The sequence below is a fragment of the Lutjanus erythropterus genome, chromosome 18 (assembly GCF_056507025.1).
Source record: "Lutjanus erythropterus isolate fLutEry1 chromosome 18, fLutEry1.hap2, whole genome shotgun sequence".
Lineage (NCBI taxonomy): Eukaryota > Metazoa > Chordata > Actinopteri > Lutjaniformes > Lutjanidae > Lutjanus > Lutjanus erythropterus.
In genome coordinates this window covers 8272209-8509263 of record NC_139334.1, presented here as the reverse complement: position 1 = coordinate 8509263, position 237055 = coordinate 8272209, and the positions used below count along the sequence as shown (strand labels likewise).

The 237055-nt window shown below is 39.4% G+C and overlaps 18 protein-coding genes and 2 long non-coding RNA genes across 31 annotated transcripts in view; 8 read left to right on the top strand and 12 right to left on the bottom strand.

Moving 5' to 3' along the window:
* Positions 1-6976: 6976 nt before the first annotated feature.
* Positions 6977-8348, top strand: LOC146310582 (uncharacterized). Its single transcript, XR_014772293.1, has 5 exons — positions 6977-7083; positions 7176-7221; positions 7574-7587; positions 7670-7738; positions 7961-8348. It is a non-coding gene; the product is annotated as an uncharacterized LOC146310582 (long non-coding RNA).
* Positions 8349-10219: 1871 nt separating this feature from the next.
* On the bottom strand, positions 10220-12211 carry LOC146310581 (uncharacterized). Its single transcript, XM_084743200.1, has one exon. The coding sequence runs from the start codon at positions 11263-11265 to the stop codon at positions 10504-10506; it is 762 nt and encodes a 253-aa protein (XP_084599326.1). The 5' UTR covers positions 11266-12211; the 3' UTR covers positions 10220-10503.
* Positions 12212-12342: 131 nt separating this feature from the next.
* mthfd1b (methylenetetrahydrofolate dehydrogenase (NADP+ dependent) 1b) lies at positions 12343-27458 on the bottom strand. The gene is made up of 28 exons (XM_084743198.1): positions 27257-27458; positions 23985-24069; positions 23667-23726; positions 23504-23557; positions 23154-23290; positions 22924-23024; positions 22667-22803; positions 21882-21993; positions 21531-21658; positions 21181-21278; positions 20796-20969; positions 20114-20250; positions 19949-19995; positions 19743-19850; positions 19578-19652; positions 19376-19478; positions 19179-19255; positions 18569-18709; positions 18415-18483; positions 18101-18212; positions 17768-17907; positions 16664-16705; positions 16275-16375; positions 15393-15570; positions 14939-15046; positions 14658-14810; positions 13123-13236; positions 12343-13007 (listed from the first exon to the last, which is right to left on the bottom strand). Exons 1-27 carry the CDS (start codon positions 27292-27294, stop codon positions 13147-13149), a joined length of 2805 nt encoding a protein of 934 aa, XP_084599324.1. The 5' UTR covers positions 27295-27458; the 3' UTR covers positions 12343-13007; positions 13123-13146.
* A 480-nt stretch (positions 27459-27938) lies between these two features.
* On the top strand, positions 27939-31663 carry dorip1 (dopamine receptor interacting protein 1). Its single transcript, XM_084743199.1, has 5 exons — positions 27939-28244; positions 28516-29040; positions 30060-30149; positions 30237-30371; positions 31313-31663. The coding sequence occupies exons 1-5, from the start codon at positions 28159-28161 to the stop codon at positions 31494-31496; spliced, it is 1020 nt and encodes a 339-aa protein (XP_084599325.1). The 5' UTR covers positions 27939-28158; the 3' UTR covers positions 31497-31663.
* A 5076-nt stretch (positions 31664-36739) lies between these two features.
* klhl28 (kelch like family member 28) lies at positions 36740-45625 on the bottom strand. The gene is made up of 6 exons (XM_084742837.1): positions 45475-45625; positions 43242-43502; positions 41884-42521; positions 40998-41441; positions 37751-37959; positions 36740-37658 (listed from the first exon to the last, which is right to left on the bottom strand). The coding sequence occupies exons 2-6, from the start codon at positions 43500-43502 to the stop codon at positions 37495-37497; spliced, it is 1716 nt and encodes a 571-aa protein (XP_084598963.1). The 5' UTR covers positions 45475-45625; the 3' UTR covers positions 36740-37494.
* Positions 45626-47160: 1535 nt separating this feature from the next.
* togaram1 (TOG array regulator of axonemal microtubules 1) lies at positions 47161-67171 on the top strand. The gene is made up of 23 exons (XM_084742057.1): positions 47161-47447; positions 49706-50881; positions 53635-53701; positions 56485-56613; positions 56798-57061; positions 57158-57441; positions 58254-58463; positions 59630-59732; positions 59846-60010; positions 60114-60179; positions 60437-60606; positions 60705-60876; positions 61642-61878; positions 62289-62412; positions 62787-62892; positions 63089-63324; positions 63469-63627; positions 64322-64448; positions 64530-64645; positions 64739-64922; positions 65036-65255; positions 65355-65441; positions 65905-67171. Exons 2-23 carry the CDS (start codon positions 49847-49849, stop codon positions 66156-66158), a joined length of 4515 nt encoding a protein of 1504 aa, XP_084598183.1. The 5' UTR covers positions 47161-47447; positions 49706-49846; the 3' UTR covers positions 66159-67171.
* A 2272-nt stretch (positions 67172-69443) lies between these two features.
* ccdc28b (coiled-coil domain containing 28B) lies at positions 69444-77722 on the bottom strand. 2 transcript variants are annotated; one of them, XM_084742059.1, is made up of 6 exons: positions 77354-77719; positions 74976-75374; positions 73575-73744; positions 73187-73341; positions 71311-71333; positions 69446-70430 (listed from the first exon to the last, which is right to left on the bottom strand). In XM_084742059.1, the coding sequence occupies exons 2-6, from the start codon at positions 75209-75211 to the stop codon at positions 70376-70378; spliced, it is 639 nt and encodes a 212-aa protein (XP_084598185.1). In that variant the 5' UTR covers positions 75212-75374; positions 77354-77719; the 3' UTR covers positions 69446-70375. The 2 variants fall into 2 exon arrangements, with proteins under 2 accessions (XP_084598184.1, XP_084598185.1); XM_084742058.1 differs by lacking the exon at positions 71311-71333 and having other exon boundaries at positions 69444-70473; positions 77354-77722.
* A 1485-nt stretch (positions 77723-79207) lies between these two features.
* tmem39b (transmembrane protein 39B) lies at positions 79208-84221 on the bottom strand. The gene is made up of 8 exons (XM_084741776.1): positions 83994-84221; positions 83601-83820; positions 83355-83438; positions 82015-82169; positions 80566-80899; positions 79918-80105; positions 79712-79832; positions 79208-79586 (listed from the first exon to the last, which is right to left on the bottom strand). Exons 1-8 carry the CDS (start codon positions 84122-84124, stop codon positions 79353-79355), a joined length of 1467 nt encoding a protein of 488 aa, XP_084597902.1. The 5' UTR covers positions 84125-84221; the 3' UTR covers positions 79208-79352.
* Positions 84222-88115: 3894 nt separating this feature from the next.
* Positions 88116-94310, bottom strand: khdrbs1a (KH domain containing, RNA binding, signal transduction associated 1a). 3 transcript variants are annotated; one of them, XR_014772261.1, is made up of 11 exons: positions 93943-94309; positions 93183-93313; positions 92541-92657; positions 92313-92459; positions 92064-92191; positions 91422-91683; positions 91251-91327; positions 91095-91156; positions 90560-90738; positions 88671-88732; positions 88116-88409 (listed from the first exon to the last, which is right to left on the bottom strand). XR_014772261.1 is itself a non-coding variant. In XM_084741775.1 (10 exons), exons 1-9 carry the CDS (start codon positions 94031-94033, stop codon positions 88713-88715), a joined length of 1035 nt encoding a protein of 344 aa, XP_084597901.1. In that variant the 5' UTR covers positions 94034-94310; the 3' UTR covers positions 88116-88409; positions 88671-88712. The 3 variants fall into 3 exon arrangements, 2 of the variants coding, with proteins under 2 accessions (XP_084597901.1, XP_084597900.1); XM_084741775.1 differs by lacking the exon at positions 90560-90738 and having other exon boundaries at positions 93943-94310; XM_084741774.1 differs by lacking the exons at positions 88116-88409; positions 88671-88732 and having other exon boundaries at positions 89459-90738.
* Positions 94311-97518: 3208 nt separating this feature from the next.
* zbtb8os (zinc finger and BTB domain containing 8 opposite strand) lies at positions 97519-100760 on the bottom strand. Of its 2 annotated transcripts, none has more exons than XM_084742067.1 (7): positions 100559-100760; positions 100160-100184; positions 99936-100057; positions 99729-99811; positions 98982-99034; positions 98300-98336; positions 97519-98133 (listed from the first exon to the last, which is right to left on the bottom strand). In XM_084742067.1, exons 1-7 carry the CDS (start codon positions 100680-100682, stop codon positions 98047-98049), a joined length of 531 nt encoding a protein of 176 aa, XP_084598193.1. In that variant the 5' UTR covers positions 100683-100760; the 3' UTR covers positions 97519-98046. The 2 variants fall into 2 exon arrangements, with proteins under 2 accessions (XP_084598193.1, XP_084598195.1); XM_084742069.1 differs by having other exon boundaries at positions 99729-99775; positions 100559-100693.
* Positions 100761-100767: 7 nt separating this feature from the next.
* Positions 100768-106259, top strand: LOC146310572 (histone-binding protein RBBP4). The gene is made up of 11 exons (XM_084742066.1): positions 100768-100935; positions 101588-101735; positions 101850-101995; positions 102349-102522; positions 102630-102745; positions 103432-103592; positions 103724-103850; positions 103956-104033; positions 105168-105302; positions 105399-105509; positions 105659-106259. Exons 1-11 carry the CDS (start codon positions 100920-100922, stop codon positions 105719-105721), a joined length of 1275 nt encoding a protein of 424 aa, XP_084598192.1. The 5' UTR covers positions 100768-100919; the 3' UTR covers positions 105722-106259.
* A 547-nt stretch (positions 106260-106806) lies between these two features.
* On the bottom strand, positions 106807-112403 carry LOC146310571 (syncoilin-like). 3 transcript variants are annotated; one of them, XM_084742554.1, is made up of 6 exons: positions 112282-112403; positions 110748-110829; positions 109590-110083; positions 108109-108519; positions 107191-107315; positions 106807-107102 (listed from the first exon to the last, which is right to left on the bottom strand). In XM_084742554.1, exons 3-6 carry the CDS (start codon positions 110073-110075, stop codon positions 107057-107059), a joined length of 1068 nt encoding a protein of 355 aa, XP_084598680.1. In that variant the 5' UTR covers positions 110076-110083; positions 110748-110829; positions 112282-112403; the 3' UTR covers positions 106807-107056. The 3 variants fall into 3 exon arrangements, with proteins under 3 accessions (XP_084598680.1, XP_084598681.1, XP_084598683.1); XM_084742555.1 differs by having other exon boundaries at positions 107191-107312; XM_084742557.1 differs by lacking the exon at positions 107191-107315.
* LOC146310570 (uncharacterized) lies at positions 112378-147886 on the top strand. 2 transcript variants are annotated; one of them, XM_084742552.1, is made up of 8 exons: positions 112378-112628; positions 126056-126341; positions 140907-141047; positions 141220-141263; positions 141366-141498; positions 141653-141760; positions 142428-146564; positions 146895-147886. In XM_084742552.1, exons 2-8 carry the CDS (start codon positions 126080-126082, stop codon positions 146954-146956), a joined length of 4887 nt encoding a protein of 1628 aa, XP_084598678.1. In that variant the 5' UTR covers positions 112378-112628; positions 126056-126079; the 3' UTR covers positions 146957-147886. The 2 variants fall into 2 exon arrangements, with proteins under 2 accessions (XP_084598678.1, XP_084598679.1); XM_084742553.1 differs by lacking the exons at positions 112378-112628; positions 126056-126341 and adding an exon at positions 139112-139422.
* Positions 147887-148528: 642 nt separating this feature from the next.
* LOC146310569 (uncharacterized) lies at positions 148529-153520 on the bottom strand. The gene is made up of 8 exons (XM_084742682.1): positions 153001-153520; positions 152101-152213; positions 151916-152022; positions 151045-151219; positions 150193-150307; positions 150040-150119; positions 149864-149952; positions 148529-149297 (listed from the first exon to the last, which is right to left on the bottom strand). Exons 1-8 carry the CDS (start codon positions 153478-153480, stop codon positions 148603-148605), a joined length of 1854 nt encoding a protein of 617 aa, XP_084598808.1. The 5' UTR covers positions 153481-153520; the 3' UTR covers positions 148529-148602.
* A 4100-nt stretch (positions 153521-157620) lies between these two features.
* LOC146310568 (sodium-dependent lysophosphatidylcholine symporter 1-B-like) lies at positions 157621-171916 on the bottom strand. The gene is made up of 12 exons (XM_084742703.1): positions 171804-171916; positions 169712-169840; positions 168181-168305; positions 163027-163150; positions 162694-162924; positions 162501-162591; positions 161288-161406; positions 160388-160471; positions 158611-158694; positions 158397-158509; positions 158169-158312; positions 157621-157931 (listed from the first exon to the last, which is right to left on the bottom strand). Exons 1-12 carry the CDS (start codon positions 171885-171887, stop codon positions 157751-157753), a joined length of 1509 nt encoding a protein of 502 aa, XP_084598829.1. The 5' UTR covers positions 171888-171916; the 3' UTR covers positions 157621-157750.
* Positions 171917-184404: 12488 nt separating this feature from the next.
* Positions 184405-188543, top strand: LOC146310567 (protein L-Myc-1b-like). The gene is made up of 3 exons (XM_084742671.1): positions 184405-185059; positions 185524-186093; positions 187873-188543. The coding sequence occupies exons 2-3, from the start codon at positions 185598-185600 to the stop codon at positions 188487-188489; spliced, it is 1113 nt and encodes a 370-aa protein (XP_084598797.1). The 5' UTR covers positions 184405-185059; positions 185524-185597; the 3' UTR covers positions 188490-188543.
* Positions 188544-204396: 15853 nt separating this feature from the next.
* On the top strand, positions 204397-215011 carry LOC146310566 (cytosolic 5'-nucleotidase 1A-like). Of its 2 annotated transcripts, XM_084743039.1 has the most exons (7): positions 206085-206203; positions 207337-207440; positions 208883-209050; positions 209312-209441; positions 212018-212140; positions 212253-212437; positions 213659-215011. In XM_084743039.1, the coding sequence occupies exons 2-7, from the start codon at positions 207372-207374 to the stop codon at positions 214028-214030; spliced, it is 1047 nt and encodes a 348-aa protein (XP_084599165.1). In that variant the 5' UTR covers positions 206085-206203; positions 207337-207371; the 3' UTR covers positions 214031-215011. The 2 variants fall into 2 exon arrangements, with proteins under 2 accessions (XP_084599164.1, XP_084599165.1); XM_084743038.1 differs by lacking the exon at positions 207337-207440 and having other exon boundaries at positions 204397-206203.
* A 7660-nt stretch (positions 215012-222671) lies between these two features.
* On the bottom strand, positions 222672-226041 carry LOC146310565 (uncharacterized). The gene is made up of 4 exons (XR_014772321.1): positions 225931-226041; positions 225754-225783; positions 223945-224106; positions 222672-223020 (listed from the first exon to the last, which is right to left on the bottom strand). It is a non-coding gene; the product is annotated as an uncharacterized LOC146310565 (long non-coding RNA).
* Positions 226042-234377: 8336 nt separating this feature from the next.
* LOC146310564 (interferon alpha-inducible protein 27-like protein 2A) lies at positions 234378-235746 on the bottom strand. 2 transcript variants are annotated; one of them, XM_084742585.1, is made up of 4 exons: positions 235560-235744; positions 235385-235414; positions 235060-235221; positions 234378-234660 (listed from the first exon to the last, which is right to left on the bottom strand). In XM_084742585.1, exons 1-4 carry the CDS (start codon positions 235567-235569, stop codon positions 234410-234412), a joined length of 453 nt encoding a protein of 150 aa, XP_084598711.1. In that variant the 5' UTR covers positions 235570-235744; the 3' UTR covers positions 234378-234409. The 2 variants fall into 2 exon arrangements, with proteins under 2 accessions (XP_084598711.1, XP_084598710.1); XM_084742584.1 differs by having other exon boundaries at positions 235385-235746.
* A 131-nt stretch (positions 235747-235877) lies between these two features.
* Positions 235878-237055, top strand: part of lgals8b (galectin 8b) — a 35649-nt gene continuing 34471 nt past the window's right edge. For 2 of the 3 annotated variants that reach the window (XM_084742528.1, XM_084742529.1), the window contains exons 1-2: positions 235878-236589; positions 236845-236933. In XM_084742528.1, the coding sequence (XP_084598654.1) occupies positions 236551-236589; positions 236845-236933 (128 nt within the window). In that variant the 5' untranslated portion in view covers positions 235878-236550. Of the gene's footprint in view, positions 236934-237055 lie in introns of all 3 variants that reach the window. The other variant, XM_084742527.1, reaches the window with a different exon arrangement.

Sequence of the window (237055 nt, the reverse complement as noted above, 5' to 3'; positions counted from 1 at the left end):
TGCCGAATTTCCCACAATTCTTAATGCACGGCATGCTGCCATTGCCAAAGCCAAGTCTGACAGCTAATGACATGCAGCACACAGGCAGCCTGGCTGTAGAGAAATGCCACAGGCATTTCAAGGAGAGCTGTAGAGGTGAAGCCAGTTATTTGAGACTTAAGGCCCTATCTTACACTGATCTTAAGGGCAGGTGGAAAACACAAGGTGCTATGGATTTAATTTATTCAAGCTGTGTCCAAATCCACCTTTGATGGCAGACTGGCATGGAGGGAACAAAAAGAGGAGACAGATCTCCTGGTTTGAGAAGTGAAAGCATGAGAGAGCACAATAAATGGAGATGACAGGACGCCACCAAAGCAGTTTCATGTGTAATTAGTTTATTTTTCATCAATACCTGCAAAAAGTAATTCAATACATGAACCCTAAGAGTCATGCAGGTATGTAACTGGTTATGTTTTACACTGAAACACCTTGCAATTATGTTGTATTTTATCATTTACTGTCGTCATCATCATTATTATTATGCTGCTCCACTGGCTGAGGAGTCAGGGAGAGGAATGGGGGAGCGAGACGGTGCCGGCGATAGGTGAGGTGAACCAACCTAGCGGGTATACCTGTGCACAAAATTGTGTACAGCTATATCCAACCAACATCAGACTCTGACAGAAATACACATATGCTTTTCTCTCTGGGTCTGGTCGGTCTCGTGGTTAGATCCTAATTGTTTTATCCTTGTTTTTCTGGATCCCAATAAACACGCAGACACAAACACTCCAGCTGCTTCAACTATCCCATGCTGTGCGCACTTTGCAGGTCTGCTGACATTTACTAGGCCTTATAATTATAATAATAATTCCTTTTTTTTTTATTAGTGAGATCAACTTTAAAGGCACACACACACGCACAGTTGTTTAACATTAATGAAAGGTGTTTTGTGATTTTGGAGCTGTGTGTGTGCACCTCAGCCAAATGCGAGACACATGCACCCACACACTTTTAACTTCAATATTTACACTTAATTGCTGATAGAAAATTGCTCAAAGGGCACTTTACTAATCCACAATCCTGTGTGGGGAAAAGATTTCACATAAACAAAGGTGTTTGTGATTGTGGAGACGCGTGTGTGTGGTTCGGCCAAACGTGCTGGTTGCTATCTTGTGCATTCAGACCACAGACTTTGGCTGCACAGAACAGGCACAAGATCATTTGCTATCTTGTACATGGGACAAAAATGGCAATTACGCTGGTGTAAAATAACAAAGCCACCTGCACTACCGGCACAACAGCTTTGCAACGGATGTAAGATATGGCCCTCAGAGTCAGTGCTCTGCAATTTCCACAGCATTATGAAAACAAACACATCTTTGAAAGTTACCAATCTAAGGGACATTTTTAGCCACACACGTCCACATAGCTTACATTCTACATGGATCAATCCTGCTAACAAGCCAAAGCTCTTTACAAAACATTTTAGCCCACAACTATTTGAGTTATTTTAGAATTAATGTAAGAAATGTCCTACGAAAATGTTTGTGTTTGATGTTGAGTAACTTAATGCCTGTATTGTACTAAGCAGTGACCTAAGTATTTGAGTTTCAACCTTGTGATTAGAGAGCAGTAGTTGAAGGCATCTGTTAGTATAATGGTTTTCAAACTGAGGTCCAGGGACCAACAGGGGTCCTCAGCATAAAGTTGATTTTTTTAACTTTTATCACAGTTTTTGGAGGTTGAAACAACAAAGGAAAAAGAGTGTTGGCCTTTTTGATTCATTGTAATTGACAGGCATCCTAGTTTGATCACTGATTGATTATGAAGACTTTATCACCTTCATAGCTAAAAGTAAAAAAAATTAAAAAAATCTCAGATGTGATTCCTTAAGACAGAATCCTCCTGGGGGTCCATGGTCCAATGTGCTTCTAATGTGGGGGTCCTTGACATTTGGGAACCCTTTCATTCATATATTCTCAGGGCAATTAAATTTTAATTAGCATAATTTAATTTCATTAACCCATAAATCTATTAACAAGACTACAGACATGCTAATGGCTCTGAATCTAACTACTTCAGCAGTGATGCTTTGCGCTAACATTAAATGCTAACACCAACATGCTAATGATGCTAACTTACAGGTGTTTAACAGGTATGATATTTATTATGTTCTAAAGGCACCAATTGCTAACATTTGCTAATGAGCACTAAATACAAAGAAGGGATAAGGCTGTAATATCAGTCACACAGGTACTGGGTTATTATTATTCAGTTGGCCAAACCAAACGGTCACAAACTGATGATGGGGCTAGTGAGAACCTTATAGTGTCATAGCCAGCAGGCTAGCTGACACTGGGCGAGAGGTGAAGTGCAACGGTCTATTCCAGGCCTAACACAAACAGACAGACGCATTCACACTTACACTGACACCATACATTATATGAGAAATTTACACTCTTCAATTTACCTGACCTCGGTGTGACCTGTAGATGTTGGAGCTGTGAGAGGAAACATGAGCACCTGGAGAGAACCCACACACCGCGGGGTAACATGTAGAGCTAGCTAAACTCCACCGAGGAATTTAGCTAGGCTCCAAGGATTAATGTTACACAAAGGTCTGACAGATTTGTGCTGCGTTGTGTATTTGTTTGTTTCTTAAGTTGGCTGTTTTCACACTGATGGCAGTGGCTGCATTTACAGGTAATGACAATGCCCACGATTATTCAAAACAGACATCAAGGTAAACATGTACTGACCTCAGTCATACTGTAATGAACTGACCTCCACATCAACTGCTGGATTCAGCGTCATCAAGCTACAGCAGAGACAAACAGCGGTTTCCACAATATGTCCACAGGATGGCACCAAATCCTTTGTCAGCCGGAGTGTCCAAACACACGAGAGAGTCCCGACTCTTCTCATACAGTCTACCCTTGCTCGTTTCACATTCGGTCACGTGCGGACAAATGCGCACCAGCTTACTTACTGCTGCAGCCTACACAATCACAAACGGTCGTGTCTGGAAGGGAACCCCAGACCCGCGAAGGATCTCGCGAGAGTGACCATTTTAACCCAAACCAGGATATTTTCCTATCTATAAACACGTATTTTCTGTCCCTAAACCCACCCAGATTTTACCCACAGCGTTGCTTCATTCTATAGCATAATTAATTTGTACAGCGTTCACAATGAAGGGGGAAAAAAAGTACAAATCCCGCGAGAGTTTGGCAAATCAAAGCTTGCCTTCCGTATAGCTACAGCGTTAGATCGCATCTCCTGGTCAGCAGACTGACTGACTTATCTAATTTTTTCCCTTGTTTTTTCAGTTGTATTTCCCAAATTCAAGAATGAATCGTCAAGCTGAGCAATAACATATTTGACAACAGATTTTACAGCTGTGGGTGACCATCTTGGACTGATATAGGCTTTTCTTTCCAAAAAGGATAAAACTAACTAATAGAAAAATAATTTCTAATAGATAATTGTATATAAGTATTGTATAATAAATACAACTAATAAAAAAAATCTTATTTTTCCCAGAGGGCATGTGAGCTGTCCTCACCACCAAGAGTGGTAAACTGTAATAAAATCATGTTATCTTGCAGTATGCAACGCAAGGTTTTGATGTTAAAATAACATCTGGATCAATAAAACTGACCATAATTTAAATATACCTCAGTAATTGTCAGTAAAAAATCCTGTGCTTGTTTTGCTAACAGTGCTGGTGCTGCAGTGAATAGATATCATCAACAGACTCATTCAGACTTTAATTACTCACATCTGACTTCCACTTACAGTTGTTTTCTGATTTCTTGACAAATGATTAAAGTTGTGAGAAATGCTGCAGCTTTAAAACATGCAGCACTGTTGTTTCAGCTTCCTACACAGTTCAGGGTATCTCATCCAAAAGTAGATGTGGTTATTTGCATGCAAACACTACAAACATCAAGTTGATGCATGTTCAGATGAAAACGAGATCCTTTGCATGAGTCACACATATGTGCCTCACATTTATGCCAAGCTTCTATGAGTTAATGCACAAACACAAAATGCCTTTTTTTTTTAGGATCACCAGGTTTCACATACGAAAGAGATCAAAATATGATCATAAAACATTTCTGGCTGCATTTCAGAAAACAAAGAGATTATTTCAGGTCATAATCATCTGGGCGTCCTCCTCACCCATCAGACGTCAGACACCTGTTTGACTGTCTTCTCTGGAGCACCACCTGCATCACCTCATGTGGCATTTCGCATCAAGTTTTGTATGAAAGTTTTAAGACAGTGACAGGTGTGTCTTACAATTGTTGACTCTATAATTAGTGTAAATACCAGACGGCGAGGGTGGTTTTACTGTTGCTGCTGTTTGGACTGTTGGTGACTGGTTACAAACAAATCATTGACAATGTCAGGATAAATTCAGACTAGTACTGCTTTGGCATTTGTGACTGGTGAAGTTTTTTTGTTTCCTCACAGGAAACAAGGTACATTCACTCAAGTACTTTATTTAAGTACAGCTTTGAGATTTTTGTACTTTGCTATTGTAGAGTGTTCTCATTTTATACTACTTTATTAGTAAATATTGTACTTTTTACTACATACTTATAACTTTATGTGTAAAAGATATAATCAGTTTATAAACCATAATATACCTCAACTAGTAAAACATAAAAATGTTACATAATTAGCAATACAACACTAATATTAATCCATTAATATGACACTCTGACAGGGGCCAGTCTGAGACCAATTGCGTACTGTTACTTTTGCTGCTGATATCTTTGTGATATTAAGTTTAATTAAAAACACAGGACTTCTACTTGTAATGTAGCACTTTTTTATAGAGTGTTACTGCTTATTTTACTTGAAGGACCAGTGTGTAGGATTTAGTGACACCTCACCTCGCCCTTTCCTTCCAAGCATGTGTAGGAGAACTTATGGTGGCTGAAAAATTTGCATCATGGCAGCCTCCATGGGCTCATGAATATTATATTCCATTTCTGCTATATTCTGACAAGAAAATTCATGTATATCTCATATACTGGACTTTTAATAAAGCTATCTCAATACTAAGACATTTTAGCCCCAATCATGCTGTCACTGCATATCCTGCAAGAGGCGTAGTGTAGCCTGCTGAATCTGTTTACATGAAACAAGTTTGATATAATCAAATAAATGCATCTGTAATGATAATAATGATCCTTTAGTTGTCAGACTAACACTCAGAAATGGCAGCTCACATTGTCTACTCCTTTTGCTAAACACACAATAAAAAAAAAAAAAAAGCAAAAAAAAGGCATATTTTTGTTATTTCAAGGATTTGTTTGCTGTGACTTTTCCTGTAAATACTATTTTTTTTTCTTTTTGGTCAGTCAAGCTCTCTTAAAACAGAGCCAAGTGCAAATATTATCAATGTGTTAAACAGCCTGTGGTGTGCAAGATGATTTAATCCTGTTTCTAAGGAATCTCGGAGGTGCATATACATTCATTATAAACCAGTGCAGTTTATAGGGTGAAGGCAAAACAAAGGGAGAAACATGGATTTGCCTCCTGTCTTCCTGTCTCATGCTAGAGATCTGTTCCAAATCTGTGATCTTTTCATAATTGTAACCAGTGAATAACCAGAAAAAAAACACTGACTGCAGTCACTTTCCAAATATGTTCAATGTTGTAATTTGACATAAAATGCAATGTTGTGTTTCTCCTGCAATAAACAGACAATATTGCATGATGTTACACCCCTCTGGTTACACCCCAGCTGTCCAGTGTGAAGCTCCTAAATTCAATGTGTAGAGATGGAGCTGTCAATCATTCTCAAAGAGAAAAACATTGTCACACCCAAAGCTGAGATGTCCTGTTATTATCAAGCAGTAACGCACCCACATTTTTTATCTCCTATGGCACGTTATTAATAAAAAATTAAGGACACACATTAGACACAAGTCATTTTGATTTCTGTACCAGGTATGTAGTGGATGATTTTAAACGACAGCTAGATACATTATTCAAATTTTAACACATTTCATTTATAATTTTTTTTCATTTGTATGTATTCAGAACTAATAAAACAAAGCCGTGGGATTTAAATTACGTGTTTTTCTTCATTTATCTGATCAAGTTTACCAGGTGCTACACCACGCTTGGTGACCTGTCACATGAACAAATCATATATATCACCATTGGTGTGTTTGGTCTCGTATCTTGATCAGAACTTTGATCTAAGGTTTGGATGGGCGGCAGAATTTCAGACGTCAAAGTGGGCCGTTTGGGAATGACTGTTCTAAATGAAACCTTTGGGATGTAAAAGGGTTCTCAGTAGAAACCCTCTGGGTTCTTTTTAGCACCCAGAGAAGGTAGAATGGTTGTGCTTAGAACCATCGGACAGACCTTTTACTCCAGTGCGGAACCATTCTGAGCATTTCCACTAAGAAATAAAATGTTTCTGAACCTTGGTTCTGGGTGGAACCACAGAATGGTTTTCTGTGTAACCTGTCATAGGCAGTTCTGGGTGGAACTTTTCAAAGTTGGTTTTAGGTATAACCCTTTATACCCTGACTGTTTTGGCTGAAAGCTGAGGGTGACCGTGTGTTTTCAGTGACAGCCCCTCAGCTCTGGAACAGCCGTCCCCTCAGTGTGTCTTAAAACTCTATTCACACCAAAGCTGCTGTTGTGCAGAGGTGTGGGCACTTTAATTGGCTATGAAAAAATCATAAAATAACATTTTATTTCTCCGATTCAGTGCTTTGTTCTCAGTGAAGGTGCTCCCTCGCTCTATTCACTCTCTGTGTCTCACCCTGTTTCTCATTTGTTGATCTGGGAAGGATGAGCATGTTTTACCTTTATGGTTGGACTAGTTTCAGCCCATCCCTGGTTACACCCTGACTCTCAAATGACTGCGAAGATCCTACGTTTAATATCTAGCTGTGGAACTGTCAGACAAAAACAGCCACACCCAAATCTGACCTGTAATACAACTATCAAACCATCATATTTCAAAACAGGCGACTAACACACCCACAGTCTTCACTTCTTCTGAAGCCTTATAAATACACTCTGAACACACATTGGACAGAGTCATTCTCATTTGTGCACCAGGTCTGTAGTTGGTATTGTTGACTATTTATAATGACAGCTTGAAACACAATAACTCCAATTTCAACATCCTTCTTTTATTTTTTTTTTTCCAGGAAAACACTTTCTACTGCTTCTATAAACAAGACAAAATGAGTGACGGTAAGTCTCTTTCATTAATTGTTATACATTCTTTTATTTTTAACAGAATGCTTTAAAAAATTTTCTGTGCAGAAAAATATAGTAATTATCTCAGGCTTAGAATATTGTGTTTCAGTGCCTTTAGCACATTATTAGTGTACTTACAATGCTCGCTGTACTTTAAATCCATTTGTATGTACATATTTTGATTTATCATTTGTCAGTTTACCACTGAATATTTAGGTGGGAAATTATCTTTCATTTAGCTTTTGGAAGCATTTGATGACTGCTTTATACAAACATTTGGAAGGTAACAAATGTTCATATTTCATGCTAATTTGCCATTTGTTTTACTTTATTTTTTCTATCACAGCCAACGCCCCAGAGGTGAGTCGTTTTGTGTCCTTACAAAATTTCAGACCTGTGATTGAACAGCATGAAAATGTGTAGCTGTTTCCTTCTCTTGTAGGAGCAAAACAACCCAGAGGAGGAGTATGAAGTCGAGGAGGGATCTGGATCTGGATCTGATTCAGAAGGAGTAAGACGTCTTTCATTTTCCTAAAAAGTTCTTCATGCTGCTTTTACTCACTGGCCGAATCAGTGACTTTTTACTGCTCATATGGTAATTTCCTGTTATCTTTTACACAAAGGAAAAGAATCTGAAAAGTTTTAAAAATCTTTTTTGGATTAAAACTATGTAACCCTTTTTCTTTGTTTTTTAAGAAAATGTGTCAGTCATTGTTCTTATGGTTGTTTACAGGATGGACGAGGAAAAAACAAAGGACGTGGACAAAAAATGAAAGAGAGCCGTGGTGGCGGCGGTGGAAATCGTGGAGGTCGTGAAGGTCGTGGAGGTGGTGGTGGTGGTAGTCGTGGTGGTCGTGGTGGTCGTGGTGGTCAGTGATGAAGAGATCCTTAAAATGTTCTCTACTTCTTTGTTTTCCCCCCTAACAAATTGAGAGTGAATCTATATAGGATGCCTATGTTTTGACATGTCTGTATATGATTTATATTACACAAAGATCTGAGCTTGCATGAAATATGTCAGTGAATAAGAAGTATATATAAAAAAGAGATCCTTAAATTGTTTGATTGTGATAATGATTGTAAAGAAAAACACATCTCTAATAAATTCATCCAGAAAAGGGCGAGGCTGTTTTTTGTTTATTCACATGAATATAATTTCAATGACAAACTCCAAATGAACACATTTATCCAAAACTGCTCCATGTGTTAGGTTTGCAGCCTAATGAATGTAAAGTCTATCCAGTTTTAAGGTTGATAAACATCAGCCACAACACCAGAATCACTGACACAACATGATAAAAATGCTGTAAAGTCACTGTTTTGTGGATACAGAAAATGTAGCACTATAGCTGACAGGATGAAGTTCAATAAAACCCAAAGAATAAAAAATAAGATCTAAAGTCATCATAAACTACCAGACACTTTCTAAGCATTTCAATAGGAATAGCATACTATAATTGTTATTGCACTGTCTACTGTATTGTACTAAAGAAGTTAATAAAGGGTTTGACCATTTGGGAAAACAAATTTAGTTTGTATATTCATAGTTGAGGCCTGATCAAAAACCTGTGGTGCTGAAATTCTGGGCCCCACCTGGCTCAATATGGGCCAGCTAATTTGTTTGGGAATATGCCCCATTAAAGCATGGTATTAGCTGACATAATAAGTCCCTTACTGTGGTTTCTCCTTTAATTTCAAAATTTGAGGCCTGGTCTGAAGAAGGTGTGCAGGAGACTTAAAGGTATATTTTTACATTTTTGGAAAACTGCTTATTGTCTTTTGTCAAGACTTTAATGGTAAGATACTTCTCACATGTGTGTATGCTAAATATAAAGCAACAACCAGCAGATGGTTAGCTTAGCTTTGCTTAGCTTAGCACATAGACAACATGCTTGCTTGACTCTGTCTAGAAAAATAAAATATATCTAATAAAAGAAAATACAAAGTGTTAATGAGTGAACTTAAGCACTTTTGGATGGAGCCACGCCAGCCATTTCCCTGTTTCCAGTATTTAGGCTAAGAATGGATGAGAGATGAGGGGTGAAACCCTTGGGGGGAAAAAACAGAAGAAGAAGAAGAAAAAAAAAACAGTTATTAAGCAAATTTCCCAAAATGTCAAACAGACCCTTTGAGGTAATCATTTTGTCAGTTTTCTTCTTATATGTTGCATATTCCAAAATGTAATTTAAAGGTGCAATATACAACATTCAGCCTTTCTAGAGCATGTTACTACATACAGTCTTCCCCACATCTGTCTTCAACACAGCACCCTCTTGAGTAAGATTTTCATATTACAGCTAAACATGACATTATGTTTGGCTTTCATGGAAAACCGGACTGACTGAAACTAGCAGCCATCTGGCCACATTATTTCTTATGTTACAGCTAGACAGCGCACTAAAATATTTTACATGAGAAAAAGGCAGCATAGTAACAATAGCAAATCCTACATGTTCGTGGCTCCCAAAATGACTCCTGATTATTTTGATGAGCATCGGCTAAATTTTTCACTTGTGTCATACAAACATAACACAAAATATTTCACAACAGGCATGTTACTTTTCCTGCTTTTCCTAAATTTGCTATAAGTTTTGTAGCGTCGGTTGTAGTGGTCCAGATAGGCAGCAGTTCATCTTCAAACTGTTTCATTGCCGTTGTTTTTGTTGCTGTAGCTCTCTTTTCTCACACTGTTGCTGTGCATTTGGTTGAGAGTGTACCATCACTTAAAAAACTACCATCAGATGTGTAGAAGTGTAAATTTTCCATAACAGCTCCATTATCTGTCACATTGCCTGCTGGTATTTTGTTTCCCTTCGGCCCTGTGCCATTTTCTACAGCAGCATTGTGGTGAAGTGAAAATGAGTCACTGATGAATGATGCATTAAGTCTGATCTGACGCATTTCTACAGTATATGAGATGACATCAGGAAGGTTTAAGATCTGCTGCTGGCGTAAATCATCCACTTGTTGAGAATGGCGGTGATCTGTGCTGCTCTGAGAACTGCAGGGCTCCTTCAAAGGCTGCGGCACCAATTGAATCTTCTTGCTATCAATCACACAACCATGTCATTACTTACATGTAAAGGTGTATTACACAGCAACAGTAAACTATTTGTTTTACCTTAAAAAGTTAGTGGCATGGCTGCCTTAAAATCTTAAGCTGACTAAATTTGAAAAGAAAAGTTGAGATAATTTTATAAAGATTCAAAACAAATATTTTTTTCAAGTCACATAAACTTGGTATTAATTCAGTTCGCCGAATTCCTGTATGATTTTTTACAGTGTAAAATCTTCACCATCTATATTACAGTTGTTGATCTCTAATGTCACAGCAGTCACATCTACACTCACTGTGAGCCTCTCAGGACATGTATCTGGGTATTTATTCAGGGTCATTCTCCCATCAGCATGTTCATTAGTTAGGACTAATATCTCCTCTGAGATGTACGGTTTTTCTTCTCGAATACGACCCTGGAAGAGAGGAGGCTTTTTCGGTTTCTGCCTCCAAAGTGCTGTTAGCTGCAGAGATTTTTCTGGCCTTGAAGATTTTGCTTTTGACTGCAGTTTAGGAAAAATAATGAATTTATTTAAGATTTTACATATTTTGCTTTTATCCACAGATGGTTTGTGTTCTTCATTGCTGATTGTTTGTATTTCTGTGGCTGAAATGCCACCGGTGATGCTCAGGTCTACAGAGTCTCTGGTGTATCTGTTGAAGATTGTGCCAGCATGATATTCACCTTCGTCATGGCTGTCATCCTCGCCAGGTTTCAGGGTGCACGGGAAGCAGCTGAGAGGTGTTAAGAAAACGTGCCTCAAAGCTTTTGGTTTCTGTGATGAAACAGATTGGTGAGCTTCAGGAGTTAGAAAGTGTCTCTGATGTTCTGTTGGAGATGTTGTTTCAACTTTGATTTTCTCTTCACAGGTTTGCACCGTCATATCACATGCGCAGTTTGAGCCGCTGTGTCTGCTCCCGTTTCCAGTTTTTATCCTTGATATTTCCAGAGACAGACATGTAGTTAGCTTTCTCCCAGGCATTTTTAATCAGTCTGAGCTGCTGTCACTGACATATGATCATCCATGGTGCTCAGCTGTTTTCCTGCTAATAGAAAAGTGTTTGTTTAATATTAGGCCCCCCAAATATCACAACACAAACACAATTTATGTCCATTTTGCAGTTTGTCACACCCTGACACACCATCTGTTATTGTTTCACAGTAAACAGTCTGTGCATCACTGAATCACTCTCCTTTGGTCAAAATGCTGATTAGACCTTCCTGAACACTGCGGTCTGATTCATCCATTGATAAATATTTATAGTGGTGGATACAATATGTTAATATCCAATAAAATATGTTTTCCAGAAGAGGTACCATTCAGTGGAGGCTGGAAGTATTTTCAGTAACACACGACTAAATTATATATACTTTTGTGAAAAAAAAGTCCAAATATACAAATTGTATATTTTGACAATTTCTATCAATTAACATTTAACATCTGAAAATATGATGCATGCATGTAAAATTGCTCCTTACCTGTTATGATCTCAGTTGATTTTCCTTCTTTCACTTCATAACACTGCATGTAGCACACCTTTGTGTGTGCCTCTGCACCTCAGACGTTCATCACAGCTCTAACAGCAACTGGGCACAGTGGTTTCCATAGTGATATGATGACTGACGTGTAGCACGATGCAAAAAACTGCCAACCCTCTCACCAGTAAACAGCCAACGTAAGAAAAGAGGTGATATCTAACCAATTAATATAACTATTTTTTTTTATATTTAGCTGGAAAACATTTTCACACATCACAATGCCTCAGTCTGCATTTGTGCATATTGTCTCTTACAGAAATATGCTCAGAGCCTCTCTTTCTATGCATTTCCCATCCCCGATCAATAAGAATGTTAATTTTTATGACCAGACCCACCAGGAGATTGACCACACTGTCAACGTTGTAACTGCACTCTTTGCATCCTTCATCTGAGGGAATTATAAAACTAATATTGACTGCAAAGAAAAATATGAATGTGGTAGAATATGAGACGGACAATTAATTTCATTTTCCAAGAACAGATTTGACAAAGACTGTATTTCAAAAAAAGAGCTGATATGTGGCCTTCTGTCACAGACACTTTTATTTAAATCGTTTCTGACAGAAAAGTGCATTTATAAAATAATGACCGTTCACAGCAGTGGTGAATGTTAGACAGTATTAGAAATATTCAGCTGGTGTACAGGACAGACAAAATAGGAAATCTGACTGGCATAGGTAACAAGATTTTTCAAAAATAGAAAATTCTAAAACTTTTTGTAAGGCAGCATTATTTTCTATGATCAGTGGTTTTTATTAATAATACATTCATCCCAAAAGACACACAATTCAGTGGATTATTACAGACAGCAGCCTGGAGGAGATGCTCCTGGTGTAGTGCATACAAAACATACAAAAGTAGTTAATACAAGAGCTGCCACTGAACAGTGTAGGTTTATTATTGTCATTGGAAAATACAAGCTGGGCTTGTTTACGTGAACTTGGACACTTCCCTGTTGAAAGAAGTCCATTACAGGTGAGCAATCCCCAGGAAATAAACTGCTGTATGATTAATTAAGTTTCTCGAATAACCCATCTGGGCAAACCAAATCAATTATTTACAGATGTCAGTGTCTAATTGAAAAAAAAAAAAAAAAACAGTACCAGCTGATGAACTTGAGGCGTTTCCAGTTACTAATCCATCACATTTCATTAAAGCTCAGTGGAGAGGGGAGCTGGGCTTTGTCTATACAGTGGGGATTAAAAAAACACAAAACAACAAGAACAAGACATTAACAGATAGAATCAGTGCCCGCTCTAACATGAGATTGACATCTGTATGTGTTAACTACCCTCCTTACCATCATACAGTGCAGAGTCTTGCTTCAGAAGAGCCCGTTGACCTGTTCAGTCTCAGGGTCCAGGTCAATGTCATAGAAACAAGGCCTGGTGGGCAGACCGGGGATTGTGGGCATCTGGAGCAACAGCAAGGGAAAAACAGTATTATGACAGACATTATATAAGCCAGATTCTGGATATTCATACACTGATATACTGTACATACATATTAGGATTACTTAATGACCTTTTTCACAGCAGCGATTATGACATGAGATAGTAGAGTAAGCACAGGTGTTACCAATGATACTGATTAAGGTCCTGTTCAAATCAAACAGAGTCAGGGTGCTGCTATTGTGCATCTCGACTCAATGGAAAAGTTCTGCTACAAACAAAATAAGACCTTAATTAGTGTCTACTATTTCACATAAATATGGCTGCCATGAAAAGCATCTAGTGATTTGTCAATTGATTATTCATGGTTTAAATGAAAAATCAATTAGTTGAGTAACTGATAATGAAAATGATTATTTGCATGGTGAACGTCCAGCAAACACAGCTGGTGGCACATTACACAGATACAGATACAGATACACAAAGATGTTTTGAAACTTCTACCGTTGCCTTGATAACCAGCGTCCACATCAACATTCAAATTCTTCAAGACTTTTTTTTTTTTAATAAGAAAAACGTTGGGTCAACAGCACTGAAAAAGAGGTAAAACACTGGCAAAGAGTAACAAATGCAGCTCCTCTATAGCCTTTAATGTGTCTACAAACCTGCACACACAAAACAGGAGCATGCAAGCAACAGGAACGCACAAAACAATATCCACGAGCTGAAAAACATTCTTTAAATTTCTGCTCTGCGTGCGTAGATGTGAATCCATGAACAAAAGCGCATGCCCAACCTTCCCCAACTGCTCAACACTTGCTCACTTGTCAAGCTGACCTTTGAGACTTTGGAGGCCCCTTATTGTCCTCGTCTCCTGTTAGACTCACAGTTGCAATAATAGCAAAGTATTTAGGTAAATAATGGCCGCAGGTTTCAGGAAACAACTGACCGCACACTTGCCAATGGCTACATTAGAGCAATTTAATGTTACATTGACACAGATAGCACTGACACCACAGAATATTTCAGTACTGACATATCAGGAACCAGTGCCAATTTGGCACCAACTCTTGATACCCATCCCTGTTTGGAAGAGCTTTATTTTACACTTCAAGAGTTTTGCTGGATTCAATATTTACTTTCAGTCGTATAATGCTATATAACAGGCACACCGTTTGCACAGACTGATCACAGCAGAGTGTGTGTGTGCAACAAAGAAGACCATTTGTGATGTTGTGTTTGTTACTTGAAAGAAAAGACAGTTGAGTACTACAAACCAAGCTTTGTTTTCATTAATTGGACACCACTCCCCAACAATGACAGAAGAATGCAGAAAATCAAGGTACACTGTGATGCGGTTTCCAGATGAAGTTTTACAGACATGAACCTGCAGCACAACTGTGGAAAGGAAAGGTGTTGTTTGCTCAGCATAAATTAAACTTACCGTGCCAACCAATGGGAACAGAAAACCAGAGCCCACACTGGCACGGATGTCTCTGATTGGCAGGATGAACCCTGTGGGCACGCCCTTCTTGTCTGCCTCGTGAGACAGCGACAGGTGAGTCTTGGCCATGCAGATGGGCAGATTGCCGAAACCCTGAGGGGAGAAGACGTATTGGATTCTTCATTCAGCGATGATAATTTCCACTGACAGCAGCAGTTAACAAACAAACCGGAGAGACAGACAAGCAAAAAAAAAAAAAACTGACAAGGAGAGATACTGACCTGTTTGGTGTAGAGCTCCACCTTGTGTTGAGCCTCTGGGAGAAGCTCAATATCATCCGCTCCATAGATCTTCTGGGCGATTATTCGTATCTTATCAGCAATGGGGAGCTAGAGAGGAATTAGAAATATATACAGTGCAATCAGTGCAGTCCTTTAGCTGATATGTTGACCCACTTATTCCAACCAGACAATTTTTAGTGGTTGACCAAGGCCGTTTTTTTTCAAGTTATTATTTATTTTTTAACGGAGACTAGATTTACATGCATAAGGGCATTTCTGAGTGAATGAGAACATTATTTTTATCTTAAGTGTGGCTGATATCTTCATTCCCCTTCACAGACAAAATAAATATAATTGCACACGTTTTCTAGTAAATTCGTTCAGGTACTAAACCTCAGCCGACCTAGTAAATTGCAAAAAAATGAAAAACAACAGAAAGGTAATGGGCACCTACCTCCAACTCATAGAGGAACTTGAAGTTGCTGGGGGCCTCAGAGGCCCTCTGGACAGCCTGACCCAGGGCCACCGCACCAGCACCACCTTCAGCCCAGTGGGAGCAGCGCACAGCATCGAAGGCTCCGGCAGCTTTGGCCACGCGGCAGACCAGGTCCAGCTCGGCCTCCGTGTCTGTCCTGCAGGACAGGTCAGAACAACGGAAAGTGTTAGAGATTAACAGACACAGAAGCCTTCATCCAAAATGAAAGGAGGGAAAAAACTCTCAAGAATGTACCATAACCGTTCCACCTCAGACAAGGGTCATATTTTCCTGTTGCTTCTACTCAGCCAGTCAAACTGAAAACATCATAATTTGTGAAGAAAGACAAAACAGAAAATAGACTGAGTATCATGATCCTGATTTAAAAGCTGCATTCTTGATTTTTTTTTGGCGACTTGTGAGCAGCACAACAAGCTGCAAACACAACACTGACATTACTGCTTTACAACATTCAAGGTTAAGAACAGTTTTTGTCTTCAAAACTCCTGAGGGAAATATCAGGTTTTTTAGCAGCTAAATGTCCTGCTATGTTCACCAGCTAGTTGCTAACTTTGTCTGTCTGCTGTATGGTGCTGGGCAGGTAGTGTACAGTTTTCACTCATAACAGCTACCTGCTGCTGAAATCAACAAAAAAGAGAGCTGTGACAGTGAACGAAAATAGTTAAGTTGAAAAATCAAAACAATGAGATTAAAATGGCTGAAACACTGTGGGTTCATCACTAAAATAGAGCCTTTTCACATTACATACAGTCATTTGATTCATTAGATAAAAACATAAATTAGTGCAGCTTTAAGTAAAATAAAAGCCAGTTTATCTACATGTTGCTGTCCATCACTCACTTGAAACCATTGACAGCCACAACCACTGGTACACCGAAGTGCTGCGCGTTCTCTATCTGCTTCCTCATGTTGCTGCAGCCCTTCTCCAGCAGCTCCAGGTTCTACATGCAAAAACACAGAAACATATAAAATATTACAGAAAATAATGTTATCAGAAGGTTCTTATGAGCAGAAATTCTAAATGTTTAAATGCAGATACTTATAAGGTGTTTACTGGACACTTTAAAATAGACAAAGCTTTTAAATTTGTGGTGGTGTGCTGCACCTCATGCAGGCACTCGGCACAAACTAATGAATACACGGTACTGAATAAGAAGATATTAATCTTTTTTATTTTAATCTACAGCTCATCAACAGAAAACTATGATTTAAAATAAAGACAACATTACCTCATCAATGTATTCCTTTGGCAGTGGCATCCCGGCTGTGACCTAAACGAAAAACAAAATGTTTTAGTGTCTTAAATAATCCAACAATAAACTCACCAGAGATTATTTGAATGTTTTTCTTCAGTTGTCTGCCTCAGTATTATTAAGATGCTAACAACTATGTAAATCAAGAAGTGAGAATAAGAGTGAGTTATTGTTCTGTGACGTCCACTCAGCAGGAAATGTAATTACACTCTCAGCAGCAGTGTGCTGTCGTTCCCTGAGGGAGAGAGACACATCGAGTTGTGCAGAGGAAATATGTATTGTGATTGTGTGGATGCTGATGTGATCAGAACTATAAACAGAAATATAAAAATCATGTAAAATTATGTAATTAATACAAAAAAGTTTTTGGTCAAAATGAAGGTACTACTGTGTTTATCTTCAGTCAGTGTATCTTTTGGTTACTGGATGTTCATTTTAGAAACAAATATTAAAAAACAAAAAACAAGTAGTTATTTAAATACATACAAATTAAAAATACAACAATTAAAATACAAGTTTTTTGTCATAGTCAAAATGAGCTGAGTGAAATTTAAAAAATGTCTGATTTTACCTTTTTTTTTATTTCTGGTAACAAAGAATGAAAATAAGAAAAAAGTTTTTTTTATACCCTGACATTGGATGTGTTCATTTACAAGACAAAGGCACCAAATGTGCAAGTGTTGCTTCAGCCCAAGCTAAAATGTCTTTGGAAAACTCCTCTGAAATGATTTTAGACAAAGCAAAACAAAGCCTGTCATCTGCAGAAATCTCACTGCGCTCAAGTGAGCCGTTCTTTGTAGAAACCGATTGTGACAAGTGAATCAATATGAAAAAAAAAATATTTTTCCCCTTTCTGTTTTCTGGTGATTTTATTTTAGTCACTTTTTGTTACAAAATGGAAATCAAACCCTTTTCAATTTTCACTCATCCCTTTTGTGACCATGACAAAATTTTAAAATTCAATTTTAATTGTTGTATTTAAAAAAAAAAAAGCCCATTTCTGAAAGGAAAACTCAATAATGAAAAGATACACTGACCTTCTTGTCATTAGGATGTTGAAGAAAAGTCAAGCAAACTCACCGTTGGTCCTCCCCCATGCATCTTCAGCGCTCGGACGGTGGCCACCAGCACCACCACGTGGGGTCTCAGGCCTGAGTAGCGGCACTTGATGTTGAAGAACTTCTCCATGCCGATATCAGCACCAAAGCCAGCCTCCGTCACTGTTGGGCACAATTAATAGACGTTGGGAATACTATGAATACTATGTAATATCTTACTACAATATAACATCTGCCAACACCATCACCTGTACCATCAACACAGGAAACCATCTACTGCAGCACTGCAGTACCAGAAAGATTAAATATTGAAGAAAACATGTTCCCATAGAGCCATTTTCTTGGCTCCACTTACCTACAAAGCCCTCGGGTCCAACCAGCTTCAGAGCTATTTTATCAGCCAGGATAGAGGAGTTGCCATGGGCGATGTTGGCAAACGGGCCGGCGTGGACAAACACAGGGTTTCCCTGCGGATTCAGACAGCTTACATCTGACACAAAACCCATAACTCAAGGCAGTGTTATTCATCTGGCACGCAGGCATGTTTGGATCATTTAAAAATAAACAGAGACGTCAGAAATCAATAACAACAAGAACACGGTACACTTTTTTGGTTTTTACAGCTCTTTTCAGTGGATCTAGAGAGGTTGTCATGTATATTTCACTCACCTCCAACGTCTGCATCAGGTTCGGCTTGATGGCATCTTTCATTAGCACAGACAGAGCTCCACTCACACCCTGCAGACAGAAACAAGACATTATATGAGCCTCGTTTCCACTGTAATTATACAGACCATCATGAAGGCAACTTCAGACCACTGACCAGGTCCTCAGTGGTGACGGGGTCTCCACTGCGGCTGGTGGCCACGACCATCTTGGCCAGCCGCTGACGCATGTCCTCCAGGCTGCTGGTAAGGGCGAGCACCGCCATGATTTCACTGGCTACTGTGATGTCAAACTGGGCCTGGAGGACAGAGAGACAGAGTGTACGTCCCCTCATCATCAAAAACAAGGCAGCAAACAGAAAAGAGGACAGCACAGAAATTCCCTCATACAGATATTTAAAAAAGAATTGGATACATGTTATCTTCAAGGACCATATTTTTGTCATTTTATCATTTTTGTCAACATATCCACTGTGAAACAATCAGAAAAATAAATTGTCTCATTATAGATACAAAAATTTAAAAAACTAACTCTTCTATGAAACCTAGAAATGCTGGCTAAATTGTACCTTATGAGCGGATGCTTAAAGCTACTACATGTTAATATTTTAATGCATTTAGTTTACAGCATCTTTCAAATGTGGTGTGTTGCATTTCTACCTCCCTCAGTGTCTTTTGTGATACAACTGCTGGGTGGAGCTAGAGATGTTTTAATATTACACACAGTTTACTGATAAAGAGACAGCATTATGGATCTTATCTCTGTACCTCTCTTGTGTATCCCTTCTCAGTTGGTGACTGGCCAATTGTGATCTTCCTCAGGAATCGATCATTAGTATCCAGCACTGAATTGACACGCAAGGGGACACATGAGCATTTCATTAGTTGTCCATACATACAGCAGAGATAATGAGGAAGACAACGTAAAACTCATGAGGATTAAGATGTGTCTCAGGTGTGCGTACCTCTCTGCCAGGTGACAGAGCTCGGGTCGATGTCCAGGCGGGCAAAGCGGGTGATCTCTTCTTCAGTCAGAGAAGAGGGATCAGTCTTTTCTATGCCTAGTTTCTAAAAAAAAACCCAGAAAGTTAAAATGAATCATAACATACATTCCATTCTGTCTGTGAGTTAAGTTAAAACCTATAAGATTGTGACACGATCACTCACTCTCAGTCTGTTGATCTGGATTGGAGAGAATTTCCTCTGTCCTCCACTGAGCGGGACCAGGCGGTTATACAGAGCCTGAGGGCGCACAGATACGGAGAAAGATAACGGTCACAGTCCATTAAATACCAAGTAAAAAGGTGCATTTTGAAAAAATATAGTACCCACCTTGTCAGTTTGTGTCAGCTCATGGAACATGCGAGCGTCTATGGCAGCAGCCACCAAGTTGTTTGCAGCCGTGATGGCGTGGATGTCACCAGTGAGATGGAGGTTGAACTAAAATGAACAGACTCATTAATTAAAAACAATCTTGCCTTTGTATTTTTATACAAGCAGCAAAGATTTGCATTTGAAGCAGTAGTGCACTGCAGTACCTCTTCCATAGGAATGACTTGAGAGTATCCACCTCCTGCAGCACCACCTGCAGACAGAAGACAAAACTACAGATTCATACACCCGGACAGGACCTAAAATGTACATTTCGCCAGCGTTTAACTTATCCAACCTTCTCACTGAGTGCCCATTAATCAGCATCTCACCTTTAATGCCAAAGGTGGGTCCCTGCGAGGGCTGTCGGACACAGGCAAACACATTGAGCTTCATGTGGGCTCCCAGGGCCTGCACCAAGCCGATGGTGGTGGTGCTCTTTCCTTCACCCAGAGGGGTGGGTGTGATGCTGCAGACAGAAGATCTTTATCAGTGGGGCCAGGAATGAACAGGAACCAAGTACTTTGGCACATAGATCAATGTCAGTAACTTCAACAGAATAAGAAGTGAGGGGTGCACATTAAACTTTTGCTATTTTAAATTCTGCTGCACTGCATGATGAAGTAGGAACCTTATCAGATATATGAATTTGTTGGGCACTATGAAAAGAAAAGTTACATTACAAGCAAAGATAGGGATTCTGGTGACAGTATACATTGCAACAACTTCTAACAGCAAACATGAAACAAAAAAAAGTGAAATAATCAAATTCTGTGTCACACACTACCAGATTTAGAAAACAAGGAAAAAAATCTTTTAAATAATAGCAAATTGACTTATTTCAGTGTTTTACTTTGGTGATCAATTTATATAATTTATCAGCTCTTGACGTGGCATGAAAAAAATGTTTTTTACCTTGTACAAACTGGAAATTAAATTATAAACAACTTAAAGCATTCTGAAGTCCTGCAGGATAACGGTACAGTACAGCTGATTTAAGTGCTGACAGCATACCCAGTGACCACCACATATTTGCCGTCTGGCTGGGCCTGCAGGCGTTTGATGATATTCAGCTTGACCTTGGCCTTAGTCTTTCCGTAGAGCTCCACCTCATCGGAAAGCAGGCCCACCTCTCTGGCTAGGTGGTCGATGGGTTTGGGCACACAGGAGCGAGAAATCACAATATCACTGTAGGAAGGCAGAAAGACAACACACAAAATCACATTTTCATCTGAGCAAAGGAAGAAAACGGCAAAGACTGAAAGACAAAGAGTACATTCAAAGATCTGACTTGAGGCAGTGAATTTAAATAGTTCATGGATTATTGAACAGAATGAAACCTACAGTAACAAGTTAACAGAGCACACGACTAAGAGACGGAGAAGATAAGAAGACAAACCTTGGCACAGGCTTCTGGAGGTTGAGTTTGGTGTAAGAGATGTTCCACCTGCCTGGTTTATGGCTCTCCAGGAAACGCTTTGCACTCAACACTGTGTTCTGTACAAACAAACACACAAACACTCAGGCATTTTGCAGGTTTTCAACATTATATACAGTTTTATAACATAATAAGTATGCTGCCAACGAAAAAAAGAAAATGTCAGAAGATTTTGCTGCAATAAAAATGCCATTGCTGCAGCCTTGTATTCTCCTGGTGTGATATGATGTATACAACACAGACATGACAAATGCACAATTAATGCAACTGTAAGAGTTAAGTTCTGGATTGACTCTCCAGATGGACCGTACCGCCATCAGCATGGCCACAGTCATGGGTCCCACACCACCTGGTACAGGGGTGATGAAACCGGCCTGCTCCTTGGCCGAGGCGTAGTGGACATCTCCGACCACCCGCTTCCCACTTGCTTTAGTCTCATCTGAAAGATACAGAGAGAAACTTTGAGCTAAATACCGTAAAAAAAATTACCTCTCTGTCCTCTAATTCACTTCTAAAGTGGACTACAGTCACTCACTTTGGGATGTGGGAAATTGTGCTGACCATTTTTAAAAATCTGTCATTTTATAGACTAAGAAATTAATTGATTACTCTTGAAAATAATCATCTGATTAATATTTCATTAAAATAACGGGTAGTCCAACCTGGAATGTGGTTGATGCCACAGTCGATGACCACCGCTCCCTTCTTAATCCAATCTCCCTTCACCATCTCTGCTTTGCCAATGCCAACAACCAAGATGTCTGCTTTGCGCACCTGGACAAACACAATGACTGACATTAGTGAGTGTCTCACTAATAAGAGAAAAGCATATGTAATAATGATGCAAGGGGTAATAGTAAAAGTTCATAGATATTTTCAAAATCTGATGGCAGCAGAGATTTGGAGTTTCATGCAACAATCAACAAGTGAGATAAAGGTTACTAATTAGTTGACAATCAAAATAATTTATTGCTTTCATGTATAAATTTCAAATGTGAAAACTGTGCGTTTGCAAATCCCTTTTTAAAACAGGCAGCTCATGCCATGTCCAAATGATAATGTCAATGTATCTTTGGACAAAAAGGTGTTTTTGGCAATTATGTAGATGTATCAGAGATTTCTAAGAAAGAAGTTTGAAATTTAAACTGAACAGTGAGCAGCGTTTCATCCTTCCTCCATGCTGATGTCTGTTTTTCTTATTTTCATCCTTTTTTGTTTTGCTTTTCTTCCATTGTAACTATTATTATAATTTTTCTTTTTTCCCCCCTAATTGTTCTATCTTCTTAATATCTCTTCAGTATTTATTTCCAAAAATCCATACAAACAGCTAAAAACAGCTACATGAAAACATCTCTGATCTCATTATTTGCTCTGCTTGCATTATGGCTGATGGTGATACAATCCTGAGACTGTACTGATGCGTTGGGTGGAGGTGTTGTTGATGTACCTCTTCAGGGAGGTCAGCGGTTTTAGAGTGGCAGGTGGTGACGGTGGCGTGGTTCCACAGCAGCAGGTCATGCATCGGTGCACCCACGATCTTACTGCGGCCAATCACAACAGCTCTCTTCCCTGCCACAGACACACCTGTAGAGACGGCGGTGGATCCATTGATTCATTTTGGCCTCGTTCAATTCTTGTCATACATTTTCAAACTACAGATGTTTTTTTTCACTTGGCAACAGATGTTTTGAAGGGTGTGTTTACCAGTCTGTCTGATCAACTCCATGCAGCCGTTTGGTGTGCAGGGGATGAAGCAGTCACCCAGGTCCCCACGAGACAGCTTCCCTGCATTTATGCTGGTCAGGCTGTACAAAGACACATTGAACACTGCAAATTTAAGATGTCTAATAAGTAAAAAATCCAACTGAGATTGTTTTCTTCAATCAGACTCAAAGCAGGCACGGGAACATTTCAATGTTAACGTCATGTCCTACCCATCCACGTCCTTCTCTGGGGCCACGGCGTTGGTGACCTTCTCTGTGTCGATCTTGTGGATTGAGTCTAAAGGCAGCTGCACGATGAGGCCGTGGACAGACGAGTTCTCATTCACTTCTTTGATGCTGTGAAGAACCTACAGGCAGACAGACGGTCTTTACACTCTCAGGTACTTTATATATGTCATTTACCGTGTTAACCTTTTTTGTGTCCGCGATTAGCACCCCGAATCCCTTTTCTCCTATCTTACTGAACTGAAAACCATCTGTTTTAGAAAATATCCACAGTGGAATTTTGGGATTTGTAGGTTTTAATGGGCACTACAAAGGTAACAACAATCCATCCTGACCTCCTCCTCGGTTGCAGTCTTGGGAAGTCTCATATGTGTAGCATTTATTCCAATCTGTGCACGCAGAAGGAGAGAACAAGCCAGACATTGAACTGATTGCAAACACTATACAGGAAAGATGTGGTGTACATACTGTATGGCAAAAAAAAAGTGATCTTTTTACCTCTGCTGCTGCCTTCAACTTCATGCTGATGTACAGATTTGAATCATCACGGTCTCCAACCTGCAAAGACACATAGCATCATTTTGAATAATGTCTTCTACCATACACATACATGTGTTCATGACAGAACACTCCAAATGTCTCCATCTACAAGAAGAACATATTTATACACTCTGTATCCATGCAGGGGAACACAATGACATTCACAGGACCTAAATTCATACATGTCGACTGTCTCCAGGGGAAGGCCTAGAGAAAGCACAAGCACACAAAACATCCAGTAATGTTTCCCATCAAAGTTCCCATATAAGGGCTTACCTGTAAAACCACCAGACCGGGTCTGAAGTTGGGGTCCTGAAGCTTCATCTGCTCCACATCCTTCTTCAGGCGCTCCCTCACCTGCCTGAGAACACAAAATAACAGAATAAAAACCCAGCTGGATTTTTAATCTCTGTGCAGCGACAGGTGTACCATTATAAAGCAAAGGGACCAGACCATATGGTGCACAAGTCACAGGCCCGAGTCACTCCTTTCCCTGGCAACGGTTACAGATTTTATGCCCAAATAAATGCCATCTGGCAATCTCATTATGAAACTTGTAATCATTTTCCAATCTGCAGTGTTCAATCTCGACTGGAGAAGCAAAGCCAGGACATCAGAGACTGAATGAGATTCTTATCTTTGGCCTTTGTCTTTGCTTTATCTTTATTTGTTTACTGTGTAACATCACCCCCAGGTTTGAACTGACTCCACCCACTGCATTTTTAATTTTGAAAAAAGCTAAGTAAAAAAAAAAGTGAACAAGGGGCTTGGGGGGGGGGCAAGGTAGGCCAGTGGATTTGTGAGGCAGGAGTTGTTTAGTGAGTTGTTGTGACATTCTTTTCTCATGTGAATTTCATGACAAAGGTTACTCCCAATTGATCAATTCCATGTCACCGTTGGTCTTGCCCAATTTAGGGCTGATGTCAAACAGTAGATGGCTTGTGGAGCCACTTTCATCCCATGCAATTCAGATTTTTATCAATTTTATGTCAATATTACCACCAGCATAAACGGGTTTCATCACAGTACAGTTATATAATGTAGATTACTACTAAAAAAAACACAGCAGTGTGTGATACCTCTTAAACAGTTTGGTTATAGGAGTTATGGCTTATCTGCTCCCCTAACACCCAGATTAGGTAAAGTCAACTCACATATTCCAAGACAAGATTGAGTGAGTAGATGGACTTTTAACTCATAGCAACTAAAACCGATTTTAAGATGTATCATGTCTCTTGTAGCGACAATGTCCTATACTTTAGCTGCTACTGGCTGCTGACTGGGCTACAACTGTTCAGACGTGTACTCGGAAAAACGAGGTCCAAGCTCACCAGTTCTTTATTGTCAGCAAACTGCATTTTTTTTGTTATTTGCACAGTCAAAAACTGATTGCCTCCTTCCAGTTGCAACACCTGTAACTGATGGTATTACCTTAGATTTCTTCTGGCCATAAGCCTATCCTCTACAACCCCCTAGTGTTTGGAGGAGTTACTACATACTAAACAGAAACCAAGTACATTAAACAGAAATCAAATACATGGCTCCTACATCTCTCTTAACAAAGCTTAACCCCAGTTGTATTTCTTTTGCAACCTTTTCACACAATCAGTCCCACAAGTAATCAGTCTGACTGATCTCATCCACTGTGGAAGACAAAAAGAACAGAGCAACTCATCAAAAAGCACTGACGATAGACCAAATATCTTATTTTAAACACAGCGTCTTTGTGCATCACATGAACCTCATTACAAGTAATGATGGAACACATACATCAGGTGATTACTACTTATTATGAATGCATGACACAACCCATTTGAACTAACTTTCAAGTAATCTCAGAGTGCTTTTGTCCTGGTGGCTCTGCAAGATTAGCGTTTTAAATTCTAAAAGGTTCATCCAAATAGTTCATCCAAATATCCATGATTTAAAATCTGGATGATCTTAATGTCCTCAAGCCCCATTTGAATGATCAGGCATTCCAAAATAAGTTTATCAAAAGTACCACATGTTTAACACAATACAATCCATTCATTATACATTCAATAGCACAGAAGCTAACAAAGTTATGAAAAATGTATGTAAGTGCACATCCAAGACATCAGTTGTGTTCACTCTTTATTGTCTTGCCTGAAAATTAGTACACAGCAAAACCAGACAGTGTAAAGGAAAACAGTGATGCTAAACATAGGAATACAGCTCTAAATAATAGTTATAAAACAAAGACCTACTATTGAAACTTTGTTATTCAGGTACATTATTATACATATGACTGTCAATATGTTTTTGTTTGTTCACCCAGGGGAACAGAGAAACTAAGGGCTAAAATATAATTCCAAGACTTCATAAAAAACAATCATTGTACCATATTGCATCATAACAACAATCTTTATAACAATGATGACTGATAAAACAACATGTAGGCATATCGTAATTCCTAGTAAATGATCAACTAAGGCTGTATTCTTATAAACAAATACAACTCATACAGTGCTCCTATTGTTGTCGCCTTTGTGTCAATCAAAGACTTCTGGATAAGGGGTTGAAGAAAAAACTAAATTTCCTCACAGGCAGACTCTCAATAAACCTCTGTCCATAAAGGCCACTCGTGCAGAACAGCTTTTGTCCAGCTTCAGAGATAATGAATGTAAACGCTCCTCATGAGACAGGCATGGAGAGGCTGTTACAGGCTGTTCGTGTTGCATAAAATAATTTAACTAATGAGTCCTGTGAGGGGCAGTTAACAGGGTGCAGGCTGTCATGTCTTGTGACAAGCGCATGCAACTAAATGTCCCGCACTCCTGTTGTCTTTGCCAAATATACTTGGCCAAACCTTTGATAATAAGCAATATCTGGATTCAGTCAAACTATGAAAAAACAAGGAACCCGTTTGCAGATTGTCCTCAAATATTTAAACAGGGACAAATAACTGTTAGTGTTAAGTGTCAAAGTTTTATGAGTTGCCTCAGCACTTGAGGTCAGTGGATCAACAGGGCAAAGATCACATCACACCACCACAGAATCTTACATAATGCTGTTACACGATCTGAAATCTATCATTCCAGAGTTTTCAATGACCTTACACTGTGGGTTACCATTACATTATAAACAGTCACAAGTCAGTGCATTAGTGTGAACATATTTAGACTAATCTAGCGGTCAGGAAACAAATTTTTATGCAGGTTGAGAAAAAGTCTGCTATGGTTTTTCAGGTGATTACGCACAACAAACAGTAACAATTGCTGGCGCACTTCTTTCACGTGGACAGCCATGTACAACCAATTCAAACTACGTTATGAATGGTTTTCGCCTGCAAGCACACACAAGACCAGTTTCTTGAAATATATAACAGCTGTGTGCAAAATGTCCACCATATACAGGAGTTGTTTTTGACTCAAGTGTCTCTCTAACTTTAGCATTAAAGTAACTGTAACTCAGTTGGCTAGTTAGCTGCCTAGTTAGCCAAAATACAGACACGTTTCCTCAGGCTTGTTTCACATATCAAGCTATATGTGCATTCATAAACGTATTTGATAAATTGTTAAACTTACGCTGAAACCTCTTTTCCGCTTACGACTTGAGCTGACATCTTTTGGTCCTAAATGTCCGTCCTCAAATGTGTCCTGCTGCACACTCACTGCTTGACAAGAAGAGCGCGTGAGTTCAGCCAAAAACTTGAGTTAAGTGAAAAAGCGTTCGAGTGGCAGGTGGTGACGCACACTCTGTTCACAAACCCTGCACTGGCGCTGAAAATCAGCGTATAACTTTCAAGAATCGCGTCGAAGGTTGTACGTATCATTTGTAGAGGGTGTAACGACGGGGAAGGGCGGGGTTATTTGAAAACTCTCAACTCTGACAGCCAATCACATACTTAATATAACGCACAAGTAGACCCCCACAACCAATAATATGCACAGTTCTGCTATGCTACCCACGAGGGGGTGTGGTAATGGGCGGGGTTTCAACGGATGTAGGGTAATGTAAAAATAGAGGGGAACCCCAGACGCGCGAAAGATCTCGCGATAGTGATTATTCTGACCCAAGCTATGATCCTTATCTAACCTAAACAAGAGTGTTCTGGCCTAAAATCCACCCAGATTAGAATCAAAGTGTTGGCACATTATGAAACGTAATTAAATGTACAAAATGCTCGAGAAAGAAGCAACGCGTACAGATCTCGCGAGGGTTTCGCAAACCAAAGGTTCCTTCTAGACATGATCGTAGTTACGTCGAGAATCAGCAGAGGGCAGCACTGTATTTACACATCGCTTAGATTATCCGTTGAAAACAGACAGCAATGTTTATATGGGGGAAACTTGACGTTTAATCAAGATTGTTCTGCTTCTAGCAGAAGTATCACCATTTTAGGTATTCATTGGAAAGAGCTGGAAAATCCCATACTTGGAAATCCGGCTTTAAGTCCGATGTAAGACATGAAGAAATACAAAGAGCTATGGATAGTGGATACTCTGTTTTGAGCGACAGCGAAGACCTCCAGACGCTAATTTCAAACACTGCAAACAATATTCACTTCGAGAGGTAAGCAGCAGCTGCTAACGTGTTAGCTAGCAGGCTCTGAGGCTCTGTCTAACGCTATTTAATCGGGGATAAGTGGACGTGACTCGTCTGTGCGTGGCTTGTTTCGTTATTGCAAGCTAACTTTACATCTGTTTGCATACGTTAGCCTCTGTCCAGAGGTAAAGCCTCCACCTCTCCACATTATACGGTCCAAATCCATCAGTACATCAAACTAAACCTCACCCACATTCAAAACTTCTCTGTCTATCCCTCTTCTAACGCGTTTCTATAGGTCTAAGACCCTGTTTGAAGAAATTCGTGCCTCCATCAACAACAATGATGAGGAGGACCGCTCCTTCTGGAGGCCTGTGCTCCCATGGGGTGGCGTCCTTACCATTAAAGCAGGACGTAAAGCCATATCATGCACCCCTCTGTACGTTAAAATCAACCTGAAAAACACCTGCACCATCGATGGCTTCCTTATGATCCTGTATGTGATCCTGCGGGACAACCAGAGCTTTCCCAGGGAGTTGGCTGTCTTCCTGGGCAAGCAGTTTGTGGAGCACTTCCTCTACTTGATGGACAGCTGTGACTACACCACAGTGAAGATGCTGTGGATCTGGGACAGGATGTCTAAGAAACAGTACCGCTCTCAGATCCACCAGGCAGCGCTGGAGATCGACCTGTTTGGGAATGAGCACAAGAACTTCACAGAGAACCTGGAGAACCTCATGTCCACCATGCAGGAGAGTCTGTGCACCAACTGGAACTGCCCGGCCCGGTTCCAGGAGTTTATCAAGACCACAATCAACATCAGGTACCCTGCGACAGACACAGACACTGTGATATCCTGATGCTATAGGGTGAACCTGAAAAGTTGCATACTTTCACCCATTGATATATATAAAAATAGATGACATGAGAGCTCCCCAAAAGTGAAGCCAAGACATCTCAATTGGCCCCTGTTGACTGGCTGCAGTATAGATCATAAACCCCACCCTCCCCATGTTTACAGATGGGACATGGGCTAAACTAAACAATCAAAGTAGACGTCAAATAATTTTTTTCAAAAGATGCTTTCTGTCAATTTTGGTAGTTATTGTCACGCTGATCTTTGTTCAAGTGTTCTTTTTTTTTTATATATATATAAGTTTGGTTTTAATTAGTGATTTGATGACATGAAAAGGGAGTTTCACATCATGATTGACATCTGAGCTCTGCCACAATACCACAGCTAACCCCGATCACCACTGCACAGACTCTGGCTCCAAATGACATAACCAGTGCAAGATGGCAGCCTTCATATCTGGGATGTTTTGGCTTCTTTGTTTTGCAGTGGGAGGAAGTGGAGATGCATCATCCATCTTCTTTTACAGTCAGTGGTCAGGGCTTAAGAAAGGTTTGCGCTATAAACTGTCTTTGTGTAGTGGTGTTCTGCATCCACTGTTAAAAATATCAGATGTCCTTATGGATTTGGTCCCAGTACAAAGCCCATGTCAACACTTGGAATATTATTTACTGTTCAGGTCAGCTGGTGTGCACCTCCACCTTAGAATGGGGTTCATTTTCACCACTTAACATACTTATTAAGGTGACATAAAAAAGTGTATGTATTGCTGCTGTCTTCAAGATGCTATTTATTGTCACACCACTGTCAACTAGGCACTAAAGAACCTAAAACTAACCAAAAGAACCCCAAACTAGCCCCAAAGAGCTAAAGAATCTTACTTGTCATTATAAGATGTATTTTCCCTCCACAGAGTAGTTCAGCTCTAGTTAGTACAGTGTTGTTGGATGGTATAGTTATTTCCATGTCTTAAAATTTCTGACCCCCAGCCCCCCTCATGAGCTGCCTCACCAAGACCCCATCCAGATGGCCGTGGACGAGTTCTTCTGCCCCAAACTCCTGCTCTGCTCACAAGTAGGGTGAGACACTGACAGGATGGATGTCATTGTCTTCTACTTTGGTTAAGTCTTACTTCACTTTCATGAAGAATTGATGTTTTTTAACAGATGTGATGGTATAAGGGAGTTCTCTCAGAGAGTTTTCTGCCACGGACCTCCACCCTTCGTCATTCTCAACATGCAGCAGTGGAAGTCAGAGGAACTGTCCTATGTTCCTTACCATCTGGCCCTCTGCCAGCGCAGGTATGGAGGTTCTACACTGTTTCCATTGGATGGGTACACAGCACCATGCTTTAGACACACAGACACAAGACATGGGAAATTACTGCCCTCACCCCACAATATTTGTGCATAAACTATAAAACAGAGAACCACAACAATAATAATAATACAGGGATCTAAATGACTTTCAGCATAGAATTTTAGAATTCAGCCTTGATATAGCCGCATTTCAGACTCTGGCTGTAGGACAATTATAGTGTTTAATATCATTAAGGACAAAAAAAAAAAAAAATGAACGTATTTGACTCAACCAATTATTGTCATTTTCTCTTTGAATCAAATTTGAATTTTGAACTGACAACATATGTATTCACCCAGAAGAAATGTTCACATTTGATGTTTTATTGCAAATTTGCCTCAAATTTAATTAAATTAAATGGTGGCATTAAAAACTCTTGAAAAGTCTTAGTCTTAGATTTAACTGGCTGATACATGTAGACACCCTAGTCATCATGAATACAAAAGTTAAACAACAGATTATGTAAAACTACTAGAACTGATCCTGTTTTTCTGTTGCAAAAAGAATCCTAGCTGCCATGTTTTGTTTGTACAAGCAGAAGAAGAGAGGAGTAACTGTGGCAGGAAAACTGTTGGTTGTGTGAAAAATACAAGATAAATTCAGAGTGACTTCCTTCACATCAGTCAACTAAATCTTCTTGTAGAAGCGTCTGACTTCCAACACTGAATATTTACAAAGTAGCAGTCATTGAACTGCATAATTTCATTTTATTTTCCAATTTGCATACATTTATACTTTTATATTTCAGTTACTTCTGCCTCTCTTTGTTCTAGATCAAATGGGAAAATATTTTTTATTACTTATAAAACTTTTATATATGCTCTTACTTTGGGTTTCTTGGGCAGTATAAAGAAAATAGTATTACCAAGTCTTTTCTCCACAGGTACTCACTGGAGGGCGCCACACTCTTCAACAAGGAGGAGCATCACTACTCTGCAGCCTTCCAGATAGATGGCTGCTGGATGCACTACGATGGTCTGAGGGGTGACAATCTGATCCTGTTACATAAGCCACCGGAGCTCCTGCTGCTGTCGTCGCTGGTCTACATCCGCGCCTCCGACAAATGAACTCCTTACAGATGAGCATCAAAGCATTCATCCAGCCATCCTATGTTTTGTTGTATATTTTGTTCTGACCCCACAGATGGCATTGCATTACCGAAATCATGTTTCATTGTTTGTTTTTGTTTTTTTCATTAGTTTCTGTCAGCTGTTGTTTCCTCTGCTTCGCCTGAACACTTGCAGAAACTTTACTGTGCTACATGGAAATTACTTCTTTTTGGGGATGCTTGGAATCCAAGATTATAATGGACTACAATAGTTCTGGGTTGATATGCATAAATAACAATATCAGTGAGTAATGTGCATCGTATGCCATTGTCCTGGTAAAAAAATACACTGTGAGGGTGTATTATTTGATTATCTTTTATAGAAACTGATATCTCACATTCCTATTGGCAGTTTAACTTTACATTTATGCATATCAACCCTCTCCTACAGTTAAACAGGTGCTTTTTCTATTTCCACTGTGGTCTAAAGATAAGAAACAATCAAACAAGGCCAAGGTCCATGTCAGGTTAATTTCTTTGCAGGCATTTAATATAACGGGTGAATGTGAAAATAGGTTGAAGGCAGTCTGAAATATATACAAGGCCATTTTCCCCCAGTGTGCTGGAAAAAAGATCCTGCAAGTGAATATAATGATAAATCTTGTCAAAATAATGAGAAGCTTCTCTTCTTTCTTTTAGTATTGTGAGATACTAGCTCATTTTGAAAAACAAATTCATAATTTTATGATTCTTATTCATTTTTTCAGGATATTAACTCACTTTTTTGACAAAGTTCCTTATTTAGTGACACTGAGTCATCATGCTGACTAGGTTTCTCTGTATTTTGAGACAATATGTCATTATTTTAAGAAGGTTTCTCAGTATTTAGCTATAACAAGTCATTATTTTGAGATACAAAGTCATTTCCATAAAGTTTCTCATTTTGAGTTACAGGATCTTTTCCCCCATCACATTGGCAGAATTGGACTTCTTTAGATTATGTCTTTCCAGAAATTACAAGCTTAAATATTACCTGTTCAGCTGCTAGGGCACTAAGCTGGCAGCATGTCCATTGCTAATGAATTAAATTCAAGCATTTTAACATGCAAACTCAGCACAAACTGCAGTTGCCAACACAGGGAATATGTATTTGTTTTGTTTTTTTTAACCTCAAAGACTTACTGATATCACACAGTGCCTCTGCCAAGGGAAGTCTGGGAAAGGGAATCCTGTCTAGTATAAATCCTTGATTGTGATTAGTTTTCGATTTCTGTTTTTCTATGCTGAGACTGTCTTTAAAATGCAAATACAAATATTTTGGAGTACATTTTGTATTGATTTATTTTGTCGTACATGTGCATTTCATGGATGGGTATAAAAAGAGCCACAGAGAAGCAGGCAGTACCTTTTAAGGCAGGCATTTATTTTAAACTGGGTACAACTGCACCACACAAACTGACTAAAATGTATGTAAAATGTCTTCAATCAAAACATGATAAAATGTGAAAAGCTACTGTTTCTACACCTAAGGTTATCTTGTACTTCCAGTATTAATCCACAGGATATAAAATTCAAGATCGTCACCTTACTCCAGACACACAATGGGAAATGTAAAAGAAGCAGAGTGGTCATTTTGGCTAACATTGACATCAGTTTCAAAGGATTTTTTCTTTCAGACACAAACATTAAGAGTGGCAGTCCATCGCAGACCAGTGGTGGTGTTAGTCATCCATCTGCTTTCTTTGAACAAGCACTTTGGTGAGAGTGGTGGCAAAAAACATGACATTGGTTAGGCCATAATAAAAACACGTACAAACTCAATTTTAACATCCCTTCTTTTTGCAGATTCACGTTTGCAGATTTTTCATCAGCGTCTCTCCAAAACTCATTAAAGTAGTAGTTAGTGTACACCTCAAAAATCATGACATTATACGCAACAGTGATGCTAGATGAATCACGGCAGCAGCACATAATTACGCCTGCGTGATTTGTGCTGTGGCTGTTAAGTGACAAAATCTAGTATGACAGAATTAGCAAACAATCAGGTTACACGACATTAACAATACAAATTATAATCATAAATACAAAAAAAGTCGTTCACATCTCTCTAAAACAAAGTGACATATTCACAGAAATACGCTTGGGTTGCTTATGCTTATGTTACCCTTCGAAATAAAACAAAAATTGAAAGGAAAGTACTTCATATGGTGATGCAAACAATCTCTAACAAACTAAACGTCTCACCAGTGACAAATGTCATTAAAGTTCTCGTCTGTATTAACAGTTTCTGTAATAATTTTGCAAGCACATCAAGTTCAGAGTGAAAGGGTAAAGTGGAAGATGTCTGGTCTAGTGTTTACAAGACTTGGGGGGTGAAGAGAGCTGAAATCTTCAAAATGGGTTGCACTCTATTTTACAGTACATTAGTAAGACATAACAGAATTTGTATCAAATTAGACAAAAACCTGAAATATGCTCTTTATTAGACAGTATTAGACCATTTATTACACTTATTATTAGAAGGTAATTAGGGTCACATTACAACAGAACTGTAGTGTAAACATCTACTAGGTAGAGGAATATTTTATCCATGGTCGTGGGAAACAATACACTTATAGTTCTGTTGTTTTGTAAAATTTCCCAAATTTCGCTCTAATGAAGGTTTAACAGCGGGAAATACTAAACTTGATTTTACAGTACAGTTGTGCTGTAATGTGTCCCTACTTACCCTCCAAGAAAGTCTAATAAAGGGTCTAATTGTGTCAAATAAAGACCCTATGATTTCAATTTCTGTCTAATTTAGTATAAAGTACAGTTGCATCTTATTAGTGTTCAGGGAAATAAGGTGCAATCAAAAGGTATATACACCGAATTTGGCCAATAATTAATAAATCGTGAGCAGTCCATCTGAACCTGCCTAAATAAACATTAGCCTTGTTTAACCAAAAAAAAAAAAAAGAACCGCAATAAAATGACAACACAAGATGTCTGGTTGGATGAGGCAAAATCAATGGTACCATTTGGATGTTTTGTTAAACGTCCACATTACCAGCCAACAGTGTGAATCAACAGACATGCCATGTGGGGTTCTGTTACAGCAATATGAGATGCCTTGGCTTTTTAAAGAGACAAACACAAAACATATTCATCCACATAGAGAACATAAGTCTTATTGCATTATCTAAATGCCATTATCCTAAATTAAAACATTATGTACAAATTACAATATGTATCAAATAGTTTGGTAAGTGCAATGCAGAGCTTGGTTAAAGTTTCCACTTGTGTGCAAACATCAGTGCACAAAGCAACTCAAACTAGACTTGGACATTTTAACAGTGACTCAACAAGACACACCACACCTAGCCTTTTCTCGTCAAGTGCCCCCGACTATTGCTGTGCATTGCTTGACCTGTCCGTTAGCCTAGCCTGGAGTCAGACATACACCCAGGGGAGCACTCCGGTCTCTCCCAGGACACGGGACTGGTGACAGTGGCAACATGGCCTGAGTTGGCTGGCACAGCCCTTGGTGCTTTTATCATCCATCTCCGTATGACAGCATGGATGGAAAAATGTCATGCTAATATGTTAGCAGTAAGGATGAGAGGAAAATGTTTCGATTGTGGCACATGAGGGAAGCCGTTTCTAGCACTGGAGGTGGGAGAGATGCCAAATAAAAATGGGGGTCATGTTTTGGCACATCACATGAAGCTGTGAACGAATTACCTTGAACCTGAGACCTTGGCCACATGAGGGTCATGTTTGGTGGCGAGTTGGTGAGTGCAGGTGTCAGGCCCAATCACAGGCAGAAAAAGTACTGTTCACAGTCAGAGTGACATTGTACTGGAAATAGGCATTGAAACAATAAAGCATGCTCATATCCTGCAGCAGGGATACTGAGGGAAGAGTAATGCTAACAGGATAGATTTTGAATTTAAAAAAGCAAACATAGTGCTAGTTTTCCAGACATAAGTTTGTGGTTGTCTAACCACAGGCTTCCCTTTCAGTAGGTCTTTATTTTATTGCATGGTTGGGGGTACCGTTAGATTTGACTCATTTAAATGCACATAAATCAAATAACGAACATGTAACACCATAGTAATGTAGCAGAGGCTAAACAGAGGTTGACCTAATCATGTGAGGCAACACAGACAAACAGCTGAATCCTGAATCCTAAATATAGCACCAGTTGGTAGTGTGTACAGACCAAAGGGTGAGAAGAGGGCCAAGGTCGATTTCAACTATCATGAAGACGCGCAAGAAGTTCATGACCTGACCTTAGGAAGATGCAACAGAAGCTAGAACATGGGGATTTTTAAAGGAATAGTTCAGAGTATCTGCAGTGAGGCTGTATGAGGTACTTATTGATAGTCAGTATACTACCTACAGTAAATGGCATTCGACACACACCCAGTTAGGAGAAGATACAGGAGTACTAGTGTGTAGGGTCAGCAGCGAAACATATTTTAGTCATTTAAAAACAAAATCAATCAACCTAAAAAATATCATTATCAATTAAAGTGTGTATTATATTCATATTTTCACAGCTTTCACAACATTATGTAAGTCAAATATCATTTTCTCCAACCCAACCAAAAAAAAGTTACTGTTCTATCGCTACGTTGATCAGTTAGTTTGTTTGTCATGTGACTTTGGCGATTTAAAAGGTAAGTTCAGACTCTTCAAAGTCACACAATAATACAAGGCAACACAAGGCAGCGATAAGTCAGCAATTTCCATGTTCTGCGAGGTAAAATTACCGTTTTTGCCAACAGACTTTGGTTAGTTTGGAGAGAGCGATGTTTGGCTTTTATAACAGTGGCTTCCCATTGAAAAAGGCTGTCTGATGGCAAGGTAAAGCAATACAAATATTAGAAATATGACATATACTTGAACTGATAATGATTTTTTTTGAGAGGGGTGGGGGTGGGGGTACTCCTGCTGCTTCACCAAACTGGGTTGTGTATCAACCACAGTCTTCTGTAGGTTATACACTGGTAATCGATAAGGACCTCATACACCCTCACTTCAAATAATTCAAACTATCCCTTTAAATGGTTCCGAGGATGAAGCAGAGCCTAGTGGCAAACACTCTTGGGAAAATTCGTCATTCACCTCTATACTGACCCTGGGAATCAACTACACACACACACACACACACACACACACACACACACATCCACGCACGCACACACACACACACACACACACACACACTAGTGACCCAGTGCAGAAAAACATTTACAGGCAATGCACTAGAGGATATATTCATATCTATATATTTCATTTAGACTATTTACAGGAGAGAAAAAGGCAGCCCTTTTTGAGAAAATATAAAGTTTCCAACTTTTCTCTTTTTTGTGAAGCACTGATTTTGATGCAGAACTCCTGTGTCGCCGAGCCTGAGCATCAGTTCTGCACGCAGACACGTAACAAAACAAACAATCCTATCTGACATGCATGTACCCCTCAAGCATACACACGGACATACACACTACATGGCCAACAACCACATATTCATACAAATACACCAGCAAACTGTGGTGTTCTACAAAATCTGAACACATGGTTCCAGTTGCAGCAGGGAAATAAAAAAATTGAGTGTTAAACACAATTAATGGCATGAAGAAAAACAAACCAAAAAAATAAACGTCTGTTTACATAACAGAGAAACAAAAGTGACGAGTTTTCTCCCACAATCCTCTGGGAAATGGCTCAGAGTCCTCATTGTGGTCCAGCAGCAGTAGAGCAGTCGTCTCCTCGTGCCCGTGACAACAGCCATCCAATCACCTTCCTTGCAGTTCTCGCCTGTGGTCCCCCTCCAGCCAGCCAGCTAGCCCGGCACATTCATCCATCCACCCAGCAGGCTCTCCTCTCCTCTCCTCTGGTGTTCTCGTTGGTGTGCAGCGCTCCTCTGCACCTGGAGGATGAATGTGGGGAAGGAGGAGGAGGAGACAACAAAAAAGAAACATCTTTGTGTCTAAGTTCTTTTATGGGGTCCTAGCCAACTGGGCCATGGGTCAAAGGGCAGTCAGACCGAAGTTACAACGGCAATACATCATGCCACTAGAGTCCAACCAGCTGTCTGAGATTGGGTCATAGCGCTGGACAGTGTTCAGGTAGGACGACCCGGAGTGACCTCCCACCACATAGAGGTAGTTGTCCACGATGGCAGAGCCCACACCTGAAAGACGATGTCACAGTCACATGTAACCAACTGTGTGCATTTCTGAATCCTACAAATGGTGCTTCAGGTGTATCATGATGTAAACTCACCAGTGCGTGGTTCATTCATTGGCCGACAGGCTGTCCACTGGTTCTGATGTGGGTCATACCTCTCGATGCTGGACAGGTGCGACACTCCGTTGTGTCCGCCCACCACAAATATGAAGCCGAGCATGACGCCCACTCCAAAGTTGATCCTCTTATCTGCCATGGGGGCTACCATTTCCCAGGCATCCTTGCTGGGGTCGTACCTCTCCACGCTGTGTGGAGAAGATGCAGCAGGTTTAACAAAGTACACAGTGGTTAAAGAGTCCAAATATAAACTGAGCCAATCTCCCAACCCATTCAACAGACGCCCAGCTGAATGCTTTAATAACCTATTGTAAGCAAGTTTCAAGAAACTTATCGGGAAACACAGTTTGTCACTGCATCTACAAATGCAAGTTAAGACTCTACCATGCAAAGCAAAAGCCATGTATCAACAACTTTCAGAAACACACCAGACTTCCCTGGGAATCAAGTTAATTTGAGATGAACTACACAAAGTGGAAAAGTGTGCTGTGGACTAATGAGTCCACATTTCAGATTGTTTCCAGAAATCATGGATGTTATGTCCTATGAACTGAAGAGAAAGGGGACCATCCAGATTGCTAACTTCAAAAGCAGCAGCTGTGATGTATGGGGGTGTGTTAATGCCCATGGCATCATGGGTAACTGTCATATCTGTGAAGACTCCATTAATGCTGAAAGGAACACAGTTTTTGGAGCAACATTTGCTGCCATGCAGACAACATCTTTTTCAGAGATGTCCCTGTTTATTTCAGCACGACAATGCAAAAACACGTTTTGAACACATTACAATGGCGTGGCTTCATAGTAAAAGAGCACAGGTACTTGACTGGCCTGCCTGCAGTCCAGACCTGTCTCCCATTGATGAAATGTGTGGTGCGTTATGAAGCACAAAATACAAGTACTGGTCGAAAAGGATTTGCAAGTCATTGCATTCTGTTCTGATTTATGTTTCATAAAACATCAACTTTTTTCAATAAGTGAAAAAATAGCTATCTGGTTCTAATAACAACATGTGCTATATAAAACCAGACAGATTCATCAGTTGACTGATATTAGCCCATCACAGCTATAGCTCCCTAGATTAGTACTAGAATATATGTTATTCGATATGAAAACTTTTTTTTTTTTTTGAAAAAGCTGTGTTAAAAATTCCTTGCTCTGTTTAACAGCACTTGGGAAATATTAAAAAAGAAAAAAAGAAATTTTCATAGGGGGCCTAATAATTTCATCCTTGTCTGTACATAATAACATAATACAGATTTTTTTAAATCAATTGTTTAGATAAATTTTATCCTTTTTTAAAAATTCAAATTAATATACATTACATGCATTTGTTAGAAAAGTTTGACCATCATGTTTGCAATCATTGCAATATTGTTTTTTTTACTCCTTAGTAATTCTTTTCCTCAAAAAATCAGTATCAGTCATGTCCTAGTGGCATGCTTTGACAAACTGCCTAGTATGGTCAAATACTGTTCATGCAATTTGTAGTCATTTGTCTACAACATGCAAATACTGCTTCAGATTTCAGGGGTGCAGAACAAGTTTAGAATCATACTACTTAATTGGACTGAGCACAAGTCATTTCTGAAGGGTTTTTTCAAGCTACGGTCAACTAGTGACGGTGGTGAATTACCAAATCTGAGAGTCAATGAACTCCCTGACAGCACCTAGAGCACTGGCAATCTAGGATTGTTTTGCAGTATGCGAGGACATATAAGCCATTGGGGAAAGAAGAAAACAGTCCCCTAAGACTCTCGGTCCAAACACATTCTCCTGAGGGGCTTCGGGAGTCAAGGAAACAAGTAACAGCAACACTGCTCTCCTGAGACCCACAGCAACAACAGAGTTCTAAACAGCAGCACAAAGTTGGGCACCCACTCAATGAAACTTCAGCAACCACTTCTGTTATGACTCCTCTTCACTCATTAACAGGGCCCTGGCCATTTTCTCACCAACACTTGACATCCTTCACTTGATTGCTAGTTCTATTAAATAACTAACAAGACCTTGAGAGAAAAGCTGGGGTTGGTCTGAAAGAGACAGAAGCTTTTCACTGAGATCAAAGACCGTTTAAAAGAAAAAACGGTGTGATGGAGCACCAAAACCATACGTAACTGATGTTAAATGTCATCTGTAGAAGCAAAGAAAGGTTAGAGGCATGTTTTGATCTTATGTGGCAGTCTTCACATCATACAGAAACCTCAAAAGAGGTTACAGTTGAAGGAAAAGAGAGGCACCATATTATACATAGAAAGAAACCGAGCAGCTACAAGGTGAATGTTTAATAATGGGTAAACTACTTACTAAGATACAGTTATTAATGTTCATGTGACTCACCCATTAAACTGAAGGTATTAATTTCGTTGACTGATACTTTTTCTCATAGTTTTTGTCAACAAATAAATACAAGACAAAATGTTGGGGAGAGATCCAATCTCTTTGTGTGGTTGGGAGATTAAATGCACACCACTGGATAGTACTGATCAACCTGGGAAGTCAGCTAGCATGTTTTTGCTGCATGTCTCAATAAACTGTACAGTAATGTGAACTTTGGAAGAAAAAGACAGACAGACATGGATAAATTTCACATTTGATGTCAAGGAAAACAAGCTGTGTAGACTGACAATCACTGGTAAAAAAACAAAAAAAAAAACAACATAGAGGTCAACAAACTAACGTTTTTTTCAAGCCAACCTTATTTTAACAGCTGAGACACTTGAAATACAATACAAGTTAAGAAACCTGTACTGTACTGATTAGAGAAATGAATGACCCAGAGTTGCTAATTTTAGGCTGTAATTTAAAAGAACAATTCAAATGCTAAAGATAATAAGCTTCACTCAGTTTCACTGAGCTCAAACAAATGTCTAACTAAAAGAAAAAATGCAAGTTTGAAGAAATGTTGTATACTTCATGTTGACCTATGGGGAGAAAAAAGGAGCAGGAATGTAGCATACTTAATGTTAATAATAGGTTAATAGATACGTCCTCCAGGAGCAGTGAGCTTGGGTATTCTAAAGAAATGTTTACACTTAACTAAATCTATTGTAGAATTAGTCAAATGAAAAAATCTTGTACTTGAACAACGAAAACAGTTCAGATTCAAATTAACATACAAGAGACTCAAAATTCCCCATTCCTAATTGATGATTTCACAGTGCATAAAGTATATATGAACAAGTAAAACAAAAAAAAGCTCATATCCAGTCTCAGTGGTAGTTACCTGTTCATATGGGCTGGGCCGTAGCCTCCAATAGCGTACACCATGCCATCTAGCACAGCAGTGGCAAAGCAGCTGCGGGACTTTGTCATGGGAGCCACAGGTTGCCACTCCTTCAGCTTGGGGACATACTTCTCCACCGACTGGAGGTAATACTGGCCATCGTAGCCTCCGAGGGCATAGAGCTCGCCAGCCAAGACCACCACCCCGAGTGTGCTGCGACACTCAGCCATACACTCCACCGAGGACCAGGTGTTGCTTTCAGGGTCCCAACTCTCCACTGTGCTCTCATGTCTGCGATAGCTAATGCCCTGCCTCATGTGCGTGGCGATGCCTCCCACCACGTACACCTTGTGGTCGAGCACTGCCACTCCAAATTCATACCGGGGCACACTGAGCGGGGCCAGTCCTATCCACGAATCTGTCTGAGGGAAATACATCTCAATGCTGGGGGAAAAAAAATACAGATATTATCAGATTAGTCTGAGACAATACAGAAGTTTGGAAAGTTGTAAGTTTGTTTTGAAAGTTCTTTTTAATAATGCTTAAAATTATGACAGATGCTATTTGCAACCAGTTGTCAGTTGCCAACAGTGCTTTTTGCACTTTGAGTTTTTACACCTGTGTGTATATAGTAGCAGGTATGGCATGGCAAAGACAAGCAACCAGGTATCGATAGCCAACCATGTTGGCAGACACCAACTATGACACTGTCCTAGGCTTAACCTATTCATCCACCAAAACCTCTTTGCTACAGACATTCTGTTGCTCTTTATAGCAAAATTAGGGGGACTGGGGGCCGATAGTGACACAGCTGCCAAGTGACTATTCTCACCTGTGTTCAAATAGGAACTTCATAAAACTATTATCCAGACATGATAATCATTACCTTTCTAATGTTGCAAACAGTCCAGCCTTGCCTCCTACTGCAAGCAGCACCTTCGGGGCACACCTGGGCCGTGCCGACAACACAGTCTGATAGGAGAGCCGGTGCTCAGGCATAAAATGGTATTTGAGGGCCTCGTTGAGCAGGTGCTTGCATGCGTGGTCATCTCGTATAAGGTGGTTGGCTTCATATAGGCGGGTGAGAAATTTGACGCTGAGGAGTGGAAGGCGAACACAGTGCAGCAGCTGAGCCAGATGCTGCTGTCTCTCTGTTACATCATATTTGATCCACGATTCCAGGGCATAAAACACAGTTTCCTCTGTGACCACCTTAAGGCAGTCATTGGACACAATTTCATCCAGCTCGGCCCGAGTCAGTTCAAAAAACTCCTCCGTCTGACAAACCTCCTCAAAGTTCTCGCAGATAAACTTAGTTGCAGCCAGGCACAGGTCATGACAGCCGTATGTCTCTGCAAAGCGGGAGATGCCTATACAGTTTCCAGCGTCCAGCTGGCTCTCTAAGAAGGAGCAGCACTCCTTAAGTACTAGCTTAACCTGGAGTAAGTTGGCAGCCGGTAGCAGAGATTCCACTGTTTCCTGGGAAATAAACACTGTGCCAGTGTAGGCATACTCAACGATGGCCTAGAAAAGAAAGTAAAAGTGTTACATAAACAATAACTATGGTACAGCAGTTAATCGATGCAGTTGATACTGGGTTTCAACAACTTCAATTTAAGTGTTTTGAAGACCTTTTGAGACCATTATGAATGCAATTTCACACCTATTTTACATTCACACTGGCAGACAAGTGCAAGCAGGGCTGAATGATTTTGAAAAAAATTAAATTAAGTTGTGTGTGTTTGACTGATATTGCAAATGAGATGATTCTTGTTATTAGAGGGAATGATCATTTTTCATTATCATCATCATTTCCATTATTCTTATTTTTATCTGTACTAGGGATGTTAATGATTGATCAATAAATCCCCATTAAGTATTTAAGTAATTCAAAAGTATTACTCAATATTTAATATATAATTAGTCAAAAAATTGCAGAGAGACATATTGTGATTTCGATCAAACTGTGATTAATTTTTCAGCCCTTAAGCAGTTTGAATTCAAGATTACTGGGTCAATGTTAGCATGATTAAGACAAATTTTCCCAGAAACAAATTAAAAAGTAAGAGTTAAGTTAATGTAGCTTTATAAAATTATCTTAACGCCATAATTTGATCCATTTTTAAGACCTGTCAAAAATCATATTTAAGACATTTCAAGGCCTAAAATTCACACTATATGATTTTAGACTTTTATGGACCAGAAGAAACTCTGTAATAAGGCGTCTGCTGGTTCTAAGCGTACCTGCAAAGCAGTCTCATCGATGCACTGGAACTCCACCTCAGATGTCTCCTTTTCTGACAGGTTTCCCGTGAACATGGCCTTGAAGTAAGGGCTGATGCTGGCCAGCACTACTTTGTGGGCATGGATTTTTGCATCACCCACACGCAGGACAATGTCACATAGTTCGTGGTCTTGCCGCAAGAGCTGGAGGCCTTGCAGCAGCTGCTCTGAGTGGGGCCGTTTCAGACTGGCAAACATATAGGACTGGTCCTGCTGGTCCATCTGAGAGCAGGAATCCACATTATTATCAGTTCAGTGTTGACATTTTGTAAATGCTAATGTTTCAGTGAAATGTACTGATTAACTGCATCTGTCAAACAACAAATGGAAATACTGGAAATTCTGGAAATTAACCACGTGTGATCTTGTCCCCAAGACTACAATCCTAAAAAAATGCCTGGGCTGTAGGAGTTGTTGATGTGATCCCCTCCTATTGACCAATATACTGATTCTGAATTTAAAAGTATTGTTTTGGCTTTATTTATTTATTTGGCTTTATTTCATTCTCTTCCTCCAAAAAAAATAAAATAAAATAAAATAATAAATAAATACTAGGGGTCTAAGAAAATATTGATATACTTGAGTATCACCATACTTTATATGATAGCGTTATTATCAATTTTACCTGTTCTCACTGCTTAAGAAAAGTAAGCTTTAACTGTTTTTTTTTTTTTTTTGCATATGGTGCTGTGTTCCTTATGCTATGGCAGATTTTCTAAATTAGATTTTTTTTTAAAAAAAAGCACTATCACCTTTTTAACATTATTGCAGTGTATCTCAAAGTATTAAATCGTATATTGAATCCCCATGTCATGATAAGTATTGTATTACCAGATTATGCCAATACACAGCACTGATCAAATCTGATCCTATTACATATACAATTATACATCCACACATGTAAATTTTGTAATCAAAAACCTTTATTTAACCTTTGAAATGAAGTCAAAGAATACAATGATTCAAGTTTATAAATCTAAACACACAAAAGCCAACAAAATACTGAATATATGTACCTTTCATATTGTGGATGCACAATAAATTTGCCCACGACAGCTAAATGTGTCCAGAATCTGCCAAGATCTGTCAATAAATTCCAGCTATATTAATATCTGATTTGATGGATTGTGTCAAAGCATTTAATTTGAATTCTGAAACAAAATACTCCATTAAAAACTCAAGTTTATTTGTGCATTTTTTTATGTATGTTGCTGAAAAAAAGATAAACGTTTTAAGAGTCAGAACTATTCTTTGTTTTGTTGTAATAATGAGGTCAGTTAGATCAAAAAAATGTGAAATTGTTGGTTATCCTATTGGTAACAGCCATGAGAAACACGTAAATATTGGATAACTAAATATTGGTGAAACGAAAATCCATGTCATGCATCCCTATTTTATAATATATTTACAGGATGATTAATGATTTCTGTATGTTCTGATTGCCTGTCATTATTTAGTATTAGTTTCTGGTTTTCGGATGTTAATGCTAACGTTTGACGAAAATGTAAAAAGAAAATACATATGCCTGAGCTGTAGGATGCATTTGGGACGTTTTGAAGAAATACAGTAGTTTTTCCGATATGCTGTTAGCAGTCTGCTGTGATGCAAGCTAAAGAAGCATGATCTTCTTAATCCAGTGCAACCGCTGCTTTAAGTTAACCAAGCATACTGGCTAGAAAGCATACACATTTTTAGGTTAACATCAAGCAAACTGCATACATGCATATGCAATATGACTTTCACTTACAATAACATTAACTGTTAGTTTGTTGACTGGGGCCTCGGCTTGATTTGTGAACGGAGGACATGGCCAGATCAAAACTCGGTAGCTACCGCTTAGCTTTAAATCAGCAGACAGCTAGCTTAGTGCGCTAGCTAACACACTGTAAAAACACATCAACATCTTGGATTTTGCAACACATTTCCACAAACAACATGATCATCATAACATCGACCTTCATGTCACTACTCTATCTTCAATAATGCAAGACTCCAGCATATCCACAGTGCCTAGCTAAATCTATGTTTCATTGCACTGCAGTCAGCGAAGGTTAGCTGCTAAAAATAAACACGGTTACTGTTGCTAGCTGCATCATTGATTGATATACAGTAACATGGCTGACAGATACAAAACGTGACGTTATAGCTAGCTGTCAAATAACGTTTTAATATCGTTAAATCAAGGACAACAAACCTGTAACCTATAGTCCGTCTGTTGTGCCGCCGTAATAACCGATTTTGCAGTGGCGGAGTTCAGCGGCGACGAATGGGAACCCCGAGCGGATATCAGGAAAACAACCTACTGCCAACCAACCTAGCCACCAAGCTACAGAGGAGTTCTTATACTGACGAGCTAACAGAGCAACACTCCCACTTCCTCTCCTTTCAAAATAAAACCACACTTAGAGATATTTGCCAGGAAGAGCTCGATTAGAATTTGAGCAAGCAAGAAAATGTATTAAAATGCCATAGAACTTTACCAGCATTTTTGTACAGGAAATGATAACATTATATCTACAGTAGGATATTCTTAAAAAAAAAAAAACAATTTTACAGTAGTAAAAGTTACTAGTAAAACTAACTTCTGTAAAAGTACATAGTACAAAATATTTTCAGCAAAATATTTTTAGAGGCTTATATCTATCTTAATACTCATATAGCTGTATTTAGATTGTTACTGTGTGTGCGATAGTTACTGGCCATTATCAGTGTTATATAATGCACTAAATTATTACTGATGCTTTAATTTGTTTTTGTTTTGTTTTTTGTTTGTTTGTTTGTTTTTTACTGTTGTGGCCGTTCCAGGTGGAGCTAACTTTAACAAATCGGGGTTGTCCATAATACTTCCATACTTCAAGCTCATTATACGATTTGTATTTAAAACGTAATTGGCTATTAGACAGCAGCCGTTTTGACATGAAGTAGTTGGATAAACACAGGTAAAATATACTAATTTAAGTCCCTTTCCATTCAAGTCAATCAAAGTCGGGCTGGTGCTGTTGGCTTTGCTACACTAAATGGAACAGAACCTTAATTAGTATCACACCTGTGTCTATCCGCTATTTCATATCAAAATGACTGCCGAGAAAAATGTTTAATATAGGTTCAAAAATGTATTGGAATAAAAAATATAGTAGTTGCTTCTGAAAAATTATGAATGAAATATTGTGTATTAAGTTACATACATTTGAAGTAAAGTAAGTACAGTTCATCAAATGCATGCTTAAGTACTCTATACTGTCTATGTATTATATGAATAATTTTATAGTGAATGTGAACCTCATTAGTATTCCACTCATGACATTCTGTTTTGTTTTTCTATTAAGCACTGTAGACATGTGTAAGGCACATAGAATATACTCTATACAAAATTTAATTTGTGGAACTTTTATGACATACCTGAATAGCACCAGTAACAAAACAGAGATAAACCTACAATACATTTCAAGTGATTGTACAGTTCTAAACCAGACAAAAGCGCACAAATTCAACACTAACAACACAGTGAGTAATATCACTGTTATTGAAAACATGAAAATTTAAATCACACCAGCATTGTTTTTTATGGGCACATTTTAATTTTATACGTCAGGATATATGCAGGAATTTAAATCAGGCCAAAATTGTTTTATTATTATTATTATTATTATTATTATTATTATTATTATTTATAGATGGATACGTGTTTCATCAGTATGTCCACAAAAAGAACAAGCTATCATCCGCACATATGTGGAGATGATAAATACATGATTCACTGGATATGTTTTCTGTAAAATGTTTTATTTCAATGATTTGACACTGTTGATTTCATTTTTCCCTACAGTGCACGCTGCAGCAGCCCTGTGCTGATCATAACCGCCTGGAGGAGCCTGGAACTCGCGTCACCATGGAAGCGCTCAGTTTGCGACATGTATTCGCCATTTTGCTGCCTCGGTGTGTTTGTGTGTGTGTGTTGTGTGTGTGTGTGTGTGTGGGCTCCTCTCTCTGAGAATACCTCTGTAGCTCCCAAACATTCAACACTCCAGATACCAACTAAAACAACCACGGAAAATATCTGCACTGGAAGAAATGTAGCTGCCGCAGCATGACACGGACATTTGGACAACGTAACGTTAGATAGTCCCGTCGAGGAGCGACACTGAAGAGATCCCGGAGAAATGCGAGGTCTGTTTTCTTGCTGTTTTTTCTAACTTTGCTAGCCCAGTCCACTAACGCAATTAGCGGAGTAGCGAGTTAGCTTAGCACCGTTGGAACGGTGTTGCAGTTAGCTAGTTCAGGTTCTATGTATAGCGTTAGTTACGTTAGCTAACTAATGTAGGCTGCTTAACGGTAACATAGTCAGGGATTGATTGTAAGCGCATTGAAGGCATTACTTGGTATCTTATAACTGGCTCAGGCTGCATGGGATAACGTTAATGTTACAATAACGGGCAATAACGTAGCGTTAACGTACAGCAGTAAAGGTTATTTCAAGCATTGTGGTCTCTGACAGCCACAAGTGGTTGTGTCCATCAGTCTAACAAATCTAATGTAGTTCATTATGATCGATCATGATGTGTAGGAACAGTAAGACTTCAATTAGAATATGTATAGGTTACATGGCTGTGTTGTAACATGTTAATATACATTATATATGCTTTAAAGATAGTTACACATGGTACAGTGTGTCAAACTGAAGAGGTGGTTTGATGAAAATAAACTTAATTTTTGGTTTTTGGTCATGTAAAAAGGATGAACAAATCACAGTGGTAATATACAGAGTTCATGTTGTTCATATATTCTAGAGCTGTGAGGATTAATCGATTATTAATCAGTTATTAAATTAATTGACAGCTATTTTGATAATCGATTAATCGTTTGAGTAGTTCTTTATGATAAGAAGTCCAAATTCTCTGATTTCGGCTTCTCCTCCTGTGAATATTTTCTTATTTCTTTCCTCCTCTCTGATAGTAAACTACATATCTTTAGTTTGCAGAGAAAAGAAGGCATTTGAGATTGTCATCTTGGACTTTGATCAACATTTTTCACCATTATCTGATTGATCAATCAATTAATCATTTTGAGTCATCTTTTAATTTAAGAAAAATCTAAATTCTCTGATTTCATGTTCTTAAATGTGAATATTTTATTATTTCTTCCCTCCTGTCACAACATATTATGAACTAAACAACTCACTTAATCAAGAAACTAATCGCCAGATTAATCAATGATGAAAATAATCCTTAGTTGCAGCCCTAATATATTCATAATGGACCACAAACTTACTTACAAATCTCATATAGAATAGGCCTGGGCAATGTTTAAATATTATATCAGTGTCGTGATAAGAGACCACACACTTGATATTAGAGCTGCAACAATCAAATGAAGAGTCAATTAGTTGGCAACTATTAAATGAATCATTTTTTTTAATAGACTCACTGGTTTGAGTTTTTTTTTGAAGAAAAAAGTCAAACTTCTCTTCTTCTCAAATGTGTATATTTTCTGATTTCTTTACTCCTCTATGACAGAATATATTTGGGTTGTGTGCAACACAAGGCATTTGAGGACATAATCTCGAACTCTGGGAAATACTGATCAACATTTTCATAATTTTATGACATTTTTTAGACCAAACAATTAATAATTTAATTGAGAAAATAATCAACAGATTAATTGACAATAAAAATAATCTTTAGTTGCAGCTCTAGATATCCTCTTAGATTTTAGATATTGTCATGTAATGATATGGTATAAGTGTTGTCTTTTCTTAGTCTTAAAGGCTGTATCATAAAATGATGTAATTTTTTGAACAGGCCAGACTCTCTTAGCTGGTCTATTTTTTGCCTTTACCCACTTTAGTCATTATATCCACGTTACTGATGGTTATTTATTTAAATTCTGTGTTAAAGCAACAATAGTCTTGCTTGCAAAATTGTTGCAATATTGATGAGTATTCATATTGAGGTACTTGGTAAAAAATATTATCACACAGTATTAGTTTTTGTCCATATCACCTAGTCCTACTGTTAGGTAGGTAAATCTACAGAAGTACATAATATTCTACAAGATAATTATGTTTGCACTATTTGAGAATTTACAGTATGTTATATTAAAAAAACTTTATAGGCAAAATCAGTTATCGTGTATTGTGGCAAAGACTAGAAATATAGATATTATTTACAAGCTTTATTGCCCAGCCCTAATATAGAATATATAAAAATAAAAGTGTGTAAAATTATTGCAGTTTTAAACAAACCAAAGGATGCTTATTATACCCTCCTCTTCCATATTTCGGACACTGTACAGAGGTGTGACAACTAAAATATAATAAAACTCCCCAGGCTGATCCTCCTTGCATTAATTTGGCTTTAAATAAATGGGAATGTCTTCAGTAATGTGTCTGTCTACTCCTATTAATTTTCTGTGTTTTGCATTCACAGCTTGACAAACAGGAGAGTGGTTTTCCATCACCAACCACTCAGGATGAAAGCACAAAGTAAACAGGAGGAATATTATTGTCCTCACAAGATTGTGTTTGCTTCTTCTGCTTCTCAACTTTGACCACATCCATAAGAGCATTAATGATGATACCTGGATTGATCTCCCAGGAGTTACACGAGCAGCTCCTGGACCTGAAGAATTACCAAAATCGCACAAATGGCGTGGAAGAGCTCAAACACATCCTCTCAGAAGTGGACATCAAATCAGTCCCACCTGGTAGTATTGAGGAGTTCATCAATTTTCTCCCTCGACTTCTGGATGACAGTAATTTTAAAGTATTACATGGCACCTTACAAGTTTTAAACTTGCTCATTCAGAAGCTAGATATAGGTGTAGACAAATATTTCAAACAGATAGTCTTAGTAGCTCTGAAAGCCCTGGGCGACACTCGCATGGTCACCAGAAATGAATACATGAATGTGTTTCGACAGCTGATGAAAACTGTTGCACCGCAGCAAATATTGGACCTTGTCATTGGCAACTTGAAACACAAGAATTCAAGGGTTCGGGAAGATGTCCTTAACATCATTATGGCAGCTATGCTCACTCATCCTCGGAAAGATTTCAACATCCCCAAGCTTTGTTTGGAGGTTGCACCATACCTGGCGGACAGCAAAAGGAAGGTCCGCCATGCTACCCTTGAGCTGTTTGCTGTTTTTGACCATTGTCTTGACACAGGGAAGAAGCAGCCTCTGATGAAAGCTGTGGACATGGTTGAACTCAATGAGGACGCAGAGGGTCTTATGGCAGCTGTACAGGCAAGAAGAGCGAGGCATGTTCTTCCGAAGCTCTCCTCAGAGGGGTTAGTGGAGTATGGACTTGTGCTGCCCAAACCAGGACAGCGGAGCTCCCTGCAGTACAGTTCTGGAGCTGATCTGGACTGGGTGATGAACGGAGGGCGGGTCAGCAGTGCCAGGAGCCACAGAACCGAACCGGACTGCGACAGATTGCATGGCTATGGCAGCTTAGGCTCCCTCACTGATGACCTTCCAATTCAGAGGAGGATTGTCAGCGCGGGGAAAGGGAAGAACAAACTACCCTGGGAGATGTCAAGCTTCTCATCTACTGACAATGAGCAGCAATACAGTACCCCTAATGGAAAGTGCTCTGAACAGGTGGGGTTCATCATCATCACGGCTGACCAGTCATATTATTCTCACTTATCTCTTGTGGTAATTAACATTAGAAGTGCCAGAATTCCATAACTACCAGATCTGTCACAAGTGGTCATATTAAACTCTGAATTCCAAGTTTAATTATATATTTAGCAATATGCATGCCATTGTGTATAGTAATCTGTAATGACTGCATATATTCACAGCAGTATTTTTCTTTAGGATAGTAACTATCCGCGATCCGATTCAAATTTTAGATTTATTTAGAATTACTCGGACTGAGAAACAATTAAATGTATTTTATAAGATTGTAAACATGTCAGTAATAACAAATTTCTTCTAGAACCATCACAATAAATAATCATAGCCTGTGGGAAAAGACTGGAAATGAATAAAATATAAATCCTCAAAAAGTTTGAAACATTGCTATTTGTAGTAAGTAAGGGTACTTTGGCTTTTTTCTTTGGCTTTTGTATAAAAAACATTTTGAATGAAAATACAGACACTTTTAGGGAACCAACAGTATTGTATTTTTTAATTCAAGGTGTATTTTTTAATTTCAAAAAAGTTATCGCACATATAAATTTTAAAAAGGTCAAAAGACTGCTTTGGCTGTTTTGGTGTTAAGCCATCTGAGAACATTGCCGTAATGACCATATGTCTTTAGTAACTGTTTGATCCTCTGTCAAAATAAGGCAAACAGCTTAGAGGAATATTCTTCTGTTTTGTGGTAAAAACAGGTAACAGATGTAAATTCTGTCCTTGTTGTCTTTGTCATTGATTGACTATTGACTCAACAGTGTTCACCTTTCTTTTTCTAAAAATACTCCAAAGCAATTAGGACCTAATCAGCCATTTGTTGGCTCCCTGCCCTGTAAAGAGGTTTTAGGGGCACCAGAGTGTTTTTCATATTGACTTTGAAATTACAGAGAATTACAGAGAATCTCAGTAGCCCAATCAGTCAGCAAGTGCGGTCATTAAGAAGAACATTGAAAGGAGGTTATTTTTGTATGTTTGTGTTTTTCTGCCTCTTTTTCAGTCCCACTCTATTTACAGAGGAATGATAATGCTAAACCTCAGTAAGAGTTAATTTATCTTCACCAATCTGGGGTGTTGACAATTTGTCTACTTGTAGAATTTTATACTTTTTGTTGCTTGAACAAGCTGAGTCACGCCTAAAGGCACAAGTCCAAAAAGACTAAAGTAATCTTGGAGGTGGCACTTTCCTCAGAGAGAGTCCAGTGGAAAAAACACCCTAAAGATAGTTATATCTCCCATGATACAGCATAGATGGAGTGCAACAGACAAGGACAATTAGATCGAACACATCTCGCTGTGTCCTTTGAGTCAGCCTCTGCTTGTTTGTATGATTGTCATTAGTGTATCCGTCTAGACAGCTCATATATCTGATTAGAGATTGTTTTTCCCTTTTTTGCATTATTAGAAATTTGGCAGGTATCAATAGGGTGAATTGTAATGTTGAATATGTGGCTCTCCATTCATTGTAAATGGAGAGAGGAATAGATAGGTAATATCTCAGAGCACTGCAGGATCACTGACACTATTCCTGGAAGAAGTACAGCAGGTGACTCATTTCCCTGCACAGTGACACCATTGCTGCAAAGATGAGAATCCATTGTCTTGAGAAGAAGCCTTGTAACAATAAGGATTGATCTACCAATGTTTTGGGTTAAAGGGATAGTTCTGATTTTTTGAATTGGTGTTGTATGAGGTACTTCTAAATGCAGCACACACTTAAACCGATGTAAATTTTTTTAGGTGGGTCTTTTTAGGTGTCTGCTGATCCTGTCCACAGTAGTGCATGGCTTACCTCCCCACCCCGAGACTCTGCCTCTAAACAGGGGGCGTGCTGATCCATCACCATCTACTGTAATGATAGGAAACTCTTGGTACCTCTTTTAGTTTAGAACGTAAAGATGATGCATATTTTTGCTTCTGGGGGCTTTGAAAACACTTTGAAAACCTCTGCTTTAAAGAATGTAATGTGGAAAACATAATATATCATATCTTATTAGCGAACAAAGTAGAATGATTTGTTAAACATGAGCTGCTATCAGCTCTATTCTACTAATATCCATTGGTTGGGATGAGTGGCTGTGTTTCATGAGGTATTAATTTACCATATTTTGTTCTGGAAACTATTATCCAGCTCAGAGCCTCCATTTGAAAAACCTTCTGTTTACAGCAGTGTCTGTTTCCCAGCAACCCCATTACCGCACAGCACACTTACTGAAGGGGGCGTGAAACATAATTGGTAATATCACAGGGGTTATGCTTGTAAAACACAGCTTATTTACAGCACTAGTGTTGATTGCAATCACACCAAGTGCTCCTCAATGAGTGTTGATCACATTGTTGGCAGTGGGAGTAACCTCAGACACACTCTATCTCTCTCTGGGGCCTAGATGCATGCACTTAAGCAGATATCTTTCATAATTCTCTCTCTAATTGATTTATTTATCATAGCAAAGATTTCACAGGTTGCAGTTTGTCATTTAATGTTTCATGAGAACAGAAGACGTTGTGTTCATTCAGTGAAGTCTGTTTACAGTAGCAGAGGATCCACCTAAATGCTAGTGTGCCCTGTCTGAGCTGGCTAAGTATCTGCTACATCCCTTTGTTCAGGCCAGTGGATGGAATTACACTTAGACCCCTGTTTGTTTTATGTTAGTTTTTTGAACGTCATCCTCTATTGTTGCTATTAAATGACATCATTTTCTGCCTTCTAATAGGTGGCCAGTGAGGATTTCTTTCCCCTGTCGAGGAAGCTGAGTCCAGAGACCTATATACCCAGTTTCAGTAAGTGCCAACACTTCCTTCTCTCTCAACATTACTCACTCACATTTATTCCACACAAGGTGACAACTACAGTTGACTGGTTGTCACGGCCAACTTCAGCTGGACTCAAATTAGAGCGGCTTTAAATTGGATTAGCATGCTGACTCAGAGGAGTCACCGTGCCACATGTCACCAAAAGCCCTGAGAGGAGCATGGTTGAAAGTGTCACACCAGCGTCACATCACACCAGAAAAGACCTTTACACCATGCCACTCAACAACTGTTTAGATTTCCAAACTCTAGCCTGCTGGTATGTTGTGAATACAATTAATCTGAAAAGAAAATAGTTGTCAAACTGTCATAATTTTACCTTAAAATCTTCACATTGTCAAATGCACTGCATGCTCTCCATGGAGTAGCTTTTACTCTTGTACACCCAGTAATGACGTTCAGAGCATTTTACAGTGATGCGTGCTAATTGTGAAAGCATTATTCAACCATTAATGTCACTCAAGCTTACACAGGAAGAAAATGTTGTAAAAAGTATCCCCTGCTACATTAGAGAGGGAAAGCGGTAATAGAAAATTAAGCCTAACAAATGTTGTGGTGTTACTGCTGCTGTAACTGAAGCGAAGACTTTAAGGTTTATAGCTGCTTGTCAATGCCATCAAGTTAAAAGTGACCTGCCAGCAGCTGACAACCCTTCAATTTCAGCACAAAAAGAAGCCAGTGATCTGGAATGGTCATATTTTGTGAAATAGTTTTATGAGAAGAGAGGCATTGTTTACTACTTAATTATTCTTGCAAAAATGTTATATTTTAAAAAATGTAATGTGGTTTCTCACCTCACTTTATTTTATGCTGGATTTTATCTCCTTGACACAGTAGCTGTTTGATTTTAACTTCCTATGCAGGGATTAGACAAACTTCCAATGTTGCAACTGTATTTTATATAATCCGGACACATACTTGTGATAATCCTTAAAGTCGAGATAAAATGAAACATTTCTTTTTGACCCTTTTATATCACATCCTTGCCACATTGTGCAACTATTTAACAATATATGCTAAAAAAGTTGTATTGTTATATCAAAATCCATTTTCTATTGTTAATTTAAATTATGATTTGTGCTTACATCGGCTAGAACCAACCAACGTCAACCAATAATATCATGACATTCACACATCAATCAGTTTTCAAATTTTAGTGCCATGGAGCTGAGATTCTTTAATTAGTTAACCAGCAACAGCATGATACTTTTTCATGTACAGATCAAATTCATCATAACATCATGTCCTATCTGTGTATCCTGTTTTACTCTGAAAAATGTCACATTACATAAGTTATATACTGTCAAAATGTTGTTTCATCTGGATTTTAAATGAGGATTATAGCTGGAGGAGGTATGATTAGAATATTTGAATGCAGTCTCTTTTTTCCATACCCCATAAAAATCAATTGTGTTCTTTGCTAGATTTTTCTGCTCTTGTGTAACGTTATTGTGTAAATGTCCTGTTTTAATGACTGCAGCTGTGTGTGAGCCCCTCTACATTTAACAGCCTCTGTGTGCCTGAACAATCTGTTCTCACAGGAAAGATTGGACTTGAAAGTTTTTAGATTTATGGCTGCAAAGTTTGCTAGCAGTATTTACCAACCCAGTGAAGTAAACAATCTCATCATGTAATAATCTCTCCAATCTTCAATTAAGATTTTTTTTTTTTCTTACTTAAATCAGAACTTCAGCATTGTTCAGGAAGAAACCTGTCAACCAAAAGGTCAGGAACATTTGTTAGCTCTGTGGGCCTTGAAGCATTTGATCAATGCATTAGTCAGGAACAGACATTAAAGTATGTGTTGGATTATGTTTTAGACAGCCCTGGAAAGAGTAGAAAGAGTGGATACCAAAATCATTTTTCAACAATGCTTTGTTGTCTACTTTTCACCCCTTACTGTTACACTCACTATTGTCCCTTGTAGGACAACAACAGGTAAGATGTAAAATTACTCTGAGGCAAAGGGACTTAAATAGTAACTTAAATGTAAACTACAAATAGCAACATTAGTGATAGTGCTTTTAAGTGATAGTGACATTATAATCACTGGATTATAAATGAGAAAACACTGCTCTGCAACAGTCTGAACTAATGTAGATGGATTATTCCAAACTATGTCTGTGAACACTCTCAGTCATCCAGGTCATGGAATTTGTAAAAGGGCTTTCGTAGGCAACTACGGCGACTGGACTTGCTTGGGTTCTTAAAGACATCTCTCATCCAAGAGGTGAAACGTCTTCAAGAACCCAAGCAAGTCCAGTCGCCTACGAAAACCCTTTTACATATTTCAAAATAGAATTTATAATAGTATATCATACAGCTTAATTACAGCACGGAAATGAGTAGCATAACCTTGTGAAATTAAAGTTGGAGTTGATGAAGGATAAAAGATGGCGTAGTGGAATGATATTTAAGTTATATATGATGTCTTTATATGTTTATTTATATTTAACATATTAAGTTTAAGTTGATCAGATTTGAGCTTATGCCTTTGTGTGGAGTGAATGTGTGTTGCTGCAGCTTGTTTTTTTTTTTGTTAAGATTGTGGGCCTTTGTTTTTTTGACAGGGAAATTTAAGTAATATCTAATTAAAAAAGGAAATTAAAGTAAAAGCAAACATAGTTACAAAAGTTACAATGACGTTATCCCACCTGTGAACACTTTTCAAATCAGAGAGATTGTTCCTCTCACTGTATTGTGCAACCGTATTAGGTTTATAGTGTGAATCACAAAATATAATTTCCATCTAGGTTCTGTAGAGCCTCAGAAGACACAGTCATCCAGAAGGAGGGCGTCCCCTGCACGCCTCAGAAGAAGTGGAAGCCTCAACTTAGACACTGACATCTTTAATACCACCAACTTCTCTGATCCAGATGTTGGTAAGAAGTCATCAGCTCAAAATGATCTGCATATTTTTCACAAGTACTGCATCCCTCTTAAAGTTCACTTTGAAAGTTTTTATAAAAAGATTAGCAAGAAGTTTTCAACATCCAGTCCAGCCTTGAACCATGTTTCCACCTCAGTTTTTTATGTTACCTGATGTGTGAACACCCTGTCTCACAGTTGCACCCAAGGGACGCATGCTCTCAAGGAACCCCAGTGTTGAGCGCACATTTTCTCTCCCCTCAAACCCCACAACATCTGGCTCCTTCCTACTGCCCTCCTACCCACTGGCCACTCTCCCGGGAGGCATGCTTACTCCAACACTGTCCCGTCGGCATGCAGACTCATCCCTCTCTATGTCCAACACGTGGCCCAACAAGAGAGAGAACAGCCCTCACCAGCGAGACACCAGCCCCTGGAGAGACATATCAGGCACAGCAAGGGGTAATCTAGTAAAAAGAACTTGACACATCAGCTGAATGTAAAAGTGTGGCCTCTTTTTATAAGCTTTTATTTTTCTTCTTCCTTCCCCCCCTTCAGGAGACCATCTCTCCAGCAGATGCTCACCCAGACCTCTTCGTGCCTCCCTTGTGAGTTCTTCCTCCACTTCATCTTTCCGCCGCGCTCTAAGTAGCACCAGGGCATCCCTGTCTGTATCGCCAGTTATCCCGACAGCAGAGCAGCTCCAGTCCCACAATGGCCAGAGGTCCAACGCTCCAGGCAGCCCCCAGAATCAGCAACTGGAGAGGGATCTTCATCTGGAGTCTGATAGCATCAGTGCAGTGCAAGATCCTCAAGAGGATGATCCTCTGGACATGCAGGAGGTCAGCAAACTGTGTGTTTTGGAAAATATAGGACACTGCAAGCTCTAAGTTGCACCCTCAGCATCTGAGAATCCTGAAATCCTGAAATCCTGAATCCTTCCCCTCTCCTTCCCCTTGTCCTGTGCACAGGCATAAACGCGACCTGTTGCTGAGCAGCTCAAGTATTCTCACGTTGCTCAATCTGGGACACGTTTTATTTTCTATTTACAGAGTCAGGGCTGCGTAGAAATATCTGATTTTTTTTCATCGCACACGCAGAACAGGGAGCTAAAGGACCTTGAGCAGATACTCATTGAATTTGATTTTTAAAAAGTGTTATTTGATTAGAATTGCACACCCCACCTTTAATATATTAATTTGTTATTCTGTGAACTAATTAAGATTGAGAACTTTTAATAAATATTTAACATATATATAATAATATTTATTAGGGTGGACTCTGTTTGGACTCTTATTTTCAGTTGCTCATTTGGAATTTGTTATTATTAATGTTTTAAGAAAATTGAATATGTATATGATTAAATACATATTTTTATGATATTTTATATTATAAGGATGGATTACTGTTAACTTTTAAACTTGTTCATGTACATTTTTATTCATTTTAAGTAGATATGCCCTGTTTTTCATATTATCATATAAAATGTTGCATGTAAAAAGGAGTATGACTTTCTTCCAAATATAATTTTTTCAATATTTAGTTTCAGTATTAAATATTGTATTTAATAAATGCTTGTAAAGTTGGTCAACTGCCACTTATGCCCCCCTGGTTCTCGTTGCTCAATATGTGTCAATTTGTGTATTGCTCACAGATGCTGAACTCCCTGCGTTCGTTGCGCAACAGTGCTGCCAAGAAGAGGGCCAAAGTGAGCCTTAACAGTTCAGATCCAGACAGTCCCGACTCAGCTGTGAGGATGGACTCACCATTACACACCTCCCAGATGCTTACCAGCTCAGCCAGTGAGAGTGGCCTGTCCAGTCTGAGCTCGGTCGCCAACTCCAGCTTCAATGGCATCAAAAACCAGTAAAGGATCCACATTTTGCTGCTTTTTATTTTTACTGCATTCGTAGTTGCTACACCACTACACATGGTGTCTGTCTTTGAGCAGACTCATTCTTTAAATACACTAAATTAATATTGTGATAAAAGATGTGTTTACACCATAGGTTCCTCCTGTAGGCCAGATGATCTGATTGGATGTTGATGCAGCTTCAGCAAAAATTCGTTACAGTATTAAAGGGATAGCTGGATTATTTGATGAGGGGTTGTGGGAGGTGCTCGTTGATAGTCAGTGTATTACCTACAGTAGATGGCTCCCAGTGTGACAGAACAGAGAAGGACACCATCACAGAAGCTAAGTAATGTACTGCTGTGGACCGGGAGCAGCAAAAAAAAAAAAGAGTTTAACCACTCAAAAAAAGGTTCACCTAAAAAAAACAGTATCAGTTTAAGTTTATGCTATATTTAGAATATTTTCACCACTTTACCTTACTGTCAGACAGCCTTTTCTGACAAGAAACCGCCATGTAAGCCAAATGTCACTCTCTCTTCCCCATAGGTGAAATTAGTAATTACACCTCTCAGAACATGGGTGCTGCTGGTCTATTGCTGCTTCGGTATGTTGCTTTGTTTCTGTTATTGTGTGACTTCAGTGAATCCAAGCTATCCTTTTAAGACAAAGTCCCAAAGTCACTCAATAATACAAACAAACTAACAAATCGTGGCAGTGGTAAACCAGCAGTTCCTGTATTCTGCAAGGAAAAATGACTGATTTTGCCTGCGGAGTCTGGTTGGTGAGGAGTGGTTGATATTTTAGCCTGAATAACAATGCTTTCCTGTCAGAAAAGGCTGCGATTAAAATATTCTAAATGTGGTGCGCATTTTCTGACCCTGTCCACAGCAGTACATTGCACATATTTTCATGTTTTCAAAAATACATTATCGTATGAATTTATTATATTACTTTATGTTATATTAACTAGGTTATGTTTTATTTGTAGTAAGTAATTACAGTATACAGCTGAGATGCTGGTTGTTATATTTCACTTAACTGATTAAATGTTGTCACAGACCTGATGACATGTTAAAGCAGTGGTAATATGGTACACATCTGGTGTTATTTTATAATGTGTTGAACAGTGCTAAGCAGTTTTACAGCATCATTTCTCACTTGTCACATTTGTCAACAGTCCGGGAAACTCAGCCTCATCAGGAATGAAACCTCGCATTGCAAGAGTGCCTTCTGCAAAACTGAGGGCTTCTGTTTCCATGGACTTCAGCAGCCTTCAAGGTATGAAATGAATAAATTTGTTTTTTTTTTTGTTTTATTGTTTTTATTTTTGTTTTATTTTATTTTTTTTAATTTATTTTATTAATTCACTCATTGTCCTACTGATTTTGAAGGATTGTCTCAGAGGAATGAGCTGTCATCTGAGGTGGGTGTTGTTGGGCAGAGAGTCATATATACCAACGGAACAATCAAAACGGAGGAAGAGACAACAGGACCGTCCCCTCCATTGGTCAAACCATCTGTCCGGGAATCAGTCAGAGGTCTGAAGCCTGCCAAAGGTCAGTCAGCACTGAACAGAGCGGAGCATTTTCCTGGATTTATCTCGTAATAATATTTTGTGTATTAAAATAATTAAATCCAATCCTCTCCTTTGATTCCTAGGATCTCAGAGCCACAGTAGCAGGAACTCACCAGCCACAGACATGCCTGAAGGAGTCATTGGAAGAGGTCAGTCTCTTCAAATCTTCATTTTGTTGTCAAATATTATGTTCGGTTGCCAAGGTGTTTGTAGCTCACTGCTGTTGTTCAACAGATTGAATGGCAAATGCTCCCAAAACCCTGTCTGAGTTACATAGAAGCATAGCCAAAGTTTGCAGTGGACATTGTTTTCTCATAATCTTCTTGCCACACACAAACACACAGTCCAAGATCATATATTTAAGTTATGTGCATCAACTATCTAACATCCCCCTCATGCCTCTCAGGCATGTTTGGCACCGCCGTGTCCTCCAGCCGTCCAGAGGCTGCCTTGTCACTTGAGCAGGCTGATTCTGTGGCCAACCCCCCTGCTGATCCCTCAGCAGGCATCTACATGCGTGCTCTGTCTGGCAGTCAGCGAGACAGTGATGACAGCCCGCGTCCAGATGAGGTTAAGGTTAGTCACACTTTGTCCAGTGGGGAATCATAGTACATCATACAGTTTCCGGTTACCAGTGTCCCACCCTGGTGTGCTTTTTACCAATGCGTGTGCAGCAGAGGGTGAAGAACGCCAGGTTCGGCCGGGATAAGATGTGGCACGAGGGTCTGGATCAGCAAGACGGGCAGTTGAGTCAAGGGGACCACACACGAGAGAAGATACGCCACCGAGTCAGACAGATGCTGTCTGACTCACCCACAGAGGAGAATCGAGTGTTAATCATCAAAGGCAAGAAAAAGACCTTAACCAAATGTTTTCATTTTTTAAAATAAATTTTGTTTTATGTTTCTCATTTTTACTATTAAGTATAAATCAAATGTGATTAATATGTTATACTTTTTAACTATGATATGTAGAACTCTTTCATAGCAGCCATATTGATATGTAATATATGCATAGAAATATATATATACACACACACACAAAATAAAATAACAAAAGGTAATGTTAATAATACTATCTTGTTCTGACACTTATTGGTCTATCAATTTTGGTAACATTTTTATATCAAATCTGATATAGGCACTGGCAAGTTGTCCATATGGTCAATAGGGCTGCCAAATCTTCAGAAAGGTGTTGTATTCATTTCTGAGAGTATACATCATCTTTTCAGGTGGGACACAGCTATAGATTTCCAAAAAATAGTAGCTATAGGGTGATGGGAACTTCTAAGTCACTGCCATGCACTTCCTGGCAATGCACAGTTTTCTCAAATGTGCTCGCAAATTCACAGATCCAATGGGAAGGTAAATCAAGTTTTGTCATTATATCACTTAAGTTGTGCCAGAGTGTGTTTTGTACATGACCAGATGAAATACAAAAATGTGACCACCTCTATACCACATCCAAAACACATATTTGATACCTCAGGTTTATATTTATGAAATCTGTGTCTTGTAATATAGAGTTGGTGAAGACGGTTATAATGGCAAACCTTTTTGACATAGTTCTGACCAAAGCTCTGCATCAAATGTTGATTTTTCTTTGATGTAGATCTGCATTTCAACGGCAGCACACTGACCTCTACCAAAGCAGACCTTCTCTCTGACGAGTCCCCTGTCAGCCCCGCCAGTCCTGCCAGTCCGCCAGGACCCCAAAGCCCCAACAAGTGTTTCACTCCGCCCCACCAGCCAAGCCCCCCTACAGTGCCCCCTAACATCAAAAACCAGTCCCGTCTTAGGAGGGCGCCTAGCCTCAGCAGGACCCGACCATCTCTGTCCCACAGCTCAGGTTAGTGGATCTAAAAAGACTTCATCTACCCGCTGCTCCAAATGTCAAAGTCAGTAATCTGTTTTTTAAACAACTGAAAATGTCACTGTGTATCTTTATTACGTTGCCATGTATCATCTCAGTTGATCTGACACTGGTTTGCTATTTGGCAGCATTTCACAGCATTATAAATAGATGAACCAGTGCTTTAACAGGTCTGTGTTTATAAAAAATGCTGGAACATTAATTAGACTGTCAGAGCCATCAGAGCATGGGTGAATAAGATGTTTGCTTTGGATAATGTGCCACAATGCTTTGTTTTGACAACCTACTGTTAATGCACCGCCGCCCACACACACACTGCTTGATTTCAGACTGATAGAGATGTAACATGAGTCCCAATCTGTGTGTCGGTGTGCTGTGTGGTGTAGATGAGCTGTCCCCTGGTACCACTGGCCACAAGAAAAACCTCTCAGAGCCTCCAGAGCTGTGTCCGTTTTCCAAGCCTGACCTGGCACTGACGCAGAGCTTCAACCTGCTGAGCTCTGATGACTGGTGAGAAACACTTGCGTGTTACAGTATGTCAGCTGCACTGCTTCTCATCATACTGACAACTCAATATAAATAAATAAATATTATTCAGTTGGTCCTTTGCTAAGCCCCACCTCCAAACAGCAACTGTCCAATCATAGCTAAGCAAGTGTAACTAGAGCTGTCAAGGTTTCCATCTGCCTACATGTTGAAGCAGCGTGTAGGAGACTCTGAGAAGAGCGAGTCTGTCAAGTAACTTCACATTTACGCTTTCACAGGGTTCTTGTTTGAAAATGTGTCAGATGGAAACTTTAAAATGTCAGCTGAAATGTATCATTAAATTTGGTCAAGAAAGTTTACAAAAATGGCTTCCAGCTGTGTTTTTTCTTTAACTTCAGGGAGAAGAAGATTGAAGGTCTGACGTTCCTGCGCAGTCTGGCTCACTTCCACTCAGACACACTTCAGGGCAGACTTCATGATGTCTGTCTGTCTCTCATTCAAGAGGTAATATAACTTCTTGTATAACGCTCCCATATCAGTTTGACTTGTATTGATTTTGCTGATTTGAACTGATTTGCTCCTGGTGAATACATTGATTTTTGTCAGACAGATGTCTTTAATATCTACCCCTATTTGCTGCTGTTTGATGCTGGAATGGTCCTGTTCCCTGTGAGCTGTTGATAATCAGCATCTTCCTCAGGTGAAGAACCTGCGGTCGGGTGTGTCCAGAGTTGCAGTGTGTACACTGGGCGACCTGTACACCCACCTGCAGAGGGCGATGGACCAGGAGCTGGAGGGGACAGTTAAAGCCTTACTGCAGAAGGCTGGAGAGAGTAATGCCTTCATCAGGCAGGATGTGGATGCAGCACTGGACTGCATGGTGCAGCACTGCACCCCCACACGCAGCATCGGTGCTTTACTCTCTGGTGGCCTCAGGTTAGTAGAAAGTGTGTGTCTACATATACACACAGCTGTGTGCTGTTTTGAATGTTTTGTGGGTACTTTTGCACTATTCGTAACACAAAAGTAATTTTTAAAAAAAAGATTTCAATCTTTAAATCGTTTCCCTTCTTCTGACAGTCACCTCAATGCAGTGGTGAGAAAGTGCACGGCCCAGCATCTGGCTAATCTTGTGGAGAAGGTCGGGGCCGTCCGTCTGCTGTCTGGAGGTAAAGATCTCACCGACAGAATTTTACCTGCCGTCACCAAACTCTCACAAGACTCCTCACAGGAAGCCAGGTATGTAGAGACACCTCATGTTTTGTTGCTGCTTGTGATTTCAGTTTTTTAGATGTTGTAGCCATTGGGCTTCATTTATATTTATACACACAGTCTTCCAGTTTATCAGATAATCCTCATCATGGTTTATGCAAGAATTGTAGGACATTAAAGAGCAAATAAAACCAGGCTGATATTGGAAATATACAAAATACAAGATTTTACAAAAGATTTGATGTTTTCCATGGAAACGGGCATGAGTTAATTATTATGTTATCTTGAGAAAGCAAGCTTTGTTGTTTTGAGTTAACAAGACAATCTAACTGTTATTACGAGAAAACAAAAGATTGTTTCCTCTTATTACCTCGTATTTGAGATCAGGAGCGACCTGTCAGCTGTAGCTACTGATGAAATGTCAGATGAAGGAGTACCCAGTATTGATTAATGCATCACACTGTACTTCAGTAAAGCTTTAACTCGGGCAGAATTTGCATTGTGTCTTTCTGTTAGAGATAAGATTTAAGTCAGTCCTTGTTACTAATGAATCCCCCCAACGGTGCCGAGAGTCATCTTGATGGCTGAAATCTGGTGTGATCAAATGAACCAGATGCTCAAGACCAAATCCAAGTCAAGCCATGTCAAGCTAAGCCTGCACATATAAGGAAAAGAGACTTTATGGTCCAAGTTCTCACTATTACAATGGTTGAATCCACAGGTACTTTGGCCGTCGAATGTTGCTGTCCCTGTCGTCCCACCCTGACTTTGATAAGATCCTTGAGAAATATATTCCCACCAAAGACCTGCCGACTGTCAGAGACACTGTCTTCACTCTTAAGACAAAGGTACAGTGTTTGTTTCTGTACGTGTTTATAACATTGATGGTCAGATTGTCATCTTACCTGGAGATTGTTGGGGTTTTTTAGGGTCTTGGTGAGATGCCCCAAGACAGCCAGTCAGCCAGGGGCAGACGCTCCCTCCCAGGCAGCGGGACAGTCAGGGCCTCATCTCTCACCAGGGAACCGCTCAACCAGACCAACAGGTAGCAACACAGACTAATACAAGGAGAAAGTGCTTTATTCATTCTTTTCTCACAGATTTATAAACCATTTCATGTGTTTTGTGTCACCCACAGGGACTCAAACAGCCATTACAGCTGCAGATCTCAGACACAGAGCATTGCAGACAAGACCGAATACATCAAGCAGATCTCAGGTCTGCTGGGTTCAAAGGACTTTAGAGAGAGGATCAAGGGAATCGACCAGCTAGCGTCTGACTGCCAGCACAACCCCAACATGGTCATCAATAGTATATTCCCGGTTAGTACTGGATTTTTTTTTTTTTTTTCAAATCCTGTCAATATGTTCTTTGTCATGGTTCTGTTTCACACATCTGTCTCTTGCTCTTCTCCCTCCGGTTTCCCTTCTTTCAGGTGTTTGATGCCTTCAAGGCCCGGCTGCAGGAGTCCAACAGCAAGGTCAACCTGTACGCCCTTGAATCTCTACAGAAAATCATCCACTTGTTGAAGGACAACCTGTCCCAAGTGGTCAACATCCTGGTCCCAGCAATCGTGGACAATCACCTCAACTCCAAGAACAATGCCATCTACTCTGCTGCTATTGGAGCTATTAATGCACTTATCTTAAATCTTGGTATTCATTCAGAACATTCACATATTTCTGCATCAGATTCTCAGTCTAACTACAGAATTCTCTTAATTGACTTTTTGATTTTCTTTGCTTCCATGACAGATAACATTCTTCTTCTTCAGCCATTCTGCACCAAGGCTCAGTTTTTAAACGGCAAAGCAAAGGTGGATCTTATCCAAAAGGTTGCAGGTATGTTTGTTGTAATTAGAGCCAGACAGATTTATCAGTCAGACAATATTATCTGCTACTATTGGCCTATCTAAGGTATATCAGGCCGAGTTTCATAGGTATCATTTTATGTAGTTTTTGATGGGTCATTGCAATATCGACCAATATATTCATATCAGAATTTTTTACTTTCTAGTATCATTATTAGCATCACTCCCAAAAATCCAGTATCACTGGGCCCTAGTTGTAATAATTCTGTACACTGTAGTAGGTTTTATGTTGTCTGAATTTGAAAAGATAAGTTGAGGTTATTTTTGACTCAAAACAAATAAACTTTTCTAGTGACATTAACTTGATATTAATTCAGTTGTACTACAGAGAACAGGTTCAGTAAACTCAAGATATCAAGTTCAAACAACAACTCTTCAGTCAACATTATAGTGTATGTCTGACCACCTGTTGTTTCTTCTTACTGTCGCTGCAGATCTTGTGACGGAGCTCTACCCTCGCAAGCCTCAGATGGTGGAGCAGAAAGTGCTGCCCCTGCTGTGGCACCTACTGGGCACCTCCACCCACAGCGGCACCATTCATGGCCGGGGCGGCAGCGTCAGGGGTGCTACCGCCAACCTGTGCCAAGCCCTCTATGCCCAGATGGGGCCCAGCCTGACCGATTGCGCTGCCTCCCAGCCTGCCAACGTCCACAAAGGTTTAAATGAGGTCCTGAGGACCTTGTCCTAAAGGTAAAACAGAGTCCAAACACGTCGGAAGAGAAGAACACTAACACTGACCTTACTTGAAGACAGAGATGTTCTACATTTCTTATAGTGCCTGCACTTTTTTATCAATTAAGAGAAAGTCCTTAAAGATTAAGAGCTCTTATCTTATCTCAGTGAGATTTCCTCTGGTACAGAAGCATGGACAGCTGTAACATACTGACATCAGGTCTCACACACACTCAACCTGCTCTCTTTGCACTTTGAAAAGGTAGCTCATTATTATCATGATAGACTTCATGATTTTACTTTTGACCATCCCATGATTGTCATTGCTTTTTTTCATAATCTAAACATGTACTGTAGACAAATCAGACACTATCGTAGAATGTAAAATTAAAAATGCACAAAACGATGAGGAAGAAGACAGGGACCTGAAAGGTGTATATTTTTGCTGTTTCATCAAATGTGATGTGATATTTTCAGTGTCTTCTGTAGTTGTTTTGACAATTTGTGAATTGAGATTAACAAAAATAGTACAAAAAACTTTTGTACAGCTCAAATGTGTATTTGCACAGTATTAGCTTAATCTGTAATCGTATGCTGTATGATGGTACAGTTTATAATTTATCTATTGTGTAATTGTTTAACAGTCCTGTTAATGATGTGCTGAGTTGGTACCTTCTGTCTTTTTTCTTTCTTTTTTTTTTGCATGACCAAAATTTACTGGCAGGATCAAAGTTGTGTATATTTTTGTAAAGGAGATATTATACGTACACTGATGCCTACATCAAGGTTGGGTTTACACCAGTTCTCCTGGACAAGGACAGCAGGAAGTTAAAAAGGGGTTCAGCTTTACTTCAGCGGTTGCCTGAGAAACAGTGAGGGCCCAGATCTGATTGTGTCTCAGTATAGTGCCAGTCTTCAAGTAGCCTTTTAACTCATCTATTGTTATTAAATTATATTGAACTTGTTTGTGAACAAGAGCAAAGACAGATTGATATATATGAATAAAGTGTTTTATTTCTGTAAAACTAACGTCCTGGTGCCTCATTAAAATTTTTATAGCATTGGACATGGGACAGACGGGGTTTCTGTGAGTCCTTAAAAGGTCTAAAATCCAATAATATGAATTTTAGGCCTTAAATGTCTTACAGTATTGACAGATCTTAAAAATTGATCAGATTATTAATTTAACGTTACTTTTTAAGACCTGCATGAACTTCAGTCTTGCTTAATGAGTCTTGGGGAAAGACTTGTATTGATCACGCTGAAATGAGAGATTAATTAACATATTTGAAGTCTGAACATGAAATGGGTCTTAAATTGCATTCATAATGTTCTTTAAAGGTCTTAATAAGTCTTTGATTTTACTTGTTGAAACCTGCAGAAACTCTAGGTAGGAGGGGATAAAATTGACCAGAGCTGTTAATGTCTAATCTTCAGTTACATTTTACTGCTTTTCAAAATCAAAGGTAAATTAAATTTTATTAAAATAAAAAAAAAAACACATTACATGACATTTAAGTTTGCTAATTTACCTTTATTAATAGATACGGTTACTGATCACACATGAGATTCTTCACAAGTTTTCTGTCGTTTTGACTTACTCATATGCAAAACCAATGGTAACCAGTCTTCCAGTAAATTGCCCCTCTGAATATGTAAAATAACAGAAAACGAACTGTACTGCAACGATTAGTCAGTTAGCTGATAGAAAATTAATCTGCAACTATTTTAATAATCAGTTAATGTTTAAAGGTATACTGTGCAGGATTTTCCTTAAAAAAAAACAATGTTTAGACTATAAAATAATAAATATAGAAATGTGTGGTGGCGTCTGCATCTGCACAGACTCTGCTCTCTGCCTGTATGTATCTGTTCTCTCATTATTTTGCTGTTTGTTGTTTGGGACGTATTTGATGACCTGGTCATGACATTCAAAAATCAACTATCTTTCTGGTGCATTTATAAACAGCAGCTGGCAAATCCTGCATGTTCTGCCTTTAAAGTATGTTTTTTTTCTTTCTGTAGGAAAAAATCTTCTAATTCTCTTTTTTACAACATCTCACATTTTCTGTTTTCTATCATTGTTAACTGAATATCTTTGGGTTTAGGACTGTAGTTTTAGAGACTAAACAATACATCAATGAAGCGGGAAAATAATCTACAGATTAATCAACGGTGATAAGAACCCTTTGTTGCAGCCCTAATGTTAATCATCTTTGACAGGCTAAGGCCTTAGAAAAGAGGTAGGCTTAGCAAGCAGTAAAAAAAACCTTATATTACATATTTAATGCACCAATGCTTTAACATGCTTTGAAGTTTCACTGATTTCATTTTAATTGGCTTCTCGGGGATTAAACTATTATGGCCAAGGTGCATCACTGCCAAGTTTGGAATTAAATACAATACAAATCAGAATCTCAGCCCATAAACATTTAACTATGAAAGTAGCTGCCATTTGGAAATTGTACTGTACAGAGATTGATGTCAGCTGCATTACTCTGAATGTGCTGTCCAACACAGTGAATGTCAGACACAGTTCCTCTCTGTGACCTACATGTCACAGTAAGTGATTTTACGGCATTTCAGTAGCAGGGTGGATCTTGTGCTTGGAGGGATGCTGCTACTGGGCACTCATTCACAAAAACTAAAAAAAAAAGCCTAAAGGCAATCCTATTAAAGCACTGACAAAATCCTCCAACTCCAGTTATTTTAAACCATCACAGTCAACAGATACAGTAGTACTGGATTGCACACTGGCAAAGCATATACACCATTTTATACATTTAAGTAAATCAAACATACGTACACCTCTTCATATAGTCCCTTTAAAATGTACAGTTATAACAAATCCAGTCTGTTTCCCAGTATTAAACTTGAAAAGCAAAGATAGAAAATGAGGGAGCGTATTCAGAACAATAGCAAAACTCCCTTAAAAGTTCAGAGCTGACCACAGTGGCGTTGTCGACAGGGACTCTATACTGGATGTTTGCTACTTCAGTATGGCTCAAATTTCTTAACTTGCTAACACAGACAAATAACGTCTGTAATTCTGCAAAAGACAAGGCTTAAAGGGATAGTCTGGATTATATTGTGTGGGGTTGTATGAGGTTAATAGTCAGTATGTTACCTACAGTGGACGCTGGTTGACACACCCCCAGTTTGGAGAAGAGATGAGTATTTAGAATATTTTCACACTTAACCATACCATCAGACAGCCTTTTTTTTCTGATGGTAAACCACTGCTGCGTAAATCAGATACCGAGCAGAACACACGAGTTGCTGGCCCACTGCTGCCTCGATCAGTTTGTTTGTTTGTGTTATTGTGTGACTTTGGTTAATCAGAACTATAATTTTAAAACACTGATGTCACACCATAACACAAACGCACAAACAGATAGGGACAGCAGTGGAACAGCAACTCTTGTGTTCTGAGAGATAAAATCACCAGTTTCTCCTGTGGAGTTTGGCTGGTTTGGAGAGAATACTATTTGGCCTATGTAACAGCATTTCCCATCAGAAAAGGCTGCTTGACGGCAACATGAAGCTGTGAAACTATTCTAAATATAGCATACACTTACATTGATGTTGTTGTTTTTAGTGGACCTTTGATTTAAGACTATAATACCCTGAAACACGTTAGCCTCCATGCTCGTTCTCTGCTTCCCCAAACTTATGGCGTACCAACCAGCATTTACTGTATGTAGCCTAATACACTGACTATTGATAAGTACCCCATACAACCCCAAGTCAAATAATCTAAACCATCATTTTAACATGAAATGATACAAACTGTGAAACTGTCAGGAAATGTGCTTATTGTGATGGGAACAAAAACATAACTAGAGAACCAAAATACACCTGGATTCAGTTATTTGTTACCAAATGATGTAACTAATAACTGGAGCCAAGTTAGTTGTTGTCAAGAACATGTTGAAAACTTAAAAAAAATAATTCCTTTGACACAATCAGTCAGTAAAATCCTCTGATAACTTCTTGCACCATGAATGAGGGGTTCATTGTTTTGGTTGAGCGTTCATTTAATGCTCTGCTGCTTTGAGTCACTGCATTGTTCCCTCGGTTTTACAGACCCAATGGAAAAATAGCCCCTCCTCCTTCACTGTGGATCTTTCCATTCTGTTACTAAGGCAGCTGGATCAATGCCATGGCAACCCGGACTGGTTAGATGTTGGGAGAAGATGAGTGTGGGGACGCCGTCCTCTGCACCTCACTTTGTCAGGGACCAGATGTCTTGGGCAGGTCCTGGTTCTCAGCCAAGTGGAGCTTTTGTCTGAACGCAGACACATTAAGGATTCACACAGAGGGACTTTGAACTGCAAAACAGATTATATAAAGTGACTGGTCACATTATTTGAAGTTGGGTTGTATGAGGTACTTGATGGTGGCTGACAGCAACAAAACAAAATTTATACACCTCAAAAAGACCAATTTAAAAAAATCAGTATCAGTTTAAGTGTACAATATATTCAGAATATTTTCACCACTTTACTTTGCTGTCAGACACCTTTTTCTACCAGGAGGCCGCTGATATATGAGCCAAATATTGCTCTCTCCAGACCAACCAAACCTCATTGGTAAAATTACTAATTTTACCTCTCAAAAGAGCAGGTGTTGCTGGTCTATCACTGCCTCAATATGTCAGTTTGTTTATGTTAATATGTGACTTCTGTCTTTTAAAGACTCAGTTTGGATTCACTGAAATCACACAATAAAACAAACACAAAAAAAGACCAACAACTTCTGTATTCTGTGAGGTAAAATTAATAATTTTGCCACTGAAGTCTGGTTGGTTTGGAGAGAGCAGTATCTGGCTTATATAACTGCAGAAGCTCCTCCTGGTAAAGGCTATCTGACAGCAAGGTGAAGTGGTTAAATTTGTCTAAATAGAAAAGAACACTTAAAGTGATGTTGGTTTTTTTTAGGTGGCCATTTTTTAAGTGACTAAAATACATTTTGCTGCTGACCCTGTCCACAACAGCTTCTGTGCCGCGTCGATCACTATCTCTTGTAGCTAACACATTGACCGTGAACAAGTAGCTCATTCAACCATACTTCAAATACTAAAAACTATCCCTTTAAATCCAGTGTCTGTGCCCGCAGTGCTGGGTGATTTCCATCAATAAACAGTCACTCCATTAGTAAAAGGATACATTGAGGTGCTGAGCTCCTCCAGCTGTGGGAACAAACAAACAAATGGATGAGAGGTGTATGGTAGAACAGACACGGTCAAAAATAGAAGAGGATATGTTAGTGCAAGGCGACTAATCACTAAATGTGATCATATTACATAACAGCCTGAGTGTGTGTCAGCTCAGGTCAATATTTGAATTAATCTCCCATCATCCCACTGTATTGTTTACAAAAGAAAATGATCAACTTCCTTTCTTGTTCACACAAAGGACAGTCACTTCACAGCCCATCTGCTCCGATGCACAATTAGCAGTTAGCAAGTATTCCTGGCAGGCAGCAGTAGCTGTCATGAGCTGAAGGCTTGTTCTCACCTCCCTCACACACAGCACTGCTACTTCCCCCACCACCAGCAGAATACCAGCCCCGGGCGTGGGTAACTAGGAGCCGCACAACACGCCAACAATAGAGCCGCTTTCAAGGTATTCTTGGACAATGCATCTCTGTTTGTGCTGGATTATACGTACCATTTAGACATACTGGAACCTCAGCAACATGTACAACAATTTGACATGGTATATGACATGTATATACATAAACTCAAACTGATAATTTTACGTCTTCATCACATAAAATCAGATGTAACTGTGCTATATACAACCAAAAATTATGTTCTATGATTACATTTTACAGAAGGGTGACAAATTAAAGGAAAACACAACCAAGTTTCATGTTTCACAATGTGTCACCTGTCGGTAAATACACTTGGCAACCTATACAACCTATAATATCTGACTTATTTTATTTCTTTATTTAAAAAAATAACTATTCATTCAGGTAGCAATTGCAATTTCAAGCATGTTATTGTGTGTCTAGAAGGGAATCCCAGACCCACAAAAGATCTTGTGAGAGTGATAATCATCTTTCTTAAACTCTAAACAAGAGTTTTTAGTCTCTAAACCTACCAGATCTTAACCACAGCCTTATCACTTTATAAAACGCAATTAGTTTGTACAACATGCACAATAAAGAAATAATGTACAAATCTCACAGGAGCTTCAGAAATCTTGGGTTCCTTTCTAGACACAACCCACTTTATACAAATTAAATTTAAAAGATTTACAAGATTTCCAGCATGCACATGAAACCTGATAGTGAGAGCTTTTGGTAATTTTGATGTATACTGTACAAAAGTACATCTTAATACAAATACCTCTGCACTTTTACCTCAGTAAAATTTTGAATCTAGGACTTAACTTGTAACAGAGTATTTACACACTACTACACACTGGTAGTGCATCTTTTAGTCAAGTAAAAGATCTGAGTAGTTGATCACTTAAAAATGAGGTGCTGGAAAGCTGGAAAATGCATCCTGATAAACTGTTATACATGTCTGTAATACTTGTTTTAATCCATCTAACTGCAAACATTCATTTAAAATAACTGAGGTTTGCTACTGTACACTGATCAAAAACAGAGAATCAACCTAAAGGAGGCGTTTATCTTATGACAGCTTGTTTTACTGTTATTGTTACTAAATGTCTCGCTGGTGAAATGATTTCAGTGTAAGTACTTTATTCCATAACCTAAGGCGAGACTGTTTGTAAAACCAACAGTGAAATCTGCCTCACTCTGCAGTGAGGAATTGCTAACCCAACTGAAAGAGGCTTTTACTAGAGTGTCACACGATCCAGTTTCAATGGCTCATCCACATAATGAAACACACTGAAGTCTTATAATCTGGGAGGCAGTTGTAGCATGAAAAAGGTGACATTTAAAGGTTCTGAATGTTTAAAATGTCACAGAGGTTTATGCAAAAACTGAAATGATGTGTCTGTTATCAAAAGAAAAAAAACATAGATGAGGACGACCTTTTGCTGCTGTGGTATTTATGCTTACGTTACACAGCAGGTGCTCCAGGTTGTGGTCGGAGGCGCACTTCCTTTGGTCCTCTGAAAGCTCCTCCACGTGACTGTCAAGGCTGAAGTGAAGTCGGGCAAGCTTCTCCTGCATCTCACGCACGTGTTCCAGCTGCTCGAAGGAGCACACCTTACCTACAAATCAGATGAGTTCAACCAGACAGCTGTTAACTTCTCTAATCTCTTTTGGTTGCAGGAGGATTACAGCAAAGTCAAAAGTATTTCCATGGCACCAGATGTGTAAAAATAGCACCAAGGCTATTTGATTTCAGTCTGATTCATGTAACAAAACCACTTTTCATCTGGCTTTATTTTCAGCCTGTAACAGAATATTCCCTTTGTGGCCTCTCTAATCAAGGTTATCTTACCAAAAGCCTGCAGTTTGCCTGAGTGGAAGTCGTTCAGGAGGTTGAGGAGGCCTCCCTCCATCTCTCTCACGTCTGAGACGTCTGTGAGAAACGAGTGCTGCAGGGGGGACGACTGGACCACTTTACTGGGCCCTGCAGGCTGGGGGGCCCGGGGCTTCTCCTTGTGGGGCCTGAGGAAAAGCAGACAGAAGACATCACAATCATACGTAATCTGTTATCGTAAGTCATTGACATGATGGCTGCCTCAATCGGTTAGTTTGTTTGTGTTACTGAGTGATTAAGAGGAATCCAGGCTATCTATTTAAAACACCAAAGTCACACAAACAAACTAACTGGTCAAGGCAACTGTAAACCAGCAACTCCGGTTTTCTTCAAGGTAAAATTACTGATTTCGCCTGTGTAGTTGGTTGGTTCAGAGAGAGAGCTGTGTTTGCTTTACATAACAGCAGGTCCCCGTCAGAAAAGGCTGCCTGACAACAAAGTGAAGCAGTGAAAATATTCTAAATATAGCATATGTTTAAATTGTTATGTGGACCTTTTTTAAGTGGATAATATACCTTTTGTTGCTGACTCAGTCCACAGCACAACTTTGCTTAGCTTCTGTGCTGGTACTCCTTGCTGCTTCTACACACTGAGGATGTGCTGACTGCCACCTCCTATGGACAATACACTGACTATTTACCTCATACATCCCTGCGTCAAATAATCCAAATTATACCTTTAAGGTGAAATGCAACCTGCCTCTATTTCTATCTGTCCATTTCTGCTATTTCCTGCTATTTGTTGTTGCAGCCTAACTTGTTCTAGTATGACCAGTAGCTATTGGAGGCTAAAACTTTAGATATTACTATATGGACAGACATTACTGAGTCAGTTCTCTGACTTCATGACTCTGTTACAATGATCCTCACACACTGCATGTCAGTTTTTCATCAAAAGTTACATAGTCAGGTTTTAAAGAACAATTTTGAAGTGACAAATTGTGCTTGGATGATTTTAAGATGCTGGAAAGAGCCTCAAACTCCTACACTGAAAATGTGGATGGAACAAATGACGGAGATAGCTGCATGTAAAAAGATGCTGGGAAGACAAACTGCACAAATCGTAAGGTTAAAAAACAATAGGACAGCTTTAGTGGATACATGTTTGGGGGGAGTGAGCCGACCATGACAAGAACCTGATGGTTTACTAAAGCAAAATGGTGAGAGTCATGTGTGTAATTCTGAATCACTCTGGTAGATTTTCAGGATTTCACTTTTTCTATACTTGCTGTAGCTGTAAGGAAGAAACTGCACACCGTACGTGACCTCACATGATCTAATGTAGTTATCTGTCTGAAAATGAATATGATGACAGGACAGAAAAAATGCAAAGAACAACCGGTGCTTTCAGGACACAAACCTGGTGGTCTTTGGTGGAGCTACGACGGCTGTGAACACCTCTTTGGGCTGTCCCGGCGCTCCTATGGACCTCTTGTACTTGCCTCTGTTTTTGGGGGAGGGGGGCTGCGGCAGGCCGAGAGAGAATGTGGCACTTTTGCTGGCAGGCAGGACGGAGAGTTTGCGGGGGTTGATGGGGGGAGGAGGGGGCTGGGGGAGAGACACCTTGGGGCTCCGCTTCTTGCGTTTGTCTTCCATTATTACTTATTTAAGTGAACCTCTCCGGGTTACGATGTACAGGATGTCCTGACACAACAAAGGTAGGAAGCTGAAAACCAGCAGCCTTCTCCTCCCCGAGGGCTGGGCTCTGTGGAGGATCTGACGGAGCCAAAATTAGTGCTGCAGCCCAGGAGCCTCCACACTGCGAAAAAAAAAGCATTTAGTGAGTGATGCTTTCATTAGTTTAACTGCATCCCCAATATATCTGCCACAGAAAAGTCTTAGTCAACACTGTTAGTGGGGTTCCTACTACATTTTACTGAGGAAGAGTTTACCACGATTCTACCTACCAAAAGAGTAATGCGTTTAGTTTTTAATAGAAATCAATTTTCTAGCTTTTTTTTCTCTTCAAAATCCTCCCCTGAGGTGAAATAACGGCCTAGAAAGTTATTTTTAGACCAGCATCAAATTGGAAAGACCTTGTGTGAGGATTCATTACTGGTTTCAGGACATTTTCAAACCAAACAAACCAAATATATGCAATACAGACTATCATGACATTCCCGAAAAAGCCACACTACAGTTGGTTTTGTTTTTTATCTTTTACAACACAAACTGGAATCCACTGACAGGTAATTAACTGAACTGCTGCAGCAAGATTCAGAACAAATGTCCTGTGGGGAGCACTGGGGAGAATAGGGACAAAGGTATATCTTTATTGAATTTCCCTCTTTGCACAGAGATGCATTTACTTATAATAACCATACTTCATGTTTAACAACATATATTTGTCCTCTACCAATACCAACTGTTTTTTAAATTTTGGATGGATGAATCGGACACAATCAGACGGAAATTGACTTAACGCATTATTAGTTTTGCCACTCTCTGTTGGAACAAAAGTAACGGTTGGCTAAATTGACCACAAAACAAGCAAACACTCAGTGTTACTGGTATATAATTCTCATTAGCGCTTTAGTTCGCCCTCCAAACAGACCATGCTACTCTCTAATCAATTTATTATATTAAATTTGGCATTTGTAGGAAGTTGGTGCACAAGTACATAATCACCTCTTACAGACTCCTTCATATAAAACAGCCTGACAGGCTCAAGCATGCACACCTGGACAGGTGAGACCTCTGTTGGTCTTCATCACTTTAACCCTGAACATTCCTTCCAAATATATAACGAAGATATATGTCTTTAATGACAGCATGACAAAAGTAACACCATTTTACTTTCATACCTCTCCTGATAAACAATACCTTAAAAACAGAAAACACTTAAGCTTCGTATTTTTTATTTTTTTTAATTTACAAATGAAAAAAAAAAGTCTTCTGTAACTCTGGCAAAACTGATCTGATTCATCTGATTTTCAGATTTGGACTCGCTGATGGAGTGTACTTTGTGTCGACTTCAAGGCACATTCTTCACATCCATGTTACAAGAGAAAAGGTTGCAACCTTCCCCTCTATATTGTTGCCCCAGTTCTCCCCTACTGTATGTTATATAAATGGACCTAAAGTGCATAAGCTTTCTGACATATGGCATAAAGAGAGAAATCAATGGACTGCATTATCAGTTAGACTTGCCTATGCAGGATGGTGTCTTATCTATTTACACTCAGTGAGGGAACAGAGAAAACTAATTTACAGTGTAATGCGATCCAATTAAATAGAGCAACCCTGCAATAAATTCAAATATTCTTACATAAATTAAAGGTAGTATTACAAGACTATTGCACTGTGGGGTTGCATTTGTATAGTTTGCTGTTCACTCACACAGTGAACATAGTACACTATGTAGTGTATACTATTTCAGCAGTAGAGTGATCGTTTGTTATTACATTAACAGACCATAGTGAGTGCATTAATGCCATTATGATCTCGGCTCTGGGCCTGGAAAACGCTTTATCCCATTACAGAGGATGAATTCTCTGTTATAATGTTATCTCCTCACACTGCGCCAGCCTGTTCGAAGTAGGATCCAAAGATGGCCACTACACTGATACACAACGGCAACTTTATTCACTGAAAGCCCTCTTTGCTTGGATTATATCAGTACGGTAGAGGAGCTGGTTTCGGAACAGTGCTCAGACAGCAGTTTGATACACAGTGCGCTTAAATTCAGAGTGAAGCCGACGTGTAAACAGATTTACCGTGACACAAATAAAGACTTACCGTATCAATAACGCACCACAGAGCAGACCGGCTGTCCACAGCGTTACATGTTGTCCTCCTGCCGTGTACAACCTTTAAGTACACTTCATATTAATTCACCGGTGACGTTTAAACGTTATCTCCGCGGCTCCAGTGTGAATTTCTGGTGAAATGTAGCGCGCGGCATCGATGCGCTCGGCTCGTGCGAAGCAGCTGTCGTCTTTATTCTTCTTAAAGGGCCAGTTCACCCTGCTCTGTGCCTGACAGGAGAGCGGAGCAGCAGCCTGCAGGTTACTGATGTCTCTGTTTACTCTGCTGTCCGTCGAGAACAGGATGCTGTGTGCAGCTGATCAGCTCCTGATGGCTCTCTGTAAAGATCCTGCTGTATACAGCCCGGAGGGTTTATCATTACAGAGTGAAGATACTACAAACTGACCACATGGGGGCGCTGATGCTCTCCATTTATCTCTACAGTACTCATCCCTTTCACTGACTCGCTGAAATATGACTCACAACCATCTTTGTTGATGTAAACAGGGGATCCCCCTGTAGGTGCTCACACATTTTGAATGCAAATGTAATTATTAATATATAAGTTGCACTCTATTTTGTTTTTTATTCGTCATCCATTTTATATTATTATGGCATTCTATTATGTATTCTATTCTCATCTTTCTTATTTTTACTATTATTATCAAGGGGGATTTATTTCCCCCCCCTCTTTACATTGTCATTCCAGTTCCAGTTTTTATGTTTTATTATTCTATTTCTTTTTTTATGTGAAGCACTTGGTGCATGTCATTTTTGTTGTTGTAAAACACATTTCTTATATGAAAAGTACAACTCAAAGTTATTATTACCATTAAAGTATTATGGTATAACCCTTCATAGGTATACACTACTTATGAAAATGGTTGTCCCCTTTTCAATCACAAATTAGCCTCAGCACACAACACTCTCTCTCCTCAAAAAAGGAAGAGACTTCCACAGACCAACAGAAGAGGGATCAATCTTCTTCTGTGGTTCTGCAGGGAGCTCTCCAACAGAAAATAACTGTTTATGTCAGCAGGGTTATCTCAGCTTGGGCCTGGAGACTTCATTGTAACCTAAAGGGATGGAGTTTAAAAGACATGGGTTTTTTTACCCAGCAGGGAGGTTTATATTATACTGTTAAATATCTTATTCTACTGGCTTAAATTATGGGAAGCGTAGGATCTAGCCTTTTTGTAGTTCCCACTCTATCTCAGCCTAGCTTTATCATTTGAATTTCATAAATAACTGAATATCTGTTACATTTAATCTGAGTTTAGCAGTTTTTTGTTTTTTTTTGCATCATTAATTTCATACTTGAAAACCATCCATCCTAATTTATGGAGTTTGGATTTCTGTCTTTGAGGATAATTTCAAGTTTTGCAATTTTAAAAATCTGAGTGAAGAAAATAGAAACTTCTTTCTTTCTTTGGATCATAACTGACAGAATGTAACTTAATGGGTCTGACTGATTTTGGAAGCCTGGATTTTCAAATTTAAATTTTGTTAATCTGGACATCACTGGTCCAATTTGAGAATTTTCCTTAAAACAAATTTTCAAGCGTAAAAATGACTGATTCTGAAAGAGGGTTTTAAAAAATAAATTCAATTCATTGTTAAGATACAAACCCTTACGATATAGTTAGACAGCACTGAAAAAACAAATATTGTAATTCAGCTACTTTACAATATTGCATACTTCCCAGCAATCACTCTTCCTTCAAGCATGTTCACTGCAAATTACACCTATTTGCACAAATTTCAAGTTTCATTTTTAAAAACACAGAGGCCTCTTGTGGACAGAATATAGACTGATTTTACAACCAAATAAAACCAAAGCAAACCTTTAAAGTAATACAAAAATATTTCTTTTTATTATGGCAGATCAGAACAAAAATGTGACACAAAATGCAGTTTGTAGAAAAAATACAGAGCTCTTAGGCATGTTTGTGTTGTTCCAAAGTGAATGCGGCCGATAATAACTTAAAGTCTAACTGACTTTCTGGTCCGATGAGCTGTTTGAGTACGAGTATGCCTTTCCGAGGACTATTCTGTCTCTGAGCAGCTTGAAGAAGGCATAGTAGTTGCTAAAGAGGATCAGAGCCAGCGATATTGTCTGATGCCACTTTTCTGAACATATCAGTGAGTAGAGCTGGTAGAATATCATGGCACCTTCCAGGATGATGAGTATGTTCAATATTCGTAAAGGCTTGTTGAAGAAGAACTGAAGAGAAAAAGAGAGACGGGATGTCATCAGAGAAAGTGGTGCAAATCGCTGGCTTTTTAAAATTCCAGAAATATTTCTGAAAACGTGCTGCTTCAGTGCAGCATCTGCTTAGAAATACTCACATAGAAGCGATAATGAGACACATCTGACGGGACTGCGACATTGTAGTGACCCATGGCCTTGTAGACATTCTTATTATGTTTGACCAGGACTCCCTGTGGCCACATATATTCCTCCGTCCATCTGTGCAAAGACAGACAGCAAAGACAGATTAGCATCGGACTCATATGGACCTGAACCTCAGTACTAAACCATCATCAGTACGTACATGTGCTGAAGAACATTGGAGCAGAGTGAGGGGTCTACTTTCTGCCAGCAGCCCAGGTGAGCTGCAGCTTTGTGCAGCAGGTCACAGTATCGAGGTGGCAACAGGTGCCTCATGAGGATGACTGACGTGCTGACTGATACCAGGATGAAGAGCTCACAAGACCAGCGTTTGTCCACGTACTGTGTGCTCTGAAGGAAAATATACAGGAAGGAAAAAATTAAGACTCGGAGAGAGGGTCGGGTGAATTTTTAAATTATGGCTAAACCTTAAATTAAATCACGGCTTAACTGAAATTTAAAGTATAGTTAGAGTATAGTTTTAACTCTAACCCAAGACTAAATTTATTTCTGCTGCACCAAAACTTTAAACTACAGTTTAAACTATGATCCAATATCAACTTTAAACTTACACTTGAGGAGATTTAACTTTTAAAATGTCCACCTTTTGAGACCGATTGAGCAAAATAAGTTCCATGAAGAAAGTTAAAGGAAAGACTGGATTTACTCATTTTAAACCTAGATCTGCTAAATTCTGTTTAAAAATCATCTTTGATTAAATTAATCTTAATCGGTGCAGCCCAGTCTGAGAAGCATTATCAAAGCATATAAAATGATGCCGTTATGTTTAACAAGTCCACCAGTTTCTTACCTTAACAAACCAGACAGGTACAAAGGCCACATAGTAAGCACTGAGCATCGAGCTGACCAGCACCTCCTTCATCCTCCAGTTGAAGTCCATCTTCAGGTACTCCACCTCCTTACGGATGAGATCTGGGGAGAGGCAGCAGGCGTGGGTTGGCATGGCCTGGACACCGTACAGCTGGCTGGTGTGCTGCTTCCATGTCTCCTTCAGCACAGTCAAGTAGTCCCTGCCCCGGCCCATGCTGCCCACCTCCTTGGAGCCAATGCTAGCGATGGGGGAGAGCGGACCTGCTCGCCGGAAGTCGCAGCTCAGGCGGAAGAATGGAATATACATCCCGAATCTGGGAAAAAACAAAAAACAAACAAAACAAAACTGTAATTATATTTCACAATCTCAAAAATCAGAATCAGAAATACTTTATTGATGCCTGGGGAAGACTGGGTGACATTACAGTTTCTCCCATTCAAGAATAGAAATATATATATATAAATACAGAGAAAATACAAGAAATAGACAGTAGAAATAAGAAGTATTTAGAAATATGTGCATAATAAACAACATATATACATACATAAAAGAAATGTGACTAGCATTTTTCACTTTTTTTTTTGACTAAACGATTAATTGTGAAAATTATCGGCAGATTAATCAATAATGAAAACAATCCTTAGGTGCAGCCCTAGATAGATGATAAACAAGGGTCATCAATGCTGAAAATGTTTGCAACCACAGACACCGTGGATAACAGTATGCAAACAAAGTACAGTATACAATCAGGTCTACCAGGAAACTTAATTCCAACCTGCATTAAGTTATTAATATTTAATAAACTTAATGTTACAAAGTAGTATTTCAAATAGAGGTCTTTACTATAATGTTCAAGAGACAACAAACGGCAAGCATAACAAGCACAGAGGGTTTGAATGATTACTTTGCTAATTTAAATCATGTTTTTTTCAACCTTACATAGAAATATATTTTTCCAGACATATTTGATAGAGAAAATATGAACACAAACACACCAGCAGGAACCAAAACGACTGAAGCTGTGTAACACAATCTGTGAAATATGAGCGGAACTTCAAATATGTGTATGAACAACATTCATACAACATTCCTCTGCTGCACATATTTGTTATAAGCGTGTCATAGCAGCTGCCAAAATAAAGCCATGATATTAAAGGCGTTTAAAAAAGCTTTCATATTTTTGCTGGAACTTTCAACAAAGACAGCGGCCAATAATACAAAGGCAGCCCGGGAAAACCCTGGAGGAATGAGTGTCGATTGGACGTTTGAGGCGCAGATTTTGACAACGCCGCCACCAAGCGAGTCAGTGAAAGGAGACTGTGACCGTCCCTCAGCTATTAGGTGAAAAACTAACTCACTTTCAGGCAGCAGTGTCAGTGTGTATCTGCTGTGAATAGACCCATCTGTGTTGCTCCTGAGGATACTCACGGGTAGCAGAGGAAGAGCAGGCTGAGGACAGAGTAGGTTCGGAAGAGGTAAATGAGGGAGCGGCACAGGCTCCAGCCTGTCAGCGTCAGCACAGCGAAGCGAGCCATCACTAGAAAGATGGAGTGAGGGAAGGACAGTTTCCCACTCTGTGACGCCTGGAAGAGAGACGAGGAGGGAGACACAACAGTCAAATGCATTTAGAATAATTTCAATACACATACAAACACAATAAAATATGTATGAGAGAAACAAAGAGGCGATAAAAATGGACACAGAGTAAATGGAAAGAACATTTGAAGTGGGGTTGTATAAGGTACTTATCAATAGTCAGTGTAGTCGGAAGCTAAGCAATGAACAGCATCAGCAAGAGAACCTATTTTAGCCACTTAAAAATGTATTTAAAAAACAATATCAGTTGAAGTGTATGCTATATTTAGAATATTCTGAACAATCTACCTTGCTGCTAGACAGCCTTTTCTGACAAGAAACATTATATAAGCTAAATACTCCTTTCTCCAAACAAACCAAACTCCATGGGTGAAATTACTCATTTTATGTTGCAGAGTACAGCAGTTGCTGAACCACTGCTGCCTCTATCTCATAGTTCGTTTGTGTTATTGCGTGACTTTGGGGTTTTATTGTGAGCTTTTGTGTTTTAAAAAAGACACAAAAAAACACTAACAGCTCGAGGATGCAGCAGTTCTGCCACTTAGATGTTCTGTAAGGTAAAATTATTGATTTAACCAAGGGAAGTTTGCTTGGTTTAGAGGGAACGATAGGGAGCGGAAAGCACGGTTTCCCACAGATCATTCATTCGATCCTTCTAGTGATGACTTGCTTCAAGGCGCCTCTGCCTGAATGTGAGCTAAAAGCTGAGGGACAGTCACACTCTCCTTCCACTGACTCTCTTGGTAACAAACCAACATTTCCATGATAATTTCTTCCATAACCTGAGTCCAATTAGAAAATATGTTTGATGTGTCCATGTTTACCACACATCTTATTATATATTGCTTGTATTTCATAGTTTGTGTTAGACAGCCTCAGTTGTTTCGGTCCCTGCATATCTTTTCCATCTATCATTACTTAGATACCACTGAGCTGCTTATCAAATGTGTTTGAAAACAAGTTTTGGTTGGCAAACACTACTTTGCAGGTTGGAATTGAGCTTGAAAGATGTAGCCCTCATTTCCTGGAAGACCTGATTATACATGTACACACACACACACACACACACAAACAGACAGATTATAGATAAGTGCCTCATACAACCACACACTAAATAATCTAAACAATCCCTTTAAATCTGGAAAGGTAGGCACAAAAAATACAATTCTTACCTCTTTAACAATTGCTGCAATTAACCTCCTCGCCAGTATGATGATTGTGAACACCAGCATGTTATAATCAATGAGGTGAAAGTTCTGTAAATAATATAATTGATTCAGGATTAGTAGTCACCACACCGACTGCAGGAAAATATGCAAATATCAGAACAACAGACATACAGTGATTTACAGCAGCCCAATAATAACTGAAAACTACAATAAACATGATCATCAGTTAATGTCCTGCTGTGTACTGACCAGTGATGTGTGTGAGGGAGGGTGTGACGGCGGGTACCACCACACCGTCTTGTAGATGTTGACATAATGGACAAAGAGGGCGATGAGGTGGCAGAAAAAGAGATGGAGCTCAAACAGCACGTTACGATCCACAGACAACTCTGGGATCTTGCAGTGCTTCAGAGGAACCACCGTCTGCGCTGCCAGCGGCGGGCTGGACATGCATGTCCCCGAACCATTCCTGCACAGAAAAAAACAAAAACTTTTGTCATAACATACTCTATAGAAATCTGTTACAATGTGGGATAACCGGAGTACGACATACTCAGGTGATAGATAAGAGGAAGTGACTTCATGACTCTTTACTCTATCAGTGTGTGTGCAGCAGCAGCAGTGCATCAGAGCTCGACTCACCTCGTACGAGATCTCACCCCTGTGACCGGGGAGCTGGTCGAGTGGTTGCCATTGCTGACCGAGCCTGGTTCGCTGCTGAGTGGAGGCCTGCAGTATGTGGTACGGTTCGCCCCTCTCCTTCCACCAGCCATCGCAGACACACCCGCGGCCCACTTCTTCCAGCTGTGTGTCTCGTTTTATGGTCGCTCTCCTTGTTCTTGCACCTGTTTACAACACGAGATCAGGTCAGACACGCTGTGATCCAGCAGGGCTGATCTGGACTATCTAACAAACATGTCCTAATATTTACTGAGTGATGGGTGTAAATGATTTACATCACTGCATAATCTGTATCACCAGAGTCCAAAACCAGTGAATTATCAAATTTCACCAGCCAACCAAAACAGTATGTGCTCTATGTATCACACAAGGTAGAATTTATCAATCATTAGTTAATGATGACATTTTATTTTGGACAGTGGTTGGACTCCACCAGGGTGTCAAACACGTGGGTCCAATCCAACCCACTGAATGACTCTGCAAAGTGTAAAAAAAAAAAATGCAGAGATGTCATTAATTCCAGACCAGAATACAGCTCTCTCTTTGAAAACAATTAATACTTGTCAATCAGCAGCTTCAGTGCAAAATAATCTGCATCAAATTTTTAGCGATAAAATGCAGACATACTACACAGGGGTGGAAATGTTTGGAAAATTAAGAGAATATCTAGATCTTGACTAGGGCTGCAGAATGAATCAGAATGTTAGTGAAATTGCAATATGGCGAAGTGCAATATCCAAATTGTAGAACTTGCAATTTCATTATAATGAAGTACTGTAATGCTGCAGAGATGTCCTGACCAACAAGTCCTGTTCTCCAGCTATAGGAAAACATGTTTGGTTGGTACAGATTCCAACAGATGTTATATCAACATGATGTTTTTTCTTTTAGTAAAAAATTAAATTTGTGATGCAAAAATGATCATTCTCATTACTCAAGAATCATATTGCAATCAAAATAAATGGCAATTAAAAAAATTAAAAATCGCAATAAATTTTTTGACCATATAATGCAGCTCTACAGAGGAGTGGAAATGTCTGGAAAATTCAAATAATTTGTTCAAATTATAAAGAATTTTATTGTTCGGTTCCAGAATACATAGTTTGTACATTTCTAGATTCAGTGTGATGTGTATGTTGTAATGCACATGTGATGACAGTAGACTGACTGAATAATGAAAAACTGAGCCTGAGGTTGACAAATACTGGATTTTGGGGGCTGATACTGACATGAGGGAGTAAAAAAAATTCTGATTCCCATAGATCAGCCAATATTCTTTACATAAGATACAACATACAAAATACAGAATATACATATTTAACACAAATTTCTTTGTAATGATCGTTCAAAAGTGACTAACAATTCAAACAAAGATATGTAATAGAGGCAGGATATTTTACAGTTTAACACTGAAACTGTTAACTTTTACTAGCAATAATTATACATAATAATGAATTTAAAAATACAATTAGAGAAAAACATATGTATTTATTAAAGTTTAATTAAGACAAATGATCAAATATACATAAAATGCTCCCTAAAAAGCTTAGAAATAAAAATCTGCATTATGTTCCATTAAAAAAAATAGTTTACATATCTGTGCCAATACGATATAAACCGATATTGCTGTTATAGTCCAGTATTGAGGAGATATATCGATTAAACTCTCATCTGTATATTGTAAAGCACAGAATGACCGCAGAGTGACTGAAACTGCACATACATGTAAAATGCATACATATATTAAAAGTTCATTATTTGTGAACATTTTCAGAATGTATTTTTTACTTCTGTGCACTTAAAGGGGACAGAAATTAAACTGGGCTGTATGTGGCCCATTAACTAAAATTAGTTTGACACCCATGAAGCTGATAATAAAAGGAGTGGTGCTCACAGTCAAAACAAACGCATGTTAGCATAAATACATCTGAGCTCTCTGGAGATTTACTGCCCATCATAACACGATCAATGCCGAATAGATCCGATAACCTGCAGAAAATCTCCCTCATAAACATGCATCACAAACAGCTAGCACTAAATATACTTGTAACTAGCCGCATAGCATCCCTTAATATGGTGCAAGTTTCTTTTGCGGAAGCTGGCATTACGAGCTAGCATAGCTGCTTCATCATTTGCTCTGTTCTTGGGTCAAATATCCCACGAGAGCCGCTTCAGTTCGAGACATGAGGCTGGGGGGACAAAACAACGTGGACCACCACAATGAGGACGGACTCGAGCTGTCCGCCAAGACCATGCTTGATTTAATACAAAGATTGAGGCCTAGGCTAGCTGTCTCTGTTAGCTAGGTTAGCTTCTAAGCAGCCTACCGACCTAACAGGCTAGACGAGATAAATGTGATCTTACCGGAGTCAGTGTGTGCAGTCTGGGTCTCGAGCTGCTCCGCTGCACACACAACAACCTAAACACAGTAAATCTGCAGGAGATTTGTTGAAATGCTGCTGTGCTTTTCTCTGAAATCAGCCGAGACAGTCATTGTTGATGTGAAACTAGCCGCTGATAGATGGGGGCGCGGATATGTTGGCGACCTGTGGGAGGAGAGTCATTTAAAGGGATATTCCGCCGATTTTCAAACAACAAGGAAGGGGAAGCATTGTGTTATGATAGAAAATATACACGCGAGAGCTCAGTACTTTTGTTGTTGCTCTCATTTTCCATGAGTTGCATTAAAATAAATAAGACTGATTCTGTGCAAACAAAAGGTTTATTTCCCTAAAACTTTGTTCACACATTTGGTCAAAAAAAAAAAAAAAAGTACACCTGACAGGTGTGGCTACTTCACATAGAGCTACAGATTCCAATGTGCCTGATTGGCTCGTTGCCTTTGGTTAGTTTGGTTGATTAGGTTTAGGCATGAAGATTGGTTATGGTTGATGATAGAAAGAATGTCAGGGTAGTGTCCTTCCCTCCTGAAAAAAAAAATGTTATCTGTAGCCAAATGTGAAAAAGCCATAGTTCAGATTTCAAAATAACAGTACACATTTTAGAGTGGCCTTTTATTGTGACCAGTCCCAGTCAACGTGCAGTAATCCAGCTGTTCAATCAGCATCTCTACATACCACCCCTGCATGGATGTGCTCACCGACATGGATTTTAACAAATGGGTGATTAAAATTTGAGAGAAATAAACCTTTATCTTTATATAGATCTTTATATGAACTGAATGAAATGGGAGCAAAAGCAAGTGTTGCATTACTGTTTTTGTTGACTGATCTTATACTACATATTTATGATTATAAATGACAAATAAAAGCAGCAAATCCAGCTGGAACCAGCAACTGTTTAACATTTCTAGTTTAAAAAAAACAAAAAAAACTCCAACTAATCAAATTTAAAACAGTTTTCTTTCAATTGACTGTTGCAGCTTGAATCCTTTGTAATAACACTACAGGATCATAAAAGAGATCAGATCGCCACTGGTGCTGCTCTGCTGTGTGAACTCTGCATTTAAAACATCACATCTGTTTTGCTTCAGTCTCTCTCACCATAATCTTGGAAATGTAATCACTGAGTTTGCTTTTGCTTGACTTGAATTCATATGAAGTATGACTTATAAGTGTACAAACTGGGAAAACTGGAACCTAGCCCTAACATATTTTCAGTATTGTTTTTGGGCCACACACTGGCTATTAATGTCAGAGGTTGTACTTTTTCCCTCTCAGGTGCCAAAGGCCTCTTTCACCAAACCAGCTGACACCACAACTGTGGGCTCATTCTCCAAATCATAACCACTACACATGGTAGCAGAAACTCAGTTCAGTATCAAGACCTGTTGTGTATGTGCAACTGCTTGGCAATGAGGTACAGTATGCAAGTATAAAACCTGGTCTGTTCTACCAAACACCTTATTTCTTAGTTGATAAATGTTACATGGGCTGCAAAGCTGCTTCTTCCAGGTCTTCAAGCTGAAAATGATGAACACATGCAGTAGCTTATCTTTGGTAAATTCTCATTCTTGTACTTAATGCAGTCCAAACAACACAACATACGGTAAATGAAAATAGGGTCTGTGTGTATATAATGTAGGACCAGCCTGAAAAGCAAGACTCGGAATGAAAACCCAGCTATAAATTAAAAACTTTATTTTCTTTTTCATAAAAAACAATTAAAATGTGTTCAGTGTAAAAATATTGTAAAATTGGTCACATTCAATAAAAAAAAAACAAAAAAAAACATTTATTACTGGAGCAGCAGTATTTCAGAGGAGTGGAGCACTTCCTCAGTAGTGATGGCAAAAGCTCCCTCCCTCCACACTTTTTTTTTTTTTTAAACCAGACAAATCCCTTGAGGGATAAAGAAGCAATCAGTCTCAGAGACACTGCCAAGACCTCTGCTCTTTCCAGGGACTTTCAAACAGACCTGTGAAAAGACAAGAGACAAATTTAGTCATCACAAGTCTAGGCCAATGCTCATCTGCCCCTCCTGTTAACACTTTACAGTCATTAATAAATTGTAAATTTCTAGTTAAAGTTGTTTCTTCACAGGTTTCTTTATGATTAACAATTGAGTTGTAAACCCTAAAATAATAAAAAATAATAATCTAAAACATATTTAACTTTTTATTTACCATTTATTAATGCTGTTATTATACAGTGTTACCCGATGTCTTTTCCAACTGACCTTAAATGCCCGGTAAACAGGAATTCAATGTGCCAACTGCACCTACACAGTTCTCTGACAACCTAAGAAGAGAAAGAGAAGTGAGATCTTGGACACACCAGTGCTCACATTTACACAGTGGACAACAACAACATGCAACACTAACTTTATACTACAAAAGTAATCATGCAACTCAAGCTGAAGAGTTTTGTGTCCACCAATGGGATGTTTTAACGCTTTGAGTGCAGTACTAGTAATTTTCATTAATCTACATTCTACAGAAATTATCAAGATGGAAATTGGTAAGTATTGAGTGAAATGAATGAGATCATTATTGGTTTTATTTGAGCAAGAGTTGCATCACAACCATTTCTGATTGTTTTGTACGGCTTATTTTGCTCGGAATATAACTACAGATAGCATAATTTTGTACTTCAATGTTTTGGATATGTTTTGATGACTTGCATTACTTGGATGTTTTGCACAGAAATAAAAACAAAAATCTAACAAATGAGTGTTGGGGTTAGTTTTACCTTCTTGTGGCGATCTTTAGGCTTTTAGAATCCTCTCCTCTGCGATTTTTTTCTTTTATAAAAACCAGCCAGCATGACTTTGCATCAAAGTCAAGTAAGATCCCTGCAAGCTTGATTTGAAATACTGTTGAAATTCAGTTATTTCAAGTGGCTGAAGATACATTGCTCTCTTGAGAGCTTGAATAGATAAGATACACTAACTAAATATTAATGACAATACATGTTAAAGCACTATATCAATCTCAAAGTCAAACATGTATTTGGCAGCACATTACCTCAAGGAATGATGAGCTTTATTAGTTTTTGAAGGTGACATTACAAGTGTCATTTAGAGTGGTTTTGATGACAGACGAAGAGGATAAGCTCATTGTCCAAACACTGCTTTTGTTTTTTTTTTTTTGTCGTCAGGCTGACGTGGTATACATACAGCTTACTCAGCGTTGTTGAGAGAAACCACTGAGGACCACTTTCACAAACTGAAGGCGTTCCTTTGGTACAACAAAGGCAAAATACCATGTTTAGATTGATTAAAAAGAAACTAGAAACTTTATTGAAACACGCACTGCAGAAAAACATTTTGGAATATATTTAGTATCCTATTTAGCCAAAGGTACACAAGCATTATGCATTTTGGAGACGACACGGCTTAAAGCATACACAGTTGTCCTAAGCTTATGTACAAAATATTGAGTTGGCTGCAGCCTTTCTTACACACAGTAAAGATTGTTAATCCTTCAAAGCTTTACAAGAATTCGATCATAAGCGATGATTTTGCAAGTAATAGTACGACAGATCTTAATATACCAATTGTACAGGGTGCCAAAAATAGAAGCATTTTTTTTCTTTGTCAAATGGATTTCAAATAGTATTTTAGGAGATTCTGTAACTTCAGAAGACTAGATTTGTATTGTAGTAAAAACAAGAGACTTTTGTTGTTAATCAAAACAGCTCAGTGCTGTATTTGAGTTTGCAACTAAATCTATTCTAGTTATAGTAAAGTTACATTGAGGCATTATGAATAATTTTTGTCCAGTCATGAAGGACTTTAAAAATGCAGCCTACGTGAGAGGAGTTTATCGCCACAATCACATTTTTTCAGGAACAATTAAATGAAACGATAACCATCAAATATCACTAAAATGTCACTCTTGTTCCTTTGTTAAGTTTATGTCTCTAGGACCTTAACTGCCAACTACGCAACTGAAACAAACACTAAAAATGGGAACAGGTATAAACAATGAAAAAACCTTGCGCTCTGGTCTCCTCTGGCACTCTATGATACATCCAACAAAATGTCTCTATACCAAGTTTTTTAAAAAAAAACACAAAAATAAAATAAACAATAAAAAAAAAGGGAGCAGACGAGAGGGAAATTACTTTTGAAAACGTTCAGAGAGTTACAATCTGAGACAGTTGTCATAGCAACTCTCTACCAGTAGTAGCCGTTCAGTATCTTCCATATGGATGCTCTCTGTATGCTCCTTTTGATTGCCTGGATGCTGGGGCTTTGCCTCCGCCCCCAGAGTTTGACCATGAGTTGTCCCAGTCATCTTGAGCTACAAGGACAAACGCCAAACATCGGTTAATGTTCTAGTCAGGCAGACAGGAGACTGCTCGTTGAATTAATTCTCTAGACTAGCTGACCATCTAGATGCCTACAGCAAATACTAATCTTAGACTTTGCTCCATTTGTCTGAAAAAGGTTTTGAGGTGTGTCTGTTTTTTCTTATTCTTTAGATTAATGCCAATCATTTTAAATTGTGTAATTTGCAATTTTTCAAGTTACTGCCTGTATGAAAGTATATTCAAAGCTTTGCTGTTAGTTTTGCCATTCCATTTTTATTAATAAAAACTTCTACTACTACTATAATGTGTACAAAGTAAGACAAAATGGATGTCAATTCTATCTTACCATAAGGTTCATATGATGCGTCTGGGGCTTCTCCGTGTCCGTAGTCGTAATATTCAGTATCCCTGTGGGTGAAAAAAAATAAGCATTAATACAGAACATCTCAAACTAAAATAGATTAAATGGGCAGATAAAGTCGCCCAAATTAATTTGACTTACGCAGGTGCAGGTTGCTGACTATAGTAACTATCATATCCTTCATAGCCAGGCTCTGCATACGCCTCATCATATGGAGGCTAGAAAGAAAATAAGACAATGTCAAGTGAGTCACAACTATTGTGACAAACAAAAGTCCCCACCATTTATTAAAAGGGCATATTGTGTACTTACATAGTCCTCGTAGCCATCACCTTTAGGCTGAGACCCTGAAGGAGGACCCTGCTGGTGGGACATGGCTGCAGAGGGAAGCATCCTTGGAGCACCTGCTGCAGGGGGTCTGGAGCGGGCAGCAGAACCTCCTCTGTTGGGAGCAGAAGGTGGTCCACCCCGACCAGATGGTGCACCTCTAGGAGCGTTGCCTCGTCCTAGTCCTCCCCGTGGAGCTCCGCCACGCATTGCTCCTCGGGGGCCTCCACGTGGCATTCCTCGTCCCCTGTGGAAAGTTAGCCAGGTTGTACATTGAGATAATTGAAAATGGCTATGGAAGCATAAGACTAAGAGTAATAACTTGTGCAAGAGGAAAAACGGAGTAGTATAACTTCGGTATTTGTGTTACTACCAATAGGTTACTGGGCCTACTCACACATCCAAGTCCAACAACTGCAATTCAGTTTGTTGCAATATTTTAACAGCATCTGAATGCACCACCGTCACCATAGTAACAGCTTTAAATAGGCCATGTTTATTTTTTAGAAGGTGTGGGGGTTTGGGGTGCATCAACCTGTGCAGAATGGGGCATGTGGCCTATAAAGAACTGCTGCTGTAATATGCTATGGCAGAAGTTTGTGCTATTGTCCCAAATCAGGCTCCTACCTTGGTCCTCCGGCACCAGGTGGGCCGCCTCTGCCTCGTCCCATGTGACCGCCACGGCCCCTGGCTGAACCATCCTGGGATCCATTCAAGAAGTGAGGATCCATGTATGGGTCATGCTCACCAGGTTCCTACAGAGGAAACAAAAACGGTGTAATATGCTTGGTGGTCCCCTGGGGTAGCCGGAAGAAATTGTTTGCATATACAGAACGCAAACCGTAGTAGGAGTAATAGTATAAGTAGGATACATACTGGGATAAGGAACTTCTTGACCTCCTCCATGGCATGAGCCATGCGGAGATAGGCTTCTGGGATGGGTGCCATCACCTCGATGAACACATGCAACTCCATGGCCAAATGAGCATATTTAGCCTCACCGCCCTTCCTCAGCTCCTCCTCCTGACAATACAAATGACAATTAACGCACAAAACATCAGCTGCACGAGTAACAAAGGGGGCAACTTCAGGGGGGAAACTTACCTTATTCTTGTCCCTCATGGAACCTTTACCCAGAACTGAAATTTTGGCACCAGTCTCTTCCTGAAGTCTCTTGATTGTGCTGCCCTGAGGTCCCAAAAGCTTACCAACAAAGTTAACCTGTAGGAAATATGAGTAAAATTGCAGCATTCTATTACTTTTTGTTACCATTAAACAGGATGAGCAGGTGCAGCGTGAAATTGGGTGGCAGTTGTCAAGATTCAGAACAAAATATTCCTTTTTTGGCTTCAGTGGCTGCCACAGACCACCTCCTCAAACTGCACTTTTACACAACTGCAAAACTGCTCTTGCAGAAACAAGCTTAGTAGGGCACTGGGCGCATGACTTGACTAATTCTAGGACAGCAAAATTGTCAGAAGAGGGGGCGCACCAATAAGAAACAGGATTAATGAGATTGATGTACACACACTTGAGCAAATGGTGTTTACATTTCAAGGCCAAGCAAGCTGGGGAGAGGAATGGCTCCATTATACAACATTAACCACAGAGTGAACAAAAGATAACTGTATCAATAAAATCTAAGTCCCACTGGGTTCATGCAAGAGTCACTCAACACAGTTGACTGCCCCCACCCCGGGAACTAGAGACAATAGTCAATAACCAAAGGTTAAAGAAAATACTCACCCTCGGGTACTGCTTGGTAGGAATGAGTACTCGCTCTTTGAGTTTTAGATTCTTGGTAGCAAACAGGTCCAGATATGTTTCCTTTCCTTCTGGCTCTTTCTTGGTCTCACCCTTCTGGATCCTCTCGATCTCTGCAGGCAAGAAAAAGGTTTTTAAGCACGTGGACTGAGCTATAATGAACGAAATTTACAATACACGCCAAAAATAGGACAAATTGCTTCGTTGATCTCAGGTGATCCCGTCGAAGCCAGCCAAAACAAAGCCCCTTTTGTTCGACCGCTTCCCAACGGAGTATCAATCAGTATCGTCGTCATTTACCCACTGTAATATCGGTATCAGTATTTCTTAAGTGTTTTCGGTGCTCTAGAGAACACGATTTTAAGTGCGTTTCTGTATTAAATGATGTATAATTAACAGACGTAACGCCAAACTTGCAGAAAATGAGGGAGTCGTCCGGACTTTCCAGATCATTCAATGAACTCTGGTGCTTGCGTCTCATTCAACGAGACCGCTTCATGCATTGATAAAGAATATGCATATATATCTCATCTAAAAGGTTAACTGCTAGATTAATTAATCAACCCCTGGTACATTTTCATCGGAGAGGCTTTGACCCACATCGCTGTGACCACGTGTTTCTTGCACCATTGTTCAGGCCTCAGTCGGCCGCTCTGCACTGTAGGCCTCACGCCGGCGGGCTGCCGTTAGCTCACTGCCGGCCTCTGTAAACTAACAAAAAAAGGGGGGAAAATCACATTACCTGCAGAAATGAGCTTCATGGCGTGTGTGAACGATGAATCCAAACTGTCCTTCTCAGCCAGGAGCTCCGGGAGGTATTTGGTGTCTTCCATTTTGATTTTTCTTCTGTGCCGGGCTCGACGCTATGGCGGACTCAAATTTGCTCTTATTAGCACTCGCTAAGACGCTAGCGCGGCTGGAAAAAAAAAAACCAAACAAAGCCTCGCTGGGTTCGTTAGCTTCGCCTCAACCGAGACTGCAGTTACGTAAATAACGGCAGGGTCCGATAGTGGCGTGCACGGTCGAGCTGGAACGTCCTCCCGCGGTCTCCGTTGGAAGTCGTTCTTCTGTCGTCTTCAATGGACAAAGGAGAGATGGCGCAGCTGCGTTTGAGTTTGGAGGGGGGAGGAGCCGACCCAGGAGGAGGCGGTGACGTCACACACAGCGCCAAGGTGAAGACTAATCCTGAGGTAAACCATGCTGGTTTAGAAACCGTTTTTCACATGTGTTTTTCTCATTTACACGTGTATAATCAGGTACATGGTTTCAAAGAGATGTCATTCATATTCTCGGTGTTTTTGATGAATTTAGTAATAACTGGACACTGTAAAAAAAGAAAAAGTTGACTCAAAATTTCAAAGCAACTTACATCAATAGATGTTTGAGTTTTGCGCCCAACTCAAACTCTTAAGTTTTGTTTAAGTTTTACCAACTGATAACATTTTGTTGAGATAATGTACTTATTTAGAGTAATGCACTTTTCTTCCTGGAGTTTTAGAAACCTCCAGAAATGTGTTTAAAAAACCCCCAAAAAAACTGTTCAGTAAACTCATTGAAGGAAGGTGTATAGTGGTTAATAATTTAATATTTTCAAGTGCAACTATTTTAAAGCACCAAAAATGTGACAAATCAGGTTCACGGCTAACTGTGAACATTTTTTTGAATACAAAAAATTGAAAGATTCAAGTTGATTTGAAGAAGAAAAGTAAATTATCTTGAAATTTTAAAGGTCGGCAAATCTTTTAGTTTATTCCAAAACTTAAGAATTTGATTCAAAACTAAAAAAAATCTAGCGAAGGGAGCTTAACATTTCACAGTTTTCTCAACTTTTGTTTTCAACAATGTGACAGTGTAATTCACTGTGTGAAAAGCCACTCAAGTTATGGTGAAAACAGACTTTACTGATGCTGGATGGAATTGAATTAATACATATGAGGAGCAACATTTTTGCCAAACTTTTTAGAAGACTGACTACTTCCACCCGTTTCTTCACTTTCCCTATTACACGTCTTTGCTAGTACAGGGGCTTGCAACCTTTACTTTGTAAACAGCTGTTAACATTATTCATTTCAATATAATTTGTTGTCAATTTGTTGTCAAAGCCACAAGAAGCCACTGAAGAGGGGAAAAAGAGCCACATGCTGGTCCGGGGGCCACAGGTTGCTGACCCCTGGTCAAACTCATCTACCACACATGCAGCCACTGTGTGTGGGGCCAAGCATGTTTACTAAAGCAGATATTTTCAAAGTGGGAAGCAGGCTTTCCCACGGGGCCTCCAAACAGTTTCAGTTTAGGCTCAGTGAATGTTGTTGTTGTTGATGTTACATTAGTTATCAAAAGGAGATTACATAGAATAACTTAAATGTGTGTGAGCTGATGAAAGGGATAGTTAAGAGATACAGTTGTTTTGGGGAATTTCCTCAATTTCCAAGTCAGAAACTAGTAAATGCCTCAGAACAGACCTTTATGTATTTATTTGCTGCTGTCCAAAGTTACATCAAATAGCATTATTAGGCGATCTTGGCTCGATTGTTGAGTGTCTGTAGAATCAAATAACACAACCATGATCCTATAGACTGGACGAAACCAGAGGGCATTTTCCAAGCTTTGTCTGAGGGCAGACTCACAGCCTTACACTCTGGACACATCTATGCCATTGTATTGGATCCAACACCTTCTCCACAATTGAAATGTATAACCTGGCTCACCAGTGCCTGAGGTCCGGGCCCCCCTTGGTAGGGCAACAAAAATCACAGGGGGTCCCCGGGGCTTTGTCTCCTCTGAGGTTGTCAAAATTAGATTTGCAGGTGTTAACTAAAATCACAATTTATACAGAAGTCTGGGGGAGGCTTAGCTTTCCATTGTTAGAAGTGTGTGTGTGTGTGTGGGGGGGGTGTCTTTATAGCTTTAGAAATGCCCTCTAGTGGCCAGTATTTTTTAATAAAGTTCATTGAAGTTACTCTACTCAGTTCTTTGAGTCACATCATACTGGACTCATGCATACAACAGAAATTATCATAAAACTTGAGAATGTTGAACATACGCTGACAAGACAATGCCCACTCAAGCCAAATTCAATTTAGATTAAATATACTTTTTACAGTTTCTGTATGCTCGCTGCTTTGTTGCTGTGTGTCTACATCATGAGGAACATATCTGTCTTCAGGATCATCCAGTGCCTCACATTAAAAATGTACTTTCATGTCAGCATTTCTAGCTTCATTGTTTTCTGTAATACGATTTTCTATTTCTCTCCTGTTCTGTAATAGCAGCAAGCACCAGATTTTCTACATCATAACCTAATTAACCTTCAAACATCAGTGAGAGTCAAGTTTCCATATAGGAGGAGCAGCTTTTCTTTTGCTGTGTAACCTTAAGAACTTGAGTATCCAGCTGCTGTCAGCTGCCCTGCAGTGCATTCTGCATGCAGCTGGTCAATGACAATACAGACTAATTGAACTTTATCATAAATACTGCTGCCTGCACCTTCTATCTTACATTTACATGCATGCGCTGTTTCCATTTATCACTGTAACCTGTTATCTGAGGGATTTATTCAGAGCAGCTTATGAGAATCTGTCTGAGATCATTCATTCAGTCGGCATTAAAAAAGAAGTCACAAGCCCAGACATGAACACCCTCTATTATGTAACGCACAAAAGTATTTCTTCTCATCTTACGTTCTGAACAGGATTTACTGTGATCTTGCTTGTCAGGTCTTATTGTTCTCCTCTGCCTGCCTTTGAGTTAAAACATGAGGGCACACACAGCTGGGCTTCTGTATGTGGATTAATGCTGGGTACAAGTTGTACATTCATGTATTATATCATAAAGGCACCATTAGAACCCGGTTCACGCTGGAATCCACTGGACAGAGTGGAAAATATGGTCAGTATAATAATGATTTAATGTCTTCAGTACAAATTTCAGTGAAACTTCTCTGATTAAAAGAAACGGCAGTGCTTTTCCTCCCATTCTAATTTGAGATAATGCTTTCATAATATGCATAATAATAATACTAGGCAAGGCTGTAATTTATGGTTGTACTCAGGCATTCAGCCAATGGAAACCTCCCTGCTATTCTTCTGTACTAACTCACTGGAGGCATTCTTCCTTTTAAGGTTACATATTCTAAAATTTAAATCCTTTGAACATGGACACACACCACAAAGTCTATCTTTAGTGCTCTATAAAAAGTAGAATTCAAGAAATTAAACCAAATCATCCATAGTGTAATTAACAGTGTGAGCAGGTTTAAACAATTCAAAGAGAAGAGTCCACGCATGATGGCATCCACAAACAATTCAAAATCAAGAAGCACTGGTAATCATTAAATCAATCCCACAGAAGAAAAATAAACATCTGTTGATTTATTTACAACAATTAATAAGGCATCAACACAATATCAAACTGATAAATAAGATGAAGAAGTTGCAAAAACATTTCAAGTAAAACTGGTTTGAGAAAATATTTAAAAACTGTGGTTCTGTGAGTTTTACTTTTCAATAATGTTATTTTATTTTCAGGCGACGTATTTTACATAAATATCATTGCCATTCCCGGAAGTCTCAATTATATTTAAGGCTTTATGATCGCTGAAATAATGCAACCTATAAGATGTCAGTGTCTTATAACTGTCAGAGAGCTCTTCCACTGTGCTGTGTGCACACATAATCACAGGAAATGTTGAGAAATGCTTCTGTTAGTGAACAGTTCACCCTACAAGTAGAAAACCAGATTTTACAAGTTAATCATCAGTACCTTAGGTAAAAAGGCCACTTAAATTGGCCTTGTAGGTATACCAGCTCCACTGAACCAGGAGTGTTGTCTGCCTCTGGAGATAGTGTCAGATATCAACAATAGCAAATATCTCTGGTTTCTCTTTATCGTGGATCTGCATTGCAGAGTATGTGATGGCTTTCACCTCAGTCCCCTGCATTAACAACACAAGACATAAAACTTAGAATAAACACGCTACAGTTGTGTATTTTTCGGTGTTCTTTTTGCACAATTCTTCTATAAGTGTATTGTACTTTTATTCCATAATTCTATTATACAGAATTATATTGAGAGTAAACAATCTTTCAGTGATAGCTTACCTGTGGATGTTTTTCCAGAGAGAATTCTTCACCCCAACTTTAATAAAATGAGAAAAAATTACCATGAGAGAGCAGCTTAAGGGACGTAAATACAGTAGAAACATAGAATAGTAATTGTAACCATTTATCTACACTATACTAAAATGTATAAATATACAAAAGCAATCATAAAAATATGTTTAAATAGCCAGTAGGTTCTGCGTGATGGGTCTTATGTACATAGTGTGTAAAGACAGCAGAAATCCTGTCAGATAAATCCAGTGCAATCAGTGGTGCAGATAAATGCACAGTTACCCCCTCTTGGTTACAGTGTTCATGTTCATGATCCACTTAAGATCTCATTGTACAATGATTCTACTCAGCTCCATGTTCCATGTATCTCCAGGGTGGAGTGGGTTGGCTTCTTTCTGATGTCCATAACAATTTCTACAGTTTTCTGTGTGGCAGCTTCATGGAATACCATCATTAAGTCTCATTAAAAACAACCGAAGAATCTCAATGCTCCAGGCTGCTTTAATGGTGCAAGCAAATGTTTTGGCTGCTCAAAGCATTTCCGGTCTCTAACATTTAATGAACTGCAAACACTTCATATATAAGAGGTTATTTTAGAAGGTTTTCAACATATAACCATCCCTGCTCTGCTATAAAACTCATGTTGCTGTGAAGACACTCCCAAACTTACCCAATGGAGCGGATCTTGAAGTGCATTCTGTCTATGTGCAAAACTTTGATTTCCTGGTGGACAGATGTGGCATACTCAATTAATAAACAAGATTTTTATATATTTTGTTCATCAAATAAGAATCTAAATACCTGTTATCTATTTACATTATGTAAATTATGCACAGTAATGTAAAATAACTCATTCAGCAAGCAAATGTGGCACATGTTGTTATGTGAGTCCTTTTCTGGACCATAGGCATCAAGAGGCTCATCATACAGCAGGCAAAGGGCAGGGAAACATCTGAATGGGTCAAAAGTCAATTGTAAGGACAGTCACTCATAGTTGTGCCTATGGTGAGTTGAAAGTCTTTATCCTAGGGGTCAACCAATTATCACCCACAAAATTTGGTTACACGCCACATATAATAGCCTAATTAAAGTACGCTTAAAGGCATTTCAATGAAGATTGTGTTGGAGTTCTAAATGTTGACACCCAGGACTTCATTTTACTTAAAATGTATACTGCTTTCAAATACTAATGATGGGTATCAGTATTAGCCTTGAACATATTGGTCGATCCCTACTTTGTACTGTGGAGCACCCATGTGGACAATTGGCGAGCTGGTAACTCCACAAAGAAAAGAGCAGGGCACAAATAAAACTATGGTTTTTCTTTAAGCAACACCATCAGATTCTTCCTGGATGTTTTTTTTTATAACAAAAAATGTCCAGCTATTCACAACCTACTACTGACCAACATACTCACCCTGGGAACAAAGAAGAGGTCTGCACTAAACTTGTATAACCAGTCATCTAGGAAGTGGAAAAGAAGAGATTCCATGTCTTCACCTTTAGAGAAGACAAAACATATGCAGTTTAGTTTCAGTGATGTGGAAGCAGCATGACTGATGCAGGTATAAAAAAAAAGATTGATTTGAGAAGTATTGAACAGACAAACTGTTTGCACTCTCACCCTCTGATTCCATGTCAACAGTGTCCAGCGGTTCCACTGTCTCTGTGTCCGTCATGTACCCAAACATGCCCATGGCACACTGCTCAAAGGCTTCCTCCAGTGAGTCTCCCCAGGAGTGAATTCTTGGAAGAGGGAGAGCCGAAAATATGAAAGTGATGAACATGGAACAACCGAGAAACGTGAGATCTGATGAACACTTTATGAGGATATCAAAACACACTCACTGTACATCTGCTGTGTGATCCAGGTCTGTAACAGTAAAACACAAATGTCATGGGTATGCTGTTAGAGCAACTTATACAGCTGGGAGTATATGATAATAGGAGAGACTGAGGACAATTGTAACTTTTTTCCAGATTAAACTTCTGTTATAGGAGAGGAAATGACCCTCTTCGACTAGGTCACACCCAATAAAGTTAAGAATTTGTTCTGTACCAATGTCAGGCAAGTTTAGCCATTTCAAAAGAAATACTTTAGGAGCAACTGTAACTTGGGGCAATTGTAACACATTTAAACTCATTAACACGACGTTACCTACAGTTAACTAACGTAACAACATTGTTAAACAAGTATACGTTAACAAGCTAAGCTAGCTAAATTATTTACCATAACTTAAGACTTACATTCATATTTCTTGTTGATTGGCGGGTATTTAGCCTTGGTAGCTAACTGTGCCTCTGTCAGGTCTAACGGACGGTCGTTCATTGTAGCTGTCACTTCTTTCAACGTTGTAAAAGATGATAACATTTGATCTTCACCATGTCGGTGTGTTACAAACTCTTACAACATGGATCGGAGGAAGAGGAGGATTTCCGGATGTAGCAATGACGACTTCCATGACGACTTCCTGTCGGTTTTGCGGAGGGCTGATTGGTCAGTCCTGTTCTATGGAGTTGGCGCCATCTCAATCCTCCGTGCTGCCTTCACAGCGCTTTCTCAAAGAATTGCTACTCTTGGCCAAATTAGCGATTTGATTACGACACAATGGCTGATAAAGACGGTATGTGTGTTCACTTTAATGGGTTAGCTGATTAAATAAGTATGTGTGTTTGACGGAAACTGTCAGTCGGGATGTACCGGTGGATGTTGGCGCGCCAGTCAGCATCTCCACTCATTGTTACACACCGGCCAACTAGCTGTTAGCTAAAGTTAGCTGCTAGTGGACTGACTTTACAGTACAGTGTTTTTAATTTACGACTGCTGGTTAATGTACAGTCACATATGAAATAATATATTGCTTTGGGTCTTCTCTAAGGGCCGGTTTAGGATTCTGAAGAAAGCTAGCTTCATAGATGTATATCTCATAGCAACGTGCTAACATTAGCTCGTCAGCAAAATCAACCTTGTTCACATTAATTTAACAAGAGAAAGATTGGGCTGGGTAAGATATGACTTTAGTCCAGTCCAGGCAAATCAGATGTTTCAAGATCCAATAGCTTTATTGCCAACTGTACAGTCACTGGACAGTACAAGTACATTGGAAATCTTGTGTACATTTTCCAACTAAAGGAGCAGCATAAATAAATACGCAATATATGCAGAAAGTATGCACTATGAATTATATATATATAAAAATCACCCTATGCTATATGACTCTGCCTTGACAGTCATAATCATTACATACCTTTGTGTGGTACATCTGACTTTTGCAGCTGCATTTGATGATGCTGTGGAGGAGAGGGTGATCAATGAGGAGTACAAGATCTGGAAGAAGAACACCCCTTTCCTCTATGACCTGGTCATGACTCATGCCCTGGAGTGGCCCAGCCTCACTGCCCAGTGGCTGCCAGATGTCACAAGGTTAGAGGACACCTGCTGCACATCAACATACGTCAAAAAACATGACATGAGCGAGGGATCAGATTTTTTTTTTTTTTTTTTATGAATGAATGAATTATATATATATTTTGACAGGCCAGAAGGGAAAGACTACAGTGTGCACAGGCTGGTCTTGGGGACACACACTTCTGATGAGCAGAACCACCTTGTAATTGCTAGTGTTCAGCTCCCAAATGATGATGCCCAGTTTGATGCGTCACACTACGACAGTGAGAAAGGAGGTGAGGGATAATGTGTGCATGGGTAAATTAGATAATACTAATATCCCTAGCTGCTTATTGCACAAAATAAATGGATTGATTGGTACTTCAGTTTATTTCAGTATTAAAATTCAAGTCATTTATGCAATCCAAGATTTTATATTTGAATATTGTGACTCAGTTCTTCTCAGTCAGTGAATAAAGTTGAATCTTGCTGAAATCTTTAATGCTTCAGAAACTCTAGGTATGTATTTTTGTTTTAGATTATATTTTTAGTTAGTAAAATGCAAGAAACCATACATGGATGCATACTTACTAGAACAGTTTTATTAAACAAGATCATTTTTATGTATCTGTTGTTGTTTTCATTTCAGAGTTTGGAGGCTTTGGGTCTGTAAGTGGGAAGATAGAGATTGAGATCAAGATCAACCATGAAGGAGAAGTGAACAGAGCCCGCTACATGCCCCAGAATCCCTGCATCATCGCCACCAAGACGCCCACCAGTGATGTGCTGGTCTTTGATTACACAAAGCACCCCTCCAAACCTGGTTAGGATTACAGCCAAAACACTTTTTAATGTGAAGTTTTCAAAACTCTACGACAAGTGTTGATTTTTGTGGCTTTTTTTTTTTTTTTTTTTTTAATAATAATATAGACCCTTCTGGAGAGTGCACCCCAGATCTGCGTCTCAGAGGCCACCAGAAGGAGGGCTATGGCCTCTCCTGGAACCCAAACCTCAGCGGCTGCCTGCTCAGTGCTTCTGATGACCATGTAAGCAAACCTGTTGCAAAATACATGAATTAGTCTACTCTAGTATTGTCTCTCTTCCTGTTTTAACCCATTCAACTAGGACCTTGTGTTTTCATGTAACTCATAATAAAGGTATATAGTTCAGATTATTAAAAGTAGAGTTGTATGAGGCACCTGTTGATAGTCGGTATACTACCTACAGTAGATACAGTTTGGGGAAGCAGCAGGAGTCCTGTTGTAAGAAGCTACACAATGTACCACTGTGGACGGGTTAGCAGTAAGAGATTATTTTCTTGATTAATAGGTGATTGGTCTAAAAAATGTCAGAATATGATGAAAAATGTCTGTCAGTGTTTCCCAAAGTGCATGATAATATCATCAAATGTTTTGTTTTGCCCACAAACTGGCGGTATTCAGTTTACTGTCATAAAGGAGTAAAGAAACCAAGAACTATTCACATTTAAGAAGCTGGAATCAGACAATTTTGACTTTTTCCCCCTTAAAAAATTACTCAAACTGATTAATCATTTATCAAAATAGTTAGCCATTAATTAATAATTGAATTATTGTTGCAGCTCTACTTTTCGTAACTATGTTTATCAAGTGGTATTTAGTTTTTTTAATTGTTAATTTATAATTCTCAATTTATATTATAATTATTATATAATTATTAATACCCTTTCTTACCTATCTCCTCTCTATTACAGACTATCTGCCTGTGGGACATCAGTACAGTGCCCAAGGAGGGAAAGATTGTAGATGCCAAGACCATCTTCACAGGCCACACTGCTGTCGTGGAGGATGTTTCCTGGCACTTGCTCCACGAGTCGCTGTTTGGCTCCGTGGCCGATGATCAGAAACTCATGATGTGAGCAAGTTAACAAACAAACAACAATAACAAAATTCAGTGGTCACTGTAATGACTCGTGAGACACAAAGTTGTTGTTCAGTTTCATTTTTTTCTTTTTAACAATGGTGCTTTTGTCTGTTTTGGCACAGCTGGGACACGCGGTCCAACAACACCTCCAAGCCCAGTCATGCAGTGGACGCCCACACCGCTGAGGTCAACTGCCTGTCTTTCAACCCATACAGCGAGTTCATCCTGGCCACTGGCTCCGCTGATAAGGTGGGTCAGCTCTTCCTCTGTGGGACTGTTGCTGTTCAGTGATGCAGGATCTGTCCTCATTTTGAACAAGCTGAATCAGTTGAAGCGGACTTCTTTTATTTTTAGACGGTGGCTCTTTGGGACCTGAGGAACCTGAAACTGAAGCTGCACTCATTTGAGTCTCACAAGGACGAGATCTTCCAGGTAAGAAAGGACACTCTGATCACTTTAATTCTTCTGAAATAGGTTATTCCAGAGTTTGGGTCGTCTTGTGTTACGTGGGCAAACAAAGTTGAGCTTCGACTACAGATGGCCAATGAAATCATAAGAAGAAACAGAAGAGCCTTTTTAAAAATTCAAGCTTAAGAATCACTATAGCTCATTAATGGGAAAATTCCTCACTTTTTATTTAGATGTCCAGTCAGTGCTGATGGTAAGCATAGTCAGTTGAATCAGCAGATTCCTCAGCTGCTATTATAACAGAGAAAGCTTAGTTCCCATCCTGCAGAAGCTGTTTTCCATCCTGCAGTAGCGTTGTCACAGTGATGTCGTTGGAGTGAAGAAAGAACTACAGTCTGTTTCAGCTTGAACTTTGAGTCTCCGCCACTGGGTAGCCAGGGAGCATCCTAGATAAGTGTTATTTGTCAGCAAACACATAAACATATAGTAACACAGATATCACATTGAATGCCTGTTGCTGTGATACATCAACATCGCCGCCATGTTGGACCAGGCAAGACTCGTCTGTGAACAAACATGTGAATGGCTGCTGTTAGATTCTTTAACCGATTTTAATGAATTATGTCACATCGAAGGGTTTATGATCAGTGTGGAGTAGGAAAAGAAGTTTTGTTTTTTTTTTTTACTCCATGCAGATCATGAACCCTTTAAAATAAAAACAACTCATTGAAAATGGTTGGAAAATGTAAATGTTATCATGCTTTTTGTCTCGAAAACCTGTAGCCTCACTGTTTACTTGTATTTATTTACAAACCAGTCTTTTCAGGACAGGATGTGGCAACAACACTGACATATGATCCGAAGGCCAATGTAGCATCTACATATATATGTCTGTGTTTTGGACAACAAATAATAGTTAAAGGTTTAGGGTGGTGATGCACATATGCCTAGCTTCTGATCACATGACCTCAACCATGTTGCAGTTGTTAACCGTGTGATTTGATTCAGAGAACCCCACTGTAAACAGGAGAACACTCACAGAACAAACAGGCAACAATCAACCAAATAATCAGACCAGTTTTAGTGTTGTTGACTGTTTTAGGTATATGAGGCACGTTGTCACAGAAATACTACATCTGTCCCATCTCTACCGAACAGGTTCAGTGGTCTCCTCATAACGAAACAATCCTGGCCTCCAGCGGCACAGACAGGAGGCTCAACGTGTGGGACCTCAGTAAGATTGGAGAGGAGCAGTCGCCAGAGGATGCTGAGGATGGCCCTCCTGAGCTGCTGGTCAGTTGGGACAAAACAGTTACTGTCGCTCTCTGTGGTTTCTAATTTAAGGTTAAGTCCTGTAGTAATCCCTCCTCCTGTTCTGTTTCGCTTCAGTTCATCCACGGAGGACACACAGCTAAGATCTCAGACTTCTCTTGGAACCCCAACGAGCCGTGGGTCATCTGCTCTGTATCAGAGGACAACATCATGCAAGTCTGGCAAATGGTAAGAGCTTTGTGTGAGTGCCAGAGGTTCAGGAAATCATGTGGAAATATAAATATAAAAAAAACAGCCTGGAGAGAATTTTAAAGTGCATTTATTAACACTGAATACCAGTTTACAGTGAATATACTTTGCAATTGTCTCTTATTCAGGCTGAAAATATCTACAACGACGAGGACCCAGAAGGTGCTGCAGATTCAGAGGTCCAGGCATGAGTCCAGTCTCCGCGTCTCTTCATCTGACCTGCTTGTCAAAAATGGATCCATTTTCCAGTGCTGGGTGCACAAACAGCGATGTCTTTTTAAAACTCACTTTGGACAGCAGTGATTTTGTAGAACATTAAAGAACAAAACGCTGCGCTGTCATCATATCTTGAAGTGTCCGGCATGAGTCCGTACTGGTCAGATTTTTAGATCTCTTAATTTTTTCAAACTTCCAGAACTCAACTCGTTCAACTCAACTGGCTTGTGATGAAACTATCGCAGGCGTGTCCATCAACGTTCAGGCTTGTTTTTGATGGTTTGATTTTCTTCATCTTGATTACTACTTACGCTGAAAACATTTCTACAAAGATCCATTTTTAATACAAATTGTACATACTGTAGGTGTTGCTTTATATTCATAGTATGAATTTTCCAGAACGCTTGTTTGTCACTTGTTTGTGTTTTCTTTCTTCTGCATTTTTTATTATTCTGTGCTGCATCTGATCTTTTGTGTACTTAAGTATATTCATAATAAAATATTTACAGTAAATCTGCTTGCTTTGTTTCTTGGCACAACAAGCCAGATGTTAACGTATGTAAGAGTACTCTCCTGTAAACTATGAATTGAGAGTAGTAGATAAGCTGGGAGAAGCAAATAAATTCTGTTTGAAAAGACATGTTTCACAGCAGCCATTTTGACATGAAATAGTAAACACAGGTGTTATCAATGATACTGATTGAGCTTCTGGCCCACTGCCCTGCATGTTTTAGATGTTTCTCTGCTCCAACACACCTGATTCAAATGATCAGGTTGTTGTCAGGCTTCTGCAGAGGCTTGATGACGAGCTGATCATGTGAATCAGGTGTGTTGGAGCAGGGAGACATCTAAAACATGCAGGGCAGTGGGACCTGAGGACCAGGGTTGGGGAACACTGAAATAGAGGCAGGCTGCTGCTGTTATTGTGCATGTGGGACTTTAAATCGCATCATTGGTAACAGCTGTGATTAGTGATGTTTATTTACACAGCACCATTCAGACAGCAGGCAGCTCAAAGGGCTTTACAGGGGCATAGAAATACATTAAAAATCAAACATTAAAAAATTAAAACTGGATTTAAAATACAATTGTAATTGTCTTTATGTGACTTTTGAAGCTTAGGTGTGACTCCATAACTACACCAAAATTTCTGGCTTGATTTGCAGATTTTACCCACTACTTCATCTATATGGCTGCCATGAAAAAGGTCTGTTATTTGATTAATCATATTAAATGTAAATGCAGCGATGTGGTTTGGTCAGGTGCTGACAATCAGCTGAAAATTATCCACTGGAAACTCACAGTCAGAATCAGGGATCCTCCTCTGCAGTGGTTTCACTGGGTTCATCACAGCCTCTATAAAACGAGATATTAAGGTGTTAGTGTTTTTTTTTTTAATGCCGATGCTCACAATTTGTAAGCAGAAAGCTGAAAGCAAACCTACGTCAGAAATGTCAGCTCTTTTGAAAGGTCTTCCTTGCGATCCTCCAAATCTTTCTTAGATTTTTTCTGAATCTCGAACTCCACTTGTAGTTCTCTCAGACTCTCTTGTAATGTCTCCACTATCTCCTGTGCAAAGTGGATAAACATCTTAGTTGGTGTAGTTTTGCCAGACATCCTCAATATCAGGGATACTTACTTTGCCTGGGGCTAATTTTGCAAAATGAACAGGAGGCCAGGAGCTAAACAAGCATTAAAAGGCCCATAATTTGAGATTAATTATTAATAATTAGATATTTTACTGCATTTAAAGCAAACTCTTTTTCCAAAAGAGTTGTGATACTGTGTAAAATGAAATAAATACAGAATACAATGATTTGCAAATCCTTTTGACAAGATAAGATATTTACGCTTTTGTAACTATACAACTATACATTCTGAATTCCTGAATGCCTGCAACATGCTCTAAAAAATGGGACAGGGGCTACAAAAGGTGTGAAATGCTCAGAAAACACCTGTTTGGACTATTCCATGAAAAGGGAATCTTCGAGAGGTTCAGTCATTCACAAGCATGATGGGGTGAGGTTCACCATTTTATGGAAAACGATGTGGGAAAATCATTCAACAGTTCAAAAGTGTTTCTCATCATAAAACTGCAAGAAATTCAGGGATTTCACCATCTACAATCTTTAATGCCATTAAAAGGTCCAGAGATTCTGGATCTCTACTAATAGCCTATCCAACTGCCAAAGTAAAAACCACAGGACATTATTGAGCATTTCCTAATTGGTTTAAACAAACAAAATTCACAGTGTTAATCAAAATATCTTCACTGTGAGTTAGAAAATGGTTGGTGGCCAGATTTGAGAAGAGTATATCTGCTTTCTATGTTTTGTGTTTTACTTGACTTGAGTAAGTGTACCTTGTATTGTGTGATGCTCTCCTCCCTCTCCCTCTCCATCAGACTGATCCTCTGCTCCAGACAGGCTCTCTGCGTCTCCAGTCTCTGTATGTCCTCTCTCAGGGGCCCCAGGCTGGCCCTCAGATCCGTCGCCTGCTCCCTGCTCTTTCTCAGGGCGTCCTCGCCGATCTGCCTCCTCTTCAGCAGGGCCATGAGCCGAGGCTCGTACCAGCCCTCGAGGGCCCTCACGCTGCCGCTGAGCCGCCGCTGCAGCGTGACGGACGCCTGGCGGCACTGGCTGACGTCACTCATGGCCCTGGGCCTGCGGGGCTTAGATGCCTGGTCCCTCAAGGAGTTCAGCTGGTTGTTTTGGGCCTCCTGGAGTTGGGACAACTCATGGGTCAGGCTTTGGATTTTGGACTTGAGTTCCTCCTGTGGATGGATGGAAAATTGATAAAAGTGTAGAACTGAACAAAGCTACTGTAAACTGAGGTTTTGCAGAAAAATGCAAACTGCAGGAGGCAACAGACCTCAGTCTGACCTGTTCCATTCAGGTCAGAGGCTCTGCTACACTAAATGGAACACAGCCTGTATATCATTAGTAACAATGTTTTACACTACAAGTTCATGTCAAAACGGTTACTGTAAAAAAGGTGTATTGTTCAACAAGACTTAATTTTCAAATCGATTGGAGCCCAAAGGTAATTAAACAAATAATTAGGTTACAAAAGGCAAATACACCTTCAACGTTTTCTACAGACTAAAGGAATGCAGGCTGATGAATAGCTTATTGTGCCAACATTTTTACAATATAAAACTTATGTATCATAAAGGGGCTGCACTTTACACAGCAGGCCTGGTATTATGCCGGGGATCTGAGGGTCTACCCTGGAAATTTTGAATATTATAAACTTAATTTCCTGCATTCTGGTGACTTTTTATGCATGTCAATAACCACAGAACCTACCTAAAATTCAGCCAAGTAAATGCACTTCTAGGGCCAATCAGATTTCTGCTGGGGCCAATCCCTGTGTGGCCCCATCTACATGTAATTATTTATTGTTCACTTCCTACATTATTTGTACCATTTTAAGAGGTGTTTACTTTTTAGAGCATTTTTTTAAATTGAGTTTTCAACAGAGTAAGTAATGTATGGGACTATAATAAATCAACATAAGGTGTATAATTATGCCTGATGACATTTTACACAGCATGGCAATAGACAACAGAAATTGCTCCCAAAGCTGCGATAAACCAAAATACCCCCCAGAATACAGTAGAGTTGGGTTCTATTATATGATATAATATTAACTTCCTGTTTTTAGTTTGTGTTTGTTTTTGATTGTCACATTGCTGCAAACCGAATTATCCACTTGTTACAAATTAAGATGAAAGAATAATTTACAGAAGATAACAGATATGAATATGGACCAAAAGACAATGCCCTGCTACAGCGTGCCACAGTGAATCACTCCTCCAGGTGTTAATCCAGCTGTTCCTACCTGTGTAACTGCAGACTGAGCCACCTCGTACTCGTGTGCAGCCAGCGTCACCTGGCTCTGGATGCAGTCTCTGGCTGTGATAAACAGCTTCCTCTTCACCTGCTGCACCTCCTCATGAACAGCAACATAATCCAGCTGAGCCAGAGTGAGCAGCCTCCTCGTCTCCACCAGCTTCCCCCTCAGGTGCTCCACCACCCGCAGCATGGGCTCCTGCAGGCGGAGGAGCTCTTGGATCAGCTCCTTCCTCTGCGTCTCCAGCTGGGACACTTGCAGGATGCACTGGTCGAAAAGCTGCCCCAAAGTGCCCATGACCGCCCTGTCCACTTGTATGGAGGGACGTGGTGGCGTGGACTCATCTGGAAGAATGATTGTCTCTGTTTCAGAGTCAGAATGGCTGATGTCTGTGACATCCTCAAAAAATTCCATGTGTGGGTCTTCGGTAGATGTCTTGTCTTTCTCATTCTCTGTTGAGGTCTGATTGTCCATGGCCCTCCCTCGTAAAAAATAAACATGTTTATTACATTTTAGCATATATGAGTATCAGTATACTTCAAGTGTGTTAATGATTTGTTAACTTTAAGTTTGCTATTTTAGAACAACTAATTTTGTCCTATATAATTTAGTTGTAATCAAATTGTAGAAAAGCGCAATTTTAAGTGTATTTAATGGACTTTTATGCACTAAAGTGAGACAACTACTTAGTGCTCTTCAAGTATATGGCTGTGTGTTTATTCATACATGCATGATTAACAAAATTAAAGTCTACCTTGTTTGTGCTACTTTTTCTAAGTACAGTTTTAAATAAAGTTAGAGTGAAGTGCACTTTTTGTAAGCATACTTAATTATATTTTAATAAAACATACCAATAGTGTATTAGAAAGGACTTAAAAATAATTAAACTTTTCTTAAGTAATCTAACATACCACAATAAGTATTTGTAATACAGCAATAATTGATGTGATTGTGGGTTTAAAAAACCTTTAATCTGGTTGTTCCTTTCAGGTTGTTTTGCATAACACAGCATTTTAATGTAATTTAATCATGTTTACAATCCTGACAGCTCAAAAACATCCAAAGATTACACACAAGTGGACCTTAAACACATTCAGTTCATTGTTAAAATACTATATTGATCAGAAAGAATTTATTTCTACTTACTTTATTTGGAGGTGACAGTCCGGAGAGCTTGTGATCACAGTTTGCTTCTATCTTTAAGGACAGCTCCACAGCGTGTCTGTCTCTGGGAAAACAGAGGCACACTTTGTGTTTATTAATAACACTGGAGGCACAGGGGAAACTCTATCTAAGACTCTCATGGCCCCACATGGGATCACAAACTGTGTCAGTGCTGAAGGCTGACTGGCCTACATGGTCTGTATCAGCTAACACATGTCTGGACCACCCTGGATATTTATACAACTTTACGGACAGTTTTTATATACATCTAAGCAGGTACATCATGACATCATGACTGAAAAATGTTTGAGCGGTAACGTTCCTCAACTGTCTACCTGAAAGTATTCAGACTACTGTACAGGCAGAGACGGTGACATTAGCAGGCCTGTACAAGCTTTTCTTTTAATAGCTTCCATCAGTACTGAGCTCAGCTGCACATCAGGTTTGCATGGTTCATATAGCTACAGTATTTGTTTGAGGGGTTTTGCATACTGCCTGTCAAACTCAGCACAACCGAGTCAAACACACACCACAACACACTAGGGTTTGTACAGAAGCAATTTTAGACATGTGAGCATCTTTAAGCAAGTTTTTTTTAACTTAACAAAGGCAGAAAATTAAGTTTATTAAACTTTTTCAGAATGTAAAAACATGAGTTCTTCTAACTTGAAAGTATTTTGACTTGAAATAATGAGTTGAATGAATGTACTGTACGGAGCTCAATCAACTCATTAAATTAAGTTTATAAAGAAACATAATCAGCAGACTTCCCAGCATGCATTGTTTGAGAGTTTAAACTCTCCTGAGACCCTTCCTTTTTATAGTTTGAAGAAAACATATGATGGAGACTGCTGTGAACCTGTAATACTCTTTCAAGATAAGTCATGTCTGTTTTTGGATCATTGCAAGATTACTTCAAGTTGTCTATTCAAATTCAGTCAGCCTGTGTACCAGCAAATAGATTTGTGTACAGTGTTGTATATATATATTTATATAATATATTCTGCATGAAAAAACACACAAACAGGAAAGTAACAAATATTCTCTGTATTTTTTTTATGTCTGTACCTTTGTCAACCATTTAATGTAATCTTTTTTTCACCCTCAGAAAAAGCTTTGGAAAAAGACACACTGCCCCTTAGTTTACTTCCTGGATGTATAAGATCATGATCATGATTAAAAAAAGATCTGTCCTTATTTGACTCTTTTCATTTTGTTTTCTAAAATCTAGTCTTTATTTTTATTTCAGTTAACTAAAATGTTTTTTTTTTTCCCCCACACAAAGTTTATTTTTTATAATAACCTTGGTATGTAAACAGTTAATATCCCGATGTGTGTATCCAGAGAAAACAGGTTGTAAATATTGAATGTTGTAGAGGTAGATAAACACTTTCTTTGCATAAAAATGCAAACTCAGCGTGGGAAAAGCAAAGTCCTGACTTACTGTGTTAGTTGTTGTTCCGCCGTCTGACCACTAGATGTCCTCACCACACTGACCGCAGCCCGTCACTCTCACCTGAGCGCGCCCAGCCTCCTCCTCCAGGTGGGAGCTGTTGCAGGTCGACGACTGCTCAACTCCACTGCACTTCCCCTCTGTGGTCCACTGGAGAGCCCACAGACACGCAGCACACGCAGAGTGGAGGAAAAGTTGGTTCAGCAGACACACTACAGACGGATCTGTAACCGCGGGTGCAAACAAACATCCAGACTCCAGCGGTCTCTTCCTGAAGTGCTTTTCACGGAAATGCTTCACCTGAAGTTTTCCTCCGGACGGTGAAAGTTTGTTGGGAGTTGGAGAGGAAAGACGCACTTCAAATGGAGAGAGGCTGAATCATCCCATCCGGATCACGACAGTTCAACAAGGTATTTTATGCTTTTCTCTGTCGTTGTATAAGTTTGAACAGAGAAGTGCAGTTAGAAGTAGAACCCAGGGCGGCTTTTTCAGAGTCTCTGCAGGTCCTTAAAAGTGTTTTCGTAATCTAAAATACAATAATCTGAATTTTAGGCCTTACAATGTCCTAAAAACTTTCTAAAAAATTAGATAATGCAGTTAATATTACTTTTATAGAGTTGGATTTAAGATAAGTCTCGCTTTCAAAATGTGTTTTTAGGAAAAAAAAAAAAAAAAAAAAGTAATACAAAACGAAATCAACATTGAACCGATTAACACCAATGCAAACTATGCATGTACTTTATTGCCAGTATGGATGTAAAATGTGTCTTAAATTACATTCATAATGGTCTTACAAGTCTTAAATCTAACTTGTTGAAATCTGCATTTGTCAAATCCCACTTACAGAGCATCATAAACTATGCTTTGGCATGATAAATAGTGGAAAATCATGTTTAATATTCTTTTAAAAAGTTCAGATCAGAGTAAAATGACTTCAGGATTCATTGAATCAACTTTTACAGAACGTACAGAAAGTAGATTTTTCAGTGAAGCTGTTACATCATGTTTGATTGATCTCCCACAATTGTTGTAAAACATACAAATGTATAAGATAAGACTTTAAAATGAAGAAAATAGTCAGAACCAGTGTTATAAAGTGAGGTGTTAACGGATGGCAGTAGATCCAGGTTGAGTACAGGCATGCATAGAAAACTAGGTGTGGGAGATTTGCTTAGCTTGGCCTTGAGGGATCCTCAGCACAGGTAATTTAAGACCTGTAGTGCTTCTCCCAGCTATGGAGCTGATGACAATGAAGTCTATTGTGTTATTTCCCATCGCTGTCCCAGCAGCAAGTGACTGCTTGACAGCACAGTGCTGCTGTGACACTTGGTTTGATTCATGCCAGTCGATGACAGTCTATGTAGATCCACTGCTTGTTGATTAACCTGACAGAGATAACATGACCACCTCGGGTCCTCTCGGGGGGGTGCTTCCCCTCTTCTCTGTTTGTTTGTCCGCTGCCTCTCTTGGACTTTGGACTGTTGGCGAGCTCCAAATCCAAACTTTTTTTAACTCTCTTCCCGCGATCGAAGGGTTTGACGGCTTCTAGTTCACCTCTAGTAGCCTCTCTGGTAGGTGAGGCTGAGACTGAGCCATTTGTTTAGAAAGGGTGTGTCACATACTGGTGCTCCTTCTTCTCCGCCAGCCTGCCATGCCAGGGCTTGTACCCATGGAGATTACAGGTGTGTTATGTAAGCACTGGAGGTACAGCAGGGCCTAGATACCTGAGGTTCAGAGGAAGATCAGAAGGTAGAGATGGGATCATATCTCTGAGAAATGAGGGATAAGACAGGATTAAGATTTCACTGGATATGTTGCAGCCAGGTAGGTTCAGCTTTTGACTCATTCGCTGTGATGACTCAGTGAAGACGTGCCTGCTCAGTGGAGGAAAGGGTAAAGCTGCTGGTCAAGAGGGAACAACACGAGGAACAATTGTTGTAATGGACAAAGGCACATGATTATGTGTGTTAACACTGAGTGAGTGATGGGAGAAGAGCCATGCAGGCCTGCAGTGAGAGGAAACCCCTTCCTTTGGAGTAGGACACAATGTGCTGTTAATCAGAAGGATTAACTGATGAGTAACTCATCAATAAGTGCTCATCAACACTTCTGAAAGACAGCTGTCAATCAGTAGCTGGGGCATTAAAGGGATAGTTTGGGTTATTTGATTTAGAGTTGTATGAGGTACTTATTACTTACATTAAGTAGCTGTTGGCACAATCCCAGGTTTGATAAGCAGAGAGGAGCACCAGAACAGAAGTTCATCAATATGCTGCTATGGACACGGTCAGCAACAAAAGGCACTATAGCTACTTTCAAAATAATGTGTCAGTTTAAGTGTATGCTATATTAAGAATATTTTTACAGCTTTACTTTGCTGTCAGACAGCCTATTCTGATGAGAAAATGGCATCATATAAGCCAAACATCGCCGCATCCAAACCAACTAAACTCCATAGTCAAAATCAGTCGTTTTACGTTGCAGAACACAGGAGTCGTGTTTCTACCGCTGTCTTGATCTGTTAGCCTGTTTGTGCTATTGTGTGATTTTGGTGTTGTTAAAGGTTAGTTCAGGTAGTTCAGATTCATTATGGTGACTAACTGTCACTGTCATTAGTTACGCTCATTGTGAAAGCACCATTAATGTTGACTGCTAATTACTTTGGTGTTTTTAATGGTTAGCTCAGATTAACCAAAGTCACACAATGACACTAACAAACTCACAGATCAAGGCAGTGGTGGAACAGCAGCTCCCATGTTCTGTGAGGTAAAATGACTGATTTTGCCTTTGGAGTTTGGTTGATTTGGAGAGAGTGATATTTGGCATATATAACAGCAGTGTCCTGTCAGACTGACAGCAAGTTGATTATGTGAAAATATTCCAAATATGACATACCCTTAAACTGATATTGATTTTTTTTTTTAGGTGGGCCTTTTTAAAGTGGCTAAAATGCCTTTTGTTGCTGATCCCGTCCACTCAAATAATCTGCACTATCCCTTTAAGGCATCGTGGAAACGAGCCTGCCCAGTTCTGATTTCTATACTGCACTTTTTCTTCTCTTTCTGAGAGTTCACATAACTTCTGGTCCAACTGAGATTTCATTTTTTTTTTTTTATTCCCACACTACATTTTTCTTTGTCTGCCATCCACTCAGGCGGCTGTCAGACTGAGCGATCTTCAGATTGAAAGGATTTCAAAGCAGCTACAGTTTTTGTTTTGACTGGGGCAGAGTCACTGAGACACTGAGATGCCAGGATGTATTTTTAAACCAAGCGTGTCCAGCTGTGTTTGCCTTCCCTGCAAGTTGGTCACTCAACAGTTTCTTTTTCACCCCTGACTGACCTGTCAGTTCAGGGGTCTTAAGCTCCACAGAGGCTGCGGTCCAGACTCGGACCCCTGGCAACCCCTGGAAGCAAAGCAAACAACACACTTTATTACAGACCTCTGCCTCTGTCTCCACTAACTGTCTCATTCTGCCAGAGAAAAGTCACATTTCCTTGATTTTTCTTTCCTGTTTTTGGAAAGAAACAGAGAAGTAAACAAGGAAAACCGAGAGTATAGGGATTCAAACAGTAACATTGTAGAAACTGACCAAATTTTACAGTAATTTACTTAAAAATGTAATTAAAGATACTTAGTAAAATTGTCAACTGGATAAAAATGTGTTTATATGAAATACCAGGAAAATGCAGTTCTCATGCACTGTTTATAACTACAATATATAAACAGTTGACAGACAATTAATCAGGAACTATTTTGATTATCAATTTGTCATTTATGTCATTTACAGATTTAAGCCCTACAACACTACAGTCCCCATGATGCAACTCAGTTATGTCCTTTGTCAGAGTTTCTCTGCCTGGTACAAGTCCCACCCTCTGCCTCTTACAAACTCCACGCCCCAAAGTTTGTAATTCAGGCTTTCTGTTAAAAGTTTGAAAGTTGAAGCAGAGCTGATGACATCGCAATGACATCACTATGACATCCCCATGACTAGAAAGATGAACTCATGAACGCTAGAAGATGTGTAAAATTGGTGGAGTGATCCTTTAAGACAAAATATCCTCAAAAATATTCCAAATTATTTAAAAAAAAACCTGTCACTTATATGTGTAAATATGTTTTTCCATGCATATTTTCCACATATGCTGTAAAAGAAAAGTCTGTCCTGTTTCCATAGCGATAAAATATTTGTATCTCCCCTCTAAAAAGAGTACACAGTGAACAATAATCTCAGCCAGTGCACACAGCCACATATTATAATGTTATCTCAAAATGACTCTCATGCGCCTGACATTATCCTTGTTCTTTCATGGCTCTTGTCTCCAAGGCCACCGCACTGTATGAGGGGTGTGTGGCATTGAGGGTGGGAGGGAGAGGGGGTGAAAGGCAGAACAAGAGGAGGGGATAAGGGGCGGAGGTGTAGAGTGGGGTGAAAGCAGATTTAGAGTGAGGAGTTTCTTAGTCGGTAATTATCAATCTCTCAGGAATGCAGCCGCTGCTCTTACCAGACAAGCTGCTGCATGGCTACAGCGGCCTCGCAGCACGCCAACTTGCGTTACCCCGTCCACAGATCTTTGCATGGTACCACCGCACACACACACGCACACACAGTGCCTGTAACCTCAGTGAGCTCAGTTACATAGCATTTTGGTTTATTTGTGTCATTATTGCCTTACAATGTTATTGTTGTTTATTTTTATCACTGTCATTACCTACATGGTCGTTTTCTGAAACTCTATCCGTTCTGCAGCAAACAAAGGGACCACATAATGTCAGTAAGGGATTGTCTTTCAGTCCAATCCTTCGCCACTGTGTGTTTATGCTGATATGTTGGAATGAAACCGGATTGCAGGAAACATTCTTCTAATCCTCTCTGTCAAAGCAGAATGTATCTACTGTGAAAGACGAGACTGCTTCCTTTAAGATGGGAAGTCTTTCATTGATGCCTGATGCCTCCCACAAAGCTCTCAGAGAAAGCTGTCTTCAGTCTCTTCACTGACTGTCCCTGGTTTAAAACCTCCTGAAGTCGTGGAATTGACTGAGTCCTGCCCCTTCTTGCTCAGTGCTCCAATAAGAGCTGAGTAAACTCGGTAACCAGCAGCGGTCAACTTCTTTCCTTTCCTGTTTCTTGTACTTAGGCTATGTGCTAGGCTCATCTACGTTGAGGGAAATAACTGAAAATGGTTAAAAGATGTAAAAGTGACATATCATTGTACGTTAAGCCCCACCACCATGAAGGTAAAGTAGTTTATGAATGGATAAAAGAAGGAGAGCTGTCATAACTGACTCTTCCTGGACTGCAAGCTCCCAGCAAACCCTGAAAAGACTCGAACTAAAACATCCCCCAGCACCGAGGTAGTTTTCTTGCTGAGGCTAAGCTATGGCTAACTGAGCTAAGAGCAGTCATGAGTTAACTAACATACTTTAGCAACAAATGGGGATGTCCCGATACAACTTTTTCACTTCCGATACGATACCGATATTGCAGCCTTGAGTATTGGCCAATACCGATATCGATCCGATACGATATCAGCACGAATCATACATACTTTTAAAACTTATTTTGTAGTCTGGAATGTTAGAAAAGGCTTGATCAAGTGATGTTACTCAAACGATTGATTTACCATCCTCAAAATTTGGTTTTATTTTCAAGACAGACAAGCTGATTACATGCTAAATCTAATTATGAAACAGGAAGGGAGCTCCAGAAAGGGCGGGACTTGCGGAGGGTCAGTTGAGTATTTCCAGTTTGTGTCTTGTTGGCCTTCTCATCCACTATATCTTGTTCTTGTACACTGAGTGTTTGCACATGACTGTGCAGACGAGGTTGCCCTTGAGCAGCGGCAGCGCTCTCCTTTGTTTGGTAATGCCCAGAGAAGACAGCCAACGCCCTGATTGATGCCTTCAGGTGCCACACAATAACACCAGTGTTTTTTCAGACTGCTAAACACTTGCCAGTTAGTTACAGAGTCACTGTGAGTGTGGTTTAAGAACTGTTATTGACAAGACTGGCTGTTACAGTAAAGCCTATTGTGGTGAGCTCAGCAGGAAGTCAAACAGCGTCAAAGAGTCAAAACATCCTTTTTTCCCCCAGTAAAAAAGAATATTAACTTTGTTAATCTAATGTTTCCGTCTCATGGAGAGTAACCACATTCAGCGTGACCTTAACCTTGCTCACTGACAGCTAAGTCATGCCATGTGAAACCCAGCGGCTCAGGCGTAGATGTGAATGGCCTCCTGGTTAAACTGAGCCGGTCCTAATTCAAACAAAGGTGGCTGCCTGTATCACTGCCACTCCCTCTTGGCTTTGCCTTATCCCCATGAGACACATGAGTCTGCTTCATCAGCTTCCCTGTATGACTCACCACAGTCAAAGTTACAGGTCCTGCCTGGAGACCCCCCCCCCCCCCCCGCCAGGGCCTGCGAAATTCACATTGTTCATATTCGCCAGAGTTGATAAGGGTGTGATTACACCTCTGCTTAAAATCAGTACTGTGAGTTTACCAGAGGTTTTATTATGGAGAGAGTCCTGCTCGAACCTGCAGGTGGAGTTTTTTAGGTTCTGAATTTGGATCAGTTAGTATTTTAACCTGCTAATAATTAAATGTTTGATCCCAGTTCTTCACCACATGGTCACAGTTTGTTGCATAAAATAACGTGTGTCAGTAACACTCTTAAAAGAGTGTTTTAACTTTCCTGCCTTAAAATGTTGACTGAATTTGAAAAGACAAGGTAATTTTGTAATAAATTTTAAAAGACATGCTGAAGTAAATTTGTAATGATTCAAAACATAAACTTTTCTAACCAAATAGACTTGATATTAATTCACTTGTACTTGATAAAACATGTTGAATAAGCTTAAGATATTAAGTTAAACCCAAACCCTTCAATCACACTGACAAACATTGCAAACAAATTTGATTTCCTTAAGATAACATGTAAAACTGCTCTCAGTAAATGTAATATCTTAAAGTGCATTATAGACACAGCAAGTTTTTTTTTCTATCAAACTATAGAGAGTCTCAGGAGACTTTCAACTCTCAAGCAGTGCATGCTGGAAAATCTGCTAATATAATGATCATGCTTCTTTAAAACTTAATTAAATTAGTTGACTGAACTCTGTACAGTACAGACATTCACCTCATCATTTCAAGTCAAAAGAGTTTAGTTAACTTCAATAAGTAAAGCTTGTATGTTTCCATTAAGTTAATGGGAAAATATTAGTTGATTCCACTAACCTCCTGTATGATTTTTTTTTTTTGCAGTGAATTGTTTATAGTCACAGGAAAAGTATTTCAAAATTGGTATAGTCCTCAGAATTGCATTGTGATCCCACCTTACAGGCATTCAGTTTAAAAGCAAATGCTGATTTGCGCTTCCTCTTTGAAAGAGTGAATCTGTTTAGGGTGTGTACATGCTTAATCACTTGGATTTAAAGTCACTTTTGTGTATAACAAAAACTGTCTTTCCTGCTTCAGATGCACACCGTTTTGTCAAAAGAAAGGTGAAGTAGAGCCCAGTGTCAGATGAAAATCTTTGGTATATTCATGGATTTGGGTTTGGATTTGCACAGTAAGCTATGCTACTGTGCTTTGCTTTGCTTGAGGCAAGGCAGATGTCAGTGGTTTGCTTTGCTTTGAATTTGTTGATCCGACTGTGTAAAAGTGGAGAAGAGACCCATGTTCACTGTGGAATTTATATACTCAAGCTCCAGGATACATACACATTCGTCGCTGTCAATAAATGTAATTTTCTGATCTGCTGCTGAGTCTCACAGTCTATTTCATGACAGTGTGTAAACTATTATCAGCCCCAGTTTACTTGCTGATGTGTACACACTGCTGTCAATGTCAGATAATCATTCAGTGCTGCAGGTATTGACACACTGCATTGAGGTTTGCTGTGTTTGAGCTCCTGTCCAATGTGAGAGCCTAGCGTCTTTTGTGAGGGATAAGTAAACAGCATGTCGGAACACATGCCTGCTCCGGCAGCACTGGGGCTGGGCTGGAAAACCACAGCGGGTTTAGTGTGTGTGTGTGTGTGAGAGAGAGAGAGAGTGAGACGAAGAGAGAACATACAACATTTTTGTGTGTAAATCAACTCAGGGCATATGACTGGATCACGATCTTTATGATAATGTGATACAACCTCATGTGGTGCACTGTAGGCTCTGATGGTGGAAGTTTCAGTCTAGGTTTGTGCTACAAATCCTCAAAAAAGTCAGATTTTTAAGGGATATTTTGGATTGTTTGAAACTGATAGTCAGGGTTTTACCAACAGTAGAAGGTGGTCAGCACACCACCAGTTTGTAGAAGCAGAGAGGATTACCAGCATGGAAACTAAGAAATGTACTGCGGTGGACAGGGTCAGCAACAATACTTAATTATTTTATTTTTTTTTTTTATCAGTTTAAGTGTACGTTGTCTTTATATACATCATATTACATTATATTAACACTGCTTTACTTTGCCTTCAGACAGCCATTTCCTATAGGAAGCCACCATCATATGAGCCAAATGCCGCTCTCTGTTTCTCAACCAGAGTCCTTTTGCAAAAACAGTCATTTTACCCAACAGAACACAGAAATTGCAGGTCTACCGCTGCCTCAGTCTGTTACTTTATTTGTGTAACTGTGTGATTTTGCTGAATCTGAACCAACCATTCAAAACACTGAAGTCACACAACAGCAGAAGCAAACCAACCGATCAAGGCAGTGGTAGAGAAGCAAGTCCCGTATGCTGTTTAGTAAAATTATTGATTTTGCTTATGGAGTTTGGTTGGTTTGGAGAGAGCAATATTTGGTTTGTATAATGGTGGTTTCTCATTGGAAAAGGCTGTCTAATGGTGAGGTAAAGTGGTAAAAATATTAGTAAGATATAGTGTACACTTAAACTGATGCTGATTTTTTAAGTGGGCATTTTGTAGGTGGTTAAAATATGTTTTGGCGTTGACCGTGTCCATAGCAGTGCATTGCTTCCTACACATGTGCTCCTGCTGCTAATCCAAAGCCGGGGGCGTGGCTACTGCCATCTACTGCAAGTAATGCACTGACTGTAATTCTCACACACTGCTATTGCTCAGTTATTTATTGGTCATGCTATCGTTTCGGTTCCCCAGGACCTTCATCAAGAGTGTATCAATTCTCCTTTAAATTCTTGTTTTGTGCCTGTAGCGTGTGTAGCAACTTTTATGAATTGAGAGGTGTGGTTAGTGGTTAAATGACTGCTGGGACACTGAAGCGGCTCTGTAATTAAGATGTCGGCAATGGTCCTTTAACTTTGAAGAGAGACCAAGTCTGAAGAGAAGATTGTGACAGTAACTTTTGCCTAGATAATCCCAAGATATGTGATATTTCCTTTATTAAATCTTGAGACAAATTGCATTAAAATAGATGACATCAAACAAACAGATATTTTTAGAAAAGTGACAGCTTTAAACGAGACTCCACTGTGTGCGTCATCTCATTAAATTTGTTTGCAAAACTGAAAATTGCAGGTTGTTATGTGTAACCACAGCCATGGTGTCATGACTCAACTCCTTGAGACTGGACTGCACAGACAGCGGTGTGCTGGGTGGTCCTCTGCCATGTCCCAGTGTTCTTAGCATTATTCTGGTCCTTCTGTGATGGAAATAATACAAGAAGTTGTTGCCCCCCCCCCCCCCCCAGCCCCTGGCTATAAATGAATGAACCAGCCCCCTCCTCTTCTAGGAGACCCATCTGATTATTGGCGACTGTGGCCAATACAGATGCACAGATCTTAGTCATGCCCAAATGACTGTAATTTGGAGCCGGAGAAACACAGGGCTTAGTGCAGGGAGAGGCCTGGTACTTTTCTCCAGAGAAGATGGATGCTCTTTCTTGTTATTGGCCTTTCACTACAACTCACTCCTGTCTACTCCTCCATACACACTGTGCCACTTCACGTATGCTGCCGTGAATAACAAGCTCAGCTTGACTGCATTAACAGAACAAATTACTTTGAAAATGCCCATGTATGTATAAAGTTTAGAAAACCATCGAAGTACTTCAAGTATTCGTCTTAAGCCTCTCATGCAGGGCTGCATACTCCTGTCAGGTGTGAGGCTGCAAACCTCTTTTTCTGGAGAGAGCAGAATCAGATGTAGCTCTACTGCAACTACTACTACTTCTACTTTTTAGCTTCACTAGTGGCATTTAGTCTGAAATATCTCATCAACTACTGGATGGCTTACCGTGACATTGTGCACTGACACTCATGGTGCCCAGAGGATAAATCCTAATCTCATTGGTGAGTGTTTTTTTCTGTAGGTCCATCATCAGGTCAGAATTTTAATTTGTCCAATACCTGCAAAGTTAATGACCTTCCTGTCAGCCTGTGCTGTACTTTTTGTGCAGTGCAATTAGCCATTGTTCAAATTAAAACAGTGATCAGGGTAAACATTATACCTGTCAAACATTAGTATATTAGCATTGTTGTTGTGAGGATACTAGCACACTCACACTAGTATTTAGCATCACTGTTTCTATGTACAGACTCAAAGAGCTGCTAGCATGGCTGTAGACTTGTTTCTGCTTCACGTACATAGTGAAGACCGCCACCTGCCTAGGAGACTACACTTGGTTGTCAGTGTGTTGGCTACACTTAGCTAATGTAATGTAATTACAGTAATAACCTTTGCCTTAAAGGTGGTTGCAATGGTCCTTTTTTGTTGAAACTGTTGATTCAGCTTTAATCATAGTTCGACACACCTGCATGCCCGTTTGTATTGGGCCAGTTGCTTGATCACCTGCCAGTTATGAAGTCGATCAGATGAACAGTTTTTGAGACGTGCAAAGAACAGAAACACACACATACAGACAAACAGATTCCTTCTGTTAGATGTTGCTGCTACAGCTCAACCTGTTGGCACCAAAGATGAACAATTGTCAAGAAAATCGAAGGACAGACCTATATATCGGCATTCCTTCCTTCCTTCCTTTGTTTCTTTTTTATTTTAGTTACAGGCCTAGTCCACACATACATGGATACATGGGTATATTTAAAAACGTAGCTTTTTCTGTGTGTTTTGGCCTTTTTCCCACACACAAGCTGTGTTTTAGGTCGCTGAAAACGGACCATTTTGAAAACTCCAAAGTTAGACATGACATGGATGTGATGGACAGAATGGACACACCTGTCAGTATTAACGCAATAAAGCTCAACAGCACCACAAACTTAAGTCTTCAAAATGACCATAAATTTGAATCATCACCTCTCTAGAGCAGTTTAGAAAGAACATTATAACGTCATGAAGGGAGGATTTATAGCAGGGCTGTTTTATTGTTTTAGGCTGCACTGGTTTCATCTAGGTGTACATTCCCATGTCTTCATTACTCCAGTGATTCTGACATTATCAAGATTTGCCTGATAAAAGGTTAATTTATAGCCAATGTATAGTATGTAAGGCATCTGGCCGTAAAAAGTGCACATCTGCTTGAAAATTTTCCATTCAACACATCCAAACCACGGTCCTCCAACTCTCCCTCTGCATTACACAGAGCTTTGTTGATAAGTGAACAGTTTGGAAAAGTCACATGTGTAATCCCCGGAGAACATGACATGGGTTTCTGTGGTTTAATTTCATGTTTCATCTATGGCAGGAACGTATTCCTAGAGACTGCGTTACTGAAAGACGTTTGGTTATATTGCTCACATATTGCCGTCTGCTGTGTTTTTCATGCATGACCGTGAAGCACCATGGGCAGCCAGAAAACTTTTCATGAACTTTGTCGACAGCAAATCACCCAGAGATTCATAATTCTCTCACTCTGACTGCACTCCCACCTCCTCTTCGGTCTTTGTGTGTGTGTTTACAAGCTCTGACTCCTGTCATCTTAAGGGCCTGATCCCACTTTTAGCCTGTGATCTGGAGCTAAGTATCTAATAAAGTACGCAGCTGGAAGAAGCCCAGTGTAAGCTCCGGATCCCCACGAGCACGGCTGGGAAACCTGCCTTAAAGTAGAGGAGTTTAGCAAGGTGGAGGGTGGAGGCTGAGGGAAAGCGATGAGCTCATTCAACTGAGAATGAAAAGATGAAGGAAGACTCTTGAGACAAACAACGAGGAACAAGAAACACGACACAGAAACTACGCTGATATTATGAGTGGACATTGGTTGGTAAAAACCGCCTCGATGCGCATTAGTGACTGTTTATGTTACTATTCTTTAGCTCTTCCCTCTGTGCCGCTCTGCTTGTGTATAACAGTGCATGAGCCTCTGGGGTGTGGCTTTGTGAATTATGACTCCATGTTATGGAATGAAGGGAGCGGTGCCAGTTCTTTCTTTGCAGAACTGTGAAGTTTGGTTTGGAGGCAGGAGGGGGTCTGTGTAGGCTGAGCATGTGGGCTGAATGAGCAGTGCCCACAGAGACGCACAAACACAAACAGATGCAGCATATACACACACAGACTTGGCAACTATGGATATTTGTCTTTATTTATTTGCAGTATAACTGGATTCATCTTGGGCTGCTTATGACTAAACATTATCCTTGTCAGCTAGTAGTTGTCAGTTCAGTTATTAGTTGACAACTAGTCATCACACTTTTATGGTGTAATATTATTTATTTATTTATTATAAAAAAAGTCCTATTGTGAATATTTTGACTGAAATTGCAATTCCAATATGATTAGTGAAAATTATAATTTTTGCAATACAATTTTCATGTACTGGAAAAGAAACCAGAGCAACTGTGCAGCACTGCAGTACTTCATTATAATGTTTTTTGCAACAAAAAAACAAAATGCGATTTGGATATGAGCCGTACTGCAATTTCAATAATATTGCAGTTATGGAGCAGCCCAGGGTCACAGTTAGTTGGAATGATCTTTTTTTTATTTTCACCTTTTTTCCCCAATTTTCATTTTCACACACACAAAAAACCCTAAAATCATGGTGATATGACATTTCTCAAGCTCTGTGACAAAACAAACATGTAAGTATGGACATCTCTACAGCACTGCAGTACTTAATCAAGAAATTGCAGCTTCTATGATTTTGATATTTCACTTGGCCATATTTTAGTTTTGATAGTATCTAGAATAATTGTACGGCACTACATACAGTGTCAACTTGTTGAGATAAATCCCATTAAGACATATTCTTCCCGATAGCGATGGTATTTTATTGGCTCTGGTTTCACTTTCTTTTTCAGCCAATAGAATAATATAACTTTTTTTTTCCTAAGATAAAAATCACCTTGCAAAGACTTCAAACCTGTCTAGCATCCATCATTGTTAACCTTGCCGCTTTTTTCATGGTGCTTACATGTATTTCTTTTCTTGAATGGGAGCAGCTGTAACGTAATACAGTTTCCCCCTGGGGATCAATAAATTCTGATTCTGATTGTGGTGCATTCAGGGAAGCACCAGTATCCATCACATCAGCTATAGAAACCCATGAGAATAATGAGATATGTTGATGGGAAATCAAACCTGGAAGGCAGACTGTAATCAGATATGGAAACTGTTGTAACAGCACTGAATTTGGCAGCTTATTGAGTTAGAAAAAAGTTCCTTTGCAGCAGCCAGCTCTCAGATATCGGATGTTATGATTCTCTTGAACAGAACAGGTTGGTTTTCACAGTGACAGGGTAACTTGAACAAAGACAACATTTTGTATCTTTTTTATTGTCTAAAACAAGTTTCAAGTCTAATAACTTTATGTTGATACTGTACTTGCATTGGGAACCGAGCAAAATCAACTAAACAGTCCAGGTACTTGGATTAGTTCCTCTCCTTGCACGTTTAGCTTGAATGGTTATAAAAAAAAAAAAGCTAAAATTAAATTTCTAACTCTTTTTTTGTCCGTTTTCAGGGTATAGCTCCATTGTGAGGTGGTATGTCAAACCGTGACTCACTGGGGGTTGGGGACCTGCTCCCCCAGGACGTGGTTGATATTTTCGCCCAGGAGAAGCTCGGCAAAAGGGGCCGGAAGAAGCGCAGTCACTCCCTGGGCCGAGCTCTGGGCTGGCTGAAGGGCAAGAAGAGGAAGGATGCCGGTGCGAAGGGGCGCAGCCTGGGTCTGGGACCTGCACTGGACTTGGCTTTAGATGGACACCCTGCTGGACATCAGGGTGGACCCAAGGGAGGCCAGAAGTCAGGTAGGCAAGCTAATGACAGTACACTACACGTTGCATTATATCCAATTGTAAAATAAGACATTTTGAGACATATTTCTAAGAGGTTTTAAAAACTCTAATCATGAAATCATGAAATGTACATTGTCCTCTCTTGCTGTCTGTGTTGATATAACTTGATTTATCAGGTAAAACATTGGCTTGTTCCAGCTTCTTAAATGCTTTTGCTTTTTATGTTTGATGTCACTGTAAATTAAGTATCTTTTAGTTTTGGGCTGCTGCATTAAACAATGAATTTGAATACATCTTCTTAGGCAGTTTTTGGCTGTTTTTCAATATTTTCAAACATTTCAATGAATCGATAAATCAAATAAGTAGCGATGTCAACATTCAGAATAACACAAAAACAACGCAAAACTGTTGAAATACCTTTATGTTTTACTAAGTTATAACTTTTCAACATTATCTTGAAACAAAAAGTGCTGCTAGCAGCATTTTTTAAACTTAACTGAAATTTTTAATAAATAAATCACCAAACAAACAGCAAACAGCAGTGACTACAGACAGAGAGTGAGGTGGCTGCATTAGAGCTGCATTTTGAAATTAATTTATCTTGTCTGATTTAAAAACAATAAACAGTCAGGCTAATTATCAGCTGCCCCATAATCAAAAATAATGATCAGCTGCAGTTCTACAAAAGTGCAAAATGTTCCTACGTGTCAGGCCTTCCTTGAATCCATCACCACGGAGTCTCTGCTTGCAGTTGTAGAGATACAAGATAAGGAACCTCTGACACACACGAAAAACAAAACATATAAACAACAGATTCAGTCAATCAAAGCCACAACAGCTGAGTGCGGTTTTGCACTGACATGAAAGAAACCAATCGGTGCCTGCAAGGAAGGGAATGACTCTAAAAAACTTGAATCTAAAAAATATTTGTCAGTAAGTTGAACTACCTTACTGCAAGTGAAGTCACTTGTTGCTAAAGGGTTAAAACCCTCCAGCATGTTTCTGTAATGTCATGTACCTCAACAATGAGCTCTTTATAAGACATTTCTTTAGTTTAGGATGGAGAACCCACTGAAAGTGTTGCTCCTTGGCCCCCCAGACATGTGTGTTTGTTCACTGGAGGGATGTTTGACTTCTTACTCGCCTCCTGACCCTCTGCTCTCTGTGTTTTGTTTGCTGTAAAAGAAATCTCAGTCTGTCCTGTTCTGTGATACCATCACTTAACTTACCTGGTCTTCAGGTTACGTTGATGGCGAAGCTGTGCGCTGTGGACACTCAGGACTTGAATGACGTGGATGGTGTGTTTTATTTGAGTCAACATTAAGTAAAGCATAGCTCACTCAGATAGTGAATGCATAAGAGGTATTATTCACACTCTCTGAAGAGGATTGCAGCAACGGTCTGCGTTTTCCCAGAGCTGTGGGTTCGTGTCGGAGCTTGTACATGTGCACTCGTATGTCAGCATGCTGATCTCTCTCTCTCTCAGTTTGTGAACTCACTAACTTTAGTTTGCGCTCTTGTCAATCAAACAAATGTAGTCAGACCTGAAACACAAATAACATCAGACAAACTAGCTAAACCGTGTTCTGCTGAGTCGGCTTATCCACAAACACACCAACAGTACAAACAGTGTTTGGTTCGGGCAGTTTTCTGTGCGTCTGGCCCTGCGGCTGTAGTCTTCACTAATTGCTTCACAGACAGAGGAGGCCCCGCCTGTTTCTTATGCATTGTCTTCTCCAAGTGGAAGCCCATGCAGGGCTCATAGTTCTGCTGGATGGTTGGGAGGGGATTTCCACTGCATCCAAACTCACTGAGTCAGACTGTACCCACAACAGAAGATGAAAATGTGTAAACTCATTTTCAGTCGTATCTGAGGCTTTGGTAGATGATAAATGCGCAGACAAGCGCGTCAGAGTTGACTAAAGCATGCGTATGTACAGTAGGCTGCATTACGCAATCTGCACTTAATTGTGCTACTTCTGCTTTGTTACAACAGCATTGTGAAGATTTTGTAAGAGAGAGTAAACTGTAAATACAGATAAGGTATTTCTCCTCTGCCAAGGTCAGTTTAGAGGCTCGCATTACCTCCCACACCAGGCAGAGGCCATGAAATCTCCCTCACTTTTCCACACATGCACTCAAGGTGAAAAGTGCTTCTTTTTTTTTTTACGCCAGCCATTAGTGATTGTTGTGATGCAGCCACAATTGTTATTCTCTTATGTCCCTGATTCCAAAAAAGTTGGCTCCCTGTGTAAGACTTGCATAAAAGCAGAATTCAAGTCAAGTCAGTCAAGTATCTGAACCACACTGTTGTAACATGTGCAGAATGTGTCTGATGTCCCAACCAAATGTTGCTCCAAAACCTGTATGTACCTTTCAGCGGTAATGGGGATTCACAGATGTGACAGTTACCCATGATGCCATGGGCACCAACACACCCTCATACCATCACAGATGCTGGATTTTGAAGTTAGTGCCGGTAACAATCTGGATGGTCCTTTTCCACTTTGGCATGGAGGACACAACATCCATGATTTCTGAAAATAAAATGCAGACTCTTCCGGCCACAGCACACGCTTTCACTTTTCGTCAGTCTCGTCTCAGATGAGCTTGGGCCCAGAGAAGTCTGCAGCGTTTCTGGATATTGTTGATTTATGGCACTTGCTTATATAAATGCCATGCTGCCTGAGGGATCGAGGGTCACAGGCACTCAGTGTTGGTCTTCAGCCTTGCCCCTTACTTGTAGAGATTTCTCTGGATTTTTTTTAATCTTTTAATAATATTATGAATTGTAGATGATGAAATCTGGAAGTGTCAGTGTTTACTGATGCAGTTTTCACAAAGTGGTGAACCTCTAACTATCTTTGCTTGTGAACAGCTGACCCTTTTGAGGATGCTCCTTTAACCTTATCATGATACTGTTACCTGTCAGTTTGAATATCGAATATCTTTTCTTTGTACTGTATTCAATTGAATATAGGTTGAAAATGATTTGCAAATTATTGCATTCTGTATTTATTATTTAATTATTACAGACTATCTATTTTGGAATCAGGGTTGTAATGGCAATTTCGTGTAATGTCCTTAAGGTTACTGAAGTATACCACTTCAAAGCCAGAAGTATTTACTGTTAAATATAATTTATGTGCCAGGTATTAGCCCTAACATATGTTGCTATTGTGCCCTCAGCGAGCAGCGTGTTGTGTGTGACATGCAGTTTGTTTCTGCTGCCAGCAACCACCACTAACTCCTCGCCAGACACTTCCTCTGATTAGAGAAGGAGCTCAGCAGCAATTTCCAAAATGCATCCAGAGGAGGTTTGCTGCAGGAGCAGGACGTGGTGCAGTGTAAAAACACTTGGCCAGAAAATTGAGTACCTCCAGCTGAGCCCCTGATGATGATCTGTATTGATGCCAGAGGGGCCTCCTGCCCACTAAATGCCTGGTATGGCAGGCACAGTGCCAGTTAATTAAAAGCCATGCCAGGACCGTTACAGTGAGGGAGGAACAAGAGGTTCTGTTTTTCATGACCCCTCCACCCACACTGAGAACCCACAGAGGAACACATACAGTATGTATACAAGTATGAACGCCTGGGGATCAAACCTCAGTGCTTCCATGGTGTATATCGCTTTTTCATCTTGGAGCTCTGGTTTCTTTACAGTACATACAGTCTAATGATCAGTTAGTCGAGTGACTTAAAGATCATCATAGATATCAAGTATATAAAAACAACATTAACATCATCTGTTTAAAGTAGTTTATTTGAAATAACATATCTGTTCTAGTAGGTGGATACTGATATTTTCATCAGAAATCACCGTAAGAACAAAGTAGTATTAATGTTATAATGATTAGTTCATGATCATGTCTGTCAATCAACAGAAGAATAATCAAGTATTTTGAAAATTAATGAATGAATTGATCATTGAATTGTTGTACATTATTTTTAATGAAAACTTTTGTTTTTCATATGGTAATAAACTGATTATCTTGGAGTGCTGCTGTGACAAAACAAGCAATATTATTTGAAATTAGCATTTTTTTATATATACAGATTTTATGTATTGATTACTCAGTTAATTAAGAAAATATCACCAGATTAATTGATAATGAAAATCATTGTCAAATTTTTGTCTTTTTGTTTTTTGTTTTTTTGTTTTTTTGTTACTAATTATTCAAACTTTTGTTAAGAAAAAAGTTTTTGTAGACAACATTGTTAATATATAAGAAAAACGTTTCCATGTTGGCAGCAAAGCTCATTGTATCATATTGTCTTTTATACTGAAGATCTTCAGTGAACACACTACCCTACTCATATGTGATTGTATTCAAGTGAAAGGTCCCCGACAAAATCACCTGCAGTCGACACACCTGACAAGATAATTTCCTGATTTTCAGGATGACACTGCAGGTTGATCTAGTTTCCCAGTTAGGATGACTGTCTAAACCCTGTAACCCCCGGGGTTACCGTACCCTTTGCTCTTACAGGAATGTATTTATTTACAAAAACAAGGCTTGTGGAGTTTGACCAGAGAGAGAACTGCACAGTAGCAGGTTTTTTAAAGCGATAAACTGTGGCCTCCTGGACCCTTCAGTGTGGTAAACCCGTTAAGTCTGCATTGTCTTCTCTGATTACTAGGACAATGTTTCATCTTGAGCCAAAAGACAGTCTGTCGTTACATGTTTATTCACTTCCACTTGCCTAAATTCTTACACCGTTGCTGTCTGTCTTTGCGTACCTGTCTGACAGTGATTTATGTCCCCGTCGAGCTGACAGTTCCCTCGATCCTGTGTAAAACTAGACAACAGGCCTCTCTTATGCAACTCCCGACTGCCTGGATCCTGTCTTAGCTTCATAATGGGTTTGAAGAGCATTTCCCTTGGTTTGATTAAATGGAAACAAGGTGAGGGAAAGACTGATTAGGTCAGACCGCTGTACGCACTGAAAAGGTCACCTGTTCACTCCAAACACTCCCTCTGAGATTCCTCACATTCCTGAGCTTTTAAAACATATTTCTTTGAGGAAGCTAGAAATAGGGAGCCCTTTGTGTGTGTATGTGTGTCAGTGTGTGCTTGGCATACATGCCAGGTGGTCATATTCCTTTGTTGAATATTTTGTTATAGACACTGCTTAAATTAAGAAAGGTTGTTGAGCTTATATGTGTTGATCTATTTCTTTGCTGTAGTTTCTGTCAGTCTATCACGTCAGTGGATATTTGGATACTCTGATAAACTATTGCCACGTCAGTTTTGATACAGTTGTATGAAAGATTTGCTTTTACAGGTTCATCTGCAGGTTAGTTTTTGTGTTATTGTATATGAAAGCACAATGTCAGATTGAATTGTAGAATAAATAGGAGAAAAAAGTGGAAAGTAGAGCTCAAGCTTTCAGCTTTGAGATGGTGGATAGTAGAAGAAATGAAAGGGAAGTGAAAGAAAAACTCAAAACACCACCATGGAGGAGACTGGGCACAAGATACAGCAACCTTATTTAGCTTCAGACTCATCTGAAGCAATGATGAAACAACAACAATGAAGAGTAGGAGAACAGGTTTGAGAAAACTGACTTCTGACAGAGTTTCACTTTCTTCCTCTCATGGCGGGAAATACTGAGTTAGCCCGTCTTTTTTAATGCACTGTCACCTGAGGGAGGCGTATTATTCCTCTGAGAGATGGCCTCACTATTTATCCTTTATATGAAAAGCACTCGTTTAATCTGTCGCCTGCTTTTGTAAGTTAAAATGCCGTAGTTTCTGTGATATTTTCATGTCACTTTAAATATAAAATATCAAAAACAAAGGTGAGCCTGAAACGCTGACACAGACACAAACACACACACTCTGCTCATGTGTGGGAACCAAGCTGATGCTGACGTTGTGAGAATTTCTGTAGATGAAAACTGCATATCTGTATAGTAAACAGTTGCTCGGATTCCTGTTTGTCATTACAGGGGTTTATGGGTATTTACTAGGGTTTTATTTCAATAGATGAACCACGCCCAAATGGCAGAGGAGATCATATTTAGGTCACTTGAATGGTAAGAGAATTTTACTAAGTGCCAGTTTGCCCTCTAGTCCCAACTGAATAAAGTGCTCCAGTTTCATTTAATCAAGTTCCTTTATTCTTTATTTTCCTCTAATGTTCGGTATCAGTGCTACCAAACTGCAGGACGGCCTAAAGCAGCAGTTATTATTTATGAAATCATACATTGTTTCATTGTCAACATATGCAGCTATGTTACAGCGGCTTTGCACCAACCGTACAGGGGATTGTCACGAAAGGAAAATGTTTGCCAACACACTGTGTCTACAGAAAGAGACTGATAAATATGTGCTCGGAAAGTTTTGTGAGTCACCAGTCATGACTTCTGTGGTTAAATGAGGCAGTTTTTAAGCAATGGAGCCCACTGTAAAGAGTGTAAATTCACTGTGCTTGTTGGTGAAGATAACTTTGTTACTTAACTTAGTAAAGGTGCACACACTGTTGGTTATTCATTTAGTTTTCCACTCTAAGAACACACTGTTCTTTCAGTGCATATTCAAGGGCTGGATCTGTGATAAGCTGGCACTCTGCTTTTATATAATGGACTGGAGGGACTTGCCCAGTTTGCATCAGCACAACCTGGTGTTTTAGTGTCAGGGAGGAGATCCACCTTTTCATTCATTCAGAGGATGTAGAATTAACCTTAAACAAGAGTCTGCAGCCATGCTCGCCGCTCTGAGGGGCTGCACTTGACCACAGTGGTGCATTGAGCTTAATACTAATGTTAGCGTGCTGACAATAACGATATTAACATGCTCAGGTTTAGCAGGTAATGTTTACCATGTTCACTACCATTTTAGTGTGGTGTGTTTGCATGCTAATGTTTGCTGATTAACACAAAAAAAACATGAAAATGTCATCCGTTTTGCAGGTATTTGTCATCATAAACAGAAGAATTGGGCAAATTGAAAAGTGGCAATTCATCTACTAGACGCCCATTTTCTGTCCCTAGAACCGCACCGCCAGCATGGCTGAAAATGTTGCAGCAGTTCAGTTTCTATTTTACACTAAATAGCTAACAACAATCAAAACAATGTTCCTTTCTCTTAAATTCTGATTTAACTACTAATAATTATATTTTAGGCACACCCACTGCATTATTTATGTCTCTTCTTGCTCTTCTTCTAATAAGAATCTGGAGCTCTTTTCTCACCTGTAACACTGTTTTACTGTCTGTAATGACATATAATGGGAGCCTGTAGCAAAGCTGTGCTTACATTAAACAGGCACTAGCAGGCCTGAATATTTTACATTCTCCTGCATATTTTTTCTGATGGCATTTGATTTGTTACTTATGTCAAGAGGTGGCAAAAGTGCGCACATTCTTTACTCAAGTAAAAGTGCACAAAATGAGTCTGGCCAAAGTAAAAGTACCGATTCAACTTCCTTGATGAAGTAAAAGTGAAAAGTACAGGCTCTGAAATGTACTCAAAGTATAAAAGAAAAAAAGTCACCGTCTGAAGGACATTTCTACCAGCTGTTTCTGTGCAAAGCAGTGTGAACCTCACCTTCACTCTGCGGCCAAGTCTCCCACTCTGTTTCTTCTTCTTACATCTTTTACACAGTTTTCATCTGGTCTCTCGTGTGTGATATACCGAAGAATAATCCTTTCGATGTGTTATTGTCCCATTCAGAATTGGTTGGATCAGGGGTTCCCAATCTTTCCATATCATGTCCCCCCAAATAGCATTAGCACATGGTTGGGCCCCTCCTTTTTTCCAATATGTCTTTAAAACCCAAAGTGCCTGTAGGGTACCTTTGTTTCAAGTGATGCTGAAGTTTAGACGTTTAGTTATAAGCACTCATTTAGGAGGGTCTCCAAGCAGAGAACACATATGAGACATTTGTAGTCATTCTTATATGCAGCAGTAAATCCATACGTATGCAGCTTCATGTTTGCGTGTTTTGTGCCCATTTTTGTGAGTTAGCACTTCTGGAGCAATTTCCGGAGCAGAGCAGCCTTGTGGCACATAGCAGGTTACGGTCCAGGTCAACACCGATAGTTCATGATGCGATGAAGGATGATTCGACTAGCAGGCAATTAGAAATATGGGCACGGCCAATAAGATGTAAAATATGTTTTATGACTATTTGCATAATGATAGATAGCAAAATCAACAATTCCTCTCAAATGCATTAAAACCAAAGTAACAAGCCTGTTTTGAAAATGTAAGGAGTAGAAAATACAGATATTTGTGTTAAAATGTAGGGCGTAAAAGTAAAAAGTTGTAAGAAAAATAAATACTCAAGTAAAGTACAGATACCTGTAAACTCTACTCAAGTACAGTAATGAAGTATTTGTACTTCTTCTTATGGCTAACCCTATCAATACAGCTCTCATTTGCTCCTAACGTTTACAGTGTGAAGTGACAGGTGACTACTCTGTGGAGGTTCAGGACATAATTGACGTAACGACATTAAATATGAGACATAAAAGTGGCTACCTGCAAAATAAAATGCTCTTGCGTGCATGTGTGATATAGTTTTGCAGTATGTCTGATACATGCTGGTTTGCTGGCACACAGGTTGTGTTGTCTGACAGTGAATTAGAGTGTAACCCTGCATGCCAGATGATGCAGGTGTATCTGTTACCTGGATGGTTTTCCTCATTACGCCACATTTCTTCCTTCCTTTCTTTCAGCTTTGACAAAGAGATGTTTATATTTAATTCATTGGAAACCAAGGGCGTGAAAACGGTCAGTGGAGCGCACACAAGCTTTGACCAGGACGCAGCAACGCGTGTGTGTCCAGCGTATCCAGACTGTACATATCGTCCTTTAGAGAAACAGTGCGCCTGCAGCCTTTTCCCACTGTCATCACGGAGTGTTCAGTTGGGTTTGGGCTGATTAGAGCGACTTAAGCACCTGGCAGACAGCACCCTCAGAGCTGGAGAGAATGTCTCTGCGTGGCTGTCTGCCTCGCGGTGCAAAACAAGAGAGAGGGGCAAGTTGGGGCAGAGATATAAGGCGTGTGTGGGGTTTTTGCATGTGTTTGATTCCCATGAAGCAGCTCTAGGAAGTCACATCAGGTTGTCTGTGTCGGTGTGCATGTGTGTGGTGCTCAGGTGTCTCAAACTGGTGCTCTTTACAGTAACTTTTAACTTTTTAACAAGCCGTCTTTCCCTCTCCTCTCCCTTGTTCCTACATTCTGCCCTGCAGCGTTTCTTGGATTATATTAACTGCAAATTCGCAAAAAATAATCAAGTGTTGATTTAAGTTTACAAAGAGGCATTTTGAGGACAGTGAGTTCACATTCTCCGCAGTTTTTCTTAGGAATTTGGGGATTTTAGCAACCTGGAGGCAGGTTTACATTCTACAGTTACAATAAAGTAACCCATATTGGTATTATAGAGGAGTATTCCAGTATTTCTACACTGAATAAAGTTAAATTTGGCCTCTTTTAGGTCAACAAATTCATTATTAAGGAAGGAATTCAGTATTTCCCCACCAGGATTTTCAGTCCTGGCAGACTTTTGTGTGAATATGATTTACAGAAAATGTAATCAAATAGTTAACTGAATAAATAAACTATGAGAAAAGAAAGAAATTCAAACATTTTAGAGAGCTGAACAAAGAATCATGATCTCAGTAGTTCCTGGCCAGGTGTCAGGTGTGTCACGTCATGGGAAATCAGACTAGAGCCTAACTGATACAGGATTTTGGGGGCTGCCAATATTAGGAAGTAAAAAAAATATCAATACATTGACTGATATTCTTTAAACAGGACATAATATACAGAATATAGCATTTAAACATAAACATGTTTTTTGGAATGATCCCTAAAACATGGTCACTACTAGTTATGTGACCAAGATGTATAATGGAGGCAGGATATTTTACAGTTTAACAATAAACTTTATTGTCCAGAATGATTTCAAGGCACTGAAACTTTGCACCAGTATTTTTAATAATTGCAAATACCTAAATAAAATAACACACAAACAGAGCAAAAATATATGTATATATTAAACCTGAATTAAGAAAAATCATCAAATACATGTTACCTATAAAACTGACAAATATGAACAATTTTCATTATGTTCTGTTAAAAAACAAATTTATATGGGTGCATGACGATACGAAGATAGACCAACATAGCTGTGATGAGATAACAGTAAAAGTTTACAGTTTCGGTATCCTGACGTCATCTTGGGCAATAAAAATGGACAAAAAATGCATGTTTATATATATATGCTATATTATGTGTATTATATTCTGTATAAAGAATATCAGCCAATATATTGATATCAGATTTTTTAAAATTCTAACATCTGTGTTGGCAGTGGCCCCAAAAATCCAGTGTCTATCGAGTTCTGAAATCCTGGCTTTGGCTCTGATGTCAGGTGTGTGTGTTAGTAAATCAGACCGCTGCTGGTGATAAATAAAGGCTAAACGTGAAATGTAAATTTCTGTGGTTTTATTTAAAAATTAAATGTAATCTCTAAAATGAAAAAAAATGACTGATACCGTCTGAAACCTGTCAAGTAATTTCCTGGTCTTTCTTTCTAAACCCAGATTGATTCACTGAAAAGTGCTCCTAATCAAAAATGTGTTAGTCATAGCAAAAAGTAAAAAAGCATCACCATGGTTGCATTTGATAAACACTCTTCTCTACCGTATGTGTCACCAGTTGTAATTTGTTTACAGTAGTTGTAGTAGATGACGCAACATGTCTCCTGAAGCCTTCTGTCTCTGTTTACCGGCAGAGAAACCATATTTTACCAAAACAAACTTGCAAGCAGATGTTTCCTTATTTAAAAATGTTCCACTTTAAATCCAACATTATTTACAGGTCATAAAATGTGATCATAATTCCACCCTTGAGCTGATTTTTAAAAAATTGTTTTTCCTCACTTGAGACTGAAACTTATAAATAAACTGGTCACGCAGTGTCACATCCATTAGATTTAGTGTGTTTATCCAAATCTGAGATGTAAACATCGGTTTCGGGGGTCATACATAATCACCACGGGCACATTAATACCGCCGGCTTCTGCACAATCCACCAGTGACAGATGGCGTCTTTAATATGTCAGTGATTAATATGGACACAATTACAATGAGATCACAGAAGCAGCGATAATATGAGCCCCTCATTAACGTGCAGTCGTGCCCCACCCAAGTGTGTGCTGCCATGGTAACCAGATAAGTGTTGTCCTAGTCTGACTTTACCCCGTGCATCATGCAGACCAAGTCTCTGTTTACATCGATAGTTTGAAGTTTCCACTTGAAATAATGATCTTCGTCTTCTTGTTACTGTGTTCTGGTAACACATGCAATTAATTTCTTTTCTTTTCTTTGTAAACTTCTTTTGTCTTGAGTCACTCGGCAGGATCATGACCATGGGAATGTTTTCCATTTGTTCAGATGGCACACATTCCATGTCATGTCTGCTCAGCACACCAGGAAGTGAACAAACCCCTTCGCCACAAACGAGTTTGAGGTGTCCTAAATAGGAAAGAGACAGGGGGAAAAAAAAGTTGAATAAACTGCCAACAGAAATTTGACTCAATTTGACTCAAAAACAAGTTTAAAAAGTGTGAAAAAAAATGCTTCCCCAGCTCAGAGAGTTCATAGCAGCTCTTTATTAAATGAGGCACTGAAGATGTTATGTCATCCTCTGTGTTCTTGCTGCTTAGTAACAGATCTAATGTAATTCTCCTGGAAACAATAGGGAACAGTTTTCACATGTGTGACCATGTGCTGCGGAGCTGCAGGCCTCTTTTTTTAAAACATGTTTTTAATCTTGTTTTAGAAATAGATTATTTCAATTCTCCTACTCCCCCTTGTGGCAAAAACAGTGAAGTTAAATATCTCCTAATGAAGTCTGAGGAACGAACAGATTTGATTGTAGTTTTATAGCAGAAATACTGTGATAATCAGTTCATTGTTTTGAGCCATTTCTTAAAGGAAAAAAGGGGAATATTTTCTATCGTGAATGTCACCTTTGGCTTTGGGAAACACTGATTAACATTTTTTCATTTAATTCATAATATAAAAAAAGTTTGTTTCTGTCTTAAATCACAATGCATATATTTTTAAATACTACTTATTTATATTCACTTCTGATTTTTAACTTTATAGTTATTTATAATTATTAAAAATACCAGTGAAAGTTTACCATTTCAGTGCCCTGATTTATGATCATTTTGGAAAGACAATGGAAATGTTTACTTCCCATTATTGGCATCAGCCCCACAAATCCAGTATTGATCGGGCTCAAGATAAGATGAGTTGCAACAATTAGTCAGTTAATTGATTAGTTGATTGAGAGAAAATCAGTTGCAACAATTTTGATAATCGACTAATCATTTCGATGATTTTTCAAACAGAAACATCGCTTTGGGTTCTGGGAAATGATGATGAGCATTTTTCACAGTTTTTGACATTTCAGAGATTTCATGTTAATCATGAAAATAAGAGGCAGATTAATAATTTATGAATTAATTATGTGTTATGCCCGGCTCGTTGAGGAACACATATATAGTATAGTGAAAGCAGTATGTGATCTAATAAAGCAGTGTAGTGTTATTTATTAACAAATATGAGGGAGCCGCCCGTGACGTCCTCATACCTCAAATCCCTGACAACAGCTTTCTCTTCAGTGTTTACATGTATGATGTCAGTTTGATCTGCGCCCTGACTGACCAATCCGGGGTGAGCGTGCCTGCAGATGGGGAGCAACAGGGGGATGCTGGGTATCTCATTGAGCAGCGAGTGGGGGAGATACGGCAGAGAGGGATGGCAGGAATTAGGCTGCTGAGGATTAGTGTCTGAGCTCTGATTGTCTATTGGCTGCAGAGACCTTCGCTGTCCACTCCGCATGGACCTGAACTGACAACAACAACTTCATCAAAAACAAGGATGTTTGTTTTATCGGGATGTTTTTGTTTGAGCCGACGGGCTAAGTTTTTAATCCTCTTTCTTTGACACAACTCGGGCATAGTTTTCGTGTACTTTTGGATTACTTTCTTTGAGGAGACACCATGGTCGTGCTCCTGACTAATAACTCTAGTTTCTACTGCTTTCCAACAGTCTTCAACAGGAAAGGTGAGTGAAAGCAGCACATGCCCGTTGTTTGAAATTCTGACACCTGATTGGTTTATGGCTCGCACCTATTGCTACTTGTTGTTATTCAAGTATGACCATGACAAGCTGGATCGACGGGCAGTAAAGTAATTTAAGTGTGGTCATTGTAGACCATAAAAACTACTGTCTGCCTGTAATGTGTGCTCTCCTGATATTTACTGTGCTGTGATTTACTTTTTAGCAAGTAAGACTTCCTCCAAATTCCAGGAAAATTAAATGAGGAGTTAAAGAAGGAATTCTGCATATTTATAGATAATTGCTGATTGGGATTTTCTGCCAGCAGAGCGCCTGTAATGCCGTTACAGAAGACACAGAGGTAATAATTAGTAGCGATCACCGAGCACATGACTGTCAGGGCTAATTCCATCATGGTCTAATAATGACAGTGGAGTACAGTAGGTGGCTAAATGTGGAGCAGCTGTCACTATTACATAAAAGTGTCTTAGCATGTTGTTAGACCCATTGATCCCAGAGTCCCCAGGAAGCATCACAGACTTCAGTCACATGCCACTTAGTCAGCAAATGCAAAGCTGCAGTGACATTAGTTTTTGTCTTTTGTCTTTGATCAAGTTTTCTTGATTTTTACATGAAATCCTTTGAACTAGAAATGTCTGCCAGTGCCTACGTTGGTCATTATTGTGAAGTAATTTCTTTGAGTACGTTCAAATGCTTCATATCCCTGTGCAACATAAGTTAAATGGTTATGTAAGTCAGTAAAGCATAAGTGATAAATGTATTGAAAATGTGTAATAATTAAAAAAAGTGATATGTATTTCAGCAAATTTCACTAAAAAAACCACACAAAACCTTTTGATCCAAAACATTTTAAATGTAGAAACATGAACAAAATATTTCTTAGCACACCATATCATATTTGAACTATGTTCATTTTTTAGTTTTTTATATGTGCTTATTTTTATGAGGAGATTGCGAAGGCATTTTGACAGTTTAATCTGCAATAGAAATATTTCCCCAGTTTCTAGATTGGTATTTTTGCTCATTGTGTTGTATTTCCTAGATTAATTACAATGTCTGACCCGTCTGAATGTTGACCGGTCCCTTAATTTTATAATAATCAATGAGCGATTAAACTGATATACTGTGCATAAAACAAGATGTGACAGCACTTTAATCAGTGTCCTTCTCACTGTCTGGAAGAAAATGCAGAGCATATGTTGCTGCCAGTAGATTTTTGATATGATAATCCTGTGTTAAGTCAAAGTCAGTGGAGTTTAATCCTGCCTGAGTGGAACTGGAGTTCAGCCTTTTTAATTCGCACTCACACCCTCAAACATATTTACTGTTCCTGCGCTTAAATGTCCCTGGCAGACACCTGAATGTCCTCGTCCTGTCCATATGGCCCCCTTTATCTACTGTTACAGTAACACAGAGCTTTGAGTTGATCCAAGCTGATCCCCTCTCCCCTCTCTCTGCTCCACTTCCAGCTGTCCCGAAGCTAGATGATGATAAGACCCCAGCACCCCCACTGTTCCAGGAGAACGTGTTCATTGAGGCCAGCAGGCCCAAGTACCTGGAGAACCTTCACACTGAGGCCCTGGAGGGATTAAAAATGATGCAGCAAGAAGGTACAAAACACTCGACTGATAGAGTACTGTGCACTAAATTAGAGGTGTCCCATGCCAAGATGTTGATAACTGTCTGCGTATTACTCAAGAGGGCGTGCACCAGAATATATAAACACTGCTAAGAATTTTAAATGCCAGTATAAACCTGAGTTAATTGTTATTGTTCTTGCAGAAACCAACAATGGAGTGGAGTACCAGGATAATGAAAGCACAATTGTAAGTAACACATCACACCCAGAATTGCATTTTTTTTTAATATTTTTGCGCAGCTCTTGTATAAGGGAGTTTTTCCAAAAACATTGTTTCTTCTTTTGTCAGTCGACAATGACACACACAGACGGGGAAGGTGGAGGGTTTATAACCGACAGTACCATCGCTGACTCAACTTCTGTCGTCTCTGTACAATCGTCCGTGTCCACAAGATCTTCCCGTTCAGGACTCACCAGGCAAGGTAACCACAAGCCTAATTACTGTTTATCACTAATCTTTGTCATCACACAACATATGGTGATACACACACAAATAAAATGGCAAAAACATGTAATGGTGTAAATGGATCAAAGGATCATGATTTCCTATTTTCTTTGACCCCTCTGTCTGTCCAGGATCAACATTCAGGCCCTTGAACTCTGGGAAAAAGGAAAAGACCAAGACAAGGAGAAGACACAGGAAAACTGTTGGGGGCATCCCACAGCATGTTCAGAGAGAACTGGGTATGAGGCTCATCATTTTGTAAATGTATTATTACTCACAAAAAAAGCCATCTATGAATTACTCTTTAAATTGAATGAGCTACGATCAGAAATATGCCAGAGCTGCCAGAGCGACAGCTTACTGCTCTGCTCCGCTAGCAGCACCATCATTCTCCGCCCTCTGCTCACTCTCCTTCACTTGCACTCCCCCAATAAATTCCAATAAAACGTAATTATTTGGGCAGAATATGTTGCTTTTCACCACAGTAAGAAAAAAATCCATACGGTCACAGCCCTCTTCATAAGTATGTTTCCATTAGTGTATAATCACCCTGAAACAAGAATTGTTGTGTATTCCTTACCTTGGAAACTGCCCTTTATATCTACAGAGGGCGTGGGCCGCCGTGTTGCACCACCTTGTTTCTTCAGAAGCCCAGAATGGACAAACCAAACACTGACTCTAAACAAGGCCTTTTGCACTGCATTGCATTGCCTTGCACCCTAGATTCTCCCAAAGTAGCTCACTGCTAGATGCCAATAAATCTTACTCACTGGTCCTTTAAATATGGTTATTTTAGAGTCTTCTATAAAATATTAATGGATAGATGGTTTCTTTGCTGTTTGTTATGTCCATTTCCCTGAATATTTCTATGAACTTTTGCTAATTGGTTCCCCTGTCTTCTATCAGGCCTGGACAGAGTGGGTTGGTCATTGGCTCACAGGTTAGATGAGGAGCAGCTTTATAATGGTGAAACTGACAACAGCCCAACGACTGATGGACCACCGCAGGCAGCAGAGTCACAAACAGGAGCCAGTCAAGACATTACTGTCATCCAGCCCCTCAGCAAAGACCAACTCAAGCAGCTCAGTGCCACCCATGCTGGTCATAGGGATGACCTGGCCCTGCTGCACAGCCTGGTCCCTGACTTGTCAGATGAGCAGAGGCCTCAGTCCCTAGCCGTCCCCTGGATGACCACTGCCAACAGTCTCCAGCAGGAGCTGCCCAGCCCTGTCATGTCCATGTCACCCCAGGCTGCCTACATGTCCAAAATCATTCCCAATGCTGTTTTGCCACCCTCCATCGACGTGGTGGAAATCAGCCGTGGACGGAGTCGCAACAGCGTCCGCACCGTCAGCAAGAGCAGCCTGGTGCTGTCCAGCCCGGCCCCCTCCCGTGCTTCCTCTAGAGCCTCTTCCTCCAGAGCCTCCACTGTCAGATCCTCCGCTTCTCGCCACAACCCTCCCAATATGTCCGACAGCTCTTGTTGGAGCAACTCTGAGTCCTCTGAGACATTGGTATCTGACTCCTCCACCATCTCCAGCAGCAGCACCCCCCGACAGAAGAGGTCACAGGAGGGAGATGCCTCTGCTAAAGAAGATATCAACAAGGCTTCAAAATGCACTTCCAATGGCAAGCTCATTATTAAGGGAGAGGACGTTAAGAAAGATGGGCAGTTTGCACGTAGCCTTTCTGTCATTAAACCTAAGAGGGCTCCTCCTCCTCCAAGCCGCTCCTATTCTCTGCACAATAAGATGAAGCGACGGTCACGCGATTTGGCGGAGGTGAGGGTCCCCTCAGGGGAATCTTCTCTCCACAGCATCGCAGCCTCGGGTATGGAAAATGAAAAGAACAAACCTGGATCTTCTCCTGTACCCTCCAGAGTCATAGACAGCCCAGGATATAATGCTGACACCAGTTCTCTGGATGAGTCTACAGGTTCTGTATCATTCAGTTTCATTAGATCTCAGCTGCAGGCACAAAAGACAGAGGAGGCTGCAAAGGTTGAGGCCAAAGATGCTTCACAAGAGAAGCAGGAACCACTCAAGGAGGATAAGCTAAGCAAAATAGCATCCCCATCTAGTGGCTACTCCAGCCAAGAGGGTGCATCTGCACAGCTTTCTAAACCACCCCACAGTTCGTCTCCAAGGCACAAGAGAGGCATCTTTGCTAAGCTTCAAAGGCTTTTCCCTGGGTCCAGTCCTGCTGCTTCACCTCCACCTCCTGTGACACAGCCAGAGCCTCTGGAAAACTCAAAACCTACAGAGAATCTCAAACCAGACACCTCAGTCAATACTACCAGTGCCAGCCCTTCTGTCAGGGCATTGAGAGAACTCTTCAGCATCCCTCCACCACCTAAAGTCCATGCACCTCCACCCCCTCCTCCGGAGGTATGGTCTCACAGTGAGCGTAGCTGTGAGTTGCTGCTGGGACCGCCAGCACCTGGTAACACTTATGCTATGGTAAGGAAGAATCCAAAGGACAGGAGACAACAGAGAAAGTCTCCTTCTGTGTCTACAGAGGGCTCTGTGAAGAGCTTGGTGGTAGAAAGAAAACACAAGAATGCGACTACAACAGTTAATGGATCCGTACATGTTCAGGAGAAAGTTCAAGAAAGTGAGGTTTTGAATGCAGAGATTCACAAAGAGAACAATGACAGACTGACTGAGCAGAAAGTTGACTTAGAAGGAAATAGAAAAGTGACAGAAAAGGATGAGAAAGTTAGAGTAAGTGACATATTAAATGGGATGTTAGTGAAGGCTGTAGAGAGGCGCGGAGAAAGGCTGGCAGCAGTGAGAAAAGAAGAAGCCAAAAAGACTAACATGGATACGTTACCTGCCATTTCATTAGCACGCATTCCTCCATCTCCCTCTCCTCCTTCAGCACAGAATCCTCCCCAACCCCCTGTTGTATCCCCCGAGTCGTCCTGGCCTCCACCACCTCCACCAGTGGGCCATAGTTCGCCTGATGAGCTTGATTTCCCTCTTCCGCCTCCCCCAATGTTTAGTGAGGAGGGGTTAGTTATGCCTGTTGCAGTGCCACCAGAGAGGTCCATTCCTGGTGGTGCAACAACATCTGTTTTATCAGAATGTGTAAGGGTGACCACAGAGGCTGAACCACAGAAGCCCAGTACATCCAAGGGGATCAAACACCCAACCCTAAATATCCCACCTCCCCCACCATATTCGGCTCCCCCTCCACCTCTCGAGGCTGTCCCCCTTACTACAGTTAAGGTATCTCTTCCACCGATTAAAGAGGTTTCTCCTCCACCAACTCCTAAAGAATTCTCTCCACCACCACCAAAAGATGTTTCTCCTCCTCCACCAGTGAAAGAGGTTTCTCCTCCTCCACCAGTGAAAGAGGTTTCTCCTCCGCCACCAGCCAAAGAGGTCTCTCCACCACCACCTATAGTATCTTCTCCTCTGCCACCACCTAAAGAATTCGCTCCTCCACCACCACCTAAAGAGGTTTCTCCTCCGCCACCACCTAAAGAGGTTTCTCCTCCGCCACCATCTAAAGAGGTTTCTCCTCCGCCACCACCTATAGAAGTCTCTCTGCCACCACTGAAAGTGGTTTCTCCTCCGCCACCACCCAAAAAGGTCTCTCCTCCGCCACCTATAGAGGTTTCTCCACCACCACCCAAAGAGGTCTCTCCTCCACCACAACCTAAAGAGGTTTCTCCTCCAACACTACCTGAAGAGGTTACCCTTCCACCATCTGAACAGGCTTCTCCACCACTACCTAAAGAGTCCTCTCCTCCTCTGGTTGAAGAAGCTGCCCCACCAGTTGTTGAGGACGTCTCCTCCACACCGGTTACAGTGGTATCCCCTCCAACAGTCGAAGAGGTCTCCCCTCTGCCTCCTAAAGAGATCTCCACTCTATCCAGTGAAGGGGTTTCTCCTCCATCTTCTCAAGAGAATGCCCAAAAATCTTCTGAAGAGGAAACACCTGTTAGCACATTCGCTCCGCCACAAAGTATTCCACCTCCACCGCCTCTACAACCGGCAGAGCAGGAGATTGATCTTCCACAAGAGAACGTCCCATCCAAATCTGAAACAAGCACCATTTCATCAAATAGTATTCTCACTCCCCCTCAGAGTATTCCACCCCCACCTCCCTTACAGGAGCCTCAGGTTGTACCCCCGGACACAGCAACCCAGGAGGCCTCCAATTCACCGCCATCTGAAGTCTCTGTACCACCACCTCCTGAAAACTCTCTTTCAACAGAAGAGGCTCAAAGACTTGTTCCTTCTCCACCTTCAAGCACAGAAAACCAACCCCCAGAGCCGACCACTACCCCTGTCGTGCAGGAGGAATCCACCCCCATTGTCACCCCCTCCCTTCTACAGACAGTGAAACTGCGGTCCCTCAACAGCAGCCCTGAGCCTCCTAAAGCTGAGGAGCAACCAGAGGCCGAGGTCACAATGAGGAACCAGGAGCCCAGCAATCAGGTCCCAACCGCATCTGCCAGTGCTGAGGCTCCTCAGAAGCCCATCAGGAGGTCTCTGATCATGACCTCTCCCACACCCACTTCTCCACCTGCTGTAGTTACTTCACAACCCTCTCTGCCCAAGCCCCAGTCTCTCGTGGTTCCACCTGTGTCTTCATCTACAGCTCTCTCCCCTACAAAAAAGTCTCCTCCTTCCATGACTGCTACTCCTTCCATGAACCTACAGGAGGCCATCCGCCTGAGAACAGCAGCCAGATCAAAAGGCGGCCCTGGATCTCGCCTAAGCTTGCAGTCGCCGACATCACCAATAGACCTCCATAAGTCCCCCACCAGCACAGCAAGCTTCATCTTCTCCAAGAGCAACAAGAGGGTGGTGATCGAGACCAAGCCGGCACCGGAGACCAAGGCAACAACAGAGAAGAACCTGGAGGTTTCCTCTGTAACAAAGGTGGTGAGTGAAGCAGAAACGGTGACGAAGGGAGTCAAGGTGCCCCCACCTGTTGCAAAAAAACCCAAATCGAAGGGCAAAGAGATTGAGACCAGTGAAGTGACGGAGCAAACTGCAGGTCAGGAAGCACTGCAGGAGAGTATCAAGGGTAAGAAACATTATCCACTGTTAACACATCAGAGTTAGATTCAAAATGATGTAATGATTAATTTCCTTTGTTTGAATCATAAGTAAGAGACTAAGAGTCTATACAGCCACACTAGCAGGTCTGTGATGCTAATATGCTCACAGTGACAGTGTTAAAGTGCTCATATTTAGACATTAAATAATATTAGATATTAGTGTTCACATCATATCATTTTGAGCATAATTGAGCTTTCCTAAGTATCACCCATTTTAGTTCAGTGTTTTTATTTTATCGTACTGTAACTCTTCTGCCCTCCATCGAACTAATTCTACTTAAATTCTCCATCCTCAGATGCTACAGAGAAGACAAATGAGACAGCAGGTACTGTTGACGGAGGGACACCCTCGACATGATTGTAAAGACTGAAGGAGATCTGGGAAGGACTTGTTAATCACACTGAATTCACTGCAAGTCTTTTTTTTGTGTGTGTGAAAGACAAGAAATTGGCTTTGTTGGACAAGATGCTTATTTTCAAAGATTGCATTTGGAGAAGTTCTGGATTTTAAAGAAAATCCTTTGAATTTGATGTTAATGGTGTGGGTCTTAATTTTCCCGAGTACTCATTTTGTGTTTTACTGAGAGTAAATACAGTATACTTTATTTTACCAGAGGGTCTTCTGAGCTTTATGGTTTCAAGAGATCGGGATATACCGCCCTCTAGTGTAAAAAAAAACAAAAACAAAAAATAATTGTACTGTACCACTTATGACCTGCTGAATCAGAGCTTTAGTCAGTACTCGTAACAATGGGACTTTTGGGTGCTAATCTGTAAATATAGCAAAATTTTGTAACATATAACATATCCAGTAATGATGGATCTGTCTTACAGAGTTATGTTCTGCATTTTTCTTAAAGAGTTTCCACACCAGTTATATTTGTTAAAAAATATTAAGTTATTTTTCCTGTTTTTATGTTCAGAGGAGAGTCTCTACAAACAGATTGTCTTCTTTGCAATGCTGTGTTAAACCCTAATATCATTTAAAACAAATTGTTTGTATAGCTCTTAACATAACCAAATATATGTTCTATGTTCTAAAAAAAATCCCACCGGTCATTTGTTATGATTCAAAGATATATCTATGTGCATGACCACAAATGCCACAGAATGAGCAGACATGTAAACAATAGTCATTATTTTGTAGCACATTTTCTGCTGCTTTTAGTTACTGATAATGGCTCAAATGGTGGGATGTTGAACTTTAATATATTTCAAACTGGTTTCAGAGACTAATGTAATAAATGATTATTCATAATAAAAACAATAAAGATTTATGGACAGCTCATATCGTCTTACTTTTTCTTCTACAAACCCCAATTCAAAAAAAGTCAGGACACTGTAAAACATAAATGCGATGAATTTGCAAATACTTTTCAACCTATATTCAGTTGAAAACAGTACAGTATCAGTAATATCCTTTATATAAACATCTGTTTTTAATGCAGAGCTGCCTGAGGGGTCACTGCTCATGGGCCTTCTAATGTGTGTTTTCAACCTTGCACCCTACTTGCATTTCATATTTATGATTGTCAGGAGTGATCGTGTTGACATGCCTTAACTGATCTACTATTATGATCCATGATGTTGAAGATAAATGAAAATCTTCAAGTCTAATTACAAATATGTAGAAAAGAAATGGTGTCTTAGCCTGATGTCAAGTTACTAGGGCTGCAACTTACAGTTATTTTCATTAATAAATCTTTCATTCTCTTCATTAATCAATGAGTTTAGTACAGAAAATGGTGAAAAATGTGTTTTCTCCACAACCCAAAGATATTAATTTTCCTTAAAAATGGCTAAAAACAATTAATCAGAATAGTTAGCAGTAATTTAATAGTTGTCATCTAATCAATTAATTGACTAGTCCTTGAGTCTATAAGTTATGACAAAAGAAACCAACTGCATTTTCATATTTTATTGAAATAAGTCAGAATATTTTTCTGTTATGGAGAGTTACATCAGTCTTTAAGAAGAGCACTGACTGATTCATGAAACCGAATACTACCTCCATGTGAAATACCAGGTCATCTCCCTGTCATCTACTAAATCATCCTCATCTTTGTTCCACTCATCCTCAGAGGTCATCAGTCTGTCATCCTCTTCACTTCCACCTGCCCGCTTCCCGTTTTCTTCCTCTCCTCCAGAGACCAGTGGCTGTAACTCTCTGTGCAGGCTGCCTTCTGATGGTAACATTTGCTCAAACGTTTCACCTTCCTTCTGATTCAAACGAATCACCCACTGAACATCAGAGATCTCATCTTCTCTTCCTTCAAATTCCTCCTCCTCTTCACTCTCATGTACTACATACCCTGACCCATCCTCTTCTAACTGATATGAAGCCTTCATGTCAGACTGATTCCTCTCCTCGACCAAGATCCCGTCCCTGAAGCCTAACTCTTCTAAATCAGGTTCTGTCGTCACTCCAAGGATAACCCCACTTTTTTCTTCTTCATCTTCCTCAAGCTGCTGCTCCTCCTCTTCTTCTGGATAGCGTTGCTCTTCATCATCATCATCATCATAATCATCATCATATATTACTGCGTCCATACTTCCCCATAGGTTCTCGTCAGTGTAAAGATTGGTCATGGCCACGTCCTCTCTGCCCATGCCGACTGAGGAGGGACTGATGGGTAGAAAGCCCTCTTCTGCTGCGTACGGCTCATCAGACACCAGCAATGACCCACTGCTGGCAGAGCCTTAAAACGTAGAGACAAATCTATGTTTAATGACCAAGGAAACGTAGGATCACTTTTATCTATGGGACTGAAAGGGAAAATTTGGCACTTTTCATGTGAATGTCCTGTCAGTGCTGATGGTAAAGTAGTAAATTCCTCAGTGCTTGTTATATTGACCGACCTACCTGTCCAGTGACGTCACTGGATGTAAGGAAGAACTTCAGATTTCGCAGCAGAAGAACTCGGCTTTCTTGGTCAATATACGCCACACTGAGGAATTTATGGCTTCAATTGACTGCATTTACTATTGACACTGACCGGACATCCACATGAAACGTGCCAAACTCTCCCTTGTTTTTTAGTTAGAGATCTGTCAGCTGGAAATATATGGAAAACCTTAAGTGTCACAGAAATAGTGATAAAATATTTCATTTCAATAATAAAATAGGCTATCTGTGATTCAGGTGTTAAAGACACGTGCAGTGCAAGTTAAAACAACCACAACATGTCCAATCAATCTGCGTAGGAATGTGTGCAAGAAATATTTCCTTGAAATCCAATCAAAAAACAAAAGGACTTCCACACACCTTCCATCATGGCCCTCCGTGGTTTAGAGGTCACACACTGTGAATCACAGCAGTCACACATGGAATCATCACCAGTAAGAGCCTCCCATCTATCAGATGGACAAATACGCTCAGTCCACTTTGAAACATGAAAAAGTCACCCATAGTCCTGGAATGGAAATTCATTCAAAGCTCACCCGTCCCCTCTGTAGGTGCACGACTTGTGTGCAGGACCCGGGTCCTCTGACGTGACGAATAATTTGCAGTTAATATTGACCTAGAAATGAAAACAGGGTTAGGCCGCACGCAGTTAAAACTGAATCCAGAGAATTACACCACGCCATGCTCACCTCTGTGTCGGGGTCAGAAGTGAACTGGAAAGCCTTGAGGGAGAATCTCAGAGTTCTGTCTGTCCGAGAGATGAACTGAGAGGCCCCTGGGTCTCTCTTGCTGTCCAGCATACAGCTGTGGATGACAACAATGACATGAATTTCTGTTAATTACAAATCAGGACACCATCGATTTTGCTTCCATAACACATTTTTTTCAGAGCAACAGAAAGAAAACATCCAAAATACACATTTTACTACACCTTGTCTATTTGCATCAGTAGATTTCTCCTACAGTCACCAGACGTTAGTACTGGATAATGCCTCACTTGTACAGTATATTTAAAAATGAAATTTCAGTAAGTAATCAAACGAAACAATTTCATTGCGACATCTATTAGTTAGAAGTAAGTAGTAGTACTAAGTTTTACCCTATTCACCTGTAGTGTCCTGCAAAATGTATGGAATTTTAAAATGTATACTGTATATCTTTAAACACTTTTATTCTGTTAAAATTAGTTTTTTTTTCATGAGCATGAAATGTCCATTTCAGTTGCATTTTGCATTTGCATTTTTTTTTTTACTGTATTCAATAAATCACATTTAGTCAACACAAACTTTGAGCTTGACTTTATCCAATGTTCAGATTTCTGACCTGGAAATTTATGCAAATTAAAGCATATTTAATCAGCTCATGTATCACTTGCATTTTTAAACATAAAATTTCAGAAAACTTGTAAAACAAAAATTAATTGTTTTAATGAAAGTAATGAATTTGTGACGTTTCGTGGTGATATATTAGTTACAATTTTTACAATTCACCTGTAGTGTCTCCCTTTAAATACATTATTGTCAACTGTCCATTATACTCACCCAAAATTGTCAATGATTGTGTATTTGTGGGACGATTTAGAGCCACTGGATGGCGTAGCATAGCAGCTGTTGATGTACAGTTTTCCACCAGTCGGGAGATGAGGAGCAGACACCTGGAAATTAACCGTCTTTCCGAGCTGGTACACCTGAGACTTGGCTGGTCTCTTCCACAGATCTAAGAGTTCATTAAAATACATCACATCCAGTGGTGCCACTCAGTTTTTCCTAATCCGGTAGACCTAAACTGAAAAGAGTTAACCATTTCATCAAAACTTCACAAATCTTTTGCTAAATGAAACACTGCACTCAAAACTGTGTTCTCTCTTCTAAAAACTGATCGTTTCCACCAAAATAATACACATAGCTGTCATATCTCTGAGAGCATCAGTTTAAACACTGGTGATATCAATTTTGGGTTGTAATTTTACTGTATTGTACAAACAGTAAGACTATTACCCTTACAGTACTGTAATAAAATACTGTGAATGTGTCATATAAACACTGCATTGACACAATCACTGTATCAGTAGACAATATTTTAGTTGTGAATTTAGCCTAATTGAAACTCACTGGACTGACAAACTTCCCAGAATGTTTTTCAGGTTGACAAAAAGTGCAAAATGATGTGAATTGCACGTAAACTTTTGCAAAAATGTGATTTCGAATTTGCATTTGAATGAAAACAAAGGGATTGTGCTTAGTTCAGCTGTCTGGAGTCTTGTTGATATTGAGTTTCAAGTTTTCAGACTTATGTGCATTGTTCCATTTTTTGCATGTATGCAATGGAGAACACCTGTAATAGACATTTGTAACAGGCTCTGAAAACTGATGCAGCTCTTAATGACTACAGTCCAAAGTCAGTTCAACATACCATCCATCAGCTCAATCTGGAAGTGATGTGGAGCTCCTTTCAGCCTTTTACGCACCACAGCCGTTTCCCAGGTGGGCTTCACAGTCAGCTGGTGCACGTGGTGGTTCCTGGACAGAGTTTGAGTTTGTAAATGGTGGGCTTTCAGACGCACACAATGTTGAAAATGGTAAAGACACAAGGCAAACCTTTGATAACGGCATTCAATGTCGACATCAATCCTCTGCGCCCTGGTTGGGAAACGTTTTGCCGAAGGCTCAAAATGGAGCACAAACTTGTAGACCAGATACCCGTGGGGTGACTGTCAACAGGGGTCAGAAATTGTCATTTCAAGATCATGCAGAGAGATTCTGGAAACAAAGTAGACTAAACTTTGTCTAGCAGAGACTCACAACAAGAAGTGAGGGAGAAGCTGTGTATGAAGTTTCATCTTATTAAAGATAACAGAATTGTAGAAATATTATGTTTTACTGTTACTATAGTGCCCCCTGTGGACAGAACTGTATGAAATATCACACACTTGTGCAATGTGGCATTATTAATTGTTATTAACTTCATCAAATTTGGTTCCAATCTAGGATTGAAGTGTTATGGCCTGATAAGTGAAACAGGCCACACCTAAGTTTGGTAACCACCTGACCCCTCCTAAACCCCGCCCCTTTTCACTCTTTGCTTGTATGACAGCTGAGCAAACTTAGTCAACTTTCTCCTTTGCTTCTTGTTGCACTGGTAGTGCATTTATGTGCTCCTTCGATTGTTCCAGTTTCCCATATGGGAAATCATTATTCCAACTTCTGTGTGTTCATGAGCTTTTAAATCAACAACATGGATGCTGTTAAGAGTCGAGTATTAAGTGTAGAGTAGGCGACTTATTGTCAGGGTATATTAGCATATATAATATTTGCGATTGGTGGATATATTTACTCTCCATAGAGAGCGATTAAAAAAAATTACAGTAAGAAAAAAAACTTAATCTCAGTAACCATGAGATAAATATGCCTTAGGCCTCATGTGGGAAGATGTGTCTATCAGCAAAAATGTAAATGGAGGTGATTCAGAAAACGTGAATAAGAGAAACAGAATTTTACCTGACGCACGGCGTCACACGCCGTCAGAGGATACGTGAAGAGAAAGTCCCCGTACGGCTGGAGAACCCCGTTACTTCTGCAGGTGTTACCTAATCTCAGCTCATCTGCATCCGCGATCAGACCGTAGAAAGCTGGTTTAACCCGCACGACGAAGTCAGACGTGGAGCAGGTCACGGAAACGTCCGGGAGGGACGCAAACTCCGCCTGGATGTGCGCCCCTGGACGCACGGATGGAGCTGCTCCAGGTGCCAGAGGAGGAGGGTTAGGCCTTTGGGTGCTGAGCTGGGATAATGGAAACGTGCCGACACTGGCAGGTAACCTCTGAGAGGGTTTTCTGTTGCCTGTTGACAGTGTGATTGGTTCGGGTTTGAAGACCTTTTTCCTTCGAGTAACTGGAGACTCATAAGTGTCCGCTGCACAGCTGAGGAGGCCCAGTGATAAAACACTCCACAGAATACAGAGATGCCACTTTGTTTTCATCGCAACAGACTGCTGTCCTTCCACCTTTCTCTTTCAATCTGCACCTAAAAGCAGCGCTCACGGCTGAAGGTAATTAGTGGAGAGGGTCAATTGGCAGCCTGACAGCCACACAGGCCAAATTAAGCTTCACTTTGGTAGGTTTCAGTCTTTAAAAGAAACCAGTGGCAGCTTTCTTTGGCTGCAGATTTCTGCGTTATTTTCTTGATTCAAGTCACAGTATCACTCTAGCAAGCGAATTTTTGGAAACAAGTTGAGTTAGAGAAATATGCGAAAGGTAATATTTTCATAATATTAAAATAAATTAAAGAAAATGGAGAAAATAAGGTTTAATGACTGGTGCGGTGCAGTGGAAACATAGGGATGCACAATATGAATTTTCCAAAGCCGATACTGATAACCGATAATTGCCTATGATACCCGTCATCATATGAAGTATAATTCATCTGCAGTGGTTCACATTGTATAATGAAAAATGCCTGTCTGGTCCACGCAATAAGATAACCAATAATTTTACATCTTTGTACTTTATAAAGAAGTTCATATAAACTGTAGCTTATACCCGAGGGTAAGAAAGGTTCAGATGCAGAGAGATAGATGATGGATGATTTAATATCCCACAGCTATGAAGGTAATCAGAAAAAATAACAAATATACTTTGGCTTTTGCAGAGCCTTTTCCATAAGAATTTTAAATTAAGTGCTTTGACAAAATCTGTCAAATCAGATATTATTATAGGCGATATTTACCTGCTATAATTTCATTATCATAATAACAAATGATAATATAAATGTCCCATTATCACAAATAGCTAATAGGTAAAATAATGAGGTGAGAGTTTGTATCCAAAAGGTCAAAGGTCAACTTCACTCTGACACTATAATGTTCAGCTCTGTAAACGTAGTTTCTAAGTGAAGGCAGCATGTTCCTCACTGGAAATTATTCACTGGAATCATACATGTAGTGAGAACGTCCATTTTGCCAAAATAAATACAATTAATACCTTTTATTAAAATCCTTCAAAGTTACAGGTCCATATAGTGATAAGTTCCATATTAAATCCCTTCACTCTGTTATATGAGTCTGGACAGACATGGATGTAAACTTGATGATGAAACTTGACTGGTGGATGAAGGCATACAACTATGAAGCAGTAGTTTGACTGCTGTGTTTCATACAAACATTGACAGCTGACTGTTCTTATCTGACTGCTAGGGGGTGCAAGTGGTCAACTGCTTCAGTTTGAAATCTGAACAACACACGTGTGGGTCATGTTAATGTTTGTGGAACTTTCTCTGCTGGTTGCATCTGGAGGTTGCAGAGGCATTGCAGTAGGTGCCTTATCATTTATTGCCTATTGTGAACAACAAATAAACCTCATCAAGGTATCTGCTAATCAGGTGGTTTAATATTATACTGTACGATAACAACTGGGGTATAGTCGTGGGTATTGCAGTCACATCACAGGATTTTCTCTGTTTTGACAAACTTTAATTACAGACTTGACAAAATTACAAATGTACACCACATGATTTAATCTCTTCACTGAATTATATATTGCTCATCAAGGTCAACATACAAAAAAGTATTTACATATAATACATACAGCAGCGTATGAACACCATGGAGACCAAGGAGAGATATAATAATGTTCTTCATTAAGTTCATTCAGTGCAATCTCAAAGGCCCTAAAAATGATAACTATGCAGGAATATATTATGATCTTTGTTTTTTCTCTTAACTTAACCAGTAAGATCATTTGGGGTTAAATTAAGGCATCTACAGTGAGGACAAATGTCTCCTGCACATCTCATTATAGAAAAACTGGGTTTGGGCCGCTGTTTGTGAGAATCCCAATATTGTACAAGCAGCTTTTTTTATTACTTCACAGCAACTTCAGAGATTTTCTTTTCTAAGAAAAAAAAATCACAGATCACCATTCGCTGTTAATAAATTATTATACACGTGCTTTCATAAGAAACATAATCCCTTAGACAGTTGGTTTAAATAAATAATTAAATAAAGCATTTTTCTTCCTCCAGGAAGTCAGAACATGCTAGATGAAATTATTTCATATACACGAGATGACTTTACTGTAAAAAGCACATTCAGAAATGTCTATTAAACCTCGTGGAGACTGGCTTAAATATTAAAGCACAAAAATGTCTAATAGTGAAACCCTTTTCAGTAGAAATGAACCAAATAATCAGTTATAATTTCAACTGAAAATCTCATTGCAGCAAGTTGTACAAGATATGCGTGTAAGGCAGTGATTCAGTCTACGTGCAGTACATCATACCACGAGGTGTCTTTTCCCCCTCACAAGATTCAAGTAAACTTTATGAAACGATCTACAGGAAACACCTAATGTAAAGTAGAAAATGTAGCACGGCTCCATACAACTCCAATTAGTGAAATAGTGCTGGTATGCCCTTTATAAATAAGGGCTGAGATAGGACATATTTCACTCAGAGCACCGTCTGAGTAGCAGGTCCCACACAGCTGACCTAAGACATCATGGTAAACATCAAAGGTAACATCACCCCCCCCCCCCCCCGTCTGCACGAGTGAAGGTCTGAGCTTGTAAACCAGCAGATAAATACTTCATAAACAATACCACAAATCACAAGCTGTGTCCCAATCCTAGCCTTGCTCTTCTGTACATGCTGTGTTCACACTGGAGGAGTACGAAAGTAGAACTGATGAATCACAATGTGTCATGCACTAAAGAAATGGAGCAGCTGCCAACAACCAGTGAGTGACGCAGCTGACAGCTGCAGGTGACATGTCAGTGAACTGTAAAGTGTTACATCTTTGGAGAAACTGTTTGATTTCTCTTTGAGTAAAACTCCAAGATTAAAATAAAGACAACAGCTCCCATGAATCATAGCCACTCAAACCCATTTTATCCTCCTTTTAAGGGATACGTTGGCTTTTTTGCGGTGGAGTTGTATGTGGTACTTATTGATAGATAGTGTATTACCTATATTAGATGCCGGTTAACACACGCCCAGTTTAGAGAAGCAGCTGGAGTTCCAGTGGAGGAAGCTCAGCAATGTACTGCTGTGGACAAGTGTAAACTATATTAAGAATACTTTCACAGCTTTGTGGTGAGACGGCCTTTTCTGATATTAAACTGGTGTTGTATGAGCCAAACCAACCAAACCTCTTAGGCAAAATCAGTATTGCATAATATGGAAATTGCTGGTCTATCACTGCCTCGATCTGTTCATTTGTTTGTGTTATTGTGTGACTTTTTTGAATCCAAACAAACCTTTCAGAATCTGGGGGCGTGTCAGCTGTCATCTGCTCTAGGTAATACACCGACTGTGGACAAGTACCTCATATGACTCCACTTCAAATAATCAAAACTATTCTTTTAAATTAAAAAAAAAAAGATCAGATGTTTCTGTCTTGTTCAGTAGTAGATACCCATTTATGATACAATGTGGACAGATGCCAGTGCTGTGTTTCAGCTAAACAATGAAAGAAAAAAGGGAAAAGGATTCTGTGAAGTGAAAGCAAGACTTTAGCTCTACAGTGCTTGACAAAATGATTCACTGCACAGATTTGTAAACTGTGTGCCTTTTAGTTTTGTCAGTTTAATTGAGACACAGCTGGAGATAAAGGACAATGGAAAATACTTGAACCGCACACGAGGTGACGCCGGCCACCAGAGGGCGACGTGAACCTGTGTGAGACACTGGAAGGAGCCGTTTCACGCTGATGGATGTCCAGGCAGCAGTAGTGGTCTGTGGTCCCTCCTCCATCAGTCCAGATAGTTGGTGGTCACGTACCTCAACAGCTTGTGGAAACAAGTAAAGCAGCAGTGGCGGTTGGCTATTCCTCTGCTGCTACACGCTGCTTCCGAACGCTGAGGATTCAGACTCAGAGTCTCTGTTAAAGGAGGGGAGAAGAGCCAGGAGTCACACACAAAGGACTTGGCTTGTCTACGCAGGGTGAATAATGCATGTCAACACCAGAGCAAAACAGGTTTTTATTTAAAGATCTCATTTGAATGAACCTCAGGGCAACTGAGTTTAGCACCTCACTGGTTTGTTTAATGTGGTCACACATGAGTCCTGCTGCACCACAAGAGGTGTCTATCTTGAGCATTTTGACAATTTATTGTTAGGCCATAATATATGTTGTAGATATTTGAAACTTCATTCAAAAACCTCAAAATAAGCTTGGAATGTGAAACGAAAAGGCATTCGGTACGGCCTTGTTGTCATCGTGCGTTAAGTGTTTGTGCGTGCATTTCACTTTTCACTCACAGCAGGTCCTGCAGCTGTTTTCGGTTGCACTGCCTCCTCTCCTCATCAATAGGGTAGGTCTTCAATATCAACAGTCCCACAGCGATGAGAACCACAGGCACAGGAGAGACCAGCACCTTTAGGGTTAAACCGACCGCCGCAGGTTGTAAGCAGGCCCCGGTCTGATAGCCGGCAAATCTGCGCAAAAATGCAGATGGAGGGAGAGAAGTTGAGCTGATGCAAGTACAGTTTGGCAAGAGTGTTAAGTGAAGGATTATGTGATTGTTGACCACATGACCGCTGGACTGATGAGCTCTAATCTCTTATGTAGTGTTAGAGATCACTGCCATGTGTGCATAAAGTGAGCGCTGACAAAATTTTAAGGATAAAAACACAAATGCACATGACAATCATTTATGAGGTGGCTGCACTTACTTCAAACTGAGTGTAGAGATGCCCAGGGATACGCCAGACGCAAACTTGATGAAGAACACATAGAAGGAGTAGAAGAGGGCTTCGTGACCGTGGATGTCTGGGTTCCTAACCTTGAAGTCATCCACTACATCAGGAAGCATTGACCTGAAAGCACAAGCACAACATTTAGAAGGAAACTCAAGACACAATCAACAAACATCCAGTGATGGGTTCTGTAGATAAACTCACCATGGCAGGAGGAAAGCCGCCGCCACACTTACACCTGCTGCCACTGAGACCAAGTAGGAAATGATCAGGCTGCTCTTGACGGATACGATCAGGATCATGAAAGGCACCGCCCACTACAGACCGAGACAGAAAGATGTGAGGAATTCCATAACACCATTCTGTCATTGAACTAATGTCAAAAACAACCTTGCTTTTTTTTTTTTTTTTTACTTACAGATATGCCAAAATAAACTGCCATCTTCTTCCCAAACCTGGTGAGAAACCACTGCCACAGAGGGATGGTTAGACTCCCAGATAGCTGGAAAAAACATGACATAGAATTATCAGTATTTTAGTTTCATTAAATATCATTACACAAGCTAGCAAAACTGCAAAAGCACAAGGGATCTACACAGTTAATCGATGTTTGATTATTCATCATGGAAGTTAAATTAAGTTTAAACTGTTGCTCATACTGTAAAGGTCACAACTCCAGCTTCTTTCTTTGACTGTTTGTATTTTTAATTTTAACTTTAAGCGGATTTTATACTATAATTATACACATTTTATATTGTTTGTATGTCATTTGGGTCTGGTTTTTGCAACCTGTTACTGTTTAACTTGAATTTTGTTGAAATCAAGTGTGAAAAAAAAAAAAGTCTGAGGTGAGGTAAGGTATACTTGTGTTGGACTCCAAGCTGCTGCATCACACTACAAGCTACAACATCACATATAAATATAGATCATACATACATTTGCATAAATATGCAAACATGCAACAGTAGTTCCTTGAGATAAGAAAGGTAATAAAATGATCAGGTATTATAAAATTAGCTTTCGGTTTGAAATACAGGTTAAAGGTCTCATAAAACCATGTTATTGCTTTGTTTTACTGTTACTTGTATCTGTTTGTCATAGATTCCACATTTGGAAAAAAACTGTTGTCACCTTTGTTATAAGGGCCTGATTTAACATTTACATGATGACATAAAACCTATATTCCCCTCTAACAAAATATATTAGTAAGCAACATATTATCTTGCTTACAGTATTGTAATATATTGCAGTATAATGAATTTTAACCCATGCCAATACAAAGCCCTAAGCACCATAAGTTCTCAATATGTCTAAAATCCTGGCTGAAACCTAAGTACTTACAGAATAATCATTTGTTATAATTAACAATTAAAGTAACTGTGTGAAATGGTCATTTCCAAAAGTAACTAATTCTTCACTGAAATCAATCTCAATTCTAACGTGGCTTCATTGTGAAAAATGTGGGAACCGGATAGACTAAAGTGACCACTGCAGGAGGAGGTCAAGGGATCAAGGCCACAATATGCTTTGTGTGGTCCTGTTTTAACCCAGCAGGGGGGAACAACCCTTGACCTCTGGGCCAAACTTGGTCAACCAGTGTTAAATGGCCACACAGCCAGCCAACTCAGCAGCCTGAGAAAGAACAAGAACATCAACTGTGGGCGAATACAGCGGAAAATATGCCCTTTCTCTCACTCAGCTCCCACCTCTCCAATTATGGCACACTGTGTCCAAAAATGTTTCCACTCCTACTCAGAGGGAAAAGGCACCAGAGCAGAAAGTAGCGAGGAAGATGGAAAGGAGGGTGCAACCAATGATTGCAGTTCCCATGGCGGCAGTGAGGGATCGCCTGAGCAACAAAAGCTCCACTGTGTGCCTGTCTCTCCCCTACATCTCCTGCTAACACCATGTGAGTGTGTGACTGGGAGACAGGTTCCCAGGAGCCCAAACAACACCTCCTCTCACCCTGAAAATCTGCCCTTTCAGCACCAGTAGCATGCATCTCCTCGCGTGAGGAAAGGTCTCCAAGTACAGGCCGAAAAGCCCCACAAACACTGGGACCTTACTCTGTCGCCACAAGGACAGTGGAACAGGGCTTTCTTCTGCAGATTGTCCTGATGTCCTCCAGACCTCACACTGATTAGAGCTTTTATAGGGAGGTGAAGAGTCCTTCAGAGGAAATTAGAAACACTCACCATGATGACCAGGAGAATATTCTGGAAGTCGTTCCTGTGACCGAGCGCGTAGGTGATGAAAAGGGCAAAGTTTCCCTCCAGTAGCTGTAAAGACAAATGAAGAAGTTATTTTATGCAAACTGCAGTCACAGGTAAAAGAGCAATTCGACATTTTGTGAAATAAACTTTAAGATTTAACAGAGCCAAACCAATACTGCACTTTTGAGGCCAATACTGATATCAGAGAGTAAAAATTCTGATACATATTGGCCTCTATATTACACAGCTTTGTTAAATAAATTCTCGATTCTGATTAGTCAATTATAGTAAATTGCAGTATCCGAAGGTCTATTATTTCTGAAGAGCAGACTGTTGCTATGAAAAACAAACCACTGCTACGTACGCATTCCTGATCATAGACTCTCAAGGAACAATGAAATCATTTTTAAATCAATATTTTGTGTCAAATGTGTGTTTTTTTTAGCAAACAGCTGTGTATTAAGCAAGATGTACATGTACAGTGAACAAGTCATTATTACCCTGATTTATTTTTCAAAAATAATCCACTCACTGCACCTTCCTTATGTATATAAAATCTAAAATGACATCAGGGCACTGAAACTGTATACTTTAATTTGTCTTATTAATAATTATAAATAAAAACAAACACAAATAGAACAACTTTAATTAAAAAAAAGGACCAAATATACATTAAATCATACCAATCAATACCAATGTAGCTGTGCTAGGACCATTGGGCCAGTAATATGAGCTAGCCAATATATTTGTCCAGCTAGCTTCATAGTTGAGAAGTTATTTCCCAAAATATTGAATTATCCTTTCAACTGTGACTTTAATCAAATGAATACAAAGAAAACCGCTGTACCCAACATGAGACCGATAACGAAACAAAGTTATTACCATGAAGGCGAGTGAGGTGAAGAGGAAGCCAGTGACCAGTTTGATGTACGGTTCATGAGTCATCACCAGCCACAGGCCTTGACCGAAGCTGAGGGACCGGGATTTTTTTTTTCCGCTCTCTATAATCCAACACGGAGGAGAAGAGAACAAAGATAAGATAGCTGAACATCTTTGCTGAAAGGAATTTACTGCATGACACAGAGAGAGAGGGTGAAACATTATGTTCTGAGACATCCTATGAGTGCCTGCCAGAAAGTGGCACCACATTCTGGCATTTTTTTGGAGGAGGCCAAATCTTTTGAAAGGCCAACTGATAAAAACTGCATATCAGAGATGGGAGAAAGACATGGTTTTGTAAGACGCCAGTCAGTCTCAAATCTTAGCAACTAACTCCTGAATGAAATCAAAGAATTTTGCATTCAAAAAGTTATTACACAGCTGTCAACATACTTAATACATTTTTGAAATTTTCAAAAGTGTGCTAAATTTACAAGCAAAATGATCAGATGTGCCTTTGTATGTTATTCTTATGACACAATCACAATCACTTTTTTGCCAAAAGTTCTGCCTGTTGCCATCTGTTTTTTTTTTTTTTTATCTTTACATTCCAGTGTGATAACTGAGGTATCATCTGTCTGTTGGTCTCCACTGACAACTGCATCTCTCCCTTCTGCTCACACAACGTGATTGGCTGTTGTCGGATTGATTCAGAGAATATATATCCAATGTCAGGACCTGCAGGACCTGGTCTCTTTCTTACTGATTTTAACAGACAATATCACATCATCCCGGTCCTGGCAGCCCTGCATTGTCTCCCTGTTCATTTTAGATTTGATTTTACTGATATTTTTAAAAGGCCATTGTTCGATCTTGTCACTATTATGTTCTGTGTCTTTTGCTTTGTGTTTTACCTTAGTCTATTTTTTCAACATAAGCTTATTTTTCTTTTGTTTAGGCCTTACTGGTTGACTTTCTGTCATTATATTGCACTCTGTTTTTAATGGTGCTGTATAAATAAAGTTATTTTAAGACTTTAATTGCAGCAGCACATGATTTTATAACATAATTTCATTTCCAAACTCCTCGGATTCATTACTCAACTTTGATTCAAGTCCAAGTTATGTGTCTTCAGTCCACACTTCTGCTTTATATAAATACTCCACACTGGCACTGGACAAATGACAACTTCCCCTCTTAATTTGTGGATTCATACCTTGGTGTTCCTTCACACCCAAAAACAAGACTGTGGCACAGAGGACGTAGATGATGCAGATGACCCCTGACGCAATCAAGTAAGCTTGTTTCTGAGGACAGGAAAGACAGCATTAGCTTTGACTAACATTAATGTGAACACTGATTTAAATATCTGTAAATATAAATTATCTGGCACAATACAAAAGACTCACAGTCTCTTCCAGTGTAGCATTGGACATGTTGATTTTGGTTGAGTTTCTGCTGTCGATGACCTCAGGCTCGGTGGGACATTCAGGTGCACCACCCACTATCTGCCCCTGGATTGCGGTGCCCAGAACTGTACCCAGCACCTCCACCATCATACGATAAGCAGTGGCAGAGTCTCTCTCTTTCTGGTCGTTGCTGATGAACATGGTGAGGGCTGAATATGGCACATGGAAGCACTGCAAACATACACAAACACACAGTCAGCTGTGTGTACACACACACACTGGGACCGAGAGATAACTGTGGAGAACTGTGGAGAGTCATCATGACATACTAACCGTCTGCATTGACTGGAAAAGGCAGTAGAAGATAAGATACCAGATGACCTTCCCTTCTTCAAATGGAGGCACGTACCAGATTAAGAAGTATGTCAGCACCGCAAACGGAGTAGAGAAAAGGATCCTGGGAAGTGGGAGGGGGATCGTTAGAGGACAGCATGATGAAGGCAACTTTAAAAAGATGGTAGCAACTTGACATTATCAGACTTAAAGAAACTGTTTAGCTTTATGTTTTAACATTGTATTATAATGTCATTTGTGGTTGGTCTTGACACTGGCCATCATGAGGGTTAGGGTTAGGGTTAGCCAGCCTGTCTGTCTGTTTCCTGCTGGTTTACAGTTGGTTTAATGAAATCTGCCAACTGTTACTGTAGGTTTACCCCCCTTTTCATTTTTCCTCCCTCACAGTCTTTTCTACTCTCTCATGCCGCTTTGTGAATAATCCCCCTAATCCCGCCTTGTTAGAGCTTGTGTGTGGAGAAAAGGCTCAGTCTGGGCCGCACAGAGAGACGAGGGCGGGCTCGCCCAGCAGTGAGGCCACTCTGGCCCACCTCGCTCTCACCCCCACTAAGTCTCAACAGCCTCCTCCTCAGCTTTATATGCCCTCTGGCTGACTCCAGTCGGAAAAGCTGGTGCCACTTCAGAAACTTGTGTTTATACAGAAACAGTCTAGTTAAAACTTTTTCTTTTGGACAAGCCGCTACAGTTATGAGTTTGAAGAAAAACATTACAAGATGTTTTTGTGCCAACAGGAAACTATATGTCTCTTATTGGCAATTTAACACCATTCCTGTCTGGATGTAGATGAACATCAAACACAGTAATATAAAGCAGAATCCTGAAACTACAAAAAGGGACACATTAGACAAACTAAACCTCAAACCACAGAGATTCAATATGTATGGCGTGGCCAAAATTCATAATGGAAAAGTCTTTTTAATTTTCATTTTAAGGTGATTATACACTAATGAAAGTATACTTATGAATATTAATTCAATTTCTGCCATATTCAGCTAATAAATCCCTGTAAATCCTACACACTGGCCCTTTAAATTTAAGAGCAGCACTCTCTGAATTCACCCTCCTGCAGTGCTGTAAAATGACAGCAAATCTAGCATCTAGAATCAATATTTTTGCCTCAAATTTTTGTTTTTGAGCTGTCATGCAAGCGAGATAAGTACCGAATCTCCACAAGGGCCATATCAATGCACACAGAGAGATGTTTCTTTATTGAACGTGACACTTCTGTACTCACATGGTCATATGAAACCCCCCACCCCTGCGACACACGTGGGAAATAAGAAAAAAAAAACTACCTCCTGATTCCCTGATAATGTCGGAGTGAATTAGGTTAATGAGAGCTAATTTATCTGGAAATAGAGGCCAGGTTGCGACAGTTTCACACACTGACATGGCTGATTAAAGTACACATTCTTTATGTGTCACATTTGTCAGTAAGGCACACGAGGTCAATTTACAACAAAAAAAAAAATGTTACCGTGTTTCAAATAAAACATTTTCCATGTACAGACAAAGCAAAATGCCTCATTCTAGTCTCCTGTCCCGTCACAAAATCTTTATGTAAATCTTTTTTGGTAGAAATAGGAAGGACAAGTGAGGACATAAAAAGACATCTATGGGTTTTTATCCAACGCCTGGTTGTTTCGCTTCAATTTGAAAAGCTGCACAGGCCACAGAAGATCATGTACATGTTGCCTTTTTTTTTAAACAATGACCTCCATTATTTCAACCAAGTATGCCTCTTGACACAGAGTAACCTCTCTCTGCTTCTGCTTCTGTGTAATCCCCTCCCAACCAGTCTAGGAAATCAAACACATACACGTACACACACACATAGATTGACACACCCCTGTGTTTGAAGCTGATGGTGTGTTGTGGGTTGGACCAATCGCAGCACAAGCTGGTGAAATTTCCCTTCCCCCTCCTCAAATGCAGCTCGTGCCCAGCCGGCATGTCTGACTCAAATACGCACGATGCTCAAGATATCACTGTGACATCATGTGAGAAAAAATGGCGGTAAAAGGTTTAGATCTGTTCCAGAGGAAACTGCATCATGGCCTTAAGCAACGGCTTCTGAGCTCAAATGTTCGCATCCAGCAGCCATATTTCACACTCTGTCAGTCTTCATGTAAAAGAAGCTGCATCCCTTTCACTCTAGGAGCAGAAAGTCAAGGTCATCTTTTGTTACAAACTGACTGCCTCCTTAAGCTCAACTGTCAGCATCTCATGGCCATATTAGCTGTACGAAGCAGACCATGTGACTTGAACAGTTTTACAACCTCCAATTTTCCATGCTGCTGAGCCTTTCAGTGTTGAAGTTGTAAATATATCAAAGCACATATCTAATGTGTTCAGGGTTGCAGGGAGCTGAAGCCAATGTCAGCCTGCTTTTGGCAGTAAGGGGACACCCTTGACTGTTCGCCAGCATGTCACAAGGCTAACGTGGTCAAACACATTCACACATACATAGGACTGCTGATACTGTGTACTATGCTTTACTTTTACAAAGTTAAAGATCTCAAATATCTTTGGTTATTAGATCTTTGAAGACAACTCAAATCATGGAAATTGAGCATTGAGCAGAACTGCTTCATAAAATGAAAGAATTTTGGCCTCAATGTATTTAATTTGCCAGATTAATCAAAAGCAAATATTTCCATCTGGTCATTTAATATAGAAATATTTATTTTTACCAATTTACTATATTGTGATATATATAGTGAATATAGTATATATACTACAATATCAGATTTTATGATCCATATTGCCAATCTCTATGGGCTGTCCCAAGTACCAATTTTGGGGTACTGAAGCTTCAGTCAGAATTTCCTCAAATGTATTTAATGATATACTATGCGATATTATAATTAGGAGTCTAATGAGAGACAAGGACAGGAGGGGAGACATCAGCCACAGTGTGTAAGGAGGGTCAAGCTTGTGTATTTGTGCACAAGGAGCAGAAATGCTCCCTTGCGAGGATACTTTTCTGTGGGCTCCTGTCATGTCCACACACCTTGTATTTATGTGCGTGGGTTTTCAGACTAATTTAACGTGACAGAGGAGCTCCATGTACGGGTCTTTTGACCAAAAAAAAAAAAAAAAAAATTTAAAAAACTAATTTTCTGAATACTACTTTGGATGTTGATTACCATGGAAATGGTAGAAGCTTTGAGGGTTTGAAGTATTGAGATCAGCCCTAATCTCTATACAGATATATGCAAACTATGTAGCAATACAGCCCTGTCAATGGTTTCTACTGATCTACAGGTGGAGGTAACACACAAAGTAATGTACCAACAAAGGCAAGGAAGAAGACTGCTAAGGACAATTCAGACAGAACCAGACATTGCAATAATAAGCTGCAGGGTTGTTCAGCTGTGTGCAGTGGTGTTTATTTGTGCTTATGACATAACTGTTGTGAAACAATCAGGAAATAATGTTTAATTCATCTGATTCACAGGCTTTCTTGCCACCAGTGCTGCCACACCTTATTCAGTCTCTACCTTGCACAACCACAACTGCACAGTCTCTCACTCTTTTTATCTCCCACTTTCAAACAAATGGACAAAAACCAAAGGAAGTTTCTTGGTCTCGCTATTTTGCAGCATAAAGACACTGACGCTGGGTACAAAAACATAAACAAAGCGAGAACACAGCTGGGGAGATTATCATCATTGGTCCTTGAACTTCACCTGAGTAGTGTCAGGTTTCAGAGATATTTCAGGCTGACCGTGGAGCAGTCCGCTGAAGGGCTGAAGCCTAAATGCACTACCCCCATTCAAAATGAATGAGATGACCAGCAGCCAAACAGGTCAACATGGATGAACTGATTTAGTTCCAAAACAATGCCAAGGTAATTCAAAATAGGGCTGGGCGGTATACCGGTTCGTACCGAAAACCGATCTTTATTTTCATTATGATATGAATTTTTCATTTACCGCCATACCAGTGAATAGCCCAAACAACGTCCGGAACGTGCGCGGCGGCAGTGTTTCAGCGGGGACCCATTTCACTGCTGCACACCAACACCACAGGTATGCTTGCTTGAGCGTGTGTACTGGGGATGTTTCTGACAACTAATTTCTCTGTTGATTAGATGCCAAATTTAATTTAGAATAGTCACTAAGAAAACACAAGGCAAAATTTATTAATTTATAATGTTAAACACTGTCCGAAAAAAATACTGTGTGTATTAAGAGCCATTTGAAGACGTTAATCACAGTCTACAATCGCCAAATCGTATTTTAAATGCCGCTGAAATGCGCGCTACTTCGCGCTGTGCAGGACAAACCTTACATGCTTATGCTTCACCTTTTTAGACCGAAGAGGGTCACAGTGTCTGCAGGTAAAGGACCCAGAGCTAACGTTAGCTGTTAGCCTGACACACAGTGTGGCTAACGTTAGCTTCCAGCCTGACACACAGACTAGTATTTCTGGTGCCGACTAGCGTGGGTGGGGACGTTTAATTGTATAGTCGTCCATGTGATGGTAACCATACTTTGAAGGGGTCATGCTTTTACCTGTCTGGACATACAAAAAAAAAACATGATACTGTCCTTGTGACAGTGAAATGGGCTATTTGAAGACAATCAACTGCAGTAATTCTGTTCTCAGTAGAAGAAAATGTGGGTAAGAACACTGTTGCATGTTTCACGTCAAATACCGTGAAACTGATATGATTTTTTTAAAAAAACGTGATATGAAAATTTTGTCATACCGCCAAAGCCCTAATTCAAAAAACGAAGCATGTGTCTCTTGACTTCAAGTTAAAACAGCTGGTAGATTCCACTGCACATCTGCATCTAGCAAGAAGTGAAGATAAACTGACACTTGATACTTTTTGTGCATTAGAAAGTTTACAATTGTATGTTTAGTTTGAGTCAGAGGGATGTCTGATGCACATATCACATTACACCCTGTTTCATACAGACTATATCCTTACACCCTTACCACCTTCTTCATCAGTTGCCACTCCAACCCTGTTGCCATGGTTACTGCCAATGGCTCATGAGCTGCATTTTATCAGTACATTTGCTTCACATTTCATATATCCACTCGTTTCCAGCTTAATATCCTGTTGCCTTTGTGAACCTCTCCTGAATTAACGGACCACTGTGAGATTCAGACACCTACCACGGCATCATGCGGCCAATGCCGGTCCATTTACTGCGGCTCACCAGGAAACCCACTGTGGGGTCGGTGATAGCGTCCCAGGCCCGGCCCACGAAAAGGATGATAGATGCATGGGAGGGATCCAGCTGGAGGGAGAAAGTGGAAAAAGGGTGAGACACGAAACCAAACAATGAGGGTTTCAAACACTACCTCATATGGCAGTGCTGCTGCTGGGGAATGATTCAAAAGAGCCATGACACCAATGAGGTTATTAGAGCTCTCAGAGTCCAACAGCAGTGAAAGACACAACTGTGTCACTTGTTTAAGAACAAAGTAGCATTCAAAGCCACTTTAATTATCTCATCTCTGGAGCTGAATGGTCTTTATTTAAGTTCCTAGTGTGTACAGTAGAAAAGTCTAATTTGCTAATTGAGTAACAAAACAAAGCAGCAGGAGTCCAGGTTAATGCGCTTGACCGGCTACTGCTGGAGACTGTTAAAGTAATCTGAGGGTGAGGAGAGCGAACACAAGCTTTGGCCTGGAAACTAATCAGTATGTGTAACTATGGGGGAAAATACAAACAGAATGAAATCAGTCTCCATGTTGTAAAAGCAGAATAAACAAATAGATGACAAACAAAAGGCCATTTCATTTGTAACTCCACTTACACAAAATGTCTTTCTTCTTAAAGGGATAGTTCAGATTATCTGAAGTGGAGTTGAATGAGGTACTTACTGATAGTCAGTGTATTAGCTACAGTAGATGGTGGCCAGCGTGCCCCCAGTTAGGAGAAGCAGAGAGGGGCACCAGCACAGAAGCTAAGCAATGAACTTCAGTGAACAAGATTGGCAACAAATGGTATTTTAGCCACTTAAGGCTGACCTAAAAACCACTGTTATATAAGCCAAATATCACTCTCTCCTCACCAACCAGACTCCATAGATGAAATCGGTCATTTAAACTCATGGAATATTGGAGTTGCTGGTCTACCTTTGTCTCAAGTGGTTTGTTTGTTTGTGTTATTGTGTGACTTCTGTGAATCCAGACTATCCTTTTAAAACACCTAAGTCACACAATAACACAAACCAACTTAACAATTGAGGCAGCAGTAAACCAGCAACTCCCATGCACTGTGAGGTAAAATTACTGATTTCGCCAACTGAATTTGGTTGGTTAAATATATTTAGGAGGATATCTGTCAAGGTAAAGCAGAGAAGATATTCTAAACACGCCAAATCTGATTTTTTTTTGGGGGGTAGCCCTTTTTTTAAGTGGCTAAAATACATTTTGCTGCTGACCTTGTCCACAGCAGTACATTGCTTAGTTTTTGTGCTGATGGTCCTCTTCCTCTTCCCTTCCCTTCCTGCACTTCCTCAAATGGAGGGCGTGTCAACCAGCATCTACTGTAAGTAATACACGTTCCTCATCGTACCTCAAACAACCCCACTTCAAATAATCCAAACTATCCCTTTATTCAGTCAAAGATCTATATACAAGGATAGTGATATCACTCTTATAGCATTCCACATTTTCTGTGTCTCTTGTCAATCACCTGAGCCACATCCAGCAGGTAGATCTGGAGGAAGAAGCCCAGAGCGCTGCCTGTGATCTGGTAGGGAGCCCCGCCGATGGCATAGCACAGTTTGCTCCACACAGACAGACGATTTCTTAGCTCCTTTGGCTGGAACACAAGACAGAAAAGATGTGTAATCATGTTAGTTTGTGCGTCTGACTGTAAACAGTGATGAAATGCTCATATTCCCAGAGGAGCTATAAACTAGGATAAAATGTTGTGGGCAGCGGTGCGGTACATCATCATTATCTGTATGTCTCTCCTGTAGTCATGAGCTTTAACCACCCTCATCCATCCCTTTGTCAAAACCTCTGGTCAAAATTGATGCTGTGTTAAACAACCTGTTACCATGAGGCACTGAGATTGGCTAACTTCTCTCACCCCACTGCTCAGAAGGTCAGATTAGAGGCAAATCCTGGGCCAACAACGCTGCAGTCTGACAGCTGTGTGAAACAATGAGGTTACTGTAGTTCACACTCTCACACACCACATCATAGACTCGAGGGCTGCTATTGGCTCCAGCAGTAGGATGTTGGTGCTAGTGTGACATTTCATGCTGAGTAGCCAACAGTCAGCAGACAGTTTCACGTCCTGCAGGCACAGCCAACCACCTGTAATGGTGTGATGATGTCAGCAAGGGGGATCTGTACAGCCTGATTCACATCCGCCAAACACAAAAGCAGCATCACCTCATGTTGTGAGCGAACTGCTGCCTCCTCAGAAATTAGGAATGAATAATATTCTCTCTCCCGCCAAGTCCTCCAGCACGCTGAGTCCACACTGGTATAATTATATCATCTTAAACTAAAAATAGAACTAAAGCTACATAAAGGACCCATCTGAAGACGAACTTTGACGACTGGTGAGGAGAAACTTGCAGATTGTGGACTCAAAATTTGAGTAAGAAACACTTAAGTCTGGAACTGCCATCATAGGTTTCATTATAGATTAATCTGACTATTTTCTTGATTAAATGATTCAACGTTTAGTCTGTAATGTCATCTTAACTCTAGAGAAACATTTGAGGTTATGCACACTTTGTGAATATTCTGACAAACATTGTGATTGCAATATGAGTCATGATTTTAGTGGGGATGGTCATTTTTGCATTTTATTTTCCCTTTTTTTTTTTTTTTTTAGAATGACGATGATAACGATAATGTAAGTTTTCCTGGGGTCTGTGCCAAAAAAGCATCTAGAAAATATGATATGTAGGCCAGGGTATCTCTGGAGCACAACAATGCATCATGTATAATGCTATGTTGTGACTACAGTCTATTATCTAATATCGAATATTATTGGCCTATGACAGCTATATCAGTATCAGGTTATATGTTGCTCAATATGGGCCAACTTTTTTTCTTTCAGCACAAAATAATGCAGGTTGTTTTAATTTGTTAGCAGCATTTTATATACGTATATATTTTTTGCTCTATTTGAGATCTCATATTGCTGATTTGAAAAATTGTGATGGCAGAAGAGACTTGATGTGGGAGGTACTTTAGGTTATAGATAGATAAAAAAGCAATGATGTCACACTTTATCATATAAAACACCAACATTTGGGAGTCATTTAGAGGCTATTTGACTCAGATGCCCGTTTGGTTGTTAGACTGGTTTAATATACTCAGAAGTCTCTCTGTAAGCACTCCAAGAGGGTGCTTTCGGATTTTATTTATTACAAATATCATTGTCGAACATATATTAAATGTCAGACTCTCAAACCAAATGAATCATCAGTCGTGCAGCTCCAGACAGTAGCTGGTCACCACGTCACGTTTCTGTTGCACATCTGTCATCACTACAGGCTGATGTATTTGACAAGACGAACCAAAAATTTAAAAACGTCAGCTTTAATGAAGACATTGTCCCTTTAAAGCCGGTATGCCAGCCTCACAAGACAAGCAGCTGCCCGAGAACAGGTGGACAAAACCGCCAAGTGAGGTGAAAGGAAGTAACGAGTTCAATTTAATTTAGGCGCCTTTTTACGCTCCCGAATAAACGTGGACTGAGACATAAACCTGTTTCGTTTTACGCCGAATGAATCAAATATAAAACAGCTTTCTCTTACCTTTACTGTCTTTATCTCGGCAGTTACCGGTTTGACTGACAGTAAACTCGCCGCGCACTGCTCAGCGCCTTCTCCTCGTGCCATGTTGCTCTCAAGATGAAGTAATTAAATATAAATATATAATATAAATATTTTTTACTCATATATCGTTAATATCTTTCAGTTTCGGGGGTCAAAAAGTTCGTTTCACAGCATCATAGCGTCTCTCCCGGCGTGCCGACTGCCTCTGAGCCGACTCTCTTGTGTCTCATTCATTCTACTACGCCGCCTACGTCATTTCAATGGGCAATGACGTGCCCATCGAATGTTCCATACTGGCGAATGCTGTGAGCTTCACGCGCCGGAGGAAATCCTGCTTCCACATCCACAGGAAATACTGACCGTCGGTATCCTTCAGCTGGTCAAAACTGTGTGGAGCAGTGATAATAAAACACACGTTAAACATTTAAAATTAAAGGTCACTGCATTTTTATGTGACATATTATAAACATTTTTATTTGCTTTAGAATAGATATATTGTAAAATATATGTCTCGATTTAGAAATAAATCATTAGCCATCACCTAAAGATACATTTCCTCCATCATTACACCACCTTTACCTGCGCTAATTCAATACAGATAAGACAAGAAAAGATAAGGTAACATAACATAACATAACATAACATAACATAACATATTCCAAAATTACAGTAACATAAAAACAAATTAATAGAGCATTAATTAAATATAAAGTGCATTATAAATTAATATTTAATTATCATTCACTATCCATAACCTAAGGGAAGAACATTTGTCAACTTGGTGGAAATGAGCCTGTTCAAATCTGTAGAAGAGGAACTGCAACCTGTGATTAACTCCAGCTATAAAATCAGTTTAAAATCCATCGTTTATAGGTAGGCTGTGTGAGAACCTACTGTAAAAGAACAAGAAAAAGCCTGTTCTTTTTGGTACAGTCACGGTGAGTGTGAACACCAAAGCAAGTAAGTAAGAAGGCCTCTCCTGCCAATATGCCAGTTTTGGTATAGTCTATTTTTGAACCTGGGATAACTCCGAGTGTGTGTAAACTTGAAGCTTCTCTGAAACCAGATTCCTGTTTGATTTTCCTGCAAAATAAAAGTTTATTTAGTTCAAATAATAGTCACCATATATGTCCATTCATATACACCCATTTAAATTAAATAAGTTTATTATTATATATATTATATTATAAGTATATTATTATATTATTATTATGGTTTTACAACGATTTCTCTAAAATTTCTTGATGTGGCTGGCGAGTTCAAAATCCATGTAATCAAAAATCTGTCAGGCTTTTCCTAGTCTGGCATAACCTGTTCTGGGAACTTCCCATTCACTTGTTTTGATGCCATACCTCTTCATGTCATTCTGTCTGTCCTCTGGTTCTCTGCCACAGACTGAATGGACCTTCCCGTTTGTCTGTTTGCCTTGTTACCTTGAGCTTATCTGTAGAATATCAGAAAATAATACACACCTTATTCTGTACTCATGTATGTTTATACTTTTGGGGGAAAACAGGCTTTTAACGATGTTTCCACCCATGATGAGGCAAATTAGTCTACTGAAGGACTTAAAAAATGATGGCTGGTTTTACATTTTTCTTCATGCAAATGTTCATCTCGCTTAACTTGCTGGAGATTTTTGCTTGCTTTCTGCTGTAACTGTTAATGTGTCAAAGCACAATGAACACAAGCAGACTAGTTTGTGGCTGCAGATTTTTAAAAATGGTGGTTGAAATAAAATGCTGCAAGTATTGGACCAATCACAAATGTTCAGCACTGCAAGCCCCAACCCCAAAGTTCCTATACTTGTGGGAGGTACTACCCTCCGAGCACAGACTTTTTTGGAGGTCAAACAGCATCCTCAGAGCTTAATTTAGACCCTGGTCCCTGCAGCGGAAAAAAACAAGTTCCTAATTTGAATTAGGACCTTTCATCGGCATTTTTGTAGCCAATCAGGTGATCTGATCACAAACTAGCCAATGAAAACCAAGACTACAACTGAAAAACAAAACAAAGCGGTGCAGCAGCACAGTTTGGAGTGAGGATGTTGATGATAAATCGTTAATCGATTAATTGATATTAAGAATTTACCCAATTAGAAATGTATTCATTGACGTTTCATCAATAGTCATGGAGCCATTTGTTGAATAAGGAAACCTAAACTTTGACTTAAAATGAGAAAAAATTAGGTAAAAAAAAAAAGAAAATTAGGAAAATAAAATGTGTCATGTATCTTATAATTTATTATTATAATTGATTAATCGGTTGTTAGCGTTTTGAAATACTGTCTCCAGAAAACGCACAAAATTTGCAACCCTAGTTTGGAGTGGTGACTGTGACCTCAACGGTTAAAAGTAACTAATACTCTGAGTAGTTTTTGAGTCAAATACTTTCTACTTTTACTGAAGTATATTTCTAACATCAATACTTTTATTTGTAATTGGGTAATATTTTAGCAATGTAACAGTACTTGCACTTGAGTACAGATTTTAATTACTTTTTCCACTTTTTTGTTCTCCTCTCAGCAGGTTAAACATATTATGTTCAAATTTGGTGAGAAAGGCCTTAAGAATTTGGTAATGCTGTATTGTGAAGATTGTGAGGCGATGGTGAACTTGCTTTAACTTAAGTGTATATTGTCAAATTTGCCTGGAGTTTGCATGTTCGCTTGCATGTTAACAGTCCAGGTCTGAACACATCTCCAGGCCAACGTTCAGTCAATGTTGCAAATTGGCTCCATAGCGCCCCCAACAAAGTTTCAACCAAGCAGTCCCTGTGTTCAATCAGTACACATATGTATCGTGCCCAGTCACACAAAAAAATCTTGGAGCCATCGCCTAAACCCAACAGGAAGCTCAACGTTGTCTACCCGTCGACACTGTGATCGTCTTCGGTCTGAAAAGTTGAAGCCTTTTGTTAGTTGTCATGTTTTGTAGGTTAATGTGTAATGTTTTGTGTTGCACAGCAGAAAGTGGCACACATTTCAGCACCATTTAAAGTATGATTTGGTGATTGTAGACTGTTAGGAACAGCTTCAAATTGCTTTTAATACAAACAATATTCTTGGAAAGAATTTGGAGGCTCCCTGCAGTAACTGAAGGGGCTGTAGGCATCTCAGACCCCCTGTTGAAGACCACTGCCTTTCTGGTTGGATATTCTGAATTGGACCTTTGTCTGAATGGAGCATATTCTGATATGGTATATATGGGATATGCTAGTGTTATTCTGGTTTTAGGAGAATTCTTTGGACACGTAAACAGCAAATCCAGAATATGGTTTTTATAGCAATTTGTGACACACAACCTCTTCTGCCCTGTGCTGAAAACAAACCAAATAGCCAACAGTTTGCAGGACTGGGGTAGAGATACATGCACATGAGAAAAACTCACATGTGTGATCAGAGGGAGGCACTTTCAAAAATTATTTTAAACAATTGGTATCAGCATGTTTTTGGATTTGCACAAATATTACAATCCTTTTCAAGAAGGCGATTAAATGAATGAAAGAGGGAGGCTGGGTTTGTACAGTCAAACACCTCTGTGACAGTGGAAATCTTTGAAAAAAATACTATTTTGACAGAAAAAAAGCAGCAATAATTAGAGTATACACAGCTGTATGACTCACAAACAGACACACTCATTCAGAGAATATTCACCAAACCTTTCAAACGTAAGTAAATGTACTGACCTGACCTCAAAACCATTAATTTGAATTCTCATTACTGTGATATGGGCAAACTAAAACATTTAAAAAATGTATCTAAGTATTTAATTAGATTTGACTTGACTTTGACCTTTATCTATAACATTTTATTGGCACAAGAACACCTTCACTTTATTGGCAAAATGCGGCAGGGGAGTATTGCTCATACTGGCAGTTAGTCCGACTAGTTAATACTTTATTTGTTTATGGCCTCCTTTCTCAATAGGGATACTTTGTTCCTCAAGTTTGCAAATCTACATGTACACAAACACACCTTGACGCTACTTGCACACACAGACACGTATCAAACAACAGAGAAGGGCAAATGGCTGAGAGAAAATGTGCCCTTCCTCTGTCCCTCTCATTTTTAAATCTGATGTCTCTTTTTGACCTCTATCATTCAACAGCTTTGCTGATTAGAAGTTTAAATACAAACACATTGCACAAACCTGGCATATATATTATTTCCACCTAACCTTGTAAAACATGACAGCAAAGGAGTAAAGCCTTGAAGACATGTTTCTATACGACTAATGAAACCAAGTGATTCTGACTAGTTCAAATGTCCTCTGTTAAAAACAAGGATGAGAGGAAACTGTAAACTGCAGGCTTATTAATATCACTCTCTGGTTTTCCCCTCTTTGTATATTGACCCAGCTACAGTGAAACAAAGCGGACATGGTTGGCTTGACGGGAGCACAGGCAACTTAGCAGGTCTTATGACATACAATAACCTAAAACATCTTAATCCTGCAGATTTTTGTTTCCAGCAAGAGTGGAAATAACCAATCTTTTCACTTTATGTAAATGATTCTGAGCACTTCAGGTCAGTACATTACTTACGTTTTGAAGGTAGCTTTTGTCTTAATGAAAGTATAATGGTTTATCTTGTAAAATTTCCTATTTTAATCACAGTGTAGATCTGTAGGGTCCCAACAAGTAAAGACCACCTGGTTTCTTCACTGTAAAGCCAGATGCCATTGTTCAGCCAATTAAAATCTAGTTTGATCTCTGAGGCCCTTTCATCCGTCTTACAGTTTAATCACATTCATGCACACAAACACACACACACAAACACACACACACACACACACACACACACACACACACACACACACACACACACACACACGCACGCACACACACACAAACAAACTCATGAATCTACCTCCACTTTTCAGAACGTTTAAAGTATTTACCTCAGTATTTTTTAAATGTAGCTAGCTCTACTAAATGTTTAAAGTAGAAATTAACAGGATTTGTACAAATAACCACTTTATTTGTCGCCCTCTTTGGGGGATATTTCGGTTTTGTCAAACAGAAATGAACGCAGTCACAGATTTTCACAGATGTCTGATATTTTTTTTCTGTTAAATCTATATCTACAAAAGATTTACAACATTAAAGTGGCAATATGTAGATTCTTGTTGACTTGATGGTTGATGTTAACTTCTAAGCAATAAAACACACCTTTGTTCAGTCAATACACTCAGAGGTTTTACTGCTACTTGGTCTGATATGACCTGTAGTTTATGACAGCTAATGTTGGCAAAGTGGAGGACAGTATTTTCCTCCTAGGACTAGGGGTGTGTGTGGAAGACCAGGGGAGAAATGAAGAGCGACATAAAGTTGAATGAATATGATCTATGTAGGGGAAATAATTTTTAAAAAAAAAATCTGTTCCATCCCCAATTATTGTTAATGATTATGCAAAAAATTGTGGGATTAGTGGGGCATGAATTTTTTTTTACTTTTGAAAGGGGGTCATGACAGAAAAAGTTTGTGATCCACTGGACAAGGTAATTATTTGACATGATTGGGGAATTATTTACCAGCTGGTTTAATTTTGCATAATGATTATCATCATCATTGTCATCGTCATTATCATCAACATCTGATAAGTAGTGTAGCATCATAAATTATAAATATTCCAGTAAAGTCCTATGAAATTGTGCTGAAGTATAGTTCTTGGTTAAATGTACTTAGTTACTTTGCACCACTGGAGGCTGAAGAAAAAGTGAACACTCTTTAATCCTTTACACACAGTACAGGGTAAAACTGTCATTATGGCACCATCTATTGGACATCAATGCAACGCTACAACACTGTGCTGGAGGCGTAAAAAAAAAAAAAAAAACTCAAACTGTCAACTGACGGTCGATCTGAATTTGGAATAACTGTCAGGATACATATCGCTGTTTATCTTGAGCCACTATTCTGCTTTACAGTCCTTATCACGTTTTCACATGATGAACATGACTTAAGGATGAGACTGGGCAGACCACAATTCTTTGATACTGACCGTAAAAAGAGAAAAACTGCTTATTTACTTTGTTTGAAACAGTCTAAATCTCCTCCAACAGAATCACACAAGCGGTAACATTTAAGATATTTATTATTTACAATAACAATTGTGATTATAACATTCTGCTAGTTTACTACATGTACTCAATTTTTACCCCAGGAACTGTACTTACTTGATTTATAACACAAGGTCATGGACGCTGACCCTGAGCTACAGGGAGTAGTTCAAATAAAGTGATGTTTCTTTCTCAGATTGTTCCATATTTATAGTTTTAATAAAATGAAGAGATACAACTATCCAGCATTTCACAATAAAACAAGTAAAGAAAAGTCAGAAAAAATACAACCTAAGTACATAAAACATAATTTGAATGAGCATTTATTTCTCCAAATTTTAATCTTGTGAATCAGCTTTAACTTAATAGCTTTAACTATAGTAGCTGGAAAATATAATGGAATCCCTTATAGACCTGTCAAATCTCATAGTGCCACCATAATACTGAAGACTGATCTTTATCACAACATTTTTAGTTACAGGGATTTCCAGAAGAGGTGGACCCTGCCTCTTGAAATCCTGATTTCATGCTAGTGAAGCTTGTTAAAAATAATACAGTTTTTACTGGAGTACAAGTGTTTAACATCACAGTTACTGAGCTGATTAAGTTTTCACATGAAGAAACTATTGCTTATCTTATAAAATATGATGTATTGTTATAGATCCAACCACCCAACAATATATAAACTATGTAAAGTTATGATAATAAAATAACACTCAGAAGGGCAATTTTTCTGCATAATGAGTACTTTGATTTTTGATACACTGAAAAAAAACATTGAATGAACTTTCAGGTATTCAATCTCGCAAAAATATTTGTTGTAATTGTTATTGTAAATATTTTATTCAGTTTAACCTGTACTTTTAACTCCAAACAACTTTTTGAAGGTTAGGACAAACAAATCTTTTTATGATGTTCTAAATGTTTGTTTTAAGTCGTCTTCATTGACTCAGTGTAAATAATCCGGTCAGTTTAACCTGAAATGTTTTACTCCATGCAAACTATTTTTGAAGGTTGGTAGTTGGTAGTTTATTATTTGAAATTATAGCAAATTAAATTTAAAAATGCTTTAAATATATCTTGATCAATAACTCTTTTACCTTGTTGTAATTATACTTTCAAATAAAGAATCTGAACACTGTCTCTACCACTGTCAAGCCATTCATCGCAGTAACGTGAGGGAAGAAATCAGCTTCTGAATCGGTTATTTACACGTAGCAAACACCAGGTGGCAGCTGAACTCAGTCCATATCTGTGCTGCTGTGAAGCAATGGCTGCACTCCAGGGATGTGTCTCTTCAGTAGTTAATATCATGTTAGTACTTCTCATAAAGTACTCACTCATTGCAGCATGTTTAAAGTCTTTTACTTGTTATCCTCAGTTTGCTTTGAGATGCAGTACAGACATCACTAGTATTATGAAACTAGTGTAAGAAACCATAATTCATAGCATGATTATGTCCTTTATTAATAATGAACTCACGCATGTGGTTTCCATGTGAATATTAACAGTAGTATTTCATAATTCAATGCTAAAGTCAGGTCAGGACACTGTGATTATTTCTAATAATATGTTGTGTAATGCAGCACTTTGCTGAGGAGGAAACGAAAAGACAAGTGATAACATCAACTGTTAAAGTCTGATGTAATGCGTGCATTGGCAGATATACATCTTAGGTATGTGAAAGCTGTTAGCAGGTAAAGCTACAACACCCTGCTGATCACACTGTCATGGTATTTTGAGGGGGTGGGGGTCAGAATATGTTGTTTTACATCCCCCGGGGACCAATAACACTTGTGTGAATTATTTATGTTGTCTTGCTCATCTGCATTGCTTTTCTCTGGGGCTCCGGGTCACTGGTCCCACTTTTAAACCTGCTACAGATATTTTTTTATATGGTTAGGGGAGGTCAGAGGTGAGGGTCTGGGGGGTTCCTGTGTGGCAGAGGTCGTGGGGAAAAGGAGGATTCCCCCTTGTGTAGCACATGGGGACAGTCCCTGATAAACTATCCAAATTCTTGGCCTGCATTGTGTCCGATGTTCTTGAGGCGGCTGAGTGGGTGTTGCAGACTACATGAGGACTCTGCTTAGGTAGGCCACAACCCCCTGCACCTCCCCCCCCTGTTTTTTAACCATCCTCTCACATATGCTACTATAGCAATAAAGGACAATGGCGGGCACTTGAAGTTAAGCTGTGAGGTGACTCAGGGAGCTGGCTATTGTTGGTGTTAAGCATTGTTACCCCAACAATGAGGAAAAGATCTCTGAGTTTTAATGAAGGAACAGAGAAGAAGAGGAGGGGAAGAAGGAGAAGTACCCAACTCTCATCTGAATTTTATGGGAGCAAAGATTTTTTTTCTTTCCTCACTTTGGCACAGATGAAATATTCCCAACATAGCAGATTGAGGGTTGGTCCACTGTGTAATTATAGGATGTGGAGTTGCAGGATCTACAGGCTATGATCATTGCTCTGTGGGCAAAATAACTTTTTGGTGAAGCTTTAAGTTGGCTAAAAAAAAACCCTCTCTTTTTGATAAAGTTCGACTTATTTAAGATTCAGAACATCATCAGATTGAAGCTAACATCATAATTTTTCATTTTTTAAACCAGACAAAAGTCTCTGAGGTTACAATGTATTTTATAAGAGAGACCCGGCAGAGAGGACAGAATTAAAACATTATTACAACAATAAGAACAGCATAAACAAGCTTAAACAAGAAAATGGAAAAAATAAGATGCTTTTATATAGCATGGAGGAATGTATCCTTAATCTGCAATAAAAATATTCTTTAACAAAAGGAAAAAATACGGTCACAGGCTACAAAAGAGGCTGAGCAATGTCCAGTTAAGATGCAGAAGGTTTCCGAAGTCATCCAAACACTTAATTTAGAAGCAAAGAATTTAGATTTATAATCATTAATAGAAAAATGAGAGTGATGCCGCAGCAGACAGTGGACTGTGAATGAAATATGTGTTCAGCTGACCAGAGGTGGGACAGACGCACTGTTTTGCTGGTCACAAGTAAGTCTCAAGTCTTGGCTACGAGCCAAGTCCTAAATAAAGACTGGTAAGTCCTAAATCAATCCCAAGCCCTGAACTTTGTGTTTCAAGTGTGATTCAAATGTTAAAGGTAGATTACGCAGGATTTGTCAGTTGTTGTTTGTAAACACACCAGAAAGAGAGTTGATTATTGAGTAGCATTTAGAGCTGCAACAATTAATGATTTAATAGATCGAAAGACAAAGTCAAACATTTGCTGTTTCAAGCTTCTTAAATGTAGCCTAAAGATTTGCTGGTTTTATTTGTCATTTAGGAGGGTAAGGTGTCTTTGTGTTTTGGACTGTTAGTTGTACAAAAGAAGCAATTTGAAGACATCAATTTGGAAAATTGGACTGAAAGTTTTTCACAATTATTAGACATTTTACTGATATAACAATTAAGCAAGTAATCATGAAAATAACTGGCAAATGAATCGATAATGAAAATGTAAATCCATTCTGTTTTGTATAGTGTTTTGAGCATTTTGATAATAACCTCAGATAACTTAGATAACTGTTAGCAACATTAGCTAGCTACATAGCATCATCATCTTCATTGAAACTTCACAGGCATAAAATAAAACTCACCAAAAACAAATTTGCTTGCCTTCTTACTGCTCAAACAATCACCAAATCTGATCTGGTTGAAATAAAAACTTAATTAAACTTAGTTAGATGTGAAAATATGGGGGAAGCAAAAGGGAGGTCAACACCAGATAAACAGAGGGGAGAAAGGACATGAAGAACCAGAATTAAGGATTTATTTCAACCAAACAACAGTGATGATAAATTGTATCTAGTTTTTATTTAAGTTTAATTTCTGTTGAGTTTGAATTTGGATAACAGTGGATGCTATCTAGCTAGCTAACTTTGCTAAAGGTTATCTAAGGCACTAAGGTGATTATCAAAATGCTCAAAAACACTAAATACAAAACAAACGGTAAATACTATTAACAATACGTACCAAGCTAACTGTGATAAGTAAAGTAACTATCATAAGGATAAAGTTTGTAGGCAAACATAACATTACTACGGAGTTTAAAGGAAATTAACAGATGTGCAGCTCGTAAAACAGATATACATAACACTACATTGTGCAAGTACAGAACACCACACTTTAAGAGGCCACACAATCAGGGCAGTGTGTCCGACCTCAGGCCTGTCGCTGACAACAGATGTCCATCACTAATCAGTGTCATTAGTTTGGTCATAATGGGACCAGAGATACTGAGTGTTTTTGTCTTGTCCACTGAGATGCTTAATTAAGGAAAAGACGCGTATGCTATGGACCAAACTGATCAATATGTTAGACAGAAGAAGGTTGGGGCCAGCGTGGGTGGTGTATAACTTTGACCTGGCGTTGTCTGGTCATGAGACGTTGGCGAACTTTGACCTTTTGCACGCCCGTGAGCAAAAAAGCATTTGTTCATGCCAGGCAGCAATATAGACAAATCATGTGTCTACTTAATCATTGCCTTGTTCAGTATGGTGATATCACGGTTAGTGTTAAAATAATGAAATGTTGCAGGTCATTGAGTGCTCATGGGATTTTATGAGGGTGGTCTTCTTCTTCTCTGGCGGAGCTGTTGTTGTGTCCTGTAAACAAGAATTTAAGACCAAATATAATAGCGTTTGTTTTAACTTCTCTCACTGTAAAGAAGTTGACTCACTTCACCAGCACCTGCAAACATTTCAGCAGCTGACTCTCAGCTGTTGTGTACTCGTCGTGCTCTTTTGTGTTAAAATGGAGGTCATTCAGAGATGCACTCCACCCTTCACTGTGGAAATGTTTTGTAGCCTGGAATAGAATACACCTTTTAGCTGCTGGATACACTGTCTGTGTCATGATGTTGAGCATGGAAATGAAGTACTATCTGCATTGAATTCCTACCTTTTGTAACACAAATTAGAAGACTCTTGACTCCAAATCAACAACTTAATGAAACTGCTCTACAAATAAAAAATAACTGGATCAAGGTAAACTCCAGCCTGAACCAACAGATACAAGCTGCTGAAAAAAGAGGGTTTGGGAATCTGCTGATTTTAACGGGATTAAGGCAAAGAGGATCATCTTAAAACTAATGTTTGCTGTCAAGGTTCAGTTGTATCATCTTTACTTCAGGAGGAGGATCACACAGACTTGTCTCTCAATGCACAGCAATGAAGACGTCAGATTGGACATGACTACTGTGTCAAAGGCTGAACCTAACTGCTCTGTGGACGATCTCAAATGCAGCATGCTGTTGCAGTAGTAGTCACAAGTAAGTCTTGAGTCTTTACACTCAAGTCCCAACTAAAGTCGCAAGTCCTAAACTTTGAGTTTCGGGTCCTAAACAAGTCATAACGCACTCCTCACAAAATGTAATGCCATTTCAACATTACTTCTTTATGGTTTTATCATTCCACTTGACTGGATGTGGTTGGATTGATTTAAGCAAAGCGCATCTGTGGAATCAAGTGTCGACTTGCTGGGGACGAATAGTGTTAAAGTTAGTTGTTTCAGGAAATGAAAGGAAATTAATTGATTCTGTGCACACCTGCGGCCCACCTGCTGCATGTCATCGCCTCGCTCTCCACCCCGTTTCATGTCACATCTTCGGCTCTCATCTATCAAAGTAAAGGCAAAAGCCCAAAAAAGTTATCTTTAAAAGAAGAACTCCAGTCCAACTGAAGTCACAAGTCATTGGTGCTGAAATCCAAGTTGAGTTGCAAGTAATTTTTTACTTTTTTTCAAGTCCAGTCTAAAGTCATAAATTTTTTGGCTCAAGGCTGACTCTGACTCTCTTCCAGGTCAGCGGTACAGAGTGAAAACTTAAATCAAAGCAGCAATTTAACAAAGTAAAACACTCTGTTACAAGTTAAAGTCCTGCATTTAAAATTGCACTTAAGTGAAAGTACTTATTGTGCAGAAAATGTGCAGTGTGGATTTTTTTTTATTATTAAACAGTATATTATTGTGATGGTTGATTACGGTAGTGATTATAAAATGTCCAAAATTTCTCAAAAAATTTGAAATGTCTTGTTTTGTCCAATCAATTTTCCAAAGCCCTCAAATATTCGGTTCACTATCACATATGACAGAAACAGGCAGCAAATTCTCACAAATAGGAAGCTTGAAGCCATGAAATATTTGATGTTTTTGCTTGAAAAAGGATCTGTGGTTTTGATTTTATTTTCCAACAGTTCAATTTTCAACTACTTGTTTCAGCACTATAAATAACCATTAAATGAATGCACCATAATGAATGCTGCATACAGATCTCTTTCTTTGTTGTAGCAGATTAAACTGGAGCCACATTTAACAACTTTGCTGTTGAGTAGTTTTAAACCTAGATCAAGTTGATCCTTGCATGTAAAACATTTTAATTTGAAGTTTTATTGAAATTTATAACAAGAATGTCCAGCAACAAAAGAAAAGAAAAAAGAAAAAACAAAGGCAGGTAACTAAATAGACACTGACATAAAAAACAAAAAAGGCAGTAATTTGGATACAGTGTTGGGAGACCATGGCTCCAGTGATACCATGCAGTATCATGTCAAATAACGCAATAAGTTGATTGGAAATGTAGAGGCCTAAGCAGCGTATAATGGGAGACTAAAGCACTTGGTGTGAATAAAACTCTCTCAGCTGAGAGGAAATGAGTGTAACAGAATAAACATGTTGTCTCCTTCTACTCCCACCGCTGAGAGCAACAAATATTGATGATTGAACGTGTCAGTTATTGTGACCATAATTGGTGTTGTAGACGGGGCGGGGCTGCGCGCTCCCCCCCCCACCCCCCGCCTCCGATGCAAATGGAGGGGCTTACCCGGATCTACCGCTGCAGATATTTCCGAGGCTCCTCCCTGCACTTTTTTATCGCCTTATAACAGGATATCTCACTGGCGCGAAAAACGCACTGTGTGGCTTTCTGCGGGGCGGACCTTGTGCCTGTTCTTTGAACCCCGGCTTTTTTTGTGTGTTGTTGTTGCTTTTCTGCTTTAAAATAGAGCAAAAGTAACAGCCTGCGTCGAGTCAAGGCATCTTTGTATGATTTATCCGTCTGATCTCTGCGCACCGTGGACACTTTGCTCCTTGGCTGCCGAGGGATTTTCAATGCCCTGAATCTCGCTGTGGGATTTTGCTGACAGAGCCGGTGAGTAGTTTTTTCTAGTATCTGCCTGTGTGTGAAAGTTTAACATGAGGAAAAAGAGGGGTAAACCCACTCTGTCCACTTTTCTTCTTCTGCGCCGGTTCACACGAGGTTCTCTGTGAAACAAAGCGCTGCCTACATTTGAGGAAACGCAGCCTCGCATGACTTTTACGCAGGATAGTCCTGTTAAACAAAGTCTGTCTGTCTCCTGTCCTTCAAAGACTTGCAAGAATCCTAGTATATAACTAGATGATGTGGTAACCTTGTGTGTCAGGACAGTTTGAGTCCATCAGCGTAAAGAGAGCATCCGCAAGATGCAATCAATTATTAATGTAGTCCCGTTTGTAGAAAGCTGGCAGTTAGAGGGATGTGATGCTCCATTAGATGGATTCTTGAAATGTGATCTCACATCTGATGGGATCTACTTTAAAAAGATCATCGCTAATCGCTGTGATATTTGCCCTCAGGTTGTGCAGAGGCCACTGGTGTCATCTGATCTTTTCTGGGAATTTAAACTCTAGAGGATTTATTAAGCAGAAACATGGAGTTCGACTGTTACCAGCACTATTTCTTCAACGATTTCGACACCGAGGAGGATTTTTACAAGTCGACCGCACCGAGCGAGGACATATGGAAAAAGTTCGAGCTGCTTCCCACCCCTCCCATGTCTCCCAACCGGACTCTGCAACTCTCCCCCGGAGACAAACTCAGCTGGCTGTCCAAAGTCCTGGGGCAGGACGAGGAGTGCGAGGGCCAGTTCATCCGGGACAACCTCAGCTCCATCATCATCCAGGACTGCATGTGGAGTAGTTTCTCCGCCAGCAAGCAGCTGGAGAAGGTCAACGGGAGGGTGTCAGCTGCGGCGCAGACCGGTGTCTCCTCCGTGAGACCCAGCAAAGCGCAGTGCGTCTCCCCGGTTGGTCAGCTGTCCACAGCGGCAACAGACTGCGTCGACCCCGCGGCTGTTCTCACCATCCCGGCGAGCAGCTGTAGGAAGCCGGCGTCGTCTGGCTCCGAGTCTCGCTCTGATTCCTCCGGTAAGGAAGCAGTCATGCTCTAAATTGCCCCACCCTGCTGCCCCATGCCTCGGGATTATATTGCCCTCTAACAATGCGTAATTTGGAAAGCTGGGCTGCTGTTGCATAACTGTGGTCTGTGGTGCTGCAGAGGGGTTATCAAGTACAGCACAGGGAGTAACCTTTTCAAGCTGCATTTTGCCCGCTCCAAACGCCCATGCAGTGTTTGAAAAACCGCGCCCCCGTCACTTTTACTTGAATTTCCCCCTCTTTCAATATCTGCCACTGGCTCTACATTACAATCAGAGTGCGGCAGAGGGGCGGGGTGATCAGTCCCGATGATTTATTACCACTACACACACACAGGGACAGACCGTGAGAGCAACTCTTTCACATTTCCCAAATTAGGGAGTGCCCCCTGCCAGCCCATCTCCTCATTTAAATTGTTGATGAATGCTCAGCGCTCAGTGACAAAAGCCTGAATTCCTGCAGACTCTGGCATGGATGACCACTGCTGTTAACACCTCAGCTCCTGCTCTGATGGGCGAGTAGTGATTTACATGAATGGCTGTGGATTGCACTTCCTTATAGGCAGTTTAGTTCAGTTTTGATTAGAGCCAGTCAGATTTATCGGCTGGCCAACAATGGCACAGTTATATCGTTGTGTGTTAGTATTGGCGTATATATTTTCTGATATCATTTTACAAAACATAATGAAGGTTGTTGGTTTTTGTTATAAGGCTGAATTTTATATATATATTGGGGTCAGGCCATGTTCTTTAAGTAGATTGTAGACTATATACAAGAAAACATTTTTTTTTTTGCAGTGGTTCACTCTAAAGTGGTGAACACTTGCGACAAAGCTATGCAATAGAGGCAGGATATTTAACAGTTTAACAACAAATTTCATTCATTAACTAAAATAACTATTAAAAAACACAAAAATCAAAATAACAGTCTTTGTATATATTAATCCTGAATCAAGAATGGTCAGATATACATAAAATGTTGCCTATAAGGCTAACAGATAAAACAATCTGCATTATTTTCTGTGAATGTTAAAGTTTTTTAAGATTACATACACACATATTGCACATCAGACAACATGCTGATATCAATATTGACTGACATACTATGATAGGCCAATATCGGGCCCTTAACATCAGTCAACCAGTATATTGGTCAGGCTCTAATATATATGATGTATAGTTATTCATAATTATTAAAAACACCAATGAAAACTTAGTGTTTCAGTGCCCTGTTGTCATTTTAGATTTTTTTATATATACATTTGTATGTAAGGGATAATGTACAGTGAGCGGGGTATTGTTACCTTAAAAGGGGGTTTATTTCACAATAATTTACGACTCACTGTACATTATCCCACTTGTTACACAGCTTCTTGCCAACAATCAATAATTTGACACAAAATATTAATTTAAAATGGATTTTATTGATTTAGAAATTATTTCATTGTTCCCCAAGAGGCTATGATCAGACATGCATCCCATCGCAACAGTCTGGTATTTAGAAATAACAGACCTTAGAATGCTGTATCGACCAATTAGACTTGAGTGTTTAACAAAGCACTGTGGTAAATAAAGAATATTGCCCAATATATCAACTTAACTACTGATATAAGTATTGGGAAATCCCTCCCTCCCTGAAATCCAGTATTGATTGGGCTCTAATTTTGATTTGCTTGAGTCTGCCTTTTCTTACACAAAAACCTGAAGTGTGTGAAGTATCTCATAATGGACTTCTGTGTTTATTAATGAGTTGTTTCCTGTGTGATCACAGATGATGATGATGATGAAGAGGAGATTGATGTGGTCACTGTGGAGAGCAAGCAGAACCGGGTGCGGTTGGTGAATGTCAGAAAACCAGTGACCATCACGGTGCGGGCTGACCCCTGCCCCAAACGCTTCCACATGTCTGTGCACCGGCAGCAGCACAACTATGCCGCCCGCTCCCCTGACAGCGAGCCAGAACCCGATGAGGAGGATGACGATGAGGAGGAGGAGGAGGAGGAAGAGGAGTATGAGGAAGAGCCTCAAAGCAAGCGTACCTGCACGGCATCCAGTCAGCACGCGGTCTGTTCAGCACGCGTCTCCCAGCCCGCCTCCCCCTCAGAGACTCCCCAGAATTCAGACACAGAGGACACTGACCGCAGGCGGAACCACAACTTCCTCGAGAGGAAGAGGAGGAACGATCTGCGGTCCCGTTTCCTTGCCCTGCGGGATCAGATCCCCGGCCTGGAGTCCGCCAAGACCCCGAAGGTGGCCATCCTGACGCATGCAACAGAGTACCTGGTGGAGCTGCACACCAAGGAGAAGCAGCAGCTTCTGGAGAGGAAGCGCCTCAAAGCCCGACAGCAGCAGCTCCTCCGCAGATTATCTGAACTGAAACGATCCTGAGACACAAACGAGTGAAATAAACTGCCTCATTCACAGTCAGGAACTTGTCCTCTTGAGTTACCTGTCGCTTTTTACAAGCTACAGTTTTTATATAACAACATGCCTCATGTAAATAGCTGTGAATTTTGTTTGGAATTTATTCATATAGAGAGGTGAAGTCCCTCCCCTTCTGGTCTCCGATTTTTACCACCCTGGGATTGCAAAAGCCTGATCCGCACTACTCTGCCTCTGATTCGTTTACCCTTACCCTAACCAATCACACTCTTTGTGCTTAAAAATACCCAACCATAACCAATAAAGACAACAAGCACTAGCCAATCAGAGTAAGAGTGGGGTGGGGCATGCCTTCGTCATCCTGGGAAAGAAAGATTATTCCTGGCATGCCCCATGGGACCTTATTCCTGCAGTCAATGGCGAAAGACAAGTAATTTTTTGATCCTGTTTGAATTTTGTCCTGAATTACACACATTTGTAAATTTTAAAGATAACATTAGTTTGTGGACAGAAAAGTCATGACGTCACTTGCGCTACTTTTGGGTGTGTAGTCTTTCTAGCTAAGCATTTTTAGTCTTGAAGCTCATTTATACTTCCCTTATGCATGAAAATAGCTACGTCTGTTTCAAACAACGTAAACGTCACTGCTCATATACAGTTTGTCCAATAGAGGGCACCACTCAGAGTCAATCAGTAATAATGTACCTCTTGAGAAAGAGACAAAAGTTTTCGGTGGTCTGTGCGGCCATTTAATACTTTGCAACGTGTGGAATCTTTTTCACTAACTAACTGACAATGAACATAAACTCCAATACTGTAGGATGTTTATATAATACTTTGTTGTTTTCAGAAACGGTGCAAAAATGGGATGGATAGAAGATCCGTGTGTGCATCAAACGTTTAGCATAAATGAGCCTTTATACTTAAACAGTTTTATGACAAACAACGACTTTCTGGTCATATTTACAATTCAAACAGGATCAAAAATATATTTGTCGCTACCCGTTAACAACCATACATATTTTTTCCGAAATAAGGTCCCTTGGTGGTCCAGCAGAAGGGGAGGGACTTGGCCTCTCTGTAGCTGTGGGCTTCCTATGAACTGAGTGTGCTGGCCTGTGAACCTGATATGGTGAGGAACAGTTAGTGTGCTGTGTTTTTCTTATTTTGTTTGCACAGTGTTTTATTTAGTTATGAACTGAACAGGGGTAATGGAATTGATTTTATAGTGATGACTAATATTTCCTGGTGTGCTGTGATGGGATATGACCTGTTGTCAGAGGACCAGTGTGATAGTGAATATATGTAGCCTTCAGTGTGTGTGTGTGTGTGTGTGTGTGTGTGTGTGTGTGTGTGTGTGTGTGTGTGTGTGTGTGTGTGTGTGTGTGTGTGTGTGTGTGTGTGTGTGTGTGTGTGTGTGTGTGTCGGCTGGTTAAGATGTCTTCATTTCATCATTGCACACTTATAATGGAGTGAAATGTGAATGCCTCTCTGTGTATATATGAATGAATGAGTCAGTTCCTGTTTTGTTTGGATTGTGTGACTGATTGTTTGATGTACAAATTGTTCTGTAAATAATAGCTTATTGCTCCTGGTGAAGGAGAGGAAAAATCCAGAGTTGTCAACGAGCTTTGCTCTTCTTTATGACGTGCCACCAGGCATCAAGGAACCTCTATTTTGTTAAGAAAACAGGAAAAATGGGCAAAAAAAGAATAAGTAGCACTGCTGTACTTTATATTCACACGTCACTTTGTGATTTCAATGCTTCTCCTGATTTTGGTTGATTTTTTTTTTTGTTTTTAAGCATGCTAACATCAACAGCAACATTAAATTTTTATACCATATTTGCATACAAATCTGACGTCTGGGTCTTTTTATTCAACTATTATACAATGCCATACACTGCCAAGTTACTGTATTCCTAGTAATAGTTCCTAGTGATAGTTATAATTAGGTCATTAATTAGGTTGTAAACACTTAAATCACTAATAAACATTTAGAAATGAGTTATAACAGTTTTCATAGGTAGAAAATAAGTTTTAGCTCCATGGGTTTGAACATCAAACAAAGAAAGGCAGCTGAAGAAGACCAGAGCTAACAGAAGTTCTCAAGCAGGCATATTAAGAAAAAGATCACCAGGAAATTAAATCATAATGGACAATAACTCCAACCCTGTCTTCTTATACTACCTTTTGTTAATGACTTACTGCCATTTGTAACTGGCAAAAGCCTTATTGTAAAGTGTAAAATGCTGAAAATTTTATATGTTAATTCGATGCCCAATGAAACTGCTTGACAATTAAAATATGTTGATGGTGGTTAAATGCCAGTAACATTAAAAAATATCTGATGAAGCTGACAGGTATAAATGCTGCTCATGGAGAAGACAAAGTAAGCAATGAGAGCGCGGTACAGCTAAATGTCAGCACACTCTGGCAAGCAACGGGTCACTGTTGCCTTTTTTAATCTAATTTGTTAGATTATTAGCTCATTAGTATCTACAACTTAATCAATAACTTAATTATAAACCATTTATAAATCCTTTAAATGGGCAGTCCTATTCAAATATCTCCAAACATTTTGACCTTGCCATCCAAAGTTTTTTATGCTTATCTCAAAATTACGACCACAGCTTCTATTTGTTTCCATGGCAACCCGAAGAAACCTTGCACCAAAGTGAACCCTTCATTTAAACGTTCAAAGCAGAAGTAACAAATGACACAGATTTATCAAAGCGTGGGTAAAATCCACCACGCACTGCTGTGTGCACCTACAGAAACACAACCTCCTCTCACACCCAAATCTGCAGTAAATGAGGGCGGATCATAAAAGATGAAAGAACTGCTCGATTTCCTCTCGATGTGTCACTTTGCGGTATGTGTCACATAAAGGAGTGTGTCTTGTGCACCAGCTGCTGGTCCACAGAAGGTTAGACTGAGCTTGTGTCCTTGAGACTTGCCCTTGAAGACTGTATGTGATACAGTTGTGGATCCTCCCTACTGCAGTGGCTGCTGCATGCTGGGCACCTGATGTGCTCTGAACTAGGTTACACTCGCACACACACACATGCAATCGGTATCTTTAGAACAGTCCCCGGGGTTTGGAGACAGGGGTTGTGTGTGTGTGTGTGTGTGTGGACTGCCGCTTGGATCCAGTGCAGCTTTTCACACAGGTATGCAGTTGGAGAGTAGCTTCATGTAAGTGGCTGTAAAATGGCCCGTAAATGGAAAAAGTGAAAATCTCTCAATGGTCTCGACATTATTGGATGACCCTCTTCCTTGTCACCTTTCATAAGGTTTGTATTAGTTATGTGACACACTTTTTACTTGCCTTTGTTATACACTATATTGCTTTGTGGTCCGTGTAATTGGTGGGTGTTGCATGGCAGTCGGACTCCTTACATGCAGATGCTGTCCCCCAGAGAACTGCATAATTAGTGTAGAGCGAAGGGGTCCGGTGCAGATAAATAAGACGCTGCTTGGGATCCATGTTAAACAGTAACCTGAAACTCCTGGTGATGGAGGCTACCTGAGTGTGTGTCAGTTCAGAGTACCTGAGGGGTGGGTAAGATCCTTACACCAACAGACTGTACTTTGTACTCACACTTCTAAGTTCAGATGTTGCAGGAAGGTGGTTGTGTTCACATCCTGTCCTATATTTATGCGGGGTGCAGAGTAACAGGGTGAATGGGACTATTAGAGAAACTTTCTACCTTAAGTCTTAAATCAAGATAGGAAAGTCTAAGATAAAAAAGATAAGAAAGCCTTCTGTCTGTATGTCCCTGTTTTTACGGGGCTTCTTGCTTATGGAACAAACCGAGTTCCTGTGTGATGATGCTGTCCTATTGATGACCTCACTGACGTGTCTCTGCAGGCCTGAATCACTGAGGTTTGAGTCCCAGCCATTTGTATAATAAACTCAAATTACCATTTTATTCAAGTATGGCCTGACAGACGAGCCAGGCACACCCTGAACTTCAACCGTCTCTCACTGTGTTGCTCTTTGTTACAGCTGGGATTGGTGAGGTGTTTTACCTGCCTGTGTTCACTCTGCTGGGCCCCATTTTCAGCCCTGAGGGCACTATTTTCTGGCACAGTTGAACACTTCCTTTACAAAGTAAGAAACATTTGGTCCCAGGAGGCTCAGTTGAGTTAAATGACCCTATCTACAGACAACAGATGATAGAAACTTTGCAACCATATCGTTTCTGCAATATTTTGCCCAACAAAGTTCTTTGTCATCCTCACATTTCTGTGGGAAGCTGAGTGATACTTGTCATAGTAAACAGCACTGACTTAGAGTGACATCAGCTGCAGCTGCTGCGCTGTTTGTACTTTCTACTACACCAGGAAGTGAAAGCAGAAATCAGATATGAGGTCTTGGAACAGATAGGAACAACCTGTCTGATATGTTTCCTGTTCACTTCAGTTACCATGAAATTCATCTGAAGTGAGTAGGAAATCAATCATTAACTCGGTAATATAGTTAAGGTTCAAAGACTTTATCCACAAGATGTGCTGTTAGTGTTGTTGCCTTTTCATTTCAGAACACTGATATGCAAAGTAATAAGTCAAAATGCCAATGCTGAAAAAATCATGCAGGAAACTTCAAATTTCTATTGATTTTCGCAACACTTAAGAACTTAAAAAATAGTTCTAACTTGACTTGAATGAATGTACTGCACAGAATTCACTCAACATCATTAAATCAAGTTTCTAAAGAAATGTGATTAGCATATTAGCAGACTTCCCAGCATGCATTGCGTGAGAGGTTCGATTCTTCTGAGACCCTTCCTTTTTATAGTTTGAGGAAACATAATGAAGAGTTGCTGTGAGGCTCTAATACACTTAACGATAAGCTTTTAAGTTGAGTGCTGCTGTTACATGTTACATGTCATAAATGCTTGTCAGTGTGACTGAAGATTTGTGGGTTCACCTTAACATCGTAAGCTCAAATTCAAATTCAGTCAACTCAAAATTTTAAGGTAACCCAGACACAAACTTTTTTCAGTTAAAACAAATAGTTTATTTTTACAGTGTATGGTGGGAATTTTGTTTTCAGCATGCCAGAATTGTTCAGTTCAACTTAAAATATGAAAAAAATAACAATAACTGGCTGGGTCAACAGACATTCAGAGGCTATGGCGCACCTATGTTTAAAGGCGTTTTTTTCTTGACGGAAACAATGAGGTAAGAGGATCTCTTTTTCCTGTGGGATGCTCTGCTCTGCCCTGACGGTTAACTTGCCAGACCAGATTTTCTGCTCTAAAGTGCGCACAATGCCCACACTGAGCAACTCCTAAAGTGCACGTGTGACACACATGTTCATACCGTGGCTGTGTCCTTTTAGGGCATGTGTGTTTTATTCCCTCACATCTGCCGGCTACATTTATTTTCCACAATGAAATAGGCCTTTAAGTCCTAAACAGCTGCAACCTGTTGCTGTCTCCTATACTAAATATAATGTGTATGTAAGAGGATATCCGTTCGTGGCTGTGTCACATCGAGGTCTACGTATTCCCTGGGTACAACACAGCACGTGATGGCTTTACTGGTGGTCAGTATGTTGTGTGTGCGTTCAGGGTGGGACTGTGGCGAATTGATGATTTGGCTGGATGGAGAGCAGCGTCTCTGATTTATACATCCTCCTCACACACAAAAGCAACCTCATTAATCTTTCCTTTTCTTTTTGAGCATATACATTTCTTCACTGTGACACAAGGGAATGTGTGACGGCATTTACAGAACAGTGACCTGTTAGAATAAGACCTAATAGCTGAGCTTTAACCGAATGCACTACAGCATGCAGCATTAGCACATACTGCTACCTGAGAAATCCTTTGATTAAATTGTTGGCTTGCGTGATTAATGGGCTAATTGCATGGTGTATTGAAACAGAGAGGACCAGAGCTGTGTAACTGGGCAAGATATGGGATGAAACTTCCTCGGAAGGCTGCCACTTACTGAAATTACATACTGATGTATGTATGCCTGTGTAGAACTGTTCTGAATTTACTTTTTTCACATAGTTGTGTGGTAAGCAGCAACTTTCACCCTATATTCCTATGGCTAAAGAAGCGTACTGTCAGGCACAAACCGTGTAGAACCTGTCATGGACACACACATCTCCACCTTGGTGAAGAAAGCTCAGAAACTGCTGTATTTCTTATTGAAACTTAAGAAAGCAAAACTGCCGTGCCAAGTTCTCGTTAACCTCTGTACCTCAGAAACAATTCTTTGCCCTCTAAACGTGGTTTATAATAGTCCCTGTAGATTTATTTTACGGTGTCCTTATAGAACCCGTAATTGTTTTATATATGAGTTGTTAAACTGGTTAGCACTTAATTCTAGAGGACATTTTCATTGGTTGCAATTTATTTTCTTATTGTCTTACTATCCCTCTTATTTCGGTTCTTTCTGTTGGTGGGGGCTGTAGCCATGTGGATGACAGATCAAAACTGTGGTGCAGACAACCAGCAAGACACATAAAAGAATATTTCCTTTTCATTCCCAGAATTTCTAATGAAATTGGGTGACGCTTCTTTAAACTTAGATCTCCATCTGAATGAAACAACCTGCCCAGTTCACTTAGATCTGTTACCCCCTTTCATGTCTTTTAGGCATCCCTTTTTACTCATCTTCAAACAACCTCCTCTTGTTTCTAAATGTATTTAAGTTTTGGAATTTATTGAGTAGGTACATATAAATTCATGTATATAGCTTACTGTTGTAAGCTATGCAAAGGATGACCATTTTTTGTATGTATTTTGGCATATTTAGGGGGATCAGTGGCTGTCGGAGTGGGCAGGCCAAGGAGAGCTTATGTGTCTGTGTGTCTGAGTGCATTATGTACTTTATGTACCTTTGACACATAACTGCATCACCACACAACAATGGCTATATCTGTAAACATTGGCAGAAAAACAGAAAAGCAGATGAGCATGTCTTATCTTTGGCAAGAATCCCTGACGAGAAACATGACCAGTTATACTCGACGCGCCGGCATTTCTTGTTTATAAACCACCATCCAGCTCCGAAAAATGTCTGTAATAACTGTAACGTACCTTAACAAGCTTTTAATTGAGCAACATATGAAGTGAAGTCTGTGTTCCTGGAAAGTGGGAGGACAAACTTTCGTAACTGCTAAGATCCCCCCTGATGAATCTCTTACCGCTGCACTTTAACAGAGAGAGAAAAAAACACAGAGACACACAGTACTGCACATTGAGCAATATTTCCACCATGTTAACTGGTTGTGTTCTGACTGGCCCGGCTTGTATGGCGTGTATACATTGCATGTTTACACAGTGGGGCAGAGGAGGAAACGGACCATAAACACACCGCACTGGTCTGTGATTCTAAGAGCATGGTTGAACTGGCTGCTTATCTCTGACCTACATGTGGGAGAATATGGGACATATAATAAAGGCGGAAGAGAAATAGGCTTATCTTAGGATAACCTTATGATCTGCTGTGTGAGAATGAGCTGTAGTGGAATTGAGTAATCTCCCATTAGGAGGCTCGGTTCAGGTTGTGTTGAGAGATCTCAGGCGGTTGCACGCTTGGCGGGGACTGTCGTCAGCTGGAGAGAGAAGTGGACTCACTGTCATCCCTTTCTTACTCAATACACAACACACACCCTTCCCTTTATTCTATTTTTTAAAGTGGCTGACGGTCAAGGGAGAGGGGGAAAACACAAGCGGGAAGAGACGCAGATACACACATCTGCTTGCAAGAGCATGTACACGCACACACAAATGCTTGTAGAAACTTTCCCTGGTCGCAGTCCTTCATCTCTCTGCCTACTGACCCACATTCCAGCCTGGTTGTGTCACTGGAACTCAGCCGGAGCTGCGGCGGAGGCTACTGTCCATCTGATCCTAATGAGGCTGGGAGCCTGCCACTGAAAAACCACATGAATATGCAAGAAATCACATTCTTTTACTCCCTGTTTTGCTGTTTCTGTCTGTCTTTACTATATTCCTTCCCTCTGCACCCAATCTTTCCCTGACAGCCCCCTCAGATACAGTCTGCTGGCTCCTGCCCTCCCCTCAGGTACTTATCTCCACCGTTTGCTGATCTAGGTCAGTCTTCTGAGCTTCAGTTTCTCTCTGTGTGTTGCTCACCCTCCCCATCCTAAGGCCAGTGTTACATAACAGTGATGAATCAGATGGAACAGGCTGTATATGTTCCTCTCTCTTTGGATACATCTGGCCTCGGCTGACTGGTGTCAAACCAGTGTTTTCCTTTAAACCTCGGCCAGTCCAACAAATTGGTCTGCCTTAAAAGAAAATAAACACACAAGGTGTGAGGAGTTCCTGTGCAACACCAGTTGTGCAGCACAAAGGGGTTTGTTAGGGGAGTTTTTTTTTTCTTTCTGTTTTTGTTGCCCCTTTGCACACTGTAAAAATAAACTATTTGTTTAACTTCAAACGTTTCTGCCTTCGAAATTTAGATTGACTGAATCAGAAGTTGACAAGCTAAGGTAAATTCACAATGATACATTGAAATCAGCTTACTTTCAGTTGTCGGTGGACGTAAAGTAAAGCCAGTTATCTTGAAAACAAAAGCCCACTGCTCTGAAAATACACACTCTAGAGGTGGAGTTCAGTTTTTCTTACTGCCAGCCAGACTCCATTAACATATTAATCAATTTAACTGTTCTTCTTCTTTACCCTCCTCAGCTGATCTTGTCTGTTGTGGGTTAGTAATGTCTGAGATAAATTCGGGAGGGCTAGCGTGGGGCTAGGCGGCCATGTTGTGTCAGCGGAGCAGGCCTTTCAACTCGCCTGTCTAATCTGAAACTAATCCTAATCCCGTTAGTGTAAACACCGCTGCCATCTGGGCCCAGACACAGCACCGCTCTGATTATAATGAACCCATCAAAAGGTCTTCAACTCCCCACACTGCGTGAGCCACCGGTGGCTCACGCTAAACTCCCTGACCTGAGCTTATGACACAATCACGCTGAGGATGGACAGTCCAACAGCTGACGGGTAAACGAACACATGCTATAGCCAACAGCACTGTATATTAATGAACTGAATCACTGAGCTGTGATGTTAATGAAGTAGGTTAATTAGGATGGGAGACTAGAACAATTAGAAAAAGCTACAGTAATTGAGAGTCTACAGAAACAAACATGAGTAATCTGTTTCTATACGGTCTTTGGCCACCGGAGATGTAAGAGGGAGCATTAGCTGTGGTGATGTAACCATGGTGCTGGTTAATGGATAAGCAGGAGGAGAGAGAGAGAGGGGAAGAGGGCCTCAACAGTGCCAACTGTTGTGCTATCCTCACCCTGGCAACCCCGTCGCCACCAACACACACACACACACACACACACACACACACACTGAAGGGGTGAGAGAAGGTGGGATAACTTGTGAATATGTTCCCAGTCAGTTTACGTGAATGCTGGTATCCTGGTGTCTTTCTCAAGTTGTTTATATTTGGGATCTTTATACTTTGGGATCTGGTTATTGATATGTCTGCACACATGATTCGTTGTTCAGCTTCTGATTGTTTGGCTCCATGCAGACCTGTCCTTGACTCCTTAAAGGCAGAGTTCACCCAAAAACTATCCCTTCAATTGAAGTGAATGGTAATCAGATTTCAAATAAAAAAAAAAAAAAACAGGAAAAAACAAATAAATACCTCCATACTGCTTGTCTGGTGTAATCCATGTCTCCCAAAGCCCAGACAGGCGCCAAAGTAAGGATCTACAATGAAGACTCAGGCTAAAAACATGGTGGATTACACCAGATGAATAGTATGGAGGCATTTTATGGAAACAGGTCACCATTCACGAAAATTGTTTGGGAGATTCTGCATCACTGTTTTTCTGTGAAACTCCAGCAGTGTTTTGTGGACTAAAAAACTAAACGCAACCTTCAGTCGGCCTGAGAGTAAGTAGATAAGGACTGGATTTTCATTTCTAGGTGAACTAGTCCTTTAACATCTAGTCATAGCTTATTTCTATATTGAGTAAGTGAGTAGGTGAGGATGAATGCACTGGGGTTTCTGGCCTACTAGCCTGCCCGCTGAGTTCGGCTTCTTTATCATATCAACAGTTAAATCTGGGTTTATGACACAGTCACGCTGAGGATGGACAGTCAAACTGCTTCTGTTTTGCTTTGCTTTGCCCCCTATTGGGTTTTTTGTTGTTGCTGTTGTTGTCAATAATGCTTAAGGGTTGCCTACCAGAAATGGTCAGGTAAAAGGGGTAAATGCAGTAAGAAATAGCTTCATCCTTTTTGGTTAATATTTCCATTTTCCTTCTAATTTAAAGTCTTATTGTATACTTAATACTGTATTTAATCTTGGAGAATCGCAAATAAGGACCAAAATAAATAAATAGATTCATTCATAAAACAAGAGTGACGAGCTAAAAAGCATATGCCTAAATGCACAATATCTAAGTTCTACCACTGTTGGTACATTAAAACAGAAACAAACTACTACCATTGCCAATGAAAATCTATCTGACATGACTCAGGCAGAATTCATCTTAATGGATGAGGTAATATATTAATGTTTTATGCATTTAGTCGTATGAGACATGTCCCATGTTTACCTTGTTTTATGAATTTCTCTGTTTTTGACTGTTGTTGGAAACATGCAAAGTGTTACATATTGTAGCATTAAAGCTGCTCTAAACAATTTTATATTAATAATTCATCAGATGACCACATATAATGTGAAGGGGTCATCATAGCATTGTTTGTGGTCACTTTTTTTTTTTTTCCTTTTAAAAAGTATTTGTAGACTCTCAGTCATTATTTATGACCCACTAGAAGTATGTAGTGGTGTCTGTATCTTCTGCAGCTCTGCCTTCTGCCTGTTTTTTCTTATAAACAGTCAATTTTCTGGTGCAGCAACTGACAAATCCCACATATTCAACCTTTTAGTTCCCCAAGAGTGGGATAACAACCTATCCATATTCTGAAACCCAGATGTCATATTTATATTCAATCATTCATAACTCGGATTCTCCAAAAACTAGATCAAAACTAGGATACAAGTAAACGCACTGTTTGACATAGAATTTGGCTCATTCCCAAACCTACTTTCGAGTAGAACCCACTTCCCCTACATTTAAATGCACATTTAAAAGCAATTTTATGCTTTCGAAATGAGATGAAGCAATATAGCAAAACATGCCAAAGGAAGTGAACTGATGCCAAGTATCTATGACCTCAGAAATATGTCGAAACCTGTTGCTGCTGTTGGGGGTTTTCATCCACAGAATAGCAGTAGTTCTGAATCAGGGCTACTGCAGCTCTCGCAGCGAACTGCCGGCTTTGTCAGCAAGCAGATGTTCCATTGTTTGGCTCTGTGGTGTAAGGTTGCTTCAGTTGAAGTTGGGACACTTGCTGCATCTTTTGAATTTAGCCCCATTGAGTACCATCAACACCAACCCCCACCTTCTTCTGCCCCCCCAAGCTACTCAGAGAGCAGCTTTACCCCTCCCCCGTTCGCCTTTAACCCCCTGCAGACCTCAACATTAGTACTATATCCCCCCTTTAAGGGCTGGTGCTCTTTGTCTCAGCACCCCCACCCCCCGCCTTCACCACACACAAACATCAAAAGCCAATTTACTGACCAATTCCTGCAATGTGAGAGTGTATTTGCAACAATATACATTTAAATGCTAAAATGCAGATCCACCCACCTAGTGTGTGTGTGTGTGTGTGTGTGTGTGTGTGTTATCAGATTGTCTCTTATCAGATGGTGAATGTATAGTGTATAGACGTCTCTGTTCATTCTGTATGGTTACAATTCCTTCTTTTCAGCCCACATCTGAATGTGACTGCTGTTGTCGTCAGGGCCTGTGTGACCACCACTGTGAAGCTTATGTAATAATCAGTGCCCTGCTTTCCTCTTCTCCACTATAGGCCTGTGTGTGTATGTGTGTGAGAGAGAGGTTCTGTTATAAGGCCTAGGAAACACACAGGCAGCACACACTTCCTGTTTTTGTGTTGAGCCCACTGGAGGCAGGAAGTGAGAGGAACCGCTGCTCTGCTCTGCTCTGCTCTTTTTGCTCTCTGATGGGTGAATTTTGTCCGATGAAAAGATGCTGGTGCTTAGTCAGCTTCCACCCACTTACTTACACTATAAATTTAGGAGGGTGGGGTCGAATCGTGACTGTTGCATCTCTGAAAGCCAATAACAACAAATCCAATAATGTCACTTATGTGTGGGTGTGGGTGCTGTTAATGGTCTGTGCTAAATGACCTTCATATGGGTCCTTTACCTTGGCGGTGGATGATTTCTAGGTCTTATCTCAGCAAGAAAAGGAAGAAGGCCTCTATCTGTGTGTGATAACAGTGTGTGTATCTGTGTGTGTGTGTGCAAGCTTTGGGAGTAATGGATTACATGTAATGGAGTTACAGAATTAAGATACAAGAGGTGTCTCGTCTGCGCCGCTGATCACGACTCGATATCTCACCACCAGTGTTTCGGAAACAGAACGTTTTGCCCACCTGACTATGCTGACTTGTTTTGTTGATTTAGTAACTGTTCCTTGATTTTTGTGCTGCTAGCACAGGTAAGTACACCACGTTGTCAAATAATTTCTTTTTTTAAAAATGTTTTTTGGTGTTGCTGTTTAATTCTGAAAAATTAATGTATTTCTTCCATGTGTCTCACATCCTGTCTGCTTGATCCGCTCAAAAGTAGACCCAGTGGCAGCCATGTGGGTTGGTTGGTGGAGTGTGCGCTCCATGTGCTGAAGCTGGGTCCTCTGTGGTGGCTGTGGGATTAGTTCGAGCCTGCTGCCCTTTGCTTCATGTTGTTCTTCAAAACTCTCTCCCTGCTTCCCTGTCATATCTTCAGCACAATGTAATCTTATGGAGGAAAGTGTTTTTGGGCTGCAGTGCATCATGTGACATTACATGGTTTTGTCAAATTGGCTTCCTGTGTTCACTGATAACTAGTTAAGAAGAAACAGGAGGACATTTTTATGCAGATACATTTATTTTTGATGTTTTATTAGGGTGGAAAAAATATCACTTTTGTCCACAGGGGCCTCCAAAATCAACACAATAGAAAAACACCTTATAGTAGCTTAAATCTTAACATATATACAAGCATCATTAACTGGACAAACAATCAACAAAGAACATAAAATACAAGGCTACATTAGGCTAAACAGTTTCACCGTATTTGGTCTTGAGGTCAACCATAAATAATGTAAAGGAAAGTTTCACGACTTAAATATTTTGATGTTTTGCATTAGGTTACTGAATATATTTAATATGTATTTGTATTGTAATACAGTTTAAAAGTAAAGTAAAACCCAACCCTGTGTCTGTGGCTGAGGGTTTTTTTCATGGAGGATGTGGAAATGTTCAAGCCAAACCTTAGAAGAACCCCAGTTAGAACAAAGAATCCGGTGGTGGCAAACATGCCTGAGTGGTTGCTTTGAAGGACTGATTAAGGTTATAATAGTCATCTGCCTTGTCTGAAGCCTTCAGGCTGTGTGTTTGGGGGGTGGGGGGATGTTGAGAGGTAGGGGGGTAGTCCAGGCTGTTACCCTCTTTGTTCTGGCCCACTCCACTCATGCCTGCTTTTGTCTCCACCCACAGTCTACCACTGAGAGAGCATTATCTCTCTATCCGTCTCGCGCCAAAACAGCGAGAGCGCCCGTGCTGCTTTTTCTTCCTCTTTTCTTCCCCTCTGTTCTTTTTGGAAGGTAAATGTTGTGTCTGACATGTTTCCAGGGCAATCAAGTGACTGTAGGTACAGATTAGGTGTGCAAGAGAGTCAGAGTCCAGCACATCTCCTTCATTTTCTCTACATTTCTGTGTCTCTTTCTCTCCAGCATTTCCCGCCACTCCAGGGTGCACGGGGAGGGGAGATGAGGGGAGTGGTGTCACAGCCGGTATGAAGAAAGGCTGGCTCTTCTGAGCCTCGCGCCAAATGCCGGCGTTATTCAAATCAGCTCAGTGGGTGCGGCCCAACTGTCTCCATGTCCTGTTAACCCCCTCAGAGACTCAGACTAACAAACAGACACACAAAGACGGAGGCAAGTGTGAGCTAAGGGCTCTGTCATATTATGAGTAAATGTATCATTGATGTTATGCAGAACATGAAGTCTTTACTTCCTCCAAATGAAATAGATCAAAATAACGTTATTATCTCTTTATAGATATGAAATGTAGTATCTCTACATTATGTGAAGCTTTATATTGTTACATTTTCCCAATCATTGCATAATAAACTTTGAAAATACTGTCTTTTATTTCACTAAAGCAATAGATTTAAGGTCACAATAGTCATTACCAGCGTCAGACACTTAAAGTCCCTGTAGAGAGGAATATTATTGCCACACAGCTACTCTGTCAAAGTTAAAGGGTATCAAGAAAAGAAACAAAACACTCAGGGTTTCAGATCAACTTCCTCTCTCACGCTCACAGTGAGTTTCTCTTTCACGTCCTCTTTGTCTACAAGGCCCCGAGGAATGAATGAAACATGCAGTAAAGTATTCAGGACCACACCAGAAGGCGGAGATGCTGATCTGTCCTCTACTGCACTCTAGTGGCTGTGGTAATGAAACGCGAGAAATGATACAATCACACCACTGAGAGACCCAAAGGAAGCAGCCAGTCTGGAAAGTTTTGATCAGGATTAAATGAGTAGAGTATCTGTTCGCACATGGGTGAGAATAGTAACACGGCAGCCATTTAGCTATTTACATGAAGCCTAGTTAAGCCATAAAGTAGGGACAGAGTCTTTGTCAAGAGGAGGCTGTGTAGGATGAATACGTTGAACATAGGACTTTTCTCAGGGAGACTGGGGTTTGAGTTCTGTGTGAAACTGGTTGTTAGTCTTGACTAATTTTTACACTTTACACTTGTCAGTTTTTTAAATGATTACTTTCAGTTTTCAGTTGCAGTTTAGTTGGGTTTAGGCTACAAACTTGGTTAGATTTAGGAAAAGATCATGGTTTGTCTGTCATGCAGGTGTAACTAGCCAATGTGGCCATTTACACCAGGTGCAAATAGAATTGTTAGGTACAGTCATTTGGATGCTTTTCTCTGCCATACTAAGCTATTCTCTACTTGAACAATGTAGTGTGATATTTATACTTGTTACAAGCTGCATGTCTGTTTCCTGTCAACACTTTAGTAACATTAAATTCTCCTACAGTGTGCTTTTATTCATCAGTTGCTTCTCTTTTCATAGTTAGCTTGGTACATATTGTTAATAGTATTAACTATTTGTTTTGTATATAGTGTTTTTGAGCATTTTGATAAGAACTTCAGTGTCTTAAATAACCGTTAGCAACGTTATCTGGCTAGCATCTTCATGCTCATTCAAACTGGACAGAAACAAAATAAAGCTCATGACACCCTTCTTGGCTTGTCTTTCCACCACTCCAACTCCAACAACCACCAATGTTTCAGATGAAATAACTGTTTAATCCACCAACTTAGACATGAAAATATTGGCACAGGAGCAAGAGGGGGGTCGGATAATTGGTGGAGCAGTGGAAAGACGGACCAATGAAGATAATGATCCTTGCTAGTTACCTCACATTGCTAACGGATTTCCAAGACATTGAGGTGATTAACGACATTTACCAAGATAACTGTGAAATGTGAAGTAAGAAACTTAAGGATGAAGAATCACTAAGTTTGTTGACAAAGGTAACCTTACTATAGTGTTGACAGGAAATAGATGTGCAGGTCGTAACACGGATACGTAATACTACATTGTGTAAGCACATATATACTGTGTGTATATATTTATATATATATATATATATATATATATATATATAGACACCCAGGTGTAAACAACATTGGCTATTACATGATGCAAATAGCATCATTGGTTACTGAAACCTGGGTGCTACTTGCATCTGCCTTAAGTGAAATACTGTATGTTGAAAAAATCCACAGGTGCTAATTTTTTATACATGTCTTAGTATGATACAAATAGGTTGTATGGATCTAAAGTTCCTCAGATTTCAGACAATAAAAGACACGTTATCCTTCAGCTGTCCTCAGCAGATCGATAAAAGCTCTTTGCGTCTGTTCTCTGGAGAGCCTGGAGGAGAGTGTGTGGTTACAGTCAAACACGTAATACTGATGGTAATTTTCAATTGCAAATGGCACTTCGCACTGTTGGTTTCACATGTGCTGCCTCTAGAAGTAGTGAACTGATAGTGTAATGGACCCCTGCTGTTTTATGATTTGCTACAATATTGATGTTAATGCCTGGAATAGGATGAAAAAATAAATTTACACTGAAAAGTAATTGAAAAAAAGATTGAATGTTTTTTTTTAAAGGTGGTGTCAGCAAATATGTTCCTACATACACAGCCTTGATGTCAGCATTCGCTTCCTCTGTAATGCTGACTGGTCTATAAAGATGATGGCTGTAATAGGTGCAGTTGTCCAGCATGTGCCTGTCAGGTTATGTCTCTGTTATCCTTTTGTTCCTTGAGTCTCTGCATGGACGTCTGTTCTCCTTCCCAGAGACCATCTGTAATTGGTAAATTGCCTGTTTGCCGTGATAAAAGCATATCTAATAATATTTATCAGGAATTTATTCTCTTCAAAGCGAAACCTTTCATCTTTGTTCCCTGCATCACCGGTCTGTTTCTGATTGATGCCATATTTGGACAGCTATATATGCAGTCTGATGTCCCCACAGCCAATCAGATTCTACATGTGGGAGTCCCAGCATGTCCGACTCCCTGGCCGTTGCCTGGCAACTGGGACTGCTGCTCCGTAATTCAATCCATGGAAAGATCCTGCAGGGGTTTACATGGGAAGAGGCAAGAAGAAATTATCATTAGATGCTCAGGAGGAAGCAAATGACCCAGGATGGACTTCATTTCCCACACTGCTGAGCAGGAATATGAAATGATAGTGTAACCCTAAACTGCTAAAACAAAAATAATGATAGCCATCTTCACTTTATGTGATCTATTAATATATTGTGTGAGAAAATAGCTTTGCTTCTATGTTCAAAGACATCAAACTTCACCGCTCTGTTAAGAGAATTGATGCATGACTGCATTATGAGCATCACGACACAGCTGTGTTTTGACACACCGCCCTGTTTTGTCCAACAGGGTTCAACAACCAGTTGTCACATACATTAAATCACTCGCTCTGCTGCTGCTCCAGGGAATTAAACACTGAAAGGGTTAAAAAGGGGGAGGATGCAAAATGGCTTGAAGTCAGCACTGGAGAGAGAGAGGAACACAGAAAAAGACAAGCACTGAAGAGGAGAGCGAGGAATAAAATGTGCATGATGCTGCAGATAAGAGGGAATATTAACAGCCTGAATTTCTGAATCTTCCTGCATCTCTTTTTAATTCTGCAGCATCTCATCCTCATTTGCCTTTTCAGGACATTAAGCCAAGTGCCTCTGATCTCATCTCTTGAATGCAGCAGGGCTGAATTCAAATTGTGAACAGGCAAGAGTGAGTAAGGACTTTCTGAGGAACTCCTGCCAAAAGAGAGAGGGACTAGAAAAGAGAGCTATCTGAGGACACACAGGGACTCAGTGTGGACCTGTGGGAGAAAAAGGAGAGTGGTGAGCTGACGAGGTAAGATGAGTCTAAACAACGGTCAAACTCTGACCATCAGTGGACAGGACTTGACCAGAAATGGCAGCAGCAGCACCGGCGGCAGCCGAGCTCCCTGGGAAGATGCTCGGGTGGTTTTGAAGCCCTCCACCCCCACCAGGAAACCTAAACCAGTGAGTATCCCAACATCCTTCCTTTTGCAGCATTCATGTACAGGTAATATGAGTTTCCATGCTGCTGACAGCATGGAGGACGCTCATCATACATATTAAAAGTGAATTATGGAGTGAATTTCGTCGCACTTTATTTCACAGTACACTAATAAGACATAACAAGCTGTACTTTGTATTAAATTAAACAAAAAAAAAAAAAAATAGAAACAAAATGCTCCTTATCAGGCAATATTACAGCATTTATTAGACCCTTATCAGACTTTATTTGAGGGTAATTTGGGACACATTACAACAGAACTGCACTGTAAACTAAAGTGAAATCACATATCTGCTGCTTCTAGACCAGTTGCTATAGTTGCTGTATTTGTCTTAAGTATTTTACTCTGTAGATCTGGTCACATTGATTTCAAACGCTGAAGTAGCAGATATGATCACTTTAGTTGACAGTACAGTTCTGTTGTAATTCGTCCCTGATTATCCTCCAATAAAGTCAAACACGCGTCTAACAATACACTTTAGTTAGCAGTACAGTTCTATTGCACTGTGTTCTTAATTACCCTCTAAAGTATAAAAACTGTCTAACAGTAGGAAACAATATACTTAATTTTACAGTGCAGTTTTGTTCTAATGTGTCCCTAATTACCCTCCAAGAAAATCTAACAAGGGTCTAATGCCTTACAATAAAGAACATATTATTTCTACTTTTTGTCTAATTTGATTGTTACATCTTATTAATGTACTGTAAAATAAATAGACTGTCAAATTTAATCGTCATTGTTTTGTAGCTGAATTATGCTGCTCGCAGTTGTTATTACAGACACTTGCACTCACTACTGCAGGCTGCTTATTTCACAGTGGCTTAGACTGATGTCACATGATGAATGTGACAGATGAGAAAAAACAGACACGCTGACCTCTCAACTTTATCAAAGCCCTTGTGAAAGCAGCAGGAAGGTTAACACTAGGTTTACTGGCGACTGCATTCAAAGCCTTAATGGAAGGAAAGGTTCGAGGAGATGCAGTCGGGTGAAAGATGATACAGAGGCTCAGCTAGTCTTTATTGTACAGGCTGGAAACTGAGAAGGGCAGAGACGGTTTTTTGTTTCAGATCATGTGCATGATTCTCTGTGAAGGCTGTCGGCTCTTTTGGATTTCTTACCTGGAGAGGATGAACCAAAATACAAAAGCAGATGCAACAACTTCAGACATTTGCAGGATGCGTGGATTTGTCTCAGTTGTAAGTTTGAAAACAATATAACACAATCTCTTTGTTTCAATAGTCTTTAAAGATCCAGTCAGAATGACGGGGGGTTATTGGCAGAATATGAATGGATATGACAGTATGTTTTCATTAGTGTATAATGACTTGTAAAGAAGAATTGTTGTGTTTTTGTTACCTTAGGATGAGGTGAAAAATGAATTAGCCATTTATACCTACTGGTCCTTTAAGTAGTGGAAGTAAACTCTCATCCTGCACATATTCTCAAGTTTCTTGTGTCTTTTATAATTTCATGTTGTCTTTAATCATCATGTCATTCTAAAATAACAGAAATATCCATTTAAAGTTTAGCCCTCTCATAACAAAATCAGAACTGATGACAGTTTCTCAAAATTTGTCATGATTATCAGTCAAAAAATATTTTGTATTGTTGTCCCAGCCAGTTGTCAGGCAGTCTGGTATGTGGGTCTGCACTATCAGAGTCCTGCAGAGGAAAATATTTCATATGACCCTGTCACTTCTATTCTGTCACATCAGCTCACTCGTTTTACCCATAGTTACGTGTAAGACGTGTCAACAGGGTGAGGTACTGGTCTATAGTCAGTGTATGACCTACAGTAGATGGTGGCCAGCACACTCTCAGTTTAGAGAAGCAGCAGGAGTTCCGGTGTAGGAGGCTAACCAACCAGACTCCATTGACAAAAACAGTAATTTTATTCTTGCAGGATACAGGAGTTGTTGGTTTACAGCTGCCTCGATTGGTTAGTTAGTTTTTGTGCTATTCTGTGACTTCTGTGGTTTAAAAGGTTGGTTTTGGATTCACTGTTGTCACACAATAATGGAAACAAACTAACAGATGGACGCAGAGGTGGACCAGCAACTTCTGCGTTCTGCAAGGTAAGTTTGGTTGAGCAAGAGGGAGCGATATTTGGCTTAAATGACAGCAGCTTCCCATGGGAAAAGGCTGTCTGACAGTGAGGTAAAGCGGTGAAAATATTCTAAATATAGCACACACTTGAACTGATTTTTGTAGGTGGACCCTTCTTAGGTGGCTAAAATCCGTTTTGTACAGCAGTACATTGCTGAGCTTCCTAGATCGCTACTCCAGCTGCTTCCCTAAACTTTAGGCATGCTAACCTCCATCTACTGTTGATAATACACAAACTATGGACAAGTACCACAAACAACCTGACACCAGATAATCCAAACTATCCCTTCAGTACTATATAAATTATTTCTTTCTGCTGAGAGCTTTCAGTCAGCAAATAAAAGTTTTCTCCAATAATCTTCTGCCTCTACTCAGAATATGAATAATGTACTGTGTGTCTAGAGGCAGAAAAGTTACAGCTGTGAGTCTCCTTGGATAACAACATCACCTCCTCCTCCTCCTTTATTGAAATAAGATGTACGTATTTGTGAAAAACAAGCCAAATTAACCATTTTAATCTTTTATCCTCCAGCCCAAGCCAGAGAATGCCATTACCATCGCTGTGTCGTCACGAGTCCTCTTCAACATGGAGAAGGAGCAACAGATCTACGAGCAGCAAGGCATGGAGGAGTACATCAAGTATCAGGTGGAGCATGAGACGCAGCCTTTCAGCCCCGGACCTGCATTCTCCTTCGTCAAGGTCAGAGGCTATGAAGCGACAGAGGTGGAGAAACAAGCACTTAACCCTCTGCAGTGATTCCTTGGTGTCAGTATTATGTGTTAGGTTGTGTCTCTGGAGGCGGTGAATGAGTAATAAGCATAAAAACACCAACCCACACACACACACACACACACACACACACACTCACATACACGCACACACATGCCCATCCTCACTGCAGTGATACACAGGAGTATTGTCTTTGTGTGTAACTCAGATCTGTGTTTTGTCGTGTTCCAGGCTCTGGAGGCTGTGAACACTCGACTGAGGGACCTTTACCCTGAGAGCGAGGAGCTCTTTGATGTTGTGCTCATGACCAACAACCATGCATATGTTGGCCTAAGACTCATCAATACCATCAATCACCACCGTGAGTTACTAATACACACAAACAATGAAAGCTCATACTTTCTATACTATAGCGCTAAATTGACTTAAAGTTATCTCAGGGCCCTTTTCAAATAGAGCAGGTTCAGACTGCCCTCTTTAAAAACCCAAATGTTCCCACCAAGAGCGAGCACTGAGGTGACTGTACGCACATTTTTTTGCCTGCTTAGAAGGAGAGAGTGAGGTAATGTGTTTGCAATCTGAAAGCTCACTGCTAAATGCCACAAAATCCTACACACCGGTCCTCTAAAGCCACAGTGTGTGGAATTTTTTTGTGGCTTATTTGTCAAATTAGGTGGTGGCATAATGTCCTCAGTCTTGGTGAAATTTGGAAGCATGTTTCTTCTCTCCCATCAGCTGCCACAGTGTGATTTTTGATAGTACTGCTTGGAGGTGCCAAACCCTACATGTGGTTTTAATTCAATCTTTGGACAGCTTGACCACTAACCTTCTGGAAAACTGAGCATCTGCAATAATATAACATCACCTCGTCTATGAACACAATGTATACCTGAGACAAATCAGATTTTCCACCATCGCAAAGAAGTAAAGATAATATGGTAATTAAAAGTGTGATGCAAACATATATCCCAGTAATCATGAATCATATTTCAATCACAACATCTTTCACAATAATGGACATATATGTGTATATATGTATGTATGTGTGTATGTATGTCACTGAGGTGGTGTGGGATCCCATGATCCCACGCCACCTCAGATGTTATTTGTCTTTTGTAATTGTTTTTATTTGAGAGAGCCACCTAGTGGAAGAATTTGCATTTTGTTTGTTTAAAGAAAACTCAAGAAAGCTTCGCAATCTTATGTGAAGCTTTGGCGACCCCTGGTGTGGGCTGGGACCCCCATATTGGGAACCAGTGGTGTACTGTATAATGTAAACTTGGTAAGTTTGCATATAATGTAGGTCAGTTTCAGCATCACCCACCATTATAACCTCGAGCGAAAGGCCTACCACAGGTTCACACACACACACAAACACACTGAGGGTGGGCTGGACTCTAGATTCTCTGGATGCTCTGCACAGCTGGTCCCGGTCTCTATTCCCACACTGTGAGTGACTTCATGACCCAGTGTCCATCACCAGGTCACACAAACATGCAAATGCACATGAAGTCTATTCAAGACGTCACAGAATCCTCTGTTGACTCAGTGAGAGGATGAGAAAATAGAAGTCATCTCAGCATCTCTCCTCTGTTGAACTGAAAATATTTTATTGGTTTCCTTTGTGAAGCCCTGAGTGTCAGCCGACTCCCACTCAGCTTTAGGGGCTGCTCTCCTCCCTGGATGAACAGTGACTGGCTGTGGGTATGGTGGGATGTTTCTCATGGTCCACCCACCACTGAATATAACCCCTGGGTTATATTCAGTGGTGGGAGTTTGAGATCTGTGGCCCTGACTCCTTGCAGGGGTTTGGCAGTCACTCACACACCCAGTGCCCACTGATGTAGTCAAGCCATGTGGAAAAATCTACACGACCAGAGACGAGATCTCAGGCTGTTTCCTTTTATGACACTATTCTTTTTACAGTTTTCAGCAATGATTCAGAATGAAAATCTTATATAATTATGTGGAATGTTTTTTTGCTTGTAATGTGATAGACAACATTCATGTTTTTGAGCTAAAATAAGCATAACCAACACACTGAAACAACCATAAATTACATCAGGTGGGGCTAAAAGAAACTTTTAATACATTTTAAAAGAACCTTTACACTTCAAATTTTATATCATCACCAAGAGTTTAAAACAAAATGTGAACATTTGCTGGAAAAGTCAGTAACCATTAATCAGTCATCTCCCAACAATAACTGCTTTAACACACAAACTACAGTAATGATAACATTCTGAGATTTACAAGCAGCATCTGATCACCTCTGCTTCTTTCTTTCTTTCTTGTCTTTTACTGAAATGGCACAAACATTAAATTTCTATAATTTTAATAATGAAAACTGGTAAAACATTTAACTGTAACAAAATTTAAGAGGGATGCACAAGAATCTGAAAACACAAATAATGCAATGGAAATGGATATTTCTTCTATCATAAGATGCTCATCATTATTCAGAAAAATGTCAGCTCAGTGATTATGTCAGCATAATTTAAAAAAGGCTGCATCTACCTTAACCAATCACTGATTTCATTCACCAAGATTCTTCTCTTAAAGTGAAGATATTTTCATATACTTCTATATTTTAACAGTATCTGGCTGTATTTGTATTAGTGTTGTAGTAAAGTGTACAGGATGTGGAAATATATTTCATAATTGATTATATACCAGTATAAAATAATTTAGAGGCTTTGGAGGCACAACAATTGCATTAAAAAATGAATATTTAGTTAGAATATAAAACTTTTGCCAGATTTAACGTGACTTTTGGCAGAAACAATGACCACTTATAGTCTTCACAAGGGAACTGTGAGTTACACAAAAAAAGCAATCTTATTGTGTTGTGAAATTCATTTAGATCATTATGATCAGTTGACTTATGAATATTGTCAGTTTTTTGCTCACTGAAAGCTTTAATCGTCCTCTCTGCAGAGCTGTTCATCGAACGCTTCTGTATGACAGGAGGAAATAGTCCCATAGGCTACCTGAAGGCCTACCACACCAACCTTTACCTGTCTGCTGATCCCGTCAAGGTTCGAGAAGCTCTGGAGGAAGGTCAGTGCAAAGAGAGAGAAGCTGTAACGCTGGACTGACGAGGCAAAAGTTTCTCTGCTACATGCCGTGTCACCTGTACTGAAACACATCTCATTTTCAATAACACATTCAGGTATAGCAGCAGCCACCATGTTCACCCCAGAGAAGATTACGGAAGTGTCGGACACTCAGCTGCGTGTCGCCTTTGATGGCGACGCCGTGCTCTTTTCTGACGAGTCTGAGCGCATTTACAAGGCCCATGGACTGGACAAGTTCTTTGAGCACGAGAAGGCGCACGAGAACAAGCCTCTGGACCATGTACAGTATACACACAGTGACATCATAAACATTTGTTCTCCACAGACATTATTTTCTGACTAATCCTAAATCCGTTTTGTGGCAGGAACCAGAGCGATCTTATGTCCTGGTTGGCCTCCAGAAATATGTCAACCCTGTAGCACTCCATAACAGTTGAGCAAACTTAGTATGTAGGTCAACTTTCTCCTTTTCATCTCAAAGCTACATATAGGGTCACCTCTTAAGTAAGCAAAATGCAAAACACTAGCTAACTAGCTACCTCATCTATCAATCAATAGCTAGCTAGTGGTGACGTGCTAACTCATCCCCAGGCACAGAGGGAGAAGGTGGCAGGACTTAGGAAGGGCCAAGAGTCCCTACAGAAACATAAACCATTTTGTTGAATCCTTTTTGTTTAACCACAAACAGCTGTTATATCGCTCTCTTCAAAGCCACCACACTCCACTGACAAAAATAGTAGTTTTACCTCACAGACCACAGGAGTTTCTGGTCTACTGCTGCTTAGATTGGTAAGTTGTGGTTTAACAAAGATACCAATTACCCATTAAGACCCCTAAATATGAAAAATACCAAAATACCTGAATTACCCTTTAGGTACAGGAAGGCAAAGATGAACAATGCATTTGGTCTGTAAACCTGTCTTATAATTTCACCACGCCTTTTCCATTACAAAATAAATTTGTTTTGAACCTGTCTGACCGACGTTTCGACATCGCCCCTCGCCGACTCATACAGACATGCACAGCACCCATTAGCAGCTATGAGATGCAGCAGACTTTTGATGTAGTATAAAAAGGGAGACCTCTGCATATGGCGGAGTTATCATGTGTTAAAAAGGTTTTCTGGCAGCTGCTAAAGGGTATCTTGTGCATCAAGGAGCGGTGACAAAATGCTGTTATGTGATGAGTTGAACGGGCTGGTCTGAGCGCTTACTTCTTGACCCATCTAACTTTTTGCACGTCACTACATTTTCAGATCTCAGGAACTCACTTGGTAATTACAACGTTATTGTAACAAGAGGAATGATGGTTAATACTATGAAAATAAGACCCAAGATTAAATAAAGCAGCAGTTAAACTCATATATAGAACGCGGTTTGTTATGAACTTTGGCTTTTAGCCCAGATTCTAACAAATACATAGCTTGAATGAGCCACATATAAATGCATAAACTAACAAATGGAGACCGAGGGGCTTACTGTATTCAATCTTCTCTCTGCAGGGACCATTGAAAGGTTTCTTGGAGGCTTTAGGAAAACTGCAGAAGAAGTTTTATGCTAAAGGCCAGCGCATGGACTGCCCCATCCGGACCTACTTGGTGACAGCTCGCAGCGCTGCCAGTTCTGGTACCAGAGCCCTAAAAACTCTGCGCTCGTGGGGTCTGGAGATCGATGAGGCTCTCTTTCTGGCAGGGGCGCCCAAGGGCCCCATGCTTGAGAAGATCAGGCCACACATCTTCTTTGACGACCAGATGTTTCATGTGGAGGGGGCAGCAGAAATGGGGACAGTAGCGTGCCACGTGCCCTATGGGATAGCTCAGAGAGTTACCAAGAAAGGAACTAAAGACAAAGAGACTTCTCCTGCACCCAAGTAGCCTGGAGATCACTATGCAGAGACTAAAAACTATGACAAATATCTTGAAAATTGGTTAAAAATGTAATAAAACCAAGATGATGCAATATAATTTGTATATTATATAAATTGTGATGAAACAACGATGTGATGTCAGAATAACATTAATCAAATTATTTATATCATTCTGTTTAGAGGATTATTTTATCTATTGGTTGTTACATTATCAGTTCATAAAGAGGTGCAGCTTTATAATGAGGAACTAATGGCCGTATTAATCATTAATATATCACGTGCTGAAGCTTTATGGATTAGTTATAAGCCATAAGCAATTTTAGGGTTGCCAGGTTGTGAAAAATGTCTTTCACTGATTGAATCATCTATTTACCAAAAGTCCAAAATCTATTTACTTATTATCCATTCATTAATGACATTTATAACTTCAGTATTATTAAATAGAGTGGATCAGTACTAGTTAAAACCTAACCCTACATTTGTTCTTATGAACCATTAATAAAGCCACTAGTTACAGCTCATAAACCCTTTATAAAGGTATTAGAAGTTTGTATTCAGTGCTTTTTTGTTTAAAATTTTCATTTGTATTACGAGATTTACCTCACACCAGCAACCTCCTGTATTACTTTCTGCATTTCTATATTTTTACCCACGTCAGTAAATATTATGGATATCGCAATTCCAATCTAAAATCAAAAATCAATCGAAATTAGCTTTCAATTTCAAGAATTGACTCGAAAGCCAGTATCTGTGATGCTTTCAGCATCTGAGGCATATCCATATCAAAAAACAAAGACAACACAGCGTAGCTTATCACACAGTATATCACACTTTATACCTGTAACACTTAATTTTAAAGAATTGAAAAATATAAATGACACGTTGTCAGGACATAAATCATTGATCTGTTGATCTTTACCAATCAAAACTCAATAGTCTAACTATGGCATAGCCATCAGTGCAAAAAAAAGTTTAAATTCAGAAAATCCAATTGAATCATGACTTTAAAATCAAAAGTCATATAGTATACAAATAGTGGATTTGCAGGGTTGTGACACCTTTAGTATAACCCTTTTTAAAGACAAAAAAGCCCATTAAAATAAAAAGTAAATAAATAAAAATTTATTTAAAATCAATAAGAACCAAATATTTTTAAAAAATCATCAAATTCTAACCAGTATTTAACCAGTAATATGAAGTGATTTAAGATTATTTTTGATAAAGAGGGAGTTTGAATTCTGCCTGTACTGTGACCTGTTACTTTATGCAGAATCTCCATTTGGATTTATAAAACTGTATCACTTTGCAGCTTGTTTGTGTATTTAAATGTTTTTCAAACTGGTGCCTTTTTCTCAGTATTGTTGGATTTTTTGGTTAATCATGCATGTCGTTGGTATATGTATGTTGTATAAGTGGTTGTTTGATCAACGTCTATGAATGTATTTTACAATAACAAATGAAGTGTATAGGTAAAATGGTACATTTTACTTTATTTATAAAGATGAGTTTTAAGATATTTAGCATTTATTGACATCCATCGTGTGCAATTTTCATTTCTGCTACTTGACCCTAAAGTGCCAAAAGTTTAGCGCTCCCTTGTTGTTGCCTGTCAGTCTTATTTTATCATTTGGTGTATTGTTACTGGTACTGTTGTTCTACTGTCCTGAGTGTGAAGGTGATATTGATTAATGAACTTGCTCAGATGTTGAATTTGGTTTAGTCTGGGCCAAATGAGCACTGTGGACTGTTATGCAATCAAGTGTCTTTGTTTCAAGACGGAAGAAAAGTTGACTGTATTAAAGAAACACTCTTTCTCCTCCTTTGAACTGAAGTGCACTGAAAAAATATCATAAAGGAATTTAGTGGAGAAACAAATCTTTTCTCATCAACTTAAAATTAGTATACACGTTTTATTTATTCAAGTTAATTAAGCTTAAAATTTCTCTTTGTTTTAAGAACTCTTCAGAACTTACAAACATGAGTTATTCAACTTGAAGTGTTTTAATTTGAAATGATGAGTTGAATGATGTACTGTGTAAGGAACATGGTCTGCACTTTAGCAGGCCTCTCAGCATGCATTGTTTGAGAGCTACAACTCTCCTGAGACTCTTTTTTTATAGTTTGAAGAAAACATAATGATGAAAACTTTCTGTGTGTCTCTATAATACACTTTAAGTTCAGTGATGATGAAGACCACGATGAAGGGTAGGATTAAATCCAGTCCTTACCCTTTACGCTAACAAGTTAATAAACAATAAATGTTAAATGTTATAAATATTTATTAGTGTGACTGAAGAGAAATTGATTCAACTTAATATCTCAAACTTATTGAACATGTTTTCTCAAGTACAACTGAATTAATATCAAGCTTGTTTTGAATCATTAAAAAAATTACCTCAACTTGTCTTTTGAAATTCAGTCAACTTAAAATTTTAGGGCAGCCTGGACACAAACTTTCTGAAGTTAAAACAAATCATTGACTTTTCTAGTTGGTTATTATTCACTGGGCTGTAGAGTTGAAGAGTTTCAGAGGTATCGGTGCAGGAAAGGCTTTACAGGAAGACCAGCTCCAGTATTATGTTCCTCCACTAGAGGAGGCTGCAGTTTCAGGACCACAGTTGTAGGAACCTTGTTTTTCGCCACAGCACCACCTAGTGATTTGAATGACCAGATACTCTCAGACTTTTTAAGGTTTATTCCAACCAAATACTACTTTGTTTCACAACTTATAGTTCTAAAGATTTATTCCATCGAAATACTGTCTAATGACAGTAGTGTAAGATGCTTATTCCATCCAAATACTACTGTTGTTGATTAGTAGTTAGTTTTAAAGGGTTATTTCACCAAAATGCCACTAACAACTTGTAGTTTTACAGCTTATTCCACCCAAATACAACTGTTTCACGACTTATAGCTTTAAAGGTTTATTCCACTCAAATAACACTTCCTTTCTAAGTACCTATAACGTGGATCACATCAATATGCTTTTATCATCTTTTTAAATTTATTTAATGCGCCGGTTAGAATGAATTAAAATAGTCAATAAGTCAAAAATAATTATAAGACACCTAGTTGGGCTTGCCAAATCACGTTATGGTTTCATTATTGTTAAACTAATAATAATAAAAAAAAACAAAAAAAACAAAAAAAAAAAAAAACAAACACACACACACACACACACAAACCCCACAATGTGCTCAATTCACGATTAGACCTTGAAGAATGGTGATGGTCTTTCATTTAGTTAAAGATGTAAAAAAAAAAAAAGTGAATGTCCACTTCAGTAGGTGGTGCTGTGGCAGAAAACTGCAGCCTGCTCTGCTGCAGCTACACCCTGCTCAGACCAGCTCCAACTAAATCCTCCAACCAGGATGGTTCCTCCTCTTCACAGCAGGGGGAGACATACACCTGATTACAACATCTTCAACATCAGAGAAAGAGCACTGGCTTTTCACTGTTTTTGTAATGACCAGACGTAAGATTTTATATTGATATGTCCAATGAAAGGGACAGTAGCAGTAGTAGCAGAAAGGGAAAGGCAGTATTCCTTAATTACAGTAATTTAAAAGAAAACTAAGTCAAGCATCAGTCAGGAAGCAAATATAAAACTGTTAAGGACATGAAAAATGTAAACATAGTTGGCAGAGACTCCTTCATTATTATAAAGTACTCTAATAAGCTTGAAGGTTGTTTCATAAACGTGGACTGCAGCCAGTGTCATTTTCAGGATTTTCATTTACTCTGATGAATCTTTGTTTTGACACCATTTAACTGATTCCAAGAGAAATTAAGTTGATGCTTCTGTGCTCTGGAATATTTTCATCTTATTATACTGTCCAATTCTAAAACAAAATTAAATGCATGTGAGATGAAACAATTAGTCTATTGTCGTTTGTTATTGCCATTTTAAAGGGTCACAATAACCTTTCATCATATTTACCGAAACTGTTACTATATCCTGACTGTAGTAAGACAGATGATATGTAAAATCAGGTTCCTCTCACTCATCTTAGTGCTCCTAATGACATTTGCACCCCACCTGAATGAAAACAACCAATCAAAGCCAGAACGAATCTAACAGGTGGCTTGGACTGATCTTTCAACCCAAAATATCAATATTTGATGATCTGGGAATAAGACTAAACAATCAGTTATCTCGCTCCGGAATTGGATCAGATCAATCGGATCATTTATACTAAAGAAGAACAATTTCGTGTTTCCTGGTGAGACATCAAAATTACAGGGCAGTCCACGCCCTCCAAAGACCGTCGCGATGATGTCAGGAGTCTGTCAGACACCAGCCGGACACAGGAGGCGCCAGCCGAGCTATGACCATCAGGTGATTTCCTGTTTGATGACAAAACGTCAAAATTCCATGCAATGCCATGGCCACGCCCCTGACTAACGTCTGATTTATCTGTAGCTATTCTTCTTGTAAATAACATTACTCAGAATTATCAAAGACAACATAATATAACAAAATAGCAGTTTGTACATTATCAACATTACATGCTAACCTGTAAATAATCTCCATGTTTATCTCTTTCAGAGGCACCTTGCATGTTGGAAATTAATGAAGTCAGCGTACACTGATTGTATTTCAGCGTACACTGCGTACACTGATTGTATTTCAATACAATAAGTTTTGAAGCGTCTCAGTTGGTTTCTTTAAATCTTTTGCTTGTCCATTTACTTGACTTACTTGACACAGGTGAATAGTCACCTAACAAAAATGGCAGCACTGTCGGGAGCAGCTAAAACCCAATCTTCCAAACAGAACGATACCATCATATCTGCATCAATTTGAAGCTCCAGTTGAAAAGCCCAGTTGCACTGATCAGTATCAGATGGCGATGGATCAAGAGACTGTGTGTATGGGCTTTATAGCAACTTTTTCAGCTCAGCGTTTTGGTTTTACAGCCCACAACTTCACTATGATCATAAAAAACTGTAGAAAACTTTCATTCATTCATTTAGTCTTTTCTGAGTGACATTATTAATGGAAACTACATTTACAGAAGACAAACTGAACCACGATCATTCAGAGGCTTTAAAGTTTTATTGAAAATCACATTTCAGCTGTCTGAGATGACAAAAGTACTGTTTAGTAATTAACCTGATGCAATTTTTTGATCACGTCCCTCATTTGGCAGAAGATAAAATATTGCAAATTCATCTTGTTCCTTCATGTTTTTCAAATGAGAAATGCAACCAGTCCTCCCACTGCACCTCCAGCTCCTGCCACAGCTGCAGTGACAGTTCCTGACAGACCAGCTGCACCTGCACAAAGATAACAGTTTTATCACAATATCAGACTGCAGAGTTGAGAAAGACTGAATGAAACAGTAGCACTATACAGTGTACAGTGTCATTTTTTTTACTTAAATACTGTATTCTAAACCCAAAACTACAACTCCCTGTTATGACAAGAGAAATCATCGTTGCTTTCAGTTTGTGACACTTAGGATGTTCGGCTGTTCTTGTTGCACTTCAGGACATGATAGGACACGTAATTCCCCTGTGATTATCACTGCAGCAATGATCATCTCCCCGTTTCATTAATATACAAAAGTATGTGTCATAAATTAAAAAATTACATTTTAAAATATTACACAAAATGTATCCAGCTAATATGTAGGTTTCCAGATTTTTTGGATGTTAATAATAATTGTACAAAAAACTATAACTCACTTATTTAGATTCTGAAAAGACCTTAAGAATTTTGTATTATGCAAAAAAAAGAAAAGAAAAGAAAGAACGTGAGATAATCATTTAGGGTTGAGACATTGTAACTTGTTTTAAATATAAGGACAACAACAACTTGTTAACTATTGTTAACATTTTGATTTTATTAGGAAGGTTCTGTATTCATGAAGCTAAATTCTTTTATTCAGCCCCAAGTTGTTTCAAAGTGAAGTTGAATGCCTCTTAAATTACTAATTAATAGGAATGGCATATCTGTTGCCAATATTTACTCAGAGATGTTTATTTAAAGGAGTCTGTCATAAGACTTGTCCTTCCCTCTCCTCTTCAATTTGATTTATGATACTACTTTTTGACCTCATTATACCTTATTTATTGTCATTTGAACTGCTATATCTGCTTACCCATAATCATTTAGAAAAAAAAACCCCTAAAAGTATGTGTAGTAAGAACTACAAGATTAAAATTAGTTTTAGAAATCAAGTCATGGCTTTAACCTGCAGCCTGCAGAACAGCCACTGTACTTCCTGCTGCCACTGCTCCTCCGTTGGCCACTGCAGCAGCCGACATCATGCTGGCTGCGTAGGAACCTGCAGCTATTCCAGCTGAGGTGAAACCTATACCAGCCAGAACAAAAGGAGCCCCGACCACAGCACCCGCTGTACATGGACAAGAACACAGCAGAGGAAACCTTGTTTCTAATGATACTGCATTGATTTGTTAGGTCACTTTGCCACTTTAAAATGATATAAGTATTAAATTTAATATGCAATCCCTTAAAGATTTCCAAAGACTTACTCGCTCCTGCTCCAATTAACGCAGCCGTCACTGAAAAACATCATGAAAACAGAAGTCAACATTTACAGCTCATCTGCTGTAATCAAAGACACTTGCTGTGGTTACTATCATTATTGCATTTTTATAAGAAAAACATATCAGTAAAGGTATCAGTAACATCAAAGAAACAGAGATACTCACAGAGCCCCATGTCTCTCTCTGCTCTGATGAGTGTTAACCTTGGCTGAGGTTCATATACTGAGGGATACGTAGGTCACTTCTTGAGAAATGAAACTGTTAAGCAAAAAGGGGCGTCACCGAGTCCTATCCCCATTTAATGAGTAAACAACATGTCTGAGGTGATGCGTCATGACTATAATTATACAGTGTATATCAGAAGAAACAACAAAAAAAAGGAGGGGTTAAACTGTTTTCTTTGTGACTGCTCTTTTAAACCTGGATCCAGGACAAACTTTCAAGTCACTGAACAAAATAATGTTTTGGCCCTTGAGGTAAGGGCCTCTCTTATCAAGATCAGTCATTACTAAAGGACGATATTAAGTACTGATTGATAGATCATAATAGTTTTATTCCAGCATGCATGTTTTTGAATTTACACCAACAGTTGCTCTAAAGTGCAACGAAAGGTGAAAACTGACTGAAATCTGTCATTTTTTACTCAAGATTTTAGTAAAGATATGTTTAATGACCAAATATATAATTCTTCAAGACCCAATCCTCTCATTTACTGTAAACGATTAACTACTCCACTAATTCTAATTAAGGCAGGTGAAAACAGCTTGATGTAATACCAAAGTCTTAACAGTGGAGGGCAGTATTTCCCTGCCATATGAAAGGTATCAGTGGTTGCAAAGTGTGGTGGCAAGACAGCATGTGTGAATGAGGCTTGAGTGACTCTGTGGGGCTTTACTTAGACACTTCAGAAAGATATTTAGGGCACATTATGCCCCTGTGATTATCCCCATTTGATCACCTCATCATTTAGATACAAAAGTTAAAATAGTTGTGCTTTATTTTACAGTACACTAGCAAGATGTTACAAGCTGTAATTTCTATCAGATGAAAAATAGAAATAATATGTTCTTAGTAGACAGTATTAGACCTACAGGCTTATTATTAGTAGTTCGGGACGAATTACAACAGCACTCTACTGTAAACTAAAGTGTATTGTTTTCACTGTTAGACCTTTATTAGACTTTAATAAAGGTTGATTGTGGACACAAGACAACAGCACTCTACTGTAAACTAAAGTAAAACCATATTTCTGCTACTTCCCCGTTAAAAAACAATATGTGAACCAGATCTACCAAATAAAGGCCAGAATGACTGAGATAGTAGAATATTTTGTCCATGGGTGACTACATAGACTTAGACTGTAGGCCAATAAAGTCATTTGAACAAAGAAGTAGACATCGGTCTTGGCTACATGCCAATTGTATGGGACCAGCCAATGAACATAAGTCTCAAGTAGACATGATTTCACTTTAGTTTACAGTACAGTTCTGTTATGTGTCCCTAAGAAAGCAAGAAAGTCTAATAAGGGTCTATAAAAGTTCTAATACTGTCTACTAACGTGCATATTATTTATACTTTTGTCTAATTTGATACACAGTACAGTTTAATATATGTTATTAGTGTGCTGTGAAATAAAGTGCAACTACAAAAGATGAAAATTCACTTAAAAAATCAATCGATCATGCATGATCTAACTTAGTGTGTTAAAATCAAATGAAAAGTAATCGCAGCTGATCAATAAAGGATTTCCAGAGACTTACTTGCTCCTCCTACAATGCCGGCAATTGTCACTGAAACACAGCAGAAATCAACATGCACAGCTCATCTGGCTTTGACATTTGCTATGCTTATTATGATTATTACATTTTTTAAGGAAAGCATAAGCATCTGTATCAATATTTAAAAAGAAATGTCTCAGCGTCATCAATGAAACAGTGATTTCCATGTCGTCTTCTGTTATAAAGAGCTTTGAGCTGGACTGAGTGTCTTTTCCTAAGAAACGGAACCGTTCGGATCTGAACAAAACATGGACGTCACAGAATAATAGCAATGAATATTTCTCAGGTTGTAAGTCATGGCTGTAACTGGAATCTCAGCGGACAAAACAAAAGAAAAAATCGGTACATCAGCACTCAGGGTGTAACAGAAAGGTTTATTGCTATTATAGACAGAAATAAAGAAAGAAAAAATACTTCATTTTTTAAAAAGTTACTGCACCAGTGACCACTCAGTCTTTTCTGTTGGACATGAGAAGACACACTGAACCACTATCTTTCAGAGGTTTTTCAGATTTAACACTACGTATTAGTTTAATAAGAGAACTGTAACAATTTGCAATTGCGTGCATTTGGCAAAAGAAAAGAAACAGTGGATTCATCCTCTTCCTTCATGTTTTTTAGCTGATGAGACTAGCAACCCATCCTACTGCTCCTCCAACGCTGGCCACAGCTGCACTGGCAGCTCCTGACAGTCCAGCTGCACCTGCAGAAAGATTACACAGATGTTTTATGAAGTAATGAAACTACAGAGCAGCTGAGAAAGACTAAATGTATTCCACCTAAACACTGAACTGTAAACCCACAGCTAAGATTCTCTGCACTGGAAAATATCTAACAAGAATTTAGTGGAATCAACTAATCTTTTATCTTTAACATAACACAAATATATGTTTTTTATTTAACTTAATTAAACTTGAAATTTCTAGTATTTATTTTCAGAACATATAAACACGAGTTCTTCTAACTTGAAGTTTTTTGACTTTAAATGTTGCATGAAAGAACTGTACAAAGTTCAATCAACTCTTTAAATTAAGTCTCTACGAACATAATCAGCAGATTAACAGACTTCCCAGCATTTCTTCTGAATAATTACAAAATTATCTCCTCAAACACAAATCTCCCGTGTCTCCTCAAATTCTCCTTCTTGTTTAAAAATTTAAAGGGACAGTTCACCCCAAATCAAAAATACATATAATTTTTCCTCTGGCCTGTAGCCTGGAGATATTGGCCATAGAGATTTCCGCCTCCTCTCCAAAGTGTCTTTACAGAAATCACGAGCCGGTGACTGAAGATAATCCACAGACCTTGTTGTAAGCAGTTTCATGTATGAACTACTTTTTCCTAGTAGTAGATAGCAGTAGAAACTGCTCAGCATCATGATTTTTGGAAGGTTTTGAATTTATGGTGCTTTGAGCACCACGAGCTGGGTGCCATTTAGTCCCAGTGAAAAGGCAGAAATCTCTATGACCAGGATCTCCAAAACTCTGCATTTCATTCCTGGTTTGTGAGACACCTGTGTAGGATTTTGTTGCACTTCAGACGCATAATTACCTTGTGATTATAATTCCAGCAATGATTCTCTCATAATAAAGAGTTAATATGCAGTTGTTAAAACTACAAGCTTTACCTGCTGACTGCAGAACAGCCACTGCACTTCCTGCTGCCACTCCTCCTCCGTTAGCCACTGCAGCAGCTGACATCATCCCGGCAGCATAGGAGCCCGCTGCTATGCCCCCTGCAGTGAAACCTGCGACCCCCAGAGCAACAGGAGCCGCAACCACAGCACCGACTGGACGTGGAGAAGAACACAAAGGAAGCAGCAGAGGAAACTTTTGATCACTTTTTGCATCACCTCAAAGTGGATCATGCATTCAGGTGTGTAGTTTTGCATGTAAACAGTAGTGATACATTCTGGTACAGAGAAGCAGGGCCAGACGTGAGGAAAAAACTATGAGAGGCGGAAGAATTTTTTTATTTTGTATTTCAAGAATAAAGTTGAAATGCCGAGAGTAAAGTTAAAGTTTCAGTACTAGTGCCAAGATACTTAATTCTCAACATGAAAAAAATCTTATTCTTTAAAGGACTTTATTCTCAACATTTCAATTTTATTCTTGAAATGCAAAATTTTAAAAAAACTTCCTTTTAATATCATTTAGAGAACTAAGTTGAAATGGCATTTCAACTTTATTCTCTATCTCTCTATCTAGGACCAATGTGTGCATGTTATGCTGGCATCTGATTGGCTGAAAAGGGGCTTGAAGGCTTACATCACATGCAAATATGATATGTGAGCTATCAACTGCCAGTCATGAGGGCTATACTACGAACCAAGATTAATGGGCCAGCGAGGTATATTGAGTCTAAAGCCAGGGTCAATAGAAAAAATAATCTATAGATTAATTGTTTAAAAAATAATTGTTCTAAGGTGCTGCCCTAAACTGCACATCACTTTGAATACTACTACTATTTACTATTTAAAGTCAGTTTTGCATTGCTGATATTTCAGCTCTTAATACTGATTAGAAAATTGAAATTGAAATTGAAATCCAGTCAGTTACATTTATTTTAATCTTCACGTCTCTGTCATCACAGGGACAATGTCAGACCAACAGCATCATGTTTAAATATGTCGTCTGACATTTAATTGTTTAATGTGCAGCTGTCATGTTAGAAAAAAACGGCATTATAGTCTATAGTCTCTCTTATGGTCTATAAGACCATCAAATGTCTGTAGCATCACTGTACTGTGAGAACGTTAAAAAGTCAGAAAACAGCCTTGATGTGGTGTAGAGGCATAAAGTACAAAATAAGTACAGTACTTGATATGAGTGTAATACTTCTGTTACTGTCTAGCGCTGACTACAACTCTGAACTAATGCATTAATGGAAATTAATAGATTGAGACGACTGATGATTGATCAAATATTGAATTCAAAATCAGTTTACTGACTAATTACCAGGAGTCAGAGACAAAAAGTAAAAAAAAAAAACTTCTATTCAATAATTGAATATACATCTACTTATTCTTTTACTTCCACCTGCACTTCTTAAGGCATGTCAGTAGAGGTGCAAAAACATTTTGGTGTGGGCTGAAGAGAGAAAAATGTTATTTTACTGAACGTAGAAGAAGAAGAAGCTATATAAATAAAGCCCGGTTGATTGATCGATTGATTGAAATGACGCAGCAAACGTCTGGCTGTGTTGAAGAGGCAGGAGCCGATCACTGATCAGTAACAGCTTCTCTCTACTTTCTGGACTAAGAACATAACGGTATTTTACAGCAGCACGATTAACTTCGTAGATATCATGCATGATGCCACAGAAAATGTCCAGTCACAGCCACTGTTTTTGCATTTAAATGTCTTTCACACATTAAAGTGTGTTAAAATCCATTCAAAAAACAAAAAACAAAAAAGGATGATCCATAAATGCTTACCTGCACCTCCTACGACGGTCGCAACAGTCCCTGAAACACAAGGTGAAAACAGAAATCAACATTTACAGCTCATCTGCTTTAATCAGGACACTTGCTGTGGTTACTGTCATTATTACATGCATGAAAAAAATAAAATAAAATAAAATAAAATAAAATAAAAGGAATAGTGACACTCACAAGGGTCCATGTCTTCCTCTGCTCTGATGAGCCTTGATCTGGGCTGAGCTTTATGTACTGAGAGTTAACTTTCATTTCTTGAGAAATAAATCTATGCTCTAATCTGAACAGAAGGGGGCGTTAAAGAGCTCTTATCCTTATTATTTAACTGGAAATTTCCATCTTTGAATCAAAAAAGAAAAACACAGAAAATACCGAACTCTTCATAGTGGAGGGCTGTGTTTCCCTGCAGTGTGAAACGTATCAGTGGCAACAAAGCCTCCCCAGCACAAAGTCTCCTTCATGTTGTGTTTGGATTAAAATGAAAATTAGTTTTGTTTCAGAAAGTTAGAGAGGTCGTTTGCTGTTCCTGCACTCTGTCCTGTAATTAATAACTGCATTTACGATCAGGGAAGTGCAAACTAAGATAAAGTTGATGTAAACATAACAAAGTCCACCGTGTTCCACCAGTGAGATGAGGATTATTAGGAGGAGAGTTAAAGGATTCACTCAGCCATTTTTATGTCAACATGTGTGTATGTTTACACAGCAAGTGTATGTGCATACATGTCTGTATAAATACATACGTATACATAATATATATATTTTTATTGCATTTCACATTTTTAAGTTAATGTAGCTTTTACTGTTTTTATTTTGTTTGCATTTTATTTGTTTGCCTTATTTGTTAGCACCCATCTGTGAAACACATTTAATGGCTTTTTTTTGGATGACTGTGAAGGAAATAATAAAAATCGCAACTGCAAAATTAAAAATTAAACAAAAACAACAACAACAACAACAACAACAACAACAAAAACACACACAGACAGACAAGACTGAAATATCTCAACAACAACTATTGGATAGATTTCTATTCATTTTTGGCAATTTGTCCACAGAGGATGAAGATTACTGGCTTACTTCAGTGATCAGCTGAGATTTTTTTCACTGTCATAAAGAGGATGACATTAACCTTTAATGGTCGTGTGACCAGAGAGAAGGCAGACATCTCTGTGGCTGATAGCTCCAAAACACTGCAACTCACACCAAGAAAAAAAAGAGATCTAAAGTACTAAAGAAGTAAAAAGTACTACAGGCCAGAGGGAAAATATGTATTGTGGATTTTGGTGTGAACTGTCCCTTTAAGACCCAAAACTCAGAACAGACACACTGAACAAATATCTTTAATATTTTTTAGTAATTTCATTATTTCACAAAACATTTCAGCTGTCTGAGATGACAAAGGACTGTAACTTAGTAAATTAACTGACATTATTTATTAATTTAGGGAAAGTTCAAGTGTTATAAATTCATCGTGTTTTTTCATGATCTTCATGATCTTCAGGATCTTCAGGATCCTCAGGATCCTCAGCATCTTCAGGATCTTTAGGATCTTCTGGGGTTGAAACGAGTTAGCCATCCCACTGCTCCTCCAACGCCGGCCACAGCTGCATTGGCAGTTGCTGACAGTCCAACAGCACCTAGGGATGATTACACAGGATTTTTTAATTCAAGCTGAGAAAGTGTAAATGAAACAGTGACACTGTTGTCATTATAGATATAGACATTCATTTTTCTAGTTGAAAAGTGGTTGATATTCAATCTAAATCATTCATTCTCAGAGTCTGGGTCATGACCCAAAGGTGGGTCACAGAAGATATTATTTGCGTCACCATATAAATAAGACTGTGGAAGAAATGGCTGCTGTGAACAAAGACAAGTATTTTTAAGAGCGACTATATTACAAGGAAAATTCTTACCCACATATTTTATTTTATTAACAAGGACAAATTGTCTAAGTTTGCTAAGTATTATCTCACCATTAGGTTACAGTTAAAACTTAAAAATATCATATCTAAGTTAGTAGTTCTGGTGTTTACCAGCAGACTGCAGAACAGCCACAGTACTTCCTGCTGCCACTCCTCCTCCGTTGGCCACAGCAGCAGCTGACATCATTTTAGCAGCAAAGGATCCTGCTGCTATTCCAGTTGAGGTGAAACCTATGGCCCCCAGAGCAACAGGAGCCAGGGCCACTGCACCTACTGCACATGAATAATGTGATGTCCTTTTGTTAGCCACTATGATAGATCACATGTGATGTGAGTTTAGCGTGTAAATAGCTGTCCTACATTAAAGTCCATTCAAACCAGCAGTAAAAGCACACAGCTAAACACAGCTGATCTATAAATTAGTCTGAAGTCCTACCTGCTCCTCCTGCAACGGCGATAATTGAACCTGAAACACAGGATGAAAAAAAAAAACATTACAGCTCATCTGGTTTAATCAAAGACATTGCCACCATCATTATTACATCTTCATAAGAAAAACATATCAGTTAAAATGTCAATATAATCGACGGAATAAAGGAACAGCGATACTGACCAAGACCCATATCTCGTAGTGTGACGGACCGTAATAACACTGAGCTGGATTTGAATTTCTACAGAAACGAAACTGTGTTGAAATGTGAACAGCAGAGGGAGACAGAGTGAGTCACTTCCCTCTATTCAACCTTAATGACCAGGAAGTGAAACTCAACTAATAAACACACAAGCAGATCAGAACAAAAATGGTATCATATTATATATCTTTTTATTACCATAGCAAAATATCATACTTTTAAAAGCAAATTTTGTGACATAAAACTTTAATTTAAAAACTTGTATAAATGAAATTCAACAATACACAGAAACTATTCAGCACTCTGCAAACTACAAATACTTACAGACTGCAAGCTGTATAATTGTCTGAACTGCTGAACCACCGCCTTTTCATTTTTATTGATTTTTTTTTCACTTTTTATTGTATATATATTTACCCTAAACCCATTTCAATCTGTATTGATGTGTCACAATTGCAATAAATTAACTAACTAACTAACTAACTAACTAACTAAATAAATAAATAAATAAACTGCAGATCTATAGCTTCTTTGTGTATGAAATGCCTTCACCACCACTTTATTATAAAAGTTGAAAATTAGCATCAGATTTTTTTTTACTTATTATTATTATTATTATTATTATTATTATGTTATTTTTTTTTGTTGTTTGTCAATTAATAAATGATAGCGTTTTGAGTTTCATTATAACATTTAGTTTTTTAAGATGTGGTTTTGATAACAAAACACAACCAGGACAAAAATGACATAAGCACATAAATGACTGAAAATTAAATACATTTTGGTAATGAAAAAGAGTATTTCTGTATTTTTGCATTTATCTTGTTTATGTGTATGTGTTTTTTTTTTTTTTTGTTTGCTTGTTTGTTTGTTTTTTTGGTCCTTCATACACAACAGACCACAGGTGAGACAATCACATAGTTTCATATTATTTCAACAATCTGAACAGAAGGGAGCGTTAAAGAGCTCTTATCCCCATTACTTAACTGGAAATTTCCATCTTTGAATCAATAAAGAAAAATACAGAAAATACCGAACTCTTCACAGTGGAGGGCTGTGTTTCCCTGCAGTGTGAAACGTATCAGTGGCAACAAAGCCTCCCCAGCACAAAGTCTCCTTCATGTTGTGTTTGGATTAAAATGAAAATTAGTTTTGTTTCAGAAAGTTAGAGAGGTCGTTTGCTGTTCCTCTGTCCTGTAATTAATAACTGCATTTACGATCAGGGAAGTGCAAACTAAGATAAAGTTGATGTAAACATAACAAAGTCCACCGTGTTCCACCAGTGAGATGAGGATTATTAGGAGGAGAGTTAAAGCATTCACTCAGCCATTTTTATGTCAACATGTGTGTATGTTTACACAGCAAGTGTATGTGCATACATGTCTGTATAAATACATACATATACATAATTTATATAATTTTATTGCATTTAACATTTTTAAGTTAATGTAGCTTTTACTGTTTTTATTTTGTTTGTATTTTATTTGTTTGTTTTATCTGTGAGCACCCATCTGTAAAACACATTTAATGGCTTTTTTGGATGACTGTGAAGGAAATAATAAAAATTGCAACTGCAAAATTGAAAAGTTGGTGGAATCTGTTCTCTACAATATGGGGGAAAAAAAACCTTGGTAGAAGTTGTCAGCTTCACAGGATGTAGATGGACATATTACAAAAAAAATAATAATCACAACATTTCCAAACAAGGTGTAAGGATTAGAAATTAAGCAACAGTTCACCCTAAAATCAAAAATACACATTTCCCCCTGGCTTGTAGTGCAATTTATCCATCTAGATTTGCAGAGTTGCAGATATTGGTTGTACAGATGTCTGCCTTTTCTCCAATATAATGGAACTACATGGCAGTCAATTGGTGGTGCTCAAAATACACACACAAAAACAACAAAAAACTGAAACCCAACAGCAACATATCTTTGCAGATATCATGACCCAGTTAATAAAGATAATCCACAAACCTTGCAGTGAGCAGCTTCATGTAGGAACTACCTTCTTTCAAGGGGAAAAAGTAGTTCCAGTAGAATCTGATGTAGTTTCTGTTGATTCTACTGCAGAAAGAAAGTAGCCACAAAAAAAAAAAAAAAAAAAAAAAAAAACACAAGCGAGTCCCATTTAGCCATTATATTGGAGAGAAGGCAGACATCTCTGTGGCTGATAGCTCCAAAACACTGCAACTCACACCAAGAAAAAAAAGAGATCTAAAGTACTAAAGTAGTAAAAAGTACTACAGGCCAGAGGGAAAATATGTATTGTGGATTTTGGTGTGAACTGTCCCTTTAAGACCCAAAACTCAGAGCAGACACACTGAACAAATATCTTTTTTTTAATTTTTTTTATTTAGTAATTTAATTATTTCACAAAACATTTCAGCTGTCTGAGATGACAAAGGGCTGTAACTTAGTAAATTAACTGACATTAATTTAGGGAAAGTTCAAGTGTTATAAATTCATCGTGTTTTTTCATGATCTTCAGGATCTTCAGGATCCTCAGCATCTTCAGGATCCTCAGCATCTTCAGGATCTTCAGGATCTTTAGGGTTTTCAGGATCTTTAGGATCTTTAGGATCTTTAGGATTTTTAGGATCTTTAGGATCTTTAGGATCTTTTGGGGATGAAATTAGCCGACTAGTTAGCCATCCCACTGCTCCTCCAACGCCGGCCACAGCTGCATTGGCAGTTGCTGACAGTCCAACAGCACCTAGGGATGATTACACAGGATTTTTAAAATCAAGCTGAGAAAGTGTAAATGAAACAGTGGCACTGTTGTCATTATAGATATAGACATTCATTTTTCTAGTTGAAAAGTGGTTGATATTCAATCTAAATAATTCATTCTCAGAGACTGGGTCATGACCCAAAGGTGGGTCACAGAAGATATTATTTGCGTCACCATATAAATAAGACTGTGGAAGAAATGGCTGCTGTGAACAAAGACAAGTATTTTTAAGAGCGACTATATTACAAGGAAAATTCTTACCCACATATTTTATTTTATTAATAAGGACAAATTGTCTAAGTTTGCTAAGTATTATCTCCCCATTAGGTTACAGTTAAAACTTAAAAATATCATATCTAAGTTAGTAGTTCTGGTGTTTACCAGCAGACTGCAGAACAGCCACAGTACTTCCTGCTGCCACTCCTCCTCCGTTGGCCACAGCAGCAGCTGACATCATTTTAGCAGCAAAGGATCCTGCTGCTATTCCAGTTGAGGTGAAACCTATGGCCCCCAGAGCAACAGGAGCCAGGGCCACTGCACCTACTGAACATGAATAATGTGATGTCCTTTTGTTAGCCACTTTGATAGATCATATGCGATGTGAGTTTAGCGTGTAAATAGCTGTCCTACATTAAAGTCCATTCAAACCAGCAGTAAAAGCACACAGCTAAACACAGCTGATCTATAAATTAGTCTGAAGTCCTACCTGCTCCTCCTGCAACGGCGATAATTGAACCTGAAACACAGGATGAAAAAAAAAACCATTACAGCTCATCTGGGTTAATCAAAGACATTGCCACCATCATTATTACATCTTCATAAGAAAAACATATCAGTTAAAATGTCAATATAATCGACGGAATAAAGGAACAGCGATACTGACCAAGACCCATATCTCGTAGTGTGACGGACCGTAATAACACTGAGCTGGATTTGAATTTCAGAAACGAAACTGTGTTGAAATGTGAACAGCAGAGGGAGACAGAGTGAGTCACTTCCCTCTATTCAACCTTAATGACCAGGAAGTGAAACTCAACTAATAAACACACAAGCAGATCAGAACAAAAATGGTATCATATTATATATCTTTTTATTACCATAGCAAAATATCATACTTTTAAAAGCAAATTTTGTGACATAAAACTTTAATTTAAAAACTTGTATAAATGAAATTCAACAATACACAGAAACTATTCAGCACTCTGCAAACTACAAATACTTACAGACTGCAAGCTGTATAATTGTCTGAACTGCTGAACCACCGCCTTTTCATTTTTATTGATTTTTTTTTCACTTTTTATTGTATATATATTTACCCTAAACCCATTTCAATCTGTATTGATGTGTCACAATTGCAATAAATTAACTAACTAACTAACTAACTAACTAAATAAATAAATAAATAAACTGCAGATCTATAGCTTCTTTGTGTATGAAATGCCTTCACCACCACTTTATTATAAAAGTTGAAAATTAGCATCAGATTTTTTTTTACTTATTATTATTATTATTATTATTATTATTATTATTATGTTATTTTTTTTTGTTGTTTGTCAATTAATAAATGATAGCGTTTTGAGTTTCATTATAACATTTAGTTTTTTAAGATGTGGTTTTGATAACAAAACACAACCAGGACAAAAATGACATAAGCACATAAATGACTGAAAATTAAATACATTTTGGTAATGAAAAAGAGTATTTCTGTATTTTTGCATTTATCTTGTTTATGTGTATGTGTTTTTTTTTTTTTTTGTTTGCTTGTTTGTTTGTTTTTTTGGTCCTTCATACACAACAGACCACAGGTGAGACAATCACATAGTTTCATATTATTTCAACAATCTGAACAGAAGGGAGCGTTAAAGAGCTCTTATCCCCATTACTTAACTGGAAATTTCCATCTTTGAATCAATAAAGAAAAATACAGAAAATACCGAACTCTTCACAGTGGAGGGCTGTGTTTCCCTGCAGTGTGAAACGTATCAGTGGCAACAAAGCCTCCCCAGCACAAAGTCTCCTTCATGTTGTGTTTGGATTAAAATGAAAATTAGTTTTGTTTCAGAAAGTTAGAGAGGTCGTTTGCTGTTCCTCTGTCCTGTAATTAATAACTGCATTTACGATCAGGGAAGTGCAAACTAAGATAAAGTTGATGTAAACATAACAAAGTCCACCGTGTTCCACCAGTGAGATGAGGATTATTAGGAGGAGAGTTAAAGCATTCACTCAGCCATTTTTATGTCAACATGTGTGTATGTTTACACAGCAAGTGTATGTGCATACATGTCTGTATAAATACATACATATACATAATTTATATAATTTTATTGCATTTAACATTTTTAAGTTAATGTAGCTTTTACTGTTTTTATTTTGTTTGTATTTTATTTGTTTGTTTTATCTGTGAGCACCCATCTGTAAAACACATTTAATGGCTTTTTTGGATGACTGTGAAGGAAATAATAAAAATTGCAACTGCAAAATTAAAAGTTGGTGGAATCTGTTCTCTACAATATGGGGGAAAAAAAACCTTGGTAGAAGTTGTCAGCTTCACAGGATGTAGATGGACATATTACAAAAAAAATAATAATCACAACATTTCCAAACAAGGTGTAAGGATTAGAAATTAAGCAACAGTTCACCCTAAAATCAAAAATACACATTTCCCCCTGGCTTGTAGTGCAATTTATCCATCTAGATTTGCAGAGTTGCAGATATTGGTTGTACAGATGTCTGCCTTTTCTCCAATATAATGGAACTACATGGCAGTCAATTGGTGGTGCTCAAAATACACACACAAAAACAACAAAAAACTGAAACCCAACAGCAACATATCTTTGCAGATATCATGACCCAGTTAATAAAGATAATCCACAAACCTTGCAGTGAGCAGCTTCATGTAGGAACTACCTTCTTTCAAGGGGAAAAAGTAGTTCCAGTAGAATCTGATGTAGTTTCTGTTGATTCTACTGCAGAAAGAAAGTAGCCACAAAAAAAAAAAAAAAAAAAAAAAAAACACAAGCGAGTCCCATTTAGCCATTATATTGGAGAGAAGGCAGACATCTCTGTGGCTGATAGCTCCAAAACACTGCAACTCACACCAAGAAAAAAAAGAGATCTAAAGTACTAAAGTAGTAAAAAGTACTACAGGCCAGAGGGAAAATATGTATTGCGGATTTTGGTGTGAACTGTCCCTTTAAGACCCAAAACTCAGAGCAGACACACTGAACAAATATCTTTTTTTTAATTTTTTTTATTTAGTAATTTAATTATTTCACAAAACATTTCAGCTGTCTGAGATGACAAAGGGCTGTAACTTAGTAAATTAACTGACATTAATTTAGGGAAAGTTCAAGTGTTATAAATTCATCGTGTTTTTTCATGATCTTCAGGATCTTCAGGATCCTCAGCATCTTCAGGATCCTCAGCATCTTCAGGATCTTCAGGATCTTTAGGGTTTTCAGGATCTTTAGGATCTTTAGGATCTTTAGGATTTTTAGGATCTTTAGGATCTTTAGGATCTTTTGGGGATGAAATTAGCCGACTAGTTAGCCATCCCACTGCTCCTCCAACGCCGGCCACAGCTGCATTGGCAGTTGCTGACAGTCCAACAGCACCTAGGGATGATTACACAGGATTTTTAAAATCAAGCTGAGAAAGTGTAAATGAAACAGTGGCACTGTTGTCATTATAGATATAGACATTCATTTTTCTAGTTGAAAAGTGGTTGATATTCAATCTAAATAATTCATTCTCAGAGACTGGGTCATGACCCAAAGGTGGGTCACAGAAGATATTATTTGCGTCACCATATAAATAAGACTGTGGAAGAAATGGCTGCTGTGAACAAAGACAAGTATTTTTAAGAGCGACTATATTACAAGGAAAATTCTTACCCACATATTTTATTTTATTAACGAGGACAAATTGTCTAAGTTTGCTAAGTATTATCTCACCATTAGGTTACAGTTAAAACTTAAAAATATCATATCTAAGTTAGTAGTTCTGGTGTTTACCAGCAGACTGCAGAAGAGCCACTGCACTTCCTGCTGCCACTCCTCCTCCGTTGGCCACAGCAGCAGCTGACATCATTTGAGCAGCAAAGGATCCTGCTGCTATTCCAGCTGAGGTGAAACCTGCGGCCCCCAGAGCAACAGGAGCCAGGGCCACTGCACCTACTGCACATGAATAATGTGATGTCCTTTTGTTAGCCACTATGATAGATCACATGTGATGTGAGTTTAGCGTGTAAATAGCTGTCCTACATTAAAGTCCATTCAAACCAGCAGTAAAAGCACACAGCTAAACACAGCTGATCTATAAATTAGTCTGAAGTCCTACCTGCTCCTCCTGCAACGGCGATAATTGAACCTGAAACACAGGATGAAAAAAAAACATTACAGCTCATCTGGTTTAATCAAAGACATTGCCATCATCATTATTACATCTTCATAAGAAAAACATATCAGTTAAAATGTCAATATAATCGACGGAATAAAGGAACAGCGATACTGACCAAGACGCATCTTGTAGTGTGACGGACCGTAATAACACTGAGCTGGATTTGAATTTCTACAGAAACGAAACTGTGTTGAAATGTGAACAGCAGAGGGAGACAGAGTGAGTCACTTCCCTCTATTCAACCTTAATGACCAGGAAGTGAAACTCAACTAATAAACACACAAGCAGATCAGAACAAAAATGGTATCGTATTATATATCTTTTTATTACCATAGCAAAATATCATACTTTTAAAAGCAAATTTTGTGACATAAAACTTTAATTAAAAAACTTGTATAAATGAAATTCAACAATACACAGAAACTATTCAGCACTCTGCAAACTACAAATACTTACAGACTGCAAGCTGTATAATTGTCTGAACTGCTGAACCACCGCCTTTTCATTTCTGTCACTGTTTTTGTTTTCACCTTTTATTTTATATATATTTACCCTAAACCCATGTCAATCTATATTGATGACAAAAAATTATATAAGCAAACAAAATATTTGCCCGAGAGCAAACAGTTGATTGAATAATTAACGCTCTTTTGCCCTTACAAGTGAGATAAACGTTATAAAGTCAATAAATGTTTAACAGCGCTGCTGTGGATCTTCTCTTGCATTTTACAACTTTTAGTACATTCTGTTTTATTATTCTTATTCTAATTATTATTATTATTATTATTATTATTATTATTATTATTATTATTATTATTATTATTGTTGTTGTTGTTGTTGTTGTTGTTGTTATTATTATTATTATTATTATTATTATTATGTGTAAAATCACTGAAAGCGTGCGTCTGTTGATTTCCAGCGTCCAGCCGTTCACCGGGCCTGTCTGATCACGTGGTAGGATTAGCGCATGCGCGTGTTGTAGGTGCTTATGGAGAGAAGATGCCCACTGCCATCATCGTCCCCGTGTAGTGCAGGAAAGACACATATTTACCGCAGACAGCACAGACTCTGTTGTCTTGCAGCACAGCTGCTACGCGAGAAGCCTGATGTCTGTGGCCAATGCGAAACACACGGTCCTGAACCCGGTAAGATCCTCATTATTATGAACATTATCATCATCATCAGTGCTCTGGCAGCATCATGCAGTGATCAACAGACCCTCATGTAGCGATAATACAGCCAGGAACTGTATGCATGTCAAGACCGTGTTGTCTGCGGGTGTCTGTTAACGGTCTGCACACTGGACAGTCCGTGTATTTTGTAGGTAATAAATGAACCGGGCTGAATTTCAGCTGCCTCGTGTCAGTTTCCTGTGCTCTAACGTCAACTCTCCACCTCAGGTGATCCCATACACAGGGCCCATACCTGGCGGCCTGCATCCTGGGGAGATCATCATCATCCAGGGCACTGTGCCCCCAGATGCTGACAGGTAAGATGTCATTAAAGTTTTTCTCACTTGTTCACACACTTCTTGAAACACAATGACCAAATCCTGAAGCTCATGTACCTTATTGTACACCAGTGTTGCACAGCTACCAGTACCACCAACAC

What these genes read in the sequence shown, in the direction of transcription:
- LOC146310581 (XM_084743200.1), bottom strand. Translation starts at nt 11,265, where the DNA reads ATGCCTGGGAGAAAGCTAACTACATGTCTGTCTCTGGAAATATCAAGG.
- mthfd1b (XM_084743198.1), bottom strand. Translation starts at nt 27,294, where the DNA reads ATGTCAGCTCAAGTCGTAAGCGGAAAAGAGGTTTCAGC. An exon ending in GGAGTTGATCAGACAGACTG is followed by an intron (nt 22,804 to 22,923) that starts GTAAACACACCC and finishes CCGTCTCTACAG; the next exon opens with GTGTGTCTGTGGCAGGGAAG. An exon ending in TCCAGATCAACAGACTGAGA is followed by an intron (nt 19,479 to 19,577) that starts GTGAGTGATCGT and finishes GTTTTTTTTTAG; the next exon opens with AAACTAGGCATAGAAAAGAC.
- dorip1 (XM_084743199.1), top strand. Translation starts at nt 28,159, where the DNA reads ATGGATAGTGGATACTCTGTTTTGAGCGACAGCGAAGACCTCCAGACG. An exon ending in AAGACCACAATCAACATCAG is followed by an intron (nt 29,041 to 30,059) that starts GTACCCTGCGAC and finishes TCTGACCCCCAG; the next exon opens with CCCCCCTCATGAGCTGCCTC. An exon ending in CTGCTCTGCTCACAAGTAGG is followed by an intron (nt 30,150 to 30,236) that starts GTGAGACACTGA and finishes GTTTTTTAACAG; the next exon opens with ATGTGATGGTATAAGGGAGT.
- klhl28 (XM_084742837.1), bottom strand. Translation starts at nt 43,502, where the DNA reads ATGGACCAGCAGGACCAGTCCTATATGTTTGCCAGTCTGAAACGGCCC. An exon ending in GGCCCAGCCCATATGAACAG is followed by an intron (nt 37,960 to 40,997) that starts GTAACTACCACT and finishes TTCTCCACACAG; the next exon opens with CGTGGAGAGGTACGACCCCA. An exon ending in AATGAATGAACCACGCACTG is followed by an intron (nt 37,659 to 37,750) that starts GTGAGTTTACAT and finishes ATCGTCTTTCAG; the next exon opens with GTGTGGGCTCTGCCATCGTG.
- togaram1 (XM_084742057.1), top strand. Translation starts at nt 49,847, where the DNA reads ATGATGATACCTGGATTGATCTCCCAGGAGTTACACGAGCAGCTCCTG. An exon ending in TCTTCACTCTTAAGACAAAG is followed by an intron (nt 64,449 to 64,529) that starts GTACAGTGTTTG and finishes GGGGTTTTTTAG; the next exon opens with GGTCTTGGTGAGATGCCCCA. An exon ending in TGCACTTATCTTAAATCTTG is followed by an intron (nt 65,256 to 65,354) that starts GTATTCATTCAG and finishes CTTCCATGACAG; the next exon opens with ATAACATTCTTCTTCTTCAG.
- ccdc28b (XM_084742058.1), bottom strand. Translation starts at nt 75,211, where the DNA reads ATGGAAGACAAACGCAAGAAGCGGAGCCCCAAGGTGTCTCTCCCCCAG. An exon ending in AGGCAAACTGCAGGCTTTTG is followed by an intron (nt 73,342 to 73,574) that starts GTAAGATAACCT and finishes TCTGATTTGTAG; the next exon opens with GTAAGGTGTGCTCCTTCGAG. An exon ending in TGGAGCACCTGCTGTGTAAC is followed by an intron (nt 70,474 to 73,186) that starts GTAAGCATAAAT and finishes TCTGTTTTGCAG; the next exon opens with TTCAAAGTCCCTCTGTGTGA.
- tmem39b (XM_084741776.1), bottom strand. Translation starts at nt 84,124, where the DNA reads ATGGCTGGTGGAAGGAGAGGGGCGAACCGTACCACATACTGCAGGCCT. An exon ending in GGGGTGAGATCTCGTACGAG is followed by an intron (nt 83,821 to 83,993) that starts GTGAGTCGAGCT and finishes TTTTCTGTGCAG; the next exon opens with GAATGGTTCGGGGACATGCA. An exon ending in TACCTGTCTGGTTTGTTAAG is followed by an intron (nt 80,106 to 80,565) that starts GTAAGAAACTGG and finishes ATTTTCCTTCAG; the next exon opens with AGCACACAGTACGTGGACAA.
- khdrbs1a (XM_084741774.1), bottom strand. Translation starts at nt 94,033, where the DNA reads ATGGAAGACACCAAATACCTCCCGGAGCTCCTGGCTGAGAAGGACAGT. An exon ending in CCATGAGGGACAAGAATAAG is followed by an intron (nt 92,460 to 92,540) that starts GTAAGTTTCCCC and finishes TTGTATTGTCAG; the next exon opens with GAGGAGGAGCTGAGGAAGGG. An exon ending in AGTCAGCAACCTGCACCTGC is followed by an intron (nt 91,157 to 91,250) that starts GTAAGTCAAATT and finishes TTTCACCCACAG; the next exon opens with GGATACTGAATATTACGACT.
- zbtb8os (XM_084742067.1), bottom strand. Translation starts at nt 100,682, where the DNA reads ATGTTATCATCTTTTACAACGTTGAAAGAAGTGACAGCTACAATGAAC. An exon ending in ACCTCTTCTTTGTTCCCAGG is followed by an intron (nt 99,035 to 99,728) that starts GTGAGTATGTTG and finishes TCTGTCCACCAG; the next exon opens with GAAATCAAAGTTTTGCACAT. An exon ending in TTCAAGATCCGCTCCATTGG is followed by an intron (nt 98,337 to 98,981) that starts GTAAGTTTGGGA and finishes ATTTTATTAAAG; the next exon opens with TTGGGGTGAAGAATTCTCTC.
- LOC146310572 (XM_084742066.1), top strand. An exon ending in TGGCTGCCAGATGTCACAAG is followed by an intron (nt 101,736 to 101,849) that starts GTTAGAGGACAC and finishes ATATTTTGACAG; the next exon opens with GCCAGAAGGGAAAGACTACA. An exon ending in ATGGCCCTCCTGAGCTGCTG is followed by an intron (nt 105,303 to 105,398) that starts GTCAGTTGGGAC and finishes GTTTCGCTTCAG; the next exon opens with TTCATCCACGGAGGACACAC.
- LOC146310571 (XM_084742554.1), bottom strand. Translation starts at nt 110,075, where the DNA reads ATGGACAATCAGACCTCAACAGAGAATGAGAAAGACAAGACATCTACC. An exon ending in AGAGCATCACACAATACAAG is followed by an intron (nt 107,316 to 108,108) that starts GTACACTTACTC and finishes CACTTTGCACAG; the next exon opens with GAGATAGTGGAGACATTACA. An exon ending in AAAGAGCTGACATTTCTGAC is followed by an intron (nt 107,103 to 107,190) that starts GTAGGTTTGCTT and finishes CTCGTTTTATAG; the next exon opens with AGGCTGTGATGAACCCAGTG.
- LOC146310570 (XM_084742552.1), top strand. Translation starts at nt 126,080, where the DNA reads ATGTCAAACCGTGACTCACTGGGGGTTGGGGACCTGCTCCCCCAGGAC. An exon ending in AAAAATGATGCAGCAAGAAG is followed by an intron (nt 141,048 to 141,219) that starts GTACAAAACACT and finishes TTGTTCTTGCAG; the next exon opens with AAACCAACAATGGAGTGGAG. An exon ending in AGGATAATGAAAGCACAATT is followed by an intron (nt 141,264 to 141,365) that starts GTAAGTAACACA and finishes TTCTTTTGTCAG; the next exon opens with TCGACAATGACACACACAGA.
- LOC146310569 (XM_084742682.1), bottom strand. Translation starts at nt 153,480, where the DNA reads ATGAAAACAAAGTGGCATCTCTGTATTCTGTGGAGTGTTTTATCACTG. An exon ending in CGTGTGACGCCGTGCGTCAG is followed by an intron (nt 152,214 to 153,000) that starts GTAAAATTCTGT and finishes CCCTGTTGACAG; the next exon opens with TCACCCCACGGGTATCTGGT. An exon ending in CTTCTGACCCCGACACAGAG is followed by an intron (nt 150,120 to 150,192) that starts GTGAGCATGGCG and finishes TTTCATTTCTAG; the next exon opens with GTCAATATTAACTGCAAATT.
- LOC146310568 (XM_084742703.1), bottom strand. Translation starts at nt 171,887, where the DNA reads ATGGCACGAGGAGAAGGCGCTGAGCAGTGCGCGGCGAGTTTACTGTCA. An exon ending in TTTTCCAGTCAATGCAGACG is followed by an intron (nt 162,925 to 163,026) that starts GTTAGTATGTCA and finishes GTATGTTTGCAG; the next exon opens with TGCTTCCATGTGCCATATTC. An exon ending in GGGTGTGAAGGAACACCAAG is followed by an intron (nt 161,407 to 162,500) that starts GTATGAATCCAC and finishes GTTGGATTATAG; the next exon opens with AGAGCGGAAAAAAAAAATCC.
- LOC146310567 (XM_084742671.1), top strand. Translation starts at nt 185,598, where the DNA reads ATGGAGTTCGACTGTTACCAGCACTATTTCTTCAACGATTTCGACACC. An exon ending in GTCTCGCTCTGATTCCTCCG is followed by an intron (nt 186,094 to 187,872) that starts GTAAGGAAGCAG and finishes GTGTGATCACAG; the next exon opens with ATGATGATGATGATGAAGAG.
- LOC146310566 (XM_084743038.1), top strand. Translation starts at nt 206,057, where the DNA reads ATGAGTCTAAACAACGGTCAAACTCTGACCATCAGTGGACAGGACTTG. An exon ending in CAATACCATCAATCACCACC is followed by an intron (nt 209,442 to 212,017) that starts GTGAGTTACTAA and finishes TCCTCTCTGCAG; the next exon opens with AGCTGTTCATCGAACGCTTC. An exon ending in AGAACAAGCCTCTGGACCAT is followed by an intron (nt 212,438 to 213,658) that starts GTACAGTATACA and finishes TTCTCTCTGCAG; the next exon opens with GGACCATTGAAAGGTTTCTT.
- LOC146310564 (XM_084742584.1), bottom strand. Translation starts at nt 235,451, where the DNA reads ATGAGCTGTAATGTTTTTTTTTCATCCTGTGTTTCAGGTTCAATTATC. An exon ending in CGCCGTTGCAGGAGGAGCAG is followed by an intron (nt 235,222 to 235,384) that starts GTAGGACTTCAG and finishes ATTCATGTGCAG; the next exon opens with TAGGTGCAGTGGCCCTGGCT. An exon ending in GGCTCTTCTGCAGTCTGCTG is followed by an intron (nt 234,661 to 235,059) that starts GTAAACACCAGA and finishes AATCATCCCTAG; the next exon opens with GTGCTGTTGGACTGTCAGCA.